At 42.0% G+C, this 288,358-nt stretch overlaps 7 protein-coding genes and 1 long non-coding RNA gene across 13 annotated transcripts; 4 read left to right on the top strand and 4 right to left on the bottom strand.

Annotated features, from left to right (window-relative positions):
- The first annotated feature begins 70,130 nt into the window (after positions 1 to 70,130).
- Positions 70,131 to 191,056, top strand: LOC115206455 (galactosylgalactosylxylosylprotein 3-beta-glucuronosyltransferase 1). Of its 4 annotated transcripts, none has more exons than XM_029773487.1 (8): positions 70,131 to 70,669; positions 133,656 to 133,894; positions 179,543 to 179,702; positions 180,553 to 180,695; positions 182,233 to 182,744; positions 185,632 to 185,928; positions 187,469 to 187,575; positions 187,867 to 191,056. In XM_029773487.1, the coding sequence occupies exons 4-7, from the start codon at positions 180,584 to 180,586 to the stop codon at positions 187,553 to 187,555; spliced, it is 1,008 nt and encodes a 335-aa protein (XP_029629347.1). In that variant the 5' UTR covers positions 70,131 to 70,669; positions 133,656 to 133,894; positions 179,543 to 179,702; positions 180,553 to 180,583; the 3' UTR covers positions 187,556 to 187,575; positions 187,867 to 191,056. The 4 variants fall into 4 exon arrangements, with proteins under 4 accessions (XP_029629347.1, XP_029629344.1, XP_029629346.1 ...); XM_029773484.1 differs by having other exon boundaries at positions 179,543 to 179,706; XM_029773486.1 differs by having other exon boundaries at positions 179,528 to 179,706.
- LOC115206457 (beta-galactosidase-1-like protein 2) lies at positions 190,963 to 194,824 on the bottom strand. Its single transcript, XM_029773490.1, has 5 exons — positions 193,922 to 194,824; positions 193,570 to 193,648; positions 193,311 to 193,398; positions 192,795 to 192,888; positions 190,963 to 192,071 (listed from the first exon to the last, which is right to left on the bottom strand). The coding sequence occupies exons 1-5, from the start codon at positions 193,946 to 193,948 to the stop codon at positions 191,970 to 191,972; spliced, it is 390 nt and encodes a 129-aa protein (XP_029629350.1). The 5' UTR covers positions 193,949 to 194,824; the 3' UTR covers positions 190,963 to 191,969.
- Positions 194,825 to 196,929: 2,105 nt separating this feature from the next.
- LOC115206456 (beta-galactosidase-1-like protein 2) lies at positions 196,930 to 210,413 on the bottom strand. Its single transcript, XM_029773489.1, has 7 exons — positions 209,468 to 210,413; positions 209,286 to 209,381; positions 208,601 to 208,709; positions 208,256 to 208,348; positions 207,971 to 208,052; positions 206,883 to 206,961; positions 196,930 to 197,374 (listed from the first exon to the last, which is right to left on the bottom strand). The coding sequence occupies exons 1-6, from the start codon at positions 209,530 to 209,532 to the stop codon at positions 206,921 to 206,923; spliced, it is 486 nt and encodes a 161-aa protein (XP_029629349.1). The 5' UTR covers positions 209,533 to 210,413; the 3' UTR covers positions 196,930 to 197,374; positions 206,883 to 206,920.
- A 277-nt stretch (positions 210,414 to 210,690) lies between these two features.
- glb1l2 (galactosidase beta 1 like 2) lies at positions 210,691 to 234,202 on the top strand. 2 transcript variants are annotated; one of them, XM_029773482.1, is made up of 19 exons: positions 210,691 to 211,067; positions 220,308 to 220,490; positions 220,586 to 220,654; positions 220,743 to 220,838; positions 226,378 to 226,486; positions 226,586 to 226,678; positions 228,717 to 228,798; positions 228,955 to 229,019; positions 229,117 to 229,201; positions 229,504 to 229,644; positions 229,730 to 229,810; positions 229,923 to 230,029; positions 230,162 to 230,308; positions 230,413 to 230,484; positions 230,878 to 230,956; positions 231,193 to 231,280; positions 233,068 to 233,182; positions 233,411 to 233,527; positions 233,741 to 234,202. In XM_029773482.1, exons 2-19 carry the CDS (start codon positions 220,327 to 220,329, stop codon positions 233,849 to 233,851), a joined length of 1,821 nt encoding a protein of 606 aa, XP_029629342.1. In that variant the 5' UTR covers positions 210,691 to 211,067; positions 220,308 to 220,326; the 3' UTR covers positions 233,852 to 234,202. The 2 variants fall into 2 exon arrangements, with proteins under 2 accessions (XP_029629342.1, XP_029629343.1); XM_029773483.1 differs by having other exon boundaries at positions 220,287 to 220,490.
- A 4,134-nt stretch (positions 234,203 to 238,336) lies between these two features.
- Positions 238,337 to 244,374, top strand: LOC115206453 (acetolactate synthase-like protein). The gene is made up of 14 exons (XM_029773481.1): positions 238,337 to 238,789; positions 239,262 to 239,463; positions 239,614 to 239,741; positions 239,955 to 240,205; positions 240,298 to 240,397; positions 240,561 to 240,658; positions 240,747 to 240,883; positions 240,970 to 241,104; positions 241,223 to 241,337; positions 241,520 to 241,689; positions 241,873 to 241,943; positions 242,072 to 242,143; positions 242,239 to 242,344; positions 242,497 to 244,374. The coding sequence occupies exons 1-14, from the start codon at positions 238,688 to 238,690 to the stop codon at positions 242,673 to 242,675; spliced, it is 1,866 nt and encodes a 621-aa protein (XP_029629341.1). The 5' UTR covers positions 238,337 to 238,687; the 3' UTR covers positions 242,676 to 244,374.
- A 2,171-nt stretch (positions 244,375 to 246,545) lies between these two features.
- Positions 246,546 to 247,654, bottom strand: LOC115206452 (uncharacterized). The gene is made up of 2 exons (XR_003880798.1): positions 247,138 to 247,654; positions 246,546 to 247,040 (listed from the first exon to the last, which is right to left on the bottom strand). It is a non-coding gene; the product is annotated as an uncharacterized LOC115206452 (long non-coding RNA).
- Positions 247,655 to 261,548: 13,894 nt separating this feature from the next.
- Positions 261,549 to 273,202, top strand: LOC115206451 (protein FAM118B). 2 transcript variants are annotated; one of them, XM_029773479.1, is made up of 8 exons: positions 261,549 to 261,931; positions 263,277 to 263,381; positions 263,633 to 263,885; positions 267,531 to 267,758; positions 271,407 to 271,535; positions 271,718 to 272,015; positions 272,311 to 272,373; positions 272,479 to 273,202. In XM_029773479.1, exons 1-8 carry the CDS (start codon positions 261,810 to 261,812, stop codon positions 272,490 to 272,492), a joined length of 1,212 nt encoding a protein of 403 aa, XP_029629339.1. In that variant the 5' UTR covers positions 261,549 to 261,809; the 3' UTR covers positions 272,493 to 273,202. The 2 variants fall into 2 exon arrangements, with proteins under 2 accessions (XP_029629339.1, XP_029629338.1); XM_029773478.1 differs by having other exon boundaries at positions 263,582 to 263,885.
- A 139-nt stretch (positions 273,203 to 273,341) lies between these two features.
- srpra (SRP receptor subunit alpha) lies at positions 273,342 to 287,151 on the bottom strand. The gene is made up of 14 exons (XM_029773477.1): positions 286,782 to 287,151; positions 285,395 to 285,478; positions 285,093 to 285,256; positions 284,713 to 284,873; positions 284,205 to 284,367; positions 283,950 to 284,106; positions 282,130 to 282,260; positions 281,885 to 282,003; positions 280,790 to 280,876; positions 280,439 to 280,611; positions 279,968 to 280,181; positions 279,590 to 279,753; positions 274,856 to 274,954; positions 273,342 to 274,447 (listed from the first exon to the last, which is right to left on the bottom strand). Exons 1-14 carry the CDS (start codon positions 286,902 to 286,904, stop codon positions 274,319 to 274,321), a joined length of 1,968 nt encoding a protein of 655 aa, XP_029629337.1. The 5' UTR covers positions 286,905 to 287,151; the 3' UTR covers positions 273,342 to 274,318.
- Positions 287,152 to 288,358: the final 1,207 nt, after the last annotated feature.

Below are 288,358 nucleotides of genomic sequence, written 5' to 3'. Positions count from 1 at the left end.
ATATGCCCATCCCAATTACACTCTACCTCTCAGGCATCTGAGCTCTCATTACTTTCTCTTTGCCTCAGAATGTGTTTCTTCATCAGGGAAAGCGAGACATGCATGGTGCCTGGATGAAACCCTGGAATTTAATTTTGGAAGTTGTTATTCTCTACTCTTATTTCTCTCAGGGTGGTGTGTATGTTTTTCCAACTCAAAACCAAGGCTTTAGGGCTTTAGTTTTCTACTTCCCATCACATTCATTACAATTGTGTTGTTTTGTTCTTATGTTGCCGTAATGAGTGCAGCTAGCCACTGAAAATATTTAGACAGGTAATCTCCATGCAGTGTGACTGTCAGTTGGCAGAGTGTTAGCATAACTCTGAACTGTTTTTCCCACGTTCCTGTTTTGAAATAATTAATGAAATCCAGGATTTTTATGTTAAACCACTTGGGGTACCATATGTACTGGAGTGAGAGCAGTGTTAGATCCTCCGTTCTCAGACAGTTTCTTTCTCTCGGTGACTACACACAGCTCACACAGTCTTGCTCCACAGATGTCACACAAAGCACCTCAACAAGGTTGCAGGGACATTACTTTCTGGAATAGACCCATAGTGAGCAAAGCTAGACGTTGTGTAGTGGCTTGATAGAGATAGATGGTAGTTCACTGTGTGAGCCTGCCTGCCGTCCTGTACCTTTGCTTCACCTCTGGATTACCGACCTCTGCCTGACCTGACCCTGAGCCCGCCGCCATCCTATACCTTGGCCTCTGCTCTGGATTATTGACCCATGCCTGCCTTGACCTGTCGTTTGCCTGCCCCTGTGGTTACAATAATCATTGCTACTTCACACAGTCTGCACTTGGGTCTTACCTTGATTCCTGACAATAACAGCCATTTTGAGTCTGTTGAAAAGCTTTTTAGAGACTGAATGTTTAGTAGTTGTTTCCAAAGCTCATGTAAAGCAAATGCTGTAACCCCAGTTGCAGCATGCAGAGAGATGGCCTGTTGTCTCTGATTTGACTAAAACCATACACTTCATGGAATACAGAACCATCTCACACAGCAGAGTGAATACACATTAGGATTCTCATCCATAGCATCGAGCTAAGGGGCAAAGGAAAACTTAATTTGTTTTCTGAGAACTGTGGTGAGTAGTTATCAATCCCTCTACAGATGTAGGATCTTAATGTGATCACTCTGTTGCAGGAGAACTGCAAATGTAAACCTGTAATGTATTTGAGGTTTAAAAAGGCTTCTGAAGTTTGTAATTTCCACTATGAAATTTCAGACTTGATTTTCCCTTACCAAAAATGTATCAACCCCTACAAAAATGTCCATTAATTATAATCCACATAATTCACCTTTCCTGTTGCAAGATTATTTTCCTGCTGTAGCAAACTGGCTCAAATTAAGATTCTACATCTGTACATTCCTATTGGGTGGTGAGCACAGAGCATTCAATACATGGGCTTAACTCTGCATTAATGCAAAGCTAACTATGATTACCTCACGGTAATTCCCATTAATGCACACAAATTGGTGAAAGGACAGCATCACCAGTTTAATTATGCATCGTGTGTAGACAGGAGAGTCCTTCAATATTGATGATAGGCTTAATGGACTGGAACAGGTAAATGGAAAACTCATCTCCTTTCTACCGGACAGGGAACCAAAATTCTGTGGAACTTAACTTTTACACATGTACCACTATTAGAGTTGACATGGGCAGTCTATGAATAAAACACACTAACACTATTTATATTGACTGTATCCTCAAACTGTTGGTGTAGGTAAGAGGCAATAGTGCCAAAGGCAGAACTGTTTAAAATCTACTTTGACAACTGCTGCACAAGTTGTTGTTACAATATATCCACCAATAGTACATGTTACAATTTGTATTCATATTGAACAATATTCTTGGTTAATAATGGCCATTTCAACAACAACAAAAAATATCAGTTAGACCATGTGAATAAGCCCAGATGCTACCTGTCTGGTGAGAAGTCCAACCTAAGCCCTGATGCTAAATGAGTTAGAACACGTGAATAAGCCCAGATGCTACCTGTCTGGTGAGAAGTCCAACCTATTCTGAAAGCATTTAAACTAGTTTTAGGGCCCTTTGATTTGTGTATGTGGTACCCTGGTGTGGTAGCCAAAAATTCTAAAAAGAAAATATAACTTTCTTTCATAACAACTAAATATTTGTGTTTGAGTGTATTTTACATTACACAAATGTCACCTTGGATGCTTTTCTACAGGACAACAAGTAGCCTACAAAATGACCACAAATATTAGTAGAGGCAAAAGGTAGAGGCAAAAAGTTTCATGACAAAATACCATTAAAACAAAATGCTGGTAAATATATAGATTGTTACATTTGTGTGATTGCAACGTGTCTGTCGTGCTGTAACACCTGAGCTTTAGATTATACAGATATCAGAGAATGTGTCAAAGTGGTAATTGGCTAGCTTCTCTGGGGTTTCCATGTTCAGTTCTTTTATCTCACGATTAATTCAAGGGAGTGATTAAACATTACACAGGAACAAGACATCAGAGTTATTAACCTTATCAAAGCTTGTCAGATTACGTTAGTGAACAAAAACACATCTAATTTATACCTTATGAATTAAACACAAGGATTTGAATGCTTTAAGACGATGAATGTACCTGTATCAGGAAGCAACATTTTAAATGTAGTCTTAAAATGTAAAAATTGACTTTACTGGAACAAAAACTAGAGACACATTTACACACCTTAATGAGATGACCTTGCTCTTAGAATGTTTAGAGAGTCACAATCACCAACATACTGTAGCTAGCTGCTGCTAATTTAAAATTCCTGCCATATAGCACCACTGTAAGCTCTATAAATCTTCAGCCTATATTATTAACCCATAAAAGTCTAAGCCCTGTCTAACCCAGGGGCTTGACATGGGGAGTCTATGAATAAAACACACTAACACTATTTATATTGAATGTATCCTCAAACTCTTGGTGTAGGTAAGATGCAATACTGCCAAAGGCAGAACTGAATAAAATCTACTTTGACAACTGCTGCACACACTGTTGTTACAATATATCCACCAATAGTATATTTTACAATTGGTATTCATATTGAACAATATTCTAGTTTCTAGAAAACATACATAAAAGAGTTAGAGCTTGTGAATAAGCCCAGACGCTTCCTGTCAGGTGACGGATGCCTCACCGAGACCTAACAGTATGATACATTAGCATTGTGTTGCTCCTTAAGTGTTCATTAAACACTGCCTTGAGGCATACGTTAGTACTCATCATTGAGATGACAATAATATTCCTTGATTAAGAAAGGTGATGCAAATTAGTGTGATTCATTAGCAACCTGGGGATATGTCTTTCAGCTCTCATGATAAATTGCAACAGTACAGTAGGAGAGTACACATACACAGAGGATCACTGTGGGGTTGACTTTTCGTTGGAAGCTTGTTGACCTTAATGACAACAAATATCAACCTTGTCAAACTTAGCAAAACTTGTCAGATTATGTCAGTGAACACAAACACATCTAATTAATACCTTATGAATTAAACACAAGGATTTTAATGCTTTGAAACGAGAAATGTACCTGTATCAGGAAGGAACATTTTAAAGATTTTCTTACAATCTGAAATGTAATAATGTACTTTACTGGAAACAAAAACTAGAGATACATTTACACACCTTAATGAGATTACCTTTCTCTTAGGTTGAGAGCCACATCACCAACATACAGTACTGTAGCTAACAGCTGCTAATTTAAAATTCCTACCATATAGCGCCACTGTAAGCTCTATAGATCTACAGCCTATATTATTAATAGATAGCTGAACAATCAATGAAACACCAGTGGGTCCCATTATGGCAACTGTATCTATTGTGCCAGCTGAGGACACTGACAGAGACTAATCTCAAATATCTTATTGATTGGAACAAGGTGCCATGGATTTGATCTATGAAGCATTTCAAGCCGCAGTGCCAGAACGTCCATTGTAAAGGGGGAGTCTGCAATGGCTATGTAAGGTTGAATAACATCATTCAGGGGCGGACTGCCCATCTGGCATTGTGGGCAAATTCCAGATGGGCTAATCCATTTTCAGCCTAGTGGGCCTGTATAACTTGATCTTTATTTTGTAGTGCAAAACGATAAATATCTGGCTAATAAAGGGGGCCTCAAGGAAAAGAAAAGGAAAAAAACTGCTTTGTTAGTTCAGCACTTTTTTCTACTGTTTTAATCACCAGGTAGGGATCAAGTCATTAATCACTAATAGTTATTTTTTATTAGTATTTCTTTTGTATGTCCCACGGGGCGGCAGGTAGCCTAGCGGTTAAGAGTGTTAGGCCAGTAACCGAAAGGCCGACTAGGTGAAAAAAAACGGTCAATGTGCCCTTGAGCAAGGCACTTAACCCTAATTGCTTCTGTAAGTCACTCTGGATAAGAGCGTCTGCTAAATGACTAAAACGTAAATGTAGGTAACCACATGCTTAGATTACTTTCTAATTAATACTTGACCGTACAGTACTCATGATATATCAAACCAATATCTTCCTATGTACACTACCGTTCAAAAATTTGGGGTCACTTAGAAATGTCCTTGTTTTTGAAAGAAAAGCACACCACAGGAGTGATGGTTTCTGATAATGGGCCTCTGTACGCCTATGTAGATATTCCATAAAAAATCAGCTACATAGTCATTTACAACATTAACAATGTCTACACTGTATTTCTGATCCATTTGATGTTTTTAAAATGGACAAAACATTTGCTTTTCTTTCAAAAACAAGGACATTTCTAAGTGACCCCAAACTTTTGAACAGTAGTGTACATCTATATTTAAACACGGTTAGTACAGAAGCTACATTCACAATAAAATCTAAGGTCATAAAGTAGAGAATTTGGGAGTAAATCTTCCATGCAAATCACCGGAAGTGACACAATAATTCAGGAGATTAATGGTTTTAGTAAATGAAGGAGCCATTACTGAAATAACGGATGCCATTTGGCATGGGAAGGACAAACATCTTTAGGTTGAAAGATAATGCTGAGAGGTACTGCCAGCTTTTACTGACATGGTCCTGATGAAGAGCATGCCAAAAGCTATATATGTTTCACTGCAGGTGCTCTGCGGTTGAGGCACTTAAATTGACAGCTAATCTTTTACACAGTGCTATCTAATAAAAAGACAGTCATAACTGTGGTCATCATTAGTTTCATTGTCAATGATGATAAATTAGCTGAGGCAATTAATTCCGAATTTCAAATGTGTGATAGCCTAGGAAGTAATAACTTAACTTTTCTCCCATTCATGGACCACCTTATCAGCTCTGAAATACTCCACAGCTGACCACACTCTTACATTTAACACATCAATCACTTATTTTAAGTATGTGTTTCTGGTGCACAGTGGAGGGATGTGAATTTACTCCGAGTTAACAATCTGCTTTCCAGGCAGCCACGGGTTGGTAAATGCATGTGTAATACAGATATTTGAAATGTAATTCACATTTTGAAAGATAATGGTTTAGTATAGCCACATTTATGAGTGATTTACAACACTTTTAGGACAATACCAATTAATGTAAAGACTTACCAACACTCTGTCCTAAAGTGTTGCATGATGACAGTCCCTGAATTAGGTCCCAGAGTAAATCCATGGGTGTCATATATAGGACTACAACTAATTAACTATGTAGTCAATCTAAATTAAGTTAAATCATAAGAATACATAGTTGTTGTTTTTTTAGACAGCCATTCCAGTCAGAATCCCAGATGGCAAGTCTGTCTCATCTGGCTCATGTTATATCATGATTATGACAATGGATTCCATTATTAACAAGACTCCAAACTTCTGCTGAAGGCAAGATCATGTGTCAATTTGTAAAATGACAAACAATAGAACTACAGTTCATATAATATGATAGAAACACACAAAATAAACAGATGTGTAGATCCCCAGATGACCTATATTAATGTAGATTTCTGCATAGCAGCAGAGCTAATCTATATAATGACGAGATGATCTTGTCTCCGCCCTAAAAACAGGAGTAGTTGTCACAATGGTGTAAAGGAAGGTGGGAGGAGGCAAGATCAGGTGGGAACCTTCAGAGGGCAGATATGTGTGTGAACAACAGACACAACTCCGATATAAAATATATATTTAAAAAATAAAATATTGCCAAAATGCCACATGCGTCCACTTATATCAGTACATTTGTACAACCTAAACATTTCGAAACATCTATTTGATCAAATATGCTTCACTTAGCAAATTACCAATCACTATTTTTGTTGACCAAAGCCGACACTTTCTCATAGACTTCCATACAAAAAAATCCCCACTTGGTCTGCTTATCGCTGTACTCTCGCGTTGACAGATTTTGACGGGAGTGGAGCCTCTCACTTCACCTCTTCCTCTCTGATACCAGTACCATTATAAACATATAATAATTCCTTCATCCATGCTGTGACATAGGAACTGTAACTGTAAGCTTTTGTGTATCCTTTATAATATGATACTGTGTAACATACATTTTCTCAAAATCATTGCTATCATTACCATAAATAAGTAGATATTAAGTACATTACATGACCAAAAGTATGTAGACACCTGCTCGTCCAACATCTCAATCCAAAATCATGGGCATGAATATGGAGTTGGTCCCCCCTTTGTTGCTATAACAGCCTCCACTCCTCTGGGAAGGCTTTCCAGTAGATGTTGGAACATCGCTGCAGGGACTGCCACAAGAGCATTAGTGAGGTCGGGCACTGATGTTCGGCGTTTAGGCCTGCCTCACAGTCGGCATTCCAATTCATCCCAAATGTGTTCGATGGAGCCGAGGTCAGGGCTTTGTGCAGGCCAGTAAAGTTCTTCCTCACCGATCTCGCCAAACCATTTTTTATATATATATTTTATTTTGGTATTTATTCCTCCCCAATTTCGATCTTGTCTCATCGCTGCAACTTCCCAATGGGCTAAGGAGAGGCGAAGGTCAAATCATGGGTCTTCCGAAATATTACCCGCCAAACCGCGCTTCTTAAACTGAGCTAACATAGGCTAATGTGATTAGCATGAAGTTGTAAGCAACAATGACATTTCCCATTGTCCGATTTCAAAAAGGCTTTACAGCGAAAGCAAAACATTAGATTATGTCAGGAGAGTACCCTGCCAAAAATAATCACACAGCCCTTTTCAAAGCAAGCATATATGTCACAAAAACCAAAACCACAGCTAAATGCAGCACTAACCTTTGATGATCTTCATCAGATGACACTCCTAGGACATTATGTTATACAATACATGCATGTTTTGTTCAATCAATTTCATATTTATATCGAAAACCAGCTTTTTACATTAACATGTGATGTTCAGAACTAGCATACCCACCAAAAACTTCCGGTGAATTTACTAAATTACTCATAATAAACGTTCACAAAAAACATAACAATTATTTTAACAATTATAGATACAGAACTCCTTTATGCAATCGCGGTGTCAGATTTTAAAATAGCTTTTCGGCGAAAGTACATTTTGCAATATTCTGAGTAGATAGCTCGGCCATCACAGGCTAGCTAATTTGACACACACCAAGTTTGGTGCACTAAACTCAGAATTACTATAAGAAAAATTGGATTACCTTTGCTGTTCTTCGTCAGAATGCACTCCCAGGACTTCTACTTCAACAACAAATGTTGTTTTGGTTCCAAATAATCCATAGTTATATTCAAATAGCTCCGTTTTGTTCGTGTGTTGAGGTCACTATCCGAAGGGTGACGCGCGAGCGCATTTCGTGACAATTTTTTTTTTAATATTCCATTACCGTACTTCGAAGCATGTCAAACGCTGTTTAAAATCGATTTTTATGCTGTTTTTCTCGTAAAATAGCGATAATATTCCAACCGGGCGACCTTGTATTCATTCAAAGGCTAAAAGAAAAAAATTGAGTAGTCTCGTGGACGCGCATCTCCAGTGTCACTGTTCCCAGCCTGACCACTAACAAATACTCCTGCTGTTCTGCAGACACCCCATTACACTTTCTGGTGCCTTCTGAGAGCCAATGGAAGCCTTAGAAAATGTCACGTTACAGCACAGATGCTGTATTTTCGATAGAGATGCTACAGAAGGACAATAAATTGTCAGACAGGGCACTTCCTGTATGGAATCTTCTCAGGCTTTGGCCTGCCATATGAGTTCTGTTATGCTCACAGACACCATTCAAACAGTTTTAGAAACTTTAGAATGTTTTCTATCCAAATCTACTAATACATATGCATATTCTAGTTTCTGGGCAGGAGTAGTAACCAGATTAAATCGGGTACGTTTTTTATCCGGCCGTGAAAATACTTCCCCCTATCCCAAACAGGTTAATAAACCAATTAGAGACATTTTGGCAGTCTTGATACAACATTTTGAACAGAAATGCAATGGTTCATTGGATCAGTCTGAAACTTTGCACATACACTGCTGCCATCTACTGGCCAAAATCTAAATTGTGACTAACCGTGAATAGTACATTATGGCCTTTCTCTTGCATTACAAAGCTGATGAATTTAAAAAAAAAAAATCTTTGTATTATCTTTTACCAGATCTAATGTGTTATATTCTTCTATATTATTTACAAATTTCCACAAACTTCAAAGTGTTTTCTTTCAAATGGTATGAAGAATATGCATATCCTTGCTTCAGGTCCTGAGCTGGAGCAAGGGTATGTCAATTTCGGTGAAAATTGAAAAAAAGGGTCTGATCCTTAAGAGTTTTTAAAACCCGCCCGCTAAACCCAGAAGCCAGCTGCAGCAATGTGTCAGAGGAAACATTGTTCAACTGAAGACCGAGGTCATCCTGCAGGCACCCGGCCCGCCACAAGGAGTCGCTAGAGCGCGATGAGCCAAGTAAAGTCCCCCCCTGCCAGACCCTACCCTAACCCGGACAACGCAGGTCCAATTGTGCGCCACCCTATGGGAGTCCCGGTCACGGCCAGTTGTGACACAGCCTGGGATCGAACCTGGCGATGCAGTGCCTTAGATGGCTGCGCCACTCGGGTGGCCCAACAAACTATTTCTGTATGGACCTCACTTTGTGCACGGGGGCATTGTCATGCTGAAACAGGAAAGGGCCTTCCCCAAACTGTTACCACACAGGTGGAAGCACAGAATCATCTAGAATGTAATTTTATTCTGTAGCGTTAAGATTTCACTGGAACTAGCGGGCCTAGCCCGAACCATGAACAAAATCCCCAGACCATTATTCCTTCTCCACCAAACTTTACAGTTGGCACCATGCATTTGGGGAGGTAGCATTCTCCTGGCATCTGCCAAACCCAGATTCTTCCGTCGGACTGCCAGATGGTGAAGTGTGATTATCACTCCAGAGAACGCATTTCCACTGCTCCAGAGTACAATGGCGGCAAGCTTTACACCACTCCAGCCGACACTTAGCATTGAGCATGGTGATCTTAGGCTTGTGTGCAGCTACATGTCCATTGAATTCCATTGCATGAAGCTCCCGAAGAAGTTCCCTGTTGCTTCCAGAGGCAGTTTGGAACACGATAGTGAATGTTGCAACCAAGGGCAGACGCGTTACGTGCTTCAGCACTTGCCGTTCCCGTTCTGTGAGCTTGTGTGGCCTACCACATCGCAGCTGAGCCGTTGTTGCTCCTAGATGTTTCCACTTTACAATAACAGCACTTACAGTTGACCAAGGCAGTTCTAGCAGGACAGACATTTTACGAACTGACTTGTTGGAAAGGTGGCATCCTATGTCAGTGCCTCGATAAAAGTTACTGAGCTCTTTGTCTATGGAGATTGCATGGCTGTGTGCTTGATTTTATACACCTGTCAGCAACGAGTGTGGCTGAAATAACCGAATCCACCAATTTGAATATACAGTGGCTTGCGAAAGTATTCACCCCCCCATTTTTTCCCGATTTTGTTGCCTTACAACCTGGAATTAAAATAGATTTTTGCAGGGTTTGTATCATTTGATTTACACAACATGCCTACCACTTTGAAGATGCAAAATATTTTTTCTTGTGAAACAAACAACAAATAAGACAAACTAACTATATAACTCTTCACCCCCCAAAGTCAATACTTTGTAGAGCCACCTTTTGCAGCAATTGCAGCTGCAAGTCTCTTGGGGTATGTCTCTATAAGCTTGGCACATCTAGACACTGGGATTTTTGCCCATTATTCAAAGCTAAACTGCTCCAGCTCCTTCAAGTTGGATGGGTTCCCCTGGTGTACAGCAGTCTTTAAGTCATACCACAGATTCTCAATTGGATTGAGGTCTGGGCTTTGACTAGGCCATTCCAAGACATTTAATTGTTTCCCCTTAAAACACTTAAGTGTTGCTTTATCAGTATGCTTAGGGTCATTGCCCTGCTGGAAGGTGAACATCCATCCCAGTCTCAAATCTCTTGAAGACTGAACAGGTTTCCCTCAAGAATTTCCCTGTATTTAGCGCCATCCATCATTCCTTCAATTCTGACCAGTTTCCCAGTCCCTGTCGATGAAAAACATCCCCACAGCATGATGCGGCCACCACCATGCTTCACTGTGGGGATGATGTTCTCGGGGTGATGAGAGGTGCTTGGTTTGCGCCAGACATACTGTTTTCCTTGATGGCCTAAAAGCTCAATTGTAGTACCTTCTTCCATATGTTTGGGGAGTCTCCCATATGCCTTTTGGGGAACACCAAACGTGTTTGTTTATTTTTATCTTTAAGCAATGGCTTTTTTTCTGGCCACTCTTCCATAAAGCCCAGCTCTGTGGAGTGTACGGCTTAAAGTGGCCCTATGGACAGATACTCCAATCTCCGCTGTGGAGCTTTGCCGCTCTTTCAGGGTTATCTTTGGTCTCTTTGTTGCCTCTCTGATTAATGCTGTCCTTGCCTGGTCTGTGAGTTTTGGTAGGTGGCCCTCTGTTGGCAGGTTTGTTGCGGTGCCATATTCTTTCCATTTTTTAATAATGGATTTAATGTTCAATGTTTTGGATATTTTTTTATAATCCAACCCTGATCTGTACTTCTCCACAACTTTGTCCCTGACCTGTTTGGAGAGCTCCTTGGTCTTCATGGTGCCACTTGCTTGGTGCCACTTTCTTAGTGGTGTTGCAGGCTGGGGCCTTTCAGAACAGGTGTATACTGAGATCATGTGACAGATCATGTGACACTGAGATTGCACACAAGTGGACTTTATTTAGCTAATGTGACTTTATGTGACTTCTGAAGGTAATTGGTTGCACCATATCTTATTTAGGGGCTTCACAGCAAAGGGGGTGAATACATATGTACGCACCACTTTTCTAATTTTTTGCAAGACATTTTTACCATTAACATGTTCAGATAAATACATCACACCATGAAGTATTGCTCTGGGCTGTTAGGGGGCTATTGAGAAGCACTAGACCAATTTAGTCCTGCTTTATGAAAGCTAAATGCTTCAAACCAGTCCAATTATTGCCATTAATAATGCTTTTTACACCTCAAATACAAACTTATACATACAAACAACAACTTATAGACACACACAAACAATGTCTACATCTCCTCTGCCAGGACCCGCATCCCTAGTGCCTGCATTATTGTTTGCCACTTTTTCTCAGTCGCCAATGCTATTTCAATATTCCAATAATAAATCATTACATTTTTCCATTGTGTAAATAATGGTGGAAAGATTGACTTCCAAGTTTTTAGTGTATGTTTTTTCAAGATGAGAAGAAAACCATCCAGCCCATTTGGTATCTCAATACACCCCCACATGCAATGTCTTGAAATATGCAGACAGACGGATTAAAAGTAAGTTTATATTGTAATACTTCTGACAGCCAACTTTCTAGTTCCGCCCATAACTTCCGGACTTCATAGCATTCCCAGAAAGCATGGATTATTGAGTCATTATTAGTTTTACACTTAAGACATGACTCTACCGTTGTGCCGTAGAACTTGTGAATTGTGTCTCTTGTATAATAAATTCTGTACATTAGTTTATACTGGATTAAGCATACATTTTCGTTAACTGCTACAACTTTCCTTCCATTATTGCCATTTATGATACACACTTAATTCAACGTCTCAATGATGTCTTCTCTATTGTACGTACAGCTAAGAGATGTATTCTCCAATCACAATAATAATGGTGTTTACTATTGGAAGACTGAGCTAATGTATGTTTGATATGTCAATTTTTGTCTGATGAAACTACCGAAGGTATAACAAGCTTGTATTTGAAGTTGAAGGGGAGTGAAGTGTACATGGGAACCTTCACTGGTGTTAAGAAATAGGACATTGGGCAGACCTGAACAGAATTTAAATTCCATTGTGAAGATGTACTATCTCCCATACAATGTTCTATAGAATGGGAAACTTTCATTTTAGCAATGTTCTTTAGTAGATAATAAATTTAAAAAATGTAGCATGAAACAAGGAGTTGGGTGGAGCGACGTGAAAGCATGTGAAGACGGTACACGAGGGTCACATATGAAAACTTAGTTGAGGTACTACATCCATGTGTGTTCTGTTTTATGGAGTCCACCTTGATAGAGAGAGAGCCTCTTAGAAATATGAGGGGAGGTTGTAACTCTGCTCAGACCATTGTTGTGTCTTAATAAATGAAAGGGATCTTGATGAAGCAGAAAAACTCTTCAGACAGTGCAGCATGATTCTGAATATTTCATCATGGTCTGTCTGTGCAATGACATGCTATCCTAATGACAAACTAGGTTTTCTCATAAAAAAGGAAACATGGAGTTTCCGGGATCTCCGCCCTTTCAGAAGACCCAGGGAATAATTAAAGAACATTATTATAGAACCACAGTGTACTCTTCGACTCCATGAGGAGCTCTATCTAGGGCCAATGTAGGTTGCATTGAGAATGAGCATAAATGCTTATAAAAAATAAAGTCTCTCCCTAAATTGAATATTGTGTTTGCTGTAGAGAAAATTACCATAGTGCACTGCTTTGTACCTCAGTCACTACAGAGATCTTGCCAAAATATAACCTCTAACATTCAAATGGTGTAAAATGTGGTTCATTGGGCCACAATAAGTTGAAAACGTGCAAAAGTGCAGTATGATCCAAACATACAGTATTATGCCAAATTATTTAAAAAATATACTGGGCAAAATAGCCACCATCTGTTAAGATTCCAAGTCGTTGGCATATTCAATGTATGGCGTGAGGGAAGGAAGGCTCTTCTTTGTGCCCTGCCACTGCCACTTAGGCCAGTTGTACATGACTTCATCTGCCTCCTGGGACCCACCATTCCCTTCCTCTTGGCTGTGAGTCCTTCACCTTTCCAAACCTCTCCCAGCCCCTCTATGTGTCCTTCTGTTCCTCTTTCCCCACCAGAGGCCTCTGCTTCAGTAATGAGATGCATGCCTCAGCCGCGCCCCAAAGCGCTCGCCTTCATCTCCAACCCCAGAGTCAGGGTTCTGCTCTCCTCCACCAATCATGTGAGGCCAGCGCGGTGCCGTGTCTGAATGTCATGACCTTACTCCCACACACCGTGGTAATGAAGCGGAAAAGTCCAGTAGTCTGGTGACCATGAACAACATTTCCATTTTGTGTTGCAGAGATTAGGATCATTGATGACGCCTGCAAGAAAGAAAAAAACAAAGTCACCCCTCACCCAACTTAGCATATAAATGAAAATGATATTGAATCTCCCCACAACTACAGACTTCAATTGAAGTCTGACAGCCCCTGCCACCCAGCATGGCCAGAAAGAAACAATGGTCTGTTGTGACAGAAGATGAGAAATTATCAATATTTAGACTCAGAATTTCATGCTTGAGAAATATTTGGCTTAATGATCTCCAAAAAGCAACAAACAAACATAATCTGTCCCCTGTAAGCAGGGGTAGGAGTGGCTTAAAGGAAAACTCCACCCCAAAAATAAGATTTGGTATTTGTTTCATTTGTCTATTGTTGATATACATAGTCTCAAAATGTGTGCATGTCAGCGATCAAGATTTCAAGATACAGTATATAACTTTCAAAATACATTTTGGGAGTATATTATCAATGGACTAATGAAACAAATACCAAAAGACAGTTTTTGGGTGGAAGTTTCCTTTAACATTCCCTGTATTCACCTCTATTTGCTACACTGGCATTGCTGATCCCAATTTGGCCTGAGAAGGCCAGAGAATAGAAAATGAGGTGATCAGTTGCACAGTTACAGAAAGAGAGGATGTCACTTACAATGCGTGGAGAAACTCATCAAAACCTTTCAGTAATGACTCAACAAATGATTATTCTTGTGTTCCAGTGGAATTGCTATAACCTGATCCCTCACCCTGTGTCAGCCCTATGAAAGCATTTAAAGTTACTTCATCCACCACCTGTGGGCACAGATCAGTGGGAAATGTGTCGGTGCTTGAAATAAAGTGTTGTAGAGGTCAGCATGGGCCAACTCTTAGACGTGCAGATATTTCACCTGCTCCGGTGTTTATTGCAGAGGGACTGTAGCTAGCTGTGCAGAGTACAGGGCCATGCAGCTCACCCCTACCACCGGAGGCTATGCCTCAAAAACACTGTCTCCATGGTAACAACACCCAGTTCCACGACAGGCATGAAGGGCATATTAAGAGATTGTGGTTTTGTGTAAAGAAAGAACTCTCACCCTGAGAGAGTGTGTGTGTGTCTGTGTGTGTGCGTGTCTGTGTCTGTGTGTGTGTGTGTTCGTGCATGTCTGTGTGTGTCTGAGTGTGTGCGTGTGTGTGTGTGTCTGTGTGTGCGTGCCTGCGTGCGTGTCTGTGTGTGTGTGTCTGTGTCTGTGTGTGCGTGCGTGTCTGCGTGTGTGTGTGTGTGTGTCTATGTGTGTGTCTGTGTGCGTGTGTCTGCGTGTGTGTGCGTGTGCGTGCATGTCTGTGTGTGTGCATGGCTGTGTGTGTGCGTGTGTGTGTGTGTTTGTCTGTGTGTGTGTGTGTGTGTGTGTCTGTGTGTGCGTGTGCGCATTACTACCTGAGGTGTGTGTATGATAAAGGACTAGTCATGACAAAGGCATTCTTGCCGTACCAAGGCATGAATAGTGATTGACAGTAAAATGTAACCAATCTCTGTAAACCTTTCTTCACACCACTAAAGTGCCATTAACCTAATGATCCCTTCCCTTGAAAGAACTGTGTTTAATGTGTTTCCTTTTTAGAGCAAATGAGTCCAGAATCAGATTATCAACGCATCTTGACAAGGGCTAGATAATTATTCATTTTGATTATGGTGCGGACTCAAATGTTTCATTTGCATTTCAGAGCGCCTCTCATCAGACTTAGCTGATTGCATTTTCATAGAGGCTTCATCTGCCTAACAGAGAGGCCTGGTGCGGTCATTCATATTGTGGTCATAATCTGGTTGGAAATATTCAAAGCGCTTCCCTTATTTCCTGCCTGCCAAAGGAAAGTGTCAACAACCTGTCTCTGTTGATGGATTTAGGTACAATGAGACATATTGAATGTATCCCATAATTCAAGAAAATCATGAGTCATGTATCTCTTTCTTGTAACTTTGAGGAAGGAAAAGAGACATTTTTCCATTCTTAGTTGAGTTTTAGATCTGAGACTTCTCTTTGTAATACTCTCACACGTGGATTCTAAGCATATGATACAAATCTGAAAACGATGGGATTTTAGTTGTTTTGGATAGGATGAGCACATTGGAGGCTGCTGAGGAGATGGCGGCTCATAATAATTGTTGGAATGGAGTGAATTTTACATTTCAGTCATTTAGCAGACGCTCATTTCATACTTTTTTTTTTTTTTTCAGTACTGGTCCCCCATGGGAATCAAACCCACAACCCTGGCATTGCAAACACCATGCTCTACCAACTGAGCCACATGGGAATGGAATGGTATCAAACACCTGAAAACCATGTTTTTGATACCATTCCATTTACTTCATGTCACGACTCCTATCGAGGGTGACTCCTCTCCCTGTTCTGGTGGCGCTCGGCGGTCGTCGTCACCGGCCTACTAGCTGCCACCGATTCCTTTTTCCCTTTCTGTTTGTTTTGTCTAATTAGTTTCACCTGTTTTCATTTAGGCTTGTTAGTTGGGCTATTTAAGCCAGTAGGCCCGCCTGTTCTTTGTGCGGGCTTAATGATACTTCCACTGTATTCTGTGTGGTGGATAGTATATTTTGGCCGTTGGAATTTTGGTGCGCCCGGCATTTTGGGCGAATTACTTTTGTGCGTAATAAAGCGCTACATTGAACTTTCTGTCTCCTGCGCCTGACTCCGCAACCACTACGCCCAGACCGTTACACTTCATTTCAGCAATTATTATGAGCCAGTCTACCCTCAGCAGCCTCCACAGGAGGAGCATGTTCAAACAGGTGCGAGAACGATCCACTGAAAATGTGAAATAGAGCTATCTTTGTTTTTGGTTTGCTGTGTAGGTTTTAGTGTGAGAAATTAGCTTAGGTATGTGAACCATGTATGAGACCACATGGCTGTTTATTTTGACATTAGTCATGTCATTCCATAGAGATGTCTCTCTTATCAGTAGAGCTGCTAAATTATGAACCATACCACAAACGTCCTCTCTGGAGGTAACTGTGGGATAACACACTCCATTCTCTCTCTGTCATTCTCTCTCTCTCTCTCTTGCATGCATCCACGGCCTTGCGCACGTCCACACACACACACGCACACACGCGCACATGCGCACACGCACGCACGCACGCACACACACACACACACACACACACACACACACACACACACACACACACACTATAACCAGCAGCTGAGCTTGTGAATTTCACATTCTGACAAGACTACCCTCCTCAGAGGGTCAATTCAGGGCATAAAAAAAAAAAAATCATTGACTATTCCTGCCCTGGTTAAAACATACATCAAACACAATATGTTAAAAGGGGGTCTTCTGTAGACAGACACCCACTGTCATTGTCAAAGTTGACTAAAAGGAGGTTGATCTGGAGCTGTAATTACTTCACACTGCTCAGAGACCTCTGGATGCTGGAGACATGCTTCTTACTCCTTAGGCCTTTCTGTCAATTAAGGTTTGCAAACAAAGTACTGATTGTTTTAGCTAAATGAGGGGAGAAAAAATGACAAATATACAGTTATCTTGATTTCCTGGGGAACTATTATCATCTATTCACCTAATAGCTGAGATGTATCACTGAGACACTAGGCAGATAATCCTCTGTATCGTTCATATTGTCCCCGTGGCTTATTGTGTCAACCTGATGAACAGCCACAGCTGGGCTATGACAGCCTGTATCAATATCACAAGCTCTAAATAATCAATCATACTTTACACTACTGAGATGGGGTTGGTTCATGGAGCTTTGCTGCAATAACACAACAGTGATGAATCAAATCAAAATCAAATCAAATTGTATTTGTCACATGCTTTGTAAACAACAGGTGTAGAATAACAGTGAAATGCTTACTTATGGGCCATTCCCAACAATGCAGAGAGAAAAATATAGAAAAAATAATAACACAAGGAATATATACGCAATGAGTAAAGATAACTTGGCTATATACAGGGAGTACCAGTACCGAGTCGATGTGTATGTTGGGTTGCACATTTTGGGGAATATTTAGAGGTGGAAACTTTCTGTGAGAAAGTATGGGAATTAACGGGAATATGTGGGAATTAACGGAGACATATGCACATTTATATTAATACCATTTAAATGTAGATGTTTTTTGCATTTGAATATATTTACCATATTATATGGAGACAGAAACATAAACATTTTACCTCATAAGTAGACATAATTGCAAATGATTAAATCCTTCTAATAGAAATAAAAAAACAATTTAGTTATGAATTTAACTTTAATTAAATGAGTTGACTCTTCACATGGGATGATTTTACTGAACTACAAAATAAAGGGACTATTGAATGATCCCAAATGATCCATCACATCTCCCAAAAATGTTTTCAACATACATCTGTAAAATGATAGTCTAGAAACGAAACCTTTGGTTGTCTCCTCTCAGGCTTCCATGTCTTCTCCCTGGACCTCCTCAATGTCCACCTCTTAAAGATCAGACTCTGAGGCCTCATCTTCACTGTCACTGTCACTTTCCAACCTTGTTGAGGATGGCTCATTGTCAGGATCAAAAAGCCTCAAATATTCCCAGATGGCAACCAATTTTTCAACCCTTGTATCGGTCCGCCTGTTACGTGCTTTGGTGTTTGTGTTCCCAAACAAGGACCAGTTGTGCTCTGAGGTGGCTGATGTTGGTGGGATTTGGAGGATGATGGAGGCAACAGGGGAAGGAGCCTCAGATCCTCAAAGTCCCTTCCACCAGGTGGTTGATGAGATATGTTGGCACGACTGCCATATTGCATCTCCATCCCAAAGCCCTTGCTTGGAAGTGTACTTCGCCAGACTGCCAAGAACCTTCCCTCATCCAGGTAAAGGTGGCGAGACACGGTAGTGATGACACCATAGGCCTTGTTGATCTCTGCACCAGAGGATGCTCTTGCCAGCATACTATGGTGTCCAACATGTACGCTGCAGCGTGTATGGGCTTCAGGCAGAAGTCGTCACGCTTTTTTATGTATTTCAGAACTGCAGTTTCCTCTGCTTGGAGCAACAGTGAAGTGGGCAGGGCAGTACGGATTTCTTCTCTTACATCTGCAAGCAGAGTCTGAACATCAGACAAGATGGCATTGTCTCCCTCAATCTACTGCTATAGGTTTCAGGAGTTTCAGGCTGCTTACCACTCTCTCCCAAAATACATCATCCAGGAGGGTCCTCTTGATGGGGCTGTCCATATCGGCAGACTGTGATATGGCCATTTCTTGGAGAGACTCATTCTCATACAGGAGACTGTCAAACATGATGACAACACCACCCCAATGTGGCGCTCTTATTCTTCTCACTTTGCTTGGTGAGGTAGATTGCTGCTATAACTTGATGACCTTTCACATATCTAACCATTTCCTTGGCTCTCTTGTAGTGTGTCCATTGTTTTCAGTGCCATGATGTCCTTGAGGAGCAGATTCAATGCATGACAGCACAGCCAATGGGTGTGATGTGAGGGTAGGACTCCACTTTAGACCAAGCAGCCTTCATGTTTGCAGCATTTCTACCACCAGTGCAAATACCTTCTGTGGTCCAAGGTTATTGACTGCCATCAGCTCATCTGCAATGTAGAGACTAGTGTGTCTGTTGTCCCTTGTATCTGTGGTCTTGTAGAATACTGGTTGAGGGGTGGAGATGATGTAATTAATTTTCCTTGCCCAGGAATATTCGACCACCCATCAGAGATGATTGCAATACAGTCTGCTTTCTCGATGATTTGCTTGACCTTCACTTGAACTCTGTTGAACTCTGCATCCAGTAAATGAGTAGATAAAGCATGTCTGGTTGGAGGGGTGTATGCTGGGCGTGGAACATTCATAAATCTCGTCCAATACACATTGCCTGTGAGCATCAGAGGTGAACCAGTTGCATACACAGCTCGAGCAAGACATTCATCAGCATTTCTCTGACTATGTTCCTCCATTGAGTCAAAAAAAACTTTGGATTCCAGGAGGACCATGAGCTGTTGCTATCGATAAGGTGTCTGATTCAAAATTGTGACCTCGAATAGTATAGTAGAGGGACTTTTGTCAGAGGTTGCTTGTTGTGAGCGCTGAGGGAACTTTATGCACTTGGCCAGATGATTCTGCATCTTTGTTGCATTCTTCACATATGATTTGGCACAGTATTTGCAAATGTACACACCTTTTCCTTCTACATTATCTGCAGTGAAATATCTCTACACATCAGAGTGCCCGTGGCATTTTCATGTAAAGATTAGATGTATTTTTTTTTAACTACAAAATAAAATTCCATGTACAGATAAATAATTTGGCAGTTAGATTAAACAACTCCTTTGTAAGATAAATGTTTTAAAATGAAACATGTATGGAAACAGGTGAATTAACACTCCTCAGTTAGCAGGCTCAAGCAAGCTAAAACCCACATGGTAGCAAAAACTAACTAGCAGAAATTGTAAACAAGTTATAAATGATGTAAACACACTTTGCTGTAGGCTACTATTTACTAGTTAACAAAAAATCATGTATGTCATATAAATATATTCACCCCACCCAGTATTGTAATCAAAACTTACCAGAAATCATGTCGTCCTTGGCTCAGAAAGTACAGTATTGTGAGCTCAATAGCGTCACATTAGTGTGCAAGATCTTGAGAATCAGCTGTACATGTGATGGAAGAGTGCACTACATATGCGATGGAAGAATGCACTGTGCATGCAGAGGGTTGCAATTCCATTGAATTGGGGATAGTTTAACCAAAATATGCCACAAGACCTAGAATTTCCTTATATGTATACCACAACATTTTGGGGGGATGAATTTGAGCAAAACTCCCAACATTCCAGGGCTTAACATCCCATGGAAAATGTCCAAGCCTATGCAGACCTAGACATAATTGATGTACTGTAGATATGCACATATAGCAGTGGAAGCTCATAATTGTTTTTATTGTAAAACATTGATGCAGTTATCCTTTTTAGATAAAACTATACTAAATATAATTACGTCACCAAATAACAGATTAAAACAAACTATTTTGCAAAGAAGGTCTACAGTAGCCTCAACAACACTCTGTTGTGTAGCACCATGGTGTAGCCGGAGGACAGCTAGCTTCCGTCCTCCTCTGGGTACATTGACTTCAATACAAAACCTAGGAGGCTCATGGTTCTCTCCCCCTTCCATAGACTTACACATTAATTATGACAACTTCCGGAGGATGTCCTCCAGCCTATCAGAGCTCATGCAGCATTAACTGACATGTTCTCCACCCAATCAAAGGATCAGATAATTAATCTACTACTGAAAGCAAAAGCTACAGCTAGCTAGCACTGCGGCGTATAAACTGTGGTGAGTAGTTGACTCAAAGAGAGAGAAAGACAATAGTTTAACCATTTTGAACAAATTAATTTCTTCCAAAATGAAGGAAAATCAAGCGAGAAATAAAGAGAAAGATGAAACACCCTGCTCAAACAGAGGGATGCTATGCTAGCTAGCTGGCTTTGACTTTCCAACACAACACTGAAACTTTTCCAAGTCAAGGTACGTTTTTGGTGTTACTCATTTATTACCAATTTATTGTAACTGCTTACTGACATTTACTAACACGCTAGTTCTATTAGCTATGCAGACTATGGCGTTACTTTAGCTAATATGGTGACAACGATGTAAGTTGTTTGTAGAGGTTTGGCTTGGAAAGGTTTTTTCGCCTGGTCACATACAGCTGATTTGTAGAGCATTGAAGTCCACAAGAGAAGGGAAGAGAAGGAATACAACGTGGCTGTAATGAGAGTGAACTCTGTTTACGCATGTTCAGGGGTGTATTCATTACGCCGATTCTGTTGAAAAACCTTTCTTAAATGGAAACAAATGGAACAAAATGGGCATAAACATACCTGAATTTGTCCAATAGAAACTCTTGTTTGCAACTGTTGGACTAATGACTACACCCTATATCATCTAGATGTAGGCAAGAGTGTGCAAGGAAGAATTGAATGTCACTGTCTGTCACCTTAAATTTGTCTCTCGACCTGTGCACCTATGTTGTAAACTTTCCTTCATAGGTTAGGTTGTAGCAACCTCATGATGGGTATTGGGAAAATTTGAGTATCATGTAGTAGCCTAAACCTATCGCTGTTACATTGAACTGGGTAAATGGAATATGAATGAGAGTCATCCAATATGCTGTAATAGAAATAAGGCCATGCTCATGAAAAACAAATCATCCTCCCTCATCTTAAATGGCACTGACCGCTACCTATATATCAGTGGTGGTAAAGTGACTATGCAACAGGACAGATAATGAACAGTAGCAGCAGCATATGTGATAAGTCCAAAGAGTTGGTGAAAAAAAGTTAAACTATTTAGTAGTCTTATGGCTTTGGGATAGAAGCTGTTCAAGGTCCTGTTGGTTCCAGACTTGTGGCATCGGTACTGTTTGCCATGCGGTAGCAGAGAGAACAGAGTGACTTGGGTGGCTGGAGTCTTTGACAATTTTTAGGGCCTTCCCCTGACACCGCCTGGTATAGATGTCCTGTATGGCAGGGAGCTCAACCTCAGTGATGTACTAGGCCATACACACTACCCTCTATTGTGCCTTGCGGTCGGATGCTAAGCAGTTGCCATACCAAGCGGGGATGCCGCCAGTCAAGATGCTCTCAATGGTGCAGCTGTAAAACTTTTGGAGGATCTGAGGGTCCATGCCAAATCTTTTCAGCCTCCTGAGGAGGAAGAGGCACTGTTGTGCCTTCTTCACGACTGTGTTGGTGAGTGTTGACCATGTTCATTCCTTAGTGATGTGGGCACAGGGGAATTTGAAGTTTTCGACCGCTCCACTACATCCCGATGATGTGGATGGGGGTGTGTTCGCGCCTTTGTTTCCGGAACTCCGCGATCAGCTCCTTTGTCTTGCTGACGTTGAGGGAGAGGTTGTTGCCTCTGACCTCCTCCCTATAAGCAGACTCATTGTCGTCGGTGATCAGGCCTACCACCATTGTGTCATCAACAAACTTAATAATGATGGTGTTGGAGTCGTGCACGGCCACGCAGTCGTGGCTAAACAGGGAGTACAGGAGGAGATTAAGCATGCACCCCTGACGAGCCTCCTTGTTGAGGGTCAGCGTGGCGGAAGTGTTAGTGCCAACCCTCACCAACTGGGGGTGGCCCGTCAGGAAGTCCAGGATCCAGTTGCAGAGGGAGGTGTTCAGTCCCAGGTTCCTGAGCTTAGTGATGAGCTTGGAGGGCACTGTGGTGTTGAATGCTGAGCTGTAGTCAATTAACAGCATTCTCACATAGGTATTTCTATTTTCCAGGTGGGAGAGGGCTGTGTGGAGTGCAATAGAGATTGTGTCATCTGTGTATATGTTGAGGTGGTATGCAAATTGGTGTGGGTCCAGGGTGTCTGGGATGATGGTTTTGATATGAGCCATGACCAGCCTTTCAAAGCATTTCATGGCTACAGATGTGAGTGCTACAGGTCTATAGTTATTTAGACAGGTTACATTGGACTTATTGGCACAGGGACTATGCTGGTCTGCTTGAAACATGTAGGTATTACAAACTGGGTCAGGGAGAGGTTGAAAATGTCAGTGAAGACACCCACCAGCTGGTCAGCGCATGCTCTGAGTACGCGTCCTGGAAATCCATCTGGCCCCATGGCCTTGTGAACGTTGACCTCTCTTGGGTAGGGGGCAGTATTTTCACATCCGGATGAAAAGCATGCCCAAAGTAAACTGCCTGTTACTCAGGCCCAGAAGCTAGGATATGCATATCATTGGTAGATTTGGATAGAAAACACTCTAAAGTTTCTAAAACTATTAGTTCTGTATAACAGAACTGATATGGCAGGCGAAACCCCGAGGGCTGTCACTTTTATTATAAGGCTAAGTCCTCCCAGATTGCAGTTCCTAAGGCTTCCACTAGATGTCAACAGTCTTTAGAAAGAGTTTCAGGCTGGGTTTTGGAAAAATGAGCTAGAAATTGTAGTTTTTCTAGGTGGCTCCCATTTTGGCTGTAGTGTTTACAAGCGCGTAAATGTGAGCTCGTTCTTTGGTATTTTCCTCTGGTTAAGACAGTAACGACTCTCCGTCTTAAATTTTATCGTTTATTTACGTATTAGGGTACCTAAGGTTTGATTATAAATGTTGTTTGACTTGTTTGGAAAAGTTTATTAGTAACGTTTGGGATTCATTTTGTATGCATTTTGATGGAGGGAAACTGGGTGGATTATTGACTGAAGCGCACCAGCTAAACTGAGTTTTTATGGATATAAAGAAGGACATTATCGAACAAAATAACCATTTGTGATGTAACTGGGACATTTTGGAGTGCCAACAGAAGGGATCATCAAAGGTAAGGCATTTATTATATTGCTATTTCAACCTGCCTGGTTGAAATGTTTTTCATGGTTTTGTATGCAGGGCGCTGTCACATGGTGTGCTTTCGCCGTAAAGCCTTTTTGAAATCTGACACAGCGGCTGGATTAACAAGAAGTTAAGCTTTATTTTGATGTATTACACACTTAAAGTGAACTATTTATAATTCTGTAGTTTGAGTTTCGCGCTCTGCAATTTCACCGGATGTTGGCCAGGTGGGACACTACCGTCTCACCTGCCCATAAGAAGTTAAAGGTCCTACTCACATCAGCTACGGAGAGCAACATCGCACAATTGTTGAGAATTGCTGGTGTTCTCATGCGTGTTTCAGTGTTGATTGCCTTGAAGCGAGCAAAGAATGCAATTAAAAATTCTTAGGGATAGCCCCCTTTTTTTCAATTTTCGCCTAAATGACATACCCAAATTTAAATGCCTGTTGCTCAGGCCCTGAAGCAAGGATATGCATATTCTTGGTACCATTTGAAAGGAAACACTTTTGTGGAAATGTGAATTGAAAATAGGAGGATAAAACACAATAGATCTGGTAGATGAAAATACAAAGAAAAAAACAACAGTTTCTTTTCTTCCACCATCTTTGAAATGCAAGAGAAAGGTCCCAGTTGTAGCCATTACTCTGGTTGTAATTCCGATAGTGTACATAAGATGGCAGCAGTGTATGTGCAAAGTTTCAGACGGATAACTTGAACTATGAGTGAACACCAAGACTTTTAGTGTGATGTCCACAGGTACTTTTGGGCAAATTGTGAAGGAGACATTCGCATTCATTTAAATTTTTCTGCAAGAATATCATCAAATCTCTATACTTGGACTTTGATTTAGCTTTCCAAGTAATAGTAGCCATATTATAAGTTCAACATTTGCAAAACAACCAGTTTTCATAACTTCATAACTCTGAATATTCTTAAACTTTTGTCCAAATTGAAAAGGCATGCTGTTGTACAAGGCTAGTAGCTACATTTTACGACATATAGATGGTTTACTCCCATAAAGCCCAGCTCATTGGCTATCTAGCTAGCTTTGTTTGACCCCGATTGGTGCTTATTTGACAAAGATACAGTCATTCAAGTGATGACCCCCCGCATCATCAGTATGCCATGAAGGCGTCGCTCTCTGACCAAATTTGGTGTCCTATAGGATATTCTAGACCCCTAATGATATAGTGAAGTCTTGTTATATTCTAGGATCTCTGAAGGATGACTTGTTGAAACAACGTTTAGGGTGAGATTTTCACAGGTCCCTTTCTTTGCAAATTGAATGAGTGGAAATACAAAATTGATCGTGCATGCTATATGGACCTTTTTAGGATTTGAAAAATGATTTTATTTAACAAAATTACCTTCATGTTATCTCTAGGACCCTTTGGATTATAAGTCATAGCAAGATTTCAGAATGTATGTCACGCTCCTCTTCGTCTGAAGATATGGAGAAATCGCTGACGGAAAAAGTGGACCAATACGCAGCGGGTTGCGTGCTCATCATATTTTATTTAAATGTGAACACCACGAAAAAACAAGAAACAATGACCGACAGGAACAGTTTTGCAGGCTATATACAACGCAATGCAAAAACAACAACCCACAAACCCCAGGTGAAAAACACACTCCTAATATATGACTCCCAATCAGGAACAACAATAACCAGCTGTTCCTGATCGGGAGCCACACAGACTAACAAAGAAACAGACATACTAGAAAAGCCATACAACACAAACCCTTCTGCCACGTCCTGACCAAAATACTAATACAATACTCCCTCTGCTGGTCAGGACGTGACAATGTAAGTACACATTTCACCTTCAGAGGTGAATTTATCAAACCTATTGCGGTGAAAAAAGTGTTTTGTTGTTAGGAGCTTTCCTCAACAATAGCATGCCATTTTTTCGCAGTAATAGCTACTGTAAATTGGACAGTGCAGTTATATTAACAATACTTTAAGCTTTCAGCCAATATAAGACACTTATATGTACCGACATTTGTTGTTTCTCTAAAATCTGCAATCTTAACATAAGGTGCTGCATGATTAACAACTGTTCCGTTGACGGGACGCCGATCCTTAATTAATGTTGTCTGGTAGGCTCGTGTCACTGGGCAGCTCGCAGCTGGGTTTCCCTTTGTAATCTGTGATAGTTTGCAAGCCCTGCCACATCCGACGAGCATCAGAGCAGGTGTTGTAGGATTCGACCTTGGTCCTGTATTGATGCTTTGCTTGTTTGATGGCTTGCCGGATGTCGTAGCGGTATTTCTTACAAGTGTCCGGATTAGTGTCCTGCTCCTTGAAAGCGACAGATACTGTTCAGCCATCTCAACAGTGGATGTGTGTGTGAGAGAAGACTTGATGTGGACAACCAAGTCTGGAACTGTCCAGAGACGATCTAGCACAGAATCATGATCATGGTCACAAGAGGAAATGGAATTCATAGGAGGGTGGGGGTAGCACTTTGTTTCCCCCTATGTTTACTTTTGTGAACACTATGTGACCCCCAGACCAGTCCTCTGGTGAATAGCCAGTGATGTGAATATGGACAGAATGGACCAGAGCTGAACACCACGTCCTGTCCTCCATCCATTACACATGAAAGGCGAGAGCCCCATGGGTCTACCAACCAATGTGCTCATGTTCTATTCCCTTTAGGACACCTCACATTGTGCATCTGCAATAGACCCCAATGATGCTCTATTTCTGAAATACCCTACATCATGTGCAGCCTGGGAATGAAATTAATGTAAAATACTAGAGCAGAATAAGCTCAAGCAAACCTTTGGTGGCCGAGACAAGATAAGCAAGGGAATGGTATTAGCTATGCTAGAGTGGTGGATTTAGCTAGATCCAAGATGTATATTACTGTATCTGTTCAGTCTTGGTTTTGCAAATTATGACTGAAGTAAAATATTTTATTGTAAATTCAAATAGTCTGGTTAAACAACAACAACATTTTCCCTTTCGGGAGACATTCTGTGTACCACTCTAGGAAGATCTCAAGACCCCTACAAAGTTACCAACAGATCAATAAGAACTAGAGTAAACACTAAGACAGAGCAGGCTGTGAGAGCTAGAGAACTCCAGAGGGATTATGTGGGACAAGGCATAGGGCCAGGCAGGGAGGCTATAGTGCTAGGGTAGAGGATAGGTCAAACACTATGGGCTGGTTTACAAGAAAGTGGCTGTCATGGTGGACGTCTTAACTGACCTAAATCTGTGTATTTTGTCATTATCAATCACACACCATTGCCTCACAGCTTCAAGTCACGCTCACCCACCAAAGATAGCTTGCTAAAATAATTGACAACATCTGTCCATCAGAGGCAGTGATCTATGTTGCCCTTCAGATGGCCCCACCTCCTAATAGTCTCCAGGGTTTATGAGATTTAGACTGTGCTGTCATCAAATATCTCTGATGTTATAGTATATAGAGTATTAGCTGTGCAGGGGCTGTGTATAGTAAGCTTTTGTTTGCAGCAGTGGCATACAGTACGTAACTTGAAACATATTATTTATAGGATGTGGCATCTAATGTGGCATCTGTCTGTCACGGCTTTGCTGAGAAAGATGATGGATAATGTGGCAGAATTGTATTAATTAAGTTCACTCAAGCAGAGTGGAGTGCAGACTGGTGGGTGGGTGACGTCTGGGTATTAGCATGCAGTGGGGCAGTGCTGCAAACCAGACACTTGCCTGGAGTCCAGGATGACACAGCCATTTTGGACAGATACTGACCGACTCTCTCCCGGACTGAAGCATAAAAAGAGTCTGGCAAGTCAAAACTGACTTTGAGTGCTCTGACATTCATACTGGAGAGCCTACATTTGTATTTTCGGAAAAGATGTACTGTAGTTGAAACATAATTTACCAGCTGCTATGTGTTTGGTTTAATATATCATATTTCCCTTCACGAGTAATGAGTGAGTAAAATAAATATCCTTCTTTTCTGTAAACATTTCCTGTTTTTGAAAATAAAAGAAACTAGAAAAATATATTTCAATGCAAGTTGAGTCAAATGTAATTTGATTCATGTCCTTTCAAAATTAAAGTAGCATTTCAGCCCACAACTTTTATCACTTGATGAGGGTCTCTTTTAAAGTGAGTTATTACAGATGGTAAATGGAAACTGCCTGCTCTCTATAACAACTTTGAATGACTCCATTGTTGAAAGGACACCCTCAGTCACTCCAATTCATTGTGCTTTCCCTTGAACAGGTCAGGGTTACAATACAGACTGTTCATGATTGATCAAAGCATTTCATGTAAAGACAAGAGGTTTCCTCTAGTCGTGTACACTGTATCAGTGCATGCTTTTTTAAATGGCTTTGGACTATCCTTTACCAGTATGTACTGTAGCTATTAAGAAAATAACACACCTAGTGATGTTCATAGTGTGTGTGGATCAGAGTCTATATTATCTATGAAAACTAGTCTCCAATCCAGCTGAAAATGAAAAGCTCTTGACAATACATAACGACATGTTTTGGAAGAAGAGAGGAAAGGGCAGGGTGAAACAGGATAGTGTGTGAAGCCTCAGTGTTGTCACTGGCCCAGCGTTGATTTTACATACCCCTCCTGCTGTGTCTCAGAGCTAAGAGCTCTTCTCTTTTTCTCCTTCTCCTTTCTCTCTTCTTCACCTTTCCTTTGAGATGTTGCCCTTCAGCCTGCCTGCCTGTCAGATCCATCTGGCTCAGCCACACCACACCCGGCTCCTGGAGTATTACACTCCTGCACTACACAGGCCCTGTCAGACACTGATGCTATCCCATCACCACCAAATACCACCCTTTTAGCACAATAACAAAATTATATAGAAAGTAGTTTATTCTGCTGTCAGCGACTGAGCTTCAATAGTATGAATGGCGCTTAAAACCAACAGTGTACAGTAAGTGAAAAAAAAATTAAGACATAAATAGCCCAGCATCACCATTATTGCCTGAGTGCCCAATTGTCTTTCCTATTTTAAAGTTTAGTTTTTGCATTTTCTGGTATCAAGAGGCATTATCTTGGCTGGGGAATACCCTGCTATTAAGTAAATATCTTAATTCTTTATCTTTCAGGGAAAAAACATATAACAGACACAGAAAAATTATCCAGAATTAAAGGGATGTCGTCAGTAACACACATATAGCACAATGATCCAGAATTAAAGCGCTGTCGTCAATAATACACACCCAGCACCATGATCCAGAATTAAAGGGATGTCATCAATGACACACACGCAGCCCAATGATCCAGAATTAAAGCGATGTAGTCAATAACACACAGGCAGCACAATGGTCCAGAATTAAAGGGATGTCGTCAGTCTTGGGGTTAATGACTAACAAAATCAATTTCCATGATAGAGCAATAAATGTCATATCCTGCCACACACACATATCTTCTCTATAACTCATCTCAGGCTCTGGGATTGGCCTGTCTCTGTACATGGCTCTACATGACTTTCACTGCTGTCATGTATGTATCAGAGGAAGCTCGTGGGAGGAGCTAGAGGAGGACGGGCTTATTGTAATGGCTGGAATGGACATAATGGAAAGGTATCGAACTCATCAAACATATGGAAACAACATTTATTCCATTCCAGCAATTCCATTCAGCCTGTCCTCCTATAGCTCCTCCCACCAGCCTCCACTGGTAAACCTCATTATAGCACACTCATTTATGCCATATATCATGGACGTGAGTCTCCTTTGTGACTCTGTGTAGCTGTTAAATATCAATGTACAGAATGTAGATGTTTTTCACACTGATGCACTTCCATTCCAAGTTCAACAATCTCCCCAATAACTGTTCCTGTGAATCAATGACAGCTGGAAATAAATGTCAACATGTCTGCTGAATTGCTGGTTTGAACATATTTCTGCCAAGTTGTGCAGATATGAAAGTTTATAAGGGGATGTTTGTCCCCTCATGTTTGGTATTACTTAGGCTTGCTTGTTTAAAAGCTGTACATAAACCTATATTTAGTATAGGTTTGTTAGCATAAGGGTGGTCCCGTGTGGTTCAGTTGGTAGAGCATGGCACTTGCAACGGTATTTTTTTGGGTTCGATTCCCACGGGGGACCAGCACGAGAAAATGTATGAACTCACTACTGTAAGTCGATCCGGGTAAGAGCGTCTACTAAAATGTATAGACCTAGTTTTAATGAAGGGCGGTGACCTTGGGCTGTGATCTCATCCAGAAACAATCATGGGTAACATAAGTCTGGGGACTGGGAAGGGATATGTGTAGGTTGATCTGACCACACAAACATAGGGAGGGTGGTGCCAAGGAAATGGCCTCAGAAAAAAACTGAAATCTAATCTGTCCCCCTAATGCACTTCAAGCCACAGTATTAAAAGCATTAGATGCAATTCAAACTCCATTACCCCACAACTTGTCCTTCCTCCACCTTCTTCACATGAGGAGATAATAAGCATTCAAAAAGCAATGAAATGCTATGAATGCTATAAATGTTATAAATCAGGCGAATGGGCTTGTTTTTCAGTCTATGGTTACTAATATGTATTATTTCTTTCCTTCTGAAATAAAAAGGCTCTCGCCAGCGATTTCTTTTTTTTTTTACTTCAAAATGTCCATAAGTTTAAATCAAAAAAGTACTGCCATGTTCAGGCAAGGGAAGCATTGTGTGAAATATAAACCTGGGCTGTACTGTATGTTTGGTTTACACAAAGAGAATGTCACATCCAGTGTAACACCCACTTGAAAACATTGCAGACCTCTTTGCTCGCCGTACCCCCCAAGATGTTGAGCCATATGTGCACTATCACCAGAGCATGGATAAAACGTCAGGATTTTACAGCATTAAATGTGTTTTATCTCAGCTTTGCTGTGTTTTCTCTTGCAGTGGGAGATTACCTCTCACATAAGAAACCAACCATCTGTCTGCCGGCCTATAGAATGGGGGATGTTTCTCTGTGTCTTTATGGAAAACACAAATACAGTCTGCTCTGTGGGTGACTCACAAAAATGCTTAGAAGGACATACTGTATTGATAGATATTCTAGGAATTCACATCACCAGGACTAGCTGGCTTTGTGCTTCTCGTTGACTATTGAAAGAACATTTTTACCTCATATATCAGTGATTCAACCAATTATATGTTGTGTTGGTAACATACTATTTATATAAGTGGAGGCTGCTGAGGGGAGGACGGCTCATAATAATGGCCGGAATGGAGTAAATGGAATGGTATCAAACACATGGTTTTCATCTGTTTGATACCATTCCATTCATTCCATTCCAGCCATTCCACTCCATTCCAGCCATTATTATGAGCCGTCATCCCCTAGCAGCCTCCACTGATGCATATGCTCTTCCATTGTATCACTCGCCACTGCTGTACCATAGGTTAGTATTTTGCAGGGATGTAAGTATTGCCTTTAGAAGCCAAATAATTTCAGCAAACCTCAGTCCTCTGCTCATATAAGGACCAAGCTAGCACATTTGGTTATTTGGAAGTTGTGGGAATGTACGTTTTTGGTTTCCCATTGGTTCTGGGAACGAAGCCATATGTTTTCTGACAGGTAAAGCAGAACACTTTTTAAACATTCTGAGAACAGAAGTGAACATTCGGCCTGTTCTGGGAACATTCATTTTAGGTTGCATGGAGGTTCAGAGAAAATTTTACTCTGTTTGCTTAAAAGTGGGATAAACAAACTACAGTCAATAACACAATAGAAAAAAACACAATAGAAAAATCTATATACTGTGTGTCCAAATGTAGTAAGATTAGGAAGGTAAGGCAATAAATAGGCCATAGTGGCGAAATAATTACAATTTAGCATTAACACTGGAGTGATAGATGTGCAGATGATGATGTGCAAGTAGAGATACTGGGGTGCAAAAAGAGTAAAAATAAAGAACAATTTGGGGAAAGAGGTAGTTGGCTGGGCCATTTACAGATGGGCTGTGTACAGGTGCTGTCACGTTCGTCGTAAAGATGGGACCAAGGCGCAGCGGGAATGTGTATGCTCATCTTATTTATTTAATGAGAAGAAAACGAAACAAAACACTTAATCAAAACAACAACGACAGAAAAAACAGTCCTGTGAGACATACAGCTACACATGGAACAACTACCCACAAAAACCCATGAAAAAACACCCCTATTAAATAGGACCTTCAATTAGAGGCAACGAGGAACAGCTGCCTCTAATTGAAGGTCAACCCCATAAACTAAGCATAGAAATAGAATAACTAGACACAGACATAAAAATAGAGTAACATAGAACATAACCCCTAAAAAACGAAACACATAAAACAAACACCCCCCTGCCATATCCTGACCAAACTACAATAACAAATAACCTCTTTACTGGTCAGGACGTGACAGTACCCCCCCCCCCCCCCCCAAAGGTGCAGACCCCGGATGCACCTCAAACCAAAAAACACAAAAATAAAAACAAAAATAAACCCCAAAACCAAAATAATCCCAAACTAAAGGGAAGGAAGGGAGAGTGGCCACCGTCACCGACGGTTCTTCTGCTACACCCCCCCTCCCCAATCCTCCTACTATGGAGGTGGCTCAGGCTCTGGCCTTAGTCCCCAACCTAACCTGTCCACCCCCGCTGAAGGCTCAGGGCTAAGGCGCGTCGCTGGAGACCTCGGGCTGATGCGCGTCGCTGGAGACCTCGGGCTGATGCGCGTCGCTGGGAGCTCCGGACTGGAGGGCGACTCTGGGAGCTCCGGACTGTAGGGCGACTCTGGCTGCGCCGGCTCCGGACTGTGGGCCGTCTCTGCAGGCTCAGGACTGTGGGCCGTCTCTGCAGGCTCAGGACTGTGGACCGTCTCTGCAGGCTCCGGACTGTGGGCCGTCTCTGCAGGCTCCGGACTGTGGGCCGTCTCTGCAGGCTCCGGACTGTGGGCCGTCTCTGCAGGCTCCGGACTGTGGGCCGTCTCTGCAGGCTCCGGACTGTGGGCCGTCTCTGCAGGCTCCGGACTGTGGGCCATCTCTGTCGTTTCCGGACTGTGGGCCGTCTTTGCAGGCTCCGGACTGTAGGACGTCGCAGGAAGCACTGGACGGGGAACTGTCGCCGGAAGCTCTGGATGGGGAACTGTCTCCGGAAGCTCTGGACTGGACAGGCACACTACAGGCCTAGTGCGTGGGGCTGGCTTTGGAGGCGCCAGACTGGTAACACGCACCTCAAGGCCAGTGTGAGGAGCAGGAGCAGGATGAACTGGACTGGGCTGACGCACTGAAGGCCTAGTGCGTGGGGCTGGTACTGGAGGTACCAGACTGGAGACACAAACCTCAGGGCTAGTGCGAGGAGCAGGAACTGGATACACCGGGCCATGAGTAGGCACTGGAGGTCTGGAGCGCACCTCCTGCACAACCCGTCCTGGCTGGGTGGTAACAGTAGCCCTGCACGGGCGAAGTGCTGGCACAGGGCGAACTGGGCTGTGCAGAGGCCTGATGGCTGCCGTGCGTAGAGCAGGCATAGGGTAGCCTGGGCCTAGGAGACGTACTGGTGGCCAGATGTACTGCGCAGGCATACTCCTACCTGGCTGTATGCCCACTCTAGCACAGCACTTGGAGGGGCTGGAGTTGCTCGCACCAGACTGTGCGTGCGCATGGGCGAGATCGTGCGCACTTCCGCATAGACCGGCGCTCTCATGATCCGCTGCTCCCCATAATATGCATGGAGAGTTGGCTTAGGTCTATTACCTGACCTAGCCACTCTTCCCGTGTGCCCCCCCCAAAAAAAATATATATTGGGGCTGCTTCTCACACTTGCCAATCTGCGCGTATAATGCCTCGTAATGACGCCGCTCCGCCTTGGCTGCCTCCAGCTCCTCCTTAGGTTGCCGGAACTCCCCAGCCTGGTGCCAAGGTCCTGCCCCGTCCAAAATTTCCTCCCATGTCCATGACTCCAAATCCATCTGCTGCTCCTTCCTCCGCTGCTTGGTCCATTGGTGGTGGGTAGTTCTGTCACGTTTGTCGTAAAGATGGGACCAAGGCGCAGCGGGAATGTGTATGCTCATCTTATTTATTTAATGAGAAGAAAACGAAACAAAACACTTAATCAAAACAACAACGATGGAAAAAACAGTCCTGTGAGACATACAGCTACACATGGAACAACTACCCACAAAAACCCATGAAAAAACACACCTATTAAATAGGACCTTCAATTAGAGGCAACGAGAAACAGCTGCCTCCAATTGAAGGTCAACCCCATAAACTAAGCATAGAAATAGAATAACTAGACACAGACATAGAAATAGAGTAACATAGAACATACCCCCAAAAAAACGAAACACAGAAAACAAACACCCCCCTGCCACGTCCTGACCAAACTACAATAACAAATAACCTCTTTACTGGTCAGGACGTGACAGGTGCAATGATCGGTAAGCTGCTCTGAAAGTTGATGCTTAAAGTTATTGAGGGAGATATAAGTCTCCAGCTTCAGTGATTTTTGCAATTCGTTCCAGTCATTGGCAGCAGAGAATTGGAAGGAAAGGCGGCCAAAAGAGCAGTTGGCTTTGGGGATGACCAGTGAAATATACTTGCTGGAGCGTGTGCTATGGGTGGGTGTTGCTATGGTGACCAGTGAGCTGAGATAAGGTGGGGCTTTACCTAGCATAGACTTATAGATGACCTGGAGCCAGTGGGTTTGGCAACGAATATGAAGCGAGGGCCAGCCAACGAGAGCATACAAGTTGCAGTGGTGGGTAGTATATGGGGCTTTGGTGACAAATCGGATGGCACTGTGATAGACTGCATCTAATTTGCTGAGTAGAGTGTTGGAGGCTATTTTGGAAATTACATCGCCAAAGTCAAGGATCGGTAGGATAGTCAGTTTTACGAGGTTTGTTTAGCAGCATGAGTGAATGAGGCTTTGTTGCGAAATAGGAAGATGATTCTAGATTTCATTTTGGATTGGAGATGCTTAATATGAGTCTGGAAGGAGAGTTTACAGTCTAACCAGACACCTAGGTATTTGTAGTTGTCCACATATTCTAAGTCAGAACCGTCCAGAGTAGTGACGCTAGTCGGGCAGGTGTGGGTGCGGGCAACAATCGGTTGAAAAGCATGCATTTAGTTTTACAAGCATTTAAGAGCAGTTGGAGGCCACGGAAAGAGTGTTGCATGGCATTGAAGCTCGTCTGGAGGTTTGTTAATAACACAGTGTCCAAAGACACGGTAGCTATCCAATCTTTAGGGATCTCAGACGATATGAAAGAGAGGATGAACAGACTAGTAATAGGGGTTGCGACAATGGCGGCGGATAATTTTAGGAGGAGAGGGTCCAGATTGCCTAGCCCAGCGGATTTCTAGGGGTCCAGATTTTGCAGCTCTTTCAGAACATCAGCTATCTGGATTTGGGTGAAGGAGAAGCGAGGGGGGCTTGGGAAAGTTGCTGTGTGGGGTGCCGAGCTGTTGGCCAGGGTAGGGGTAGCCAGGTGGAAAGCAAGGCCAGCCGTAGAAAAATGCTTATTGAAATTCTCGATTATCGTGGATTTATCGGTGGTGACAGTGTTTCCTAGCCTCAGTGCAGTGGGCAGCTGGGAGGAGGTGCTCTTATTCTCCATGGACTTTACAGTGTCCCAAAACCTTTTGGAATTTGTGCTACAGGATGCAAATTTCTGTTTCAAAAAGCTAGCCTTTGCTTTCCTAACTGACTCTGTATATTGGTTCCTAACGTCCCTGAAAAGTTGCATATTGTGGGGGCTATTCGATGCTAATGCAGTATGCCACAGGATGTTTTTGTGCAGCTTGAAGTGATGGTGGGGGAAATAGCAGCCAGGAAAAGGTTGCTGTGTGTTGGGGAGACTCAATAACTGCGGGGTCACTGCAGAGACCAAAAAGAGAGGATGGGCGAGAGTGGCCGAGTCTGTATCTACCGTCAGGGGTAAGGCAAGGGACAGTGATGCCGCCGTAAAAAATAGTGGTCTGACATCAAGTCGGCTGCTAAGAAGAAGGGAGCTGAGAGACCATTCATCTGGACCAGCTGGAGGAGAAGGTGTTGTCCATGATAGGAGAGATGGTGGTAGAGGGACTGCACGACTGGTAAGTTAGATATCTAGCTAACGCTTAACAACATTACGACATTAACATTAGCTAAGTTAGCCAAGTTCTTCTTTGCAAATTGACGAGCTAATGCTAGCTATTTAACACTTCTAGAATATTGTAATATATTTTTAATTACTAACTAGCTAGATAATGAATGTTTAATTTGTTATCTTGCTGTATTCAAATGTCCAGTAGCCAAATGTGTCTGTGGCAGTGGCGCAAGAAAATGTTTATGATTACAAAATTATCCATTCGTCACAAGACAAGGGTTTATCTGTCCTAAAGTTAACTATATTTCAAGAAGAATTCCTAAAACATTATTTTCAAGGATCCCAGTTCTTCTTAACTTTTTTCTTAGGAAGAAATATAGGAAAAGTTAAGAACATTTCCAATACATTTATGGAGGAATAGCAACTTTGCTTAACTTTCTTCTTAAGTCTATAGTTAAGGAAAAAATGGCAGTTTAAGAATACATATATTCTTAAGTAGGCTTTATAAATCTGTGTCCAAGTATGTCCAATTAGTGGGCGTGGCCAACACACCTGAACACACTTAAAGCTGCAATATGCAACTTTTTTGGCGACCTGACCAAATTCATATAGAAATGTGTGTTATAGATTTGTCATTCTCATCGAAAGAAAGTCTAAATAGCAGTAAACATGTTCTATGTGAGCTATTTCTATGCTACCTGTTCTTTAGATTCATTTAAAAAAAAAATTGTGTTCCAACTCCTTTAGTTTTTTATTTACCCTTTTCTCCCCAATTTCATGGTATCCAATTGGTAGTTACATTCTTGTTCCATCGCTGCAACTCCCGAATGGACTCAGGAGAGGCGAAGGTCAAGAGCCATGTGTCCTCCGAAACACAACCCAGCCAAGCCGCACTGCTTCTTGACACAATGCCCGCTTAACCCAGAAGCCAGCCTGTTCCAACGTGTCAGAGGAAACACTGTGCACCTGGCGACCGTGTCAGCGTACATTGCGCCCAGCTCGCCACAGGAGTCGCTAGTGCGTGATGGGAAAAGAACGGCAAAACCCTCCCCTAACCATGATGACGCTGGGCCAATTGTGCGCCACCCCCATGGGCCTCCCGGTCGCGGCCGGCTGCGACAGAGCCTGGACTCAAACCAGGATCTCTAGTGGCACAGCTACTTAGACCACTGCGCCACTCGGGAGGCCCGCTCCAACTCCTTTTTACCTTGAATTCAGTGGAGTTTGCTTAGGGGAGGACGGCTCATAATAATGTCTGGGATGGAGTAAGTGGAATGGCATCAAACACGTGGAAACCATGTATTTGATGTATTGATACCGTTCAACAATTCCGCTCCAGCCATTACCACAAGCTTGTTCTCCCCAATTAAGGTGCCATCAACCTCCTGTGCTCAAATTAGTCCTTTTGGAAGTTTTCCTTGGTAAGCCATTCTTGTGATTTTTGGCATTGTTGTTGAGCACCCCTCCTTTCCTTTGTTTGCTGAAGCGCAAAGGCCCACCTGAACTCTTTCACTTTTGTGTCTTTTACTTTTGGTTTTGTACACCAGCTTCAAACAGCTGGAAATACAATATTTTTGATTATGGAAAATATATTTCACAGTGGTTGAGATGGTACAATGATTCTCTACACTACACCTGCTTGTTTTGCCACATAAACTGAAATTAGGCGACCTATTGGAAATGTAACAACCACGAAATGGCAGAGCGATTTCTGCATAGTGCATCTTTAACAAGATCGATGCTAGAGATTTGTTGATGGTGAGAACGGAATGTATATGTGTTTAAATAACATTCTTAGAATATTCTCTGAATGCTAAAGATTTTTTTGTGGTTTTTATGGAAAGTTTTCTTAACATGACTTTAAATAGAACTACGAGGAAACCTGTAGGAAACGTTATGCTGAAGTACTGAAATTCCCACAGAAGAACATTGCTTCTTAATGTTCTTGGACACATTTGAGAACATTCCCAATGTCAAACCAGTTGGGGAACGTTCCTAGAACATTACCTAAATTAAATGTAACCATGTTTGAACTTTTAGGAAACATTCTGTTAAAGTAATGAAATCCAAGAAATTAACGTATTTTTGTCAAGTTCCTTAATTGTGATGAGAATGTTCCAAAGCCAAGCTACTATCCTGCACACTTCACAGAACATTGTGGGAAGGTAACTATAGGGTAAAATAACCATAGGACACCACACTCTCTCCAAGCTCTAAGAAACAAACAGTATGGTTCACAGAATATTATGTGATAGCTGGGTTCATTGGAGCACAGAAATCACAGCTAAGTGTCAAAGCCAGCTTTTCATCCAATGACAGGTAATGCAACTGTAAGTATAATAATCACCTTACATTACATTCTATGCAGTGCTGCAGCTTCGGATTATTAGGCAGACATGCAGAGATTTTCAACATGCTTGCGAAACCTTGGCTCATGTTTTGCACAGTATTTAGCCTGAGTGATTGAGATTCATATGTTCTGCGTGTTGACTTCAATTCTCTCACAGATTCAGTGCAAGACTGGATGATCTCACAATAAACTGTAATCGTTCGATTTTTGCTCTTTAGAACATTGTCATCATTGAATGTGCTGGTATCATTGACCTGTCTCAGAAGGAAAATCCTAAGGACTCAACAGAGTATTTTTAGACACATGGACCTAACAGTTACCTTCCTCATCCTGACACACAAGAGGACACACCACCCTATGCTGTACGTGAACAGATGACCAACACACTTCATCTCCTCAATGTTAAAATTTCATTCTGCGTTGTCTGCAATCTGCAACTTTTTTCTCAAAGTGGCAAAGTCGATGCCAGTAAGGTAATGTTGATTAAATATTTATTAATTCTGTTAGATACACTGTCTGGCTAGCCTCCAAATAAAGCAATGCTTGTTAATATAAAAAGGCCCTTGAAATGTCCTCCAATGCAATACACTCAGAGACATGACATGTCATTCATTTAGTGTGCTTGTCAGTTTCCTTGGCATGCATTTTATAACTCATGTACTTGCCCCTTTAGAAACATTATTATTTCTGTTCTATCACAGAGGTATTGTCATAAATCTCATAAATCTCCTTGGCACAGGACAAGCTTGAATGGAAGTGTAAGAAGTGGTGAATGCCAGAATGTCAATGTGACTCCTTGCATTGTTTTGTTTCTTCCATGTTGCTGCTTTAAAATTGTGCAAGTATAACATATTATGGACATAAATTGACACATGCAGACAAATACTTTCATACTTGTTTTTCCCCCCTCCTGTACTTGTTGATCTTGTCACGGCCGACGTTGTCAACATTAATTGGCGTTTATTAATTCCCTTTCCACATTCACTTTGTAGATGAACTTTAAAGTAATGTGTCAGTGCTAGTCCTTTGTCCCACATTTTGAGCAATACATTGTATGTTGGTAGTTTTAAGGATTATACAAATCCTTATAATGTAGGGATTAAACAAATCCAGTTTGAAGCACATTGTTTAATGTCATATTGCAGTGTATTGGGTGGAGCACAGCATATGAATGCTTTTGAAGATTGTCTCAATGATTTTATAAATTGCATCAAGGCCATTCCATATGAGCCATGGAAAGAAATAGAGCCAGTATTATAATGTACACAACCCACCACTGTGATATGCATTGGTGAAATAATATAATATAAATGGTATTCATAAGACTAGGTGACAGTCCAGCCCTTTAAGCTCCAAAAAAGTGCCATCTTTGGTTTATCAGAAAGGATTGGCTGGGAAAAGTCCTATTGTTCATTTGCTTTTATGGTAAATCCAAATCTAAAATGAGAGCAGAAAGAATGAGGACGCATGCACGGCCAGTGTAACATTTAAGGCGATGACAGATATACACTACCGTTCAAAAGTTTGGAGTCACTTAGAAATGTCCTTGTTTTTGAAATAAAATCATATTTTTTGTCCATTAAAATAACATCAAATTGATCAGAAATACAGTGTAGACATTGTTAATGCTGTAAATGACTATTGTAGCTGGAAACGGCAGATTTTTTTATGGAATATCTACATAGGCCCATTATCAGCAACCATCACTCCTGTGTTCCAATGGCACGTTGTGTTAGCTAATCCAAGTTGATCATTTTAAAAGGCTAATTGATCATTAGAAAACCCTTTTGCAACTATGTAGCACAGATTAAAACTGTTTTCCTGATTAAAGAAGCAATAAAACTGGCCTTCTTTAGACTAGTTGAGTATCTGGAGCATCAGCATTTGTGGGTTCGATTACAGGATCAAAATGTCCAGAAACAAAGCACTTTCTTCTAAAACTTGTCAGTCTATTCCAGTTCTGAGAAATCAAGGCTGTTCCATGTGAGAAATTGCCAATTGTGTACTACTCCCTTCACAGAACAGCGCAAACTAGCTTTAACCAGAATAGAAAGAGGAGTGGGAGGCCCCGGTGCACAACTGAGCAAGAGGACAAGTACATTAGAGTGTCTAGTTTGAGAAACAGACGCCTCACAAGTCCTCAACTGGCAGCTTCATTAAATAGTTCCCGCAAAACACCAGTCTCAACGTCAACATTGAAGAGGCAACTCCAGGATGCTGGCCTTCTAGGCAGAGTTGCAAAGAGAAAGCCATATCTTAGACTGGCCAATAAAAAGAAAAGATTAAGATGGGCAAAAGAACACAGACACTGGACAGAGGAACTCTGCCTAGAAGGCCAGCATTCCGGAGTCGCCTCTTCACTGTTGACGTTGAGAAGGTTAATGTTTTCTAATGATCAATTAGCCTTTTAAAATGATAAACTTGGATTAGCTAACACAACGTGCCAACGTGCCAGTGATGGTTGCTGATAATGGGCCTCTGTACGCCAACAGTATGTAGATATTCCATTAAAAACCAGTCGCTTCCAGCTACAATGGTCATTTACAACATTAACAATGTCTACACTGTATTTCTGATCAATTTTATGTTATTTTAATGGACAAAAAATGTGCTTTTCTTTCAAAAGCAAGGACATTTCTAATTGACCCCAAACTTTTGAACGGTAGTGTACGTTATAGAGTGTTTTATTAGATTTACTGTATATGTGTCTGCGTATGGTCTGACCAATCAGAATCCACACTTCAAAATTGTTTTGATCACGCGGACTGGGACATGTTCCGGGTAGCCTCAGAGAATAATATTGATGTATACGCTGATTCGGTGAGTGCGTTTCTATGGAAGTGTATGGAGATGTACCTACTGTGACTATTAAAACCTACTCTAACCTGAAACCGTGGATAGATGGCGGCATTCGCGCAAAACTGAAAGTGCGAACCACCGCATTCAACCATGGAAAGGTGACTGGGAATATGGCCAAATACAAACAGTGTGGTTATTCCCTCCGCAAGGCAATCACACAAGTGAAATGTCAGTATAGAGTCAAAGTGGAGTCACAATTCAATGGCTCAGACACGAGATGCATGTGTCAGGGTCTACAGCCAATCACGGACTACAAAAGGAAAACCAGTCATGTCACGGACACCGTCGTCTTGCGTCAAGACAAACTAAACACCTTCTTTGCCCGCTTTGAGGATAATACAGTGCCACCTATGCGGCACACTACCAAAGACTGTGGGCTCTCCTTCTCTGTGCCCAGACGGCATCCCAAGCAGCATCCTCAGAACATCCGCAGACCAGCTGGCTGGCGTGTTTACGAACATATTAAATCTTTCCCTATCCCAGTCTGCTGTCCCCACATGATTCAAGATGGCCACCATTGTTCCTGTATCCAAGAAGGCAAGGGTAACTGAACTAAATGACTGTAGACCTGTAGCATTCACTTCTGTCATCATGAAGTGATTTGAGAGACTAGTCAAGGATCATATCACCTCCATCTTACCTGTCACCCTAGACCGACTTCAATTTGCTTACCACCCCAATAGGTCCACAGACGATGCAATCGCCATCACACTGCCCTATCCCATCTGGACAAGAGGAATACCTATGCAGGGGCGAAAATCTGATATCAACTTTGGAGGGGACAATTACATGAAATTTTCTCAAGAGCAATTCCTGAGGGGGACACCAAAAGTAGTGCTGTAACACATAGCCTACATTGTAATATGGTAAATGTATATTGAGGAACCAAAGAAATAAGTTGTTTGCCCAACTCCTAACTACCGGTACCAAAAACTACACAACTAATCACAACAGCAATACCATTGCCTTTAACAAATCTTAGTTCAGTCACCAGTTTAAGTTGAGAGTGGGGGTATCCATGGCATTTTCCAATTATGTTCCTATTTTACAAGTCAAAAAAATTGAGAACCTTTCATAATGTTGCCAAACAAAGACTCAACAAACTTACCTGAGACTCCCTGTCTCTGCCAGTCTGTCCCTGCATATCTGTCCCCAACTCTGCTGTCTGTGTGCCATCTGTTGCCTGCTCTGCCTAATGACATCATTGTGAAACTTTGCCATTAGAATTTCATTTCTTTCTTATGAACATTTTATCAACTAGTCTTTGAGATATTAGGCTACTAGGGTTCTTACTATGCGTTTTGGTGTATTGAAAAATACTCTGATGTCCGTCTTTTATTTTTCTGCAATTTTTCTACCTGGCTGGCTGGCTGGCTACACACACACACAGTGTGTAGGTTATTTACAGTAGGAGATGGGCTTCTATCATCTTCTATCATTCTATTTGGGCTTCGATCTAAAAGGTAGCTAGCAAATGTGAAACGGATTAAAATGACAAGAGTTGACAGCTGTATGAGTTCACCATTTACACAACATATGCTGCAACCTTTTGTAATTTTAATAGTTTGTTTCATATTGGCTGGCTTCCAACAATAGCTGAATTTGCAAAGCTAGCGAGCACCAATTCAGTTTCAGTGGTGTTTGCTATAATCTTTGCTACCCGGGTTAAATAAAGGTGAAATAAAATAAATAAATAAAAGTTCCCTTGCGACAATTTAGCTTTTGCAACGAGACCATTAAATATATTTAAGACAATGGTAGAAGAGAGTGTAGTTCTGTTCAGTTTGGACTTCAGTTTATCGCTAACCTTATCACAGGGACTTTGAAGCACTAACTTACATCATCTGCATGCTGATCTTGGAATAAATTGACGATAGCAAAGATTCCATCTTTGACGACGCCACATAAATGGAATTGGTACTTGCTAGCTTAATAGTTAATATTTGCGCGCTAGCTCTGCATATTCAGCTAGTGTGTGTGCGCGATTGACTGGATTAACCTCACGTCAGTTACGTGCATTGAGTGCCTTTCAGACAGTAGACACGACCCCTCTGTTACCTTGCCAACTAAGGAACTGGCAGTGGATCAAACCATTGAGGCAAACGGTGGGGGGGTCGCAATCTTTTGAAACTTAAAAACACACTATTAAGTGTCTATAATCAGCACAATTGCTTTCATTGCGTATTATTAATATTATTTAAATTACATAGTTATGTTTCAGTGATATATTGGGGGGGACAAATCATATTTTTCCCAGGATGTCCCCCCCGGGATTTCCGCCCCTGTACCTATGTAAGAACGCTGTTCATTGACTATAGCTCAGCATGCAACACTATAGTACTCTCCAAGCTCATCATTAAGCTTGAGGCCCTTGGTCTCAACCCTGCCATGTGCAATTTAGTCCTGGATTTCCTGACGGGCCGCCCCCAGGTGGTGAATGTAGGAAACAACACCTCCACTTCGCTGATCACTGAGGCCCCACAAGGTTGCATGCTCAGTCCCCTCCTGTACTCCCTGTTCACCCATGACTGTGTGGCCATGCACGCCTCCAACTCAATCATCAAGTTTGCAGATGACACAACAGTAGTGGGCTTGATTACCAACAACGACGAGACAGCCTACAGGGAGGAGGTGAGGGCACTTGGAGTGTGGTGTCAGGAAAACAACCTCTCACTCAACGTCAACAAATCAAAGTAGATGATCGTGGACTTCAGGAAACAGCAGAGAGAGCACCCCCTATCCACATCGACGGGACAGCAGTGGAGAAGGTGGAACGTTTTTGTTCCTCGGCGTACATGTCCCAGACAAACTGAAATGGACCACCCACACAGACAGTGTGGGCCTCTTCAACCTCAGGAGGCTGAAGAAATTTGGCTTGTCACCTAAAACCTTCACAAACTTTTACAGATGCACAATTGAGAGCATCCTGTCGGACTTTATCACTGCCTAGTACGGCAACTGCTCCACCCACAACCGCAAGGTTCTCCAGAGGGTGGTGCGGTCTGCACAACGCATCACCGGGTGCAAACTACCTGCTCTCCAGGACACCTACAGCACCCGATTTCACAGGAAGGCCAAAAAGATCATTAAGGACAACAACCACCCGAGCCACTGCCTGTTCACCCCGTTACCATCCAGAAGGCGAGGTCAGTACAGGTGCATCAAAACTGGGACGGAGTTTCTATCTCAAGGCCATCAGACTGTTAAACAGTCATCTGTTGCTTACATACAGACTTCAAATCATTGGCCACTTTAATAAATGGATCACTAGTCACTTTCATAATGCCACTCTAATAATGTTTACATATCTTTCATCACTCATCTCATATGTATATACTGTTTTTTGTACCATCTATAGCATCTTGCCTATTCTGCTCTGTCGTTGCTCATCCATATATTTATATGTATATATTCTTATTCCATTCATTTACTTAGGTTTGTGTGTTGTGTAATTGTTCGATTACATGTTAGATATTGCTGCCCTGTCGGAACTAGAAGCACAAGCATTTCGCTACACTCGCATTAACATCTGCTAACCATGTGTATGTGACCAATAAACCTTTATTTGATTTGATTTGAACAATCACTCTCTTAAAATCTGGTAATACGTCTGCGTCTGTTTCTCCAAGTGTAACAGTGTTGGTACTAGTTTTTTATTCGTTTTTTAATTTAACCTTTATTTAACTTGGCAAGTCAGTTAAGAGCATATTCTTATTGACAATGGCAGCCTACCAAAAGGCAAAAGGCCTCCTGCGGGGACGGGGCCTGGGATTAAAAAAATAAATACAATATAAATATAGGACCAAACACACATCAATACAAGAGATACACAACACTACATAAAGAGAGACCTAAGACAACAACCTAGCCAGTCAGCAAAACATGACAACACAGCATGGTAGCAACACAACATGGTAGCAGCACAAAAACATGGTACAAACATTATTGGGTAAAGTCAACAGCACAAAGGTCAAGAAGGTAGACTACAACACATCATTGTTAGTTGACTGCATGCTGTAAGTATCTGGACTTGCCGACTCTTCTGATATGTTCTCTGAATTTACTGAGCAACTTTATAGATCCAGCTTATAAAGTAGAACTAAATGAAAATAGGTTGTGGTGCGTAACTGATGCAGTCTCTTTGGAAGTTCTGCCTACTTTTCTGTGGTGCTAGGTCCTAGATATATTGGTCCTACTGTATAGGTAAAGCCCATTTCCTCAATCAGTCTTGAGTGATGAATCCCTTTTTTTCATTTCTATCCTCAAACCACTGATGGAAAGGATAGGGTGAGATCCTTTAGCAATTTAGATGCTGACATAGGTGTTTCCAGCGTGTATTAGCTCTGGAAATGGCCATTCTCCATGGATACAGGATGGGGCAGAGGCAGCTGAGCAGAAAATGAGATGGGTTTTTTTTCCCAGCAGATGAAGGCCCCTTCACTCATCGCTTTACCCATTACCCAGCCAGAGCAAGGAAGTCAGGGACAGGGCGAAGTGGGCCAGGGTGATCTGCGTCATTCATTTTGAAGAGTGTTTTCTGCCAATGTCAATGGTCAACAGGTATAATGTATAACCCGTTGTATACATAGCTGGGTAAATATATACAGTACACTCTTAGAAAAAAGGGTTCCAAAAGGGTTCTTCGACTGTCCTCATAGGAGAAACCTTTATGGTTCCAGGTAGAACCCATTGTGGAAAGGGTTCTACCTGGATCCCAAAGGGTTCTACCTACTGTAGTATCAAAAAGGATTCTACAAAGGGTTCTCCTATGGGACAGCCAAAGAACCCTTTTAGGTTCTAGATAGCACCTTTTTTTTCTAAGAGTGTACATAAATGTTATCATTGGCCATGTATCCATGGTTTTGGAATAAAAAATATATATTTTTAAATCAGAAATACGCAATGTGTATCTAACTATAAAAAATTACTTGATTGTAACCCGAATCTTTATCATCGAACGCACTGGCCCTTCGGAGAAGGGGATAATGAATTAAGTCAAATAATTAGGGTTACACACACAAACCTCTTACTGTATGTAAGACTAAATAAGATGATAGCTGATTTTGAAGAGCATTGTATTCTCTCCAACAACAATCATGCTGGCTTGTAGGCTCCCATGATCCACAATCTTGGTCCTGAGAGGACACTCCCAGATCAGGGCCTGTATCTACCGTACAAAGCATCCCATAGTAGGGATGCTGATCTACGATCTATCAATGTAATCTTATTCGATGGCAAAACTGGACTAGATCAGCACTCCTACTGTGAGATGCTTTGTGGATACGGGCCCTGATCTTAGGGGGAACTACATCTTTCAGAACAGACAGGTCTTAGAGGACTTTGTCCTGTGCCCACTCCCCTCTCTGATTTGGTGTTTTCTTTCAACAAATAATTTGACCATAGCAACATCAAACCAAAACACAAATAAGAAATGATCTGGTAAAAAACACACTGATGAATAAGGAAGGAACAGGATGTGCTTAGGTGTACAGTTACATCACTTTGTCTTCTATTGACTGCACCCCAGCCAGACAGATGTTGTGGTAATTGGGCTTATTTTGAAAACTCAATCTATCCCTGTCCTCTCTCTGCCATCATTAGAGCTATACAGTTTTTGGGAGGGATGAAGAGGAGAGAGGAAGCAGCTCCTTTTGAATAATAATAGAGAGATAACAGTGTCTCATTCTGGATTCTCTTTGAGCCATGCTCCAACTGATCTCACTGGCTCTTTGTCTTGCTCATCGTGACTCGGGTGCACACTGTGCTCTGGAGGCTCCAGCGGATCTCACTTTGATTTGCTGTTGTAAAATGTTAAAGAGGCTCCTTGAGCGATGAAAAAGTCACGTGTTTTTTTGGACTGATAAGAACCTCGATTTTAGTCGGGAATGCTTTTCATTGGGATTTCATTATTTGGCGCCTCAGCCTTTGTTTGGTCATCGGTGTTCACGCCAAGGCTTTTATCGTCAGAGGAGGTAACTTCCAGTGTAGCATTACACAGCATCAGCAAGACAATGCTGACTTAGCTCAATTAGCACTATCTGGATGTACTTTTGAGATTTCTGAATCTCATTTGCACAGCTGGATAGATTTTGTGGGGTGCAGAAACACAATGTCTTGAACTTGACTTTTGAAATGTGAATATTTGGAGCCGTTTGAGGAAGAGGGAGAGTCGAAATTGCATCATCACATGCTTCTCTGCCTGCCTTTTCAGATGGATGTATTGAAGTGCTGAATGAAAGAGCTAACTCCTCTGATGCATGAGGTCACCGTGTTTCAAAAAAACTGATAAACAACCTATTGAAAAAGGCCCCCAGAATGCAATTTCAGCAGGAAATTACAGAAGTAATGAGGAGGAGATAGGTTTGTGTTAAAAATGGAAATCAAGAGTCCTATAGTGCTCCATACTCACAATCTGCTCTCGTTTGGTGTCTTTGAAAAATGCACTCATTATGGCACCCGGTCCTATGGTGCAATTAAAAGACTGTTTTACATTTTAATTAGCTAAATAATCTGCCCCAGATACAATCGGCAAGGCCTGGAGAGAAAAGGCGAGATACTTTGCAGACAGCATGTCTCCGAGGGCGGTCCACGAACATAGAGTCCCAACAGAGGCGGCCCACAATCTCGCTCTTCTGGATATGGAGTGGGAAGCGCACTGATTGGCTCCCTGATGTATAACACTGTCTACCGAAAACAACCACAAACTCACAAAAAATACCATCCAAAAACCAGGGTGGCTACAAGGACCTTTTTCCATGATGGTGTTTCCTGCATGACTACATAATATCTTCACCTGAAGGTGGAGACATCATTGTGAGGGTGTAAATCTGATTGTGCTCCTGGAACATCAATTGAGACAGAGTTTCAAATCACATTAGAGAAAGAGGAAGAGGGACTGCTTGTGATATTAGAATCCCACTGGGCAAAAACTGGTTGAATAACATTGTTTCCACGTTATTTCAAAAGCAAAAAATATGGAAAACTGATTGGATTTGCAAAAAGTCATCAACATAAGTGCATTTAGTATTTTTTTTCACACAACTTTTAACCTAAATCCCTTGACATAGTGACCTTTTTTGTTGATTTCACATTGAATTGACGTTAGTTGAAAATTCAACCAAATGTAAATCAAAACTAGACGTTGAACTGAAGTCTGTGCCCAGTGGGATGTGACTGCAGGTCAGTCTAGCTGACATTGACTATCTAGATGGCAGCAGAGAGAGCTCATTACACTAATGAAGGAGTGCAGGGGTGGAAAGGGGGAGAGAGGTCAGGTCTGACTGAGCTATTTTCAGATTGGGGGAAAGTAAGATATGAGGCCTAGGTTAGCCATATCTGCACATCTGAAAAATGTGTGCCTCTTGTTAGTCAAACTCTAACGAGCCATCAGAACCCAGTCTGTTCTTCATGCATATAGTAAGCAATGGAAATGTGGCATGTTGTAGGGTTTCCAGAGTGGGTGAAAACACACTTTGGTGATGAAATCTAACTTCCTTATGTTGTAAATTACATTTTACAAAGACAAATACAATTTTCATGCTCTGTATCGTTCAGTGGGGTCTTTCTCAAAAAACATTTTAACAGTATATCCAAAAAGTCAGATTTCGTAACCTAATACATGTGGTATTAAGCACCCAGCTTTCTCGTCACAACTTTTGGGGATTTTACATGTTGTGGTGGTCGTCTTCAAAGTTGTTCCCGTAGGTCGCAAAAAGCTAAATTAGCATGACATGAGCTGAATAAAATGTAAAAGGCTTTGAAAATAAAAAGCTTGCAGTACTCTGTGCTCCGTTGACATTTCACAAAGATACGCTTGTTTTTGTGAGAAATAAATGTGAAAAGCTATCACATTTCAGGTAAGACCCAGATGTAGACAGTGTCGAAGTAACAAAAGTTTATTACTAGTACAGGGGCAGGCAAAACCTTCTAGGTCAAGGGCAGGCAGAGGTTAGTAATCCAGATAGGGTGCAAAAGGTCCAGAACTGCAGGCAGTGTCAGGTTTAGAGCAGGTAGGGGTCGATAATCCAGTGTGATGTGGCAAGGTACAGAACGTCAGGCAGGATCAGGGCAGGCAGAATGGTCAAAAACGGGAAAAACTAGAATAGACAGGAGCAAGGGGAAAACACTGGTGGGTTTCACAAAACATAATGAACTGGCAACAGACAAACAGGTATACATTTTAACCTTTATTTAACTAGGCAAGTCAGTTAAGAACAAAATCTTATTTACGATGATGGCCTAGGAACAGTGGGTTAACTGCCTTGTTCAGGGGCAGAACGACAGATTTTTACCTTGTCAGCTCAGGGATTCAATCTAGCAACCTTTTGGTTAATGGCCCAATGCTCTAACCACTAGGCTACATGCCACCCCAAAATACACTGGGGATAATAGGGAAGATTGGAGAAACCTGGAGGGGGCTGGAGACAAGCACAAAGACAGGTGAAACAGATCAGGGTGTGACAAAAGTATATACTAAAATGTGAAAAAACTACATGTCAAAATCGATATCTATCTCAACTCTATATTGTTTTCTATCCTGCAGATTCGAGAAGAAACATAACGAGTTCACCGGGAAAGTAATCTAGTCAAGTAGCCTTCATTCTCGCACATCATCCAGCCTAGCTGACGTGATGCTGTGCAATTTTCCTTATTTTTGAACACTTTTTTTCTCTGCCCTCAATTGATTTAGTCACCCTAATTTTGGCCATCCTACATGGTAAAAAGTGAAATAACTTTTGAACGGATTATGATAGAGACATGAGGTTTGGACCATTGGTTTTCTTAGAGGGTTATCTACACAACCTATTTTACCCATTGGTCAACATATGCGTTTTTGATTGGACCTCCTACTTATTAGTTATTGAAAAGTAGACCTATTCTAGGTAGCTATTGCATGGTAGGCCTATTGAAAACAAATATTTGTAGATGTTCAAACAAGTGGAAATTTGGAAACACATTGCTGTTGCATGGGAACTCACTGCAGTTGGTTTTAGATCTGTACCTAATGCAGATAGGAAGCTATAGAAAATCGTAATTATTAAAATATACTGCTCAAAAAAATAAAGGAACACTTAAACAACATAATGTAACTCCAAGTCAATCACACTTCTGTGAAATCAAACTGTCCACTTAGGAAGCAACACTGATTGACAATATATTTCACATGCTGTTGTGCAAATGGAATAGACAACAGGTGGAAATTATAGGCAATTAGCAAGACACCCCCCAATAAAGGAGTCGTTCTGCAGGTGGTAACCACAGACCACTTCTCAGTTCCTATGCTTCCTGGCTGATGTTTTGGTCACTTTTGAATGCTGCCGGTGCTTTCACTCTAGTGGTAGCATGAGACGGAGTCTACAACCCACACAAGTGGCTCAGGTAGTGCAGCTCATCCAGGATGGCACATCAATGCGAGCTGTGGCAAGAAGGTTTGCTGTGTCTGTCAGCGTAGTGTCCAGAGCATGGAGGCGCTACCAGGAGACAGGCCAGTACATCAGGAGACGTGGAGGAGGCCGTAGGAGGGCAACAACCCAGCAGCAGGACCGCTACCTCCGCCTTTGTGCAAGGAGGAGCACTGCCAGAGCCCTGCAAAATGACCTCCAGCAGGCCACAAATGTGCATGTGTCTGCTCAAACGGTCAGAAACAGACTCCATGAGGGTGGTGTGAGGGCCCGACATCCACAGGTGGGGGTTGTGCTTACAGCCCAACACCGTGCAGGACGTTTGGCATTTGCCAGAGAACACCAAGATTGGCAAATTCGCCACTGGCGCCCTGTGCAGGCGAAAACCTAAGAAGATTCCAAACAGGAAGTGCCATCTCTGACCATTTCTTGGCCTTCTTTAGCCTCTTTATTGAAAACAGAGAATCTCTGCTGTAACGTGACACTTTCTAAGGCTCCCATAGGCTCTCAGAAGGCGCCAGAACGTTGAATTATGACTCTGCAGTCCCAGGCTGAAAAACAGTAGCGCATTTGGATAGTGGTCGATCTGAGAACAATGAGACGGGTGCGCGTGCACGTGAAGAGTCCATTTTACATTTTCAGTCTTTGAACGAAAACGACGTCTCCCGGTCGGAATATTATCGCTATTTTACGAGAAAAATCGCATAAAAATTCATTTTAAACAGCGTTTGACATGCTTCGAAGTACGGTAATGGAATATTTTGAAATTTTTTGTCACGATACGCGCCGGCGCGTCAGCCTTCGTTACCCTTCGGATAGTGTCTTGAACGCACAAAAAAACGCCCCTATTTAGATATAACTATGGATTATTTGGGACCAAACCAACATTTGTTGTTGAAGTAGAAGTCCTGGGAGTGCATTCTGACAAAGAACAGCAAAGGTAATCCAATTTTTCTTATAGTAAATCTGAGTTTGGTGAGTACCAAACATGGTGGGTGTTAAAATAGCTAGCCTGTGATGGCCGGGCTATCTACTCAGAATATTGCAAAATGTGCTTTCAACGAAAAGCTATTTTAAAATCGGACACCGCGATTGCATAAAGGAGTTCTGTATCTATAATTCTTAAAATAATTGTTATGTTTTTTGTGAATGTTTATCGTGAGTAATTTAGTAAATTCACCGGAAGTGTTCGGTGGGAATGCTAGTTCTGAACGTCACATGCTAATGTAAAGAGCTGGTTTTTGATAAAAATATGAACTTCATTGAACAAAACATGCATATATTGTATAACATAATGTCCTAGGAGTGTCATCTGATGAAGATCATCAAAGGTTAGTGCTGCATTTACCTGTGGTTTTGGTTTTTGTGACATTATATGCTAGCTTGAAAAATGGGTGTCTGGTTGTTTCTGGCTGGAAACTCTCCTGACATAATCTAATGTTTAGTTTTCGTTGTAAAGCCTTTTTGAAATCGGACAGTGTGGTTAGATAAAGGAGAGTCTTGTCTTTAAAATGGTGTAAAATAGTCATATGTTTGAAAAATGGAAGTTTTCGGATTTTTTAGGAATTTGTAATTCGCGCCACGCCCTATCATTGGATATTGGAGCGGTGTTCCGCTAGCGGAACATCTAGATGTAAGAAGTTAAATAAAGGTTAAATAAAATAAAAATGGTTTCCTAACTAAGCAACACAAAGGTTCCTGACTATGACAAACTCAAATGGCCTTCTTTTTGAATGGCTAAGGTAGACTGTGGGAATATGTCTGCACTGTATACTGAGTTCTGAGACACAATCACACACACACACACACACACACACACACACACACACACACACACACACACACACACACACACACACACACACACACACATTTGATGCCTTGAACAATGATAAAGGCTGAGGCCCTGTGGGGTTTAACTGCCAGCACTGGCAAAGGGCTGGGAAATTGCTCACTCAGGGGAAAAATGCCGGTGAGTTTCCTGCTGTCAAGGCGTCCGCTGCTGAGAGAGTTGAGGGAGAGGCAACGCGGAGGCGGGGGCAGTAAAAACACCCCCTGGGCTGAGAGGGAGGGGACGGCTAATGGTAACGGCAGAAGATTTGTGATGGGACACTGCCATCTGAGGGACACCACCACTGGGTGTAGAGACCGTATAGACAGAGAAACCACGGGAACAGGCATAACTACAGGAGACAAGACTGGTCATTATTTTCAAGAATGGACTGTCTCTGATCCAGAGGACATTCAATGATAATCTCCCTCTATTACCTTGATCAGGCAGAGCTATATTGTAGTGGACACAGGTGTCATGATTCTCCTGGCTGAGGATACAAGGCCTCAGATCAGCTTGGCAAATGGCTGACGATAACCAGACACCTCTCACCCAGAGATGAGGAGGGGGGGGGGGCAGTTTTATGATACCTCATGTCAATTGTAAATGTTAAGCAGCAGAGAACCCTCTCTTGCTCTTTAGTATCAAGATTTGAATGTTCTTTGTTACAGAGACATTTTGCACCCCAAAAACTCTAACGTCCAAAGAGTAAACTTTGGAACAATATTTCTAACATCCGAATGTGGGAAATGGTCGGTGGGGACCAAAATAATAATAATGTCATATTGCTTTTCACTTTGTGTTGTTATTAAAAACTGTATGAACCAAATACTGTAACTTAGGAAAGAAACCCCTCTAGCTCTCAAGTTTCCATCCAGTATGTTGTCTATGTGATATGACAATGGATGAAACTATTTTTGTTAAGATAGGAATGTGATTTTAGGAGTCATACGAGAAAACTTCTAATAATATCCTTTGCACATTAAGTAGCCATGCCCCGAATGAGGTCAGGGAGCTTGTCAACATGATGGAACCACCCTTTTCGACCAGAGTGCTTAAAAGGACTGACTAAGAATTAACATATCATACCAGAAGACCGTGGTCCAAATGTTGAAATGGTTGGAAACTCTGAAACTCTCAACCTAAACACTAGATGAGAAGATAACCTCACATACCAGACCAAAAATCATGGAGCATTAGCTACATGTGGGAAATGGTTGAAACGTTGAACCAAGAAGATAACCTCCCCTACCAGACCAGGATACCGCCAGTCTGCAGCTGCGCGTGTAAAGTGCTTCAAAGTCTGACTAAAGACACGATATGGGAAGGAGAAAATCCCATCTTAGACATTCATTGGTGCGTCTAAGTAGCTGCTCTGATTAAACAGCCCAATGAAGCCTGGACAACTAAGAAGAAGGACATTGTGACCTCTGGTGGACAACCAGAGCCTTACACCAATCGACCCCTTCCCATAGAAGGATTGATTGATTTCAACAGAGATAGACGATGAACAAAGACATCCATACGTAAATAAATTCATTACTTCTTATTCCAAAACTGCCGGTGGTTCGTGTGCAAAGTAAATGGTTACTGTGAGAGTAGTTTCCAAATGTACGATAAGTGTCTCTTTCCCTTTGTCTCTCTTTCATGTTCCCCCTTCCCATCTATGATGTAACAAACCGTAATATCTTGTCAGTCCACTAGGGACTTTTGTCTCAAGTAAGTGTGTATGTGTATTCTATGTTATTATTTACAGTGGCAAGAAAAAGTATGTGAACCCTTTGGAAATACCTTGATTTCTGCATAAATTGATCATACAATTTCATCTGATCTTCATCTAGGTCACCACACAGTCTGCTTAAATGTCAATTGGCGGACAGGTAGCCTAACATTCTCCTGATAAATGTCTTGATAAACTTGGGAATTAATTTTTACATCAATGATAGCAAGCTGTCCAGGCCCTGAGGCAGCAAATCAGCCCCAAACCATGATGCTCCCTCCACTATACTTTACAGTAGGGATGAGGTTTTGAAGTTGGTGTGCTGTGCCTTTTTTTCTCCACACATAGTGTTGTGTGTTCCTTCCAAACAACTCAACTGTAGTTTCATCTGTCCACAGAATATCTTCCCAGTAGCGCTGTGGAATATCCAGGTGTACGTTTGCAAACTTTGGACAGCAGTGGCTTCTTCCGTGGTGTCCTCCCAAGAACACTATTCTTGTTTAGTGTTTTACGTATCGTAGACTCGTCAACAGAGATGTTAGAATGTTCCATAGATTTCTGTAAGTCTTTAGCTGACACTCTAGGTATCTTCTTAACCTCATTGAGCATTCTGCACTGTGCTCTTGCAGTCATCTTTGCAGGACGGCCACTCCTGGGGAGAGTAGCAACAGTGCTGAACTTTCTCCATTTATAGACAATTTGTCTTACTGTAGACTGATGAACATCAAGGCTTTTAGAGATACTTTTGTAACCCTTTCCAGCATTATGCAAGTCAACAATTCTTAATCTTAGGTCTTCTGAGATCTCTTTTGTTCGAGGCATGGTTCACATCAGGCAATGCTTCTTGTGAACAGCAAACTCAAATTTTGTGATTGCTTTTTTATAGGGCAAGGCAGCTCTAACCAACATCTCCAATCTCGTCTCATTGATTGGACTCCAGTTTAGCTTACTCCTGACTCCAATTAGCTTTTGGAGAAATCATTAGCCTAGGGGTTCACACACTTTTTCCAACCTACACTGTGAATGTTTAAATTATGTTTTCAACATAGACAACAAAAATACAATCATTTGTGTGTCATTAGTTTAAGCACACAATGTTTGTCTATTGTTGTGACTTAGATGAAGATTAGATCAAATTTGATGACCAATTTATGCAGAAATCCAGGTAATTCCAAAGGGTTCACATACTTTTTCTTGCCACTGTAGTTAGTTAGTAAATAAAGAATTAAACCAATTTGTGTAGTACTAAATAATCAGCAAAGGTTGGGGTTCTTGCAGATCCAGGAAGCTTACGACTGTTCAGAATGAGAACTGATATGAGGTAATGATTAAAAGGTGATTGTTATCGATATACTGTTATAACTTATATATTCTAGAGTTTAATTCAGGAGTTGGTAACTTGTTAAACAAGTTCTTCTGTGGTGCCCCAAATTCCTAATGAGTTATTTGTTACCTGATTAATTTAATCAGGTAACAATTAAACATAGTTAGTGGATTGAATAAATAAGTCATCACGTTAATGAAGTCACATCACAACACAGGGAATATCGTCTCAATATTGCATGGAACACCTCCCTCTGCAACTGGATCCTGGACTTCCTGACAGACTGCCCCCAGGTGGTAAGGGTAGGTAACAACACATCCTCCACACTGATCCTCAACACAGGGGCCCCTCAGGGGTGCGTGCTCAGTCCCCTCCTGTACTCCCTGTTCACATAAAGTACACCATCCCAACCATGAAGCATGGGGGTGGCAGCATCATGTTGTGGGGGTGCTTTGCTGTATTTAGAATTCAACTGTATTTAGAATTCAATAAATAGTTTCTAGCAATATTTGTTTTATTTCTTTGCCTGTTTGCCTGTCAGCCAGTGCAACAGATGTTAGAAAATTGAGACAAGATATTTTGTGTGTGGTAAATCTGAGTAGGTTGATGTGTATGATATTGGATGTGATTTATTTAGAGTATACGATGTCTGTGTAAGAGTAAGACTATAATGTGTGCTGTCCAAATAAATAATAACTCCTCCAATTTGCATGGTTGAGTGTCTATGTGTGTAACATGAAGTGAGTATAGCCTTAATATTCATGATGGTAATTGTAATCCATATCGTATCGCCGTCATAGTTGCATCATAATTACCTTTAACATCATAGAAAAACAAATCCATATCAATTGAGATTTCATGAAAGAAACCTTGCATTACTCTAGAGAAGGCTTCACTACAGTACAAATGTATTCCGTAAAATATGTTATTATTCCCCAATGCCCCTATTCTGATATCTTCCCCTTGCTTTTTGTAAAAATATACAAACTTGTAGACAAATACATGAATAAAGATAGACTAACAAGAAAAATATTAAATTATACAACAGTTCTCGACAATAGAGAGAGAAGAGAAGACAAAAGAGAAAAAGAGAGAAGAGAGTGAGGTCAGGTGTGTGTATGTATAAGTCCGTATATGTAAGCGAGCATGTAATTGAGTATGTGTGTGTTCATATCCACTTCATAGTGTTCAGATATTTTTACAGTTCCCATACTTTAATTTTTTCGTAACCTGAAGTCCCTGTAGAATTTAGTACAGCCATGGGTGTTATGGAGCTGTCTCGGAATAGCTGTCCATCTATAAAGAGTTTGTCCATAATGAGAATGGCACGCTTACCCTTCTCCCTCTGTTGCCTTTGTACCGGATACAGTCTCTTACGACGTTCGTTTATCTCCCTTGGAAATTGGTAATTGAGACCGAATCTGGTCCCTTTTAGCTCCCTTCCCCTGCTTTTGATCAGCTCCTTTTGTTGGTAGTGTTCAAATTTTGCGATGATCGGTCAGAGACCCTTGGTCTTGTCGCTCCGAGGTCCAAGTCTGTGTACTCGGTGGAAAGCCACCTTGTTTACAGTCTCTATAGGACGTTTCAAGGCAGAATTTTATGAATTCTCTGATCGCGCCCTGTAAGTTATTGGATTTGTCCTCATGAATCCCAGAAAAAAACTATTTTCACTCGTGCTACGACTTTCTATGTCTAGTAGCGACTCCTTCAACACCCTGTTTTCCCTGAGTTGACAATCCATGTTGGAATCATGGATTTTAACCTTAGCTGTGAATGCCTTGTTCTCTGCTTGGAGCGTGAGATTTTCACTCTGGCTAAACTCCAAACTCCCCCTCAGCCCTGCAATCTCCTCACACAACTTTTCCAGTGTTGCATGGATTCCAGCCAGAGCACTAGCCTCTACTTCAACGGTAAGTAAATTGTCAGTGTCTGTAGATGAATCTGTTTTTCTATTTTTTGTCGGATTAAAGTTCTGTTGTGAGGTAGTCGGATCTTTCCAAGATGGAGTATGTTGTTCCTCCATAGCGTAAAGCTGTCGGTACTCATCGATTTCCCTCAGGATCTCCTTAGTATCCAGGTTGGCTCTTTACTGCAACCCGTTGTTTCACGAAATATAACAATGAGTCTTTCCCACGACGACGACAGGTGTCTGTAGTACAGCTTTGGCCTGGTTTGCTAACTACCTCTCTCAAAGAGTGCAGTGTATAAAGTCAGAACATCTGTTGTTTCAGCCACTGCCTGTGAGTACCCAAAGACTCGATCCTAGACCCCACGCTCTTCTCAATTTACATCAACAACATAGCTCAGGAAGTAGGAAGCTCTCTCATCCATTTATAAGTAGATGATACAGTCTTATACTCAGCTGGCCCCTCCCCGGATTTTGTGTTAAACGCTCTATAACAAAGCTTTCTTAGTGTCCTACAAGCTTTCTCTCCCCTTAACCTTGTTCAGAACACCACTAAAACAAAGGTCATGTGGTTTGGTAAGAAGAATGTCCCTTTGCCCACAGGTGTGATTACTACCTCTAATGGTTTAGAGTTGAGGTAGTCACCTCATACAAGTACTTGGGAGTATTATCTCAGCACATATCAAAGCTGCAGGCTAAAGTTAAATCTAGACTTAGTTTCCTCTATCGTAATCGTTCCTCTTTCACCCCAGCTGCCAAATTAACCCTGATTCAAATGACCATCCTACCCATGCTAGATTACGGAGACATACTTTATAGATTGGCAGGTAAGGGTGATCTCGAGGGGCTAGATGTTCTTTACCATTCAGCCATCAGGTTTGCCACCAATGCTCCTTATAGGACACATCACTGCACTCTGTAATTCTCTGTAAACTGGTCATCTCTGTATACCCGTCGCAAGACCCACTGGTTGATGCTTATTTATAAAACCCTTTTAGGCCTCAATCCCCCCTATCTGAGCTATCTACTGCAGCCCCAATCCTCCATATACAACAGCCGTTCTGCCAGTCACATTCTGTTAAAGGTCCCCAAAGCACACCCATCCCTGGGTTGCTCCTATTTTCAGTTTGCTGCAGCTACCGACTGTAACGAGCTGCAATAAACACTCAAACTGGAAAGTTTTATCTCAATCTCTTCATTTAAAGACTCAATCATGGACACTCTTATTGACATTTGTGGCTGCTTTGCGGGATGTATTGTTGTCTCTACTTTCTTGCCCTTTGTGCTGTTGTTTATGCCCAATAATGTTTGTATGATGTTTTGTGCTGCTACCATGTTGTGCTGTTGCCATTGTTGTGTTGCTACCATGTTGTTGTCATGTTGTGCTGATACCATGCTATGTTGTCAAGGGTTGCTTCCATATGTTGTTGTCTTAGGTCTCTCTTTATGTTGTGTTGTGTTATCTCTCTTGTTGTGATGTGTGTTTTGTCCTATGTTTTATTAGATTTTTTATATCCCAGCCCCCGTCCCCGCAGGAGGCCTTTTGCCTTTTGGTAGGCCGTCATTGTAAATAAGAATTTGTTCTTAATTGACTTGCCTAGTTAAATAAAGGTTAAATACATTTAAAAAAATAAAAATGCATCCTGGAATAAATAACATTTATCCAAATTTTGCTGCATTCTCTTATCGCTGATATCTTAGCTGATATTGTTACAAAATGCCACTTCACTCAGACCAAGTACATCTGCTTCTGTTGAAGACATTAACTTTCCAGTGAAAAAGTTGTTTTGTTCAACACCTACAGTATGGTACTGTAAAGCTAAGAGATTCTCAGATGTAACAGAAAAAGTCCCATGATATTTTGCCATGATGAAGAAACTAAATGGCACTTCAAACCACCCCCTGAGGCGTTGCTACAACCTGACAATCTGAGCTTTTTTTTCTCTCTTTCTGTCAACACAACCGAGAATAATCAACTGTAGATATTTTGGCAGTTAATGCCCTGAAATGAAGAAAAAATAAATAAATGATGAATGTATTCAAATGGAAGGGAAATAGTCACAGTGATGAGAATGGTTGTCAAATACCTCACTTGGATATGTATAACAGCCTTTCTTTTCAAAGTAGACAGTACTGTTCGTAAATTGAATCTCTGATCGTTTGAGAGGACTGAGGAGACAATCAGGGATTCTACGTCACCTATTTTCTGCATGTTTGAAACCCAATTTGATCACAGTGGAGAGTCACAAACATCAGACATAGTATACATCAAGCTCTAGCTTTGCAGACAAACTAGTCCTATGGGGAAGCTAAAAGATAGCCCTTGAGATGTATATACAGTATCTAATGATGATACTCATTATATGGTTCTAAATTAGGGGTAGAGGGATGATTAGGCTATCTTGGGAATGCACTGGATCTCATAATACCTTGACAATCAGATGTAATCACACTAATGTGCAGTCCTTGAATCAACTGTCCTAACCATCTCACAATAATACATATAACTGTTTTTCCCATTACATTTGAGAGATATATTATTTAATTTAGATTAATCAGAATTATTGTATTTATGGTACAGTAGTTAAAATATATTTAAGTTCTATCTTAAATTATCTTTAGTTTGGTACTTCATTTTTAAAGAGCAATAAGAGGGAGATTGTTTCTGTAATAACTGTCAATCTTTGATCAAACTCTATACATTCATCAGATTGGTAGTGTGTACATCATTATCCTCCATGACACTTCCAATAGCAGCTTCTTTTCCATTTCCACACTGCTACATAAAATCAGCCTTAATTTCCCATGGGAAATAAGACTCTCCTTCACTGTAGTCAAACCACCCTAACCATTTCCTAATGGTCAAGCTACCACAAGTACAATGTGCCCCAAACGGATGACTATGAGCTGTATAATACTGTATGACATAACTGTACTCAAGGTGAAGGCTATAGTAACTGTAATTTCCAGACTTCCCATAACATTGTTATCAAATGAGGTGAACTTTCTTTCTCCCCTCCACACTCTTGTCTAATTTAGCCTGCAGAAGGCCACTCATTTATTTTATCGAAATGGGCTATTATATCTTCCCCCTTATCAGTCACCTGTGGTACCTGTGGAGGTCACCTGGAAATACATTCACTTTTTCTAATGATAGTGCCCAAGGCCAGGCAGCTAGGAACACGGGAAGGCCAACACTTGATCAATGTATATATCATAGAGGAGTGTAATTGTCTTTAGGACAGCTGTTTTTTAGTCAAGACTAACGTAATATGTAATTGTTGTACTGTATGTGTGTTTATAGTTTTGTTTAATGGTGTGTTAGTGTATGTAAGTGTATGTAAGTTAGTGTATGTAAGTTGTTTTGTCTGAAACGTTGTTCCTCCTGCCGCTATTGGACCAGGTCTCTCTTGGAAAAGAGATGCTATCTCAATGAGAAAAACCTGTATAAATAAAGGTTAAATCAAAAATAAAAATCATTGATGGATATTACTGGGCCAGTCACCTGCCGATAATCGTCACATAATAATAATAATTAGAATAGATGCATTTTATATAGCACTTTTCATTACAAACAGAATCTCAAAGTCATTTAAAAACTATTTAACAAAACAAATGTAGGGATGTGGCAGTTCTTGGGTGATGGTCTTCCACTTCAGCTTTAGTTGATAGGCAGATCAGAAGGATAGTATCTTGAGCGGAGGGAGCATTTATGGTGCTGCCAGGCAGGCAGGTAGAAAACATCTGACAGACAGGCCAGGAGCTCTTCCTCGGGACATCGTAGTCTTCGACTTTCACAGCTCCTCCTTCGTAGGTAGGCTGGCTCGTCCACAACACAGAATTGTAGCACCCATATAGACTCATTCATTCCAATACATGTGAGGGTTACAGACATGTTCTCTAGACCAGACCAACAGTTATCGGTTGGACTTCCTCTGGAATACTGTGAATAGTGCTGTATGTGAAGTCACACTACCACCACAGCTCTATGTAGCCCAGCTCCTTTTAGCCCGCTCTTAAGCGCTGTGTCCTTTATAGAGCTAATCCCTATAGCTTTTAAACTATGCAATGACTGGTGTATAACATACTGGACACAACCCTCCACATTCTCTCTGCATTTGACAAACGCTGATACCATTTTATTAAAATGTCCCTTTGATTTTCTAATCGCAATAATATACATTATGCTCATCAGCCTGGTCTCAGACTAGATATAACATAGTAACGTAAATGTTTGGTATGGATAAATATGACAGGTTACGTAAGTCAAAAAATGAAAACTGGTTGTTTGGTCGGGTTGGAAGGATAGGTATATAACTGGAATGTCTAGCAACCCAAAGGTTACGTGTTCGAATGTCATCACGGACAACTTTACATTTCAACTAATTAGCAACATTGCTACTACTTACAACTTTTTAGCTACTTTACAATTACTTAGCATGATAGCTAACCCTTCCTCTAACCCTAACTTTAACCGCTAACTCTTAGCTAACATTAGCCACAGAAAATTGAAATTCATAACACATCATACATTTTGCAAATTCATAACATATTGTATGAATTGCAATTCATAACAAATCATACAAAATTGCAATTAATACATACCATATAAAACATATCATACTAAATGGAGTGTCCTGGATTTATCTTTACTATGTTATGTCTTCCCCTTAGTCCAGGCTGTGCTCATACACTACCTGTCACGTTCGCTGTCTTCAAACTCCCTGTCATATATCAGCGAAGGCGCAGCGTGCCGGTAATTCCACGTACTTTATTGGAGAAAACCGAACCAAAACAATAAACAGGTAAACAGAAAGAAACGTGACGCAACTGTGGCGCACACAAAACACTAACAGAAATAATAATTACCCACAAACACAGGTGGGGAAAAGGCTGCCTAAGTATGATTCCCAATCAGAGACAACAATAGACAGGTGCCTCTGATTATGAACCATACTCGGCCAAACAAAGAAATACACAACATAGAATGCTCACCCCACATCACACCCTGACCTAACCAAAATAGAGGAAATAAAACGTCTCTCTCAAGTCAGGGCGTGACACTACCATAACATTTGAAGACTAACTATTTTGTTAAATAGTGGAAGATTTCTGGATTGTCTGAACTCTGACACATTTGACACAACAGCTCAAATCAAATGTTATTGGTCGCATACACATATTTAGCAGATGTTATTGCGGGTGTAGCGAAATGCTTGTGTTCCTAGCTCCAGCAGTGCAGTAATATGTAACAATTCACAACAACACACACTGATCTAAAAGTAAAATAAATATTAGGATGAGCAATGTCAGAGTCTGAAGTATAAATAAATATTGTCCGAATTATAAATGTATAGACATTATAGACATTATGGATAGTATGTGAATAGAATATTTAGTATATCTGTAAAATACGTAGATTACAATAGTACACATACAGCAATAGTTGAATAGGATGGCATTGACTAGAATACAGTATTTACTGTACATAGGAAATTAGCAAAACAGCATGTAAACATTATTCAAGTGACTAGTGTTCCATTGTTAAAGTGACCGGTGATTCCATGTCTATATGCATAGGGCAGCAGCCTCTAAGGTGCAGGGTTGAGTAACCAAGTACTGGCCATCTAGTGACAGTGACTAAGTTCAGGGCAGGGTATTGGGTGGAGGCTGGCTAGTGATGGCTATTTAACAGTCTGATGGCCTTGAGATAGAGGCTGTTTTTCAGTCTCTCGGGCCCAGCTTTGATGCACCTGTACTGACCTCGCCTTCTGAATGATAGCGAGGTGAACAGGCCGTGGCTCGAGTGGTTGATGCCCTTGATGATATTTTTGGCCTTCCTGTGGCATCGGGTACTGTAGGTGTCCTGGAGGGAAGGCAGTGTGCCTCAGGTGATGCGTTGGGCAGAATGGTGCATCTGTAAAAGTTTGAGGGTCTTAGGGGCCAAGTCAAATTTCTTCTGGTGAAGGCTGTTGCGCATCTGTTGGACATCTTGAACCAAGTGGGGACAGCAGACTGGGATACAGAGAGATTGAATATATCCGTAAACACTCCAGCCAGCTGGTCTGCGAAATGATCTGAAGATGTGGCTAGGGATGCCGTCTGGGCCGTCAGCCTTGCGAGGGTTAATACGCTTAAATGTCTTAATCAGAACGAGAGCCCACAGTCCTTGGGAGTGGCCCGCTTCGTTTGTACTGTGTTATCCACAAAGTGGGTTGAAGAAGGTGTTTAGCTTGTCCGGGAGCAAGATGTCGGTGCTGCGACGTGGCAGGTTAACGCTTTGTAATCCGTGATTGTCTGTAGACCCTGCCATATACATCTCGTATCTGAGTCGTTGAATTGTGACTCCACTTTGTCTCTGTACTGCCGTTTTGCCTGTTTGATTGCCTTACGGCGGGCATAACTGCACTGTTTGTATTTGACCATATTCCCAGTCACCTTGCCATGGTTAAATGAGGTGGTTTGCGCTTTTAGTTCCAGGAGAGTTCTTTATTCATGTCTGCGTGATGTACAACCCAGCTGGCTGAATGGATGGGGACAGTATATCTGGAGAAAAACATGATTCCGTGAAACAGAGTATGTTACAATCCCTGATGTCTCTCTCGAAGAAGATCCTCACCCTGAGCTCGTCTACTTTATTGTCCAGGGACTGAACTATAGCGAGTAATATACTCAGAAGCGGTGGATGGTGTGCACGCCTCCTGGTCGGACTACAAGTCCCCTCCGAATACCTCTTCTCTGCGGGCGCCGTCTTGAAGCAGCATCTGGGATAAGTTCAATTGCCTTGGGGGGTACAAACAAAGGATCCAATTTGGGAAAGTTGTATTTCAGGTTGGAATGCTGGTGAGTTACCGCCACTCTGATATCCAAAAGTTATTTCCAGCTGTATGTAATAACACAAAAAAGTTTCTGAGCTAATTATTATTATTATTATTATTTACCTTTATTTAACTAGGCAAGTCAGTTAAGAACAAATTCTTATTTACAACGACGGCCTACCCCGGCCAAACTCGGATGACGCTGGGCTAATTGTGCGTCACCCTATGGGACTCCCAATCACGGCCGGATGTGATGCAGCATGGATTCAAACCACGTACTGCAGTGGCACCTCTTGCACTGAGATGCAGTGTCTTAGACTACTGCGCCACTCAGGAAATAAAAAATATACTGCAAAGTTACTTAGGACCTAGAAGAAGAGATGCCATGTCTGTCGGCACCATGTTACTAGTGGCTCTTTGTGTAGTGAACTTAAATTACTATGGCTATTGTTGTTTGTCACAATGAAGGAAATTATAGTTCCACATTTCATTAAAGAGTGAAAAAAACGGTGGTTCAATCGGCGGTTGGAACCGGTTCAGGGAACAGAACCTATAACTGGAAAATAACAACATTTTCAAGGAACAGAAATGGAACCAGGAACGAAAGTGATCCATAACAGAACTATTATTTTAAAAGCATGCGAATGAGTAAATAACGTTATTTTACATTCCAGGCATTTTTTTGTCCCACAAAAACATGTGACAAAGCGCTTACTCTGTCACTCAGAAACTTATTCCAATGTCTGCCTGCAAGCTGAAAATCTTTGCCAGTGTGTGCGTGTTTAGGCTACCTGCACCTCCCCCTCCGAAGCATAGGCTACTGTACTGATGTCACAAGCTTGACTCAGAAGATCCGGAGAGAGATTTTTTATTAGCTAGGGATGAAGGGATTCACTTTTTCAATGCTAGTTAATGATACTATAGGCTTAGCTATCTCATTTCATGTTGGAGTTATTAACTACAAAAAGGTAAGACATGTTTTTAATTCTCTTGCCTCTGCACACACACGCTTGTTAGCTAGCTATCTCAAAGGACATTCAAAGTTTCTCCATAGAAGTCGCTCCTCCTAGGTATAATTCTGTAGACCTAATTCAGAAAATGCATGTCATAACAAGATGCCCAGCACTTCAAGCCTCCTCCTCAACCCTCTCTGGCTCTCTCCCCACCCACAACGTTTCAGTCACATCTTGCAGCATAGGCTAGTCTGTCCATCACGCATGTAAACAACTAGCTTGCCTGGTCTATCCGCACTGATTGGTGAAGTAATTTAATGAGCTAAATTATAAAAAACTTTTGATTTCACAGGTTAAAAAAGGAACTGAAAGGAACGATATAAACCGGTAAAAATTGGGTTTGAACTGGTTCAGAACCTTGTTTTGCTGATCAGAACAGTGGAACGGAACCCAACATTTTTTCTTTGGGGGGGGGGGGGGGGTTCTGTTCCGAACTAAACTATAGTAAAATAATTCCAACCCCTGGTTTCAATAGATCACCTTTGTAGCTTATTGTAAAGATACATTTATGTATAGAGGTGTTTGGTAGAGTTTTTATAAGACTAGGATAGATGAAGAATAAAACTGATTAAAATACTACAAAGCATGCCTTCTACAGTAGGTCACTATTTGAGTGCTTATTTTTCAGAGGAAAAAACGTCAGAGCATTAAAAATCAATGGGTCAAAGATGCCGGGGTCTCGGGACTACATTCAGAAAGTATGCGACACCATATCAGAGCCTTCTCCATCTGTTGGTCCTGCCCTCCTCATGTGAAAACCACCCGTATTGCCTGTGGTGCTCCAATGTCTTCATGTCCCTCTCACATTAGTCCAAAAAAAAACACAACAGATGGCTTGTGGGAACTCACACTCCTCCAAAAAGTGGAAAAGTACCCCCCACAGCAATAATGGGCGCTGAAAGATTTAAGAGCCCCGATGATAAGTCCAGTGCAAAATCCAGCTAGTTACACTCTGCAGAGATGCCTCCAGGGCAAGATTCATTACAATAAATGCCAACCTGCGGATCAGACTCAGATGGAAGTACTGATATATTTACCTCACACATGACCTTCATATGTACCAAAGCTCAGAGGCACCATGTGTGTAGACATGCCCTGTGAATAAACAACAAGTAGGATCACTGATCCATTGAATGTTTAAGACAGAATAATCTGGTGCGGAGAAATATGTGTGATTGTCTCGCCCTGACCTGAGAGAGCCTTTTTTATGTCTCTATTTAGGTTTGGTCAGGGTGTGATTTGGGTGGGCATTCTATGTCCTTTTTTCTATGCTTTGTATTTCTTTGTTTTGGTCTGGTATGACTCTCAATCAGGGACAGCTGTACATTGTTGTTGCTGATTGGGAGTCATACTTAGGCAGCCTGTTTTCCTTTGGGGTTTGTGGGTAGTTCATTTCTGTTTAGTACCTGACAGAACTGTTTGGCTGTCGGTTTCTTGTTTTTTGTTTAACCTCTCTAGGGTATGTGGGACGAAATCGTCCCACCTACTCAACAGCCAGTGGAATCCCGTGGCGCGATATTCAAATACCGTAGAAATGCTATTACTCCAATTTCTCAAACATATGACTATTTTAAAGACAAGACTCTCGTTAATCTAACCACACTGTCCGATTTCAAAAAGGCTTTACAACGAAAACAAAACATTAGATTATGTCAGCAGAGTACCCAGCCAGAAATAATCAGACACCCATTTTTCAAGCTAGCATATAATGTCACATAAACCCAAACCACAGCTAAATGCAGCACTAACCTTTGATGATCTTCATCAGATGACACTCCTAGGACATTATGTTATACAATACATGCATGTTTTGTTCAATCAAGTTCATATTTATATCAAAAAACAGCTTTTTACATTAGCATGTGACGTTCAGAACTAGCATTCCCCCCGCAAACTTCCGGTGAATTTACTAAATTACTCACGATAAACATTCACAAAAAACATAACAATGGATTGAGTACAGAGATACAGAACTCCTTTATGCAATCGCTATGTCCGATTTTAAAATAGCTTTTCGGCAAAAGCACATTTTGCAATATTCTGAGTAGATAGCTCGCCATCACCGGCTAGCAATTTTGACACCCACCAAGTTTGGCACTCACCAAACTCAGATTTACTATAAGAAAAATTGGATTACCTTTGCTGTTCTTAGTCAGAATGCACTCCCAGGACTTCTACTTCAATAACAAATGTTGGTTTGGTTCAAAATAATCCATAGTTATGTTCAAATATCCTCTGTTTTGTTCGTGCATTCAAGACACTATCCGAAGAGTAACGAAGGGTGACGCGCCGGCGCGTATCGTGACAAAAAAATTCTAAATATTCCATTACCGTACTTCGAAGCATGTCAAACGCTGTGTAAAATCAATTTTTATGCGATTTTTCTCGTAAAAAAGCGATAATATTCCGACCGGGAAACCCTGTTTTCGTTCAAAGACTAAAAATCTAAAATGGACTCTTCATGTGCACGCTCACGCTCACGTCTCATTGTTCTCAGATCGACCACTTACCAAATGCGCTACTGTTTTTCAGCCATGGCCTGCAAAGTCATCATTCAACGTTCTGCCGCCTTCTGAGAGCCTATGGGACCCGTAGGAAGTGTCACGTTACAGCAGAGATCCTCAGTTTTCAATAAAGAGAGTGTAGAAGGCCAAGAAATGGTCACAGAGGGCACTTCCTGTTTGGAATCTTCTCAGGTTATTGCCTGCCATATGAGTTCTGTTATACTCACAGACACCATTCAAACAGTTTTAGAAACTTTAGGGTGTTTTCTATCCAAATCAAACAATATATGCATATTCTAGTTTCTGGGCAGTAGTAATAACCAGATTAAATCAGGTACGTTTTTTATCCGGCCGTGCAAATACTGCCCCCTACCCTAGAGAGGTTAAAGTGTTCTTTGTTTAATAAATTCGTGATGAGCACTAACCACGTTGCGCCTTGGTCTACTCTCTTCAACGACGGCCGTTACATTGATAGTTAAAAAAACAGAGTATATAGCCATCTCAATTTGAGTCTGATTGGAAACTGCTTCAGATTTTCACATAATACATCACTCTAAATGTCTGGGTTTATGTATGTGGCTCCATTATTTCAGTTGGGATAAGAGAGGACAAAAGCTGCTCCAAAGGATCCTCTATTACCTCTCAAACAACAACTGCTTTAAAATGTTGACTGAAAATGAGTCTCTCACATAAAACAGCCCCTTTATGTTTCATATAATATTTTCCCATTCCTATGGCATCAGTAGATCCCCAAAATATGCATCTGTCAGTAAATGGTTCTCTCCCACCATGTGAAACATAGAGTGACTCAAGTCCAAAGCTCTGGTGAGATCAAGCCCGAAATACTGCATAACACTTCTTGGTGAAATGTATCACACAATCGTTAGTTTATCTGAGCGCTTTCTCTCCTGCTCCTCGGAGCTTGCAATCTCTCCAATATCATTGCATTAATGGCGCTTTTGTGAGGTTATGTTTGCTTCATCCAGGTTGAAATCCCTATTATTCTCTCAACCTTGACCATTTTCTAAGTCAGGCAATGAATTCAAAATCAATCTAGTGTATTTAATCCATACACTAACAATAAACATTTAATAATCAAAACATATAATCCCTAAAAAGAATAGATCTTCAGTGACCACCCTTTCAGTAATATTGTGATTGTTGGCTTACCTAAAATAATGTCAGTGACACCTTGGCCCAGACTTTGTTCGAGGATGAGTTACTGTAATCTTAATCTGTAATCACATTCTCTATGATATGCTTAATCCCAGAGCGTCCATTTTCCCGTGCACTGTGTCAGCTCTCAAGGATCTGTAGATCTGTGTGAACTGAAGGGTACTTAAAGGAGGGATTTAGGGGATACCTGGGGCCATTGTTACCTCTTGCCGCTGTAGGCTGCATCTCTATGGTCCTGCCCCTCCAAGTGCTGGCATGTTAGTCTGAGACCCAAACTAACCATGGGCAGGGGCCTCCCTGTGTTGCTCTGGCCTGATAGGAGTATCCTCCCCTGGGCTGGGTGACCTAGTTGAGCTCCTCAGAGAGCCAGGTTGCTCACACTGCTCTGAGGAGGGAGGCCGAGCCGAGGTGGTGGTGCTGGGTTTTAATCTTCACACCAGACGCTGTCTCATCTCTGAAGCAGACACAAGCTTCCCTTCTTTCTGGGTCTCTCTGTAAACAAACTGCTTGACATGTTCATGGAAAAATTATGTTATGAATGATGACGACAAGGATAATCCTTGACAATTATTGCTATTACCTTAGCTCTTTAAATCTGATTTTAGTGCGTACATACTGACAGCTTGTCATAACGTTTGAGATGAGAGTCTTAGAATACACTGTGCATCCACAATATTTTTCCATCCAATGGTGCCCATGTGCATAGTCGGGTGCTGGCGCTCATATGTTTGTGTGTGTGCGCACATGTTTGATTGTGCAGTCAGTCGTGTGTACGTATGCTTTATTTGCGACACAATTACAGTTCTTCCAGAAATAATACATTGATTTATGCCAAAATGTTGGGTTTGTCCAACATATGCTCTGTTATGCAATAATTCTGAGCATTTCCCTCAAAAAATCCACAGATTTATTGGGGATGGGGAATTCTGAAAGTGAAGTCACACATGTAGCAGGGTGAAAATGGGGTTGGGGGCTGTGTGATAAAACAGCCTTCAGTAGTGGTAGGGGGATTTACATACAGTATGGTTAACTGGCTGGATCATTCACAGAGAAATAGTGTGCATAACAAGGATCCTCTCATGTAAAAGGTAAAAATAAATGAGAGGAAAAGGAGAAAGCTTCCAGAAAGGAGTGAGGTGGGAATAGATGATGAATAAGCTCAGCTCACCATGTTTCCTTTCTTTCTCTGCCTGCCTCTCACTATCCCCCCTCCCTGTTCCCTCTCTCTCTCTCTACTGTAGCCCACCATGCTCTGAGCCTTAATGGTACATGCCATTAGCGAGACCATCTCTACAAGGGGAGGGGGGTCTCTGCCTCGGCTAAGAGGCTACTTTAGTCCCACATAAACACATTCACAGATGTCTCTACACACGAAGAGCCATCTCCCCCGTTACGACAGCACAGCACAGTCTGCCTCAAAGACAACCGCTGAGTCGCGGCAACAGAGACAGAGATAGGCAGAGAGAGAGGAAGAAAGAGGGAGGGACAGACAGAGAGGGGAGAAGGACGACCACGGAGCAAAACACATCACCGTCTCTCTGTGACATCCCCCCTTGCTTGCGTGTATCTGTGTGTGAGCCTGAGCTGAGGAGAGGACAGAAAATGAAGCCGGGGAAATTCTCCCCCTCTCTCTTTTATTTTCCCTCTTTTCTCCATCCATCATCCAAGGATTGAATACCGGTGTCATCTGCCACAGAGGGATCAAATAAAGGGATGCTTTGAATGCTGTCTCTGTATATGACAAGTCACACAGAGAAGCAGAAAGAGGCAAAACAAGCAGGGACAAAACCAGGATTTTGATAACGAACGGGAGTCCTTCCGCAGCATGTGTTAGGAATAGCAGTCCATCACTGAAGCCCACGGTAAATAATATTTATGTCTCTCTCTCTCCATGCTTGATTACACCCTTCAGTAGAAATGCAAAGAGGTGCTTGCAGCAGGAGCACAAACAGAGACATAATAATGAAGATTAAAAATGTTTCATGCTGATAAAGATCCTAACATGAAGGAAGATTGCCATCTTTGTCCTGAGTCCCTCCCTGTATGCATGTAGCTGTAGCAGCATTGTGGAAGTGTTGGAGATTTAAGCCATCCATATTGTATGCAGTAGACTACAGAGCCATGCAGGTAGTCTGAAGGAGCAGGGAACCTGATGGTGGCCTGACTGAGTCACTGACTGACATGAGGTATCACTAATAATCCCCATCATCATGTTTCTTCCTGCTCAAATAGCAGGAGACAGCAAGAGCACATGGAGAGCTTTCATCGGCTACCGTCAATCAAACTGACAATTTGACTAAAAAGCTTTGTTTGTTGCTGAGGGTCTTGTTATGGTGTGTCTTTGAATTGGTGGTCAAGCATGTCCGATATGATGTATTATTTTTTTGTTACATATGTACGTAAAATAATGTATTTCCCATTGAGGACTGTGTGCAGTATCACAATACAGTATGCAATTACACAGTGAGTGTACAATCACATTAAGAGGAAGAATGCACTGCTTGTTTTCTGTACCTTTGACTGTCAGGCAACACAGTTTCCCTGGCGACTCAGGGGAACCCTTCACCACCTCTAACAAGAAATAACACGTGTGTCCAAAGAAACAAAAAGGGCATTGGCTTAGAAAAAACAACTTAAGGCAAATGTATAGGTTATTTCTGGAGAGAGGGTTGTATTTTCTCATTTTCGACAGGTACTCTACCCTTGCAACTCCTTGGGCTTTGATGCAGTTTCTGTGTTTGCTTCCTTGTCAGACACAGGTGACGGTGTACTAACACTGTACTACCAGTCGCTTATATACTAACACAGTAGATTATGTACACAGTGGATGTGTAGGGGAGACCAGGGCACAATGGAACACTTTTAGTCTTTTTCTTATTTTTGAAAATGTTATTTGATGTACTGTAGATTCATAGTATTTTTATCCAAACAACGCACATATCTTAGCTACCATAACACACAGCAACAACGGTTCTATTAACCCCCTCCCCCCTGTATTTCTCATGGGGCTAATTGTAACGGACTGTAACGGCTAATTGTAGCATAGTCTTCATTGGTAAAAATGAGGGGTAATTGAAAACTCTCTGATTTAAAACTGATATTTGGATAAAAATACACTATACAGTATGGACAAAAAATATTTTCATTTTATCTGTTAGGCATGTACAGTACCAGTCAAAAGTTTGGACACACCTTCTCATTCAAGAGTTTTTCTTTATTTTTACAATTTTATACATTGTAGAATAATAGTGAAGACATCAAAACTATGAAATAACACATATGGAATCATGTAGTAAACAAAAAAATTGTAAAACAAATCAAAATATATTTTATATTTGAGATTCTTCCAAGTAGCTACCCTTTGCCTTGATGACAGCTTTGCACACTCTTGGCATTCTCTCAACCAGCTTCATGAGGTAGTCACCTGGAATGCATTTTAATTAACAGGTGTGCCTTGTTAATTTGTGGAATTTCTTTCCTTAATGCATTTGAGCCAATCAGTTTTGTTGTGACAAGGTAGGGGTGGTATTCAGAAGATAGTCAATCCAGAAAATGTAAAGAACTTTTAAAGTTTCATCAAGTGCTGTCCCAAAAACCATCAAGCACTATGATGAAGCTCTCATGTGGACCCAGAGTTACCTCCACTGCAGAGGATAAGCTCATTAGAGTTACCAGCCTCAGAAATTGTTGCCCAAATAAATTCTTCATAGTGTTCAAGTAACAGACACATCTCAACATCAACTGTTCAGAGGAGTCTGCATGAATCAGGCCTTCATGGTCGAATTGCTGTAAAGAAACCACTGCTAAAGGACACCAATAATAAGAAGAGACTTGCTTGGGCCAAGAAACACAAGCAATGGGCATTAGACTGGTGTAAATCTGTCCTTTTTGAGAATTTTGTTTTTTCAACCGTGTCTTTGTGACACGCGGAGTAGGTGAACAGATGATTTTTGCCTATGTGGTTCCCACCATGAAGCATGGAGGAGGAGGTGTGATGGTGCTTTTGTTTGTGATTTATTTAGAATTCAAGGCACACTTAACCAGCATGGCTACCATAGCATTCTGCAGCGATACGCCATCCCATCTGGTTTGCGCTTATTGGGACTATCATTGGTTTTTCAACAGGACAATGACCCAACACACCTCCAGGCTGTGTAAGCACTATTTGACCAAGAAGGAGAGTGATGGAGTGCTGCATCAGATGACCTGTCCTCCACAATCACTCGACCTCAACCCAATTGAGGTGGTTTGGGTTGGACCGCAGAGCGAAGGCAAAGCAGCCAACAAGTGCTCAGCATGTGTGGGAAGTCCTTCAAGACTGTTGGAAAGGCATTCCAGGTGAAACTGGTTGAGAGAATGCCAAGAGTGTGCAAAGCTGTCATCAAGGCAAAGGGTGGCTACTTTGAAGAATCTCAAATCTAAAATACATTTTGATTTGATGAACACTTTTTTGGTTACTAAACGATTCCATGTGTGTCATTTCATAGTTTTGATGTCTTCACTATTATTCTGCAATGTAGAAAATAGTAAAAATAGCAAAACCCCTTGAATGAGAAGGTGTGTCCAAACTTGTGACTGGTACTGTATGTATATTGACCTAAAACAGAGTAGTCAAATTAATATATTTTACATAAGATACTTTTAGCATTGAAAAGCATGAATATAACTTTTTTTTTAATTCTAAGGTATTATCTTAGTTGTACTGGTAAAATGTATGTAAAGAAGTGACATTTTATATTATTATGTGATGTGCCTAAATACCATATAAAATATAATAGAATTTTAGGTAATGGGTTCATTTTAACAAATGTACAGCCATTACAAGTCTGAGTCTAATCTGAGTCTTTTGAGAAAATACAATAATTATTGTCAACGACTATGCCAATCAAAAGACCATTTCTTACTGATAAAAAATTATATATGATTAGATGCATAGGGAATGTTCCACAGGTCAATAATTTAAAAAAAAAGAAAATGTAGAATTCGGCCAGAATTAAACATTTTTGTCAATAAAACTAAAAATGATTGACTCAAAGCTTCCTAGGCAAGTAGATACACTAATCAAGCATTAGCACATTGTGGTTTCTAATTTGAGTTATTTAGTTACTTTGTGTCCCATGTTACTTTGTGCGCCGGTCTCCCCTACAACACATCAAGCACCTCCCCGATCTGTAAAGAGAAAACCATTGTCTAATGTTCTTTCCTACATTCCAGACATAATCAGGACAACGGGCAGCATGTTTAGCCTGTTATGCTAATAAGATGATGTTGCCTAAGTTAATGAGATGGACTCTAACCCCTCCCCATTTTCTTTTACATTGGCAGCACTAGGATGGTCGGGATCATCTGGACAGGAGGCAAGCAGTTATAATCTTGCTGCGTGCAATAGCTAAATTAATAAATCATTAAATTAGAGTGAAAATTGTGCCACAAGGTAGTATTCTAAAGGTAATAACAAGGCTCCCAGTGCCCAGTCTCATAGAAAATACAGCTCGATGTGGCTGCAATTTACCAGTCTGGGACACTGGCCCAAGTCCATATGCATGTGTCAAGCTGGATCAGCCAAGTTTCCTTGGAAGCTCTGACTCGTCCTGTCCAAATATGTTGACACCCATCATGAATTCATGCACTCTGGACAAACATGTTTTTGTAGCTGTCATGTTGGCATAAACAAGCCACTGTTGGATAATGTAATAATTTTAAGGATTATGGTAAAATTTTATTTTTTTACTGGAATGTCAGTGTTCTTACTCTATACTTGAACATATTATTTACATTTAATCCAAACTACACTGAAACTGTACATGACACATTATTTGGTGTCAGGACTAGGCATATCCATGTTGTTTCCTGGCATATCTGTGTTGTTTCCTGGTATACCCATGTTGTTTCTTGTCATATCCATGTTGTTTCCTGGTATATCCATGTTGTTTCCTGGCATATCCATGTTGTTTCCTTTCATATCCATGTTGTTTCCTGGTATATCCATGTTGTTTCCTGGCATATCCATGTTGTTTCCTGTCAAATCCATGTTGTTTCCTGGTATATCCATGTTGTTGCCTGGTATATTCATGTTGTTTCCTGGTATATTCATGTTGTTTCCTGTCATATCATGTTGTTTCCAGGTATATGCGTGTTGTTTCCTGGTATATCTATGCTGTTTCCTGGCATATCATGTTGTTTTCTGGCATACCGTGTTGTTTCCTGGCGTATCATGTTGTTTCCTGGCATATCGTGTTGTTTCCTGGTATATCCATGTTCTTTCCTGGCATATCATGTTGTTTTCTGGCATATTCATGTTGTTTTCTGGCATATCCATGTTGTTTCGTGGCATACCCATGTTGTTTCCAGTCATATCCATGTTGTTTCCTGGCATATCATGTTGTTTCCTGACACATTCATGTTGTTTCCTGGCATATCCATGTTGTTTCCTGGCATATCCATGTTGTTTCCTGGCATATCCATGTTGTTTCCTTGCATACAGTTGAAGTCGGAAGTTTACATACACCTTTACCAAATACATTTAAACTCAATATTTCACAATTCCTGACATTTAATCCTAGTAATAATTCCCTGTCTTAGGTCAGTTAGGATCACCACTTTATTTTAAGAATGTGAAATGTCAGAATAATAGTGGAGAGTGATTTATTTCAGCTTTTACTTCTTTCATCACATTCCCAGTGGGTCAGAAGTTTACATACACTCAATTAATATTTGGTACCATTGCCTTTAAATTGTTCAACTTGGGTCAAACGTTTCAGGTAGCCTTCCACAAGTTTCCCACAATAAGTTGGGTGAAATTTGGCCCATTCCTCCTGACAGAGCTGGTGTAACTGAATCAGGTTTGTAGGCCTTCTTGCTCACACACGCTTTTTCAGTTCTGCCCACAAATGTTCTATAGGATTTAGGTCAGGGCTTTGAGATGACCACTCCAATACCTTGACTTTGTTGTCCTTAAGCCATGTTGCCACAACTTTGGAAGAATGCTTGGGGTCATTGTCCATTTGGAAGACCCATTTGTGACCAAGCTTTAACTTCCTGACTGATATCTTGAGATTTTGCTTCAATATATCCACATACTTTTCCTGCCTCATGATACCATATATTTTGTGAAGTGCACGAGTCCCTCCTGCAGCAAAGCACCCCCACAACATGATGCTGCCACCCCCGTGCTTCACGGTTGGGATGGTGTTCTTCAGCTTGCAAGCCTCCCCCTTTTTCCTCCAAACATAACAATGGTCATTATGGCCAAACAGTTCTATTTTTATTTCATCAGATCAGAGGACATTTCTCCAAAAAGTACGATCTTTGTCCCCATGTGCAGTTGCAAAGCGTAGTCTGTTTTTTTATGCCGGTTTTGGAGCAGTGGCTTCTTCCTTGCTGAGCAGCCTTTCAGGTTATGTTGATATAAGACTCGTTTGACTGTGGATGTAGATACTTTTGTACCTGTTTCCGCCAGCATCTTCATAATATCCTTTGCTGTTGTTCTGGGATTGATTTTCACTTTCGCACCAAAGTACGTTCAGCTCTAGGAGACAGAACGCGTTTCCTTCCTGTGCGGTATGACGGCTGTGTGGTCCCATAGTGTTTATACTTGTGTACTATTGTTTGTACCGATGAACGTGGTACCTTCAGGCGATGAACCAGACTTGTGGAGGTCTACAATAATTTTTCTGAGGTCTTGGCTGATTTCTTTTGATTTGCCCATGATGTCAAGCAAAGAGGCACTGAGTTTGAAGGTAGGCCTTGAAATACATCCACAGGTACACCTCCAATTGACTCAAATGAAGCTTCTAAAGCCATGACATCATTTTCTGGAATTTTCCAAGCTGTTGAAAGGCACAGTCAACTTAGTGTATGTAAACTTCTGACCCACTGGAATTGTGATACAGTGAATTTTAAGTGAAATAATCTATCTGTAAACAATTGTTGGAAGAATGGCTTGTGTCATGCATAAAGTAGATGTCCTAACCGACTTGCCAAAACTATAGTTTCTTAACAAGAAATTTGTGGAGTGGTTGAAAAACAAGTTTTATTGACTCCAACCTAAGTGTATGTAAACTTCCGACTTCAACTGTGTATATGTTGTTTCATGGGGTATTCATGTTGTTTCCTGGCATGAGGCAGCCCAACACCTAGCTGTTCTCTCACCTGGGTAACAGTGTGCTTATACCATTCTCTCTCTCTCTGACTCTCACTCTGTCTGTTTGCTTGTCTGTGTGAGCCTGGACATATTTAGCCCCTGCTCCAGTCCAACTGTCAGCAAATAGCATCTAGATCTAATTTATTGAACAGAGGCTGTCATTGGATTATGTGTCATACAGTACCCCTTAGGACCAACAGTACATAGTGTAGAATGCTGATGGTAAGAAGTACACATAAAACAGTCAGCCCTAACTCATGGGTTAACATTTATATCACCGCCAGGCCAGAGTTAGAGGAGAAAAGACTTCGCCACTGTAGCCAAAACTTTGCAAGACAGTTTTAAAAGAGATTGTCCGAGTTCTAGAGCTAAGGAAAAGTAAGACCAGCATGTGGCTGCTTGTAAAGACCATCTACTTTCATTCTGACTGCACTGATATGAGTCTTCAACCTTGTTCCACTGGGTGCAATTCACAGCTCTTTTGATGTCAGCTCAAAACATGTTGTTTTGCTGTTTGAACGCAGTAGTGGTTTCTGCAGATTCAGGGAGCTTTACCAGCTTAAGGCAACGTGTGGAAAGGGTACAGGAGCAAGGAAAGCATAATGTTGCACTCTTCACACACACCTGGCCCATTTCTGAGAGAGAAACTCTCCCCTCAGTCTGAATACATCCTCTCCGAGACTGGGCAACAGTAAAACCAGGGCAGACCTTTCCATTCAGATTACAGCGCTAGTGTCACGTCCTGTCCCTAGTAAGATGTCATTTTCTATATTAGAGTAGGGCAGGGCGTGACAGGGGGTGTTTTTGGTTAATCTATGTTTTCTATTTCTATGTTTATGTTCTAGTTTGTCTATTTCTATGTTGGGATTGTTTGGGGTTGATCTCTAATTGGAGGCAGCTGATCCTCATTGCCTCTGATTAGAGATCATATTTAAGTAGGGTTTTTTGTGATTTGTGGGTTATTATCTTTTGTGAGTGTGTTTGTTCCTCCTGCTTCACGGTTTGTTGTCTTCCTATTTTCAAGTTATTGTCATGGTTGTCGTAAGGATTGGACCAAGGTGCAGTGGGAACGTGTATACACATCTTCTTTATTAAATTAAAAGAAGGAAAAAACTAAAGAAACACATATACAACAAACAACGAACGACACTAAACAGTCTTGTTAGGTGCACAGACACAAAACAGGAGACAACTACCCACAAATCCCAATACAAAAACACCCCTATACATAGGACCTTCATTCAGAGTCAACGAGGAACAGCTGCCTCCAATTGAAGGTCAATCAAAACCTTAAACATAGAACTAAAAGGACTAGACTAGAACATAGAAATATACTAACATAGAACATAAACCAAAAAACCCCGGAACACAACAAACAAACACCCCTCTTACCTAAGTACATAGCCCAACAAACCCCGAACCACATAAAACAAACACCCCCTGCCACATCCTGACCAAACTACAATAACAAATAACCCCTTTACTGGTCAGGACGTGACAGTACCCCCCCCCCCCCCCCCCGCAAAGGTGCAGACCCCGGATGCACCTCAAACAACAAAACAAAAACTTAATCCAAAAACCCCAAAAACAAACAAAAAATAAATCCCCAACTAAAGGGAGGGAAAGGAGGGTGGCTACCGTCACCGATGGCTCCCTTGCTAATCCTCCAACTATGGAGGTGGCTCAGGCCCCGGCCTTAGTCCCCAACCTAACCTGTCCTCCCCCACTGAAGACTCAGGGCTAAGGCGCGTCGCTGAAGACCTCGGACTGAAGCGCGTCGCTGAAGACCTCTGGCTGAGGCGCGTCGCTGAAGACCTCGGATCGAAGCGTGTCGCTGGACACCTCGGGCCGAGGCGCGTCGCTGGACGCCTCGGGCCGAGGCGCGTCGCTGGACGCCTCGGGCCGAGGGGCGTCGCTGGACGCCTCGGGCCGAGGGGCGTCGCTGGACGCCTCGGGCCGAGGGGCGTCGCTGGACGCCTCGGGCCGAGGGGCGTCGCTGGACGCCTCGGGCTGAGGCGCGTCGTTCGACACCTCGGGCTGATGAGCGTCTCTGGAGGCTCAGGGCTGATGAGCGTCTCTGGAGGCTGAGGGCTGATGAGCGTCTCTGGAGGCTCAGGGCTGATGAGCGTCTCTGGAGGCTGAGGGCTGATGAGCGTCTCTGGAGGCTCAGGGCTGATGAGCGTCTCTGGCTGCGCCGGTTCCGGACTGTAAGGCGACTCTGGCTGCGCCGGTTCCGGACTGTAGGGCGACTCTGGCTGCTCCGGTTCCGGACTGTAGGGCGACTCTGGCTGTGCCGGTTCCGGACTGTGGGCCGTCTCTCTCGGTTCCGGACTGTGGGCCGTCTGTCTTGGTTCCGGACTGTGGGCCGTCTGTCTCGGTTCCGGACTGTGGGCCGTCTCTCTCGGTTCCGGACTGTGGGCCGTCTCTCTCGGTTCCGGACTGTGGGCCGTCTCTCTACGGGGAACTGTCGCCGGAAGCTCTGGACGGGGCACTGTTGCCGGACACTCTGCACTGTCGCCGGACACTCTGGACGAGGCACTGTTGCCGGACACTCTGGACGAGGCACCGTTGCCGGAAGCTCTCGACGGGGACTGCGCACTGAAGGCCTGATGTGTGGGACTGGCTTAGGAAGCGCCAGACTAGGAACACGAACCACAGGGCTAGTGCGAGGAGCAGAAACAGGAAGAACTGGACTGGGCTGACGCACTGGAGACTTGGTGCGTGGGGCTGGTACTGTAGGTACCAGACTTAAGACACGCACTCCAGGGCTAGTGCGAGGAGCAGGAACAGAACGTACTGGACTGGGCTGACGCACTGGAGATCTGCTGCGTGGGGCTGGTACCGGAGGTACCACACTAGCAACACGCACCTCAGGGCTAGTGCGAGGGGCAGGAACAAGACGTACTGGACTGGACTGACGCACTGGAGGACTGCTGCGTGGGGCTGATACGGGAGGTACCACACTAGCAACACGCACCACAGGGCTAGTGCGAGGGGCAGGAACAGGACATACTGGACTGGGCTGACGCAGTGGAGGCCTGCTGCGTGGGGCTGATACTGGAGGTACCACACTAGCAACCTGCACCACAGGGCTAGTGCGAGGGGCAAAAACAGGACATACTGGACTGGGCTGACACACTGGAGGCCTGCTGCGTGGTGCTGGTACTGTCTTCACTAGACGGCTAGCACGCACCTCAGGACAAGTATAGAGAGCTAACTTAGGTGACAACAATTCGAGGACACGCTCCAAAGGGCGAATGTCGTGCCTCATGCATCAACACAGCAGCTCTCTCATAGCTCTCTCCTCCAATTTCCCCATTAATTCCTTCACTGTCTCTGCTTCGCTCCCTTCGCTCACCTCCAACTTCACTCCGACTGGCTCTGGTTCCACCCTCGGCTCCGCCGACCTTCCCGGAGCTCCTTCCCAAATTTTCTTGAGGCTGCCTCCAGGTCTCCTCTGACTTCCTTCGTTTGTCCTCCCATGTCCATCCTTCACCCCGGTGCTCCAATCCCTGTGTTCCTATATAGCGTTCCCGGACCTCTCCAGTCTTCCTCCATGGTCCTTCTCCTGCTAATATCTGCTCCCAAGTCCAAAACTCCTTGTAGTCCACCTGCTGCTCCCTCCTCCGCTGCTTGGTCCATTGGTGGTGGGTAGTTCTGTCACGGTTGTCGTAAGGATTGGACCAAGGTGCAGCGGGAACGTGTATACACATCTTCTTTATTAAATTAAAAGAAGGAAAAAACATAAGAAACACATATAGAACAAACAACGAACGACACTAAACAGTCTTGTTAGGTGCACAGACACAAAACAGGAGACAACTACCCACAAATACCAATACAAAAACACCCCTATACATAGGACCTTCAACCAGAGGCAACAAGGAACAGCTGCCTCCAATTGCCTCCAATTCAATCAAAACCCTAAACATAGAACTAAAAGGACTAGACTAGAATATAGAAATATACTAACATAGAACATAAACCAAAAAAAAACGGAACACATCAAACAAACACCCCTCTTACCTAAGTACATAGCCCAACAAACCCCGAACCACATAAAACAAACACCCCCTGCCACGTCCTGACCAAACTACAATAACAAATAACCCCTTTACTGGTCAGGACGTGACAGTTATTTATGTATTGCATTAAGTTTCACATTTAAATAAATATGTGGAACTACGAAAACGCTGCATTTTGGTCCGCTCCTTCAAACAGCCGTGACAGCTAGAGGAATTTTGCTGTACAGAAGCCGAGTGTAAATTGATTCACAGGGGCTGTCCCTTTACCCTGCAAATCTTCATGCAATTAATATTAACCACAGCGATTGTTCCCAGAGTGACGTCAGCATGGCCAGACCCCTTTGTGCTACATTATTCATTTACTCAGAGCTGCCTCCACCAGTTACACGCCGACATCAGGGAGGGATGGAGCGAGGGACGGAGAGAGGAAGGGAAGGAGGGATTATTTTGCTCCACTCTCCACTTCTTATCTGGCCACCAGTCTCCACTGGCCTTTTAATAAACAGCTGAAAAGCAAACTGAGAATAAAATGTACTCTGCAAAACAAGCTGTCAGGCCTAGAGCTGTAGGAGGATGTTGTGGCTCCATTGGGCATTGTGCTTGCTGCTTGTGTTTGTCTGCTGGCTGCCCACCAAGAGAAGAGAATCTGTACTCTGCTCTATCGTACCCTTCTCCCTCCTCCTCCTCCTCCCCTCTCTCTCTCTCCCTTTCCGCTTCTCTCCCTTCTCCCCCTTCCTATCTCCCTTCTCTCCCTCCCCTCTCCCTCCCCTCTCTCCCTATCTCCCTATCTCTCCCCCCTCCAGAAAGCCCTTTACCTCCATAGACAGCAGCTGTGCCCCTGCTGTTACTGCTGCTGTTATTGCTGTTGTTATTGCTGCTGTTACTGCTTTTGTTACTGCTGCTATTACTGCTGTTGTTATTGCTGCTGTTACTGCTGTTGTTATTGCTGTTGTTATTGCTGCTGCTATTGCTGTTGTTATTGCTGCTGCTATTGCTGTTGTTATTGCTACTGCTATTGCTGTTGTTATTGCTGCTGCTATTGCTGCTGTTATTGCTGTTGTTATTGCTGTTGTTATTGCTGCTGGGGGGCAGACCAGAGCATTTTCAGCTTGAGTTCCAAATCTTACCCCTCCATGTAGGGCCTGTGTACTGTATGGCATGATCACTCACGCTTCTGTCTCAGGTGTGATTCGCCCCCCCCCCACTAACGCTGGCCAAGCTCGCTGGATATTGTTTACCACTGCAGGCAATGAGTCTGATCCATTCATACATGTCTCACCTTTTTCTTAATGGATTTTGGCAGCCAGGTATTTTATGCATAATGTCATTATGCTGATTTTGTGTTTGCACTTGGATCTCCCCTTGGGGCTGTGTTAGCAGAGGAGAGGACGGATAGGGGGTATTAGAGACAGCTGGCAATGTAGTATCAGTCATGTTCACATCTATCAGGCATGTCTGCCTGTCTGTTGGAGATTACAGCAGCTCCACATGAGAGGCACATGCAGACACACACAATCACTGACACACGTGTCACACACACACACACACACACACACAGAACATTGAGTCAGAGGCATATCACCATCACAAACACATGAGTAATAGCTGAGTAGCTATGGGCAGAGTAATAAGTGCAGCCCCTGACCCCTGACTCTAGCACCTGCCCAACTGCACCCTTGTATGTTGCTGTCACACTGTCTTCTGCCTACATGGGAGAGGATGGCGCGGTAGCATGGCTGTGTTTTCTCCTCTATCCACAGCAGTCTACTGCCTAAGTGTTACTCCAACACTGACATAACAGAAGTGTTTATGTTGCACCCATCTTTCCTTCTTACAGAATGACCTCAACCTGTAATTTGGGTGGTAGTCTCACAGCTTGTGTCGCAGGCTGTAGAGTGCTCCTCCCAACGGGGAGCTTAGAGAAGAATATAGGCTGCAACATGCAGGACTAGACTGCTGACAGGCTGACAGTATGGTACAGTAGGTTAGTGTAGAGGCTAGCTGCGAGGATCCCTTAATGTATCGACAAAGACAGCCTGTTCTGTTCTATGGTCTTGATGACGTTGTCTAACCTGGGCAGCTTACATTGTCTCTGTCCCATACCATTGTACAGAAAACTTTGCATTCTGCACTGAATTCTAATACGCTTTGCAGGCAGATATTGTGTAAAGAAGGAGCACTATGAGCGCCAAGAAGGCTTGTAGATCATTAACACACATCATGTTATTTTAAAACATACTTGCTGTGATAACTCAGATTAAACCGTAATAATGGCAACAGCAGACCACAATAAGCCCTGGAATACACACACATCCCTCAATAACACTGGGGACAAAAGCCAAGGGCCATGCCATAAATCCATCAGATTAAACAAAGAATTAGGCTCCATTTTCTGACTAAATGGAGGGAGAAAAAGCCAATGACCTTTCAAGACAATAAAGAGGGAAAACAAATCACACTCTACAATGTCCTTGTGCAGAAACCTCCACCCATATAAAGAGACCCTGGCGAGCCAGAGCCAGAGCCACACAGAAATGCCCCAGTGACAGGATACATACAGACAGTGGTGAACCATGGCTATTGGACCTCTAGGCCTTCAATGGGGGGGGGCTTTGAACACATTGTACCAAACTCAAATATCAAGAAAGAAAGAAAACGGAAACATAGCATCACTTAATGCGCCCAGCTGAATCAAACAGACCTGAGGCTGAGCCACGCTTTGGGCTGCCACTCTCACAGAGGCAGCACCCGCACGGATAATGCTACCAGCAACAACAACAACAACCGCACTCCTTACACAACACCATCACTATCAGCAAAAGCAACAACAGTGACACAAAGGATGTGAATGTGACAGGCTCCTTAATGCTGAAAGGACAGCGATCGTAGTATGAGAGCTCACTTTTTGGAAAACACATAGGGCCGACAGAAAGACAGCAGTCACACACAGCATGCTGTTAATGATAAGCAGTCCATTCACTCAGATATAATAAACCAGTAGGTCCCAGTCATAAGGATACAAAAACATAACCATTAGGCTAAGCATTTCCTAATAGAAATGTACAACTATTACTTCCCGTTGCAAACATCTTTATCACATTCAGCAATCAGCATACAAAGTAACCGGTGACCTAAAGTTTAAATGCAACAAGGTTTCACACACAAATTATTTTCAAAGAGATAGCTAATAATAGCAAGTGAGCTGCAATAGAAAACACAGTTCCACTCAACAGATGATGACAATTTGAAACCTAACTTGTTGAAAATGATTCTTGAAATGGGAGAAGCTAACAAATTAGAAACAACATCCTCGCTAACTAGACCGCGGGAAAACTACTGCTCGCATTAATTTTTGTTAAAACGGTCCCACCCATTACAAGTCAAAATGTGATTGGTTGATTCCACTGTCACTCCAAAATTCTGCCTTAATAGATGAGTTAGCCGACAACGCCATGAAAACGATGCTCGTGCATCGATGGGGAAGAAGTCAGTGTGCTGTTATGATTCTGGATGGTCAAATAGCTCGCAACAATGACAAGAAGCTGTAATGTGGGAAATCCTTGGTGGCTCGTTTCAGCTTGTTCTATCTTGTTATTGATGCCATGTCTTGTTTTGCAGTGTTTTGACTGTTGTCACATCTATGCTAATATGGCTAAAATTCACTAACCAACAACTGTAATGATGTATTTGAGAGACAACATTGTGCAAATGTATTTATGTTTTTCAGTAAAGATTTGGAGAGGAAATATATGTTGTCAACAATCATTTCATTCTAAGGCAACCCCTGCCTGTTTTCTCCACGATTGCGCACAAATCGGTTTTGTTGCTAAACAACCCACCCCTCTATACAGTTGAATGGCAGATGCCTTCTATCTACAGTGCCTTCAGAAGGTATTTGACTATTTTCACGTTTCGTTGCTACAGTCTGAATTTAAAATAGCCAAAATAGCAAATTATCCCTTTAAATCAGAATAATATAATAATAATATAATAGAAATATCATTAGAATATCATTTAAATATAATTTAAAAGGAAAGGAAATGTATATTTTAAAACTACAGCAATTATTTTGTTAATCCTTAGGCTTTCTCTGAAGGTGTGGAAGGCCCTCATTAGAAGGTCCTCAGAGTTGGTTCCACACTGCGTACAGATACCATTGCACTATCACTTTCACCTGTGTTGCTCAATCCACAGTTTACAGGGTATCTCCCCGTAAAAAGCTGACTAGGCAACAGCAGTAATGCAAAGGGTTAGTACATTACGACATCCATTGACTGAATTTTTTTTAGATCTGAGACCAATCAGATTTACTAATCCCCCACAAACACATTACTAAGACCCATGACCATTTTCGCCACGGGCTCTGAATGCTAACTCATTTTCTGCTTCAGCGGCTCAATCATCCCTGTTACACAGTATGAAACAGGGTTGGCACAGGATGCCATCTGACTTTCGCATTACTTGAGGTTAATGTAGACAGCATATTTTGCTGTGTTGACTAGCAGTGATACACATACTGTATTTACAGCAGAAATATATAGTCAACTTGAATTATTGATAAGATAGTGTTTTCTCTCAGTGCAGCCCTGGCATTGCTGGACTCACAAAGCCAGTATTCGCCATGGCATCCACAAAACCAAACCCATGCACTGATACAGTTGAAGTCAGAAGTTTACATATACTTAGGTTGGAGTCATTAAAACTCGTTTTTCAACCACTCCACACATTTCTTGTTAAGAAACTATAGTTTTGGCAAGTCGGTTAGGACATCTACTTTGTGCATGACACAAGTAATTTTTCCAAAAATTGTACAGAGACAGATTATTTCACTAATAATTTACTGTATCACAATTCCAGTGGGTCCGATGTTTACATACACTAAGTTGACTGTGCCTTTAAACAGCTTGTAAAATTTCAGAAAATTATGTCATGGCTTTAGAAGCTTCTGATAGGATAATTGACATAATGTGAGTCAATTGGAGGTGTACCTGTAGATGTATTTCAAGGCCTACCTTCAAACTCAGTGCTTCTTTGCTTGACATCATGGGAAAATCAAAAGAAATCAGCCAAGACCTCAGAAAAACATTTGTTGACCTCCACAAGTCTGGTTCATCCTTGGGAGCAATTTCCAAATGCCTGAAGGTACCACATTCATCTGTACAAACAATAGTACGCAAGTATAAACACCATGGGACCACGCAGCCGTCATACCGCTCAGGAAGGAGACGCGTTCTGTCTCCTAGAGATGAACGTACTTTGGTGCGAAAAGTGCAAATCGATCCCAGAACAACAGCAAAGGACCTTGTGTAGATGCTTGAGGAAACAGGTACAAAAGTATCTATATCCACAGTAAAACAAGTCCTATGTCAACATAGCCTGAAAGGCTGCTCAGCAAGGAAGAAGCCACTGCTCCAAAACTGGCATAAAAAAACAGACTATGGTTTGCAACTGCACATGGGGACAGAGATTGTACTTTTTGGAGAAATGTCCTCTGGTCTGATGAAACAAAAATAGAACTGTTTGGCCATAATGACCATCGTTATGTTTGGAGGAAAAAGGGGGAGGCTTGCAAGCTGAAGAACACCATCCCAACCGTGAAGCATGTGGGTGGCAGCATCATGTTGTGGGGGTGCTTTGCTGCAGGAGGGACTCGTGTAGTTCACAAAATAAATGGCATCAGCTCTGTCAGGAGGAATGGGCCAAAATTCACCCAACTTATTGTGGGAAGCTTGTGGAAGTACACCCAAAACATTTGACCCAAGTTAAACAATTTAAAGGCAATTCTACCAAATACCAATTGAGTGTATGTAAACTTCTGACCCACTGGCAATGTGATGAAATAAATAAAAGCAGAAATAAATCATTCAACTATTATTCTGACATTTCACATTCCTAAAATAAAGTGGTGATCCTAACTGACCTAAGAAAGGGAATTTTTACTAGGATTAAAAGACAGCAATTGTGAAAAACTGAGTTTAAATGTATTTGGCTAAGGTGTATGGGTAACAGTGTAGGTTCCGTCCCTCTCTTCGCCCCAACCTGGGACCCTTGCACACATCAACAACTGACACCCACCGAAGCATCGTTACCCATTGCGCCACAATAGCCGTGGCCCTTGCAATGCAAGGGGAAACCCTACTTCAAGTCTCAGAGCGAGTGACGTCACTGATTGAAACGCTATTAGTGCGCACCACCGCTAACTAACTAGCCATTTCACATCAGTTACACTCACCCTCCCTTTGACCTCCTCCTTTTCCACAGCAACCAATGATCCGGGTCAACAGCATCAATGTAACAGTGTAGGCTCCGTCCCTCTCTTCACCCCCACCCAGGCTCAAACCAGGACCCTTGCACACATCAACAACTGACACCCACCGAAGCATCGTTACCCATCGCGCCACAAGAGCCACGGCCCTTGCAACGCAAGGGGAAACCCTACTTCAAGTCTCAGTGCGAGTGACATCACTGATTGAAATGCTATTAGTGCGCACCACCGCTAACTAACTAGCCATTTCACATCGGTTACATATGCAAACTTCAGACTTCAACTGTGCATTGCATAACGTCAATACATGCACTCCCTCGCCTCATAGCAGGAGCTCTGTTTAATCAATCCTAAACTTCCACCTCTCGCTACGCCTGGTTATTGATTCAATTATAGTTTGACGTTTAGTCGCTGAGAAGAGAAAATAATGCTTCTGCATAAACTCTCCAATTGGTCACACAAAATGTGATTTGGTGTGGAAGAGCAGAGAGGCTTGTGCATCAGCATCAGACCCGGTTCAACCCTGTCAAACAGTGTCAGGAGCAGAGAGAGTGAGAAATGACAGGTCGGAGAACAGCTCTGTTGATGTTGTTGTTCAGATGCATTTCAAGTAGGCCCCAATTACTTTCAGCGCTGTGCTGTGGCGGGTCGGTTGGCTCACAATGGCTTGTCTCACACCAGCACAGAAGCTGAGGACTAAGGCCCCTTCTCCTCACGCAGACCGGTGCGACTAACGCACCACTAAATCTTTAAACCCAACCGGCCTTGTCACTGCAGCTTTGACAAGACTCTATTTAGCCAGACAGGCATTGCTAAAGCACCCGCTTGACCTCTCCCAAGCCCAGATCAAAGAGAATCTGTGCATACTGTGTGCGTGATCAAGTCTGTCTGGCTGCTGAGGAAACTCCAAAATATTTGTAACATTGATTAAATGTCAAAAGTTTCACGTTTTATTGTCACATGCCAAGTACAGTAAAATGCCTTTCTTGCAAGTGCTTTCCCAACGATGCAGTAATCAATATCACTAGTAAAGATATTATGATATGAAATAAAGTAGAACAAAAGCACACAAGATATAGAAATAAGAAGAACATGGGAACGTAAGTAAGTTATATACAGGGTCAGTTCCAGGGTCAGTGCCAATACCATACAATGTGCAGGGTTACTGGAGTGGTAGGGTTAGATAAAGTAAAAAAGCATAGAGTCAGACCTGTTGGCGTCCGCTGTGCCTTCAGTGTCTCCTGCTCCAGCCTATAATTAACAGCTCTATAGGAGAATTGTGCAGCAAACCTGAACCCACTGGTCCCAGAATCAAATCACTAAGCTCTTCCACTTTTAGGATGTGAGAGAGAATTACCATTTGTTAAAAAAGTCTAATGTTCACAGTTAAATATGTTCAGAATGAATTATATGTCACACAAATTCCCTGTAATGTGGTATTGTACCATGCCATAATTCTCTGGTGGACTCCCAACAGTTCCAAATCATGTGCTCATGTATGAAACAAAAATGACAAAAGCATGAAAAATAGCATGAATAAACTCATTAGCTTGAAGTTTCCACTTGGGGGATTATTACTTTGATTACATTGCAACAAGCAATGTAACAGGCAATGTAAATCAAGCACAACTCAAGCATTTCACATATGTATGTTATTTGATCCAGGCCTGAAAAGCACCCCTTCTCCCCCTCCCTCTTATATCTAATCATGAGCTCACATTTCCAGTATATTTTTCTGCAGTCTAAATGGATACAATGCTACACAGTTTGTCCTGTAGTTGTTTAGGCTCTATTTCTCGATGCCCTCACCCTGCAGATGTGATGTCAGCTCATTATTTTAAGGCCAGTCTGAATATATTGGAATAATTGGGCTAGAAGGTTAGCAGTGACTTGTGCATTAATTGGAGGGGCCCTGGATAGATGTCTGCAGTCCACACTCATCAATTGGGCATCAGGTCCTCCTCTGCCTAGCTAAATCCATTAGGCTTATCTGGAGAAATGGCCTTGAGGACAATTTCACACTGTCCACTGGAAGAGGAAAGGAGGATACCTAGTCAGTTGTCCAACTGAATGCATTCAACTGAAATGTGTCTTCCGCATTTAACCCAACCCCTCTGAATCAGTTAGGTGCGGGGGGCTGCCTTAATCGACATCCATGTCTTTGGCACCCGGGGAACAATGGGTTAACTGCCTTGCTCAGGGGCAGAACACCAGATTTTTATCTTGTCAGCTCTGGGATTTGATCCAGCAACCTTTCGGTTACTGGCCCAACGCTCTAACCACTAGGGGGTTTCATTATGCTAAGCTAGTAGCTACATCTGCTGTCGCATTGGCAACACGGGTACTCTGTTCTTCTTTATGCTTTTTGGGGGTTATTTTCAGAAGAAAATACAGGTTGGTTCAGTTGTCTCATTTGAAAGTATTGTCGAGCATAATGTGAACAGTTTAGCGATGCTCAAACTTGTTCCTCCCTGCTTAACGTATCCCACAATGTAATTAGGGAACCATTGCGCTTCATCCCAAAGGTGCATAAGGAAGAGAGGCATAATTGAAAAAGATTATAGTCATTTTGTACCCAGTAGATGAGGCAGAAAATAACTTCCACTGCTCGGTGTGGTACTTTCTCATTCAGAATGACAGAAACAAAACTGGGTTTCAGAAATGCTCATTCCAAATTACAACCCACAAGCCTTTTGTCCAATATGCTAAAATAACCAAGTGCCATTTACATCCATTACCAACTGAGAGAATATAGGCAGAGTTGCAAAGAAAAAGCCATATCTCAGACTGGCCAATAAAAATAGAAGATTAAGAAGGGCAAAAGAACACAGACACTGGACAGAGGAACTCTGCCTAGAAGGCCAGCATTCCAGAGTCACCTCTTCACTGTTGACGTTGAGACTGGTGTTTTGCGGGTACTATTTAATGAAGCTGCTCGTTGAGGACTTGTGAGGCGTCTGTTTCTCAAACCAGACACTCTAATGTACTTGTCCTCTTGCTCAGTTGTGCACCGGGGCCTCCCACTCCTCTTTCTATTCTGGTTAGAGCCAGTTTGCGCTGTTCTGTGAAGGGAGTAGTACACAGCGTTGTATGATCAATTTCTCACATGGAATAGCCTTCATTTCTCATAACAAGAATAGACTGATGAGTTTCAGAAGAAAGTATTTTGTTTCTGGCCATTTTGAGCCTGTAATCGAACCCACAAATGTTGATGCTCCAGATACTCAACTAGTCTAAAGAAGGCCAGTTTTATTGCTTCTTTAATCAGAACTACAGTTTTCAGCTGTGCTAACATAATTGCAAAAGAGTTTTCTAATGATCAATTAGCCTTTTAAAATGATAAACTTAGATTAGCTAACACACATGCCATTGGAACACAGGAGGGATGGTTGCTGATAATGGGCCTCTGTACAACTGTGTAGACATTCCATAAAAAATCTGCCGTTTCCAGCTACAATAGTCATTTACAACATTAACAATGTCTACACTGTATTTCTGATCAATTTGATGTTATTTTAATGGACCAAAAAATTTGCTTTTCTTTCAAAAACAAGGACATTTCTAAGTGACCCGAAACTTTTGAACAGTAGTGCATCCAATAACAGCATAGAAACACATAACTATAAAAGTTGAGTCACTCACATCATGTTAGTGTTTGATTCAAATCAAGTAATGTCAAATGTGACGGTGCTGTATGCATGGCTGCACTGGCAAGTGGTTTTTAGACCTTGTTTCTCAAACAGCCTATCCTGCTGACAACTGATGTAAGTATTTGTGAGAATATATTGAACACAAGCAGAGTTCAGTCATGAGTAAAATATTCTGACTGTGGTAATTATGAAGGAATAGAAGGCACTAACTATCATTCTGAGGACAGGGTTCACAGTGGAGAATAATTTACAAGGAGGCAATGTATTAACAAAATGAATTATTGACATTAGCTGAAGGAATAAATAACAAATCTATATTACTGTGTGAGTGAGTGAGCAATGCAAATGTCAAAGTTGGCAGCACTTTTCTTGATTAAATAAATCTGTAGGTGTGTGTTTTAATCTGTTGTGAGTGTCCTTGAAATGAAATTGACTCCCACTCACTCACAGTCAATGTAAATAATGTCACAAATTAAACTGTCATATTTCAGTCCCCAATCTGAGTTTGATTTGTTTCCTGTGTTTATGAGAAAGACACATTAGATTGGTTATATCGGATCTATCTGTTAGGTATTTACAATCTAGTATTTATATATTTTATTTTATATATATAAAAAAAATACATACATAGAAAAAAACAATAAACAACTTAACATTTCCACACATACTTTTCCCCAAACATGAATGAAATCACACTTGCTCAGACCCACTTGTTTCCACCATATTCACACCCAATGTTGTTTCTTATACTTGTAACTCCCCCATATGATTTCAAATTGTGTTATGTTTTCTCTGTCTGTAGCCAGATTTTTTTCAATAGTTAAGTAATAAAACATTAGATTTTTCTGTTCTTTTAACGTTGGAGTATCATTTGACTTCCAGTATTTAAGTAATAGCTTCTATAAGTGACAAAGAATATTGTCCAGTCCATTGGGTATCTCACCACAACCCCATGTCATGTCTTTGAATATGGAGACAGATTAAAAGTACATTTACGTTGTAAAATCAATGATGCGAGAAATTGCGGTAGAAACGCCTTTAAGCACAAATATTGATATAATAACCATCATAAGTAATGATATGTTGTGTGGTCCTCCCACTACAACTCGGGAAAGCATACAGTTTATTAGGCTACAGATTAAATAAATGATGAGGAACTTCACAGGGTGGTGAAAGTGCAAGGTGATGAGCTTGATGCTCCTTTCCAATAAATATAGAGGTTCATATTCTGGTGATATGATGATTGATGCTTGGCTGCTTGATGAATACAAATAATATCGCTCTTATCCAATCCATAATAATGTAATAATGTAGGTAGCCTACCAGCACTTTATGTGCGAGCTGTTGGTTAAAGCGCATGTGCCAGGACCAGAGTGGACACATTTGCTATATAAAGCAACAGTGTTTGTGACAAAACCATCAGTATAGTTGAAAATGCAATGGAAACCCATTTAACTTATATTTTTCATTCAGTACATGGGAATTTAAGGGCAAAAGTTATTTTTATGTGCACTATGTCATCACGCACAGATTTTGCAGATGTTCTAATATTCGCCTGAAAATCTGTCACAAATTAGATGGAAACCTAGCTATTATTAGTTTTACACTTATTACATGCCATTGTGCTGTAGAACTTTATAATTTTGTAACTTGTATAATCAATTCTGTACATTAGTTTATACTGGATTAAGTATACATTTTCATTAACTGTAATTTCGATCATTATGTTCCAACACTCCTTCCATTTTGTGCCAATATCAGTTATTTTAAAGTCTTGGTTCCATTAGTTTATATTTTGTCAGTTGAATAAGCTTTCTGCAAGGTTTCCCTAGCATATGAGTATGTTTTTCTGACTCAAATAGGATTCCCTCAACATTGCTCTTATGTCCAAAAGCTTTCAGTTGAATATGGTGTGATATAAAACTTGCAAGTTGCATATATTTGAAAATGTGAACATTGGTCAGTCCCCCCCCAAAAAAAAATTATAAACAGTGATTGTATTTTATTTTTTTTATTTTTTTGCACAATATTACTTTACAAAGTGGCAGTATTTCAAGAATAAAGTTGCAATATTTTGAGAACAGAGTCGATTTTGTGAATAAAGTGGAAATATTTTGAGAATAAACTGGCAATATTTCGAGAATAAAGACAATTAAATAAAATTAGGTCGCAGTCATATTTCAAGATTAATAAGTGAGCACACCCAATAAAACAAATGATATTGGGATCCTGGAGACCGGGGGCTATGCGTGTGTATGTGTCCCATGTCAAGCTGCTCTCCAAATTCACTACAACACCGCTATTTTGCAGCCCACTAGATTGAGTACCCTAACCTGTAGGCTAATCGTATGTTACATAACAGTGGGCAAGTGGAAGTGAATGATAGGCCTATCCAACGACAGTGGGAGGAATTAACAATGAAGCAGGGGTTTTACAAGTGTCTTGAAATAATACTTTTCTTAATATAGGCCTATTCGACAAATGATGATAGGCTATATTATATAGGCTATAAAGAAATAATCACTGTATATCAATGATCTGACATGACTTGGTTGGTAGCCTAGCATAATATCAACTTTCACTATCCATCTATTGGTGATGTCTTCAAGGATGGGAAGAATGAAAGATGCATACTGTAGGTTATCCCAAAACAGGGGCATAGTCTCCGTTATAGGCTTACTTGTCTCAGCTATACCGCTAACTTAGGCTACCACTTGTTCACTTTATAGAGGCTAGTGGCTAGACCTGTTGGATGTTAGGTTATAATAATGGAACGTAAAATTACTGTCTCAGACGGGGCTAGCTTGCTAGCTACTTCCAGACGCAAATGAGAGAACACCTTACTATGACCATTTTACTAGCCCTAGCAGAGCTGGCTAGGCAGTTTTCATGTTATTCAGAGCCTTGGTGACTGTAACTGTGCTGCTGGCAACAATTGAATTACGCTTTTTTGCCGACGTTTACTGACACCTGCCAACATAACGTATAAGGTAACTTATTTGAAAAGTTATTACTTTATTACATTGCTCATTTAAACATTTTGTTGACATTTGTCATAATTAGTTAAAGCAATGAATTTGTATCTGCTCTCGTTGGACTTCGGCTGCATATTTCCTGCCATAATCTTCAAATCTGATAATGATGTAAAGCCACGCCCATTTCTGAAGAATTGCATTATGGGCCGAAAAGCACGGAAATAGTGTCCACTGTCTGTATACTTCGTATTTTGGCGTATTTAGTACAACATCTGGGAACTTTTGGCATACTAACTATATCCATACTATGATCAATAAGCATACTACATACTACATTTACATCACAAATAGTACAGTTAGTATGAGTATTCGAACATAGCTCTTGTCTCTTCGCAGTTTGTCAAAGCACCATGGCCGTTAAAATGGTATTGCTTTGGGGATACCGTGTTTGTGTGTGTGTGTGTGTGTGTGTGTGTGTGTGTGTGTGTGTGTGTGTGTGTGTGTGTGTGTGTGTGTGTGTGTGTGTGTGTGTGTGTGTGAGAGACACCTTTTTGAACAAGTGTATTAGACCCTCCTCCAACACACACACCTGTATACACACACAACCCACCTGTATGTAACCACACAGACTTGGATGAAAGACCTCATCCAAGTCCGTGTGGTTCCTCCTTCTGAAAATAATCTGTGGCACAACTTCTTCTAGGTCCTAATAGGCCTACTTATAATAATATGGTTAATATGTGCTAAAAGAGAAATAACTTCCTTGTTACTAAAGCCAATTCTAAAGTATAGTTTCACCAGGTCATCTAAATGCAGGCATTTTAAAGGGGGCTCGAACAGCAACAGGGAGTCAGTGAGACATGATGTTAACCAAATCCCCTACTTTAACCTACTAGCCTATAGTCGTTAGAAGGATAGTTGCCATAAGGGAGAAATAGTACTGTTAGTAAATAGTTGCCATGGTGTTGGCCTTGGCTATGCAGCAGAACTGTGTAGCGAATTCGGAGGGCAGACTGACAGGGACTCAAACCCAGTTCTCTTCGCATTCAGTGACCGTATCAATAATGTTTTTAGTTTTGCTCATAACGCACCATTGCGTTTAGAAGAGTGTATGCCTACAGTCTGAAATTGCCAGGGGGAAACTTAGTGTGTGTGTCCCTGTGCATGCGTGTACGTGTGCGAGTTATTAGCTCAGTAGATTGTTAAATGTGACTGCGCAGTGACTCCTGATTGAACGAGTGTATTAGATTGATGGCCATTTGTTTGTTTGGCCCCTATGTTTTAGCGCCCACCCACACACACACCTGCATACACACACAGCCAACCCGTCTCTACCTAGTATGTAACCACGGTTCCTCCTCCTGAAATGAATCTGTGGCACAACCTTTTCCTACTTATAATAGTTCTAAAGTATATTTTCACCAGTCATTTCAACGGTGGAGCGCAGAGAAACATGGAACCAATGAGACATGCGCTTAACCAAAACCCCTACATTAATCTATTCTCCAAATTGTTACTTTATTCTTGAAATTAGATTTTGTGTTTATTTTTGAAACATTGCAACTTTATTTTCGAAATATTGTAATTGAAATAAGTGTATTTCCTATTACCAAGTAATTCAAGGTTTCTATGTCTTTAGTTTACCATATGGACCAATTTATCTATGAATTCTGAAAAGCTATCCAATGATTGTTCCATAGGGGGTTGTTTTTATGGAGTGATATTGGTTCTTGTGGAATCTGTTTAATTTTCTTCCATGTTGCTTTAGAGTTCTTAACTATTATTGGATTTCAGTAGATCATAAGATATTCATTTTTTTGTTCTATTGCCATTATTTTTGTTTTTTCCACATTCATTTTATATCCTGAGATTTTACAGTATTCCGAAAATATTTTTATCATGGGGGGTATTGAGTTTGCAAAATTAGTTAGGTATATCAGGAGATCATCTGCAAATAAGTTGAGGGGGGGGGGGGGGGTCTCGTACACCTTTCTAAAGCAATTTAATCAGATAATATATTATTTGTTTATATTTTTGCTTTAGGATATTTATATAATATTTTTATGAAATGTATTATTTCAGCTGGAAAGTTGAATGTTTTTGGAATGTGGAATAGAAAAGGCCCCTCAAGATTGCCCAAAGCCTTTTCGGCATCAACAGCCATTACTGATAAACCTATATCTTGTTTTTTAGTGAATTGTATTATACTAACATATGTTCTTGTATTTGTTTGTTCATTTTTAATAAACCCTGTTTGATTAATGTGTATCAAGTCTGGTAATACTTTTGCCATTCTGCTGCTTATGTTTTATTATTTTAATGTCAGAATTTATAAACTTTATGGGTCAGTAATCTGTAGGGGTGCTCCAGATTTTCCTGGTTTTAATATAATTTAAATAACTGTTTGATACATGGAACTCGGAAACACTGAAATGAATGATATGTGTGTTGTCATTTGAGTAAATAGGGGTGCTACTTTATCCCAGAATATCAAATAAATTCTATGCGAAAGCTGTCCATTTTCTCCACGTGTCTAATATTTATTTTGGGGTGATTTCCATTTACGTGATTCTTTTTAATCTGCTGATAGTTGCTTCGGGGTTATTGAGTCTATCAGGCTGTAGAGTTAGTCCGAGTGACACAGTGGTCTAAGGCACTGCATCTCAGTGCACGAGGCGTCACTGCAGTCCCTGGTTCAAATCCAGGCTGCATCACATCTGGCCGTGATTGGGAGTCCCATAGGGCAGTACACAATTGGCCCAGCGTCGTCTGGGTTTGGCTGGTGTAGGCCATCATTGTAAATAAGAATTTGTTCTTAACTGACTTTAAATATAAAAAAATGTCATTCTGATGTATATAGATGAAAAAATATTATTTTTTAAATTGTTATTAATAGCGTTGTTGTTTCTAATTAAATAATTTGCATCCTTATCTTTTAAAAGTATAACTGGTTTGGTGTGAATTCGTTTTGTGGGGGCTGCGAGGTGTTTACCAGGTTTATTTGCCATTAAATAAATAGTGTGCTTTATTTGAGTTTAACCTGTAATTTTTGTCTCTCTTCAAATGTAAAAGATCATATTCCTATACAATCTTGTAATTATGACAATCAAACCAAACACTCAAAAGTCTGTCAGATAGAGCAGGTGATTTTTTAAGAGTGGACCGATTATTTCCATACAACTATCTGAACCTTCCGACAATGATCCAGTAAATTTGCAGAGGCAGAAAATGCACGATGCCTAAGGGGCGAGTATCTCTCATGGCATCCCCAATTTTGCTCTTGCCTTGCACACCCATACATGCACATGATAGAACTAACTGCATCTCCCAAATACACATTCATCCACATTCATGGGCAGTAGTGGTTAGGCTTACTGTGACCTTGCTTGATGTCCAACACAAACCCACACACTCTAACCACTCACCTGACCTCTGAACAACCCAGTTGTACTGTAGTTACCCTCCTCTCCTCTGGGCTCCAGCTCACATGAGAAACACATACCATTTACACTCAGGCAAGACTCTACACTTAGGCATTGATTGGTGTGACACAATATCAACACCTCAGTAATACCTCATCACGTTTGATTTGTCCACGAGAGCTTTAGTATGACTTTGCAGCTAGCTGACTGCAGATAGATGACTGTGGGTTGCCAGAGAGAGGGAAACTGGTCCTGCTAAGGCTATTACACTAGTAATGAATAGTGGGAAAGAACACATTAAGAGCCATCAGTAATGCAAATTATGTTTACAAGAGCCGTGAAAAGCTGGCTTTAATTTCTCTCCAGAGAGGTGATTTCTAAACCGTTCGTCATAAAGGTGACCATATTACTCAGCCATGACTACAGTGGGGGGAAAAGTATTTTATCCCCTGCTGATGTTGTACGTTTGCCCACTGACAAAGAAATGATCAGTCTATAATTGTAATGGTAGGTTTACTTGAACAGTGAGAGACAGAATAACAACAAAAATATTATAAATTGATTTGCATTTTAATGAGGGAAATAAGTATTTGACCCCTCTCAATCAGAAAGATTTCTGGCTCCCAGGTGTCTTTTATATAGGTAACGAGCTGTGATTAGGAGCACACTCTTAAAGGGAGTGCTCCTAACCGCAGCTTGTTACCTTTAAAAGAGACACCTGTCCACAGAAGCAATCAATCAATCAGATTCCAAACTCTCCACCATGGCCAAGACCAAAGAGCTCTCCAAGGATGTCAGGGACAAGATTGTAGACCTACACAAGGCTGGAATGGGCTACAAGACCATCGCCAAGCAGCTTGGTGAGAAGGTGACAACATTTGGTGCGATTATTCGCAAATGGAAGTAACACAAAAGAACTGTCAATATACCTCGGCCTGGGGCTCCATGCAAGATCTCACCTCGTGGAGTTGCAATGATCATAAGAACGGTGAGGAATCAGCCCAGAACTACACGGGAGGATCTTGTCAATGATCTCAAGGCAGCTGGGACCATAGTCACCAAGAAAACAATTGGTAACACACTACGCAGTGAAGGACTGAAATCCTGCAGCGCCCGCAAGGCCCCCCTGCTCAAGAATACATAGACATGCCTGTCAGAAGTTTGCCAATGAACATCTGAATGACTCAGAGGACAACTAGTGAAAGTGTTGTGGTCAGATGAGACCAAAATTGAGCTCTTTGGCATCAACTCAACTCGCCGTGTTTGGAGGAGGAGGAATGCTGCCTATGACCCCAAGAACACCATCTCCACCGTCAAACATGGAGGTGGAAACATTATGCTTTGGCGGTGTTTTTCTGCTAAGGGGACAGGACAACTTCACCGCATCAAAGGGACGATGGACGGGGCCATGTACCGCCAAATCTTGGGTGAGAACCTCCTTCCCTCAGCCAGGGCATTGGAAATGGGTCGTGGATGGGTATTCCAGCATGACAATGACCCAAAACACATGGCCAAGGCAACAAAGGAGTGGCTCAAGAAGAAGCACATTAAGGTCCTGGAGTGGCCTAGCCAGTCTCCAGACCTTAATCCCATAGAAAATCTGTGGAGGGAGCTGAAGGTTCGAGTTGCCAAATGTCAGCCTCAAAACCTTAATGACTTGGAGAAGATCTGCAAAGAGGAGTGGGACAAAATCCCTCAGATTGTGCAAACCTGGTGGCCAACTACAAGAAACGTCTGACCTCTGTGATTGCCAACAAGGGTTTTGCCACCAAGTACTAAGTCATGTTTTGCAGAGGGGTCAAATACTTATTTCCCTCATTAAAATGCAAATCATTTTATAACATTTTTGACATGCGTTTTTCTGTATTTTTTTGTTGTTATTCTGTCGCTCACTGTTCAAATAAACCTACCATTAAAATTATAGACTGATCATTTCTTTGTAAGTGGGCAAACGTACAAAATCAGCAGGGGATCAAATACTTTTTTCCCCCACTGTATGTGTGTGTTCCCTCCATCCCAGTACAAACACAACATCACTTACCATTATTGAAACAGGATCATTCGAATGGAAGCCAAGTCACAGTTAGCAATGTTGGCTGAGGCTAACCGTAGGGTAAGTTGGATGAAAGGGATGGTTTGTGGCATTATGCTGCATTTGGTAGGAGTGCTGTGTCAGATGACCTTGTGTAATTGATTACATGCTTCCAATTAATGAGATAAACAGAGAGCCAATCAATACTGTAGGCAAGAAAACATGCCAGAGGGGAAGCAGTGGTGTGCATTGGGGGTATCGACATATCATATTCCAAGGCCGATAAACAAGCTGTGCTTTTTTGGCTAAATGCAGTGTCCTGCTCTATCACATTGTTGCTACACCCACCACTACAGTCCGGGTCAATAGTGACTCAACACAAGCTATGGGAACTGACATATTGACTGTTTATTAGTTGACTAACCACAGTTAATAGAACACTGCTGATTTGACAGCGACAGTGTGAATACTTTGCGGCAAAAGGCTCACTGTGTAGATGCTGCAGAAGGAGGAGTGCCTTGCCTCTGCTGATGGGTTCAGAAAAGAGTGATAGAGATCATTTCTGCACCTTCCACTGTTGTGCGTTGACTGACAAACTAAATTAGAGCCACTGTGGTTGTCCCCTGGCCCAGTGGTTATTGAGAGTCATACTGATGCGCCAGCGCTCTGCTTTACCAATTAGAGCTTCCATGCTTCAGTGGGATAACTTTAAGAGGATACGCAGGCCTGGACGCCATGCGTGAGGCCAAGCCTGTCTAAGCTTTTGACTCACTCTAGTGTTATCGTATGCAGAGAGAACAAGAGCTGAACCGGGGAGGCTGAGGTATCTGCCACTTTCTCATCCTTACTTACCCGAAAGCAGCAGATATGACAAAGTAAATTCACTGGTGATGGTTGAGAACTGAACAGCAGCCTTCTTCTCCTAATATAAATGTTTTAAAAGCTCAGTGATAAAAAAATCCAGCTCCTCAGATTCAAGCAATGTCCTTTAATTTTCCCTAAAAAAAAAAAAATTCTAAAAAAGGCCAAAGCTAACATTTTTGTGTGACTTCTTTGGAATTTTCCAAAAATTGGGGCCATTGTAATCAGTGATGAGTCTTTTTGGACACTTTAGATAAGACAGATGGAAGCAAATAGCACCGGGACTGGGAGACATTTGGAAAGACATTCAAAGAGGCAGAAGTAGGGGGGGGGGGGCTCGGATGGTTGAGAGGCAGCTCTCGGGAACTGTTGGGGGATCTTGGATTGTTGGTGGCCTGTCAGTCGGGAGCTTGGGCCGGTGGCCGATAGGTTGCTGGTACGCTCCCCGATTTGAATTGGCGGGAGATCTGTTCGACGTGGTCTTGGGCGCGGTGCTTGACCCTGGTTGTTCCTGTGGGTCGCTCTGGATGCGAGAGTCTGCTAGATGACTGAATGTAATGTAAATGTTGAGCGGCTTCACTGCAGGTAAATGGAATGTTTTAATTGATTGCTTTATGATTGTGTCATTCAGGCCTTTTATGTGCAGCTAAGGACACAGAGGGTGAGTCATCAGTCGAGAGAGAGAGAGAGAGAGAGAGAGGAAAGAAATTGGGGAAATACTGTAGTTAGGCTGTAAATGACATGCTAGCTCCTGGATGAATAAGGGGGTTGCAGATATTCTTCTCCAAAGGCCAACAATATATTTGATTTGTCTCCAATCACTTCAAATGTATGTCTTCCAACGTTAGATCATCAAATTGAGGTTGTTGTCATTTATCCACATAATGAGCACTTCACAGGAAGAGGCCTGTTTTTGTTTCCAGCCTACTTCCTGCATCATCCTGTGAGGCTGACATTTACACTGACTATATCAGCCTGTGTGTTTCGACTGTCACAACAATTGGCAATTACAATATGTGTGTGTGTGTGTGTGTGTGTGTGTGTGTGTGTGTGTGTGTGTGTGTGTGTGTGTGTGTGTGTGTGTGTGTGTGTGTGTGTGTGTGTGTGTGTGTGTGTGTGAAGCATTCACATGTTCTTAGTACCCATCATTATGGCAAGGTTCAAAAACAAAGCTGGTGATAGAAAGGTATTGGGTTCAAATGGAAAAGGAAAACAAAATGGTTGCCTGTGGCCCATGCACCAACCACACTGATGTGTTCCAAAGGCTGGCTAATGAATTCATACAGATGTGGAGGAGACAAGCTTTTCACTCCTCACACAAAAGGGAGAGAAAGGGGAAGAAATCAATACAGTTCCAGCCATGCCAGTATGGCAAATGAAAAACATACTGGCTACGATAACAGGAATGAATTTCTGAATGTGCATGTTTTATTCCCAAGGTTTGAATATACTGCAGAGGGTTATTGATGAGCTAAGGGGAGGGTAAGTGCATTTTCTGCACATTAGGGCTGCCATGCCAGGGTGTTTATTCAACAGTGGAGGGGTGAGAAAAACTGCCCTTGCTTGGGTTTACATTTGGTTGTGATATAGCACCACGGGGTTGTTGACTTAATACAGAACGGATGTCATCTTTGTTTAAAGCATGTACTTTTTGTACACACTAAGTACCGAATCTGTCAGTTATACTTAGAGTATATAATGCTTTCTTGGACACAGCATGCTTTATCAAACCTTCAATGGCTCGCTAGTGGATGTCTTACATTAATTGTTTTCCATGTTGATTCAAAACACAAGAATTCAAAGAAAACACTTCCACTATTTAATTCACGGTCTCCTGCAATTACACTTGTCTGCATGCCTGGTGGTACCTCAGGTTGTATGAGGCTGGCCACTGCTGCAGCTGCTGTTGCATGCCTAGCAGCTATCTGGGGCCTTAGGTGGAGACAGTATAGAGAGAGAATGTAGACTGCTGTTTAAATTGTGACACTCGCTCTGAATGGCAAACAGACTGCACTGAACAAAGAGAAAAGGAACAACATTACAATATTTACTCCAGTGAGGGAGAGGGAGATGGAGATTTTGTTAGTAGAACAAACCATGATACATTTCGCATCGTTCTTCATCTGTAAGGCATCTTGGGTGCATCTGGCTGGCTGGCTGGCTGGCTGGGAGGAGCGATGGTACGTGGGCAGTATGTGTGTATGGGGGCATGCTAATGCTACTTCACATGGGAGTGAGTCAGTTGTGAGTGGCATTGCCTGTGAATGCAGACTGTGCAGATCATGCATGACTAAGTCTGGGCAGAGGGAGGAACGGAATGGTCGGTGGTGTTGGGGCTGAGCAGAGTCTTGGCCGTGGCATTGCATTGCCATCTGGTCGTAGATCTCTTCATCCTGTGTCCAAGGTGACAGTCTCTGGGTGGTTGTGTTGTTGTGGGAGAGTAGCAGCACAGGAAAATAGGGTTGGGAAACAACATGTTAGCGGCTGATTTTAAACATTGTTTTCCCCAGTATGACTATACAGTACATGACTACAGATATATGTATCTATCTACATATGTCAGGAGACGAGACAGTGTGAAATTGAGGATCCATCACAGTATACACTATCACAAGGTTGTTTGCATTGTTTCAGCATGGGATGGGAAACATGCATCTTAATATGCAAATCCATAGAAGAGAGTTGGTTTAGCAGTCAGATGTCATTTGTTCTGCATCTCCTAGACGCCACAATGCTTTACATGGTAGCTAGAGGTTGTGTCAGTTGGAGAGCCGGTGATTCAGAAACAGTAATAGCTAAGGGGGATGCAAACCAGGGTTTGGCTCAATTCTAATTAAAGGCAGTCAATTCAGGAAGTGATTTGAATAAAACAAATCTGAAATGTTAAAAGTTGACTTCCTGAATTGACTGCCTTCAATTCGAATTGAGCCCAACCCTGATGTATTATAGGTGAATGCACCAATTTGTAAGTCGCTCTGGATAAGAGCGTCTGCTAAATGACTTAAATGTAAATGTAAATGTAAACTGTATTATTTCTACCAATCTGATCTTACAGGATACCATACATTTGTCATTGTAAAAATATGATTTGTATTGTTAATCTTATAAATGCACAAAATGCTCAAGATACAACAGAACACTGTGAGGCTAAAGCCCTTTCCAGATGGGATACATTTTACTGGAGGAGCTCAGGTTGTTTAATTATGTGCACGAGCACAAATCACCACATCTGTAATTTTAGACCCGTCCGAATCTGCCATGTCAGTAACATTTACTTGGCAGGAAGGTTGTTATCCTAGCCCAAAAAGCGGCTTTCTTTTTAACAACGCAGTTAAGCCAAAACCACGGCCCCTAATTCAGAGCGGTGTTCGCTCCCATTGGCTAGCTAGCGGTTGTCTCACTCACAGGCAATCAGTGCAGAGACAGTGACCTTCCAAGGTAAGGATGGAAAGTCTAATTTAACAATTAGCTGCCTACCGTAATGCAGGCCTATTATTATCATGTTTGGTAACATTTGCCCATGTATTTACTTTCAGAGTTTCAATGAGTTGAAAAAATGTCTCATAGAACTCTGCTGAATTCCCTCAATTGACGGTAAGCTAAGTTAACCAAGGCTACTTAATGTTACTAGCTCGGTATTTGAAGTTGTTATATTATCATTAGTAATCTATTATCAGGTAAAAGCATATGCTTATTATTCATAATTTCTCAAATATTTATTAGTTAATCATTCAGTTGAATACTCTATGATACAGCCATTGAATCTGTCTTTGAGCGTTAAGGGACGTTAATGGCTAGCTCGGTCCACGACATTATGTTATTATATTTTTCAATCTGGAAATACAAGGGCAAATGTTATTAGTCAGTGACTGAAATTCCGTGCTACGTGATATTCACTTCCGGATTTGGAGACTTGGAGAGCGCTCAAAGCATTGTAGAACACCCCTCTGAATAACGGGGCATGGTTTTGGCTTAACTGCTTTGGGAAAAAGGTAAGACACGCCCAAAAACCTACTGTTTTTTCACCAAACACCCAGGTCCTCTGATAATACGCCAAACTCCCAGGTCCTTTGTCCCACCCCCCACACATGCGGAGACCGCACCTAGCTTAACTGGCGCCTCCAGAGATGCAACCTCTCTCATCATCACTCAATGCCTAGGTTTACCTCCACTGTACCCGCACCCTACCATATCCTTGTCTGTACATTATGCCCTGAATCTATCCTACCATGCCCAGAAATGTGTTCCTTTTATTCTCTGTTCCCAACGCAATAGACGACCAGTTCTTATAGCCTTTAGCCGTACCCTCATCCTACTCCTCCTCTGTTACTCTGGTGATGTAGAGGTTAACCCAGGCTCTGTGTGTCCCCAGGCCCCCCTCATTTGTTGACTTCTGTAACCGTAAAAGCCTTGGGTTCATGTATGTTAACATCAGAAGTCTCCTCCATAAGTTTGCTTTATTCACTGCTTCAACACACTCCGCCAAGCCTGATGTCCTAGCCGTGTCTGAATCCTGGCTTAGGAAGGCCACCAAAAATTCCATTCCCAATTACAACATTTTCCATCAAGAGGGGGCAGAGTTGCAAAAGGGGGCAGAGTTGTATCTACTGTAGATATAGCCTGCAGAGTTTGGTCATACTATTCAGGTCTCTGCCCAAACAGTTTGAACAATTTGAATCCATCTTTCCAGAAATAAGTCCCTCACTGTTGCCGATTGTTATTATAGACCCCCCTCAGCTCCCAGCTCTGCCCTGGACACCATATGTGAATTGATTGCCCCCCATCTATCGTCAGAGTTCGTACTGTTAGGTGACCTAAACTGGGATATGCTTAACACCCCGGCCATCCTACAATCTAAGCTAGATGCCCTCAATATCACACAAATTATCAAGGAACCTACCAGGTACAACCCCAAATCCGTAAACTCGAGCACCCTCATAGATATCATCCTGACCAACTTGCCCTCTAAATACACCTCTGCTGTTTTCAACCAGGATCTCAGCGATCACTGCCTCATTGCCTACATCCGTTATGGGTCCGCGGTCAAACGACCACCCCTCATCACTGTCAAATCTCCCTAAAACACTTCTGCAAGCAGGCCTTTCTAATCAACCTGGCCCGGGTATCCTGCAAGGATATTGACCTCATCCCGTCAGTAGAGGATGCCTGGTTGTTCTTTAAAAGTGCTTTCCTCACCATCTTAAATAAGCATGCCCCTTTCAAAAAATGTAGAACTAAGAACAGATATAGCCCTTGGTTCACTCCAGACTTGACTGCCCTTGACCAGCACAAAAACATCCTGTGCCGTACTACACTAGCATCGAATAGTCCCCACGATATGCAATTTTTCAGGGAAGTCAGGAACCAATATACACAGTCAGTTAGGAAAGCAAAGGCTAGCTTTTTGAAGCATAAATTTGCATCCTGCAGCACTAATTCCAAAAAGTTCTGGGACACTGTAAAGTCCATGGAGAATAAGAGCACCTACTCCCAGCTGCCCACTGCACTGAGGCTAGGACACACTGTCATCACCGATAAATCCATGATTATCGAGAATTTCAATTAGCATTTCTCAATGGCTGACCCCCCACCCCCACCCCCCCGCTTCTCCTTCACCCAAATCCAGACAGCTGATGTTTTGATAGAGCTGCAAAATCCTGCACGCCCCTGCAGCCCGACTAGCATCACTACTCTGGACGGTTCTGACTTAGAATATGTGGACAACTACAAATACCTACGTGTCTGGCTAGACTGTAAACTCTCCTTCCAGACTCATAATAAGCATCTCCAATCCTAAATTAAATCTAGAATCGGCTTTCTATTTCGCAGCAAAGCCAACAAATTGCCAAGAAACTGAAGATCTCGTACAATTATGTGTACTTCTCCCTTCACAGAACAGCTCAAACTGGTTCTAACCAGAATAGAAAGAGGAGTGGGAGACCCCGGTGCACAATTGAGCAAGAGGACAAGTACATTAGAGTGTCTAGTTTGAGAAACAGACACCTCACAAGTCCTCAACTGGTAGCTTCTTTAAATAGTACCTGCAAAACACCATTCTCAATGTCAACAGTGAAGAGACGACTCCGGCATGCTGGCCTTCTAGGCAGAGTTCCTCTGTCCAGTGTCTGTGTTCTTTTTCCCCTTTTATTTTTATTGGCCAGTCTGAGATATGGCTTTTACTTTGCAACTCTGCCTAGAAGGCCAGCATCCCAGAGTCGCCTATTCACTGTTGACATTGAGACTGGTGTATTGCTATCTGCAGCGTTAGTTACATTTTTGTAATTCTTCAGCCATTCCTGGACCTGTGACCAAAAACGAGCTACATATGGACAGTACCAAAATAAATTATCTAATGTCTCTGCCTCCTCGCAGTTTGGTAAAACTAATCCCGTCCGAATTGCGCACTGGAAAAATGGACATGCTGGGGTAATAATTACATAACCGACATTCCATAGTACTACTAGTCCTGTGCAAATAGGGCTTTAGTCTCTCCGGGTTAACAGCGTCTGAACGTCACAGAACGTCAGTTTGAGATATAGGAACTACGTCACTGCCTACGTCACTACCTTTTGAATAAAATACCAAATATAGCTAGCAATATGGAGATCACAGTGGCTATTTTTAATAGGTGCATTTCGCAAGTGGCTAGTTTGCATCAACTACCTTCACTAAAACTACTGCAAAGGTTTTGCCTGCAAACTTTAGTTAAGAATCACAACGTATTGGCATGCCTGCCTTGTGATTTGTTGGGAGAGTTGTCTGTCTGAAGAGGACCCACCCCAGATCTTTTTTTTTACCTTATTGAAGTTTCCAACAGAATCCATCGTTGAAACCAAACCCCAGTCTCTTGGCTGGAGTCGGGTTTTCAAGACTATGTGAGGCTTAGTGCCAGAAGCACATGTCAGCTGTACCAATCTGCTTCCTTCAGTCTGGACTGGAAGAAGATAGGCCTATTGTGGGTATTGCTTATAGCCCAGGATAAAACGCTTCTGTAGATCAGTCCAATCTCCAACACTGCAGTCTGATTTAAGAGTTACATTCCGGATACTCTACTGCCTTGAGGGATGTCTGAAACTTTAATACTGTAGAGAATAAAATTACAAAAGAAGAAGGGGCTTCATATTTTTTCAAGCTGAATTTCATGCACAATTCTTTTGAAATTCATACCTTTCACAGAGTGGTTCCACTTTCATAGCTAAAAACCTAACCACTTCATGTGTGTATGAGCGTGTCACTCTCTCTTTGTAGTGCTGGTTGAAATTGCTATATCCATCTCCTTGCTGTGAGGTAGTATTCGTAGACATGTTGTCTCTATGCACATCCATCCTCCCTTTGCGATTGGTCACAGGTGTAAGAAAGGCATTGCTAGGTGGTAAAGGATTAAAGGGGGAATAGAAGTCAGGATCACCTTTTCTCCCATACAAAGGGTCATGTCACCTTTACACATTTACCCCTAACAGTCAACCTTTCATGGACTGCCTGTGCCCTGTCTCTCCTGTGGTCCATAAAACACGAGTTGGATCTCAGAGCATGGGACTGAGCAGAGTGATAGCATCCCCATCCCAACACACGCTGTCTGGCCTCTGATGATTTTATCCCTCTTATGTTGTGGCAAGCAAACATTATCTGCACTTACGGTATAAGCAGATTTGGGCCCTAGCATGATGGACATGAGTGTGTACTATAATGTCAGAAATACAACCACCCACCCACCCAGGGACTTTGGGTGGCTTTACTGCGTTCGGCCTCTTTGTTCGCGTGCCCTTTTAAAATGTGGTGTAATGAGAAATGTTAGAGATACTGCATCCTGCCAGAGTGAATGGGCTAAGGCTAAGCAGTTTAAAGCCATTTAAATATAGAGGAAATAGTTGGCTACCTTTAAAGTGGGGCTTGCGCTAAGCTTCACATAAATCTGATAAGTGTTCTGCGCTGAAATAGTAGAACCCAGCCCCAGCATTTGGCAATTACCATGCAATAAGCTTGGCATGAGAAGTACTCTCATTTGAAATATTCTCAATGCGAGAAAGGAGACAATGTTACATTAGCTGTTTTTGTAATACACTTAACATTAAGTTGCTCTTGTACCTGTGTAACTGAGTGGCACAAGGATGGTGTTATTAGCAAAGGTTCTGAAACGGATATTCAAATTTGCAAGAAATAATACATTATAAATAATTAGAGAGATAAACACTTGCAGTCAGTAAATATAGCCAACATTCATAACGGCAGTTTATTTGGTACATTCATCCTGAAAAGGATACCCATGTTTAATTGCATCATTGATCTTATTAGGGAGGGGTTGTTTTCTATTCAGAACAGATTACTCTTTAGAGTCTGTATACAGACTCATCAGAGTGTTTCTTAGACTTTACAAAGCCAACCAGCTTTCATCGTTCATCAAGTGTGGCTTAAAGGGACGATGAGTCACACTGATGTCACTGATGAGTCATTGCTTTAATTTGCCCATCCCAAGCTGATTGTTTCTGTCACTCAGACTTTACAGGTTACTGTGCTGTCAAAATGTGTGTAGCCTCCTAATTTGAGGACCATGTATTTCATTGATCCCAACAAGCGTGTTGTACATTAGTTGTTAATTATAAACCACAAGAAATATACAGTGACATGGCCATGTGCAACATAAACAACAAAACCATCAACATTGTAATTTACCTAGCCAACTAAAGCTAAGACCAGACTGCTACTAGTCGGCTACCACTGTTACTAACCGGCTACCACCCGGTACACAACCCTGCACCTTAGAGGCTGCTGCCCTATGTACATAGAGTCATGTAACACTGGTCACTTTAATAATGTTTAAATACTGTTTCACCCACTTTGAATGTATATGCATTATTCTAGTCATGGCTCATCCTACAGTATATAACTGCTGCTGTACACACTTGTTCTATTCATACTGTCAATACACGCCATTATACAGTGTATATACACTGAGTGTACAAAACATTAGGAACACCTTCCTAATATTGAGTTGACCCCCCTTTTGCCCTCAGAACAGCCTCAATTCATGGGAAAAAAAATAAGAACACATGCTCTTTCCATGACATGGACTGACCAGGTGAATACAGGAATCTATGATCTTTTATTGATGTCACTTGTTGAATCCACTTCAATCAGTGTAGATGAAGGGGAGGAGACAGGTTAAAGAAGGGATTTTAAGTCTTCAGACATGGGGGAGGGGGAGGGGGGGTGTCAATGTAAATAGTCCAGGTGTCCATTTGAATAATTGTTCAGCAGTCTTATGGCTTGGGGGTAGAAGCTGTTAAGGAGCATTTTTTGGTCCTAGACTTGGCGCTCCGGTACCGCTTACCGTGCGGTAGCAGAGAGAACAGTCTATGACTTTGGTGACTGGAGTCTTTGACAATTTTTTGGGCCTTCCTTTTTTTGAGCCTTTACTTTTTTGGGTTATGTTCGTATTGTTTTGTATTGCTAGGTATTATTACTGTGCTGTTGGAGCTAGAAACACAAGCATTTCGCTGCACCTGCGATAACATCTGCAAATCTGATACGCAACCAATAAACTTTTATTGGATTTGACAGACCTGTCAGCAGATCCAGGATAAGGCATGAATAAACCCTGACAATGCAAAAGAGAAACAAAGATTAAAGCTATTTTTCTCCTCAGATTAACATACAAACATATAGAGGGTTCATAGAGGTGTGTGTGTGTGTGTGTTTAAATAGCATAAACTACTTAAATTACCACCAGGGGGTCAGTCCTCATGGTGTCTCCTGAGACTAGCTTTGTGAACCTAAACACAAAGCTAACTTAAGCAACCTCTCAAGGATGAGAAAAGCAGCACATGATGTGTGTCCTATAAAACATGAGATCTGCCTGTCAAGCAAGCTTAGCACTGCAGCTCCTCATCCGCTGGGTACCAGCCTACATCTTCACCCAGCCTTGCCCGGCCATACGCAGCCGTTACCATGATCCTGACCTACAACTCTGCTCTCTTTCTGCATTAAAGGATCAGGCCCATTTTTTCAATTTATGTCTAAAATGACATACCCAAACCTAACTGCCTGTAGCTCAGGACCTGAAGCAAGGATATGCGTATTCTTGATACCATTTGAAAGGAAACACTTTGAAGTTTGTGGAAATGTGAAATGAATGTAGGAGAATGTAACACATTAGATCTGGTAAAAGATAATACAAAGAAAAAAACATGCATTTTTTGTAATTTGTTTTGTACCTTCGTCTTTGTAACGCAAGTGAAAGGCCCTATTGTATTATTCCAGTCCAGGCGTAGTTTATATGTTGGCCACTAGATGGCAGCAGTGTATGTGTAATGTTTCAGACTGATCCAATGAACCATTGCATTTCTGTTCAAGCCTGCCCAATGTGCCAAATTTGTTTATTAATAACTTTTCAAGTTCATAACTGTGCACTCTCCTCAAACAATAGCATGGTATTCTTTCACTGAAATAGCTACTGTAAATCGGACAGTGCAGTTAGATTAACAAGAATGTAAGCTTTCTGCCAATATCAGATATGTCTATGTCCTGGAAAATGTTCTTGTTACTTACAACCTCATGCTAATTGCATTAGCCTACATTAGCTCAACCATCCTGTGGGGGACCCACCAATCCTGTAGAGGTTTTAAAGCCCAAGGTGAATCCACAGATACAATCTGTCAGCTATAATGCTTCAGCTTGATAAAGAGAATCATACACAGGACGGCATGATGTAATTAATATGACCTTGTGTTTGGGGTGGACTGACCAGCGTTCAGCTGTCAGGATGAGTAGAGAGGAGAGAGAGGATACATGTACTTTCTATCACACCTAATTGAACTGCTAGAAAGGCCTGAAGAAATAGGAGACAGGAGGGTTTCTGGTACTTATGGTCAGCTGTGATGAGGATGGAGAAGCGGACTAATGCACCTTGTGTCTAGGCTCCTCTATGAGATTGACCTTTCTCTGCAGGCCTGTGAAGGTTGGTTCCATGTCAAGGCTGACAGACAGGCCCTATTCCACTGTATCATTTGGAAGATGGATGGAGATGCTATTTCTATCTCGATTGAGGGGGGAAAGGAAAGAGATTGATCGGTTTAAGGTGTAGCTAAAGTGAGGGTGCATTGACTACCTGGGAGTTCGGCTTTAATGATGTAAAAAAAAACAAAGGCCCTCCATTTTTATCCTTTATTTCACAAGTTTGCGGGTGTGTCAGGAAGAACAACAAGCTGGAGTAAATTAATGATGCGTTTAATTTTTTCAATGGGATTTCCATGCTTTGTGTAGATTGTTAAGGATGAATCCAAATCACATTTACAGCTTGTGCAGTAATTCCCTGAAGGTGAGACACAGGCACAATTTGAGCTGAGACTGCTGTGTCTAGCTCCATCACTCAGAGAGGGAGCAAAGCAGAGTTTACACATTTGCCTCCCATGAGGACACGGTATTCTGCTGCTGCTGCATTAGGCTTGCTCAAATGGCTCTGCAGTATAGACAGTGTTCTCCATCTTTTAACATGCTTGTGTCTACCACCATCCAGGGAGGGCTTACATGAGAAAGCAGGTGGTCAGTTCTCATCGTGTCTCCTGAGACTCCAAGACAAAGTCTGCTGTCCCTAATGTCATTGTGGGGTTCAGTACTGTACACCTATCAGCCCTGATGGATCACAGACTGAAGAGGGAGGCCCCTGTTACATTCATCAAAGCCAGACAAACTGTTCAGGCCTGGTGGCCTCAGTGAAAAATGAGGACCAAGACCAGCTGGAGGATAGCGAACGGGGTAATCCCAGTGTGGCTGAAACGGGCAAACCTTAACACTTGATCACCAAACACTCCCTCCCAGTCCCAAATTTGCTCACAGTTCATAAAATGTCCAATATTACCTCTAAATGTTTGTCTAGGGAAATTAAATGAATGACAAATTGCTCTGTGCTTTTAGCAGAGTTCAATAAGGCCCAAATTGCCACTTAAATGCCTCGTTGTGAGAGCGAGGCAGATGCGGCTGATGTAAGCTGTGGAGATGCGTGTCAACGCAAATCACGTTACACATTGCAAACCGCAAGGAGGAAGGGACTAGAGAGATGATTTCATTCTAAGCGCCATATAAAGTGGAGGTTTCAATAGATGTAATACATGATTGCTAGAATGTGAATAGATGGTCCCAGAGGGGATGAAAAGACACAGACCAGAAGCATCTACTTCATTTATGTTGGTAAGAAATGACATATAATCTGAGCCTGCTTTTAGAACCAATGTTTAACCTTCATGCGTTGGTAAAGAATGCAAAATGTATCAACTCAAAAAGGTATACAGGTAATTACTTGTGGATATACTTCTCCAGAAAAATCTGGAACCACCGAGGACCTTTTTCTAAGACTTTGTACAAACCTAGCAGAAAGAATATGAAAATCATTAAGTCTAGTAAATAGGATTGAGTCTGTAATGTACGCCTCTTGGCGGAGGGAACGCAACACCCTGCTACAATGCAACTCCCCGTGCAGTGAAAAAGGTATGTGATCATAGGTGCGAGGAAGGACAACAGAGGCAGAGAGAAATACCATTTACAGGGAATGTATTATTCCTTAAACACAGTAAGGTGGGGAAAAGGGGCTGGACGGAATGAAAGCAAAGAAAGTAAGAGAGTCCCCTTTCCTACCTTACCTAACCTTTAGTACCAACTAGCACGCTAACCAAAATATAGGGGTGGTCCGCCCAGGTCTTACCTAGTGTGCATAGACAGATTCAATATTACGGGTTATGTATGCCCGCAGGCCTCTTGCCTAAAAAACTCCCAAGGTGCGTTCCCCTTCCTCCCTGGGAACAAATGAAAGAATAATTCACCAATACTTAGTGAGCAATTTCTATAAACAAAAAACACTAAGTCATATGGCATACACATTCCTCTGCAGGAGCAGCTACAAAATACTTTCAACAACTTACACAGACCAACACAGGACATACAAAGAAGCTAACTCCTTACAAAGGAACACTGCTGGAGAAGGAGTCGGTAATTGATGAGCCAGCTGTTTCCCCTGATGAGAGGGCGGGTCAGAGATCCAATCAGTGATGGGCCGACCAATCAGCTGCTTGGAATCCAGGAAGCCATCCTGAAATACACACACATACATACAAACCCACAACAACACAGAAACTGGTAACTAGCTTTAGGAAGGAGCCAGGGAATAAGAAACAACGAACCCGTTATCATGCATGGCCACCCTCTCTCCCTTCAGCCATATACAAAGGCCCAGGGCCTGGAGACAGAGGTGTTGCACGAGTACACAGCGTAACCAGGACAGCCGGAATGCACCACATCCCTGGAGCACTTTCCACCACATTACCAGTGAACAGTGTGAATGGACGCTAGGCTCTTTGTCTCGCTAGCTAAAAGAGAGAGGCTCTTTCCCACTCAAAGCTCAGCCTGCCTGCCCATGTCTGTCTTGAAGCTCCCTTAAACAATTTGCAGCTTCAGTTGAAGTTGGAAGTTTACATACACCAAATATATTTAAACTCATTTTTTCACAATTCCTGAAATATAATACTAGTAAGAATTCCCTGTCTTAGGTCAGTTAGGATCACCACTTTATTTAAAGAATGTGAAATGTCAAAATAATAATAGAGAGAAGGATTTATTTCATCTTTTATTTCTTTCATCACATTCCCAGTGGGTCAGAAGTTTACATACACTCAATTAGTATTTGGTAGCATTGCCTTTAAATTGTTTAACTTGGGTCAAACATTTTGGGTAGCCTTCCACAAGCTTCCCACAATATGTTGGGTGAATTTTGGCCCATTCCTCCTGACAGAGCTGGTGTAACTGAGTCAGGTTTGTAGGCCTCCTTGTTCGCACACGCTTTTTCAATTCTGCCCACAAATGTTCTATAGGGTTGAGGTCAGGGCTTTGTGATAGCCACTCCAATACCTTGACTTTGTTGTCCTTAAGCCATTTTACCACAACTTTGGAAGTATCCTTGGGTTCCTTGGGGTCATTGTCCATTTGCGACCAAGCTTTAACTTACTGAAGATGTTGATTCAATATATCCACATCATTTTCATGCCTCATGATGCCATCTATTTTTTGAAGTGCACCAATCCCTCCTGCAGCAAAGCACCCCCACAACATGATGCTGCCACCCCCGTGCTTCACGGTTGGAATGGTGTTCTTCGGCTTGCAAGCCTCCCTCTTTTTCCTCCAAACATAACGATGGTCATTATGGCCAAACAGTTCTATTTTTGTTTCATCAGATCAGAGGACATTTCTCCAAAAAGTACGATCTTTGTCCACATGTGCAGTTGCAAACTGTAGTCTGGCTTTTTTACGGTGGTTTTGGAGCAGTGGCTTCTTCCTTGCTGAGCGGCCTTTCAGGTTATGTTGATATAAGACTTGTTTTATTGTGGATATAGATACTTTTGTACCTGTTTCCTCCAGCATCTTCACAAGGTCCTGTGCTGTTGTTCTGGGATTGATTTGCATTTTTCGCAACAAAGTACATTCATCTCTAGGAGACAGAACATGTCTCCTTCCTGAGCAGTATGACGGCTGCATGGTCCCATGGTGTTTATACTTGCGTACTATTGTTTGTACCGATGAACGTGGTACCTTCAGGCGTTTGGAAACTGCTCCCAAGGATGAACCAGACTTTTTCTGAGGTCTTGGCTGATTTCTTTTGATGAGTGTGAAGATAGGCCTTGAAATACATCCACAGGTACACCTCCAGTTCACTGAAATTATGTAAATTAGCCTATCAGAAGCTTCTAAAGCCATGACATCATTTTCGGGAATTTTACAAGCTGTTTAAAGGCACAGTCAATTTAGTGTATGTAAACTTCTGACCCACTGGAATTGTGATACAGTGAATTATAAGTGAAATAATCTGTCTGTAAACAATTGTTGGAAAAAAGACTTGTGTCATGCACAAAGTAGATGTCTTAACCGACTTGCCAAAACTATAGTTTGTTAACAAGAAATGTGTGGAGTGGTTGAAGAACGAGTTTTAATGTAGCCAACCTAAGTGTATGTAAACTTCCGACTTCAACTGTACATCTGTTGCCCTGTTAAAATAGCCCTTTTTCCCATCTCTTTGGGTATTCACACACACACACACACACACACACACACACACACACACACACACACACACACACACACACACACACACACACACACACACACACACACACACACACACACACACACACACACACACACACACACACACACACACACACACACACACACCATGTTAGCTAAATTATTAATTTCTGACTTTCATTTGGCAGCTTAAACCGCCCGTGCTGAAATGAAACGGAATCTGTAAAAATGTTTAAATTCCCAGACTAATACTTATCGCACAAGTGAGTTTCTCTGTTTGGTTTAGCTCTGCGTTTGTTTTATGGAGTCCGATTTGCAAATCTTGTTTGGTTGGATGTTTGCATATGTTATTGATTTTTTTTCCTGAGTCCTCGGGGTAGTGAGGAGAAAATAAATAATCACAGTCGATTTATTGCCTGCAATGCAAGTTCAGCTTTGTTTTGAGAGAAAGCTTACACACACCTTTTAATTACATTTTGTGGCACCCACTCACAGCAAAGCCATCCGATTATGGATATTATTGGATTTGACTTCAGATCAGTGTAATGCTTAAATTCCTTTGACTTTGGCTTTTAGTTTGATGACATGTTGGACTTTGACATATCATTACAAATAATTAATGTATCACAGTATTGTTTATGAAAAGCATATTTTTCCTGAGTGCATTACTGTATGCCAAAGAAACCTTCCCCTAATATTTGTTTTATTTTATGAAACCTTACTAACAGAAAACGTCCTCTCCCTGCCTCTCGGCAAACAAATGGCAGAAGTGAATAATAAACTCATTGTAGATCAAGCAGACAAACACATTCAAACTCAATGTAACGGCTGTCTTCTTCGTCAGGCGAAACAGAGAAGTCATTGTCCGAGAAAGTGGACCAATACGCAGCGGAGTTAGTGTTCATCTTTGTATTTTTAATTACGTAAGAACACTATACAAAACAAACAAGAAAACCGACAGCCAAACAGTCCTGTCAGGTGCAAAACACTAAACAGAAATAATCCCCCACAAAACCCAAAGAAAACACATGCTCCTTATGTGTGACTCCCAATCAACAACAACGAACTTCAGCTGTGCCTGATTGGGAGCCACACATGACCCAAAACAAAGAAATACAAAACCTAGAAAAACATAGAACGCCAACCCAATGTAACACCCTGGCCTAACCAAAATAAAGAACCAAAAAAAAACTCTCTATGGCCAGGGCGTTACACTCAAGCAGACAAACACATTCTACATTGGTTTTACAAGGTATTGTTCATCCTGATTAGACAGGTTTTTTACATGGACGATACATTGGAGTTAATATACGACAACTACTCGAAATAATAGAACATCATGGAACATCTTAGAATCCAGGCCTGGTATTTATAGCAGATTTTGAAAAGGCATTTGATAAAGTAAGACTGGATTTTATTTATAAATGCCTGGATTTTTTCAATTTGGTGATTCTCTTATAAAATTGGTATAAGTAATGTATAGCAACCCCAGGTGTAAAAGAGTAAATAAAGGCTACTTCTCAGAGTTTTCAATTGTCAAGAGGAGTTAAACAAGGGTGTCTGCTGGCACCATATCTATTCGTTATGGCCATTGAAATGCTAGCTATTAAAATCAGATCAAAGGCTTGAAAACAAAGGTGTCTATGTATGCCATTGACTCAAGTTGTATATAAAGTCCACAAGCTAGATCCTTGCAATGTCTCATTGAAGATCTAAATAACTTTTCTGGACCTGTGTACAATATTACGTATTGGATCTTTAAAAAATACAACTTTTACAATACCCTGCAGTTTACTTATAAAATGGGCTGACAGTGAAGTAGACATACTGGTATTCATATCACAACAGATATAAATGAGCTCTCCACAATAAATGTCAATAGAAAACTTGTAAAAATAGACAAGATCCTGCAACCATAATTATGGAAATATTACCCTGATTTCAAAGTATCTCTCTTCCTTAGTCATATCTCAGTTTACTCACTTACTTATGGCGCTGCCTACTCCTGATGATTCATTTTTCAAATCATATGAGCTTTATCTGGGATGCTAAACCAGACCAGATAAGGCGTGCCTATCTATATAATGAATATGAATTGGGTGGGTTGAGATTATTAAATATAAAAGCCCTAAACCTTTCTCTAAAAGAGTCACTTATTCAAAAGTTTTACTCTCAAGTAGATTACTAAGAAAAGCTCATTCATTGTTTAAAAATTTACTTTTTTCCTTTGTGCAGATTGCCATGTCTCATTTTCGATTAATTGAAAATAATACTTTTTTCAGAGTATCTCTCTTTTTAATCAAGCAATGCAGAGCTGGCTACAATTTCAATTTCATCCCCCTGAAAAGATAGAACAAATATTACAACAGATATTATGGCTGAACTCAAATTTGCTAGTTAATAAAATACCTGTGTTGATGGGAAAGATTTTTGAAAAGAGTACTTTGTTTTTAAATTATATTGTAAATTGCAATGCTAAAGTTATGTCTTTCATTTAGTTAACAGAATTGCACGGGAAGGTCTGCTTAGTCCAAGATTACAAACAATTGACTACAGCATTACCCCAAATATTGGAGGAGGCAGTTGGCAGTGGGAGGAGTTAGGGAACTGGTCTGTCTGCCCAATATAAAGGATCAAAACTGGCAGAGTAATAAAAATAGCATAAATAGGAATGTATACCAGTTTCATTTGAGGACCAGGATGTTGACAGCTGTGCCATACAGATTGTAACATAGTTGGGAAGAGATTTTTTGATGTACCATTTCTATGGTACAGGGTGTATGAGTTGATATATAAAACGATGCAAGATTCAAGACTTTGTGCTTTTTCAGCTGAAATTATTATATATAATTCTTGCCACTGAGAAAATGTGGAATATTTGGTGCATACATTTATCGAAGCTTTGCAAATTTTGTTGTGAGGACACAGAATCAATAGACCATTCATTTTGGTATTGCCCACAGGTAGACGATTTCTGGTCTCAAGTTCAGGAATGGATGAAAATGCATAACATTGAACTAAAATTGACCCTAGAAATCGTACTTTTAGGAGATCTGGAGAGACCAGGTCAGTCAATTACTAATATTCTTAGTAAATGTATTAATCTTCAACTTGCAATCTGTGGATTCTGTTCGATTAGATAGATTGAAATTGTGTGTTAAACATCACAGTATAGTTAAAAGATATATAGTATGATGCGTACAAATCTGAAGAGGGTGGCCAGCAGAGATAGGTAGGATGGGCTGAGGGAAGCTGAGGGTTGAGATGTGGAATTGGAGACAAGTGAGAGTGGAGTTGCTGGGCGGGGGATAGAATGACGGTCAAAGATAAAAGTAAAACAAATAAAACATAACAAAAAATACGTTTGAATGACACTGAGGGGCAATGTGGTTACAGCTAATGCCGGTTTGCCTGAGGCTTATGCAGTGCAGGTGTTTGTACACATGCATATACACATACTCTCATTCAAATGCACAAATGTGCACATACATTGGTTCTTCCTGTAAAAGTTGTGTCATACTGCGGCACACCTTGCAGGCTGCCACAGAATTCTATGGCAACTTATTTAATTGTCAGGCATTGTTGCCATTAATGCTAGTTAGTGCTAGTTTGACCACCAGAGGGCATCTTTGTGAAGCATTTTACAGTCTTCAATAAAAAAATGCTGTACTAGAGAATTTAAAACCTTTTTTTCTAAGAACATAGTATATGGGATTGATTTTAAGAAATGTTGCTTAATTAATTTGATTAATATTATGATGCTTCTATTCCAAGAAAAACAAAAAACAAAACCCACAGAGTTTCCGCTGTATGGCGCTGTACAACGTGTGCTAAGATTATAACATTTCCACACCCTAATTGTAGTCTAACCAATACCCAGAGATTCAGTGAGAAAAAAAAATCTCATTGACTTATCAAGAACAGTCCCCATGCTTGTCTCAGAGCAGCGCGAAATGGTGCTGAAATAGTTGATCACATGCGGGTAGGTTATTGCTTCAAATCCTATTGCTTCTAACTTCAATATGCTTTAAATGCCACAATGTCACAAATAGTTGAACACACACAATTCTTAAAACTCTAATGCTTTAATATTTAATCATTTAATAAAATTCATATTCAATATATAAATAGGCCCATATGCACCTTGATATTGGGGGTGAGGCATGCAGCCGTGCCTAATGGGGAAAGGGGGTGCGCCAATCGGCCCTGTACACCCTCTCTCCATTATGAAACAATATTTTTATAATAATAATACAAATATTGACAATATTGATTTCAATAATTCATTGTTTATTTAGTGGCACCACAAATGTGAATTAATATTTACAAAACAATTTACCAAACAAAACACATTACAAATTGTAACATGTTTAATAATTTAACCTTTATTTAACTAGGCAAGTCAGTAAGGATCAGCCCCTTTTTTTAAATTTTCACCTAAAATAGCATACCCAAATCTAACTGCCTTTAGCTCAGGCATTGAAGCAAGGATATGCATATTATTGATACCATTTGAAAGGAAACGAATGTAGGAGAATATAACACATTAGATCTGGTAAAAGAAAATACAAAGAAAAAAACAACATTTTAATAGGTACCAACATCTTTGAAATGCAAGAGAAAAGACACACATTCAGCTAGGTAGCTGGAGGTAATTTAGATGGTGTCCACAAGAGGGCAACAGAGTATGTGCAAAGTTTGACTGAAAACTTCAAGAATGAGCAAGCTTCATGACATTTAGTATGAAGTCACCCAGGTGTCCTTCATGGCTTGTCGGCTGGCTGGGTATTCACACCTCTAGATGGCCGGGCGGGGGTTTGTTGTGGAGCCAGAGAGAGCAGCAGTCAGACTAAGTGGGGGATGGAGGACTTGAATGTGGTCTCTTTGTATTGTTTATTTTTTAATTAACATTTATTTAACTAGGCAAGTCAGTACAAAAAGTGTTTTGTTGTTGTGCACTCTCCTCAAACAATAGCATGGTATTTTTCGATGTAATAGCTACTGTAAATTGGACAATGCAGTTAGATTAACAAGAATTTATGCTTTCTGCCCATATAAGACATTTATATGTACAGAGTTTTGTTGTTGTTGTTTAAAACAACGTTTTAATCGCATTATGCATATTGAGCAACAACTGTCCCATTGATGGGACACTGATCCATAAGAATTTTTAAGAACAAATCCCAGGCAAAACCCAGATGACATCGGGTCAATTGTGCGTCGCCCTATGGGACTCCCAATCACGGCCGGATGTGATACAGCTTGGATTCAAACCAGGGTCTGTAGTGATGCCTCATGCAATGAGATGCAGTGCCTTAGACCGCTGCGCCACTCAGGAGCTATGACCAATATGACCAATAAATGTATTTTTTTTCAGAACATTAACCATGTGTTTTGTAGGGTTCTGTATTTTCGAAGATTAGTCTGACAAACAAAGAAATGTGCGTCCTGCAGGCCCAGGCATAGATCAAAGCTGGTGAGAGTATTTGTATCATTATTATATTAACGAAAGCATAAAGATGTTGAAGAAGGCACATTTGCCTTGGGATCCATTCCAGTTGGTATTCTGTGGGACCATGCATTTTTTTTGGTGTGGTCCGTTGTCCAGCCCTTTGTCCACTGATCTGCACGGATGGTTGTCGGCATGGTTGTATGCTCTGCAAAAACACATTCATGTTTTTAGTACACAATTATCGATTTTATGACACAGTATGCCTACACATTGATAGGCTATATACATATTTTTTTAAGAAAATGCACTGAAACCAAAATACCTTGGTGATCCTCTCAGCTCCGGCTCATTTTTAAGTCCTCTGGTGGTTACAGTCCAAACGCTGGAACGGGTAGTACTAAAATAAATAAAAGACCTTCAACACCTACAGTAGGCCTATAGTATATCTACAAAAAAAAAATCTCTACATGTAGGTCTCCTGATTGAAACCCGATTGAACTTGTTTGGCATCAACTGAAAACATTCATCCGTAACGATACAATTCTCCCCCTACCCTTCTTCTTGGCAAGAGTTTATCGTCCTGCTAATAGCCCATACTGGTGGATGGATGGCTTATTTTATATTCCAATGTATTGAACGAATGTATTAATTACAGTAATTTACCATTCTCATTCTCAGACTGGAAATATTGTTTGCAGAGTTCACAATCTCATTTTCAAGTCCTCGTTTAAAAAATAACAATATTTTGGAGATTATTTTGTTTTCAAATAACCGAAAGTTATTGGCTGTACTAAAGAATTTAATTTGATTAATATTGTGGTGTTTCTATTCCAAGAAAAATGAAAAACGAAACCCTCAGAGTTTTTGTTAGGAAAATATGGCGCTGCACAACGTGACCTTTATTTAACTAGGCAAGTCAGTTAACCTATCTGGGCTAGGGGGCAGTATTTTCACGGCCGGATGAAAAACGTACCCAATTTAAACAGGTCACTACTCTGTTTAACTACTCTCTAGAATATCCATATTATTAGTAGATTTGGATAGAAAACGCTCTGAAGTTTCTAAAACTGTTTGAATGGTGTCTGTGAGTATAACATAACTCATATGGCAGGCAAAAACCTGACAAAAATCCAAGCAGGAAGTGAAAAGTCTGAGAATTGTAGTTCTTCTTTTGATTCTCTATCGAAGCTACAGTGTCTGTGGGGTGACGTTGCACTTCCTAAGGCTTCCATTGGCTGTCTAAAGACTTCAGAAAGTGGTTTGAGCATTCTCCTGTCACTGGGCAGATAATAGGAGCTCAGTTACTGAGTGGTCTGCCTGGCAACAAAGGGACTGGATATGCACGGTCACGCGAGCGCGCCGTTCCTTCTTTTTCTTCTTGAATGAATATGCTATTGTCCGGTTGGAATATTATCGCAATTTTACGTTAAAAATACCATAAAGACTGATTTTAAACAGCGTTTGACATGCTTCTAAGTACGGTAATGGAACATTTTGACTTTTCGTCTCTCGTTCCGCGCTCGCGCGTTATGCCTTTGGATAAGTGATCTGTACGCAGAAACAAAACACAGGTATTTGCCCATAAATATGGATTATTTCGAACAACAACAACATTTCTTGTGGAAGTAGCAGTCCTGGGAGTGCATTGTGATGAAGATCAGCAAAGGTAAGAGAATATTTCTAATACTAATTATGAGTTTAGGTTGCCCCGAACTTGGCGGGTGTCTGTACAGCTTGCTGTGATGGCTGAGCTATGTACTCAGAATATTGAAAAATGTGCTTTCTCCGTAAAGCTATTTTAAAATCTGACACAGCGGTTGCATCCAGGGGTAGTCTATCTATAATTCTTAAAATAATTGTTATATATTTTGTCAATGTTTATGATGAGTATTTTTGTAAATTGATGTGCACATTCACAGGAAGTTTTGGTGGGAATACATTTTCTGAACATCACGCGCCAATGTAAAATGCTGTTTTTGGATATAAATATGAACTTTATCGAACAAAACATACATGTATTGTGTAACATAATGTCCTAGGAGTGTCATCTGATGAAGATCGTCAAAGGTTAGTGCTTCATTTAGCTGTGTTTTGGGTTTTATTGACACATGTCCTTGCTTGGAAAATGGCTGTGTGATTATTTTTGTCTATATACTCTCCTAACATAATCTAATGTTTTGCTTTCGCTGTAAAGCCTTTTTGAAATCGGACAATGTGGTTAGATTAACGAGAAGTTTATCTTTAAAATGGTGTAAAATAGTTGTATGTTTGAGAAAGTTGAATTATGACATTTTGTTGTTTTTGAATTTTCCGCCCTGATATTTCACTGGCTATGTCCCGCAGGTACCTTGCCCATAGAAGTTAAGAACAAATTCTTATTTACAATGACTGTCTACACCGGCCAAACCTGGACGATGCTAGGCCAGTTGTGCGCTGCCCTATGGGACTCCCAATCATGGCCGGTTGTGATACAATCAACTTAACTAAGAAATACATTTGAAGATACAATTCTCCCCCTACCCTCCTTCTTGGCAAGAGTCTATTGTCCTGCTAATAGCCCATAATGGCGCTGTACAACGTGACCAGTCAGGAGTAAGCTACAGTACTACAGTAAAAGCAAAATAATCCTAACATTTCCACACCCTAATTGTAGTCTAACCAATAACCAAATGGAAATTCAGTGAAAATAAAAATAATATTGATTTATCAAGACCAGTCCCCATTCTTGTCTCAGAGCAGCGCTGTCTTGACATCTGAATACTGTCTTTCCCCCCTGCCACTTTTCTCTTCCATTAATTTTGAAAGAGTATTTTCCAGTAAGCATAATCAGTGCTCTAACCCCCTTGCGCTGGTCTGGAGCAATGACATAGTGACACAGGGTACCGTGCTAAACCACAAATTACCTCTAAGTCCTGCAGCATAATCTCAAAACTTTTAGTTGAGCAACCACTGTACATGGACACACACACATGTAAATAGGGCAATACATGCACTCAAACATATTCAGTTGGCCTTGCTGTTATGATTTTTGTTGTCCTTTGTTTTTTCATTGTTGTTTTCTGGTTTCCTTTGTCTTTCCCTTTTGTTCATTTTGCTGATTGTTGGTGCATGGGGGTGGGGGGGGGCCTTGGGGTGGTCAATGGAATAATTCTTTGTATTTTTATTTATTATTTTTCTGGGGGGGACATCTTGGAGTGCTGGTGGCCTGGCGGTTGGGAGCTTGGGCCGATGGCTGATGGATCGCTGGTTCGGCTCCCCGTTCTTTATCTTGTGGGAGATCTGTCGACGTGCCCTTGAGCAGGGCTTTGATGCTGGTTGCTTCTGTGTGTCGCTCTAGATGTGAGTCTGTTAGATGACTACTGTGATGTAGTTGTTGAGCAGCTTCACTACAAGTATATTGTATGTTTTAAATATTCATAAAACATTTTTTTAACACATTCTACACGAAGCAGACAAACACATTGTAAATCAAGCAGACAAATACATTCTACATCAAGCAGACAACACATTGTAAATCAAGCAGACAAACACGTTGTAAATCAAGCAGACAAACACATTTTAAATCAGGCAGACAAACATATTTGAAAACAGCAGAGAGATACAGTACAGCACATGATCTCTGGCAGGCATGAGTGTGCCTTGCAGGGAGGTGTTGCGGTGCCACATTAGGAGGTGTGCACTGCTTACCTGCAGAAAAATACCTCAGCTGAGGTGAAGGAAACCCTGCACACAATATTGACTGTTCTGAGCACAGGGAGGCTGATGGGGCACACAATGGTGAGGAGTGTGTGTGTGTACGTGTGTGTGTGTGCTGCAATCCCTAGGTGAGCTGATAAACAAGAGTGCTGGAGGCAGCCGTGTCCTCCTGTCAATGTGCGCCAGTGGCGGGAAGGGCATCCATTCTATAACAGCGTGTGGAGAGTGCTAGCCCACATATCTACTGACATCCCATCACTCATTCCAGGAAGTCCCTCTTTTTTGCATTGAGCGAATGCAACACATGGTTGAGTGTCATCAGGGAGCTCCAGTGAACATGCTGTCTCCCTGTGACAGGTCAGCCTTCAAATAGGGGCCACTCCCAATACGTACAAACAGTGTGAATGACCTGCACTCTCTATATCCTATTAAATACACAAGCAGGTGAACATGTACAGTACATTTCACATATTTATTCCTGTGATATTTTGTGCAGTTTAGCTAGGTCAGTCAGATAATCATCTTGTGGTCCCACATTAATGTTCAGTAGGCTAGGCATTGGGCGGCAGGTAGCCTAGCAGTTAGAGCATTTGGCCAGTAACGTAAAGGTCGCTAGTTTGAATCCTCAAGCCGAGAAGATGAAAAAAATCTATTGACGTACCATTAAGCAAGGCACTTAACGCTAATTGGCCGTGACCTGTCTCAGAGGGCATTGGGGGGAAAAAAATAAACATTTCCATGAAACAGGACAAATATAAGCACCCACCAAATGATTGTAACATTATACTCTTTGCAACATCTGTACTCCATTGCTTCATTAAATAAATCTGAACTTTCTCAGCAGTGGCATTTTTCCTCCATTCAGCAATTAGCCACCATTCTCCCTCAGTGTGTCAGTAATGTGATCTGCTACGTGGGCACGTCTCTCCTTCATTAGGGTCTCTCTCTCTCAAATTGATGGCAATTAGACTGTGGTTCTGCTCAAAGGCAGAAAAGCTCAACCTGCTAGTCTTGTCAGGGGGAGGCTTCTCATGAACAGCTAAACTAAAACATCAATGCTGTGCTGTAACGAGGAAAGAGAGAGGCAACAAGAAACAGACACAGACACAGACTAATTTCCCCAGGATCTCCAGGGAGCTGGCACAGGAATAATCATTTGGAGCCCAAAAGAGAGCATCTCTACTGGGCCTGAACACTTTGAGCCTGGGTGTCCATGGCACGAGTGCTCAGTCCCAGGCCCTGACAATAACACCCATGTTAATGCTATAAGAAGGGCCTGGAAGGGTGGCCAGGAGACGAGGCAGGAGCCTGATTAGGATAAATGGACTTCTGCTGAGAGGCTCCAAGAGATGAACAGAAGAGACAGACATGGGAGAAATAGAGCCTTAGGAACACAGGGAGGACAAGGTTCTAAAGGAATCAGCGTGATATAAACGATCAGATATCATCCACAAGTTCAGTCCATAGACTGTCTGTCGATTCAGCTATCGGGTGAATATTTATCCCCCCACCCGACAGTGAATTTTAGAATTTCCTCAGTCGATTATTTTGTTATTTGTCGTTCCTGTGTGTCAGCTGTATCAAATCAAGATTAAGTGTGTGGGCAACTCCCGCCGTGACTTTAGTTCCTAGGCCCACCACAGTGATGCCAAGTCAGTACTGTTCCGGGCCGGCAGACTAGTAGTCTGTGGGGGGATGACAGGGACAAAGTAGTGGTCAGATCCCCAGGAGAACGTGAAGTACTGTGTCTACCAGAACAGCACTGACTGGACTATTCACAGAAGGCTCTCAGTCAGCACTGCTGATGACAGACAGACAGACAAACAGGGGTGAATGTCTTGTCATTCATCTCCGACCTGATTGGACTTGTCAGGGAAGAGCTGAGCAGTGAGAAAAGTGCATTATGTCCACTCACACAGCACACTCAAGTTTCCCCATCCCAACTTCAAAAGAGGACGCTGTGTAAATCAAATGGATGTTGTTTTTAACATGAGTCTGAGAGAAGAGTATTACTATATCCTAAAATACCCTGATGTTAGTAGCTTTCAAGTTACTCATCCTTACATAAAGCATCTCTGTTATATTTAAAGCTGGTGTAGGAGTCTTTTTAGTAATATTTTTTAAGCAGCACAGCTTGTCAACTACTGCTGAGAGGTAACCGCTAACCATGTCTTTATCCCAACGCTGGCAGGATGTTCACGGTATGCTAGACCACTGATCCAACAAGGACGCTCAGTGTTCTTTTTAATGTGTCTCATCACAGGGAGATTACTTAAGCCTCTGTTTTACGGCAAGTGCAGCTTCTCTTATTTCCCCAAGCCCATCTTATTAACCAGAGTCAGGGTGTGAACCGTGTGATTGCACTCTGTGGAAGAAGGTATATTACCTTTTAAGGCATCCAGTGGGGTACCTCCGGGGAGACAGCATATAATTTCAACTCACGTTGAATTCAATTGCTGGAGCATGTAAAAGGGATTTTCTCATTGTTGTGGTTGACTGTGTCTGGAGCCGCAGACGTGCCCAGATTGCCGTTAGTTCACAGCTGTGGAAGGAAACATGTAATATGATACGTGATTAAAGATCACATTGTTGTGGGATGTGTTCACTGGCGTAATGTAATGTAGACTGTACAGTACATACAAACCACATTATGCACGTGAGAGAAATCATCAGGAAATAATTTGCAAGCCTGTACCTCATTAATCCACAGAAATACTTTCCCCAATGTGATTCTATAAATATTATTAAACATTAAAAAGGAGCTCTAAGAAGAAAATCAAACATCCAATTGAATAAGGGCTGTAATGATTCTAATGGGAGAAGAACAGAGTTAAAACAGCTCTCCCTGGACATATTCATATTGTCAGGGAGTGACGTGGAGGTGTTGATCATTGTGGGTGGGATTGGCTGACATGAAGTTTTGAATAATATAGCTAAAAGTGTACTTTAAGACAACCCAAGTCATAATCCATATCAGACAGAGACATAACTGGTCTTCAGTTGCTTCAAACTGAGTGTGATTTTGGCCAATGGCCATGCATTTTGCATGACAGTAAATTATGTTCTGTCGACCACAAACTCTCTCAACACATAGTAAAACATTGTTCAGGAGAGGCCTGCTATCTCAAATGAAAATTGAATGCTGTGCTGTGAAGGACTAATTAGGGATGATAAAGTGATACATGTTTCAAGTTCAACTCTCAATTTCACAATGCCATTTCCCCTTGTTCCCAAAGGTCTATTATTGAAGCCAATAATGGTACGCTCATAAACATTCCCGACTGTCAGGGGACTGGGCTTCCCGAAGCACAGATCATGTCATCACCTCCTGAGTCCCTTTGAAAGTGGCTGGTGATGATGCTGCTGAAGGCTCTTGCTATTCTGGCTGCATTGCGCCTTGGGACAAACATGCAGAGGGAAAACAGCCAAGTAACCAGAATAGCTGTAACCTACTCACCAAGGGTGAAAATGAACCCTTCTCCCATTTTGCCAGGATTAATTGAACCCCCTGCAGCTACAGAATGAACCTGGGAGTTTGAGTGACAGCTGTAGCAGATGAATGGGATAGACTGAAAGGTCGGGCTCTGGCTCTGCAGTGCACTGCTTGTCTACTACTGTAAAGGCAATGACAATACCTTCCTCCCTGGAGTCAGGCATTCTGAGGAACCGCTTTGCTTTACTTCACTTTGGGTTTGAGAGGGCTATTACTTTAATGGCACTGAAAATATTGACGACGGTCTTTGGTTTTATAGAGAAATCAAATCTGCCACGCCGAAGGTTGAAAGGCTGAATGGTCATTGTGTCGCATACTTGAGACTGTTGCAATCTATGTGTTTAGCAGCTATTTTGCTGGGCGTTACTGTCAATGTATTAATTTTATATAATGTTCAAGAGTAGTGCACCTTCTTCCTAAAGCGAGCACTGCTTCCAGTACATCCAGGGGCCAGTATTTATTTACACCCTAGGGAGGATCTGCAGTAGGGTCCTGTCTAATTTACACACCACCTTTAAGCTGTGTTATTCCTGTACCGATCTATTATTCTGCCTTGGGGTTGGATTTCTATGCGCAGATCAGCAAATCTTTTTACAGAAGAGGAGACGAGGAAGGGAAGTGGTGGGTGTGTGTGCGTGCGTACGCGTGTGTGGGGAGAAGGGATTGCTGTAATGCCACAACCTTCTCCTGTCCTCTGTCTTTGGCACAACCTGAGCCCACTCTGAGGAGGACTGGGTGAGAGAGGAGAGCAGGGAAGGGCGGGTGGTTAGAGCCATGGCCTGACTACTTGCCAACCTCCTGAAGGGACCGGGTTTGGTGACGCTAATACCAAGCTCTCCCTGCCTGCCTTCCTGCCTGCCTCTCTCCCTCCCTGCCTCTCTCCCTCCCTGCCTGCCTCTCTCCCTCCCTGCCTGCCTCGCTGCTTGCCTGCCTCTCTCCCTGCTATCGCTGTGCCCACAGCCGGGGAGGTTTAATAGCAGCCTCTCTCTAATCCAGGACTTTTAGAAGATTCTGGCATGGTGAGCAGCAGATAAATTGATTTATTTTCACATATTAATGGTCTTAGGTCTGGACCTAACAACACTGACAAGTGCTGATAATGTGGAGGAAATATCATCAGACATACCAAGTTGCTTCCACTGTCCTTTGAGTATGAGTATGGGCATCAACATGAATGTGCATGAGAGGCATGCATTGGACTTTTAGTATTCACCTCATCGTTCCTCCAATTCATAATTCTCCATGATATGATTTTGTATTCTATACAGGTGCTGTATTGTGCGGTATACGAGTAACACAGCCCAAGGCATGGTATGGAAACTAGACATCGGTAGTATATTGTTTTTCTTTTACATAGTGGCCATAAATGATGAATGTGCTCTTCCTCTGAATGGGTCTGCCCTCAATCAGATCCTCACTGTTCCAATTATCCAGAGTGCATAAAGTGAGATTATCTCTGCCTGTAATCAATCACTGGACATCTCAAAACCAAATGGCATTTCATGAGGTGCCAGGGAAAGAGACTCCTCAGAGATTAGAGGCATTGTCCTTTTGGATTGTCACACATGAAAACAATGCTGTTACCCTCTGCCTTTCCTATCTGCCATAAGCTAACATGGGGGGTCCGGGGATGGTGAAGACAACCAGTTAGAGGGTAAATGGTTGTTGTGGTTAAACCTCTGGCTGAGAAGCATTCTCAATGACAGCGTAAAGATGACGGGGAGAGTTAACATGTCACCATGGCAACCACGACTGGCCTGGTCGGGGAGCTCACTACAGATTTCTTATTTTCTTCAGTAAATCATTAACAAGGCAAGGAACAAACAGGAGGCTGTTTGTCACAGCCTTAATGAAGAAAGGAAACACAGCGTGATCACTCTTTAAACTGTCATGTAGAGCAGAAAAATATAAAAAAAGATATGGTGTACAAACAATCTTGCTTCATACACTTAACATTCCTAAAATGCCATCAGGATTATGACATTAGGTTATAAACCATAGGCATTTCAAGTGAGGCGCTAATGTGATTTAAGTCCTATAATTTACATGTAATAATTAAAAGCATCTTTAAATGAGATAATTAGAACCTGCTTCCATCCAACTAAATGGTTAATTATGATTTAATTAAATTGGATGGGTCTGTGTGTAGCTTAGGCTCTGAGCAGAGGCAACCCTCAACTTGGATGATTGTCCAGTGTGCTGGAGCCTCTCTCCTAACCTCCACAGAGAGCTGTCAGATAGAAACGGTGGAAGACAAGCTGCCCGGTGCCTACCCTCAGCCATCCTAGGGATCGATCAAGCCACTACCTCCCGCCCTACCACAGAAACCCAACCCCAGAGCACCTCCAATTACCACTGATGGTTGAAATCATTCCATCAGAAGAGCTGTCAGATCCACACCACACTGACTTTCCCTTTCGGGCAGGGGAGAGGAGAAAGAGATGAGGTGGCTAATATTCTAATGAAACCTTTTCATTTTGCCAATGCAAGAACTTTTCAAAGACTGATGCTGAACTTGGCCCTTTGTGCATTATTAATATCGACCACTTATGAGAGAATAAAGAAGCATTTACTCAGCATGGGCACGCCTGAATTAATAATAGAGGTGCTCAAAGGCGCGATGAATTATCTTTCATTACAAACTCACCAAAATTCACTTGAATGACAGATGTCTTCAGCATGGGCCACCCCTATCATTATCTCAGGCATCACTTTACCCCTGCATCAGAGATTCAATAGACGTCAGCCTTTGTTATTCCTCACCGTCTCATTTTTTTACTCGCTGAATAAACTCCTACAATATGCAATCTGGTCCATAGGCTCTCTCCTATGAAAGCCGATGATGTTAAGTGTGTCCGTATGCCTTACAAGGCTTTTGTGACTGTTCCATACAGAGCGAGGTTCGATCCGCATGAGCAGCTTTGAGAAGGGCAGGATTATCTGTGTGCACTTTCTGAAGACAGGGGCTGAGGAAATCCTCCACAAACCTCCCGAGACCATGCCCATCAAAGGTTAAAAGTGGTTACCATGGTGATTGTGAGAGGAAGTGACTATTTGAGACAGACCTGTGTGCAGGATCACACAGTCTTCTGTCCTAGAGTTCTGTGCGGTTGATGTTCATTTTGCCCAGGGCCAGAAAGCTTTGTCCTCTAGACCGCTCCCTGCAGCCATATCAGGTAGAGTCTGAATTCAAATGGAGTGGACCCCATGGGCTAATACCAGCTACACTTCCAGACAATGTTTGAAGTCATGGATTTTCTCCAGAATTACAAAAACAAGCTCACAGATCCATGTGAATCACAATGGTCTTGCAGAACAGACCTATTTCGAATGTTCTTGTATCATATAGGGCTACGTCTATTGAGTCTCATTCATTTTCTGTCATCTGAGTTGGCCACTGATCCAATCAAATCAAATTGTATTTGTCACATGCGCCAAATACAACAGTGAAATGCTTACTTACAAGCCCTTAACCAACAATGCAGCTCGAAGAATAAAAAGTGTTTAGTAAAAACTAGATAAGTAAAACATTCAAAATAACAGTAACAGATAATTAAAGAGCATCATTAAAATAACAATAGCGAGGCTATATATAGGGGGTACCGGTACACTCAATGTGCGAGGGCACAGGTTAGTCGAGGTAATTGAGGTAATATGTACATGTAGGTAGAATTAAAGTGACTATGCATAGATAATAAACAGAGAGTAGCAGCAGTGTAAAAGAGGGGAGGGGGGGTGGCAATACAAATAGTCTGGTTAGCCATTTGATAAGCTGTTCAGGAGCCTTATGGCTTGGGGGTAGAAGCTATTAAGAAGCCTCTTGGACCTAGACTTGGCACTCCGGTACTGCTTGCCGTGCGGTAGCAGAGAGAACAGTCTATGACTAGGTTGGCTGGAGTCTTTGACAATTTTTAGGGCCTTCCTCTGACACCACATGGTATAGAGGTCCTGGATGGCAAGAAGCTTGGCCCCAGTGATGTACTGGGCCGTACGCACTACCCTCTGTAGTGCCTTACGGTCAGAGGCCGAGCAATTGCTATACCAGGCAGTGATGTAATCAGTCAGGATTCTGGGATAATGGTGTTTATGTGAGCCATAACCAGCCTTTCAAAGCACTTCATGGCTGCAGACGTGCGTGTTACGGGTCAGTAGTCATTTAGGCAGGTTACCTTGGTGTTCTTGGGCAAAGGGACTATGAAACATGTTGGTATTACAGACTCAGTCAGGGACAGGTTGAAAATGTCAGTGAAGATATTTGTCAGTTGGTTGTTGCATGCTCGGAGTACACGTCCTGGTAATCCGTCTGGCCCTGAGGCCTTGTGAATGTTGACCTGTTTAAAGGTCTTACTCACATCGGCTACGGAGAGCGTGATCCCACAGTCGGCCGGAACAGTTGATGCTCTCATGCATGTTTCAGTGTTACTGGCCTCAAAGCGAGCATAGAAGTAATTTAGCTCATCTGGTAGGCTTGTGTCACCGGGCAGCCTGTGGCTGTGCTTCCCTTTGTAGTCTGAAAAGTTCAGGGGTCACCATGGGTGTCAGTCTTCCTCACCCCCTTCCCGAGCAGGCTCTGTTAGCCTATTTACAGTGGTGTCAGAGACACTGGAGGGACAGAAAAAGTGGTCAGCTGAGATGAACAGGACCATAGTGGAAGTACCACCAACAGGTTGTCACTGTTCACCAAGTTTTGAAAGCTTAGGAAAGCCACAAAGATGACCATCTTGAATTGATACATCGTCTCTGTTAATTCACTGAGTGCTGTGTTAGCAACGTTGTATTTATGAGTATCAGAATTTGAATGAGAAATAGTATACGTCAATGAGTAGTAACAGTGTATGTTGTTCTCCTGCCATTGGAGGACCTTGAGTCAAGCTACGTGGTTTGGAATTAGCTAGCTGGATAAAAACAAATCATATTTTGGTCATGGTTGAGATGATTTGGGTTAATATAAGTAATCTCCCTCTTATTGGATTCAGATCAGGGTGATAACAACAGCATGTCATTACACAACATCTGTTGTTTTTCTTGTCAATAAGCTTTAATTGTGTTGGTTTCAGCCACCCTTATTTTTCATATGTGGCATCATTCAGCCTTCCTCTGTGGCAGTGACTGCCTTCGGACAAACACAGCAGATATAATATTGTGGATGGCGTAAAATACAGACCAGCTCTCATTAATAATGAAAAGGGATGGGTAGCATCCTTTGCGTGTGAAGAAATTGCAGAGAATCGGCCAGAAGTGCAGCTGGCGTGTTTGTCATGTTTTTTAGAAATGGACATCTTCAAATGTCACTCCCCAGAGGCGACACTCAGAGGAAAGTGCTATTTATAGATAAGTCTGAATAACTTGTCAGATTTATGTTTGGACAGCTTGGCTTTTTCTGTGGGTTTGTCCTGTACACTTGATTCTAGTGTCATGTCCTTGGAGAAACAAACAAATAAATGATTTATCCAAGAATATATCATGGAAGTTGGTTGACAATCAGCACTTCCACTTGAAATTAGAACAAAATGTCAAAGCCAATATCCACTTGTGTCCTGAATAACTATATATGTGCGCTGTTCTCTTGCCACACCCACATGACAAACTATGTAAATATTCCTAATTTCCTGCCTGTGAACTAAAATGTATCTCTACATCATCAGGGCTACGTTCCCGACCCCTGCCCACTGAAGCGCCATCATCCCACCCCAGTCCTTCAATGAAACCCATTGTTTTACAATGAGAAGGGCCATTCTAATACTCCCTGCTCTCCCTTCTTGTTTCTGTAGGAGCCTACCCTCACGACTTGACCGTGCACATGGTCTGGATGCCACCAGCCGCCCTGCTATGCTCCACAGCCAAAGTTCCACTCCGATTCGTCACCAGCCACAGCGCACATCACCACCACCGCTCTCCAAGTTTGTCCAATTAAGGGATGTGTGAGGACTAAGAGGCCAGGGTTACAAACCACATTAGAAAAAACTGACGAGATCCTTGCTGGCTGCAGATGGGCAGAACACTGTTTATTGTGAGTATCTTTATTGCTCTTTGTTGACATAAATCTTAATTTCTCACCAGTGGTAAAGCTGCCATTCTGGCCAAACGCATTGGTCATTTTCCAAAGGAGCAAAAGTACTGTACATAGGGAATGCACTGTCTCTAGGCAAAACAGACCACAACTACTTAATTCAATACTGAGTTTCATTGAAAAAATGCAATGGAATGAGTTGGATATCAGGAGGCAGCCATTACGGGGCCAGAGGCCTGCTAATAGGTGTGTAGTTTCTTATCCCTCCGTAAACTACCGTATGTGTATCCACACACCGAGCAGAAACTGTCAGGCTCATGCTGCCCTGTGTTGTGTTGCCCTCTGTTTTGTTTCATAGCAGATGAACAAATGCACTACTGAATTATTTATCAGCATTTTCAGCTAAATTTAAAAGTTATGACAATCACGTCTATATCGGGGACGTGATAAGTGGGATGAAGTAGGTTCAAACAGGGCTACCTTCGCCCCTCCTCCTCTCTGTGCACTATTCCATTTTCACAGGGAGATGTGGGGATGGAGGGATTAGGAAAACGACAGAGGGGCGAAATTATCTGACAGATCCACTTATTTCAACCATCTGTGAGCCCCCGGCTCTGATATTATTAGAGCCAGATACCTCCGAGGTGAAGAGGTAGACGTTGTCTTGAGAGGGGAGTTGAGAAGGAGGTCTGGAAGGAAGATGTCGGTGAATGTGATGGAAAATCAGGAGAAATAAACTTCAGAGTTGGAAGGAGGTGGAGAGGAGTGAGTAAGCTGGCGGATGGAAAACGCCTGTGGGTGCTGCCTGTTGTCTCCTGGGTAGGGAGGGAAATATTGTGCTTCTCGACTTAAAAGCCTTGGGCCAGATGAATGCATTCCTCATTCTCCCCCCTGCCTTGCCCGATACAAATAAACAATGCTGAAATAAGTCTGGTCAGCACGCTGTCTACAAAACGTACATAAAATGATTTTACTACAGAACCCAAGGAGACAACTACTACTCCTGTTAGGTGAGATCTTAATTGTTAGAAACAAAAGGTACGTTGGAATATTGGATGTATTGTTCCCAGTGGTGCCTAGTGTTTTTTTGATTGTTGGATTGTCTCCTTTGGTATTACACACAAAAAACCTATTGTATGTGACTTCCTGTTGTGTTGTTTGGCAGTGGTTCAATAACTGGATTGGATAATTGTGATTTAGAAATACATTTGTAATGAAAATGCACAGACATTGTGTTATAATATCTTTACAACTGTATGTACATTGGTTCCTTCTTTTCTACTGTGGGCAAATAACATATTGTCTGTGTTGTCAATAATGTGCCATAAATTATATTCTCATTACCCAAATAGGTGGGAGTTCAATTATTTCAGACCAGTGCTTCCCAAACTTTTATAGTCCCGTACCCCTTCAAACATTCAACCTCCAGCTGCATACCCCCTCTAGCACCAGGGTGTCACAAGCGTCATTGTAGGTAGACCAAAATGCAGCGGGTATATTTATCATCTTCTTTTAATGAAGGAAAACCAAAACACTTACACAAAAATAAACGACGAAACAGTCCCGTAAGGTGCATAGACTAAACAGGAATCAACCACCCACAAACACAAGAGAAAACTAACCCAACTAAATATGGCCTCCAATTAGAGGCACTGACAACCAGCTGCCTCTAATTTAAGGTCCAACCAAAACCAACATAGACATAGAAAAACTAGATAGAAACATAGAAATATAAAAACTAGAACATAACCCAAAAACCCCCAAAACACACAAACCAAACAACCCCTTTTACTGGTCAGGACGTGACACAGGGCCAGCGCACTCTCAAATGTTGTTTTTTGGCATCTTAGTAAGCCTGCCACACACACACTATATGATACATGTATTAAACATAAGAATGAGTGTGAGTTTTGTCACAACATTTACATTACATTTACATTTACGTCCTTTAGCAGACGCTCTTCTCCAGACCGACTTACAAATTGGTGCATTCACCTTATGATATCCAGTGGAACAACCACTTTACAATAGTACATCTATATTTTTTTTTCTTTTTTGGGGGGGTAGGGGGGGTGAGTTAGAAGGATTACTTTATCCTATCCCAGGTATTCCTTAAAGAGGTGGGGTTTCAGGTGTCTCAGGAAGGTGGTGATTGACTCCGCTGTCCTGGTGTCGTGAGGGAGCTTGTTCCACCATTGGGGTGCCAGAGCAGCGAACAGTTTTGACTGGGCTGAGTGGGAACTGTGCTTCCGCAGAGGTAGGGGGGCCAGCAGGCCAGAGGTGGATGAACGCAGTGCCCTTGTTTGGGTGTAGGGACTGATCAGAGCCTGAAGGTACGGAGGTGCCGTTCCCCTCACATCTCCGTAGGCAAGCACCATGGTCTTGTAGCAGATGCGAGCTTCAACAGTGGAGTGTGCGGAGGAGCGGGGTGACGTGAGAGAACTTGGGAAGGATGAACACCAGACGGGCTGCGGCGTTCTGGATGAGTTGTAGGGGTTTAATGGCACAGGCAGGGAGCCCAGCCAACAGCAAGTTGCAGTAATCCAGACGGGAGATGACAAGTGCCTGGATTAGGACCTGCACCACTTCCTGTGTAAGGCAGGGTCGTACTCTGCAAATGTTGTAGAGCATGAACCTACAGGATCTGGTCACCGCCTTGATGTTAGCGGAGAACGACAGGGTGTTGTCCAGGGTCACGCCAAGGCTCTTAGCACTCTGGGAGGAGGACACAATGGAGTTGTCAACCGTGATGGCGAGATCATGGAACGGGCAGTCCTTCCCCGGGAGGAAGAGCAGCTCCATCTTGCCGAGGTTCAGCTTGAGGTGGTAATCCATCATCCACACTGATATGTCTGCCAGACATGCAGAAATGTGATTTGCCACCTGGTTATCAGAAGGGGGAAAGGAAAAGATGCATTGTGTGTCATCTGTGTAGCAATGATAGGAGAGACCATGTGAGGATATGACAGAGCCAAGTGACTTGGTGTATAGCGAGAATAGGAGAGGGCCTAGAACTGAGCCCTGGGGGACACCAGTGGTGAGAGCACGTGGTGCGGAGACTCGACACGCCACCTGGTAGGAGCGACCTGTCAGGTAGGACGCAATCCAAGAGTGAGCCACACCGGAGATGCCCAACTCGGAGAGGGTGGAGAGGAGGATCTGATGGTTCACAGTATCAAAGGCAGCAGATAGGTCTAGAAGGATGAGAGCAGAGGAGAGAGAGTTAGCTTTAGCAGTGTGGAGAGCCTCCGTGACACAGAGAAGAGCAGTCTCAGTTGAATGACCAGTCTTGAAACCTGACTGATTTGGATCAAGAAGGTCTTTCTGAGAGAGATAACAAGAGAGCTGGCCAAGGACGGCACGCTCAAGAGTTTTGGAGAGAAAAGAAAGAAGGGATACTGGTCTGTAGTTGTTGACATCGGAGGGATCGATTTTGAGAAGGGATGCAACTCTCGCTCTCTTGAAGACAGAAGGGACGTAGCCAGCGGTCAAGGATGAGTTGATGAGCGAGGTGAGGTAAGGGAGAAGGTCTCCGGAAATGGTATGGAGAAGAGAGGAGGGGATAGGGTCAAGCGGGCAGGTTGTTGGGCGGCCGGCCGTCACAAGTCGCAAGATTTCGTCTGGAGAGAGAGGGGAGAAAGAGGTCAAAGCATAGGGTAGGACAATGTGAGTAGGACCAGCGGTGTCGTTTGACTTAACAAACGAGGATCGGATGTCGTCAACCTTCTTTTCAAAATGGTTGACGAAGTCATCCGCAGAGAGGGAGGGGGGGGAGGGGGAGGAGGATTCAGGAGGGAGGAGAAGGTGGCAAAGAGCTTCCTAGGGTTCGAGGCAGATGCTTGGAATTTAGAGTGGTAGAAAGTGGCTTTAGCAGCAGAAACAGAGGAAGAAAATGTAGAGAGGAGGGAGTGAAAAGATGCCAGGTCCGCAGGGAGGCTAGTTTTCCTCCATTTCCGCTCGGCTGCCCGGAGCTCTGTTCTGTGAGCTCGCAATGAGTCATCAAGCCACGGAGCAGGAGGGGAGGACCGAGCCGGCCGGGAGAATAGGGGGCATAGAGAGTCAAAGGATGCAGAAAGGGAGGAGAGGAGGGTTGAGGAGGCAGAATCAGGAGATTGGTTGGAGAAGGATTGAGCAGAGGGAAGAGATGATAGGATGGAAGAGGAGAGAGTAGCGGGAGAGAGAGAGCGAAGGTTGCGACGGCATAATACCATCTGAGTAGGGGCAGAGTGAGTAGTGTTGGAGGAGAGCGAGAGGGAAAAGGATACAAGGTAGTGGTCGGAGACTTGGAGGGGAGTTGCAGTGAGATTAGTAGAAGAACAGCATCTAGTAAAGATGAGGTCAAGCGTATTGCCTGCCTTGTGAGTAGGGGGGGTGAGAGGGTGAGGTCAAAAGAGGAGAGGAGTGGAAAGAAGGAGGCAGAGAGGAATGAGTCAAAGGTAGATGTAGGGAGGTTAAAGTCACCCAGAACTGTGAGCGGTGAGCCATCCTCAGGAAAGGAACTTATCAAGGCGTCAAGCTCATTGATGAACTCTCCAAGGGAACCTGGAGGGCGATAAATGATAAGGATGTTAAGCTTGAATGGGCTAGTGACTCTGACAGCAATGGAATTCAAAGGAGGAGATAGACAGATGGGTCAGGGGAGAAAGAGAGAATGTCCACTTGGGAGATGAGGATTCCAGTGCCAGCACCCCGCTGACCAGATGCTCTCGGGGTATGCGAGAACATGTGGTCAGACGAGGAGAGAGCAGTAGGAGTAGCAGTGTTTACTGTGGTAATCCATGTTTCCGTCAGCGCCAAGAAGTCGAGGGACTGGAGGGTAGGATAGGCTGAGATGAACTCTGCCTTTTTGGTCGCAGACCGGCAGTTCCAGAGGCTGCCGGAGACCTGGAACTCCACGTGGGTCATGCACGCTGGGACCACCAGGATAGAGTGGCAACAGCCACGCGGTGTGAAGCGTTTCTATGGCCTGTGCAGAGAGCAGAGAACAGGGATAGACAGACACATAGTTGACAGGCTACAGAAGAGGCTACGCTAATGCAAAGGAGATTGGAATGAACATTAACTAAACAACTGGGGAAGCGAGAGAGCAGGGCCTCCCTCACTAACCTTTCACTGAAACACTCAAACATAGCTCTTCCAACTTCCACTTTAGAAATTATAATTGATGTAAACTACAACCCGGCTCGTGGGAAGTGACAAAGAGTTCTTATAGGACCAGGGCACAAATAATAACATAATAATCAATAATTTTGCTTACATATAAAAGCTTATTTGTTCATAAAAAATTGTGAATAACTCACCACAGGTTAATGAGAAGGGTGTGCTTGAAAGGATGCAAATAGCTCTGCAATGTTGGGTTGAATTGGAGTGTCTCAGTCTTAAATCATTTTCCACACACACAGTCTGTGCCTGTATTTAGTTTTCATGCTATTGAGGGCCGAGATTCCATTCTCACATAGGTATGTGGTTGCAAAGGGTATAAGTGTCTTAACAGCTCGATTTGCCAAGGCAGGATACTCTGAGCGCAGCCCTATCTAGAAATCTGGCAGTGACTTCTGATTAAATAACATTTTCACAGAGCCGCTTGTTGCAATTTTGATGAGGCTCTCTTGTTCAGATGTGGGTAAGTGGACTGGAGGCAGGGCATGAAAAGGATAATGAATCCAGTCAAATCAAATAAAATGTTATTTGTCACATACACATGGTTAGCAGATGTTAATGCGAGTGTAATGAAATGCTTGTGCTTCTAGTTCCGACAGTGCAGTATATCTAACAAGTAATCTAACAAATTCACAACTATCTTAAACACACACAAGTGTAAAGGGATGGAATAAGAATATGAACATAAATATATGGATGAGCGATGGCCGTGCGGCATAGGCAAGATGCAGTAGATGGTATGAAATACAGTATATACAAATGCAATGAGTAATGTAGGAAATTTAAACATTATTAAAGTGGCATTATTTAAAGTGACTAGTGATACCTTAATTAAATCCATGTATTAAATGTATTAAAGTGGCCAGAGATTTGAGGCTGTATGTTGGCAGCAGCCACTCTATGTTAGTGATGGCTGTTTAACAGTTTAACCTGTCTAGGACCGGCGGGACGAATTCGTCCCACCTACGTAACAGCCAGTTGAATCCTGTGGCGCGATTTTCAAATACCTTAGAAATGCTATTACTTCAATTTCTCAAACATATGACTATTTTACAACTATTTAAAGACAAGACTCTCGTTAATCTAACCACACTGTCCGATTTCAAAAAGGCTTTACAACGAAAGCAAAACATTAAATTATGTCAGCAGAGTACCCAGCCAGAAATAATCAGACACCCATTTTTCAAGCTAGCATATAATGTCACAAAAACCCAGAAGACAGCTAAATGCAGCACTAACCTTTGATGATCTTCATCAGATGACACACCTAGGACATTATGTTATACAATACATGCATGTTTTGTTCAATCAAGTTCATATTTATATCAAAAACCAGCTTTTTACATTAGCATGTGACGTTCAGAACTAGCATACCCCCCGCAAACTTCCGGGGAATTTACTAACAATTTACTAAATTACTCACGATAAACGTTCACAAAAAGCATAACAATTGTTTTAAGAATTATAGATACATTACTCCTCTATGCACTCGATATGTCTGATTTTAAAATAGCTTTTCGGATGAAGCACATTTTGCAATATTCTGAGTAGATAGCCCGGCGTCACAGGGCTAGCTATTTAGACACCCACCAAGTTTAGCCTTCACGAAAATCACATTTACTATTAGAAAAGTTTGATTACCTTTCCTGTTCTTCGCCAGAATGCACTCCCAGGACTTCTACTTCAATAACAAATGTAGGTTTGGTCCAAAATAATCCATAGTTATGTTCCAACAGCGACATTTGGTTCGTGCGTTCTAGACACTATCCCAATGGTAAATAACGGTCACGCGCACGGCACATTTCGTGACAAAAAATTTCTAAATATTTAATTACCGTACTTCGAAGCATGTCAACCGCTGTTTAAAATCAATTTTTATGCCATTATTCTCGTAAAAAAGCGATAATATTCTGACCGGGAATCTGCAATTAGGTAAACAGCCGAAAGAATATACTGCACGGGGTCGAATCGGGCACGTGCCTAATTCTATTGTCCTCTGATAGACCACTTGGCAAAGGCGATTATGTGTTTCAGCCTGAGGCTGCCTCGTCATCGTTCAGGTTTTTCCCGGGCTCTGAGAGCCTATTGGAGCCGTAGGAAGTGTCACGTTACAGCTAAGATCCTGACTCTTCAATAAACAGAAGCAAGAACAACAACACCTTGTCAGACAGGCCACTTCCTGCATGAAATCTTCTCAGGTTTTTGCCTGCCATAGGAGTTCTGTTATACTCACAGACACCATTCAAACAGTTTTAGAAACTTTAGGGTGTTTTCTATCCAAAGCCAATAATTATTTGCATATTCTAGTTACTGGGCAGGAGTAGTAACCAGATTAAATCGGGTATGTTTTTTATCCGGATGTGAAAATACTGCCCCCTATCCCAAAGAAGTTAATGGCCTTGAGATGGAAGCTGTTTTTCAGTCTCTCGGTCCCAGCTTTGATGCACCTGTACTGACCTCTCCTTCTAGATGATAGCGGGGTGAACAGGCACTGGCTCGGGTGGTTGTTGTCCTCTTTTTGGCCTTCCTGTGACATCTGGTACTGTAGGTGTCCTGGAGGGCAGTAAGTTTGCCCCCGGTGATGCGTTGTGCAGACCGGACTACCCTCTGGAGAGCCTTGAGGTTGAGGGCGATGCAGTTGCCGTACCAGGCGGTGATACAGCCCGACAGCATGCTTTCAATTGTGCATCTGTAAAAGTTTGTGAGGGTTTTAGGTGACAAGTTGCACCTTCTTCACCACGCTGTCCTTGTGGGTGGACCATTTCAGTTTGTCCGTGATGTGTACGCCGAGGAACTTAAAATGTTCCACCTTCTCCATTACTGTCCCGTCGATGTGGATAGGGGGGTGCTCCCTCTCCACGATCATCTCCTTTGTTTTGTTGACGTTGAGTGAGAGGTTGTTTTCCTGACACCACACTCCGAGTGCCCTCACCTCCTCCCTGTAGGCTGTCTCGTCGTTGTTGGTAATCAAGCCCACTACTGTTGTGTCGTCTGCAAACTTGATGATTGAGTTGGAGGTGTGCATGGCCACGCAGTCATGGGTGAACAAGGAGTACAGGAGGAGGCTGAGCACGCACCATTGTGGGGCCCCAGTGTTGAGGATCAGTGAAGTGGAGATGTTGTTTCCTACCTTCACCACCTGGGAGCGGCCCATCAGAAAGTCCAGGACCCAATTGCACAGGGCGGGGTTGAGACCCAGGGCTTCAAGCTTAATGATGAGCTTGGAGGGTACTATGGTGTTGAATGCTGAGCTGTAGTCAATGAACAGCATTCTTACATAGGTATTCCGCTTATCCAGATGGGATAGGGCAGTGTACAGTGTGATGGCAATTGCATTGTCTGTGGACCTGTTGGGGCGGTATGTAAACTGAAGTGGGTCTAGGGTGGCAGGTAAGGTTGAGGTGATATGATCCTTGATTAGTCTCTCAAAGCACTTCACGATGACAGAAGTGAGTGCTATGGGGCAATAATCATTTAGTTCAGTTATCTTTGCCTTCATTGGTACAGTAGCAATGGTGGCCATCTTGAAGTATGTGGGGACAGCAGACTGGGATAGAGAGCGATTGAATATGTCCGTCAACACACCAACCAGCTGGTCTGAGGATGCGGCTAGGGATGCTGTCTGGGCCAGGGTTAACACATTGCGAGGGTTAAAACATTTAAATGTCTTACTCACGCCGGCCACAGAGAAGGAGAGGGGGGCCTTGGTAGCGGGCCGTGTCGGTGGCACTGTATTATCCTCAAAGCAGGCAAAGAAGGTGTTTAGCTTGTCTGGAAGCAAGATGTTAGTGTCCGTAACATGGCTGGTTTTCTTCTTGTAGTCCGTAATTGTCTGTAGACCCTGCCACATACGTCTGGGCCATTGAATTGTGACTCCATTTTGTCCCTATACCGACATTTTGCTTGTTTGATTGCCATGCGGAGGGAATAACTACACTGTTTATATATTCGGCCATATTCCCCAACCTCTTTCCATGATGGAATACGATGGTTTGCGCTTTCAGTTTTGCGCAAAATCCGCCGTCCATCCACGGTTTCTGGTTGGGGTAGGTTTTAATAGTCACAGTGGGTACAACATCTCCAATGCACTTCCTAATAAACTCACTCACCGAGTCAGCGTATAAATCAATGTTATTGTCTGAGGCTTCCCGGAACATTTTCCAATCCACATGATCAAAACAATCTTGAAGCATGGATTCCAATTGGTCAGACCAGCATTGAATGCTTCTAGTCATGGGTACATCCTGTTTGCGTTTCTGCCTATAGGATGGTATGAGCAAGATGGAGTCGTGTTCGGATTTGCCAAAGGGAGAGCGGGGGAGGGCCTTGTATGCATTGCGGAAGTTAGAGTAGCAGTGGTCCAGTGTTTCACTCAAGTGGGTACTACAGTCAATGTGCTAGTAGAATTTAGGTAGCCTTGTTCTCAAATTAGCTTTGTTAAAATCCCCAGCTGCAATAAATGCAGTCTCAGGGTATATGGTTTCCAGTTTACATAGAGTCCAGTGAACTTCTTTCAGGGCCATCGAGGTATCTGCTTGGGGGGGATATACACATCTGTGACTATAATCGAAGATAAATCTCTTGGGAGAAAATGCGGTCAGCATTTGATTGTAAGGAATTCTAGGTCTTTTGGGTCGGCCTCTGGGATTAGATCCAATGAAAAAAGGATCTGCTTCGGGAAAGTCGTATTCCATGTCGTAATGTTGGTAAATTGAAGTTGCTCTTTTATCCAGTAGTTCTTCCCGGCTGTACAGTATGTAATAACACGTAAGATTTGCTGGCCTAACAATGTAAGAAATAATATACTGCTCAAAAAAATAAAGGGAACACTTAAACAACACATCCTAGATCTGAATGAAAGAAATAATCTTATTAAATACTTTTTTCTTTACATAGTTGAATGTGCTGACAACAAAATCACACAAAAATAATCAATGGAAATCGAATGTATCAACCCATGGAGGTCTGGATTTGGAGTCACACTCAAAATTAAAGTGGAAAACCAAACTACAGGCTGATCCAACTTTGATGTAATGTCCTTAAAACAAGTCAAAATGAGGCTCAGTAGTGTGTGTGGCCTCCACGTGCCTGTATGACCTCCCTACAACGCCTGGGCATGCTCCTGATGAGGTGGCGGTTGGTCTCCTGAGGGATCTTCTCCCAGACCTGGACTAAAGCATTCTCCAACTCCTGGACAGTCTGTGGTGCAATGTGGCGTTGGTGGATGGAGCGAGACATGATGTCCCAGATGTGCTCAATTGGATTCAGGTCTGGGGAACGGGCGGGCCAGTCCATAGCATCAATGCCTTCCTCTTGCAGGAACTGCTGACACACTCCAGCCACATGAGGTCTAGCATTGTCTTGCATTAGGAGGAACCCAGGGCCAACCGCACCAGCATATGGTCTCACAAGGGGTCTGAGGATCTCATCTCGGTACCTAATGGCAGTCAGGCTACCTCTGGCGAGCACATGGAGGGCTGTGCGGCCCCCCCAAAAATGCCACCCCACACCATGACTGACCCACCGCCAAACCGGTCATGCTGGAGGATGTTGCAGGCAGCAGAACGTTCTCCACGGCGTCTCCAGACTCTGTCACGTCTGTCACATGTGCTCAGTGTGAACCTGCTTTCATCTGTGAAGAGCACAGGGCGCCAGTGGCGAATTTGCCAATCTTGGTGTTCTCTGGCAAATGCCAAACGTCCTGCACGGTGTTGGGCTGTAAGCACAACCCACACCTGTGGACGTCGGGCCCTCATACCACCCTCATGGAGTCTGTTTCTGACCGTTTGAGCAGACACATGCACATTTGTGGCCTGCTGGAGGTTATTTTGCAGGGCTCTGGCAGTGCTTCTCCTGCTCCTCCTTGCACAAAGGCGGAGGTAGCGGTCCTGCTGCTGGTTTGTTGCCCTCCTACGGCCTCCTCCACGTCTCCTGATGTACTGGCCTGTCTCCTGGTAGCGCCTCCATGCTCTGGACACTACGCTGACAGACACAGCAAACCTTCTTGCCACAGCTCGCATTGATGTGCCATCCTGGATGAGCTGCACTACCTGAGCCACTTGTGTGGGTTGTAGACTCCGTTTCATGTTACCACTAGAGTGAAAGCACCGCCAGCATTCAAAAGTGACCAAAACATCAGCCAGGAAGCATAGGAACTGAGAAGTGGTCTGTGGTCCCCACCTGCAGAACCACTCCTTTATTGGGGGTGTCTTGCTAATTGCCTATAATTTCCACCTGTTGTCTATTCCATTTGCACAACAGCATGTGAAATTTATTGTCAATCGGTGTTGCTTCCTAAGAGGACAGTTTGATTTCACAGAAGTGTGATTGACTTGTGTTGTTTAAGTGTTCCCTTTATTTTTTGAGCAGTGTACATAAAAAAACAAATTACTGCAGTTTTCTAAAGACTTGAAGCGAGGCGACCATCTCTGTCGGCGCCATCTTGTTTGTTCGTCCGTTTCAGGAAAGTACCTGCGTAATTGCGCACCCAGCTCACTCAAGTGCTTCCCTATATTACATTTGACATTGTTCGTAAGCTTGAGTTCATTTGCACACAAAAAAATCATACAATGATGGAAAGACCTGTATGTTGTCTTTGTTAATGCAGACAGAGAAGAGCTCCAAGTTCTTAATCATAGCCTCAATTCTGTCCCGCTCATTGAATATAGTTGAGGAGAGTCCTTGTCCTTCTAGATTCAGATCATTCTGGTGAGAAAAAACATCACCCAGATAGGCAAGTCGTGTGAGAAACTCGTCATCATGCAAGCGGTAAGATAAGAAAACTTTAACTTCTATGGGCTACGTGCCACCTGCAGGACACAGCCAGTGAAATATCATGCCGAAAAATTCAAAAACAACAAAATATCATAATTCAACTTTCTCAAACATACAACTATTTTACACTGTTTTAAAGATACACTTCTCCTTGATGTAACCACATTGTCCGATTTCAAAAAGGCTTTACAGCGAAAGCAAAACATTAGATTATGTTAGGAGAGTACATAGACAAAAATAATCACACAGCCATTTTCCAAGCAAGCACGTGTCAATAAAACCCAAAGCACAGCTATATGAAGCACTAAACTTTGAAGATCTTCATCAGATGACACTCCTAGGACACTATGTTACACAATACATGTATGTTTTGTTCGATAAAGTTCATATTTATATCCAAAAACAGCATTTTACATTGGCACGTGATGATCAGAAAATGTATTCCCACCAGAACTTCCTGTGAATATGCACATCAATTTACAAAAATACTCATCATAAACGTTGACAAAATATATAACAATTATTTAAAGAATTATAGATAGACTACTCCTGGATGCAACCACAGTGTCAGATTTTAAAATAGCTTTACGGAGAAAGCACGTTTTTCAATATTCTGAGTACATAGCACAGCCATCACAGCGAGCTGTACAGACACCCGCCAAGTTCGGGGCAACCTAAACTCAGAATTAGTATTAGAAATATTCTCTTACCTTTGCTGATCTTCATCAGAATGCACTCCCAGGACTGCTACTTCCACAAGAAATGTTGTTGTTGTTTGAAAAAAATCCATATTTATGTACAAATACCTCCGTTTTGTTAGTGCGTACAGATCACTTACCCAAAGGCATAATGCGCGAGTGCGGAACCAGAGACGAAAAGTCAAAATGTTCCATTACCGTACTTAGAAGCATGTCAAACGCAGTTGAAAATCAATCTTTATGGTATTTTTAACGTAAAATTGCGATAATATTCCAACCGGACAATAGCATATTCATTCAAGAAGAAAAAGAAGGAACGGTGCGCTCGTGTGACTGCGCATATCCAGTCCCTTTGTTGCCAGGCAGTCCACTCAGTGCGCTGGTTATCAAGGGGCAAAGTATTGACAGCTTTTTTTATTGAGAGACGAGCTTAACCTGTTGGGGTGTAGGGGGCAGTATTTTCACGGCCGGATGAAAACATACCCAATTTAAACAGGTTACTACTCTGGCCCAGAAACTAGAATATGCATATTATTAGTAGATTTGGATAGAAAACACTCTGAAGATTCTAAAACTGTTTGAATGGTGTCTGTGAGTATAACAGAACTCATATAGCAGGCAAAAACCTGAGAAAAATCCAAGCAGGAAGTGGAAATTATCTGCCCAGTAACAGGAGAATGCTCAAACCACTTTCTGAAGGCTGTTGACAGCCAATGGAAGCCTTAAGAAGTGCAACGTCACCCCATAGACACTGTAGTTTCGATAGAGAATCAAAAGAAGAACTACAATTCTCAGACTTTCCACTTCCTGCTTGGATTTTTAATAATAAAAAAAGCTGTCAATACTTTGCCCCTTGATAACCAGCGCACTTCTGTATGTTGTAAAAGCGTTACATAGACGCTGCCCATATCATTGCATAATGCAGAAAATACACAAGAGTTCAGGGGCCTTGCTTTATTAACAAAATTAACCACTTTCACTGTAGTGTCCAAAACCTCTTTCAAGCTGTCAGGCATTCTCTTGGCAGCAAGAGCCTCTCGGTGGATGATGCAGTGTACCCAAATGGCATCGGGAGCAACTGCTCCCACTCCATTGTCTCCCTGTCATGACTTTTGCGCCATCAGTACAGATACCAACACATCTTGACTACCAAAGTCCATTTGATGTCACAAAGCTGCCCAGTACTTTAAAAATATCTTCTCCTTTTGTCCTGGTTTCCAGTGGTTTGCAGAAGAGGACGTCTTCCTTAATTGACCCCCCATAAACGTAACGGACATATACCAGGAGCTGTCCCAGGCCCGTCACGTCTGTTGACTCATCCAGTTGTAACACATAGAATTCACTGGCTTGTATGTGAAGCAGTAATTGTTTCAAAACATCTCCTGCCATGTCACTGATGTCAAGGTCACTGTGTTGTTTGATGAAGGTATTGTCTGTATAGTATTTTTTGGCCTTTCCCCCAGCATTGTCCCAGCCATACCCACGGCAGCAGGAAGAATGAAGTCCTCCACAATAGTATGGGGCTTGCCTGTCCTAGCCAGTCGGTAGCTCACCATATAAGACGCTTCTAGCCCCTTCTTAGTAAAGGTATCTGTTGCTTTTATACGTGTCTTACTACTCAAAAGTTGTCTTAACTCTCGCTCAAAAAACTCCTGTGGCTGATTTTTCAAATTGGCATGTTTTGTTTCTAAATGTCTGCGCAAGAATGAAGGTTTCATCGAGTTGTGAGATTGTACTTTTACACATATAACACACTGTGGCTGAGGAAAGGCACTACTCCCAATATAAGTGAACTCCCAATCAATGTAGTTCTCATCATATTTGCGCCTCTTCGATGGTCCAACGTCCGTGTCTGTTGGTCGGTGCTTTCCCGGGTAAGGGGGCAGTAGCTCTTCGGCTGCATCAGATGTCAGTGCCCATGCTAGCTGGGATAGCAACAAATGTAGAGTTACTGATGCTAGCATTGGATGTGCTCGTGGAAGCAGAACAACTTGTGTCGTCGACAGGTGCAGGTGTAGTACTGCTGGTAATAACAGTACTACCAGTAGAGCTGGTATGTGTCTCTATGGACGCAGGCCTTACTTTTTTTAACCATTCATCCATTTTCAAGCAAACGGAATGAGCATCAGCTACGTTTGGCTACATTCGGACTGTTAGTGGAATTTCCGTGAGAGAGTAACGGTTAATATGATTGAATGTTAATTATTTGACTAGGCTACCTGTATTTGACATTGTGTTGTTATTTTGCTGAAGACTAGATGGTTTCATTTTTGGGGGGCAGTGAAAGGAGGCTACTCAGGAAAATCTAAATGGACTGTTTTGGCGTACTCCCGAAGGCATTGCGTACCCCAGTTTGGGAATAGCCGTTTCAGAACAACCAATCTGGTAGTCTCTCGTCAGATTTACAGACCGTGATTGACTGCTGTGAGGGCTAGCTTAGCTCTGCCAATCTGTGGGCCCAGTGAAATGAGACGTTGAAAGAATCCTTCCTGCTACAGACAGATTCAAATGAAGAGAGAGAGAGAGAGAGCTGTCACACACACACACTGAGTCCTAGAGCACGGGGAGACCGGGTTGAGCTGAATCAAACTGAGAGGATGTCCTTTCCAGCTTTGCAGAGGACCACAGAGACACATCCGCCCCCACTGTTTTAGAGCAGATACAGAGAGTAGGAGAGAGAGGGCTGCAGCTTCCTGGCAGCCCAGCCTGTGACCCTTCAGCAACCCTACCCTAATTAATTAACAGCAGAAATACAACATCTGCCCTGCAGACCTGCAGACCCCCGAACCCTGCTATCTCTGCTCCTGTCCCGCTCTGACCAAAGCATGTAGGGGTTAAATAAATAATAATGTTTTAAAGAAGGAAAACAAACGAATTGAGTATTGTGATATAACTCAAAGTGTATTACCTCCACAATGACAAGAATACAGCTGGCTAGCATAGTAATTCCTCACCACTCATACTATATGTTGGTAGCTGGTTGTTGGGATAAGATGCTGGGTTGCTGCAATGTGCTGGAGATGGATTTTGGAGGGCTACTCATTTCTAATGCTGCTTCTAAGGTCTAAAATATTACATAACATCCCCTTATCACAAATACTGTACATATTAATTAAGATGTTTCCTGAAGTTAGTCCACATCCACCCCAGAATAATTGCTATCAGATGCAACTGCATTTCCCATTCTGCTGGAGTGTACAGAGTTTCTCCCTTGGCCTGGATGAGAAACACCCCAGAGACAGAGGTTTTTGTGTACAGAGTTTCTCCCTTGGCCTGGATGAGAAACACCCCAGAGACAGACACCCCAGAGACAGAGGTTTTTGTGTACAGAGTTTCTCCCTTGGCCTGGATGAGAAACACCCCAGCGACAGAGGTTTTTGTGTACAGAGTTTCTCCCTTGGCCTGGATGAGAAACACCCCAGAGACAGAGGTTTTTGTGTACAGAGTTTCTCCCTTGGCCTGGATGAGAAACACCCCAGAGACAGAGGTTTTTGTGTACAGAGTTTCTCCCTTGGCCTGGATGAGAAACACCCCAGAGACAGAGGTTTTTGTGTACAGAGTTTCTCCCTTGGCCTGGATGAGAAACACCCCAGAGACAGAGGTTTTTGTGTACAGAGTTTCTCCCTTGGCCTGGATGAGAAACACCCCAGCGACAGAGGTTTTTGTGTACAGAGTTTCTCCCTTGGCCTGGATGAGAAACACCCCAGACACAGACACCCCAGAGACAGAGGTGTTTGAAGAATAAGAAATTGGAACATAAATTATAGAATGAGAACTCTGCCCCCAAAAGCATTCATTGTATTTCTCCCTGACAGGGAAAATACACATCCATGAAATGTTCCACAACTGCATCTAAATGTATGCGGTGAGCTGCAGTCTTGAATTCTTACCTGAGATTCATTCATAATGGTGGGAATAAATTCCTAGGCTTGTATGTTCGCCGTCTCAGAATATGAAAGGGAAACCAAAGCTTGTCACACCTTTTGTTATTTTCCAATGCTCTTGTACAGCATTGAAAAACAGCTTGGCATGCTGAAATTAGTGCTGTCTTCACAGCATAACTGTATAGCTAAAATGTCCTGATTTTAATTTGAAGGTCATGACTACCTGACTCCTACTGTAGTTAATAAAAGCAGTTAAAGCAGTTAAAGCAATTAACGCTTAGGGCACATCATTTACGTAATTACTTTAAAGCTAGTCACTACTGTACATCAATTTTGTTATGATATATACCTATTGATTCTTATGATAAGAAAATCCCTTACAGTATAAATGCCTCATGAGTTTAGTTCAAATGTCATACCCCATCAGAAACCAAAATATAAGCTTGTTTTACTCCAATGTTTGTAAACAATGTAAATGTTTACAAACACTTTATAGGCTCAAGACATGGATAAAACTATCATTTGTATCTCATGGATGGTCAGTCCTTGCATCCATAGCTCCGTCTATGAATTTGAGAGTGGTTACATTTCTCCAGGCTGATCCCTCAGCATTTTACCAAAACAGAGGCGGAGTGGACGAGTTGCTATTGTTTCAATTACGGACTGGCTTTAATAGCAGGAATACATGCAATAACACATATCAATGATATGAGAAGTAATGTACTTTAATCATCATTTTAATTAAGAGGGTTTTGCAACCTACGCTATAGTCAATACATTATGGTTATTTTCTCGTGTCAATTCAAGTTCAGGAGATGGAGACTAAAGCTCCATATACAAATAACTGAAGTAGACATTTTTAAGTGGCTGCTGCCCTTAAAACACTTTAGATTGCTATTTCTTATGGCAAGAGTGCCACATGGTCTGTCACACATTGCAAATTGGTTTGAAAGAGAAATGGAACGCATGGATTGGTAGTCACTTTCTTTGGCATTTCTGTCAAAAGTTATGTGCTGTTTGTTTATAATGACCCATCCACTCTCTGACTGCACTTAACATCCAGCAAACTCTGTTTCCAGTAGTTTGAAGGCTAAATTGTGCACTCATACCATTTTGTAATATACAGTAAATACCCCTACAATACATAGGCATTGATTTATCATCAATGGCCAAACAACAATTATTACAGTATTATTTGGAACCTGGATAATTCTTTAGTGTGCTGCCGCTCAGGACTTGGGAGTAATCTTATTCATGTGGGGATTGCAGTTACAGTTACAGTGCCTTCAGAAAGTATTCATACCCCTTGACTTATTCCACATTTTGTAGTGTTACAGCCTGAATCCATTTCCTCACCCATCTACACACAACACCCCATAAGGACAAAGCTAAAACATGTTTTTAGAAATGTTAGCAAATTTACTGAAAATGAAATACAGAAATATCTCATTTATGTAAGCATTCACACCCCTAAGTCGATACATGCTAGAATCACCTTTGGCAGTGATTATAGCTGTGAGTATTTCTGGGTAAGTCTCTAAGAGCTTTGCACACCTGGAACACACTTAATATGTTGTGAAAAGTGTTGAAGAAATGTAATGTCATGTAATATTTGAAATTGTATATACAGTAACTGCCTTAATGTTGCTGGACCCCAGGAAGAGTAGCTGATGCATTGGCAGGAACTAATGGGGATCCTGTCACATCCTGACCAGTAAAAGTATTCATTTGGCATTGTAGTATGGTCAGGGCGTGGCAGGGGGTGTTGTTTCTGTGTGTTTTGTTTGTTTCCAGGGGATATGTTCTAGTTTTCTTTTTCTATGTTCATTTTCTATGTGTGGCCGAGTATGGTTTCCAATCAGAAGCAGGTGTCTTTCGTTGTCTCTGATTGGAAGCCATACATAGGCAGCCTGTTTTTTCCTTTGGGTTTGTGGGTGGTTGTTTTCTGCATAGTCTGTGTACCTTGCAGAACTGTTGTTTGTCGGTTTATTGTTTTCGTTTAAGTGTTCACTTTATTAAGCAATAAAAGAAGATGAGCACTATACCCGCTGCGTTTTCGTCCCCCTTCATCGACACCTGTGACAGAACCACCCACCAAAGAAGGACCAAGCAGCGGAATAAGGAGCAGCAGGAGAAATATCTCGAGTCATGGACGTGGGAGGAGATCCTCGAAGTGAAGGGTCAATGGAGCCAGACTGGGGAGTTCCAGCGCCCGAAGGAGGAGCTGGAGGAAGCGAAGAGGGAACGACAGAGGCACGAGGCATTGTATCCTCCATTTCAGGAGGTGAATAGGCAGCCCCCACCAAAAAATAGGAGGGGGAACACGGGGAGTTGGGCAGAGTCAGGGTGGAGTCCTGAGCCAACTCCCCGTGCTTACCGTGGGGAGCAGGTGACGAGGAGAGCACCATGCTATGCGGAAATGCGCACGGTGTCGCCCATACGCACGCACAGTCCGGTGCGGTCAGTACAGTCTCCGCAGCATTGCCGGGCGAGAGTTGGCCGGCAGCCAGGGGGAAGTGCGCCGGCGCAGCGCATCTGGCCACCAGTGCGTCTCCTCGGTCCAGCTTAACCTGCGCCTGCTCTACGCACGGCAGCCCTTACTCTCCAGCACAGCCCAGTTCGCCCTGTGCCAGCACTCTGCCCGTGCCGGGCTACAGTGACCACTCAGCCAGGACGGGGTGTGCCAGCCCTGAGTTCCAGACCGCCGGTGCGCCTCCACGGCCCAGTGTGCCCCGTGCCTGCTCTGCGCACCAGGTCTCCTGTAAGTCTCCCCAGTCCGGGGAGACCGGTCCCAGCTCCACACAGGAGGCTTCCAGCGGCGCTCCTCAGCCGGAGCCTCCAGTGACGCTCCTCAGCCAGGAGCCTCCAGTGACGCTCCCCAGCCCGGAGCCTCCAGCGTCGCTCCTCAGCCCGGAGCCTCCAGCGATGCTCCTCAGCCAGGAGCCTCCAGTGACGCTCCTCAGCCCGGAGCCTCCAGCGACGCTCCTCAGCATGGAGCCTCCAGCGACGCCTCTCAGCCCGGGGCCCTCAGCGACGCCTCTCAGCCCGGGGCCCTCAGCGACGCCTCTCAGCCCGGGGCCCTCAGCGACGCCTCTCAGCCCAGGGCCTCCAGCGACGCCTCTCAGCCCGGGGCCTCCAGCGACGCCACTCAGCCCGGGGCCTCCAGCGATGCCGCGCAGCCCAGAGTCTGCTGAACGGGAGCTATGGCCAGAGCCAGAGCCACCTCCATAGTGGGAGGATTGGGAAGGGGGGGTGTAGCACAGGAACCGTCGTTGACGGTGGCCACCCTCCCTTCCCTCCCTTTAGGTTTAGGGTTGTTTTGTGGGGGGGGTTTGTTGTTTTTTTAGGTGCAGTCGGGGTCTGCACCTTTGGGGGGGGGGGGGGTACTGTCACGTCCTGACCAGTAAAAGGGTTCATTTGGCATTGTAGTATGGTCAGGGCGTGGCAGGGGGTGTTGTTTCTGTGTGTTTTGGGGTTTGTTTGTTTCCAGGGGATATGTTCTAGTTTTCTTTTTCTATGTTCATTTTCTATGTGTGGACGAGTATGGTTTCCAATCAGAGGCAGGTGTCTTTCGTTGTCTCTGATTGGAAGCCATACTTAGGCAGCCTGTTTTTTCCTTTGGGTTTGTGGGTGGTTGTTTTCTGCATAGTCTGTGTACCTTGCAGAACTGTTGTTTGTCGGTTTATTGTTTTCGTTTAAGTGTTCATCCTTAAGAAATACAAATGCAAATTGTACAATATTATTCTTTAAACAATTATTCAAGCTATGTCAAGTTGGTTGTTGATCATTGCTAGACAACCATTTTTTACTGAATACAAATATAAATGCAACATGTAAAGTGTTCAATTTTCATGAGCCGAAAAAGATCCCAGAAATGTCTCACAAATTTGTTTGCATCTCTGTTAGTGAGGATTTCTCCTTTGCAAAGATAATCCATCCACCTGACAGATGTAGCATATCAAGAAGCTGATTAAACAGCAGGATTATTACACAGGTGCACCTTGTGCTGGGGGGAATAAAAGGCCACTCTAAAATGTGCAGTTTTGTCACACAACACAATGCCACAGATGTCTTAAGTTTTGAGGGAGTATGCAATTGGCATGCTGACTGCAGAAATGTCCACCAGAGCTGTTGCCAGAGAACTGAATGTTAAATTCTCTACCATGAGCCGCCTTCAACATCGTTTTAGAAAATGTGTCAGTACGTCCAACCAACTTCACAACCGCAGACCACGTGTATGGCATCGTGTGGGCGAGCAGTTTGCTGATGTCAACATTGTGAACAGAGTGCCCCATGGTGGCGGTGGGCTTATGGTATTGGCAGGCATAAGTTACTGACAGCGAACACAATTGTATTTTATCGATGGCAATTTGAATGCACAGAGATAACATGATGAGATCCTGAGTCACATTGTCGTGCCATTCACCCGCCGCCATCACCTCAGGTTAAAGCATGATGATGTACGGCCACGTGTCGCAAGGACCTGTACAAAATTTCTGGAAGCTGAAAATGTCCCAGTTCTTCCATAGCCTGCACACTCACCAGACATGTCACCCAATGAACATGTTTGGGATGTTCTGGATAGACGTGTACGACAGCTTGTTCCAGTTCCTGCCAATATCAAGCAACTTCGCACAGCCATTGAAGAGGAGTTGGACAACATTCCACAGGCCACTTTTCAACAATCTGATCAACTCTATGCGAAGGAGATGTGTCGAGCTGCATGAGGCAAATGGTAGCCACACCAGATACTGACTGGTTTTCTGATTCATGCCCCCTACCTTTTTTTAAGGTATCTGTGACCAACAGATGCATATCTGTATTCCCAGTCATGTGAAATCCATAGATTTCAGAAAACTGTAACCAGACCACTCTGGAACTTTCATTGTCGTTATTTAGCCTTGTGTTTTAGGTTATTTTCTGCTGAAAGGTGAATTTGTCTCCCAGTGTCTGTTGGATAGCAGACTGAACCAGGTTTTCCTCTTGGATTTTGCCTGTGCTCAGCTCTATTCCCGTTTTTTATCCTAAAAAACTCCATGGTCCTTGCCAAGGACAAGCATACCCATAACACGATGCAGCCACCACCATGCTTGAACATATGTAGAGTGGTACTCAGTGATGACTTGAATTGCCCCAAACATAATGCTTTGTATTCAGGACATTATAGTCATTTCTTTGCCACATATTTTGCAGTTTTACTTTTAGTGCCTTATTGCAAACAGGATGCATGTTTTGGAATATTTTTATTTTGTACAGGCTTCCTTTTTTTACTCTATCAATTAGGTTAGTATTGTGGAGTAACTACAATGTTGTTGATCCATCTTCAGTTTTCTCCTATCACAGCCATTAAACTCTGTAACTGTTTTAAAGTCACAATTTGCCTTATGGTGAAATCCCTGAGTGGTTTCCTTTCTCTCCGGCAACTGAGTTAGGAAGGAACCAAATAAGGAGTGAACCTGTTCAGTCTAATTCATGTAAGGCGGTGCTGCGTGGATTTACCCCAGCACTAGTTGGCTGGCAGTATGCTAAAGTACCTGCACACTGTAATCCCTGGATGATAAAATAACTGGTCCTCTGCTTAGGCGTTGTGCTGTGAGGCGCTGCCTGTGACATCCCATGGACCTGCTGCATGAAGCGACTTAATCTCACTGCAGCAGATCACAGCCTCACAGCCAACCATCACACCCCAGGGCCAGTCAGAATTTGGAGGTAGTGGAGACAGTCAGCCAGATCTGAAACACAAAACTCCCAGATTCTCTGCATCTCCATAAAGGCCGACCGGAGGAGATGGATTACCAACTCTTCGGCAGCAGTGCAGTGCGCCCCGCGGCAATACTTCAGTAACAATCCCCGCTAAGGCAATCTCATGTCAGCTACTCTATTTTCTGGTTCAACATATGGCCACTGTGTTACGGTTTATGGGGTTCGAAAACAAGGGATTGGCTATCAGGCCCCAAGTGATTACTAGACTTCTATAACGCAGCGGGGTTGAAAACCAATTACCACATGGCATGCGTTGCTTCTTTTCTAATTCAAATGTACTGTAACAATGTACTGTGACTGTAATGTACTGTAACTGTTGTAATAAAAAACTAACTGCGACATTAGTAATGAGTCAGAGTTAGGATGAAGAACTGCGACATGATTAATGAGTCAGAGTTAGGATGAAGAATATGGAATGTAAAGTCAGACTAAGGTACACTACATACACATAGGCATATGCACGCTAGCAATTTGAGCCGTGGAGATTTCCCTCATAACTCAGGGATCTGTGTATTGTTGAGCCTGGAGAAACCTTGAATCTCCTCTAGCCCTGAGATGTGTAAAAGCAATCTGTTCTCTTCAGTTTGAGCCCTGTGAATTGGAGAATGAATTACAATATATGCTTGAGCAGCAGTAGACCTTTTCATTCCCAGAGTAAAGGTCTTTACCACAATATGGCAGCCTGCGAGAGAATAGGAGCCATTCCTCTGCCTAATGTGTGCATTCTACTATTGCATTCCCCACCAGACAAGGACGCGCTGGGCAACAGAACATATCCACAGCTGTAATCTTTAAACAGTGCATACTGTCAGTGTCCAAATAATGCCCTTAAACATACAGGATTATTATATTATTGTAATTGTATGAACGATTTGGGCTGACTTGTCTGCAATGAGTTGAGTTCAATCAATACCACAGCACAAATCATTACTTTAGTCTAATAGGTTAGGGCCATGGGGTTAAATATATACTCAGAGTAGATACATTCATTCATCAAGCTAAAAGAGGCAACTGTATTCCGATGGGTCACGCTAGCTTGCCAGTATCATTTGTGGCAATCCAGGAACAGATAATGACCAGGATTTACAGGACATTTACAGTGGAAAATGTTCAGTGAATATAACTCTTATTATACTCACCACCCACCCACTCAGACAGATATGTGCATAGACATAACATATAGATGGCATGTGATGAGGAAAACAAGTGACTGGATAATAATCACAATGATCACACATTGCCTCTGTGGCATTGGCAATATTTCAGTGGAACATCGGATTCATATCTCAAGCACAGCATACATCAAGTCAGAATCCAAATCGTCGGATTTGTGTCACTTAATGTTGAGGATCTTATCCCGATCTTATCCCGGTATTGGGATTCATTGTCATGTGACCATGGCGGGGAATTCAAAACTGCAAGAGTAATCATTTCAAAAAATCAAATAATCAACTATTTTCCTCCATTTGAAAGATATATCTCCTAAATCTAACCACGCTGTCCGATTTTCAGAGGCATTACGGAGAATGCATAAAGTTAGGTTATGTGAGGAGAGTACATTGACAATAGCTGCGTGTAATGTTTAGCCAATTCAAAGAAGGGCATCAACAGACAGAAAACTAGCTAGAATTATGCACTTACCTTTGACAATCTGCATCAGATGACACTCATAGGACATTATGTTATACAATACATGCATTTTTAGTTCCATCAAGTTCATATTTATATCCAAAAACAGCATTTACAGTCGCGGTGAAATTCAGAATTTTTTTCGGCTCGAATGCACCCAGTGAATCCAGCATTACAAATCACGGAATTACTATTCGAAAACATTGGTAAATTATAATATTGTCATTCAAAGAATAATATATTATCATCTCGTAATTGCTACCGAATGGCCAGATCTCAAAATAACTTTACTGGGAAATCACATTTTGCATAAACTGGGTACTATGCTAACAACAATAAGCTATATGCTAAGCTAAGCTAAGCTATACCGTTAGCATTAGCATCATCTAATATCGATAATAACATTCTAAATATCCCCTTACCTTTGATTATCTCCATCAGAAGGCGCTGCCAGAGATCCCAGGTCCAGAACAAATGTGGTTTCTTTTGACAAAGTTCATAATTTATGTCCAAATAGTTAGCGTTCAGTAGGCTCCCACAAAATGAGGTGGGCAGTGTAAAGTCACGTCAAAAAGCTAAAGAAAACCTAGTAAATAATCTATTTACGTTTGTTTAAACATGTCAAACGTTGTTCATCATTAATCTTTTGGTCCATTTTTAACGTGAAACATCAGTAAACATCAGTAATATTTTCACACAACCTATCAAGTGTCTAGAATAAACGATAATGACAAAGGCACTCTTCTCAGATTCATGCGCAGGCGCAAAAAATGAAGTGATGACGTGTCAACTTGTAAGCTTTCTAATTCGGTCTGTATTCATGACAGATGCTTCCAACAACTTTCTAAAGATCGTTGACATCTAGTGGAAGCAGTAGGAGTTGCGAACTGAATCCTTTCTCACTGTGGTATCTTTAAAACAATGACACTAAATAGTACAGTCACAAAATTCTCATTTTTTTTAATCTATTTTTCACAGGTTTTTGCCTGCAATATGAGTTTTGTTATACTTACAGACACCATTCAAACTGTTTTAGAAAATTCAGAGTGTTTTCTATCCGAATGTGTTAATAATATGCATATCCTAGCTTCTGAGTTGGTGTAGGAGGCAGTTAAAAATGGGCACATATTTCTTTCAAAATTCTCAATACTGCCCCCGTGGCCCGTAGAGGTTATAACCTCTTGCATCTAGACGTTCCGCTAGCGGGACGCCTCGCCAAATATCCAATGGAAGAACGTGGCGCGAAATACAAATACCTCAAAAATGCAATAATTTAAATTTTTCAACCATACGACTATTTTACACCATTTGAAAGATAAGACTCTCGTTAATCTAACCACATTGTCCGATTTCAAAAAGGCTTTACAGCGAAAGCAAAACATTAGATTATGTTAGGAGAGTACACAGCCAAAAATAATCACACAGCCATTTTCAAAGCAAGCATATATGTCACAAAAACCAAAACCACAGCTAAATACAGCACTAACCTTTGATGATCTTCATCAGACGACACTCCTAGGACATTATGTTATACAATACATGCATGTTTTGTTCAATCAAGTTCATATTTATATCAAAAACCAGCTTTTTACATTAGCATGTGATGTTCAGAACTAGCATACCCACCGAAAACTTCCGGTGAATTTACTAAATTACTCATCATAAACGTTGACAAAATACATAACAATTATTTTAAGAATTATAGATACAGAACTCCTTTATGCAATCGCTATGTCAGATTTTATAATAGCTTTTCGGCGAAAGCACATTTTGCAATATTCTGAGTACATAGCTCAGCCATCACAGGCTAGCTATTCAGACACCCGCCAACTTCGGGGCTCACTAAACTCAGAATTACTATTAGAAAAATTGGATTACCTTTGTTGTTCTTCGTCAGAATGCACTCCCAGGACTTATACTTCAACAACAAATGTTGTTTTGGTTCCAAATAATCCATAGTTATATCCAAATACCTCCGTTTTGTTCGTGCGTTCAGGTCACTATCCAAAATGTAATGCGCGAGCACATTTTGTGACCAAAAATTTCAAAATGTTCCATTACCGTACTTAGAAGCATGTCAAACGCTGTTTAAAATACATTTTTATGCTATTTTTCTCATAAAATAGCGATAATATTCCAACCGGACAATGTTGTATTCATTCAAAGGGGGAAAGAAAAAAATGGCGAGGTCTCGTGAACGCGCATCTCCAGTCTCTCTGTCACCAGGCAGTCCACTGACAAACTGTGCTCCTGTTATCTACCCAGAGACAGGAGATGTCACGTCCTGGCCAGTATAAGGGTTAATTGTTATTGTAGTTTGGTCAGGACGTGGCAGAGGGTATTTGTTTTATGTGGTTCAGGGTGGTGTTTTTCTAGAAGGGCATTTGATTTAAGTATTCCGGGGTTTGTTGGGCACTGTCTGATATTCATGTATTCTATGTTTAGTCTAGTGAGTCTGTTTCTATGTTTGGTTAATTGGGGTTGGGACTCTCAATTGAAGGCAGGTGTTGTCTATTTGCCTTTGATTGAGAGTCCCATATATTAGGGTGTGTTTGTCATTTGTGGGAGATTGTTTCTTGTTTAGCATGTGTGAGCCTAACAGGACTGTCTAGTGAATCGTGAGTACGTTGTTTATTATTTTGTGTTCATTTTTTGAGTTAATAAACTTCAAGATGAGCATTCACAATTCTGCTGCATATTGGTCCTCCTTTTCCGACGATGATTTCGCCATATCGTCTGATGACGACGAAATCCCTGACAGGAGACGCGTCAATCCGGTCTCTGAAGGCTTTAGAGAGCCAATGGAAGCCTTAGAAAGTGTCATGTAACAGCTCAGATACTGTAATTTCGATAGAGATGCAACAGAAGGACTACAAATTGTCAGACAGGCCACTTCCTGCTTGGAATCTGCTCAGGTTTTTGCCTGCCATATGAGCTCTGTTATACTCACAGACACCATTCAAACAGTTTTAGAAACTTTAGAGTGTTTTCTATCCAAATCTACTAATTATATGCATATTCTAGTATCTGGGCAGGAGTAGTAACCAGATTAAATCAGGTAAGTTTTTTATCCGGCCGTGAAAATACTGTCCCCTATCCCAGACAGGTTTATTAAGTAGTCCTATTTGTTTAGTTAATCCAGAGGCCTAACTGAAAATTACTTGACTTAAATTTAAATTAACTTCTTAACGGGGGGCCTCTGACATTTCAAAGCTCATCTCTCCATACTCCACTGTTTTTGCCCTCTCAAATTTCCGACTGGCTGTCATATTTTTGTCAGCCCTTTTACCTCTGCTGTCCTTGTACATCAGGGGTGTGATCTAATACACAGAGTCACATTCCAAAGCGCTGGGGGGAACAGAAAAATGACACATGCAGAACAGTGTTGACAGGATTTCGGCATCTGCTGATGCTACAGAACAGTATACTGTCATTGACTCGGCTGGAAGATGACTTTGCAGAGAGCTCACCGTTGACTTTGATCGCATGCCCTCCTCTGGCAATTCCAACAAACTCAGAGGCTATTTTCAAGTCAGGATAATCTAGTCTTGCCAGCCATCATCAAAACTCTAGATAGCTATCTAATTTGAATGTCTGTAAGTGAGACTAGGATAATCCGATGCATACAGTACAAGGACTAGAGGTAAACCATGGGATTGTTGAATAGTTTGACTAACTGGTAGTCTATAGATAACAAAGAAGCATGCACCAATGTAACCATGGCAACATTCCCCTTCACGACCAGGTGGCCCTGAAACATCTGAGAGGATTTCTTAATAAAACCCTTTGTTTCCATGGACCCTCTGTCTCCAACCCCTATCTCCCCAGAAAGACCCTTGGAAGCTAGAGCATAGCGATAGGATCACACAATCAAGACAGCGGGACAATTGTTCCTTCCTTCACACTGTCTATTACAGAAGATTTATCTGGCTTGTGGGAGCAGGGAGGATGCAGTCTGTCTGACCGGCAGGCTAAACCATGGTGCACCCAGGGGACCCAGAAGCACTAATGAGGACCCCAGGGGATGCAGAATTACCAGTGGAAATGGATTCAATTAAAACTTCCAGACATAAATTCCAGGGGATGGAGGTTGTACATTTCACTTTAATTAAGTTAGGGAAGGTTATGGATGCGACCACGGCAACTGTAATCAGGTGCCATCAGTGATGCATTCAATCACACAATCCTGTATCTGCAGACATGGTACTTTTCCCTCCGTTAAGGCCTCCTGATTGGGCAATTAAAAGGCTCTTTTTCCCCCTCCCCTGCATGGTTTGTTTATTATTAATGCTTACGTCCAGTGTGACACTTATTTGGCATTTCACCAAGAGGTTTTAAATGTCATTGCTTCTCAAAATGTTAAAATGCCAGTCTGTGCAGAGTACACTTTGAAGTTTCTGAGCAAATGCTTCAACTCTACATTCTCTAACCGGTTTATAGATAGCTGACAATGTCACTAAAATGATGTTCACGCTTCAATGGGCCAGAAGGCAGTGTGTGGTTATGATTCTGGATGGCCAGATAGCTAGAAACAATGAAAAGAAGCTGCCATTTCAGCTAGTTTTATCTTGTTCTTGATAACATGTCTTGTTTTGAGGTATTGCTAATATATCTATGCTAATATGGCAAAAAAATGGCTTGCTAGCTAACCAACAACTGTAACAATGTATTTGAGAGACAAGCGCTCATTGTGTAAATGTATTTCTGTTGTCAATTAAAATCGAAGATGAAATATAGTTTACAAACCCTGTCAGTTTTGCCCCATAGTTGGGCACGCAACGATTTTGTTGCTAAACAACCAACCTGTCTATTAATTGCTGAAACTGTGTCAGTTACGCTGGATGAATTGGCTACAGTAGGTTTACCTAAAAGAAACCATTCAAAACTTTAAATATATATAAAAAGAAACATCTCTCTTTATCCTGCAGTGCTATAAGGAGAGACTAGGCATTTCTTTATACAAAAATGTTTTATATAAAAGGTCACTCAGTATGGTCAAGTGACATTTATGACATTTTGCAAAAGAGACCTTTGTCTCAATGGGACTCCCTGCTTAAATAAATAAATAAATAAGATGGTTTATGTTGTGTGCAATGACATGTCATGTTTCTTTACTGAACAAAATACATGGTGGCCTTGCTTTGACTGTAAGTAGCTTGATAGGCCATGCCCATGCCCCCATCATTCTGCTTTGAGTATTCTGTGTTGAATGAGGTAAATTTATTTATACTAGCTTTGCATTTAGACTAAAATCAGCAGCTAGACGTGTAAATACAAAACACAACTCTAAATCCAGAGTAGCCAATCCAGTGAGTGTATGAAGGTTAACATGTATTCCTGTAGGCTGCATTACCAAATGGAATCACTCTCATAAAGTAAGAAAAAGTGTGCAGGGACCAACTAAGCTAGCTCTCTCTCTAATTAGCAAAGGCATTAAATAAAATTCTACCACAAAATAGTTTACTTCAGGGGCTGCCTTTGAGTGACAGGTTAAAAGCTAATGACAGCATGTCACACCAACAGTCTCACAAATTATGCAACTAAGAAAACAACAGGGATGTACAGAAATGGTGCCCATGTAGACTGGTAAATTATGTGTATGGTGACACACTAATGCAAGTCTATATTGAAATCAATGTCCAGTTAAAGCTTATCCCCCTTATAATGGTCGCCATCGATATAGTTGATATTCAGATTCTGAGCAACATTCATAATGTTGTCCAGGCATTTACAATAGCTGCTTAGTGCTATTTGATGTTCATGTAAGACTACCCTGCACTTAATGTATTACAGTCATTAAATAAACACCATCAATGTGTGTTACTATTTAACAAAGGTTGCTATTAACACAGCCGCAGCTATCAGTTTTAGTCTGTTCTGGTATTATTCTCTCTCCTTATCATTCCTCTACCAATTATTTTCCAAGCCCAACAAAAATCATGTGCTGGCTGCCTCAGCCTTGGATGAAATCCCCCTGGTTTAATTAGTGATGATCAGATTCATAATTATAAATTTTTCCACTACACACAGGCATATACAGTAATTGGGGACTTTGGCTCTTGAGAACGCTTTATGTGAACAATCCATTGTCTCATCAGGGGAACTTAGAGTAGAGCTAACACTAGCTACCACCAGGCCATGTTGTGGTGTCTGAGAGGAGAGGACGGTGGGGAATGTTGGCCTAAACTCCCACTGAGTATACTAACGTTAATGAACTCATGAATCTATCTAGGATGCTCTTGGTGCTAACCTTTGGTCCATGTTTATGAGTGGGCCTGGTCTATGGATAGATTAATCATAAATCTCGGATCCACACTGAACACTGAGACCTTACTATATTTACTTCAAAATGGTCAATGATTATGGCAATGAACTGAACAAGTGTACAATCTACTGTTTTTTACCAAAAGGTCAGATTCTGATACCCATTACATTTTAAAATGTTCTGTAATAGCATTCAGTACAATGCTGGTAGCTCATGAAACGTTTATATGAGATTCATCTCACATTTTGTAGATGTCATGGAACAAATTATTGCTAAACAAGCTATTCAGCGTGTCCAGCGCCTGTGGTGTAGAATAGCCATGGATCAGCAACATACAGCTCGACACGGTGAAATAAGAGCTTGAAAATACAATACTGTTATTTTAGGACTGAGAATCAGCATTTTAAAAATGAGCTGGTATACAATGTAACTGATGGTGTATTACTGTACCAGACAACTCAAATAAGTGCACAATGAAAAAATAAAGGAAGGATGAAGTGAATACAGAGTTATGTGAGTAAAGCCTATGGATATTTTTGTGAAAAGATTCTGCTTGGTTGTACGTCACTGTTCATGCTGCATTATGGTGCTCTGTGAGGACAACGATGGCAAGCAGTATCCCCCATCGAATGTACATGTTCTTTCTGTCCTAAGATTTCCTACAAGAGACAGAAGACTTAACCTTTTACTTGTTTTCCTAATCATATTAGGAACGGCCACATATGGACCACTTAAACAATAAGGCTCGAGAGAGGGTGTGGTATTTTGGCCATATACAGTTTAAGACGGAGGTTTACATACACTTTGGTTTGAGTCATTAAAACTCGTTTTTCAACCACTCCACAAATTTCTTGTTTTTTTTATTTTATTTTTTTATTTCACCTTTATTTAACCAGGTAGGCAAGTTGAGAACAAGTTCTCATTTACAATTGCGACCTGACCTGTTAACAAACTATAGTTTTGGCAAGTCGGTTAGGACATCTACTTTGTGCATGACACAAGTCATTTTTCCAACAATTGTTTACAGACAGATTGTTTCACTTATAATTCACTGTATCACAATTCCAGTGGGTCAGAAGTGTACATACACTAAATTGACTGTGCCTTTAAAACAGCTTGGAAAATTCCAGAAAATGATATCATAGCTTTAGAAGCTTCTGATAGGCTAATTGACATAATTTGAGTCAATTGGAGGTGTACCTGTGGATGTATTTCAAGGCCTACCTTCAAACTCAGTGCCTCTTTGCTTGACATCATGGGAAAATGAAAAGAAATCAGCCAAGACCTCAGAAAAGAAATTGTAGACCTCCACATATTTGGTTCATTCTTGGGAGCAATTTCCAAACGCCTGAAGGTACCACGTTCATCTGTACAAACAATAGTACGCAAGTATAAACACCATGGGACGACGCAGCCGTCATACCACTCAAGAAGGAGACGCATTCTGACTCCTAGAGATTAACGTACTTTGGTGCAAAAAGTGCAAATAAATCCCAGAACAACACCAAACGACCTTGTGAAGATTCTGGAGGAAACAGGTACAAAAGTATCTATGTCCACAGTAAAACGAGTCCTAAATCGACATAACCTGAAAGGCCGCTCAGCAAGGAAGAAGCCAATACTCCAAAACCGCCATAAAAAAAGCCAGACTACGGTTTGCAACTGCACATGGGGACAAAGATCGTACTTTTGGTTTCATCAGTCTCCAGGTCTGATGAAACAAAAATAGAACTGTTTGGCCATAATGACCATCGTTATGTTTGGAGGAAAAAGGGGGATGCTTGCAAGCCGAAGAACACCATCCCAACAGTGAAGCACGGGTGTGGCAGCATCATGTTGTGGGGGTGCTTTGCTGCAGGAGGGACTGGTGCACTTCACAAAATAGATGACATCATGAAGCAGGAATATTATGTGGATATATTGAAGCAACATCTCAAGACATCAGTCAGGAAGTTATAGCTCGCTCGCAAATGGGTCTTCCAAATGGACAATGACCCCAAGCAAATCAATCACAAAGCCCTGACCTCATTCCTATAGAAAATGTGTGTAAGAGCAAGGAGGCCTACAAACCTGACTCAGTTACACCAGCTCTGTCAGGAGGAATGGGCCAAAATTCACCCAACTTATTGTGGGAAGCTTGTGGAAGGCTACCCGGAACGTTTGACCCAAGTTTGACCCATTGCCTTTAAACAATTTAAAGGCAATGCTACCAAATGCTAATTGAGTGCATGTAAACTTCTGATCCCCTGGGAATGTGATGAAAGAAAAAAAAGCTGAAATAAATCATTCTCTCTACTATTTATTTCACATTCTTAAAATAAAGTGGTGATCCTAACTAACCTAAAACAATTTTTACTAGGATTAAATGTCAGGAATTGTGAAAAACTGAGTTTAAATGTATTTGGCAAAAGTGTATGTAAACTTCAGAAGGTAAATAGAATTTGGTGTGCTTTTGTTCCTTATATTTACTGTAGCTCATTATGTTACAGTATTTATTTGTATGGAGTGCCTAGATGAAGTTATAACACAAACCCTCATGCTAGTACTGTATGTACACCCACATGAGCACATTAATGGACACACACACACAGAAAACGATGCTCGTCCTTGAATTATGGAACCTATTATTTACAGAAATGTAATCTATTTTTCATACAGTATATGGCCCATCTTGGTTTTCTATAGCTGTATTAATTGTGTCTTCTTCTCTGAATCCAATACAAGCACAATAGAGAACACAATAAAAAGTAGAGATTGTAGAAACCACTCCGCCAGGCTGTCCATTCTTGGTAATTTCTAAAGCAATTAAGGCCGTGTGAATCAATACCTCACAAATCCAGAATTAACATTTAATGACACCTGCAGGCGAAGTACTTTTTTGGTCTGTGACAGGAACATCGATAATGACCTATTGCTGCCCCTCTATTAGAAAGTCCCCAAGACGTCATTGAAAACTGTTCCAAAGCCTGGCCATTTGGTAGGAGACCAATAAATTAATAAGTAGGAGTGAATGATTGGACAGACAAGGACATAATAATACCTCCTCTGTGGCTCTCCAACTGACTAGAGACTACATCAAAATGATGCCCTGGTGAAGTGGCTAGGAAAATATGGTATTATTATTGGTATCCCAGAAATATGAGCAGATGGGAGCCAACGGGATCTCAAAAGTCTGAGGCAGGCTCGATTACGAACATGGAATGTTGCCCCTTTAGTAACCCTCCAATCGGCAACAGGAGTCTATAGTAGCCCTCCAATAGGCAACAGGAGTCTACAGTAACTCTCCAATAGGCAACAGATAGACAGTCTGCCATAATGGTTTGATCTACCCTGTCCTTGCAGATACGTAAGAATTAGTCATTGAGGGAGGGGGGGAAGGGTGCTGTTCCATTTTGGATATAAATCAAATCAAAGTTTACTGGTCACGTAATGTTTGTTATTAGCTCCTAACAATGCAGTAAAATGTCAAACAGGTACACAATAATCAATAAAAACAACAAAAAAACTGAAAGATCAACAAGAAATGTCGAAACATATCTAATTATCAACCCAAATAGCACTGTAATCCAACGTGCGTACACCGGATGAATCTACACAAGATATATTAGGAATGATATGTACGCAGTAGATATATAAGAGTAAGCTATGTCAAGAATCCAGTATATAAATAAATATGTAGTGTGTATAAACAGTGTAACTAAAATGCAATGAACAGTAATAGAAATATTAGAATGAGCAATGTTGAGAGCACACTACATAAAAACACAGTACAGAACCCCATAGCAAAACGGATAGAATTGCATGAAATTTGCTTCCGGGCCTGAATCCAAAATATAAATAATATACATGTTGAGAATGATTTGTATAGACAGTTTGTGAATAGAAAAGGTGTGTATAGCAGTAGTTACATAGGATGAGCCATGACTAGAATACAGTATATACTGTACATTCAAAGTGGGTAAAACAGCATGTAAAAAATGTAAGTGACCAGTGTTACATGACTATGTACATAGGGCAGCGGTCTCAAAGGTGTAGGGTAGAGTACCGGGTGGTAGTCAGCTAGTGACAGTGTCTGAGGTTCAGGGCAGGGTACTGGGCGGAGCCCGGCTAGTGATGACTTTAACAGTCTGATGCCAGTGGCATGTATTCATGGATGCTAAGGGAAGCCGGGCTTCCCCCCAAAAAATTGCAATATCAAAAAATATATATTTGTCTCTCTGTGTTTCATAATTTTACTTCAATTCTTAAGAGGCTGAAAGTATCTCACAGGAAAAAGCATCCGAGCGAGGGAAACAGCGCCCCTCTGTCTCTCTACGTGTAGCCCATCTATCTGATGCGGTCTGGTCCAAACGAGTATGACATTGTTGCCGGCAGTGGCATTGAAGGAAAGGGAAGCCAGAGAGCATCTGGCCTCCCTTGACAAAAAAGTATGCAAAATTAGCCAATCAGTGTTGAGCTAAACTGAGCAAGCTCAACTGTGAATGGTCCTGGCGCACCAAAAAAAAGTGTCAAAGGAAGCCAGTTTTGATTTGGCGTCACTCCTATCAAATCCCATTGAAAGCATTCGTCATTGACAGAGAAACTTGAATTGTTGCATCTGGTTGTTGTTGTTGTCCTCTGGTGGCTAGCTAGCCAGCTAGCCAAAATTGTCCCTTTCCTAAATTAGCCATGGATGGAGATAGGCTTTTGGACTTGTGGTTTTACATAAATCTCTGTGCTGATCCAACCATTAATTCATACATTGTTGTGCCCCTGGCCTGAAAGGATGGAAGTTCAATATGTGGCTAGATGTAGGCCCAGAAGGCTAATGTTTACTAGCTAACGTCGCCCATGAATGGAAGTTAGGCTAGTGAGCAAGCATTTTAGCCAGGTATCCTAGGACAACAAAAAAATTTAAGCGTGTACTGTATGACAGAGTGATAGACCGTTTTGTCAATATGAAAGAGAGGAGGATGGCATTGCTGTTTCTCTACAAGTATGTTAAGATGTTTTTCTTCTTGCACGAACGTGCACACACACACACAGAAATCAGAACCATCCATGGACAGCCACAACATATTTAGCTTATGTTGATCGGACTAAATAGTTTTTGGTATCTTTCAGTTATCACTGTATACGACTAAGCAGAGAAAATTTGATGATGTTGAAATGTGCTGGAATGGTGGAGGCAGCTGCTGTTGTCTTTACAACTTGTGGTAACTCTCCGTGGTTCTAAATCAGTAGTTGTTTATTTGTCCGAATGTCACGGCCGTCTAAGGAAGAAGTGGACCAAAACGCGGCGGAGTTCGGGTTCGTCATATTTAATTAAACGAACACTATGCAATTTACAAAACAACAAAAACTGACAGCCAACACAGTCCTGTCAGGTACAAGCACAATGACATGAACAATTACCCACAAACCCACAAGGCAAAGTAGGCAACTTATGTGTGACTCCCAATCAGCCACAACCCTCTACAGCTGTGCCTGATTGGAAGTCACACGGCCAAAATTAATGAAACAATAAAAACCACACAGACTCTTCTGCCACGTCCTGACCCAACTACACCCTCTACTGGTCAGGACGTGACACCGAAACATAATGTCGGAAACATAACCTTGCTTGACCATGCTGTAGGTCATGTAACTGTCTGTTACTGTACATGCAATATGCTTTGTGGACTTCACTGGACAGAGGTTGATATTTGATTAAACAAAAGGTGTGGTTGAATTTATTCTGCCACTGTGTCTTCTCATTGTCTCAGCCTTTAAGCTTATCTATCACGGTCAAAAGGCATATGAATTAACAGGTTATAGAGCAAACAATGCAATTATCACAACACATAGGTTCAGGGCAGGGTACTGACCAGAGGCCAGCTAGTGGTGACTGTTAAATGATAACAGTCTTGTGGTATATTGTGACATCCATGTCTCCTGTCTATATGAGAGTGTAAAAGGGGTGAGAGAAGAGAACGATATATAAGACTACTATTTAGTCTACCTGGTATTAAACTGGGACTACCATTTAGTCTACCTGGTATTGAGCTGGGACTACCATTTAGTCTACCTGGTATTGAGCTGGGACTACCATTTAGTCTACCTGGTATTGAGCTGGGACTACCATTTAGTCTTCCTGGTATTGAGCTCAGAAATTGGCATTGAGAGACTTGCCGAGATTAGACTCCAGAGTCTTCACGTTTCTCATATCAACAGATGGGAATGTGGGAATGTTTTGACATGATTTTTCAAAGGATTTCTTGATGATTAAGACCATAGCTTCCTCATATTCAATTAAGATGTATAACATAAGACTGTAAAGAGAAGATGAAGGCTGTCAGGATGCATCTGTTTTCTAGTTCTCTTTGAGAAAGAAAAAATGGAGTGAAATGTTGACAACTTGTTGTGTTGTACAATGTCCAGGTTGTGTTCATCTTATTCTGTCTGATCCATCACAATGTGTTGAGCTGTGGAAAGGGAAGGTGTTCTTGCAGCTCTCCCATTGAGAAACATATACCCTACATCACTGTTTTTTTGTGAGCATGGAATCAGTGACAAAAGCAGCAAGCATGGATCTTTTTTATCTTCAATACAGTGAAGTATTATCCATGGGTTCCACTTCTAGTCAGTCCATTCAAAATAGTGTTCATGATTGTCACCCTTCCATCTGATTGGTCTGAATTCTCAGGAGCCATTCTTCAATTTGAGGAGAGATTGTTTAGAAATCTTGTTCACTTCGAGCATATACACCCCCTACCATACACACCCCTACCAAGCATATACACCCCCTACCATATACACCCCCTAACAAGCATATACACACCCCTACCAAGCATATACACACCCCCTACCAAGCAAATACACCCCCTACCAAGCATATACACCCCCGACCAAGCATATACACCCCAAACCAACCATATACACCCCCTACCAACCATATACACCACCTACCAAGCATATACACCCCCTACCATATACACAACCTACCATATACACTCCCCACAAAGCATATACACCCCCTACCATAAACACCCCCTACATTGCATTAACAGTCTACCAAGCATATACACCCCATACCATATACACCCCCTACAAAGCATAGACACCCCCTACCATAAATATAGAACCACTACCAAGCATATAGACCCCCTACCAAGCATATAGACACCCTACCAAGCATATAGACCCCCTACCAAGCACATACACCCCCTACCAAGCATATACACCCCCTGCCAAGCATATATACCCCCTACCTAGCATATATACCCCCTACCTACCATATACACCCCTACCAAGCAAACACACCAATTTCCAAGCATAAACACCCCCTACCAAGCTTATACACACCCTACCAAGCATACACACCCCTACCAAGCATATACAACACCTACCATATACACTCCCTAACAAGCATATACACCACCTACCATATACACCCCCTACCAAGCATATATACCCCGTACCTACCATATACACCCCTACCAAGCAAAAACACCAAATTCCAAGCATAAACACCCCCTACCAAGCTTATACACACCCTACCAAGCATTCACACCCCTACCAAGCATATACAACACCTACCATATACACTCCCTAACAAGCATATACACCACCTACCATATACACCCCCTACCAAGCATATATACCCCCTACCTACCATATACACCCCTACCAAGCAAAAACACCAAATTCTAAGCATAAACACCCCTACCAAGCTTATACACACCCTACCAAGCATACACACCCCTACCAAGCATATACAACACCTACCATATACACTCCCTAACAAGCATATACACCACCTAGCATATACACCTCCTACCAAGCATATACAACCCCTACAAAACACACCGTACCAAGCATATTCACTCCCTACCAAGCATACACAACCCCTACAATACACACACCTACCAAGCATATTCACTCCCTACCAAGCATATACAACCCCTACAATACACACACCCTAACAAGCATATACACACCCCTACCAAGCATATACACACCCCCTACCAAGCACATACACCCCCTACCAAGCATATACACCCCCGACCAAGCATATACACCCCAAAACAACCATATACACCCCCTACCAACCATATACACCACCTACCAAGCATATACACCCCCTACCATATACACAACCTACCATATACACTCCCCACAAAGCATATACACCCCCTACCATAAACACCCCCTACATTGCATTAACAGTCTACCAAGCATATACACCCCATACCATATACACCCCCTACAAAGCATAGACACACCCTACCATAAATATAGAACCACTAATAAGCATATAGACCCCCTACCAAGCATATATACACCCTACCAAGCATATAGACACCCTACCAAGCATATACACCCCCTACCAAGCATATATACCCCCTACCTACCATATACACCCCTACCAAGCAAACACACCAAATTCCAAGCATAAACACCCCCTACCAAGCTTATACACACCCTACCAAGCATACACAACACCTACCATATACACTCCCTAACAAGCATATACACCACCTAGCATATACACCTCCTACCAAGCATATACAACCCCTACAATACACACACCGTACCAAGCATATTCACTCCCTACCAAGCATACACAACCCCTACAATACACACACCTACCAAGCATATTCACTCCCTACCAAGCATATACACCCCCTACAATACACACACCCTACCAAGCATATACAACCCCTACCAAGCATATACACCCCCTACCAAGCATATACACCCCCTACCATATACACCCCCACCAAGCATATACTCCTCCTACCAAGAATATACACACCCTACAATACACACACCGTACCAAGCATATACACTCCCTACCAAGCATATACAACCCCTACAATACACACACCTACCAAGCATATTCACTCCCTACCAAGCATATACAACCCCTACAATACACACACCCTACCAAGCATATACAACCCCTACCAAGCATATACACCCCCTACCAAGCATATACACCCCCTACCATATACACCCCCCACCAAGCATATACTCCTCCTACCAAGAATATACACTCCCTACCAAGCTTATTAACACACACTACCATATACACTCACTACCAAGCATATTCACCCTTTACCATATACACACCCTACAAAACATATACACCCCATACCATATACACACCCTACCAAGCATATACACCCCCAACCAAGCATATAAACCCCCTAACAAGCATATACACCCCCTACCACGCATATACACCCCCTAACAAGCAAATACACTCCATATACACCCCCTACCAAGCACATACACCTCCAACCAAGCATATACACCCCCTACCAAGCATATTCACCCCTTACCATATACACACCTTACAAAACATATACACACCCTACCAAGTACATACACCCCCTACCAACCATATACACAGCCTGCCAAGAAAACACACCCCATACCACATACACTCCCTACCAAGCACATACACTCCCTACCAAGCACATACACCCCCTTCAAAGGATATACACCCCCTACCAAGCACATACACCCCCAACCAAGCATATAAACACCCTACCAAGCATATACATCCCCTACCAAGCATATACACCCACTATCAAGCACATACACACCCTACCAAGCATATACACTCCATATACACCCACTACCAAGCATATACACCCCCTACCAAGCACATACACTTCCTAACAAACACATACACTCCCTACCAAGCACAAACACCCCCATCAAAGCATATACACCCCCTACCAAGCATATACACCCCCAACCAAGCATATAAACCCCCTAGCAAGCATATACACCCCTACCACGCATATACACCCCCTAACAAGCAAATACACTCCATATACACCCCCTACCAAGCACATACACCTCCAACCAAGCATATACACCCCCTACCAAGCATATTCACCCCTTACCATATACACACCTTACAAAACATATACACACGCTACCATATACATTCCCTTCCAAGAATATACAACCCCTACCATACACACCCCCAACCAAGCATATACACACCCTCCCAATTATATACAACCCCTACCAAGTATATACAACACCCACCATGCATATACACCCCCTACCAAGCATATACACGCCGACCAAGCATATACACCCCCAACAAAGCATACACACCCCCTACCAAGCATATACACCCAATAGGGGCATATACACGCCCACCAAGCTGATACACCCCTAACATATACACCCCCTACCAAGAATATACACCCTACCAAGCACATACACCCCCTACCAACCATATACACCCCCTACCAAGCATATACACCCCCTACAAAAGATATACACCCCCTACCAAGCATATACACACCCTACCAAGCATATACATCCCCTACCAAGCATATACACCCCCTACAATAAACATACCCTACTATGCATTAACACCCTACCAAGCATATACACCACATTCCATATACACCCCCTACCAAGAATATACACCCCCTACCAAGAATATACACCCCCTACCATTCATATACAACAAATTCCAAACATAAACACCCCCTACCAAGCACAAACACCCCCTACCAAGCGTCTAAACTCCATACCAAGCACATACAACCCCTACCATATACACTCCCTACCAAGCTTATACACACCCTACCATATACACTCCCTACCAAGCATATACAACCACTACAATACACACACCCTACCAAGCATATACATCCCCTACCAAGCTTATACACACCCTACCATATACACCCCCTTCCAAGCATATACACCCCCTACGATATACACCTTCTACCAAGCATATACACACCCTACCATATACACTCCCTATCAAGCATATACACTCCCTATCAAGCATTTACACTCTCTACCATATACACCCCCCACCAAGCACACACACCCCCCACCAAGCATATGCAGCCCCTACCAAGCACATACACGCCCCACCAAGCACATACACGCCCCACCAAGCTTATACATCCCCTACCAAGCATATACACCCTCTACCAAGCATATACACCCCTAGCAAGCATATACACTCCCTACCAAGCATATACACTCCCTACCAAGCATATACACCCCCTACCAAACATATACACCCCTGCCATATACACTCCCTACCAAGCACATACACCCGCTACCAACCACATACACTCCCTACCAAGCACATACAATCCCTACCAAGCACATACACCCCCTTCAAAGGATATACACCCCCTACCAAGCACATACACCCCCAACCAAGCATATAAACACCCTACCAAGCATATACATCCCCTACCAAGCATATACACCCACTACCAAGCACATACACACCCTACCAAGCATATACACCCCCTACCAAGCACATACACTTCCTAACAAACACATACACTCCCTACCAAGCACATACACCCCCATCAAAGCATATACACCCCCTACCAAGCACATACACACCCTACCAAGAATATACACTCCATATACACCCCCTACCAAGCATATACACCCGCTACCAAGCACATACACTTCCTAACAAACACATACACCTCCTACCAAGCATATACACCCCGTACCAAGCATATACACCCGCTACCAAGCACATACACTTCCTAACAAACACATACACCCACTACCAAGCATATACACCCCGTACCAAGCATATTCACCCCTTACCATATACACACCCTACAAAACATATACACCCCATACCATATACACCCCCTACCAAGCATATACACCCCCAACCAAGCATATAAACCCCCTAGCAAGCATATACACCCCCTACCACGCATATACACCCCCTAACAAGCAAATACACTCCATATACACCCCCTACCAAGCACATACACCCACTACCAAGCATATACACCCCCTACCAAGCATATTCACCCTTACCATATACACACCTTACAAAACATATACACACCCTACCATATACATTCCCTTCCAAGAATATACAACCCCTACCATACACACCCCCAACCAAGCATATACACACCCTCCCAATTATATACAACCCCTACCAAGTATATACAACACCCACCATGCATATACACCCCCTACCAAGCATATACACGCCGACCAAGCATATACACCCCCAACAAAGCATACACACCCCCTACCAAGCATATACACCCAATAGGGGCATATACACGCCCACCAAGCTGATACACCCCCTAACATATACACCCCCTACCAAGAATATACACACCCTACCAAGCACATACACCCCCTACCAACCATATACACCCCCTACCAAGCATATACACCCCCTACAAAAGATATACACCCCCTACCAAGCATATACACACCCTACCAAGCATATACATCCCCTACCAAGCATATACACCCCCTACAATAAACATACCCTACTATGCATTAACACCCCACCAAGCATATACACCACATTCCATATACACCCCCTACCAAGAATATACACCCCTTACCAAGCATATACAACAAATTCCAAACATAAACACCCCCTACCAAGCACAAACACCCCCTACAAGGATCTAAACTCCTTACCAAGCACATACAACCCCTACCATATACACTCCCAACCAAGCTTATACACACCCTACCATATACACTCCCTACCAAGCATATACAACCACTACAATACACACACCCGACCAAGCATATACATCCCCTACCAAGCTTATACACACCCTACCATATACACCCCCTTCCAAGCATATACACCCCATACGATATACACCTTCTACCAAGCATATACACACCCTACCATATACACTCCCTATCAAGCATATACACTCCCTATCAAGCATTTACACTCTCTACCATATACACCCCCCACCAAGCACACACCCCCCCCACCAAGCATATGCAGCCCCTACCAAGCACATACACGCCCCACCAAGCACATACACGCCCCACCAAGCTTATACACCCCCTACCAAGCATATACACCCTCTACCAAGCATATACACCCCTAGCAAGCATATACACTCCATACCAAGCATATACACTCCCTACCAAGCATATACACCCCCTACCAAATATATACACCCCCTGCCATATACACTCCCTACCAAGCATATACACCCGCTACGAACCACATACACCCCCTACCAAGCACATACACCCCGTACCTACCATATACACCCCCTACGAAGCATATACACCCGCTACCAAGGATATACACACCCTACCAAGCACATACACCCCCTATTAATTATGTACACCCCGTACCATGCACATGCACCCCCTACCAAGCACACACACCCCCTACCTACCATATACACCCCCTACCAAGCATATGCACCCTCTACAAAGGATAAACACCCCCTAGCAAGCATATACAGACCCTACCATATACACTCCCTACCAAGCATATACACCCCTACCATAAACACACCCTACTATGCATTAACACCATACCAAGCATATACACCCCATTCCATATACACCCTCTACGAAGCATATACACCCCCTACCAAGCATATACACCCCATACCAAGCATATACACCCCCTACCAAGCATATACACTCCCTACCAAGCATATACACCCCTACCATAAACACACCCTACTATGCATTAACACCATACCAAGCATATACACCCCATTCCTTATACACCCTCTACGAAGCATATACACCCCCTACCAAGCATATACACCCTCTAACAAGCATATACACACGCTACCAAGCATATACACCCCCTACCAAGCCTATACACCCCCTACCATATACACTCCCTACCAAGCATACACAATCCCTACAATACACACACGCTACCAAGCAGTTACATCCCCTACCAAGCATATACACACCCTGCCAAGCATATACACCCTATACCATATACACCCCCTACTAAGCATATACACCCCCTTCCAAGCATATTCACCCCTTACCATATACACACCCTACCAAGCATATACACACCCTACCATATACATTCCCTTCCAAGAATATACAACCCCTAGCATACAGCCCCCTACCAAGCATATACACCCCCTCCCAATTATATTCACCTACCAAGTATATACACAACACCCACCATGCATATACACCCCCTACCAAGCATATACACCCCCTAGGGGCATATACACACCCACCAAGCATATACACCCCCTACCAAGCATATACACCCCCTACCAAGCATATACAACTCCTACAATACACACCCCATACAATATACACTCTCTGCGAAGAAAATACACACCCTACCATATATACACCCTACCATATACACACCCTACCACATACACTCCCTATCAAGCATCTACCATATACACACCCTACCAAGCATATATACCCCCTACGATATACACCTTCTACCAAGCATATACATCCCCTACCAAGCATATACACCCTCTACCAAGCATATACACCCCTATCAAGCATATACACTCCCTACCAAGCATATACACTCCCTATCATATACACTCTCTACCAAGCATATACACCCCCTACCAAATACACCCCCTACCATATACACACCCTACCATATACACTCCATACTAAGCATATACACTCCCTACCATATAAACACCCCCTACCAAGCATATACACACCCGACCATATACTCTCCCTATCAACGATATACACACCCTCCCATATACACTCCCTATCAAGCATATACCCTCCCTACCAAATACCAGGTCAGAGGCAATTTGCATTCATACTATGCTTCAACAAGACTGGGCCCCTGCTGTTCTCTATTAAAAAAAAAAAAAATTTAAAAAAAAAACTTTGCAGTTCATTTGATCTTCCATCACAAACGTCTAAAAATATACACCCAGTCGCATCTGCAGCCGACCAATATTTGAGCTGCAGCCTACACAGACAACCTGGCTCAGTTTAGCGTTCCATGGCATTCATTCATTCATTCATTCCCATGATTTTGGATGAGATAGGATGCTAATTGTTTCATAACATCACCATTCTCCATCCACAGCACCAGACTCTTAGCAAGTGACAAGGCTGTATGCGTTTCTCCCAATCTCTACAACGTAGGGAGAAATGGAAACAACCTGTCACTGCCGCATATACCTCCTGTAAACAGGATCCACTGGACACAGACATCTCTTCAATGTTTAGTTTTGATTTACATTTGATTGATTTGTTAAGTAACCTGAATTCAACATGAAATCAATACAAAATGTCACCATGTCATTGGATTTAGGTTAAAATGCCCTTTTGTTGATGACTTTTTACAAATCCAATACGTTTTCCATGTTGACTCAATGTCATCACATCGATTTTTGGGGTTGAAATGACATGGAAACAACGTTCATTGAACCAATTTTTGCCAAGTGGAGAATGACGTTAGCCCTGATTGGAGTTCTGTACTGTAGTCCTCTAGTGCGCCTGCTCTTGAACAGTAGTTCTGTGATGGTTGAGACAGGGATATTACATTGTGGATGCACATGCAGCTGAGGTAGATTGATTGGCAACCTTGTCAGATACTTCAGTACAGTTATTGACGCCTAGAGTTGGTCTAAATGGCATCCTAATGTGACTGATGTCATGTCTTCCTATAACGTGACTGACGGATGACATCATGCGGTGACTAAGCCCTGGCCAGTTGTCTTCCATCCAGGTCTCCGGGTGGCGTTTCCTGGGTGTGTAAGGAGGAGGCATGGCTGGCTGAGATGTCGTGGACGATCACACCACTCTGCTCGACGTGCTGCTGCTGTGCGGGCCTGGCTCCTCCAGCTGCACCACTGCATCACTGATGGTGCCATGATCCAGTTCTAACTGTGGGTGAGGAATTATAGTAATTTACCATAATCATCAACATGTTTAGCACAATACATTACAGACATTGTTGTAATATGGCCATAGGTCTGTTTATGACAGGCTTTAATGAGTGCAAAATACCATATTAGTCTCACCGCACAGATTCCTTCCACAGCACAAACACATTGATCCATCAGTTTAATCAAACACTGATATTCCAAAGCAATGAAATGTGCATATGCAAAAATTATTCAATTATTTGTTCCAGATAGTGCCTGTCTGTATACCACAGGAGTTAGGTGGCACCTTAATTGGGGAGGATGGGCTCGCGGTAATTGCTGCAGCGGCGGAATTAGTGGAACGGTAACAAATACATGGTTTCCATGTGTTTGATGCCATTCCATTTACTCCATTCCAACCATTATTATGAGCCGTCCTCCCTTTAGCAGCCTCCACTGCTGTATACAGTTTTAGATACTCAGGCAGCACAATGGCAATTTCCACTGAGGAATTCCCTCTGTCTACTCTCCACTGAGGCAGGAGAAAACTGCTTAAAACTTTTCTTGACCCATTTCTTTATCAGTGGAAGGCTTTTATGGGGCTTATGTCTCATCAGATGCATTCACACTTTCGAATTAAGTCTTTTGCCTAACAGGATGTGTATAAATGGAGTATTTTTACGCTGGGAAGATAAACAGAATTGACGTGGTGTTATGTTGCTGTGCTAAAAGGGACAGTCTTTTAAAAGGGACAGTCTCATGGTAAAATAAGTTAGTGGTTCTCTCAGCCAAGCCACCACATCTTGTAGTGTGGCTCATTTAGCTAGCGGTCCTTGTTGACATGTTTGTCGCTCCTCCTCTCTCCTGGCAGGTAATGACGAGACATAAAACCAATCCTGGAGATGCCGAAGAGAAGAGACATTCTTGCCATCGTGTTGATAGTGTTACCGTGGACTCTGCTCATCACCGTTTGGCACCAAAGTGCAATCGCTCCTCTGCTCACCATCCGCAAGGGTACATGCTCAATCCTCCACTTTCTCATATGTCCTCTGTTGCACGGTGTAGGACTATTCAATAGCCAATTTATACAATCCAATTCAATCACATGCCCAGTCACAGAACATCATGGTACAGTACATATAGTACAACACATGCCTTCCACAGGGTCCGTTACAGATCCCTATGTGGTGGTGTGCATCATCCGATTGTAATATAGGTCAATTGTCAGTTAAGGCTATCCAAAATGAACTTCTTGGTAGGTGTCCTTTGATTCGCACAGTCCCATCCAAGCTTGTGCTTGGAGTAAAGCTAATTTACACGCAGCATATGGTCTTCAGCAGTCATTCAGCTAATATATTTAGCAGTTAAACTGTAGAAGACTTTTCAAATCAAAAGGAGACTAGATTAATTTCTAATGCACTTTAATCAGCATCTGAAATAGTAATAATCATAATAATCACGGCTCCCTAATAGCTTCCAGGCAGGCTTTATAGAATCTCCTGAGTTGGTGTTTATGTGGCTCCCACATACTGTTCACAAGCTTGAGACGTTATCACACACTCACATTATGAACCCCCCTCTCCATAAATGTGACCCAAGTGACCTTAATAAACTAACAGTGTGATATGTCAAGTACAGTACTCTGTCTAATGAACATAACCATATTAATAGGCCCAATGCATCCGTTTGTTTTCAATTAAAATGGTCAAAAATAAACAAAATAGCTTCTTAGCAAACAGCAATTTCTCAATCAAGAATTTTGCTAGGACTGTCTAGGAGTGGTCTGAGTGAGGGGCCTAATTATTCCAACCTCAGTGTGGAAATATACATAAAACAAAGGAAATTACAGTTTTGACTTCACTTGGCCTTTAAGATGACCGTAAATCAATAGCGTTCTTTGCCTCCTTCCATTTGCCATCAAGGTGAAATGTAGGATGTAAAATAGGCAGGTCTCCACAAATCAACTGGAGCCTTTCCTTTGTTTGTCTTAAGAGTAGCAGGGGTTTGCCAGAATGCTTTCTGTCAGCCACCGCAGAACATCTGTCCCTCAGGAGATTGTGTGAATCTGCTGTGTGATGTAGAAATATCATGTTTCTGTCTGAGGTGAGAACCTCCTCTCTAACTGAGCACCGATAAAGACTGCTATGAACTATGGAACAATGTGGAGAAATGAACTACCTTAATGTACCAATAATGATATTAGATCCATCATAGAGGGCTATGGGGGCCACATAATCATAGCTCCACTACTGGAATAGACCCTGTCCCTGCCATGGCTGTTCCAGCTGAATGAGTAGGGGCAGCCAGGGGAGCCGCTGCCCTAACCAAACTGTAGCCATGTTGTCCGCTCACTTCACGCTGCCTGCTTTCACTCTTTGCTGCCTGTCACCACCTAGTAAAAGAGATCTTTATCATACCAAAGAGGCTTGCAGTACATCGGCACTGACTCTTAGGTACTTGCCTCTTGGATTGTGCCACTTGAGATTATACAGCGGGAAACCCCTCCCCTGGGGCATGCTAATGCCTTATATGTCTTCCTGTTTCCCTGCAGATGACGGAGCCGACGGAGGGCGGAGGGAGGCGGGCCAGGCCAGCGACTCTAAGGAGTACTGCTCCTCTGATAAGGACATAGTTGAGGTGGTGAGGACGGAGTACGTGTACACACGGCCGCCACCATGGTCCGACGTGCTGCCCACCATCCACATCATCACCCCGACCTACAGCCGCCCGGTCCAGAAGGCAGAGCTGACGCGGCTCGCCAACACCTTCCTCCACGTGGCCAACCTGCACTGGATCCTGGTGGAGGACTCTCAGAGAAGGACCCCGCTGGTCACACGCATGCTCAGGGAAACGGGCCTCAACTACACTCACCTGAACGTGGAGACTCCCAGGAACTATAAGCTGCGTGGGGACACGCGGGACCCCAGGATACCCCGGGGCACCATGCAGAGGAACCTGGCGCTGCGCTGGCTCAGAGAGACCTTCAATTCCAACAGCAGCCAGACGGGCATTGTCTACTTCGCTGATGACGACAACACCTATAGCCTGGAGCTGTTTGAGGAGGTCAGTCCAGGCCTGGGGCTCAGTGGCATCTCATTGCCACGTCTGGTCCACTATATTCCCTTTAGTAACACTGAACACAATGGTAGTGGGGAGTTTACAGCAAATCATTTAAGAATGAATTACATTTATTTTAATTTGGAACAATTTTTGCACATTGAATGATGGCTACTCCTACTCCTGGTAGTAATAGATTGTGGTTATTGCCTGAAGTATTTTGATTCCCATTACCAACAACAGTGGTCCAAGGATAAGTTTGAACTTGGTAATTAGTGCCTCAGGTCATCCATTTTGACTCAAGACACATTGGCTTGGCTTGAATGGATGCTGTTGGGCCCTGGGGCATTAGCCTCAGGTCTTGTTAGTGTGAATGGGGCAGGTTGTAAATGATGCGCTCTGTATTGATGGGCCTGTCATTGCCTGATTTCCAGGGAAAGGTAGAGTGCTCTCCCTCTTCCTAGTAGCCCTCCATCACTTACACCCAGCACCAGCACTCTTTATAGGGGAGAGTAACGACCTATAGGGCTGAGCTTAAGCTAGCTGCCTTTGGGCTGACTGATAGAGAGAGTCAGTGAGAAACCACTCAGACCCAACTGACAGAGCAATAAATATCGGACCATTCTCATAGAACTGCTAACAGGTGTAAGTCATGGAGGGGATGGCTTTGGAGACAAGGCAGAAAACAGCTACATGTGAAGGGGTTTAAAGTAGACATCCATCCAAGAGATTGCATGTTGTTATGATCTGGACATGAATTAACCTGACTGGAAAGATGCCAGCTTGTTCAGCTTGGCCTGACATTTGAAATATGAAACATTTTACAAATTAAATCATTCATAATGTCATGAACTCTTTCCCAGACTTGGCAGTAATTCAATATGGAAACACGGGTTACAAATACAACAGCTGAATAAAATACGTACAGCAAGGAACTGTAATGGCCAACCTAACCTTCTGGTATTGCACCATTACATAACATTAAGCAGATGCTCTCACCTAGAGCAAACCAGACCATGGGGAAACATTCCATGTTGAGAGACATGGTCAGAGACTCTGCTGTAAATTGTGAAAATTAAAATAGCTCATGAAATATGCATCTGCCATAGTTAAACTAAATCACTGTAAAGGGGTGCATTAATTATTAAGCTTTCATAAAAAAATGCTTATGTTGCCTTTCCAAAGCCATAAGGAATACTTACCGGCAGCGCCTGCCTTTTATCATATCTAGCCTTCTCCTTCAGCATCCACATTCAACATTGTGAACCAGATCACTTAGAATAGAATATATCACCTAAATTGAATACTTTTTTTAGATCATAAAATAAGTATTTGATATAAAAGGTAAATATGATATTGCTTCTGGTTTATGCATCATTGGGTGTACTGATGAAAATGGGGCACCGTTTAGGAGTTGAACTGAGCCATCAATTCCATGTATTAAAGACAGATAATCAACCTATAGCAGTATAATCACCCGCAAGCAGTATCAGCCTATTTCTGATGACAACTCACTTTGGAGCTTATGTGAACCAGTACAGATCCTCATCTCGTCACCCTCTCCTGTGCTCCAGATTGATTAATACACCTCGATGTCTACCGTCTCTAAAGTTTGGGATTAGTTTCCTTTGTTGTGCTCAGACTTCAAGAACATAGGCAAGCTGTCTCTGTGGGCCTCCCCATCACTCGCATCGCCCCAGTAAAGGAAACATAGTTTACACACACATAGACAGAGAGAGACAAAGAAAGAGAGATAGACAAGAGGAAACTTAGCAGAAACACTTAAAATCTACAAAAATGGGGTAGCACTTTGTGGCATTTCCATCAGCTCAGCTCTAAACTGAGGAGAGACGGGGTGCCGTTTCAGCACTGATTCCCATTACTGGCAGCCATGGAAACATTCATTTTCACATTGTAGCATGGAGGGAGAGGGTCAATGCCCCTGATGATGCCTGAGACAGTTTCATTCAAGAACCAAACCCTTGAGGAAAGAAACAGCTATTTCACTCGTAGGAAAGATGCATGATCTAAACTTGTGATAAAGGTCAGTTTTCTAATTATCAGAAATCACACATGACCCTTGAGAGAAGGTGATGTCATCCCTAACACACAATTATGTGAAATATTATCTGGGTGTCCTGTTCTCGGTGGCCCAAATGTGTTTCCAAACTTCACACAGACACGTCTCCTCTCTGATCCGCTGGGCTGATGGGTTATCATCAGATAAGGCTAGAATACTGGGACAAACACAGGGAGAGACCTCTTTCCACAGTGTTTTCCCACCCACCCACCACACACCTCCTCTCTCCACTACACACCTCATTTAAAAAGCACTTCTACAACAGAACACCAGCACCACTATTATTTCTACTGCATTGAGTGTGGATACATTACTCTACAGTTCACCCCTCATTAGAAAACTTCCTTTCATGACTCTCTCGCTGCCAGTGGTGCAGAAACACAGTCGACAAAGAGCGGGCTGCCGGGAGATCGTTTGATGCTGGAAGATTAAAGGACAAACCTGAGCCTGAGGAACGGAAGAGGCTCGGCACCTTTCAAGCATCTCCTCAACCAACCTGCTCTTCTACTCCCATCCACTCTGTATAATGGCCCTGGTCCTCAAACCCACTTAGCTCTGTCCATGTTTACTCTTCTTAGGCTGGGTCCATCACGGTGGCCCTACAAGGCTCCTGTGATACATGCAACATACACACTGTATATTTCAGCTTCTCTGACTCTATTTATATCATTATTTGCAATGAAAACTACAATGAATGTATTTTGCTTTGTTGGCACATCTGGTATAGACACTGATACACTGATCCTGTTAATTAAAAATACAAACAGCGCAAATATGCTTAACTCTCTCTGTCCTCTCTTCTTCTCCATCCAGATGAGGTCAACAAGGAAGGTATCTGTATGGCCCGTGGCCTTCGTTGGTGGTCTGCGCTACGAGTCGCCCAAGGTCAACGCAGCGGGCAAGGTGTACGGCTGGAAGACTGTATTCGACCCTCACCGGCCCTTTGCCATCGACATGGCAGGCTTTGCCATCAACCTGCGGCTCATCCTCTTCAAGCCCCAGGCCTACTTCAAGCTGCGGGGAGTGAAGGGAGGCTACCAGGAGAGCAGCCTGCTCCGAGAGCTGGTCACACTCAACGACCTAGAGCCCAAAGCAGCTAATTGCACTAAGGTAATGCACCGCAGATAGAGCAAAATAGATGCTTTCTTTTTACATGTTATACTCTAATTTTACACCAGAATATCCTCATTTTATCTATTGGTATTTTATATAATGTCAGGCAAATTAGAAATCCATACTCTGATGATCCTCTGGTGGATCCAACCTTAGTGCAGAGGCCGTGGCAAGTTCACTCTTTCCAAAACAACTTTATATATATAACCAGGTGCTAAAAACATCAGCGGATCCATTAGGTTACTGGCAGGCTCCCCACACATAGTGGGTGTGATTGTAAAAGGCTTCAGGGCACAGTGTGGTGTTTCATACCCACTTCATCTCCGGCCTGGCTGTTCCCTGTCTGGCCCTGGCCCTAGACCCAGCCGCTAAGCCTCTCCCTGGGCAGAGAGGAGTCGGACAGGGACCTTAGCTCACCACCACTCACACTCACAGGATGGGATATTCAGCCTGATTATATTCAGGACTCCTGGAGGGGAGTAGATGAAAAGGGGGGGGTGGAGCGGGGGGCGTCCAAGCATGCATTCAGCCCAGATATGCACAGGGAGAGGGATGGGGGATGAGCCGTGCTCCGGCACCTCTCCTCCTTATAATCTACCTCTTCAGACGCCAGTGTGACTATTAACCTCATCTACACCTGGGTAAAGTGGGAGTTGGCTTCTGGTGGAGGCAGCTCAAACCCACCTCATGCATAATTCATTACTGAAGTGAAGGAGATGAAAGGTAGGGCTACTCAGAGACTGAGGGGAAGAAAATTAGCTCTATACGTCGATTCTTTTCCACCATCAATCTCCTGGATGTGTGTCCATTCTCCAGGGCCAATTCATCCCACTCCAAAGGCTTGATTGGGGCTATAGTTACCGGCACATGACACACCCAAAAGAACTGAGCTGCATCACATACAAAGAGCCAAAAAGAAGATACATTTTTTTTAAATCACTACGGGGGCACTCTCTATTCACTATCATATAATGTTGAGCTGACACGCCGGAGTACATTCTTACAGATAGGTTTCGTATTGTACCATCTGTACTGCTCTTGTTGCTATATATGGGAGTAGAAGAACATTACCGGATTAGTTTCCTTTGTTGTGCTCAGACTTCAAGAACATAGGCAAGCTGTCTCTGTGGGCCTCCCCATCATTCGCATCGCCCCAGTAAAGGAAACATAGTTAACACACACACATAGACAGAGAGAGACAAAGAAAGAGAGATAGACAAGAGGAAACTTAGCAGAAACACTTAAAATCTACAAAAATGGGGTAGCACTTTGTGGCATTTCCATCAGCTCAGCTCTAAACTGAGGAGAGACGGGGTGCCGTGCGAAGAGGAGAGGAGAGAGGAGGAGTGAATGGGATCAGGAGAGAGGAGGAGTGAATGGGATCAGGAGAGAGGAGGAGTGAATGGGATCAGGAGAGAGGAGGAGTGAATGGGATCAGGAGAGAGGAGGAGTGAATGGGATCAGGAGAGAGGAGGAGTGAATGGGATCAGGAGAGTGCTGCCTGATGCTGATTCTTTTCTCTGATATTTCTCTACAGATTCTCGTTTGGCACACTAGGACGGAAAAACCTGTCCTTGTAAATGAGGGGAAAAAAGGATTTACAGACCCCAATGTGGAGATTTGACGTTGTCTCCACGGGCAATGGTAAAGTGAGAAATTATTGAAATGAGGTCACATCTCAGACTTATTTTACTCATTTATAAAAAAAAATATTTTTAGGACCTCTGGCGAACAGGAAAATGGTAAGCGTCCCAATGATAAGCACATTTCGGGATATTGTTTGACTTATCCATTGCTTTTACAGACACCCACATTTTTGAGCTAAGAAGGTCACCAATAACTGTAAGCGTTATTACATCCAATTGATCTGTACTGCAAATTGACTTAATTATGAATGTGTGTAATTTCTCAGTGAGTCCCTACTCTCTGTTCCAGGTGGTTGTCTAATATGGACCCTGAGAAGAAAAAGAGGCCATCTCCCAGTGCAATCAGTGTTCATGTCTTAATCATCTCAGAAAAGACTGCCTCGGGGGCAAAATCCTAATCCCCTTGACTGAAACTAAACACTTTTAATATTGGGATTAAAACAGTACAAATGTATCATATTAAAGCACAGATTAGTTCAAGATGGCAATATTTATCAGGTTAAATGTTGCTAGCAGCACCAACATCAAGCAGACGGTGAGAGCTGAGTCATTAAGGATCAACGGGAGATCGATGCTCTCGGAACCTGCATGGTACCATACTGCGTCTGTAGTGTCCTAACACGAGACAGCACAACACAAACATTGCAGGGAGAGAGGGAGTTAGGCAGCCAATGAGATGGAACATTACTGGCCTGAACAGGCTAATGAGATATCCATTGTCTTTCCCTCTATAGACGTGGATCTACAGGGCAGGGGATGAGATCCTGATATCTTAGTAGGGTCTATAAGAGACTGGAGGATCTGATTGAACACTGAGCCCCTGGACACCTTTAATAGACATGTACTGAAATGTCCTCCACGTCTTCAGACCGAACAATAATGGAGAATCCGAACAAGTCATCTCTCAGAAGATCAATTCTACTTTCAGCAAACACTGAAAGTTCAAAAAGGGAAGGAATGTCCTTTTTGTATAACTAAAACGGTCTGCTTTTATTTAATTTGTTTGTTTTTGGTGTTTACATACATTTTCTTGCTAGTTCAATACTATTGGCTTGACTCTTGCCTCCATTTTGAAAGCTAAAGATGTGGCACCATCCATTTTCAGTGTCATTCTCAGACATGTAATTCAGTGTGTACTGAAGCTATTCACTTGAAATAACTGACATCAAGATGGGCTCCTAATGCTTGGGAGGCACACAATATTACAGGTCAACATCCCAAAACTTAATTTAACACTTAAAAGCACCAGTGACTGTGTTCCTAAGTGGTAACACGTGTACATACTAATTTAACACAGGAACAATTAGAGGACTCATAGTAAGGTCCTCTTAGATAAAATGTAACTACTGTATTTATATAAATGTAAAAATTAAAACTAAGAATTTACTTAGGCATTGCCAATAACACCTCACTGTATGACAACTGGCATAGCACATGTTCTCTCCTGTTTTTCCATCACATGACATGGACAGTATAACGGCACATCACCAAGTTGGGTTAAACCTAACGTTGTAACCATGTTACAGTATTCACATTACCCAATGATGAGCACTTTGGCAGATGGCCATATAGTATGCTGGTTTATATAACCACAGTAGCTAACTAGTAGAGTAGGATAAAATAAAGCAATTGACTTTATCCAAGCTAAAGGCACTGACAGTACAAGTCGAGATATACAGTAAAATCTGCGCAAGTATCCAGGTTCACTGTGCGTATTGCCTACGTAAGTTAGATATTTGCGCTACATCTATAAGCCCAGTGCAGTGTAGAAATGTTGCTGAATACTTAACCTCAGTTTCATCAGAGGTAGACAGAATCCTGCTAAAATGTTTCCAAGAAACAACCGTCCTTCATTAATGGGTCTATGAACTTTAGGCGAGTAAGAAGGCAAATCAAATATAAAAAAACATGAAAACTAGAAGAAGATCCTCTGCTTTGGACAACTACTAGCAAGATACCCAATGCTAGAACCCCAGTCTGCAACACCATTCTATCCATGAATTCTCAATCCTAGTTTCTTGCCCTTACAAAACTGTACCATATACGGGTTGAAGTTAGTTTTGTGACAATTCTTGGCAATAGCAGGCAAAACTTAATGACAAGCACAATTTAATTGGTATCATGCTCAGCTACACCTTTAGCTACAGTATTAAGGTTTCATGTCCGTTTCAATTTCTTCATGGATCCTTCAGTTATACCTCAAATGTAGGGGAAGACACTAATGGCAAACTATGAAAAAGGAAGATCAATGACCAGGATAGTTACGGCCTATTAACTTATCCAAAGTAGTATGAGATCAGATACGATTTTCCCATCAGGTACTGTTCCCCCATCGGATATGGCTCCCCCAAAAATATGCTCCCCCATCAGGTCAAGTGGACATACCAACATGTCATTTCTGATCATTTCTATTCAATAGTATTGTTTCATTGAGGAAGTCAAACTGAATGTTTTGAGATCAAACAATGTGTGTGGCTGTTAACGTTCATGTTGACCTCATCTTTAGGCTTTGGATTGCACAGCAGTACCATTAAGATCATTAGGAAAGAATCAATGTCTTCTGGTCTGTTTCCATTCTCCAAAATGTCAAGTGAAGTCTGTCTATTTATGCGAAAATCTAAATTAATATATTTATTTATGTATTTATCTGAAGTATGAATGTCCTCTTGTCAAATTGAATTATAATTGAACATTTCTTTGTCCATGTTTGCCCCCACCCCCTTTTCTCATCGCTGCCTCTTAGCCACTGAGGTTCAGAAACCACACACAGACAAGCTCTGAGGTTACATTTAAGTTTGTGGGCAACACCAAACAACTGAGACACAACATTTTATTACTTACCATTATTTCTGTATTGCTCTGACTTCAATTGCCATCAATAGCCTTCATTTTCAATTACCGTTCTTAGAATTGATTGTGTTCCATAATGTGATTTTAGGAAAAATGTTTGGGCCTGTCTAGAGACCCCTGCAGAGATGAACCCAGAAAACACTAGGACATGAGTTATACATAATGAAAGTGCAATTTCAACTCTTGGATATTTACTGGAGCTTGCGCCTACACTGTTGTAATCACATACATAATCATAAGTTAGCTGTAGTACTCTGATGGTACAAAACTCAAACTTCTCCTTCCATCCCTGGCTTTCTCACACTCTCACAGTTCGATCAACGAGCGATACTGTTCCGACCATCAGAAACGGCTTTAATGTAATGGAACAGCCTTATCCAGTGTTTAGCTTCGTAGTGGTACATACATAATGTAACAAAGGTGATGGCTCATACTAGGCCCTAAATGCTTTCTTAGGGCAAATCACTATTTCCTCCCCTTCCTTTACCTACTTTGATCCACAGTCATCTTCCATCCTTGTGTGAATCACTTCTTCTGCATGTAACTCTAAAGGTTGTTCATTTCTCCTCAAGACTCCATCTCAGAGATACCATATGGCATTTATCAAGAAAAATAAACAACTGAAAAGTGCAGTACTTGACAAATGTCTTTGTATTTGAGAGTATCCACTGCACTGATGGTTCAGTTTAATTCACCATCACACATCATTGGTTAATCTCAAAAGAACAATCTGTGTATTTGTTTTAATTGTCCATTCAAAGAAATACAGTGTCAAGTAGATGTGTCCTTGAATCCGGACAAAAACCTATACATTAAAATACCTGAAATCTCCAAATTAGTATCTCTGACACAATTCTCACAATACACATATGGAATGGTAATGCACAAACAACAAGTAAAAAACAGATATTGCAGTACAGATATTGCAGTGGCCCATCATATATAATGAAGGCTCAGTTACATTTACAAGCTCTAGTAGAATGCTTTATTAGTCTGGATCATTCAGAGGGTGGGGTTTCCCGACAGGAAATAAATGCCATGTGCAGTGATGTGCATCGATTCTGAGTAGCTATCTAGCTTGGTCCCTGATGGCAGGCAGAGTGTGAAAATGTGAGAGGATGGAACTCCTAACCATACCTCCATTCCACTAGGCCATCCTCACTATACGTCAACAGTCATTCCAAGGTCAGGCTTGCTGGCGAATTGGATTTTACCATCAGCTTCTTGCTCCTCAAACACAATGACCTGAGATCAACAAAAGGATTTGAAACACAGCAGAGGTCAATACAGCCGAGGCGTGGAACCAACACGTTCAGAGGGAAGAGAAGTCGCCTGAGGACTATTCCCGCAAAGCACTACCAAGTTCAATATCATCAAACCCACGGGGTGGCCCAGCCGCTGTAGCTGTATATCAAAACTATTGACTAACTACTAACACTCAGAGGCATCTGAGTGAAATCCTGTGTGGGGTGTTTTTCCAGAGAACTAGTTAGACAGAAAGGCAGTAACAGTTACGGCATCAGTATCTGATTGTTTCCTCAGTTAAGCCAAGGTCCAGGGAGGTAGAGGGTTTGCTGGAGACCGATGGACCAGTGGCGTCAAAGATCCTGCCCAGTTGATAAAGACCACTCCTTTACTCCAGCCCTATGAATGGAATTCACTGTAATCAGTGGCTAAAATAGAACTTGGTTCTATTTGTAACGCTTGATGAACTGCAAGTCCCGCCTCTCCCATCTCCTCATTGGATTTTAGGAGCATATACCCACGTGCCATCTCCTCATTGGTTTTTAGGAGCATGATTGAAAGATTAACTGAGGTCCACATTCTAATCCAGCTGGTTCTGGTAATGCACCTTAAAGATGTTTGTCAACCACCATATAAAGTCCACAGAAGAAGAAGAAGACTGAAGGAGGAGAGATTACTAGCAACGAATTCGGTTTACCCTTGTATCTGTGGAATAATTGTCGGAGTAGAGGACCCTGTGCATTTCAGGTAAAATAACATCCTAATGTTTATATACCAGGATAAATTAGCTAGCAACAGCAAAATAGCCAGCTAAATTGTCAATGTTTAATGCTTTTCAACCTGTCCCCAAATTAATATAGTTGGTTCAGAGTTCGTTTTGATATTTCAACCTGCGTGTGGGTGGACAAAATTAGTGCGTGCGTGAGCGGTCTGGTCAGCATGTCAGAGTTTAGAGTTTCTCTAGAACCTTCTTTAATCACTATGTTGGTCTGACGTGTGATATGCCTACTACACTAGCTATCGATAAACCAGATAGGCCTACTATACTACACATCAATAAAAAGTATGGACAGGTGGGGCTCTCTTTCATAAGCACAGACCATGTTGGGCTGCTTTACTCACAGGCAGTCTGATGAAGGTGTCTCTGGGATGGCCGCCCACATACAGCATGCCCTGGAAGAACCCTGGGAAGTTCCACTGGCTTGCTGCACTCAGTCTGAAACATGGGAGGAGATCACCCTATTATAACACAGGAAATCACTGACTAATATGATCCCTCATCATATTTATTAATGTAACGAGATCATTTGTGAGAGTGTACAATGGCATGACTTCAGTCGTGGATATATAAATGGTTTTATTCCACTTCTGATCTTTGGATGTAGTGTTGTTCTTAGTGGGCAAGCATTTTCAAGACAGCGCTAATTTCCCAGCTGATTATAATGGGTTTTTAACATGGTAGTGGGAAACCACATGAAAAATCTGTTATTTCTGCAATCTGGCATTGTAATTCTACGCTCAGCGAGAACCAAGAAGATAATCAACAGAATCCGAGCTAGGCAGGAGCAATGACAGACTCAGAACAGAACAAATAAACATGGGGACGGAAATTGAAAGATGTTCATGATCAGTACAAACCTATTTACAAAGCCAGGCTTCATATCCAGACTATGAATGATAAAGCCTCGTAGCGGGGTATTGTTCCACTCAATGTCTCCGACAAGACCTTAAAAATAAGCCAAGGCTGAAATAAGGTGGTCTTTGATTTTCTACATTCAGTGGTTAATTAGCTGCTTTTGAGCACCTATTCTGAAAGGATTTACCAATAGATGTGTCTAGTTATACAACAACAAGGCTATCACTGACCCAGATACAGTAGGTAAAACTATCGAATTACCTTTACGCTGTTGATCTAGGAGTCTACCACAGTTCACTCTCCCAGAGTTCTCCACAAGTAAACTCAATGTCCTCTCCCCCTTCAATGGAAAGTGCATAAAAGATGTGGAAACAATTGGACGTACTATCTACAGTCCACAATGCAAAGTAGACTAACTAGAGACAATAGAGGAAACGTGGCTTTCAGTTGAACTGAAGATAATAATTGATCAAGTCCAATCTGCTGCTGTGCGATAGGGTAAGCAGCATGGACTTGTTTTCCAATAACAGGCAGGTGCAAAGTTAGTGATTGCGATTCCTCTTTGTTAGAACAACATTTGTCTGAAAACTTTCTGTTGGCTTAATCCTGGCACCTTAGTAACAAACGCATTTATCAGCATCACCAGAAGCTTTCCCCTCTATCATGTGGTGTTGAATATAAACTAGCCAGTTTAGAAAGCAACTCAGCAGCACACCTATAGACTGAATAGAACAAAATAATGTGTTATTGTCACATACACCAGTGAAAGGGGTTGTTTTACAGAGACAGCCATAGTAGCACGGTGCCCCTTGAGCAAATTAGGGATAATTGCCTTGCTCAAGGGCACATCAGATTTTTCACCTTGTCAGCTCAGGTATTCGAAACCAGTGACCTTTCGGTTACTGGCCCAACACTATAACCACTAGACTACCTGTCGCCCGAAACACACTATCACTACACCTTCCCATCAGGCAGTGCAAACTCCAGCGTCTTATAGTCAGAACTCCAACAAAGAGTTAGTCCACAAACACCTAGAAGACAAGACAAGTTTATTAGTAGAAATAATTTACTGACAGCGTGTGCATCATAGGGTACTTGACATTTTCTAATATCATGACATAATTACATGATGTAATAATTTAATGTAGCTGTGTGTCTGTACTCACCAGGGCTCTGTCTCGAACATTGTTCCTGGAGTTCAGAAGGCCTCCGCTGCTGATGGTGGTCTCATATCAAGTGTAGTCATAGGACTGACCATTGTTATTGTTGACAGGAAGGTTCTCCATGTTGACTGGTTTCTGACTTCAAGGGCTACAGCAGACAAAACAACAACAACATTCCAAGGAACTGTCCGTAGATCTCCGATCTACGTGATGAGGCATCTATCTGGGGAAGGGTATAAAACAATTTCTAGTGTTGAAGGTTTCTAAGAGCACAGTGGTGTCCATCATTGGGAAATAGAAAAATATGGAACTACCCAGAGCTGGCCGTCTGACCAAACTGAGCAACCGAGCAAGAAGGACCTTGGTCAGGGAGGTGACCAAGAACCCAATGAACACTCTGACAGAACTACAGAGTTCCATGGCAGAGATGGAAGAACCTGCCAGAAGGACAACAGTCTCAACAGCACTTCAAGAATCTGGGCTTTATGGGAGAGTGGCCAGACGGAAGCCACTCTTGAGAAAAAGGCACATGACAGCAAGCCTGGAGTTTGCAAATAAGCACGTGAAATACTCTGAGCATAAGGCAAAAGATTATATTGTCTGATCAGATAAAAAAAATTACTATTTGGCCTGAATGTAAAGAGCTATGTTTGGAGAAAACCAGGTACAGCTCATCACCCGTCTAACACCATCCCTACCGTGAAGCACCGTGGTGGCAGCATCATTCTATGGGGATGCTTTTCAGTGGCAGGGACTGGGAGACTCGTAAGGGCAGAGGGAACAATGAATGGAGCCAAATACAGGCACATCCGTGATGAGAACCTGTTTCAGAGTGTAAACAACCTTAAACTGGGGCGAAGATTTACATTCAACAGGACAATGACCCCAAGCATACAGCTAAAGCAACACTGAAATGGCTTCAGAACAAGAATGGGAAAGTCCTTGAGTGGCCCAGCCAAAGCCCAGAATTGAATCCCATTGAAAATCTGTGGAAAGACTTGAAGATTGCTGTTCACACCACTCCCGATTGCACTTAACAGAGCTTGAGAAACTCTGCAAGGAAGAATGGGAGAAAATCCCCAAATCCAGATGTGCACAAAGCTGATACTGACATACCAAAGATGACTCAAAGCTGTAATCGCCACCAAAACTGCTTCTACAAAGTACTGACTCAGGTTTTTTTCCCCCACCTTTATTTAACCAGGTAGGCCAGTTGAGAACAAGTTCTCATTTACAACTGCGACCTGGCCAAGATAAAGCAAAGCAGTGCGACAAAAACAACAACACAGAGTTACACATGGGAATGTGTAACTCATCTGAATACTTATGCAAATTTGATATTTCTAAATTACATTTTCAATAAATTTGCAAAAAAAAAAAAAAAAAAAAAAGATTTCTCACTCATCTACACACAATAACTCATTACGGGTTCTTGTGTGTAGATGGGTGAGAAAAATAATATACTTAAATCAATTTTGAATTCAGGCTGTAACACAACAAAATGTGTAATAAGTCAAGGGGTATGAACATTTTCTGAAGGGACTGTTTAATATAAAGGTCAAGCTCTATTTTTAGACAGCTATTTACCATAAATCTGAAATACATTTTTTCTACAAGTGTCTGGATCTAGATGTTGTGAAAATAATTGTTGTCTCAGAAGGGAGAAAATTACAGCAGCGGCTAGTGAATAATTAATGGTCTAAGCAAGTACCAGACGTGCTGCTGCATCTGCCCACAAAATAAAAAATGAAGAGAGCATGTAAGGAGGTCTAGGGATACAGTATACATCCAATTCTAGTGATACAGTATACAACTAATTCTAGGGATACAGTATACAACCAATTCTAGCGGCTCACCTCAGTAAACTGCAGGCTCTCCCATAGATGCAGGCTCTCCCAAGATGCTGCTGAATGATGACAGGCTCATACACTCTCCTGGCCTGGAGAGAGGGAACCTCAGGAAGCTTCTCACCTGAGCAGGGGCGTCGCCAGGGATTTTGGGTCCCTTGAAAAGATATCACGTTGGGCCCCACCACAACAGGCCACACCAACCCTGCGCAATTGCTGTAACAACACACCTCCAGAACCCAATTGACCCACTCAAAGCTTTAAATAACTACCTTTGCAGGCTTGCAACTCTTTTGTAGTCCAATATTTACTGTTTGATATTTACTGACAGTGAGCTGTGAAAATATAACACTGTGCAGACATGCATGCAACATTCTGCATACAGTGGAATTCACTATTTGATGCAAGACTGATACCCTCTATAAGAAATGTGCTAAAGGCCTTTTACAGTCTAATTGTAATGGTAAAATTCTTGAAATGAAAATTCTCTTAACATTAATGAATAACTTAAAATAAATATAACTTAAATATATATTAAACTCCTCAATTAAAATAAATTAACATTATCATCTATAGAATGATATAACAAACAAAATAAAATCAGCAGCAGATTTTTGAACTAAGTATACATACCAACTACAAAATAAGCAGCTGGAAAAGTGGAAATGGAAAACAAAATGGAAATGAAAAGGCCTGAAGGTGGCGCTAGAGGAAAGGTCAAGTGGTCACCAAATCAATAGGTTTCCTCCACTCGGGGTCTTGATTGTGCACAACAATTTTTATGGCAATCCAGCCATTACTTTGAGATATATCTTGTTCTCAGTCTTGTTCTCAGCCTGTGGGCATCAAGTGTATAGTGATCTAATATCCATAGCCATGCCATTTAACAGTTATCACTGGCCCTTGCCCAGCCTTACTCACCAAGAGCCCAGTGACAATCCTTCTAGCTAGCAAAGTCACTGATCAAGTCTTTGAAGTCCAGCTTTCTAGCTAACTGACTTTCAATGGACAGCATGGTGTCACGGCTCCTCCTCTGCAGTGCAGGGGCGGTTCCTCCTGCAGGCAGAGGAGGGTCATTAGTGACAATGGCAAGACTGCAAAGCCTGTCCTGGGACATAGTGGACCTAAAATAGTTTCTGTTTAAGCTTACTAAAAGCTCTCTCACCACCAGCAGTCACAGGCGGTGTGCAAAATATAAGTAAAGCAATGCACACTTCTACAAAAATGCTTTGCAGCTGCATCTTACAAATTGCATGCAGGAGACCAAGAGGGGACAAGTTAGGGGGGAAAGTTGCAGCATACAGTGTTCAGGTGTCTTACTTCATTTTGAAACTCAGGTGTAAGGTCTCTGGAATACTTCATGATCAGTGGTTGGCACACAGAAGGGACATTATCCTCACTAATCTGACCAACTTTCAGAACAGAAAATTCTTCAACAATTTTTGCAGTGGTGTGGAACCTCGTGTCCAAGTCACTTATGTTGTCCATAGCAGTAAAAAACACTGTTCCGAAACACCGTTGCTGCACTGTCCTGAGCTGTCTCCTCTTGAGAGGTCTCATCATGGAATCTCTTCCTTTTCCTCTGGCGGCTGTGTTCCTTGCTAAATTGAGGTGGAACATCAATTTGCGTAGCAATCAGTGTTGCCTCAGACAGGAGAGACTCCCATCCATCTCTAAGAGCCTGCATCTCTTTCTTTAAGGCTCTGATATTGGCTGCCTCTGTGTCAAGTGTAGTCGAATATGCTTTTGGTGCCTGTATACTTCGTACAGTATTTAGAAACATAAAAACTAATGCTTTTTCGCTATTTTGTTTTATTTGGGTAAAAAGCTTCCCCTCTTCTCAATTAAGGCTTTTTTTCCCTGCCCAATACAATCGCGAAGTAGTCAACTGTCGATAAAGGTTTTGGCTCCTGAGACCAGTGGCGGTTCTAGACCATTTCAACTGGGGGGGCCAAGCTGGGGCCAGTTGTACTGTTAAAGGGGCCAGTCACATTAGACATTATTGTTGTCATATTGTTTTCTTCACTGCATTGCAGGCATTAGCAGGAAAAAGACCATGTTCCGCGTTGCCACTGTCTAATAACGGATGTAAAAAAAGAACGATAGTAAAAAAAAATGATGTAAAAATGATTTCATACTCCACATTTAGGGGGGGCACAAGGGGGTCCAAAATTATTGTCACAGGGGCACTGCCCCCCCCCCCTTCCAGATACGCTAGTGCCTGAGACTACTCGGAAATAAATCTTAATCACCAAAGCTTTATTAAAATATAAAGTTTGAGAGTAGTAAAACACTGAGCTGATATTCCCTTTTTATCTATGCATTGTAGGCAGGCCCACATTATTTTAGCCATGCAGGTCCCGTTTTGGACATGCGTAAAACCCCCTCCATGTAGGCTACTTTTCATGCCCATCAGGAAACGAGAGATGAGAACCTCAGGTAAATACCGGTGAAACTCGTATTTAGAAGTTATCTGTAACATGTAACAATTGTTTGTTTTCCGTTTCATACAGTATGTTCAAAACCCAAGCCCTCCCTTGGGACTACTATAACTGCTGGTTCAACAGCAATGAGTGTCTTTTTATCCTGCCGATTTTATGATATCAATTCATTTTACATGTATTTATTTATTGTTGTTAAAATAAAAAAGATTAGTTGTAATAAAATTTTACGAAAAACAAACAATCTTATTAGAATTATTCACCTTCCTGGTTTTATGGTTACAACGTCCGTAGTGCGCATACAATGCAACTTCTGGAGATGTGTGAACGCGATGTGATCTGTAAAATGGTTTTGATTATGTTCATAAATAATAAGCCTATTTGGAGGCAGTTTAACGGTGAGTGGACATTCCCCCTTTCTCTTTATATTGAATCTTTGTCCAGCTCCTGTGAAAAGTTTGGATGTGCGTAAAACTCTCCATAGTCTGCGTTGTTTTAATATTATATGCCCACAGGGAGACATTGTGTTGCCTGTAAGTGTATCTATTGATAACAACGTGTTGTTTTGTTTTGTTTAGAATTTGATTCGAATTATTCGTTCTCTTTTTAGGCCTAATCAATAATTAAATGAATCTTGCTTATTGACAATGTTTGGCATGTCCATGCTCAGACAAAATGCAATGTACAGTGGGCCTAGCCTCTATATCAGTTTGAATGCTACTGAAGCCATGCAATTACTTAGAACAATGTGGACTGCAAATGGGTTCCAGTTAACGTATTTAGCAAAGATAGGTCAACATTTTGATATTTCGTTTCTGTAAGCCATTTAACAAACTATAACGGACTAACATTGGAATTGATTCCAAGGTAATACATAAAATACCGTAGATATGCAACTTGAAGCAACCACATATTTCGCCATGGAGCACATTCTGATTGGCCAGTAATGGGCCAAAGCCTCAACACACACACAACTTATTTAGTCATCAAAACTCAGCCCATTCGCGCCAACGCCAGCAACTGCGCCAATAATAGTAATAGTGAAAATAGCAAAAATACCACTGAACCTATAGCGCTACCGCCTGCCCTTAGATTTACCATGGCGTTAGGTTTGTTAAAATAGAGACCCTAACTGTTAGCTATATATTGAAAATGAACTGTTTATTCAGACTGAGCGGTTGCTAGGTAACAATATAAATGATCAGTTACAAGACAATTACATCTATTTATTTTTGTCACAACATAATCATTTCATATGATCATTTTGACCTCTGCATAAAAGTGGTATGTGACAAATGACAACTCCAGATCAATACAGAAGTGGAAAACATCTGACTCAGGAAATAACCCATGCTTTTAAGATCATTTCTGGGAAAGTATCTGAGCTTGACAGCAGCTGGTACTACATCACACAATCATACCCATCCTCCCTTTTCCAACTGTTTTAGGTGATTGTTGCTGCTTTCTAAGAGATGTCCTCCAGCACTCTTTAAGGTGTTGAAGCACTGAGAAACCTGCAGCCACTCGGGGTTACTGGTGGAAAGTGCTCCCCTCCCAATATGTTCAAAAGTGGATAATGGGTGGCAGAAATCACCTAGCCCTGAAATGGCATTCTGTGTTTACAAGTAGAGTATTTTTATGGAGCAAATTGTAGTTTCACACTCTTGCTGTTGTTTGATATTGTGTGAGCTGCCTGACAAAGTTATCTTCAGCTGCAGTTATATAAACTTGAAACATTCATGTTATTGGATTCTACAGTGGATTGGTATTTTGGGAAAAGTGAATTAAGATTTAGCTCAATTTAAAGAATGTTGTGCAATTTGGACTGCCTGCCACATGCATAATCAAATCTTATTACCTTGGCTTTTAACCACTGCTCTGTCAAATATTAAAGAAGTCTCAAGGTATTGCTCACCTGAGGTAGAGTACCTTATGATAAGCTGTAGACCAAACTATCTACCAAGAGAGTTCTCATCTATATTATTCGTAGCAGTCTATTTACCACCACAGACCGATGCTGGCACTAAGACCACACTCAACGAGCTGTATAAGGCAAAACGCAAACAAGAAAATGCTCATCCAGAAGTGGCGCTCCTAGTGGCCGGGGACTTAAATGCAGGCAAACTTAAATAAGTTTTACCAAATTTTTACCAGCATGTAACATATGCAACCAGAGAAAAAAAAAATACTCAAGACCGCCTTTAGTCCACACACAGAGATGCATACAAGCTCACCCCCGCCCTCCATTTGGCAAATCTGACCATAATTCTAGCCTCCTGATTCCTGTTTACAAGCAAAAACTAAAAGCAGGAAGTACCAGTGACTCGCTCAATATGGAAGTGGTCAGATGACGTGGATGTTACGCTACAGGACTGTTTTGCTAGCACAGACTGGAATATGTTCCGGGATTCATCCAATGGCATTGAGGACTATACCACCTCAGTTATCGGCTTCATCAATAAATGCATCGACGACGTCGTCCCCACAGTGACCGTACGTACATATCCCAACCAGAAGCCATGGAATACAGGCATCGAGCTATAGGCTAGAGCTGAAAGTGGGACACTAATCCAGACGCTTATAACAAATCCCGCCATGCCCTCAGACGAACCATCAAACAAGCAAAGCGTCAATACAGGATTAAGATTGAATCCTACTACACGGGCTCTGACGCTCGTCGGATGTGGCAGGGCTTGAAAACTATTACGGACTACAAAGGGAAACCCAGACGTGAGCTGCCCAGTGACGCGAGCCTACCATATGAGGTAAATGCCTTTTATGCTCGCTTCAAGGCAAGCAACACTGAAGCATGCACGAGAGCACCAGCTGTTCTTGATGACTGTATGATAATGCTCTCGATAGCCGATGTGAGCTAGACCTTTAAACAGGTCAACATTCACAAAGCCGCGGGGCTAGATGGATTACCAGGACGTGTACTCAAAGCATGCGCTGACCAATTGGCAAGTGTCTTCACTGACATTTTCAACCTCTCCCTGACCGAGTCTAATACCTACATGTTTCAAGCAGACCACCCTAGTCCCTGTGCCCAAGGAAGCGAAGGTAACCTGCCTAAATGATTACAACCCCATAGCACTCATGTCGGTAGCCATTAAGTGCTTTGAAGGCTGGTCATGGATCACATCAACAGCATCCTCCCAGATGTCCTAGACCCACTCCAATTCAAATACCGCCCCAATAGATCCACAGATGACGCAATCTCAATCGCACGCCACACTGCCCTTTCCCACCTGGACAAAAGGAACACCTATTTGAGAATGCTGTTCATTGACTACAGCTCAGCATTCAACACCATAGTGACCACGAAGCTCATCACTAAGCTAAGGACCTTGGGATTAAACACCTCCCTCTGCAGCTGGATCCTAGACTTCCTGACAGGCTTCCCCCAGGTGGTAAGGGTAGGCAACAACACGTCTGCCACGCTGATCCTCAATACTGGGGCCCCTCAGGGGTGTGTACTTAGTCCCCTCCTGTACTCCCTGTTCATCCACGACTGTGTGGCCAAACATGACTTCAATACTATCATTAAGTTTGCAAAGACAACAGTGGTAGGCCTGATCACCGACAACGATGAGACAACCTATAGGGAGGAGGTCAGAGACCTGGCAGTGTGGTGCCAGGACAACAACCTCTCCCTTAATGTGAGCAAGACAAAGGAGCTGATTGTGGACTACAGGAAAAGGCGGGCCGAACAGGCCCACAATAACATCAACGGGGCTGTAGTGGAGCAGGTCGAGAGTTAAGTTTCTTGGTGTCCACATCATCAAATTATCATGGTCCAAAACACACAAAGACACTCGTGAAGAGGGCACGACAACACCTATTCCCCAGTCACCCAAGTCATAGACTGTTTTCTCTGCTACCACACGGCAAGCGGTACCGGAGCACCACGGTCCCGTGTGGCTCAGTTGGTAGAGCATGGTGTTTGCAATGCCAGGGTTGTGGGTTCGATTCCCACGGGGGACCAGTACGGGGGAAAAAATAAGAAAAAAAATGCATGAAATGTATGCATTCATTACTGTAAGTCGCTCTGGATAAAAGCGTCTGCTAAATGACTAAAATGTAAATGTAAGTCTAGGACCAAAAGGCTCAACAATTAATCAAATGGCCACCGGACTATTACATTGACCCTGCCCCCCTCCAATTGTTTTGTACACTGCTGCTCCTCGCTGTTTATTATCTATGCCTAATCACTTCACCTGTACCCCCGCACACTGACTCGGTATCGGTACCCCCTGTATATAGCCTCGTTATTGTTATATTATTTTTATAATTTTTTCACTTTAGTTTATTTGTTAAATATTTTCTTAACTCTTCTTGAACTGCACTGTTGGTTAAGGGCTTGTAAGTAAGCATTTCACGGTAAGGTCTACGCTTGTTGTATTCGGCGCATGTGACAAATAAAGTTTGATTTGTTCCGACATCATCTATTGTCCTTTTTGAAGAACAAGACTATTTAATATTGTTATTAAACCAAGTGTTAGATATTCAATTGAAAGTATTTTCCTTCTATTCATGGACAATTATTATGGACAATGTTTTTGTCTGTGACCACAGGTTACGCATTACTCACAAAACTCATATGAGATGAGAGCCAAACAATAGCAGATATCAAGTGGGTTCTAAATACAGAATTAGGTGTACTTGTACATTCAGGTCCCTGATGCTATAGAAACAGGAGATAGGCTCCTGCCCCTATGAGCCATGCCGGCTCGCAAAAGCCATGGCTCGTGCAAGGCTACTTACACAGGGTATGCATGACTCATGAGCTGAGAGCCAAACAGCAGATATCAAGTAGGATCTAAATACAGTATTAGGAAATGTATATGTGGTGCTGAATAGAACATAGGCACTCTCCTACGCTTTAGTGCTTGCTCTCATCCAGGCCAATGCTCATTGTTCTACATACTGCACAACGTAAGGATCAAACGTGTTAAGATATTAGTTTACCGGGAGCCTAGGCTGGATACGTGTAAAATTGTTCTGACTGTATGTTTGATGGGTGGGAGATGTTCCTAAACCGTTAATCTGATTCCCCCTCCTATCCTTACTGTACTATAGTCCTCGGGTCCACCATACCCAGCATCAATCTCACACGTACTCATCTCTGATTGGGCAAGACAGACTCAATGTTCCCCATAGGGCCTTACTAAGTGACTTTGGAGAGCGATACAAAGAAGAGCCCCTCACGGCGACACTCACTGTGGTAGCGGCTCAATACATTCCTCAGAAGAGTGTACTTGGTGGTGTAATCCCCTGCCTCAGATAATGGAGCATCGTAATCTGAAAAGATAATGCCACTATCAGAACAGCAAGAGGCACGAGGAGCGAGAGGCGGGGATACCTCCTCCCGTGTCCGATGAGTTTCTCTCTGCTCCTATCAAACATCTCAAGCCAGCAGGAGACATATTTTGTGGTTATCTTGACAGATGCGGCTGCAGGAGTTTGGATGGAGGCAAGAGGCAGTCGAGGAAATAAAATGTAAATAGAGACTACTGTTAAACTTGAAGGTCAAAGAGCAGGTGCCAATGTGCCACTGTTACGAATGTTTGACATCAACGTCATTCTCCTCTGAGGATCAAGGTCATTACAGTGTCAACAGTCGCAAAAAGGATATAAAACCCATCATGCCGTCTTTCATTTACATTTCCCATGCATTTTATTAGCTGATGAATTAATTATGCAGTGAGTGTTAAAATGCAGCCTGAGGTCAAGCACTGTGGAGGAGTGACAGCACCATCTACTGGCCTTTACTAACAGTACAGTGACAGTATATTACCCTGCTTGTATAACTGGCTGGTGTAAAGTCCTTTTATCAGAGTTATGTTTCAATAAAGCGAAATAACAATGTCAACTATGAGAACACATTGACTATAAAACAAGTGGACAGCAAGTAATATAAAGATGCAAATAGAATATACCATAGCTTGTTACATTTTTACATTTTAGTCATTTTAGCAGACGCTCTTATCCAGAGCAACTTACAGTAGTGATTGCATACATTTCATAAATTTTTTATTTTTTTACCATTGGCTTAGGCATGGGTGTGGCAATTGCAAAGGCCCTGTTCATGAAGCCAAACTTTGTTCCTTCGTGGAACATGTAGAGATTGATTGATGCAACCTGTTTCAGGATTTCGGTCACAATAGCAACCATGTCTGCCAAACAGAGGGTAACAAATGAGAACTCACTACTGGTGGGTATGGAGACAGAGTAAGAGCTGTATCATATCCATTGCTATAAACTCTACCTCTATATACAAGAGCTGTGGCAGGTAGCCCAATGTAAACCAAAAAGTATGATAACATTTGACAAGCAACCAACCTCGTTCCAAGCATTCTATTGCCCATAAATTCAGTTCAATTGCAATATGGATTAAAACCCCGCCACACCTTATTACATTTAACTATAACTCATTGTAGGGACAACCAGATCCCCATTCCAAATCACCTCCTTCACCATACTGATTAGCTACACATATTGCACATATTGTTCCCAAACTGTGGGGTGTGTTTTTTTAAGGAACTCAGTCCGGCTTTAAACTTATTCTTGAAAGTCATAATACTCAAATGCACAAGGTGCATCATCAGTTTATGTTGTCCTGTTAGTCATTGCATACCTTAGAGAGCTATTTATAACTTCTCAGAAATGTCCAGATCAACTAGCCCAAGTAAGCTAATGTTTTTTGTTGTTGCTTTTTTTTGCCAATAGATATTGTAATTTTTTTGTCACTCAAATATCACTTGAATAGACATACATTACTAAATGTGTCGAATTGCAATAAAATTTGCGTTAAAAATTGATAAATGTGCTTTAAATGACAAAATGTGTAGAATTTCAGGAAATAAGCTCAAAACCTGCAACGTTTTCTCCGCCAACAAGAGGGATGTGAACAGTTTGTGTCATGAACAGTGCTAGTGCCCATAGAAATAGGTGTGGTGCGTGCACGCGCGGGGGGGGGGGGTGATGATTTCCAATGCTGAAGGGCCCCCCCCACCCCCGAGTGAAAAAGTTTGAGAACCCCTGTCATAGAACATAACGACGTGTTTAATTAGACATTCAAATTGAGCTGACTTTACTGATTTAAATCAAGGGCGGCAGGATAATGAATAACAAGCATGGAGTGACAGAGCATGACTTGATTAGCATCCTGTGTGTGCGAGATAGACGTGGATGCTGATGGCAATGAAAGGAGGACAAAACCAGGCCTGAGGATCAGAGTTATCAGTGGCTGTTGTTCAACATAAGGTCGGTCTGGAGAATCTACATGACATTAATACACATCTACAACTGTGTGCCAAGCTGTGTGACGACTGACAAGTATTTACTGCAGTGATGCATTGTCTAATGAGAGGATCTTGAAAATTGAGCTTTTTTTAAGGTTTCACCATCATGTAATTTGTAATGTATGGCCAAAATATCTCAAAGCTAGCAGTGGCTACAGTGTTATGTGATTGGTGTGTGTGTGTGTATTAAATGGTTAGTCAGTGGCCCTTTCACATACTGTACTGTTCCCTTCTGACAGGGGCTGAGTCGCTCTTATCTAACAAGCTGCACACATATACAATGCATGTAGGTTAACAATAGGGGCTTTGCAGTTTCCATTTATTTTTAAGGTTCTAGACCAGGGGTGTCCAACCCTGTTCCTGGAGAGCTACCTTCCTGTATGTTTTCGCTCCAACCCCAGTTGTAACTAACCTGGTTTAGATTATCAACCAGCTAATTATTAGAATCATGTGTGCTAGATTAGGGTTGGAGTGAAAACTATAGGACGGTAGCTCACCGGGAACAGGGTTGGAGAGCCCTGTTCTAGACACTAAAGGCCAGTACAAAAGCATAACACAGTATAAAACAGTATACAGACAGCTTGGTTCAGCTGAAATTGACTACGTGCATCAAAATTGATTTTTAGGGGGAATAAAGACCAACTCTGGTTTATGATGCTTGGCTTGGAAACAAGCACACATGGAAAGCATATTCATCTCTGACAGAAACATACCACAAAGGAGAACTGACCATATGCTAAGCACCATGTGACCAATCTATTGAGTGTGACTCATGTGGTGTGGCAAAGAGATCCTACTGCTTGAGAAAATATGACTTACCCTCAGCAGCAAAAACATGGTGAAGGTCACCCCAGAGGTCAAACCACCCAGACCAATACTCCATCACCATCTTGGACTTCTGGGGCAAGAAGAATGGGAAGGGGAATGTTCAACAGAGAAGTACAAATAAACAAAATATATGTTACTCCTTGTAGACACAGTATTTACTCCTTGAACATCAGGGCCCAGTGCTTTTTTTTTGAATTATCTGATTGGATTTCGACAATCGGATAGGATTAAATGCATAGCTATTTCTATGCATAGCTATTTCTATGCATGTAATCCTTTCCGATTGCTGATCAGATAACTTATGAAAAACTGTGCCCAGACTATAGGCATCCCAAGACTGTGGTTCAAAGCAATTTATTACACAGATTAAGACTAAATAGCTAATATTCTCTGTTTTATCTACAGGTGTCAGATGAAACTGAATAACTGATCAATTACAAAGCTGGAGCTGGATATATCTAATGATAAATATCAGTAGACAATCATCTGAACACAAGTCAATACATTCACTCACTTGAATTGCATCCAGATACTTGAATCCCTCTGGGCTCAATTCGACGTCTATTCCACGTTGGTTGAACGTCATTTCATTGAAATGACCAACGTGGAATAGAGGTCGAATTGACGTCTGTGCCCAGTGGGATACTGTCATGCTGTATTTTATTTGTGCATGTTATGCAATTACTGTATGTACTCTACGTTGAGTCAACCAGTGTGTGCCCAGTGGGATGCTACAGTGACTTCCATGCTCAGGAAACTGCTTTGCATTTTAACAGTTCATATTTTTGCTTTGTTTTCTCCCGAGCTTAATCTGTATCTAGGTAAACAGCACATTCCCTCATCTCATTGATCTCCTTTGTGTTTAGGCTTCAAGTGGAAAGGGAATTAATCAAGGAGCAGTTCTAATGAAGCCTAACAGCAGCGGCCTGACACACACACACATCTGTCCTTGGCACAGACAGAGCCCTTGTGCTATGGGAGAATACCAACTACAGTTCAGGCAGAGACTGCAGTGTCAGATGGGCCAGAGGCTCTACTATAGTGCAGCTGTCTGTCTGTTTGTCCAGTCAGTACAATACCTCCATTCACTCCTCCGTGCTTCAGCCCATCCTGGTTATCTGAGGTCAGGAGGAGCTCCTCGATCCCTCTGGACAACAGTGCCTAGAATAAGGATCTAATTTCAATCATGCTCATATTTCCAAGTAGATATCCTACTATTGCAAATGCAAATAGTTGTAGTGAAATCAAGATAAAGTGCACAGAGTGTGCTTGCGTGTATGTGTACGTGTGTGTATGTGTACGTGTGTGTGTGTGTGTGTGTGTGTGTTTGTGTGTAATAAAGCAGATGCACTGCACTGTCTTACCTCTTTTATGTATGGCATGTATTCAACATCTTTTGCATAAGAGCCATACTCGTTCTCCACTTGAACTGCTATAATTGGGCCCCCCTTGGAGTACTTAGAGTTTTAAATAATAAATCAAATAAGAGCAGAGCTTTCAAACGACTCCTGAATAAGTCAAGCATATATTTTCAAAGCCTTTGGGATTGATAAAACACCAAGCTTCACATTTTAAGAATATTTTTGTATTTTGATAGCCATAATCAACAACCATATGCGGTCACATTGTGGTCACTCACAAATTAACAGGAAAAATGGAAACCCTAGAGCAATTAATGGACGAGTAGTGAGAAAGTGAGAAAGGATGACCTGATATGGTGCAACTCTTGGAATGAGTTGATCAAAGAAGGAGTCAACTGCTTCTGTGAAATCTGGGTAGGTTGTTCTCAACTTCATGTCTGGATCACACAGCAACCAACTAGGAAGAAAGCAATACTTCACTCTAATGTTATCAACAATGTATGCAGTTACATTTAAATACAGGTTGCACTGATGGCATTCATGCATAATGACTGCATTGATTGTTAATGTGCTCCATAACCGTGTGAGTTTAATGGATTTCCAAATATCTATAATCTGGTTAACCTAGTGGTACATACTGGGATATTTCTGGACCAATTACCCTTCCTCAATCAATTTTAGATGATGATCAGAGTCAGTCAAATGACTCTCATTGAAGGAGGAAGCTTAGGAAATAACTGTTTTCATTCTCTCTCTGTGTGAGAAATATTGGTTTTCCCCTTAGATCTATAATTCTATTTATCCACATTACTAAGGAATGTGGGACTGTAACTCTTTTACAGAGACCTGACTGTAAACACCAATGTAGCTGATTGAATAAATGACTAGTTAATGAGGGATATAACACCACAGTGGAAAAGAGCATCACAAAAATTGATGAGGAAAAATGGATGAGATGTCGTATAGGGGGACCTATCCAACATGGAGTTGAAACCAACTTGGGCTAAAATGTTAAAATCTGGGAACATCTAACCTGGGCATCCCTCCTAAGTCCCACTCAGCACAGATGTAGGGTCCTGCCCGCAGAATAAACCAGAGCCCCAACTCTGCTGCTAGGCTGGTGTACGCCCTGAGAGACACAGAGAAAAGCAGAGAGACAAAGCTCAACAGCTTTATCAAACATTTATCACAAAATCATATAAATGTCTTCCTTACTTTAAAACCCCTCTCTTTTGCTCATGAAGGTTCCATGGCACATATCTGAAAGATAAAGCAGTCATTCTCAGTATCTCTCCATAGTAGAGCGGCAGTGAGTGTCGGTATAAGAGAACATGAGGTGTTCTGTGTGTCCCTATGTGGTGAGAGTGTTGACCCCACAGGCCCTCATCTTCAGCAGCCGGTCCTCCCAGTAGGCTCTGGGGACGCGGAAGTAGTGGATAGAACCCCCCAGGATGTGAAAGGGCTCTCCCTCCAGAGTGAACTGAAAGGAGTTGGCCCTCAGACCCTCTTTCTGGCTCATTCTCACCTCTGGGTGTTGGCTGGAAGAGAAAGACAAACTGCTGGTCAACCCAGAAAGTTTGACTAGATAGGAGTCATAGGAACTAGACCATGGCAATCTAAGGTGAGTAGGTAAGTACTTATAATTCTTGTGACAAGCATACAATACACACCCAACAGATTTAGATAAATCAACAAAGCTTTTAGCATACGCTACTTACATGCTACTCCTCGTCTTACAAGAATGCAAATCTATATTTGAATATGAGTGAGACGTACATAGTCAATTGTTCACACAGTTGCACTGTGGAACGAGTGCTGAACTGAGCCATAACAAATGGCAACATTCAAGCTATGTGTTTGTCTACACAAAGGTTAATGTCCATAGTAGGTGAGTCAGGTGAAAGTTCATGATGGGGTAAATTAAAGATATGGAATGGCTTTGTATTAACTCGACTATCAAAATAATTGATTGCATATCATTTCTCACATTTGCAGTCCTACCTCTTCTGTGTAATAATATTTAACAATCTGATAATATTTTGTCATTATGAATGGTCTTTAATAGCATTACCTATAATAGATGAACATGAGGAAAAACAAACAAATAGGACATAACTTTGTACGTACTCTCGAGACCTGCCCATAAAGTCTTACCACAGACAGAACAATGAGACAGCTATTTCACCGGATGTATAAATGTGAAGCATCCGCTTGGCGGTTCCACCCACTTGAGAGAAAGCCCATTAGCCGGCAGTGGGAGAAGATGGAACGAGATGGCTTTTTTTCTGCACATTTTCTCATCGGTTAAACATTTTTCTGTTTAAAACTATAATATTTTAAGAACAGAGTAGACTAACTTTGGTAGACTCTACCCTTTGCCAAAGTTTTTTTTTTAAATTGCGTTGTTGCATACGCGCACTTCGCAGAGTAGGTGTTCCCTAACGGAAATATGCAAATATAGGTTATAACGCACCAATAGGGTCTCGCTAGCTCGTGCTTGGCTCTGCCCACCTCCCTACTTGTTTTGCCCACTCTGACTCCCTTGTTTCCATTTGAAATGACAGGTTGTGGTTTATCTTGATTTAGTTCCAACAATCTTCGGCCTTACCGTGTGAATTAAAAGAAAATATACCCGAGAATGGCATACCGCTGTCGTGTGAGAGACAGCCTGACCAGACCATGGATGCATTAAAAATGGTTTACGAATAACGTTACAGCGTTGCAACAGCTGGTTTGACAGCCCACGCCTTCAAAGACCACACCGGAAGAACAGGAATAACACCATACAGGCGATTCACTCAAGGGGAAAATACAGGTGAGAGTTATAGACCATAATGAATAAAAATATCAATTTTCACCCGAATTACACACAACTCCAAACCTAATGCAAGTGGAAAGTCTGACTGTTAGTTCTGACAAAATCCACAGTGGTTCTTATTAGGCTATCATAATTCGATTTTCAGCAGGCAGTAGCCTTTAGTTTACATTGTCCGTGTTAGGCGTAAAATATTGCTCGCTTTCAAAAGGCACTATGAAACGGATAGTTGCAATATATTGTATCGCGTTTTGTCCTTATTTCAAAATCAGTAAAAAGACAGGTCAGGCGAACTTGCAATACAGGAATCTTACCATTTGGTGCTATAGCCTACTGTTTACACTAGATTGTAAAGGGGAAAAACTCAAACGTTTTATCCATGTAACCAGGGTTGCCAGGTCAAGCTAACATTTCTAGCCCAATGATCATTCAAACCCCGACCAAAAGGCCTGAAACTATCCCGATTGTATTGTTAAGCAAGAGAGGAGTTGCATATTTAAACAATAACCTTTTCCCATAACGATATCGAGCCAATTAAGGAATATCATAGTAACGACGTTAGAAGCATAATTCGTTTTTCCTAAAATGTTTTTACTTATTGCAAGCTGTGAGGTAAAGGAATTTGAATGTGTCAAGAGAAAATATAATTTGCCTTTATTAAACTCGCCAGACTATTTTCCATCAATGGATGTCGATTTGGTTTAACTGCTATGATTAAGCAATAAGGCACAAGGGGGTAAGGTGGCCGATATACCACGGCTAAGGGCTGTTCTTATGTATCACGCAATGCGGAGTGCCTGCATACAGCCGTTAACCCTTGCATATTGGCCATCTACCACAAACCCCTGGGGTGCCTTATTGCTATAATATTGTAATGAAACAGCAGGCAGGGAGCAGGTCTCGAACCCTCGACCTTCAAGCCCGAAGTCCGGCGCGCTATCGACTGTGCCGCAAAAGCTTGCTCGCACGGCAGAGTCGATTTCCGCGCTTATAAACCCAGGGTCGTTACACTACTCCCTCCTTTCAAAGAGCGCGTCCTCGCGCTAGCTTGCGACTCAACGCCTTACAGGAACGCGCACACCGGCCAAGCACACGCACTGTCGTGGATGCAAGGTCCGATCACTTCCGACACCAATGTAATGAACAGCAGGCAGGGAGCAGGTCTCGAACCCTCGACCTTCAAGCCCGAAGTCCGGCGCGCTATCGACTGTGCCGCAAAAGCATGCTCGAGCGGCAGAGTCGATTTCCGCGCTTATAAACCCAGGGTCGTTACACTACTCCCTCCTTTCAAAGAGCGCGTCCTCGCGCTAGCTTGCGACTCAACGCCTTACAGGAACGCGCTCACCGGCCAAGCACACGCACTGTCGTGGATGCAAGGTCCGATCACTTCCGACACCAATGTAATGAACAGGCAAGCAGACAATATACATGTGTAACCGATGTGAAATGGCTAATTAGTTAGCGGTGGTGCGCTCTAATAGCGTTTCAATCAGTGATGTCACTCGCTCTGAGACTTGAAGTAGGGTTTCCCCTTGCGTCCCAAGGGCCGTGGCTTTTGTGGCGCGATGGTAACGATGCTTCGTGGGGTGTCAGTTGTTGATGTGTGCAAGGGTCCCTGGTTCGAGCCCGGGTTGGGGCGAAGCGAGGGACGGAACCTACACTGTTACATTGATGCTGTTGCTGCGGAAAGGAGTGTGCAGAGATGTCATCAAGACTCTAAAATATATTTTGATTTAACACCTTTTTGGTTACTAGATGATTCAATATGTGTTATTTCATAGTTGATGTCTTCACTATTATTCTAAAATGTAGAAAATAGTAAAAATAAAACCTTTGAATGAGTAAGTGTGTCAACTTGTGACTGGTACTGTATATCTGGCACATTTGATTGTGTATTCCACATCACTATGAACATTTTAAGATATTATTGGGCATATTACAATTAGGCCTGTATTTCATACATGCAGGTATAGTCATGCGAAATCGATTAAATAATACCCCATTGAGTTGTTTGGCGGACATATTGTGAAAAGGCTTCTGTGGGGTTAATGCATGAATCCTGTGATGGCCCTGTATCTGCAAGTATTTTTTAAATCCTGTTCTAGCTGTGTGTGTGCGCAATTTGGGAATTCTATCACCGAAGTTACAATCCAAAAACATAGCCACTACGTGTAATTATATGGCTATGCTTACACCATTTTTAATGTCAACGGCACAATATGGGCTATTTTTTAACGATAGTGTTAGGTGGTGCTTTCAAAGTTGGTTATATATTATAATTTGAATGGTAATATCATGGCCTTTAAGAACCACTTGTCAAACAAAGTTTAAAATGTATCAGGGTTTCCGTTTTAAAGCAATTTATACAGGTAATTCTGATTTGTACCTGAGAGGTCAAAGGCAAACTTTCTGTTGGCCTGAACATTCCAAAAATGTGTCTGATTGATAACTGAATCTAAACTTTCCAATGATACAGTGCATTTGGAAAGTATTCAGACCACTTTACCTTTTTCTACATTTTGTTACGTTACAGCTAGTAATGCACCGATATTACATTTTTGTCCGATTCCGATATTTTCCTTGACAAAAAAAAAGATACCGATATTTAACATTTTAGTGGCCTTTTAAGCATTCTAGTACAGTTAAATAGTTAACACATAGATATGCGGTTCTTGCACTGCATCTCAGTGCAAGAGGTGTCACTACAGTCCCTGGTTTGAATCCAGGCTCTATCACATCTGGCCGTGATTGGGAGTCCCATAGGGCGGAGCACAATTGGCCCAGCGTCATCCGGGGTAGGCCGTCATTGTAAATAAGAATTTGTTCTTAACCGACTTGCCTAGTTAAATAAAGGTTACACAAACAGACCCAAAAATGTTTTTGTTGGCATTTACGTATGTCCCCATTACCAGTAAAACATAATCAAAACCTATTTCTTTCAGTAACTTGCTGTGCTGTTTCATTGTTCATTTCTTCAGTTGTTTCATTCCCAACCAGGATTTCTATGGAACGCTGTTTGGGTCTTTGCCTGTCAAAAAAGATACGCAAAAATTAATGCAGGCGTTAAATGATTGTGACGTGCAGTCAAATAGTGTTATGTATATATATCCTCATTAATCTACAAACATTACCCAAAGCAAAAACAGGTCTGTCTACTGTCTCTAGCTTTAATGATAATTATCACAATTTTAATAAAATAATGTTTAAAAAGGGTACAATCTGTTTCAGACTCAAGCCTGCCTGAACAAACCGAAGGCTTTAATGTTTCTTATTTGTCAGAAGTAGAAGAACTCACAAATAACATTAACTCCACTTTTTTTCAAAGCTATAAACCCTTACAAGTCATGAGCAAGAAATAACAGTGCAAGTCAATATGCATTATAACTGTTAGCACATCACAGTTGAAGTTGGGGTAGTTGTCTTACAAGTTACAAGCAAGAAAGACAAGTCTGTCTATGGTCTCTGGCTTTAAAGCTGCCCTATGGCAGGTCACTATGTTGCCACCTGTGCTAAAAACACGCACTGAGGGGGAGCTGGTCGCAGGAATGCACAGGTAGTGCTTTGCCAGGTGGCTGACTTTGGGAAAGTTTTTTGGGTGGATCTTCCACCAGTCCAGTTGATTTGGTTTCACTGTGAGCATCAGGAGACTGAAGGTAGCAGCTAAGTTCCATTTGTACCAGCTGGATTTCAGTAATAAGACCTGTGGTGGTGGAGCATGGCCTTTTGGAAAAAACTGCCCAGTGACTTTCTCTTTTTAGCTGGTAGATGTGGTGAAGCAGCAGCGATGTCTCCCTGTGCTGGGCTTGGGTTTTCATGTCCCTCATTGACCATCTCTGAGACAGGTCTTGCTTTTATGTGGCCCACCTTCTCGTCTTTGATGTAATGTGTTTTAAACCGAGGGTCGACCAACGAGGCTATGTCCAGGAGGTCATCTGTGGCTAGGTCATCATTTCTCATTCGGGTGAGCTCTGTTTCACCATCATCAGGTTTCATGACCTCTGTATTGAACAGGTGTAGTACTGGCTTCAGGTAAGACACACTGACATAAGACTCACCAGACAGAGCATCTGTGAATTCTATAAGTTGGGTCAATGCCTGGTTGATGGACTCAAGAACATCTGTATAGGTGGGAGATAAGTGCCAGGTCTTCTTGTCACTGAACAAGACCTGTGAAATGGCTTTCTCCTGCTCCAGTACTCATTGCACCATCTTTTGATGTGATCCCCAGCTGGTAGGCGACTCTGTCACCAACTTGTGCTGGGGTTGGTTGTGTTCTTTTTGAACAACTGCCAGGTCTCTTCTTTCGACACGAATAGGAAAAGGCATCTACCACTTTCTTACACACTCCAATTGCTCGATCCACCCGTTTGTCTCTACCCATTCTCTAAGAGAAATCGAGATTTTAAGTGTTAAAATCACAATCCCTTTATTTATGTACAAATGTAATATTTAACATAATTCGTTGCTGAAAAAAATGCACATTTAGTTTAATCTAAGTTTCATCAAACACAATTGACAAGGTTACTTACCAATGGCCAAGTGCAGACGATGTCCAAAACATTGCTGTCGGGTCCATTTGTTGATTTGAGCGGCATTCACCACGTTCGCATCCGTTGCAGACCTGTCTGTCTTGACTGAGTCCCCAGGAGGCGAGAGCATCAATGAGCCCATCTGCTATAGCATCACTCGTGTGGTCGTTGGGAAAGTATGATGTTTTGAAGGCATTTATTTAGAAGATTCCACTCTGTCAATGTAGTGGATAGTGATGCTAATATAAGGCTCTGACATGTGACTACACCACAGATCGGTAGTAGAGCTGTTCCTCAACGTTTCCCCTACACTCGGCGTAGAGTTTAGGCAGTGCGGTGTGAGAGAAATGTTTGCGGCCAGGGACAACGTACCTTGGTCAATTACATTTATAAGACTCTTGAAACCTTCCTTTTCGACTGTGCTAATTGGTAGCATGTCCTTAGCAATGCACTACTTAATAGCATTTGTAATGTCTCTTAGATGTTTGCTCATAGGGCATAAACGCTGTCAGTGTTGACTGCTTCGGGCGAACATCCCTAGATTAGCTGGTGCTTGAGGGGCGTTTATCAATGCTGTGGCGCAAACTCAAAACTTTCTGCATGTTCCAAAGAGTGATTTTGCGTCAGATGGTAAAAAGGTTTGTCGTATTACCAGACCGAACATTGCTCTGTCGGACTTCAAAAATCCAAAACACTTCCAAATAACTGAAACGGTTGAATCCTTTTTATCAATAATTTCTTAGTTGAAAGCTACTCCTTCTCCATGGCTATCACTGCCACTTTTCGCCTACATCATAGATTTGTTGTGGTTTAATAGTGGCTACTTCATCACTCGAGGTGCAAAGTGGTTTTTAGTGGGCGTATACCCTACAGTTCATAAATTTGGGGTCACTTAGAAATGTCCCTGTTTTTGAAAGAAAAACACCTTTTTTGTCCATTTAAAATAACATCAAATTGATCAGAAATACAGTGTAGACATTGTTAATGTTGTAAATGACTCTTGCAGCTGGAAACGGCAGATTTTTTTTTTAATGGATTATCTACATAGGCCCATTACAGGCAACCATCACTCCTGTGTTTCAATGGCACGTTTTGTTAGCTAATCCAAGTTTATAATTTTAAAAGGCCAATTGATCATTAGAAAACCCTTTTGCAATTATGTTAGCACAGCTGAAAACTGTAGTCCTGATTTAAAGAAGCAATAAAACTGGCCTTCTTTAGACTAGTTGAGTATCTGGAGCATCAGCATTTGTGGGTTCGATAACAGGCTCAAAATGGCCAGAAACAAAGAACTTCCTTCTAAAACTCATTAGTCTATTCTTGTTCTGAAAATGAAGGCTATTCGATGTGAGAAATTGCCAAGAAACTGAAGATGTCGTACAACACTGTGTACAACTCCATTCACAGAACACAAACTGGCTCTAACCAGAATAGAAAGAGTGGGAGACCCCAGTGCACAACTGAGCAAGAGAAAAAGTACATTAGTGTCTAGTTTGAGAAAGACGCCTCAAGTCCTCAACTGGCAGCTTCATTAAATAGTACCTGCAAAACACCAGTCTCAATGTCAACAGTGAAGAGGCAACTCTGGGATGCTGGCCTTCTAGGCAGAAATGTTTTGGTACCCTTCCTCATATCTATGCCTCGACACAATCCTGTCTCGGAGCTACACAGACAATTCCTTCAACCTCATAGCTTGGTTTTTGCTCTGACAGGCACTGCCAACTGTGGGACCATATATAGACAGGTGTGTCCCTTTCCAAATCATGTGCAATCAATTGAATTTACCACAGGTGGAGTCCAAGTTGTAGAAACATCTCAAGGATGATCAATGGAAACAGGATTCACCTGAGCTCAATTTCGAAAGTCTGATAGCAAAGGGTCTGAATACTTATGTAAATAAGGTTCTCTTTTTTTAAATTGAGGAGAAAAAATATATATTAATAGGACTAGAGCTAAGCACAGGCAAATTCCTAGAGGAAAAGTTATGTAAATAAGATATTTCTTTATTTAATTTTCAATACATTTGCAAACATTTCTAAAAACTTTCACTTTATCATTATGGGGTATTGTGTGTAGATTGATAAGGAAGAAATATAATTTAATCAATTTTAGAATAAGGCTGTAACGTAACAAAATGTGGAAAGAGTCAAGAGGTCAAGAATACTTTCCGAATGCATTGTATATGATTAAAGGCTATATATAAGCAATAACTTGTTTTATACTGACATTGGGATTTTATCCTATGAAAAACAATGTGAAAAATGAATGGAGTGAAGAGTTGAAAGAAAGAGTGACAACAGAGACAGCAGTGCAGCAATGGCAGCTATCACACATTTTCCACTCTAGGGACATAGACCTTCAAGAAAATCACTAAAATCACATCGTCATCCCAAGTGAGCCTGAAGGCCCAAATTTGGAGGTCTGGTCCATGAACTACACTGAACCAAAATATAAATTCAACATACAACAATTTCAAAGATTTTACTGAGTTACAGTTCATATAAGGAAATCAGTCAATTTAAATAAATTCATTAGCCCCTAATCTATTGATTTCACATGGCTAGGAATACAGATGTGCATCTGTTGGTCCCAGATACGTAAAAAAAAAAGTACGGGTGTGGTCTGGATCAGAGAAACAAGGAAAGTATCTGGTGTGACCACCATTTGCCTCATGCAGCACGACACATCTCCTTCGCATAGAGTTGATCGGGCTGTTGATTGTGGCATGTGGAATGTTGTCCCACTACTCTAAAACGGCTAAGCGAAGTTGCTGGAAATTGGTGGGAATTGGAACACTGTCGTACACGTAGATCCAGAGCATCCCAAACATGCTCAATAGGTGACATGTCGGGTGAGTATGCAGGCCGTGGAAGAACAGGGACATTTTGAACTTTCAAGAATCGTGTACAGATCCTTGCAACATTTGTATTTTTTATTTCACCTTTATTTAACCAGGCAGGATAGTTGAGAACAAGTTCTCATTTACAACTGAGACCTGGCCAAGATAAAGCAAAGCAGTTCGACACATACAACAACACAGAGTTACACATGGAATAAACAAACATACAGTAAATAATACAGTAGAAAAAGTCTATATACAGTGTGTGTAAATCAGGTAGGATAAGGGAGGTGAGGCAATAAATAGGCCATGGTGGCGAAGTAATTACAATGTAGCAATTAAACACTGGAATGGTAGATGTGCAGAAGATGAATATGCAAGTAGAGATACTGGGGTGCAAAGGAGCAAGATAAATAAATACAGTATGGTGATGGGCTATGTGCAGTGATCTGTGAGCTGCTCTGACAGCTGGTGCTTAAAGCTAGTGAGGGAGATATGAGGCTTCAGTGATTTTTGAAGTTTGTTCCAGTCATTGGCAGCAGAGAACTGGAAGGAAAGGCGGTCAAAGTAGGAATTGGCTTTGGGGGTGACCAGTGAGATATACCTGCTGGAGCGCGTGCTACGGGTGGGTGCTGCTATGGTGACCAGTGAGCTGAGATAAGGCAGGGCTTTACCTAGCAGGGTCTTGTAGATGACCTGGAGCCAGTGGGTTTGGCGACGAGTATGAAGCGAGGGCCAGCCAACGAGAGCGTACAGGTCGCAGTGGTGGGTAGTATATGGGGCTTTGGTGACAAAACGGATGGCACTGTGATAGACTGCATCCAATTTGTTGAGTAGAGTGTTGGAAGCTATTTTGTAAATGACATCACCGAAGTCGAGGATCGGTAGGATGGTCAGTTTTACGAGGGTATGTTTGGCAGGCGAAGAAGCCTAATGTGGAAGTCCTGTGCTGGCGTGGTTACACGTGGTCTGCCGTTGTGAGGCTGGTTGGCCGCACTGCCAAATTCCCTAAAGCGATGTTGGAGACGGCTCATGGTAGAGAAATTAACATGACATTTTCTGGCAACAGCTCTGGTGCACATTCATGCAGTCAGCATGTTAATTTCACGATCCCTCAACTTGAAACATCTGTGGCGGTCTTATTTGACAAACTGCTCATTTTATAATGTCATTTTATTGTTCCCAGCACAAGGTGCACCTATGTAATGATCATGCTGTTTATGAGCTTCTTGATATGCCACACCTGTCAGGAGGATAGATTATCTTGGCAAAGGAGAATCTCACTAACAGGGATGTAAACAAATGTGTGCACAACATTTTAGAGAAATTTGCTTTTTGTGCATATGGAACATTTCTGGGATCTTTTTATTTCAGCTCAAAAAATAGGGGACCAACACTTTACGTGTTGCGTTTTACATTTTTGTTCAGTATACTATAGCTTCAACACAAAAGAACAGCAGTGTTCTAAAACAACTATGGTTTCCCTTGTTCAAAGCATTCTAGGCCTTTCTTCATTGTTCTCCATTCGTTGAAGCCATCCACGTGAGCTCTGCTTCAGTAGATGGTATAAGCCATACTGAAAATTATTTCAGCTTTAGACTTTGTGAAAATCAACGTAGAAGGTAAGATTTCTAAATTTGACATTAGCTGAGATTGGTCAATATGCATAAGGATATTTATTATGTGTTGAATTGACTGTCTTAGAATAACATAGCTATCGATTCTGGTCATAATATATGCTATCATCATACAGTATATTACAAGTTGTATGCATTTATTAGTCCCTACACAGTCGCTCTAATTCTTGTCTTAAGTGTGATTATTCATAACATTCATAAGAGATCCAGACAGTGGTTTTTCTTTTTCTTCCAGCCTGCAGCCAGAGGTGAGAATGAGCCAGAAAGAGGGTCTGAGGGCCAACTCCTTTCAGTTCACTCTGGAGGGAGAGCCCTTTCGCATCCTGGGGGGCTCTATCCACTATTTCCGCGTCCCCAGAGCCTACTGGGAGGACCGGCTGCTGAAGATGAGGGCCTGTGGGGTCAACACTCTCACCACGTAGGGACACACAGAACAGCTCATGTTCTCTTATACCGACACTCACTGCTGCTCTACTATGGAGAGATACTGAGAATGACTGCTTTATCTTTCAGATATGTGCCATGGAACCTGCATGAGCCAGAGAGAGGGATTTTCAACTTCCAGGACCAGTTGGATTTAAAGTAAGGAAGACATTTATATGATTTTGTGATTAATATGTTTGATAGAGCTATTGAGCTTTGTCTCTCTGTTTTTCTCTGTGTCTAACAGGGCGTACATCAGCCTAGCAGCAGAGTTGGGGCTCTGGGTGATTCTGCGGCCAGGACCCTACATCTGTGCTGAGTGGGACTTAGGAGGGCTCCCCAGGTTGTTTCCATTACTTTAAGCCTTTAACTTTGTAGCAGGGGTCAAATCAAGTCAAACTTTATTTGTCACATGCGCCGAATACAGACCTTACAGTGAAATGCTTGTGAAATGCTTACTTACAAGCCCTTAACCACCAGTGCAGTTCAAGAAGAGTTAAGAAAATATTTACCAAAAAAACTAAAGTAAAAAAAATAATAAAAAGTAACACAATAAAATTACAATAACGAGGCTATAATACAGGGGGTACCGGTACCGAGTCAATGTACGGGGGTACAGGTTAGTTGAGGTCATTTGTACATGTAGGTATGGGTGAAGTGACTATGCATAGATAATAAACAGTGAGTGTACAAAACAAATGGAGGGGGAGGTGTCAATGTAAGTCGTCCGGTGCCCATTTGATTAATTGTTTGGCAGTCTTATGGCTTGGGGGTAGAAGCTTATAAGGAGCCTTTTGGTCCTAGACTTGGCGCTCCAGTACCGCTTGCCGTGCGGTAGCAGAGAAAACAGTCTATGACTTGGGTGACTGGACTTTTTTAGGCTTTCCTTTGGCACTGCCTGTTATATAGGTCCTGGATGGCAGGAAGCTTGGCCTCAGTGATGTACTGGCCGTACGCTCTACCCTCTGTAGCGACTTAGGGTCAGATGCCGAGCAGTTGCCATACCAGGCGGTGATGCAACCGGTCAGGATGCTCTCGATGGTGCAGCTGTTAAACTTTTTGAGGATCTAGGGACCCATGCCAAGTCTTTTCAGACTCCTGAAGGGGAAAAGGAGTTGTCGTGCCCTCTTCACGACTGTCTTGGTGCGTTTGGACCATGACAGTTCGTTGGTGATGTCGACACCAAGGAACTTGAAACTCTCGACCCACTCCACTACAGCCCTGTCGATGTTAATGGGGGGCCTGTTTGGCCTGCCCTTTCCTGTAGTCCACGATCAGCTCCTTTGTCTTGCTCACACTGAGGGAGAGGTTGTTGTCCTGGCACCACACTGCCAGTTCTCTGACCACCTCCCTATAAGCTCTCATCGTTGTCGGTGATCAGGCCTACCACTGTTGTGTCATCAGCAAACTTAATGGTGGTGTTGGAGTCGTGTTTGGCCACACAGTCGTGGGTGAACAGGGAGTACAGGAGGGGACTAAGTACACAACCCTGAGGGCCCCCAGTGTTGAGCATGGCAGCATGGCAGACGTGTTGTTGCCTACCTGGGGGGCGGCCCGTCAGGAAGTCCAGGATCCAGTTGCAGAGGGAGGTTTTTAGTCCCAGGGTCCTTAGCTTAGTGATGAGCTTCGTGGGCACTAGGGTGTTGAACGCTGAGCTGTAGTCAATGAACAGCATTCTCACATAGGTGTTCCTTTTGTCCAGGTGGGAAATGGCAGTGTGGAGTGCGATTGAGATTGCGTCATCTGTGGATCTGTTGGGGCGGTTTGTGAATTGGAGTGGGTCTAGGACAGGTATTCCCAAACTGGGGTACACGCACAATTCAGTCAGGGGTACGCCAAATAAAAGTGTGATTCGTATTTTAAAAAAATATACACCAACGTTCAAAAGTTTGGGGTATACCTGTAAATAACATCAAATTGATCAAAAATGCAGTGTAGACATTGTTAATGTTGTAAATGACTATTGTCGCTGGAAGGCTATCATCCCGGAGTCGCCTCTTCACTGTTGACGTTGAGACTGGTGTTTTGCGGGTACTATTTAATGAAGCTGCCAGTTGAGGACTTGTGAGGCATCTGTTTCTCAAACTAGACACTCTAATGTACTTGTCCTCTTGCTCAGTTGTGCACCGGGGCCTCCTGCTCCTCTTTCTATTCTGGTTAGAGCCAGTTTGCTCTGTTCTGTGAAGGGAATAATACACAGCATTGTACGAGATCTTCAGTTTCTTGGCAATTTCTCACATGACATAGTCTATTCTTGTTCTGAGAAATTAAGGCTGACAAGTTTTAGAAGAAAGGTCTTTGTTTCTGGCCATTTTGAGCCTGTAATCGAACCCACAAATGCCGACGCTCCGGATACTCAACTAGTCTATAGAAGGCCAGTTTTATTGCTTCTTTTAAACAGCATAAACAGTTTTCAGCTGTGCTAACATAATTGCAAAGGGTTTTCTAATGATCAATCTGCCTTTTTAAAATTATAAACTTGGATTAGCTAACACAACGTGCCATTGTAACGCAGGGGTGAAGGTTGCTGATAATGGGCCTCTGTACATCTATGTAGATATTCCATTAAAAAAAATCGGTAGTTTCCAGCCACAATACTCATTTACAACATTAACAATGTCTACACTGTATGTATGATCAATTTGATGTTGTTTTAATGGACGAAAAATGTGCTTTTCTTTCAAAAAGAAGGACATTTCTAAGTGACCCCAAACTTTTGAACGTGTGTGTGTGCATTTTGGGTGAGGTTTTTTTTCTCGCCTGAGTAGCCTTGTTTCACTGCCAAAAATAAAATTAAACCATCTCGTGTTCAGCGAAATAACAACACAATGTCAAATACAGGTAGCCTAGTCAAATAATTAACATCCAATCATATTAACTGTTACTCTCTCGCGGGAAACCTTCACTCTTGCACAGACATTTAGAAACGAAACATGACAATTTTGACATGACAATTATTTTATTATTATAAAACATTATTTTACCCCCAATTTCTTGGTATCCAATTGGTCATTACAGTCTTGTCTCATCGCTGCAACTCCCGTATGGATTCGGGAGAGGCGAAGGTTGAGAGCCATGCATCCTCCAAAACACAACCCAACCAAGCCACACTGCTTCTTGACACAATGCCCACTTAATCCGGAAGCCAGCCACACCAATGTGTCGGAGGAAACACCTCCGGACCGTGTCAGCGTGCACTGTGCCCGGCCTGCCACAGGAGTCGCTAGTGCGAGATGGCCAAGGACATCCCTGCCGGCCAAACCCTCCCCTAACCCGGACGACGCTGGGCCAATTGTGCGCCGCCCCATGAGTCTCCCGGTCACGTCCGGCTGCGATAGAGCCTGGACTCGAACCCAGAATCTCTAGTGGCACAGCTTGCACTGCGACGCAGTACCTTAGACCACTGAACCACTCGGGAGGCCCAGCTACAGGGGTTTTTGGAGCGAGAATAAAGACTACTTTTGAGTAGTAAGACATGTATAAAGGCAACAGATACCATTTAATAAGAAGGGGCTAGAAGCGTCTTATATGGTGAGCTACCAAGTGGCTAGGACAGGCGAGCCCCATACTATTGTGGAGGACTTAATTCTTCCTGCTGCCGCAGATATGGCTGGGACAATGCTGGGGGAAAAGGCCCAAAAAACTATACAGACAATGCCTTCATCAAACAACACTGTTTCACGACGCATCAGTGACATGGCAGGAGATGTTTTGAAACAATTACTGCTTCACATACAAGACAGTGAATTATATGCGTTACAGCTTGATGAGTCAACAGATGTGACGAGCCTGGCACAGCTCCTGGTATATGTCCGTTACGTTTATAGGGGGGCAATTAAGGAAGACATCCTCTTCTGCATACCACTGGAAACCAGGACAACATGAGAGGATATTTTTAAAGTACGGGACAGCTTTGTGACATCAAATGGACTTTGGTGGTCAAGATGAGTTGGTATCTGTACTGATGGCGCAAAAGCCATGACAGGGAGACATAGTGGAGTGGTAACGCGCGTGCAAGCAGTTGCTCCCGATGCCACTTGGGTACACTGCATCATCCACCGAGAGGCTCTTGCTGCCAAGGGAATGCCTGACAACTTGAAAGACGTTTTGGACACTACAGTGAAAATGATTGACTTTGTCTGACCACTTGCATGATGATGAGTTTCTCACATGACTGGCATAGCTGGGTGATGTTTTTTCTCACCTGAATGATCTGAATCTAGGATTACATGGACTCTCTGCAACTATATTCAATGTGTGGGATAAAATTGAGTCTATGAATAAGAAGTTGGAGGTCTTTTCTGTCTGCATTAACAAGGACAACACACAGGTCTTTCCATCATTGTATGATTTTTTTTTGTTGTGTGCAAATGAACTCAAGCTTATGGACAATGTCCAATGTGATACAGCGAAGCACTTGAGTGAGCTGGGTGCACAATTACACAGGTACTTTCCCGAAACGGATGACACAAACAACTGGATCTGTTATCCCTTTCATGCCCAGCCTCCAGTCCACTTACCGATATCTGAACAAGAGAGCCTCATCAACAAGCAGTTATGTGAAAATGTTATTTAATCAGAAGCCACTGCCAGATTTCTGGATAGGGCTGCTCTGAGCTTCTTGCCTTGGGAAATCGCGCTGTTAAGACACTGATGCCCTCTGCAACCATGTACCTATAATGAGAGTGGATTCTTGGCCCTTACTAGCATGAAAACTAAATACAGACACAGACTGTGTTTGGAAAATGATTTAAGACAGAGACTCTCTCCAATACAACCCCAACATTGCAGAGTTATGTGCATCCTTTCAAGCACACCCTTCTCATTAACCTGTGGTGAGTTATTCACAATTTTTGATGAACAAATAAGGTTTTATATGTAAGATGGCTAAGTAATGAGCAAAATTATTTATTATTATTATTTGTGGCCTGGTCCTATAAGAGCTCTTTGTCACTTCCCACGAGCCGGGTTGTGAAAAAAACTCACACTCATTCTAACGTTTAATAAATATATTCTATAGTGTGGCAGGCCTACAATGATATCAAAATAACATTTGAGAGTGTGCTGACCCTGGTGCTAGAGGGGGTACGCAGCTGGAGATTGAATGTTTAAAGGGGTACGGGACTATAAAAGTTTGTGCTACGGGGCGGAAAATCTCTAAGCAGGTTACCTTCGCTTCCTTGGGCACAGGGACTATGGTGGTCTGCTTGAAACATGTAGGTATTACAGACTTGGTCAGGGGGAGGTTTAAAATGTCAGTGAAGACACTTGCCAGTTGGTCCACGCATGCTTTGAGTACACGTCCTGGTAATCCATCTAGCTCCATGGCTTGGTGAATGTTGACCTGTTTAAAGGTCTTGCTCACATCGGCTACCGAGAGTGTTATCACGCAGTCATCCGGAACAGCTGATGCTCATGTGCATGCTTCAGTGTTGCTTGCCTCGAAGCAAGCATATAAGGCATTTAGCTCATCTGGTAGGCTCGCGTCATTGGGCAGCTCGTGTCTGGATTCCCCTTCGTAGTCCGTAATAGTTCTGAAGCCCTGCTACATCCGATGAGTGTCAGAGCCGGTGTAGTAGGATTCAATCTTAATGGTTCGTCTGAAGGCATAGCGGGATTTCTTATAAGCGTCCAGATTAGTGTCCCGCTCCTTGAAAGTGGCAGCTCAAGACTTTTAGCCCGATGTGGATGTTGCCTGTAATTCATGGCTTCTGGTTGGGATATGTACATACATACGGTCACTGTGGGGATGACGTCATTGATGCACTTATTGATGAAGCCGATGACTGAGGGGGTATACTCCTCAAAGCCATTGGATGAATCCCGGAACGCAAACCAACATGTTGAATGAGACATCCTTATAATGGTTATTTTCCTTTAAGCTGGCTGTTACGTGACAAAAACATGAAGTTGAGGACAACCTACCCTGGCTTCACAGAAGCAGTGAACTCTTTCTTCGACAAACTCATCCCAATAATTAAGCCTCTACAAGTACGTAAATTAGTTGCCTTATTATCCAAGTTATTAAGTCCTGATATCTGTTAGCTGTTTGCAGGGGTGTTAATACATGTTGTCCTCTTTGTTTTATAGTTTGAAGAGGGAGGCCCCATCATTGCAGTTCAAGTGGAGAATGAGTATGGCTCATATGCAAAGGATGAACAATACATGCCTTTTATAAAGGAGGTACTGTGATACTGTACTGTTTCTCACCATCTGCATTAGAGGTCGACCGATTAATCGTAATGGCCGATTAATTAGGGCTGATTTAATTAGGGCTGATTTCAAGTTTTCATAACAATCGGTAATCAGTATTTTTGGACACCGATTGTGGACGATTTATTTATTTATTTTTACACCTTTATTTAACTAGGCAAGTCAGTTAAGAACACATTCTTATTTTCAATGACGGCCTAGGAACAGTGGGTTAACTGCCTTGTTCAGGGGCAGAACGACAGATTTTTACCTTGTCAGCTCGGGGATTAGTTTTTGCAACCTTCCGGTTACTAGTCCAACGCTCTAACCACCTGCCTTACATTGCACTCCACGAGGAGCCTGCGTGGCAGGCTGACTACCTGTTATGCGAGGGCAGCAAGAAGCCAAGGTAAGTTGCTAGCTAGCATTAAACTTATCTTATAAAAAACAATCAATCTTAACATAATCACTAGTCAACTACACATGGTTGATGATATTACTAGTTTATCTAACGTGTGTCCTGTGTTGCATATAATCGATGCGGTGCCTGTTAATTTCTCATCGAATCACAGCCTACTTCGCCAAACGGGTGATGATTTAACAAGCGCATTTGCGAAAAAAGCCCTGTCGTTGCACCAATGTGTACCTAACCATAAACATCAATGCCTTTCTTTAAAATCAATACACACGTATATATTTTTAAACCTGCATATTTAGTTAATATTGCCTGCTAACATGAATTTCTTATAACTAGGGAAATTGTGTCACTTCTCTTGCGTTCCGTGCAAGCAGTCAGGGTATATGCAGCAGTTTGGGCCGCCTGGCTCGTTGTGAACTGTGTGAAGTCCATTTATTCCTAACAAAGACCGTAATTAATTTGCCAGAATTGTACATAATTATGACATAACATTGTACAACCTTCAATGTAACAGCAATATTTAGACTTAGGGAGGCCATCCGTTAGATAAAATACGTAACGGTTCCGTATTTCACTGAAAGAATAAACGTTTTGTTTTCAAAATGATAGTTTCTGGATACAACCATATTAATGACCAAAGGCTCGTATTTCTGTGTGTTATAATAAAGTCTATGATTTGATAGAGCAGTCTGACTGAGCGATGGTAGGCAGCAGCAGGCTCGTAAGCATTCATTCAAACCGCACTTTCGTGTGTTTGCCAGCAGCTCTTCGCTGTGCTTCAAGCATTGAGCTGTTTATGACTTCAAGCCTATCAACTCCTGAGATTAGGCTGGTGTAACCGATGTGAAATGGCTAGCTAGTTAGCGCGCACCCCGCTAATAGCGTTTCAAACGTCACTCGCTGAGACTTGGAGTAGTTGTTCCCTTTGCTCTGCAAGGGCCGCGGCTTTTGTGGAGCGATGGGTAATGATGCTTCGAGGGTGGCTGTTGTCGATGTGTTCCTGGTTCGAGCCCAGGTAGGGGCGAGGAGAGGGACGGAAGCTATACTGTTACATTGGTAATACTAAAGTGCCTATAAGAACATCCAATAGTCAAAGGTATATGAAATACAAATGGTATAGAGAGAAATAGTCCTATAATTCCTATAATAACTACAACCTAAAACTTCTTACCTGGGAATATTGAAGACTCGTGTTAAAAGGAACCACCAGCTTTCATATGTTCTCATGTTCTGAGCAAGGAACTTAAACGTCAGCTTTTTTACATGGCACATATTGCATTTTTACTTTCTTCTCCAACACTTTGTTGTTGCATTATTTAAACCAAATTGAACAAATTGAAATGTATTTTATTGATGTATTATATTAAGTTAAAATAAGTGTTCATTCAGTATTGTTGTAATTGTCATTATTATAAATAAAAAAATTGCCCGATATTTTTTTTAATTTTTTTATTATCGGTTTCGGCTTTTTTTGGTCCTCCAATAATTGGTATCGGTATCGGCGTTGAAAAATCATAATCGTCGACCTCTAATCTGCATCATACTGTATGCCCAGTATAGACTTTTGCAGTGACCTATAAATGTATAGTGAAACTGTATTCTCATTGGCAGGCTCTACTATCCAGAGGGACCAATGAACTCCTGCTGACATCAGACAACCGGGAGGGGCTAAAATGTGGAGGAGTGGATGGAGGTAATGGTTTTCTATTGCTAGATCTTGATATTTGGTAATGTACATTGTAGCACACCTTTGTGCCATTTCATTTGCTTTCAATAGAGTAATGATGCTGCTAGAAAATATCCTTATTTATTCTACATTGTTCTTCACTTGAACCCCTCCTCTCTTAAGTTCTCAAGACGGTAAACCTTCAAAGACTGGCGTACGGAACAATACAATATTTAGCATACATGCAGGTATAGTGCCAATGATTCTCTATTTTCTTCTATTTTGTCTTGCATCTGAGAAATCATAGTGGTCCAAAGATGAAGTGTGACTTTGCCCTTACTTTAGCCCCAGAAACCTCTGCTTGTAATGGAGTACTGGTCTGGGTGGTTCGATGTCTGGAGTGAATCTCACCATGTGTTTCCAGCAGAGGGTAAGTTTCATTACAAACTAGGTTAAGATCATGTCATATAACCCCTAGTTATAGCAACTCTTAACGTTCATCCATCTTTTACACTTTGTCATTTAGCAAACACTCTTACCCAGAGCAACTTACACTAGTGAGTGCATACATCATATTTTGTTTGTATTGGTCCCCCTTGGGAATTGAACCCACAACCCTGGCGTTGTAAGTGCCATGCTCTACCAACTGAGCCACATAGGACCATCCATCAATCTAAGGACTGTATGATTGCCCACCATCTAGCATTGATTCTGTCTCTCCTTTTCTGGTAGACATGTTGGCTGTGGTGTCACAGATACTGGAGGCAAGTGTATCCATCAACCTCTATATGTTCCATGGTGGAACCAGCTTTGGCTTCATGAATGGAGCTGTGGCGAACCTTGGCACCTACAAACCTCAGGTCAGCAGCTATGGTAGGTTTTATGTATCCTATCAAATGTAATATTACTTGCAAAGAAAAAAGATGTCATCTGAATCTTTTTTATTTTATTTTTTTAGATTATGATGCACCGTTATCCGAGGCTGGAGATTACACCACCAAGTATCAGCTCTTGAGGAATTTATTCAGCCAGTTTCACAGTAAGCTTTCTCTTTCAAACATTCACATAAAATACTATTGATGTTTTGGAAAACAGGCACCATATGCAATTTGAGAAAATGTCTAACTGGCACATGTATGTGTGTGTCTCAGGTGAGAAGCTTCCTGAGGTTCCCTCTCTACAGGCCAGGAGAGTGTATGAGCCTGTCATCATTCAGCAGCATCTGTCACTGTGGGAGAGCCTGCAGTTTACTGAGAAGGTGAGCTAAGAGTCAAGTTGCATGCAGTCAGCTGAGACCTGGCAATACTCTATCTCTTCAAGGGTTGATGTTGATTCCATAATGTTCTTAATTTAATTGAATGCACTACATTGACATTGTTTCATCATCAAGCCCTTGAAGTCAGAGGAGCCTGTCAACATGGAGAACCTTCCTGTCAACAGTAATAATGGTCAGTCCTATGGCTACACTCTATATGAGACCACCATCAGCAGCGGAGGCCTTCTGAACTCCAGGAACAATGTTAAAGACAGAGCCCTGGTGAGTACAGACACACAGCTACATGGCATGAATGTACTATACTGTATGGTGCACACTGTATGACAATACATCATTTGTACTAATAAAGTTGGCTTGTCTTCTAGGTGTTTGTGGACAGACACTTTGTTGGTGTCCTGGACTATAAATCGGTGGAGTTTGCACTGCCTGATGGGAAGGTACGGTGATACTGTGTGTTTAGATTCAGGCTTTATGTGTGCTGCTGAGCTGCTTTGTAAACTGGCTAGTTTATATTCAACACCATGATAGAGGTGAAAGCTTCTGGTGATGCTGTTCAATGAGTTTGTTACTAAGGTGCCAGGATTAAGCAAACAAAGCTTTCAGACAAATGTTGTTCTAACAAAGAGGAATCGCAATCACTAACTTTGCACCTGCCTATTATTGGAAAACAAGTCCATGCTGTCCTATAGCACAGCGGAAGATTGGATCAATTACTCTCTGCAGTCCAACTGAAAGCCACATGTTCTTCAATTGTCTTTGGGTACTATGCATTGTTGACTGTAGTGCATCAATTAGGGGTTTCCACATGTTTTATGTATTTTCCATTGAAGGGAGAGCGAACATTGAGTTTACTTGTGGAGAACTGTGGAAGAGTGAATTATGGGAAAGCCCTAGATGATCAGCGTAAAGGTATGCTATTCTTAGTTACTACCACTTTAACAATCAGAATTCCATGGCAGAAAGCATACATTAAAGTCACTGTAGACCTTCAGGTTTAATCCTTCATTGCTGTGACAACTGTACATAGTCGTTAAAGTGGATAGACCTGAATGCTCAACAAATAGTGACCATGAGGTCTTGGAATAATTGCATTGTTACTCGCCCATGCAGCTCTTAATCTTTAGTTGCATATCACCCTGTTCTAGGTCTGGTGGGAGATATTGTATTGAACCACGTGCCTCTGAAGGACTTTACAATCTACTGTTTGGATATGAAGCCAAACTTCCTAAAGAGGTTTGTCCTGATCATTTAATTTATACAAGAATAAGGTCCATTCTGGCTCTTACAGTTTATAATTTAAGTGATAATGCCTGAGAAGCCGGTGTCTGTAGGATATATTGGCACGGGTGTTGTTAGGCCCTAGACAAAGTCGAAGGCCGGCAGCACACCTATAGCCTGAATTGAAACGCACCAGCTTCGAGGGCATTATCACTTTTATACAACGGGTTACCAACATATTCAAATAATGATTGACATATTTTCATGAACTTTATTTTGATTAATTTATTCATACTATTTCATCCTTCAACGAGATATCGTCCTGACACAAATCTAGGGTTGCTACCCAAGCCGGCTGGTTGTTCGTTCTATCGATTTGGTTGCCAGAGACGCGACCCAATCGTAAAGTCCTTTTTGTTCTGTATCTATGGACATGACCCAGTTGTTCTTTCTAAATGTTCTATTGCCATACTGGCTGGCAACGTTCTTATCCCTTGCTTTCTAGCTAGCCAACTATGGCTAATTTACAGTCATGTCAAACAGTGCAGCCAGAATAACAGCAAAGTAGCTGCATTTGCATTTGTTTAAGCTGTTTTCTTGTGGCTTTTATTTGGATACATTCATAAGAATGCGCTAATGATGCTCGATTTCACCTGGCATAGAAAATGTGCTCTCTTGTCAGGACACTGTTGTTCAGAGAGTTAGCCAACAACACAGCTAACACAATCACTTCAAACTGAAGCTGGAAAGAAAACAAACTAGCTGTGTTTAGTTTTACCTGTTTTTTTTATTGACATTTCTTTGTATATGTCCATAAAAATTATGCTGATTCATGATTTCGACTGGCTGAGAAAAGCTGCCTGCCTGTCTGTCTCATTTCGACTTCCGATCCCTACAAGTTAATTACTATGAGACAGCTGGAGATCGAATTTCAATATTGAAACAATGTTGCAAATGTCAGAGATACAGACTGCAAGTTTTATACAAATCTCCCCTATTGAAAACCAATTGCTTGTCTAAAAGAAATGGGAGATAATGTCTAGATGCTTTTTACAGTGGAGATTAAGATTATTAATTGTCTGGCTCGGCTGAGACAGTGGATTGCGTAGTGAGATGGAACAGAGTAAATATACATTTCACCATCATAGCTTTCATGGTGGTAACTTGTGGAAAAGACACTGACTGGAATGCGGTTTTAACCAATCAGCGTCAAGGATTAGACCCACCCGTTGTATAACTGTTGTCATTGTAAGTTTAACTGGGATATCAGGTTGTCTTATAGGCCCAGTGCAGTCATAAATGGGATTATTCTGTGTTTTATATATATTTCCACACTATGAGGTTGGAATAATACTGCGAAATTGTAAACATTTGCATAATGCCCTTTTAGTGTAAAAGCTGTTTGAAAAGACCACCTGAAATTTCTGCCTGTTTTGGTGGGAAGGAGTTTTGGCCTTCCATGGTGACATCGCCATGCGGTAAATTAGTTAATAGACTAATAAGAAAGAGTTCAAAACCTCTCTGCCAATAACAGCTAATTTTCAGTTTTCCCCTCCCAACTCAGACCACTCTCAAACAGTCCAATTCTTGCTTGAGAAATTGCCCTTTGCTAAGAAGCTATTTTTGTTTATTTTTTAATTGAAAACAATCACAGCAAGGTCCTTAATTGTTACCCATAAATGACTTCATATTGAGATAAAAATGGCTGCATTTGACCATTTTAAAGTTTAGATGATTCGTATTGTAATGCTAGTCAGTGATTTCCTGTGTTTATAATAGGGTGATCTCCTCCCATGTTTCAGATTGAGTGCAGCAAGCCAGTGGAACTCAGTCCCCCAGAAGCCTTCCTTCCCAGGGTTCTTCCAGGGCATACTGTATGTGGACGGCCATCCCAGAGACACCTTCATCAGACTGCCTGTGTGTAAAGCAGCCCAACAGGCTCTGTGGTTATGATAGGGATCACCACTTGTCCATACTGTGTCCCTGCTGGTTTATTCGTATAGTATGGTAGACCTATCTCTGGTTTATTGGTGTATAGTGTAGTAGGCCCATCCCTCATCAGACACACATACTGATGAAAGAAGTTCCCAGAGAAACTCTAAACGCTGGTTGTCAAGTCACTGATTACAGTATTTCCATCCACAGGGCTGGAGTAAAGGAGTGGTCTTTATCAACGGGCAGAATCTTGGACGCCACTGGTCCATTGGTCCCCAGAAAACTCTCTACCTCCCTGGACCTTGGCTTAAAAGTGGAAATAATCAGGTAGAACTGAAAAAATCTCCTTTAATTTCTAATATATATAGGGTTCTAGTCTTCTGAGGTGTTTTCAGAAGTTCTCATGTTTACACTACCATGTATTCTTATAAAGTGTGTATCAGACTTTATTTGTACAGTTTATCCTCAAATCAAGACACGTACTGATACATAAACAGGCTAGAATGGTTTGTTTAATGGATCCTTTTTTCATTATTTTAGATCATTGTGTTTGAGGAACAGAAAGCTGATGACAAATTAGTATTTGTTGAAAATCCTGATCATGGAAAAACAATTGATGTATACAAATATCCATTTTGTGTTCTGCTTTGAAATGATCAATATTTTAAATAAAATGACACAGCAATTTCTTATAACATAGTAATAACATGGTAATACAAAAGCTATGATTACCTTAACACACTGTATGTAATGTTTTTGTGTTATGGGATGGGTCTACCACTGAATGTGACGATAGACATGTATTTTTATGTAGCCTAGAGCACAGTCATAAGGCAAGTTACATACGCTACCGTTCATAAGTTTGAGGTCACTTAGAAATGTCCTTGTTTTTAAAAGAAAAGCAAAAAAAAATGTGTCCATTATAATAACATCAAATTGATCAGAAATACAGTGTAGACATTGTTAATGTTGTAAATGACTCTTGTAGCTAGAAACGGCTGACTTAATCAATTATTATTTTGTATCTACAGAGGCCCATTACAAGCAACCATCACTCCTGTGTTCCAATGGCACGTTGTGTTAGCTAATCCAAGTTTAGAATTTTAAAAGGCCAATTGATCATTAGAAAACCCTTTTGCAATTATGTTAGCATAGCTGAAAACTGTAGTCCTGAATAAAGAAGCAATAAAACTGGCCTTCTTTAGACTAGTTGAGTGTCTGGAGCATCAGCATTTGTGGGTTCGATAACAGGCTCAAAATGGCCAGAAACAAATAACTTTCTTTTAAAACTAGTCAGTCTATTCTTGTTCTGAGAAATGAAGGCTGTTCGATGTGAGAAATTGCCAAGAAACTGAAGATGACGTACAACGCTGTGTACTACTCCCTTCACAGAACAGCGCAAACTAGCTCTAACCAGAATAGAAGGAGTGGGAGGCCCCAGTGCACAACTGAGCAAGAGGACAAGTACATTAGAGTGTCTAGTTTGAGAAACAGACACCTCACAAGTCCTCAACTGGCAGCTTCATTAAATATTTCCCGCAAAACACCAGTCTCAACGTCAACATTGAAGAGGCGACTCCAGGATGCTGGCCTTATAGACAGAGTTGCAAAGAAAAAGCCATATCTCAGACTGGTCAATAAAAATAAAAGATTAAGATGGGCAAAAAAACAGACACTGGACAGAGGAACTCTGCCTCGAAGGCCAGCATCCCGGAGTTGCCTCTTCACTGTTGACATTGAGACTGTTCTGCCTGCGGCTACGGAACCCTGACCTGTTCACCGGACGTGCTTGTTGCACCCTCGACAATTACTATGATTATTATTATTTGACCATGCTGGTCATTTACGAACATTTTAACATCTTGACTATGTTCTGTTATAATATCCACCCGGCACAGCCAGAAGAGGACTGGCCACCCCTCATAGCCTGGTTCCTCTCTAGGTTTCTTCCTAGGTTTTTGGCCTTTCTCAGGAGTTTTTCCTAGGGAGTTTTTCCCAGCCACCGTGCTTCTTTCACATGCATTGCTTGCTGTTTGGGGTTTTAGGCTGGGTTTCTGTACAGCACTTTGAGATTTCAGCTGATGTACGAAGGGCTATATAAATAAATTTGATTTGATTTGATTTTTGGTGTTTTGCAGGTACTATTTAATGAAGCTGCCAGTTGAGGACTTGTGAGGCATCTGTTGTTTCCAGATACAAGAGTCATTTACAACATTAACAATGTCTACACTGTATTTCTGATCAATTTGATGTTATTTTAATGGACAAAAAATGTGCTTTTCTTTCAAAAACAAGTACATTTCTAAGTGACACCAAACTTATGAAGGGTAGTGTACATACATTAAAAGACAAGACATTGAGTGGTGGAATGCAGACTTACAACAAAGAAAGGTGAGATGGAAAAGATAAAGGACAACAAAGTTCAAAGGTAAAATGCAGATGTGTAAAACATTCAAGTTTCAGTGCCTTACTCTAGTTGTCTGGATAGGCAGTGTTATTGTCCATCTAAAATGAAATATAGATGAAAGAACAAACCACTTGATTTCACATTTACAGTATTTGTCTTGAGTACTGTTAGGCATACTTTTGCTGTTAGGTTGACTAAAAAGGTATTTCATTTTATTTAGATGCGTTGCAAACTATATTGTGTTCATCTGATGCTCATCTTCAATGGTAAAGCTCAGGTTATTAGTGCGTAAACATTAGCCTACAATATTTTCAGAACTGGTCATTTTATTTTATCATAAGTTCTTTGTTCTTCTCTGTAATAACTTTATAATAATCTGGCACGCCCCTTCATGCATTTTATTTTGTTGGAAAAATTGCTTGTATATCATTGATTTACATCTTTCTTATTACAGATTATCCATTATATTGACCTCTGTTTATCATCTATCCTGATTTGCCTAGTCACTTTTACCCCTACCTACATGTACACAGTGGCGACCCGTCATTCAGGGCAGGTTTGCCTGTTTTGCATGTTATTTTGGCATTAGTACATGTCACATATCAGTTTGCAAACAATGTAACAAAAAATGTTTATAATTGAGTTAATAAAGCCACATACAAACATGGTTTCCTTTTGGTTTTCTTGAGGAAGGCAGCTCCAAAATTCAGGTGTTTCAGCCTAGCTCAGTGCTTTCTGTGGTGGCGGGGCAAGCCAGCAGAAAATATGGAGCGTTGCACTGTGATTGGCTCAGTGTTCTGTCACTCATGGGGACACTACGTCACCGCCAAGTCTAAAGGTAGACCTCGAAAGGCTTAAGGTCATTGGCCACATAAAATGTCAAATCACGTAATATGTACAGTAGCTTTGATTGGACTGATGTCAACATCCTACTTTGAAATCTTAGCTAGCAGTCATCATGAATCAACTCGACAATCTACTGGCAAATCCTTTTCAACCCTTGTCATATGAAGATAAATAATTAAGAGAAATCAGAAGAAATGTATCTGTGCTCATCGGCCATTGGGCATTAACATTTCACAAGTTGGAAATCGCAAATTCAACAATGAGTGGTTTGTTAGGAAGGTGAGTCAAAATGTCTTGTAAACTGCTGCATAAATGATGTAATATGCCAGGGAGATATGTATACTGTAGCTAAGAAAGTAATACTAAGTGTATGTTGTGTAGTAAGCTGTTAGTAGCCCATGTGCCGCACCCTGATAATTTGGTCCCTTTTCCAATCTTAATTTCACCTACTGTTCTGATTTGGTGGTGCACATGCAGCCTATAGCCTGTTTTAGAGAAATGTAATCATTGAATATTGTAAGAGCCTTCATTGTCTGCTTATATGCCCCCATTATTTATCCTACGGTTCTGACTTGGTGTACAGGGAGAATACTAAGAACAGCCCATGTTCTGAATTCTGTCGCTGTACATTTCAAAAGTGCTGAACGAATAGTTATATTGACAATGTCCGTCCTAGCTCGCTCATTTAATGTCTTAATTAAAATTACAGATTGCCTCTTAATCCGCTTGTCGTTCCCTTATGCCATAGTTTGTACATTTCAATTGTCAGTAGAAACCACATTTGTTCAAACAAGTCAGCCATATCAGTTATGTTTTTTTTAAAGGCAGTAAATTAGGCTGAATTAACTGTAGGCTCAAACTGTAGGCCCAAAAGTTTGTGGTCACCGTTATAGTGGAATTAATGTATTTAGTGTTGTGTAGTAGCTTTGCTGGCATGCATAATTTTTTTTTAAATTCCCCACCAATATTTACATGCTAAAATTGCCACTGCGTGTACATATTACCTAAATTACCTCGTGTCCCCTGCACATTGACTCAGTACTGGTACTCCTTGTATATAGTCTTGTTATTTTGTATTGCTATTTCCTTTTTAATTTTTGTGCAAATGTTTCTTACTTTTTAACTCTGTGTTGTAGTCGGTATGGCTATAGCGTAAGAATTCATGAAAAACATTTTTGTGGGTCTTTAATTTAAGGTTTAAAATCACATTTTAAGAAGATAAATTGTAGAAATGGGTGAGGTTTATGACTTTGTGGCTGTGGTAACTAGTGATGACCAGGTACAACTCTGATATAAAATTGCCGGGATGTCAAGTGTCCTACCCGATTCGGCAAAGGTAAGAATATCTGGATTAACTATCTAATTTTAGCTAAATGTAGCAATGAATAAATTGGCAAAATTTATTTAAAAGGACAATTCTGTGAACTGTCTTGTGCATGTTTTAAACTGACACAAAATCTGTTATTAAATGTGTCAGCTGTGGAGGAGCTTGCAGGGATTTGTAGTTTTGCATGATGTTTACTTTGATGCGAATTGTCTTTATCGAATGAGAGTAAATGGAGACAAATATATTGATAAAAGACACCTTGTCTGGGAGAGATTTACATGGTTATCAAAGCGTCACGCCAGGGTAAGCCTACATGAAACACAGCACTTATTTTAAGTGTTTCTAAAATCCTCTATGGGGAAAATTTATGGTGGAAAAACGAATGGAACCATTTTGCTGTTTGACCCCTAGGTTTTATGGTTATTATGGTACCTGTTGGGCTTTATGAACCCCCATACAAAAACTGACTTGGTGAGCGAAAAAAACGGAAGAAAAAAAAACACCTGCTGGAGAAGGCTGATTTTGGGCCCAATTACCTCGCCTCTTCCGCTCTGTTTTTATTCACGATCCCAGAAGTTGCGGAACACTGCGTCGTTGACCGTGAATATCCATTTTGCGACATTTGCGTCAACAGTGAGCAATAGCAATCATCGGTCATTTGAAGTTGAAATACGGTGGTTAGTTTCATTGCACTAACGGGTGGAGTATGGTTTTCCACGCGTTTCTTGTACAGTAGGCTAGTAAATAGTGCATTTGAAATGCCTGTCTATAAATTGTAAGGTTACTAGGATGTGCATTGGATGAACAGCACCCTAAACCGGAGAGCTATTCGATCAGGATAAAATATTGGATACTGCTTTATTTTAGGACTTGCTTCCGTATTTTGACACATTGCCGTCGGTTGGAAATGGAGATTGCCACCGCACTGGGGTGTTTTGTTGGTTTTGCCTTCGGAGGACTGGTATTTGTAGCGTATAAACTTGGTTTACTGTATCAGTTGTTTCATAAGGTAAGTCCCTTCGGTGTAAACAATGTTACATTCTAACTTGGCTTCAGCCTGCTCACTTGCTGTCTCAACTCTGAAACTCACCTGCAACTTGGCATTCTTAGAAGCACAACAGCTTGCTCTTACTGTACCTTGTCTGTATTTCTTTTTCTCACTTAGCCTTACTAGGTGAAGGGTAACCCTGCTGCATATGATAGAACTTTTAACTGCCTTGTGGCTAACAAAGGCCATGACGACAGTGCAGGTTCTTCAGAAGTCATACATTGGGCCACATAAGGTGCATTAGGCCTACAAGGACAATATGCAGTTCATTGATAATTACAAGATACTGTAGTGATAAATAAATAACCAATAGGCCTTTCTCATTTATGACAGCACTTTTCAGTTAATTAAATCAAATATTCACAGTCCATGACCCTGATTTTGAAGTCTGCCTGTTCAATTATTTGCCTGAGTCCTCTACTTCTTCCCCCAGACTGAGACCCAGAGCCCTCGCCATGGTGGGGAGAGTGTGGCAGAGGTTCTGCGTGCCCATGGGGTTAAGTTTGTCTTCACCCTGGTGGGGGGGCACATCTCACCCATCTTGGTGGCCTGCGAGAAGCTGGGCATCCGCATCGTGGACACCAGGCACGAGGCTACTGCCGTCTTTGCAGCTGATGCAGTAGCCAGGCTCTCTGGTAAATAAGTAACATGCGTTACACTGACAACTGTAATGTAAGGAATTTATCTGAACTGTCCGGGACTGGTTTAACTTGCTTAGTGCACTATAGTCTACTCATTTGTTCATACAGTAACATTGACACTGTCAATGATTCTCCCTCCAACAGGCACTGTAGGTGTAGCTGCAGTGACTGCTGGCCCAGGCCTGACTAACACAGTCACAGCAGTGAAGAACGCTCAGATGGCCGAGTCTCCACTGCTTCTCTTGGGGGGAGCTGCTGCAACACTACTTCAGGTGAGTCTGAGGTCTTTTACTGGTGTAGCTGCATGGGGGGTACCCTAGTCCTAACGTTAACACTAAGGCTAAGGTCACGCTGCACCAGCAAGTTCTACACAACAAATTACCAAAATCCTGCACTGTTGCGTTGTGACTGGGTGAGCACGCTCTCGTATGATTCCCCCTATCCATTGTGGAGGTTTGACCTCTTGGTGAACTTTTGTTGTGCAGGGTAGAGGAGCGCTGCAGGACATTGACCAGATGTCCCTGTTCAAGCCGCTGTGTAAGTTCTGCGCCTCAGTGAGGAGTGTGAAGGACATCGCCATCACTGTGAGGAAGGCCCTGGCCATCGCCCAGTCTGGAACTCCAGGCCCTGTGTTCATAGAGTTCCCCATCGACACACTCTACCCCTTCCACCTGGTGTCCAAAGAGTTCGGAGTGAAAAACCCTCCCAAGGGAATAATGGGGAAAGTTGTCACTTGGTGAGTAATCAGCAGAATTGTGCTTGACCATGCTTTCACACATCCCTAGTAATTTGTGAAAGTAACAGGTGCTGTATATTTTCTTCCATAAGGTATCTCCACAATCACCTAAAGAACTTGTTTGCTGGGGCCTGGGAAACCAGAGACGTGTCCCCTCTCCCTGTACACATCCCTCAGGCCACAGACAATCAGGCAAGTCTAACTAGCCCTCAGTCGTTCTCTAACAACTGTGAGAAAGGCTTGATTTGATAGAAGCCGACAGTTCATACTGTAACCAGTTACAGTTTTCCAATAGACACGAAGGCATGTTTTTTATGTATCCCTTGTGGCTCAACCTCTATTGATCTGTCATCAGGTACAAAAGTGTATAGAGCTGGTGAGCAGAGCCAAGAAGCCTGTTATCCTACTGGGGAGCCAGGCAACACTACCTCCAACACCTGCAGATGACATCAGGTATTTCAACAACCACATTTCTATTACAGAAGACACCAGCAGACTTCTGGTCCATTCAATTCCAATTCATATAGTTGTCCTGTAACAGGGCGGCTCTGGAGTCTCTAGGTATCCCCTGCTTCCTGGGTGGAATGTCCCGTGGCATGCTGGGTAGGAACAGTCCCTTGCACATCAGACAGAACAGGAGGGATGCCCTGAAGGAAGCAGACCTTGTGCTGCTAGCAGGTGAGATAAACTGCCACCTGTACGTTTTGTCTTCATACAGTTTTTGTGTCTTTGAGGCGGTCTCACAATGGTGGTATGTGTTCCAGGAACTGTATGTGACTTCCGATTAAGCTACGGCAGAGTGCTGAACAGGCGCAGCAGGATCATTGCTGTCAACAGAGACAAGACTCAACTTCTGAAGAACTCTGACATGTTTTGGAAGCCCACTGTGGCCATTCAGGGTTGGTACTGATGACTGAATTGTCCAATCAGAAGTCTTATTTGCTTTCACAAAATGCTGCCACTACTTCTTTGGGCTATTTGGTTTTGTGGAGACTCACATTTCTGTCTGTCTTTTAGGAGATGCAGGCTCCTTCCTACTCCGCCTCTCCAAAGGCCTCAAGGGCCACACATGTCCAGAGGATTGGCCACAGAGTCTCAAAGCAGGAGATGTCACCAAAGAGAAGGCTAATCGGTACACTTGTGGAATTCATTCAGCAAGTTGGGCAGAAAGCCAATTTTTTATTTTTTTTGTATACCTAACCAATGACTTCCATGCAAATGACTACAGTCAGTACATCAAGTGCACCAACCACAGCCAGTACAGATGACTGTTCCCTGTGAAAGTGTGTTTTGTTCTGTGTTTTTTCCGTGCAGGGGGAAGGCTGATGAGAAGACGGACCGCCACCTGAACCCCCTGAGTGTCCTGCACCGTGTGGATGAGCTGATGGCTGACGACAGCATCATAGTTGCGGATGGGGGCGACTTTGTGGGCAGTGCTGCTTACATCATGAGACCAAGGGGCCCACTCCGCTGGCTGGATCCAGGTCAGGATCCTCAGTGGACAGTGTTATGAGTTTATTTTTACAAAATGGGTTATAATGTGGTCACTTGAGTAAGAGAGGTATTAACATGTACAATAAAAAAAGTAGGACTTGTTTATTGAATGTGAAACCTGGATATTCTGGATATCTTAATGGATGATTACCTAATGTTTGTCATTCTAACAGGAGCATTTGGAACCCTTGGTGTTGGAGGAGGGTTTGCTCTGGGAGCCAAGCTGTGTCGACCTGAGTCGGAGGTACAGTAGAATAGCAAGCATCCTTTATCCATCACTGTTTTATAGGGGTTGAGGTTTGACGTTTTTTCATGTTGTGAAACACCATGTGTGGTTTTGGTTGAGTTTAGCTGACTAAATTTCTCATTAAGGTGTGGATCATTTATGGCGATGGATCCCTGGGATACAGTGTTGCAGAATTTGACACCTTTACCAGACACAAGGTACAGTAATAACCAACTCACTATTCAGACCAATTTATCAACTAACTAATCATGCATTCAGACCAATTAATCTTCTTTGTCCCTCTCTCTCCCAGACGCCAGTAATTGCTTTGGTGGGGAACGATGCCTGTTGGAGCCAGATTGCCAGGGAGCAGGTTCCCATCCTGGGCAGCAACGTGGCCTGTGGCCTGGCCTTCACAGGTCTTTATGTTGCCTACTGTACCCTCATTGCCGCCATATTGGGGATCTCTAGTGCCCATACTCACACATGCAATGTCTCTGTTGGCCTATATCATCTCTTTGGATGTAATGTCACACATCCAATTCGCTGTCTCTGTTCTCTCCTTTCCTAGATTACCACATAGTTGCAGACGGTTATGGAGGCAAAGGCACCCTCATTGGTCGCGAAGACGAGGACAAGCTGGATGGCATCATAAAAGAGGCACAGAAGGAGACCAGACAGGGAAGAGCCACACTTCTCAATGTTCTCATAGGGAAGACCAACTTCAGAGAGGGTTCCATCTCTGTGTAGAGTAGCTCAGAGACTGCAACTCCTGGGGTCTCTGTCTGGACCTGTGGGTCCTAAAACCTTCCCACCTTGCCTAGAAACCCAAATATGTTCACATGCTGTGGAACAGTACAACTGCTGTAGTTCTCTGGTGAAGGGGAAATAATTCAGGAAGTCAATCTTCTCAACCTTTATCAGCCTTTCAAACAGCTGTGAAGATAAGTTTTGATCATGGACTTTTTGGTTCTTTTTGCTGGAGAGAACCAAACTTGACATGTATGCTTTGGAAGATTAACTACGCCTGGCTTTGCTGCTGTTATGTAGTAGGCCAGTATCCTTGCTGTATACACTTAACTAATACCTGTGTATTGACTTCAGATTGATCTACTGAACTCTACCTTGAAGCCGGCCATTTATTTTGAAAAACCAAATAAAGTGAATTTTGGAATGGCATGTCCTTCATAGGGATATTTAGGGAAATTAATCATACACTAACCTACAAGTCTCAGCAGGATCTGTAGGGTTAACAACAAGATAATACAATTGTAATCATTTAATTTAAATGGTATACAATCATCAATTATAAGGCTTTGATTATTGAACGTGCTGTAAGACTCCACTAATACACAGTCCCGTGAGGCTCAGTCGGTAGAGCATGGTGTTTGCAACGCCAGGGTTGTGGGTTCGATTCCCACGGGGGACCAGTACGGAGAATAAATTTATGCATTCACTACTGTAAGTTGCTCTGGATAAGAGTGTCTGCTAAATGACAAATGTAATACATCAATCAACAGAATGGATACACAAATACAAGACGCCCTATGAAAAAGGAAGGAATTTAAACTGGAAGATGTTACCATATTTTACCATTTGGGTATTGATCATTATAATCTTAAATAAATTATCAAATTTGACTTATTACACTGCTCATACTATTTCAGGTTGTCCTACTTTAAGGAATTCTGCATTATCCTGATTGTGCAAATTGAAGTCCACCTTAAATTTGAGTGTTTTTTGAATATTGGAATAAATCTCTTTTGCTTTGAATGTACTATTCATAATGTTTGGGTTGTTGTAAGGAGAGGAATTGGAAGACACGTGCCCTGAATCTGGGTCTGAGAATCTGTTGCACTAGCATTTGGTATTTGATTATATAATATTTGATCTTCTACATAAGCACAGTGATACTAGTATGCCTCCTTTGTTTTTCAATGTTGACACAATGCATTTAGTCATCAGTTCTGGAATCCGAACGTTGTGGGATTATAGGGACAGTTATTTTTGCGTTGCAATAGAGAATAATGTAAATGTAGTGTTTTTTTCCCCCTCTATTGAGTGGTGCCTTTGTGACACCAACTACATTGGTTGTCTAAGTCTGAGATACTGACCATTGTTATGACCAGTGTATTACTACACTATCCACTCCACTGCCCTCCTTATCCTCTATCATTTACCTTTAACTTTTATCAACTCAGATGTCAAGATTGTGTTGGCTGTAGGCAGAGCTACTGTACATACAGATCTCTATATGTCTCTGGCTATATAGTCACAAACATGCTAGTCTTGCGTTACCATACTACAAAGTTGTTAAATGATTGTTCTACTGTATTAATGTTCAATGACTGTTTTGGATAATAGGATATGGTTTGCTTTTAGATTCAATGTTCAAAGTCTACAAGTGTTAATCAGTGTTACATATTAATAATACAATTTGGATCATTTACTTTGGTCTTATTGGTTGAAATAAGTTGAGTAATTATATGTCTGCTTGATATATGAATGATTTATTTGGCCAACAGTAGTCTTCTCTTAACTCCTTCCTTTTCTTTTCCAGCTTTATGTTCTCCTCTGCACCTGTAGACCTCTTTATTATTCTCTACTTTTCCAGGGAGAGTTGCTTCCTATCAACCATTCTATGGTGAGCAGTGCCCCTGCTGATTCTCTGGAGCACATGTAGAGCTAACATCAGGGCTTGCAAAGGCTTTTCATGTGTTCTCGGTTGGTCCTACTTTCCTATTTCCTCAAGCGGTACTAATGGAATTAACTGATTTCATGCAGATTTCTTTAGTATTTTTGTCCTAATGTTTTTACAGCAGTAACCTGTCTTAGTAACCTTTGGCCTACTTCTTGTGGGTGCAATTCTCATAATTACCAGCAGATGGTACACTCACCATTTTTGGTGTGTAGGCCACACATAAGCTATTATTGGTATCCTCAAAGTAGGCTAACTAACCAGTGGTGTAAAGTACTTAAGTAAAAATACTTGAAAGTACTACTTAAGTAGCTTTTTTGGGTGTCTGTACTTTACAATTTATATTTTACTTCACTACATTCCTAAAGAAAACTATGTACCTTTCACTCCATACATTTTCCCTGACACCCAAAAGTACTTGTTACATTTTGAATGCTTAACATGACAGGAAAATTGTCCAATTCAAGCACTTATCAAGAGACCATCCCTGATCATCCCTACTGCCTCTGATCTGATCTCACTTTTACTTGAGTCATTTTCTATTAAGGTATCTTTACTTTTACTCAAGTATGACAATTGGGAACTTTTTCTACCACTGTAACTAACACCAATCACCCTTTACATAAACTTTCTTGTTTAACAAGGATGTTCATCTGTTTAATTAATCTGTGTCCATACTGCCGTGACAATATCTAGCTACTCTCTTAACTTCTTAGTGATCCCTTCCCGCTCGAATCCCGTTAACGGGATTGATTTGACAACATCCAGTGAAATTGCAGTGCGCCAAATTCAAAAACAGAAATACTATAAAAATATAAAATAAATAAAAATTCATAAAACATACAAGTGTTATACATCAAAATGAAGCTTAACTTCTTGTTAATCCAGCCGCTGTGTCAGATTTCAAAAAGGCTTTACGGCTAAAGCAGACCATGCGATTATCGAGGACAGCACCCCGCATACAAACACATGAAAATCACCGAGGTAAAGATAGTTTTGTTGGATATTTGACGGATATTCACGCTTTCAAACCACTTGAGCCACAGACTCAAAATAAGTGTCATGATGTTGGAAAAATTGTGCACAACATTGCACAGGTCTTATTTTCACGATTTGGACATTAATTCGCTTTCCAAAGCTAATAAACGTGGAAATGTGAGCAGCATTTTGTATTCCAAGTTGAATTAGTTAGGGAGCGTAAACAAAGTACAAACTTTTTTTACATTCAAATTTCAATAGCTCCTTGGTCATGTGACCTACTGACTTCAAACAAGGTTCAGAATGTCCACTGACTACCCTTCTATATTGCACACCCTTTAGTTTGACCATTTTCATCTCACATGTTTTTACATGAATTTTTCAAGATGTAAAATTTCAATAGCTCCTTGGTCATGTGACCTAATGTCCGCTGACAACCCTTCTATATTGCACACTCTTGTTTGTGTACTGTAAAATCACGCGGTGTAACGTACATTTTTCATAGTTTGAATTTTGCAATAGCTCCTTGGTCTTTTCAATTACACACCTAAGAAGCATGCAGTGGATATACACCCATATTGCATTAATATTAGTTTGACATTTAGGGGGTTCAGTCCAGTGTTGTGTTTACCCTTTTCTTTAATATTTATCTATAATAATTGGTAGTTCTAATTACTTATTTTCCCAGTTTTTTATTTTTCCACAGTATTTAACAGTGGTACGAAATAGGAGAGAGACAGATAATATCTCCTTTTGTCGTTAATATCAACCACAAAGGAAAAGGGCAAAGTACGAGAGTCATGCTATTAATTGTCCAAAGCAGGGATGAAGAGTGAGCTAGTGAGGTAGGCTGCAGTGGGTTTGCTGGTCAATACATATACTGAACATGTAACCACAGTAATGGTGGCCAGTAAATCAATGAATAAAAATGTAATATTGACAAATTAAACAGAAATTGTAGACCTTTAATCTTTTCCAACATGTCAACAGACACTTAACTTCAATTAAGTATGAAACATTTCACAGTGTTAACTTTCTCTTTATCCCTGGTTGATGTACATTTCAGAGCCTCTTCAGTGTGGATGGAGTATAGCATACATTTTCAACAACAAAGACTGCACTTCCAGTTCTTTACTCTGTTGAACTCTATTGTCTTCATTCCTAGTTACAGCACATGGAACCAACGTTGGCATGCAAAACATTCAATCTAAAACAAAACAAAGCTTAACACATTATAAATAATATCAAATATCAATGCAGTATGACGAATGACGAATTAGCTATCCATTGTGTTATATCATAAATTGTCTTACACGCAGTCACTGTTGTCAAAAGATTATAAACATGTTAAATAAAGTTACTAACCCAGTCAGTCTTTGGGCCACATCCAGGTTCTTTATCAGTGGCACAAATGAAGCAGTTGTTGGCTTTGTTGAACTCTGAAATCATAGGCATGATCTAAACATATGGCTGTCTGACACAATTACATGAAAATTAAGAATTTACATTTACTTTGAATTAAACGTCATTACATACCAGACATTTTTAGTATATCCTCAGCCATTTCTTTTCGCAGTTGCTCCATGTGTTTTAGAAGGTTCCATATCGATTTGGGAGGGATGTTGGGGAAGTTCTGTGCAACTTCCTTGGCCATCTACACCAAAAAATAAAATATAGTTTTTGACCTAACATAACAGCTAACCATTCATTATTGAAAATATAACTATCAAACCTGCATTACAAAGACCCCACAGCTGAAGGTGTCCTGCTGCATGGTGTGAGTTATTTCCCTTCCTTTCCACTTTATGTCCACCCAGTCGTCTTTTCCATGGCAGGATCTTCTCATTTTGAAGTATTCTCTTTTTTATGCAAACATAATGGAATTATAATTAGTTATAGGCTATTGAATACACAAGCCAAATGTGTATGCTGTTTTCCTTATAACTATAATCTTGTAGTAATTTATTAGTAGAGGTAATTTCCTTTATGCCCCATTCTACACACAGCCTAAATTATAGGCACTGAACCATTTACAGGACAATAATAAAAGTAGCATATAGAATCCAACCCTATCACAGAGTGAATAAATGTAGAGCGTTTGTAGACTTTAAGAAAAAAATATTAAGTGACAGTTTCATCAGTATGTGCTTAAAGAAAGTCATATCACAAAGATCACAGATGACAGTCAGTTGTTGAACATAATACTTCTATTTGCAATAGCAATTTATGATATATGCAGTTGAGGAATATTCCATGTACCAACACTACATGTAGGACAGACATTCCCACATACAGTATTTTTATTAATTTTTTATTTCACCTTTATTTAACAAGGTAAGCCAGTTGAGAACAAGTTCTCATTTACAACTGCGACCCGGCCAAGATAAAGCAAAGCAGTGTGACACAAACAACACAGAGTTACACATGGAATAAACAAACATACAGTCAATAACACAATACAAAAGTCTATATACAGTGTGTGCAAATGAAGTAAGAATAGGGAGGTAAGGCAATAAATAGGCCGTAGTGGCGAAATAATTACAATTTCGCAAATAAACACGAGTGAGTTGTGCAGAAGATGAACGTGCAAGTAGAGATACTGTGGTGCAAAAATATAAATAAAATAAATAACAATATAGGGATGAGGTAGTTGGATGGGCTATTTACAGATGGGCTACGTACAGGTGCAATGATCTGTAAGCTGCTCTGATAGCTGATGCTTAAAGATAGTGAGGGAGATATGAGTCTCCAGCTTCAGTGATTTTTGCAAGTCGTTCCAGTCACTGGCAGCAGAGAACTGTAAGGAAAGGCAGCCAAAGGAGGAATTGGCTTTGGGGGTGACCAGTGAAATATATCTGCTGGAGCGCGTGCTACGGGTGGGTGCTGAAATGGTGACCAGTGAGCTGAGATAAGGCGGGGCTTTACCAAGCAAGGACGTATAGATGACCTGGAGCCAGTGGGTTTGGCGGCAAATATGAAGCGAGGGCCAGCCAACGAGAGCATACAGGTCGCAGTGGTGGGTAGTATATGTGGCTTTGGTGACAAAACGGATGGCACTGTGATAGACTGCATACAATTTGCTGAGTAGAGTGTTGGAGGCTATTTTGTAAATGACATCGCCGAAGTCAAGGATCGGTAGGATAGTCAGTTTTACGAGGGTATGTTTGGCAGCATGAGTGAAAGATGCTTTGTTTTGCGAAATAGGAAGCTGATTCTAGATTTAATTTTGGATTGGAGATGCTTAACATGAGTCTGGAAGGAGAGTTTACAGTCTAACCAGACACCTAGGTATTTGTAGTTGTACACATATTCTAAGTCAGAACCGTCCAGAGTAGTGATGCTAGGCGGGTGGGCAGATGCGGGCAGTGATTGGTTGAAGAGCATACAATTAGTTTTACTTGCATTTAAGAGCAGTTGGAGGCCACGGAAGGAGAGTTGTATGGGATTGAAGCTCGTCTGGAGGTTAGTTAACACAGTGTCCAAAGAAGGGCCAGAAGTATACAGAATGGTGTCGTCTGCGTAGAGGTGGATCAGAGAATCACCAGCTGCAAGAGCGACGTCATTGATGTATACAGAGAAAAGAGTCGGCCCGAGAATTGAACCCTGTGGCACCCCCATAGAGACTGGCAGAGGTCTGGACAACAGGCCCTCCCATTTGACAAACTGAACTCGATCTGAGAAGTAATTGGTGAACCAGGCAAGGCAGTCATTTGAGAAACCAAGGCTGTTGAGTCTGCCGATAAAAATATGGTGATTGACAGAGTCGAAAGCCTTGGACAGGTCGATGGATACGGCTGCACAGTATTGTCTTTTGTCGATGGCGATTATGATATCGTTTAGGACCTTGAGCGTGGCTGAGGTGCACCCATGACCAGCTCGGAAACCAGATTGCATAGCGGAGAAGGTACGGTGGGATTCGAAATGGTCAGTGATCTGTTTGTTAACTTGGCTTTCGAAGACCTTAGAAAGGCAGGGTAGGATAGATTTTGGTCTGTAACAGTTTGGGTCTAGAGTGTCTCCCCCTTTGAAGAGGGGGATGACTGTGGCAGCTTTCCAATCTTTGGGGATCTCAGACGACACGAAAGAGAGGTTGATCAGGCTAGTAATATGGGTTGCAACAATTGCGGCGGATAATTTTAGAAAGAGAGGGTCCAGATTGTCTAGCCCAGCTGATTTGTAGGGGTCCAGACTTTGCAGCTCTTTCAGAACATCAGCTATTTGGATTTGGGTGAAGGAGAAATGGGGGAGGCTTGGACAAGTTGCTGTGGGGGGTTCAGAGCTGTTGACCGAGGTAGGGGTAGCCAGGTGGAAAGCAAGGCCAGCCATAGAAAAATGCTTATTGAAATTCTCGATAATCGTAGATTTATTGGTGGTGACAGAGTTTCCTAGCCTCAGAGCAGTGGGCAGCTGGGAGGAGGTGCTCTTATTCTCCATGGACTTTACAGTGTCCCAGAACATTTGAGTTTGTGCTGCAGGATGCAAATTTCTGCTTGAAAAAGCTAGCCTTTGCTTTCCTAACTGCCTGTGTATATTGGTTCTTAACTTCCCTGAAAAGTTGCATATCGCGGGGGCTATTCGATGCTAATGCAGAACACCACAGGATGTTTTTGTGCTGGTCAAGGGCAGGTAGATCTGGAGTGAACCAAGGGCTACATCTGTTCCAGGTTCTACATTTTTTGAATGGGGCATGCTTATTTAAGATGGTGAGGAAAGCACTTTTAAAGAATAACCAGGCATCCTCTACTGACGGAATGAGGTCAATATCTTTCCAGGATACCCAGTCCAGGTCGATTAGAAAGGCCTACTCGCTGAAGTGTTTTTGGGAGCGTTTGACTGTGATGAGGGGTGGTCGTTTGACCGCGGATCCATTACAGATGCAGGCAATGAGGCAGTGATCGCTGAGATCCTGGTTGAAGACAGCAAAGGTGTATTTAGAGGACACGTTGGTCAGGATGATATCTATGAGGGTGCCCGAGTTTACGGATTTGGGGTTGTACCTGGTAGGTTCCTTGATAATTTGTGTGAGATTGAGGGCATCTAGTTTAGATTGTAGGATGGCCGGGGTGTTAAGCATATCCCAGTTTAGGTCACCTAGCAGTACAAACTCTGAAGATAAATGGGGGGCAATTAATTCACATATGGTGTCCAGGGCACAGCTGGGGGCTGAGGGGGGTCTGTAACAAGCGGCAACAGCGAGAGACTTATTTCTGGAAAGGTGTATTTTTAAAAGTAGAAGCTCGAACTGTTTGGGCACAGACCTGGATAGCATGACAGAACTCTGCAGGCTGTCTCTGCAGCAGATTGCAACTCCACCCCCTTTGGCAGTTCTGTCTTGGCGGAAAATGTATATACATAGAGGCATTTTTCAGCTATGATTTTACCACTCAGAATCCAGAATGGATATGACATTGGGGCCAGCACAGTATGTAATACACCCTTACAACAATCTACTTTTGGATCATTTTGACTTCTTATCTGGTAAACTGCTACTATGTGTCAAAAAAAGAGCTCCAATTAGGGGTTAGTGTACTCCAGTACAAAAGGGATGGTTTAGATTAAAAACTATTGCCCTTTGTCCCCGTTCATAGAGGCATGAGAGACTAGTCAGTGGTAGAATTGAGTTGGCACTTTATTGGCCCAAACACCCATAGACCCACAAGTTGGAGGTTACTCATGGACAGTAATATTTTTTCTTTTGCATTGATGCATTGTCTCTTCTAACTGTCCAAGAATAGGATCCAAAGTGTTAGGAAACATTTGTTCCCATAAATACAAAGGATGTCTCTCCTCATACCTCTGGCACTTTAGTCAGACTGCCAGACTGTGCACCACAGAGCCAATCAGGAGAGAATACATACAGGTCAACGGTGCCAATTGAAAGTCAAGGGGTGTGTCTGTGCCTTTTGGATTACTCTCTCTTTACAGAGAACCCCTGTGGTTCAAGTCTGCTCTGCATGTCTGAAAGTGACAGAGCCAGCAGCCAAGAGAGTATTTCACAGTATGTCATAGAAAAGTATTACACTTATGAATGTAGGTAAAATGCTAATATGTATTAGATCCAATACAATAGAATAACTAAGACCTGAATTTGAATGTAGCGTGTTCCGATTCCTCCTTCTCTTTCTGTCCAGCAGGGTCAACCAAAAACACTTGGCCTGATGGTTCATGCAGATATTGGGGAAGCAATATAGAAATGTATTGATCCCTTAAATGATTTTATTATTAAATGACCCATATCACAACCTTCATACCTCTTCACAAAAATGTACCTAAATCAATTTTGGAAAAAGTATTTTACTCACAAAAGACATATGAATTTATTTCCTCAGTTAGAAATAGTAGGCCATGCATCAAATAACTACTTTCATAAGAAAAACAAACCCTCAAATGCAATATTGCATTTTGTAAGTTGTCTACAGGTGGCTTGTTGTGAATGCACTCAAATATCAAGCCATTATCAGGTTATGTAAACTGTGTTCTAATACAAAACGTAGAAGGATTTGTCTTAATGTACAATATATGAAAGTGATGCTATGAAAACAATTCTTTCACGTTATCAAGCTCACTGTGACTGACAAATCACTGCCTATTACTGTGATTAAAAAGAGCATATGAAACATTGTTTTTCATGAGGCTTAACTGTGCGCCTTCCTTTAAGCACCTCTGTTCAAACACCTCTCCTGTCCTTGATCCATACCACATACAGCCATTTGCGTATCATTTCAGTGTCCATGTGAAAGATAGTTATTGCGAGGATGGAACATTTGTTGACTTACATTTTTTCTATTAACACCCATGTAAAATGAAGGCCTGCAAAGCTTACAGATGTAATTCTAATAGCATGAGATGAAAGTAGACAAACATCAGAGTGTGCGATATGAAGGTATAGTCAGTGGACATTCTGAACCTTGTTTGAGGTCAGTAGGCCACATGACCAAGGAGCTATTGAAATTCAACATTTTGAAAAATTCATGTAAAACCATGTGAGTTGAAAATGGACAAACTAAAGGGTGTGCAATGTGTAGGGCCACTGAGTGGACATTCTGAACCTTGTTTGAAGTCACCAGGTCACATGACCAAGGAGCTATTGAAATTTTACATTTTGAAAAAATTCATGTAAAACCATGTGAGATAAAAATGGACAAACTAAAGGGTGTGCAATGTGTAGGCCCACTGAGTGGACATACTGAACCTTGTTTGAAGTCACTAGGTCACATGACCAAGGAGCTATTGAAATTCTACATTTTGAAAAATTAATGTAAAACCATGTGAGATAAAAATGGACAAACTAAAGAGTATGCAATGTGTAGGCCCACTGAGTGTACATTCTGAAACTTGTTTGAAGTCACTAGGTCACATGACCAAGCAGCTATCGAAATTTTACATTTTGAAAAATGTATGTAAAATCATGTGAGATGAAAATTGACAAACTAAAGGGTGTGCAATGTGTGTCTATGCCATCGGGTTAGCTACAACCAGTTTTGAAAGTGTTAGGAGTAATGGTTAAAGAGCTATTGAAATGTGAAAAATTGATTTGTCACTATGTTGACGGTCCCTAACTGCTGTTGGTGGACGTAAGGAAAACTACAGGCGAATATCCGTCGAATATCCAACCTGAAACTGTCTTTACCTCGGTATGAAAATCAGATTTTAACCAGGCAGGTGCACGACAAAAGTAAGAAATAGCGATATAATTAATGCCTTACCTTTGAAGATCTTCTTCTGTTGGCACTCCAAAATGTCCCAGAAACATCACAAATGGTCCTTTTGTTCGATAATGTCCTTCTTTATGTCCCAAAAATGTCAATTTATTTGGCGCGTTTGATTCAGAAATACACTGGTTCCAACTCGCCCAACATGCCTACAAAGTATCTAATAAGTTACCTGTAAACTTGGTCCAAACATTTCAAACAACGTTCCTAATCCAACTTTAGGTATCCTAAAAGGTAAATAATCGATAAAATTTAAGACGAAATATACTGTGTTCAATTTCGGATAAATACAACATGAAGCGCTTTCCAGTTCACACGCACCAAACAGAGGAGTCCACTTGGATTGACACTTACAATGAACAGCCCTACTTCCTCATTTCTCAAAAGAAAAACATCAACCAATTTCTAGAGACTGTTGACATCTAGTGGAAGCCATAGGAACTGCAACCAGGTTCCTATTAAATAGAGCTTCCCATAGAAACCCAAAGGAAAACAAAGTGACCTCAATTTTTTTCCCCCTGGATTGTTTGTCCTCGGGGTTTCGCCTGCCAAATCAGTTCTGTTATACTCACATACATTATTTTAACAGTTTTAGGAACTTTAGAGTGTTTTTGATCCAAATCTACCAATTATATGCATATCCTAGCTTCTGGGCCTGAGTAACAGGCAGTTTACTTTGGGCACGCTTTTTATCCGGACGTGAAAATACTGCCCCCTATCCCTATTAAACCCCTTTTTTATGACAAAAGGAATATGTGTGTGATTCTGCATCTACGGGCACTTCTATGTCCTCTGGGTTAGTTTTTTAGATATTCTTTATATGTTAATTTCACAGAAGTATTTTAGATACTTTTCAGATGCATTTTATTACTCAATTTCACTGTTTTGCCCTTGTCCCTGGCCCAGACTTGAGCTTTTACTATGTTTTCTTATGAGAAAACAATAATTACACATTACACAATGTTATCTACTGGAGAAAGAGTCAATTAAATAACATCCATTTCAATATTTATCGTGAGTATGCCCTTTTGACCCCCCCCCCCCCCCCCCCCAAAAAGAATATACCTGTCCTTTGGTAGTGGTGTCATTTCCACCACCAAGGGCAAATTCCTCATTAATAAAGTTTTTTCAAGAGAATGTTAATTTAGTTACCATGGAAACTTATTGTGACACTGACACTATATGCTGGCTGTAATACTAGCCAAAGCATGCTAAGAATTCTGTCTTTTTCCTCCAAAAACTGTAGAAGTGTCATTTCCATCACAAATGTAACTGTGGTGGAAAGGAAAAAATGTATTGTTATTAGTTTTTATGTTTTTTTTTTTACTTAAGGCTTACTTAATCATGTTTTAAAGAAAATGCTCCAAGGTGAAAACTTAAGTAGTATTTTTCTTTGTTTATAGAAGATGCCACATAAAACAGCACAGAGGTCACAGACATAGAAACAAAACAAAAAAATGATCCTATACTATACCAAGAACATCTGCAAAAAGACATGAAGAGATACTGGAAGAAAAACGAGAATGGAAATCTATCTCTGAGCTTACAAAGCCAGAACAAAGAAGAGAATGTAATGGAAATGCAGCAAACAGAATAGAAGATAGACTTGAAAGAGAACAGTTGCAATGGAGACCTACCTGTCAGGCAACACACCACCTCAGTCACCAGATGACTTCCAGCCAGAACATGAGGCCAACATACCTGCCCCTGATGCATGCCCTGATACCCCTTCCTCATTGTCTGCAACAGGAATGAGAAGTCGAATACTAGAAGAAAAAAGGTTGGAAGAGTTCGCTCAAAAACATACAGAGATCTTTGCATGACAAATGTCAAACTTGATAAAGCTTTACGGAAAGCTGAGGAATACAAAAAAAGATATGATCAACTTATGAAGAAAATGGAGAGACAAGATTCGACAAAGACAAAACAGAAAATGAAGGGAAATCCAAAGAACTTGAGAAGGATTTGATTTTCAAAATGCCATCATAGTAGAGTTAAAGCAAAAGTATTAAAAAATGTGCAATGCTAAGGACAAACATGTGGCTTCAAAAATGCTCAGAGGCAACAGCCTGAGAAAGTATGGTGTAACAATTGCTTAACACTATGGGCTACTGTATGTTTAAGCTTAAACTGTATTGGACCAGTTAGGTTCGCTACTGGAGCAGTAGGGAGAAATGAAAACTGTACAATTAAATAATTTTGGAAAATAATGCCGGCTTGTATTTTGTAAATAAAAATACTTACAAAAAAATATTTTATTTTGAGTAAATATTGATATGTGAAAGGAGCTCAATATTAATGAAATACATCAGTAGTACAATAGACTTACATATTGGCCATATATCCTGCCTATAGTTTACTAGGGTGCACCCAACTCTCTTAATCTGAGGGTCTCAGATTTCAAAGTTCAAAACATGAATCCACAGAAAACACAAACCAATTCACAAATACTGACAGAAACTACTATGAGATGGAATCAAATGTGAGTGACTGTGCCTATCAATAAACACTGTATGGTGTTTAAGTGTAGCATGTGTTTATAACAATCCCACTGCAATGTATGATGTAATGATGTCTTGCAAGAAAAATCCTACCCCACCATAGTATGGCAGTGCAAATTCAGTGTTCTCCAAGGAAAATAAATCTTCGCATGCAAATCTTATTGATGTCCTGGGTTCGGGCGGCTCCCCATCCTTGCTGGAACTGAATCCATACAAAAACAAATGACCAAATCCTGGCGTCAATCTTTCCCCCAATCCCTTCACAGCACGTTGGTATTTGTAAGTGAGTGTTTATATCCAGTTCTCTCTTTTTTATTTCAGTTTTATACAACTTCTCAACAATTTGACCCTAAGTTGTTCAAAGGAATGGCGGTAGCTCTTCACGTTAATTTCTAGCTCTAATGTTTTGCATGTTGGCGCCAACTGGTGTATAACGTGAGGTTAGGAGAGGGACTAAGAGAATATTGAGTTTTTATTGGCTCAAAATAAACTGCTCGTCATGCAGCTTCTGACAGCTGATTTGTAATAACTGTCCATTTAAACATATCAATGGCAATATAGTATAATATGATTGGTTCCTGGAATCTCACTAGTAACGATAAGTATTCAAAATTAGCTGACCTGCGTTACAATGTCCTGGTCAAAGCCGCAAAAAGAGAATTTGGATTTTCAGCAAAAGCAATGAGGGCAAATGAAAACAGGCCAACAAGTCTTCAATACTCCAGGAAAAAGCATTGTAACAGAATTAGCACAGCCACAGAAGAGAAAATCACTAGATTCTATGAACGTGATGACAATAGTAGAAGAACAGCGGAAAAGGACACACTAACGAGCAAGAACAAAAATAAGCAGAAGCGCTTCCTAAATGGCACAATTCAGAACCTTCATCAGAAGTTTAAGAGGGAATATTCACAGATTAAAATGTCATACTATGAAATCTGCAAGAGATGTCCCTTTTGGGTTGTCAAGCCAACAGTCCAAGATAGAGACACATGCCTCTGCAAAACCCACGACAACCTGCAGTTCATGGCAGACAAACTACAGTATCACAAAGTGATCAGCTGCAGCAACATTGAAAACCTTATTGAGTCTTTGTGCGGATCTGAAGAAGGACCTTGTGAAGACCTGAAGAAAGAGTGTATGTACAGAGAGTGTTCCCTTTGCCAAGCAAAAGAGTTTTAACATCTGACTTTGATGCTGGTGAGCAGACATGGTGGTTTGAGTGGAAAAACAAAGCTGAAGAGCGATAGAAGAAAAACAAAGAGGGAAACATGGAGAAGTTCACAGTACATTTGACAGTAAAAGGAAATGTGTGTGACACACTGCAGATTCTACTGGAGGACTCCTCCAAATGATTGAAAGAGAAGTTGCGGAAACAATTGTACAATATTCAACACCAATACTCCAAACTGAGAGAATTAAAAGAGAATCTGCGGAAAGAGGAGATCATCATGCATATTGACTTTACAGAGAATTACCTGTTAGAATTACCAGTTAAATCCAGGCAGTTCACTTGGTGATTCTCACAAGCAGGTGACCCTCCACACCTGTGTTGGATATACCACAAATGAGACAGTTTCACTTTGATCACTGAGCTCTTCTATGCGGATGACCCCTCTGCAATCTAGGCCCATCTGCTTGAGCTCTGCCCATCGGCTACTTTTTGAATCTTACTTTGTCTTATATTAATTAGATGTTTGACAATGTATTATGAAGCCAAGATCAATGATATTATGAAGTGAAGATCAATGAAAGAATGATGGAAAAAAACTTTGGAGTACTTTAAATGAAATTATGGGCAGAAAAACGAATTCAACTCCATCTTTAATCGAATCAGATGGCTTACTCATCACAAAACCATTTGATGTTGACAATTATTTTTATGATTACTTCATTGGCAAAGTGGGCAAACTTAGGCAGGAAATGCCAACAACAAACAGTGAGCGATCATATTCATGCATAGAAAAACAATTAATGAAAGAAAAGCATTGCACGTTTAAATTTTGTAAAGTTAGGGTGGGAGAGGTGGAAAAATTATTGTTATCGATCAATAATAACAAACCTGGCATTGACAACTTAGATGGAAAGCTACTGAGGATGGTAGCTGACTCTATAGCCACTCTGTCATATCTTTAATCTGAGCATAGAGGAAAGTATTTGTCTTCAGGCCTGGAGGGAAGCCAAAGTAATTCCGCTACCCAAGAGAGGTAAAGCGGCCTTTACTGGTTCTAACAGCAGACCTATCAGCTTGTTGCCAGCTCTTAGCAAACTGTTGACCAAATACAATGCTATTTCTCCGTAAACAAATGAAAAACAGACTTTTAGCATGCTTATAGAGAAGGGCACTCAACATGTACTGCACTAACACAAATGACTGATGATTGGTTGACAGAAATTGATAATAAGAAGATTGTGGGAGCTGTACTGTTAGATTTCAGTGCAGACTTTGATGTTATTGACCATAACCTGTGGTTGAAAAAACATAAACTCCCGTTCAAAGGTTTGGGTCACTTAGAAATGTCCTTGTTTTTGAAAGAAAAGCAATTTTTCTGTCCATTAAAATAACATCAAATTGATCAGAAATACAGTGTAGACATTTTTAAGGTTGTAAATGACTATTGCAGCTGGAAACGGCTGATTTTTAATGAAATATCTACATAGGCGTACAGAGGCCCATTATCAGCAACCATCACTCCTGTAATCCAATAGCACGTTGTGTTAGCTAAATCCAAGTTTATCATTTTAAAAGGCTAATTGATCATGAGAAAACCCTTTTGCAATTATGTTAGCAAAGCTGAAAACTGTAGTCCTGATTAAAGAAACAATAAAACTGGCCTTCTTCAGACTAGTTGAGTATCTGGAGCATCAGCATTTGTGTGTTCGACTACAGGCTCAAAATGGCCAGAAACAAATAACTTTCTTCTGAAACTCGTCAGTCTATTCTTGTTCTGAGAAATGAAGGCTATTCCATGCGAGAAATTGCCAAGAAACTATAGATCTTGTACAATGCTGTGCACTACTCCCTTCACAGAACAGCGCAAACTGGCTCTAACCAGAATAGAAAGAGGAGTGGGAGGCCGGGTGCACAACTGAGCAAAAGGACAAGTACATTAGAGTGTCTAGTTTGAGAAACAGAAGCCTCATAGTCCTCAACTGGCAGCTTCATTAAATAGTACCCACAAAACACGAGTCTCAACGTCAACAGTCAAGCGGTGACTCCAGGATGCTGGCCTTCTAGGCAGTTTTGCAAGTCCTGCAGCCTCTCCCTTATTTGACCTAGACAGTTTGTGTGTATGTATTGATATGTAGGCTAAGTGTGCCTTTAAAAATATTTTATGTAGTTCTGTCCTTGAGCTGTTCTTGTCTATTAATGTTCTGTATTATGTGATGTTTCATGTTTTGTGTGGACCCCAGGAAGAGTAGCTGCTGCATTTGCAACAGCTAATGGTGATCCAATTTTTTTTTCTCACATAGATGTCATTACCACCACACCTTGCCATTTCCACCACATCCATATTTTTGAGGTAAATTAGTATATTATGTAAAATTGATTGATTGATTTGTTTTAGACAGGGAAATCATATGATTGTTATCCGAATTTTACAAAAAGGTTAGGTGGAAATATCTTATTTTTCATGATGAATAAATGTTTTCAGCTGTCACAAAGGCAAGTTTAAACATTTAGGCGTCGTGTTGAATTATACATTTTAGGAAAAACAAAAAAAATCACTTAAAATAATATTATAGAATGTACAAATGTATAAGAAATGTGTTATAAATGAATTGTATGATATTTTATTTTCAACTAAAATGGACCCTGGGTACCCTATTTTTATGCATTACGTGAATGGTATGCCTAATCATCATCACAAAGAGCCATCATCAATGTTGTTTTTGTGCAACTGCTTCAATAATCCTCTTGTTTACCAGGATCTCAAGCATGTACTTTCAAGTGTCATTTTATGTCTGTCTCAGTCATAAATATTAGTCCCACATAAATGTATCAACGATTTATGTAATATATGGAAGGGAATAGAGCTGCAGACGCACTGTTGTAAGGGCTAAAAGGCTATTGAAGTCAAAACAAAATTATTCCCATGCATTTTCACAGGACAAGAGGGTTGATGATTTTAACTCATCCCTGAAACCCAGCTGATGGTCGGTCTGTTGGTGTTTATCATGCTGGTTACGGCCCCAGCCAGGTGTGCTCTCTCAGGATGACTGATAGGATAGGCAGGCACCAGATAACAGATATGGGAAACTGTAGGCTACATGCTGTTAGCCTCTGCCACAGGTTTTCACCAACAACATGAGAGAAGCCTGGAGCTGAGGCTACCACGCTGTTTGATAACACACGTCTCCAGAATGGGAACATTTGAAGCCACTCTTGTCATCCTGATACACAGCAATACTGAGCCTCCTTTATTTACGTCATACATTTTCTGTGGCCTTTCTCAGGCTGTGGCTATGAGCCTTTGAGAGAGCTGAAACCTCTTCCATTAGAGAAAAATGCATTTGCTCTCTTATGGACTCTGTCCCAATGAATTACTCCAAGAATACTACTGTGCAACATAGGTCAGTCTCCTAGTTTCAGAATGGTGTAAGTACAAAATCTCAGCAACATGCATGCCTCTGTTTCCAGGGTGGTGGTAGTAAACTTAGGTTTGCTTAATATAACAGATGCACACAATTGCAGGTCCGGGAACAGTTTATGGTGGGCAGCAAAACTTCATAACAGTATTGTGAGTAAATAGCATGGTCTCCCTCTCTAATTGACTACCAGTGACACGGAGTAGCATTATATCTAACATTTTACAAGCTCTCAGCAATCAATGCAACACCATATGGTCATAGGCGGGGACTGCTGCAACTCTGAGATAAGTAGTTTGTCATTTTTTGGAATTAGGCAACTGGTCTAGCTCTAAAATAGATAGTCCTTGTCCAAGCACATTCAACAGTGTCTTATGTAACTGCATTAGATATGAAGACACCCCCCCTTGCATCGTCACCCATTTGCCATCTAAGCCATATTGAACCATCAGGTTATCTTCTTCCAGTCAGCCTTTTTTGGAACTTTGTATCCAGAGAATTTCACTCAGGGATGGGCAACTGACAAAATTGTCTTTGGAAGATTTGTCTCTTGTTATGTCAATTACTGACAGTCACTCAATTAGCTCGTCAGTTAACATTTTTTAGATCGGTAAATTAGTCTAGCCAGCTATCTAAACTTGTAGTAATCGTGGTTTAATTACCAACCTGGGCCCCATTGATTTTGTTAGACATTCTCACTCAAATATACACCATAGCAAAATGTGTAGAATTGCAGGAAATTATCCGTAAATGTTCAAAATTTTCTCTCCACCCAATGGCAAAATGAGTAGATTTGCAAGAATGTAGCTATAAAATCGATAAATATTATCTCTACCCCATGGCTAAATGGGTAGAATTGCAGCAAACTTGGTTTAAAACTGCAACATTTTCCCCACACCCGGTGGCGAAATGAGTAGAATTGCAGGAAATTAACTATAAAACAACAACATTTCAATTTTGTCCCCCAAAAGACTAGAGCCGGCTCCTGAACGTGTGGGTATGGATGGGGATACGCAAACCGGCGAGCCACTCATGATGAGTTCAGATTTTGTGTGACCCCCACCCTCATCAAAGTTGCCCATACCTGATCTAGCTAATATCACATGGGCTGATCGTAAATGGGGAGGTGGGGGTAAAACATTGTTTACCCCTTTCCAGAACGCAGAGAGCCAGTGGGATTTACAGTAGCGCGTTGAGCACATCCATTGCCTTGTCCAACTCCGTCACAACACACAGTCAGACCTCCAGCTGCATATGAGTCGACAGGTTGTGTACACAGAGGAAGTCGACTGAGAAAATTTGATAGCTAAATAGATTTGCTAAGAATAACTTCTAGTAGACAAAGGCACTCAGACTTCGCCATGTCAAGTACAACAATCTCAAATACCGGCTTTTAAAGCAGGATATGTCCGTAGTAGACTGTACTGGATTTTTAACTCGCAGTTGCAAGCCAGCTGACGTTAACGGGTCGTCTGCTAGCAAATTGAATATTTCCACTGACCAAAAAAGCAACTTGGAGTTATCCGGGTAAGTGTAAATACTTGTGTGAATTTAACTATCCAATGTGTCATATTTCGCCGTTTTAGTCCAACTTTAACGTCATTCTAGCTAGTCTGTACAGTACATTGAGCTTTTGCCAACTGGTTAGCTAACGTCAGCCAATTCTTCCTGACTGCGTTCTTCCCGTCCTTAGTAAGTAGCTAACCAATTTAACTAGCTAAGGTCAGCTAGCCAATAACGTTATAGCCAAAGTATACAGTGTACTGTGTACAGTTAGCTAAAGTTAACCTGACTTTAGTTTATTGTTGTTGTCATGCGGAAATGTGGGATTCAAATTTCGCCATCATGAATGAACACGTCAACAAAAAATGTTTTTCCTTGGAGTGAAGTTTTTATGTCTCCAGGAGGAAGGTATCGTTCTTATTGAGCCCCAAGACTACTATTATTGCAATAAAGATACAATAAATTGTCTTCAAGCCAGACTTTGGTAGTAATACAATATGAAGATAATTTAGCTAATAGATTACGCCGAGATGTTTCACTTTCAAATTGTATTTTTTTATTTAACTAGGCAAGTCAGTTAAGAACAAATGTATTATTTACAACGAAGGTTTCACTCGGATGACGCTGGGTCGCCACTCTATGGGACTCCCAATCACGGCCGGTTGTGATACAGCCTGGAATCGAACCAGGGTCTGTAGTGACGACTCTAGCACTGAGATGCAGTGCCTCAGACCGCTGCGCCACTCATTAGCCCAAAATGCAACCACACCAGACAAAAAACTGATTTCAAAGTTTAACAAACCATAGAACTCTGCACAACTTGAGGACTACTTTTAACAATTTTTACAAATACACATTTACAGGAAGAACTGTGCAGATACAAAGTCTGGTAACACAGAATTTAACCGAGGGAGATTTTACCGTTTTGTTACCAAATTTAGCATCTGCACAGTTTTTCCAGTAAGTGTTTTTTTTATTACTGTGTTAGTTGTTCAAATGAGTCATTATACATAGAGTTGTATGGTTTGTTAAACTTTGTAATCAATATTTTTTGTTTGGCATACATTTTAAAGTGAAAAATCTAATTCTGTTACCGTGGAATTGCCCTTAGTTCGGCATCTCAGTACTTGGTGATTAAATCTTCTCTGGTGTGTAAGGCTAGTTAGTGGATGTTCCACTATGTAAGGCTAGTTAGTGTAAGGTGAATCTGATGCCCTGCCTTTGGTAGTAATGGGGACAGTGGCACACTTCCCTGTAAAGGTGCTGTTCTATGTATGATACAATAAACTGAGATCATGACTCTGGTTACTCCAGAAGTTATTGCTCTGATGGTATTGTATGTATATTAATTATCATGGTTGTCTTACAGGAGCCGAATGGCCTCTGTTGTGGCCTCTGTTGTGACTGTGAAAACTGAGAAGCGACCTGCTCCTGCTGACCCTCAGGATGTTGACTCCAACACCAAAAAACCCAGGTAACAAAAATTGATATGAGTAGCCTACATTTAGTACTCAGTTCCTGTTTATGTGCCAAAAATCGGTATGTCACTGGTCAGGACCTTTTTCTCTTAGTTCCTGTTCCTAAACCCATTCTTTATCTTTTCAGCCTAGGTTTAAGTTCAAACAGCAGCCAAGTAAACTTGCCATGATTTGTTTAACCTTCATGTTGTCTAAGGATTTGGGAACCATCAATGGAACCATCACTCAATCTCTGCCTGCCCCAAAGGAAACTGCTGCCCAGCCTGAAGACCAAGCGGGCCTCCGAGCTGGTCCTAGTTATTGGTACAGGGGTGAGTTCAGCTGTGGCCCCTCAGGTCCCTGCGTTGCGCTCCTGGAAGGGTTTGATCCAGGCCTTGTTGGACGCGGCCAACGACTTTGACCTCCTAGAGGAAGAGGAGAGTCGGCGTTTTCAGAAGAGCCTGAAGGACGACAAGAACCTAGTCCACGTGGCTCATGACCTCATCCAGAAGCTCTCTCCGGTAAGGCTTCCCTTCCCCCACTCCTTTGCACACACAGACAGCCAGATGTGGACAGGACACTGCCAATATACTGTCTCCAGCTGGTTGTGACACATCAGTGTCGTTCATTGTAAACTTTCCTGTATTGGGATTTGTAATCCTAGTGGGAATGACAGTGGCAAGGAGTCAGCATTATTATATCTAAATTCTAAAACATTTGATTCAGGTTTTTCAACCTGTGTTCTTTGTAAAAGGTGATGCCCTTGCCCTAACCAAAGTACAGGATTGATAGATTACAGCAACAACACTTCATCATTCATTGCGTTGTTTTCAAAGCCACTGACAAGTTGGCTCAACCAGTTCTGACACTTTAAGGCCTGTTATTTGATTCGCTAGATGAAGAAATCCCCCCAGTGAATAACCTCTCATTGATTTCTCAATAAGTCAACGAACCAGTGGACCGTGACTAAATGATGGAGAAATTCAAGGGGAAAACATTTTAGGGATTTCCGTACCAGCCCATATCCCCGTCATACCAGGTTGGCTCAAACCATAACTGATTGATGAGGTCTTAATACCATCTGCCTTCAGTGTTAGTCATGTCTCATCGCACCTTTCACATTGCTTAAACATGCTTTGTTTCAGCAGCCTGCCTGTTGCCACAAAGGGAACAAACAGCCCATTGTGGGTTTATCCATAGTTTTTATTCCGGTTCACAATCATGCAGGCCCGTTGCTGTTGGCTATGGATTTGGGGGGCTTTAACGTTTTAATGGGAGTGCTGCTGCCTAGTAAAAAAATATGTTTTGTAATCATGGAGTAATGTCAATCCGGGAACACTGGCCCCTGCCAAGGTTTCCATTCAGCCTCAGAATAACAGAGCGCCCCACCAGACTAAATAGCTCACAAGAGGAGACAAGATTATCAGGTGATTACACAGCCATGGACCCTGTGGCAAATATTTTTCTGTTCTTACCTAGCAAGCAGTGGCTTTACACAGGCCTGTCTGTACATGTTCAGCATCTTATCAGGATGGAGTATGCAACTTTAGCTGAACATAATTCACTTTATCACAATTCCAGTGGGTCAGAAGTTTATATACACTAAGTTGACTGTGCAGTTTGGAAAATTACAGAAAATTATTTAATTGCTTTAGAAGCTTCTGATAGGCTAATTGACATAATTTGAGTCAATTGGAGATGTACCTGTGGATGTATTTCAAGGCCTACCTTCAAACTTAGTGCCTCTTTGCTTGACATCATGGGAAAATCCAAATGAATCAGCCAAGATCTCAGAATTTTTTGTAGACCTCCACAAGTCTGGTTAATCCTTGGGAGCAATTTCCAAACGCCTGAGGGTACCACGTTCATCTGTACAAACCATAGTACGCAAGTATAAAAACCATGGGACCACTCATACCGCTCAGGAAGGAGACATGTTCTGTCTCCTAGAGATGAATGTACTTTGGTGCGAAAAGTGCAAATCAATCTCAGAACAGCAGCAAAGGACCTTGTGAAGATGCTGGAGGAAACAGGTACAAAAGTATCTATATCCACAGTAAATCGAGTCCTATATCGACATAACCTGAAAGACCGCTCAGCAAGGAAGAAGCCACTGCTCCAAAACCGCCATAAAAAAGCCAAACTATGGTTTGCAACTGCACATGGGGACAAAGATCGTACTTTTTGGAGAAATGTCCTTTGGTCTGATGAAACAAAAATAGAAATGTTTGGCCATAATGACCATCGTTATATTAGGAGGAAAAAGGGGGACGCTTGCAAGCCGAAAAACACCATCCCAACCGTGAAGCATGTGGGTGGCAGCATCATGTTGTGGGGATGCTTCGCTGCAGAAGGGACTGGTGCACTTCACAAAATAGATGGCATCATGAGGAATGAAAATTCAGTGGATATATTGAAGCAACAGGCCATCACAAAGCCCTGACCTCAATCCCATAGAAAATGTGTGGGCAGAACTGAAAAAGTGTGTGCGAGCAAGGAGGCCTACAAACCTGACTCAGTTACACCAGCTCTGTTAGGAGGAATGGGCCAAAATTCACTCAACTTATTGTGGGAAGCTTGAGGAAGGCTACCAAAAACATTTGACCCAAGTTAAACAATTTATTAAAGGCAATGCTACCAAATACTAATTGAGTGCATGTAAACTTCTGACCCACTGGGAATGTGATGAAAGAAATAAAAGCTGAAATAAATAATTCTCTCTACTATTATTCTGACATTTCACATTCATAAAATAAAGTAGTGATCCTAACTGACCTAAAACAAGGAATTTTTGGATTAAATGTCAGGAATTGTGAAACTCAATTTAAATGTATTTGGCAAAGGTTGTATGTAAACTTCTGACTTCAACTGTAGATCTATGGCGCTTGCTATATAAAGTACCCTGAGTCTCAAATTTTGTAGAATTGAATATGCTGAAAACTTAAAGACAAAGAAACACTTTGAAAAGAGGACTCTCTTAGCCCTAGGACTCTTGTAGAGTGTAGAAGGAGAGATTTGTCATTGCTTCGCCTTTTTTAGTCTTTGGTCACATTGTTGCCCAATGGGCACAGATGTCAATTCAACATCTATTCCACATTGGTTCAACGTAATTTCATTGAAACAACATTGATTCAACCAGTGGGTGCTTGTTCACAGAACAGCTGAAGAGAACCAAGGCTTCTGCGAGGAGGAGTGTCCCGCGTCTCAAGAAGGGATCAAATACCGAGTGGGACACAGCAGTTTAACCCAATGGGATTGGTGCTGCAACGAGGGCAATCCAAACAATGTAAATAACTGGATTAGGACTGTGTTTTGGCACATAATGTCGGTTAATGAGCCTAATCTGAAGGTTAGACTCTGAATGTTTGTGACCTAAATCCTTTCATGCTGTCGTTGAATGACCTAGGCAAAATACTCTAGGCAATTATATTACAACTTTCCCTGTTTAGGACTAGATTGGTTGAAAACAACTCAACTTTATGGTCGAATCCTAGGCTATATCAATCTCAAAATCAGGATCGGAGAATGTTACTACTTTACCGTATTTGGTCGTTACATAAATCCTGAAACAAAAGGAGAATACGTTCAGTGCGGAAGTCAACAGCAGGGTGGGTAGATAGCTAGATGCTTGCCCTTGGTGATGATGACTTCCTTCCTGTGGAAAGGGATCCTGTTGTTAGTTAATTAGCCCACTAGATCTCTAATCTCTAGACAGTCGGCCAGGCAGCTGGCTGTGCTAAGCTCACCTCGACAGTGCTATTCATAGCGGGCCAGCACTTCTCCTATGTTTTCCTACAGCCATTGCCAGGTAGTGTGAGCATTTTACGTAGCTCTCGGTAATGAGATTTATCCATTACAGACAGCCGTAACCTCATGGCTACTCAAACATCCTGCCCACCAACTCTTTGCTCCATAGCCATAATGTTTACCGTGTATAGCAACTGTTTACATGCCACTGCTACTGATGGAAAAACATTTACCTTTCATTTACATGACTAACACAACCAGTCATAAACGCTTTATTGTACCTTTTAAAAAACTGAAAATACATTTATAAAATGTCACCCTCCTAGTAGTTAAGTACCAGCAGTATAATCTGGTCCCAGAAATGCAATACACACACCCACTAACCCCTATTTCATTGTGTTCCTGCCCTATCATTGCAGAGAACAGGCAACGTGCGGTCCACCTTCTTCAAGGACTGCCTGTACGAGGTGTTTGACGATCTGGAGTGTAAGATGGAGAATGCGGGGAAGCACCTTCTCCGCTCCGTACTGCAACTGATGGAGAGTGGAGCGCTGGTCCTCACCACCAACTTTGACAACCTGCTGGAAATTTATGCAGCCCACCAGGGATCGAAGCTAGAGTCTCTGGACCTCACGGATGAGAAGAAGGTAACAACAGATCCCTTTTCCCCTTTGGAAAGATATCTGAAGTCATGTTCTTGTGTGTTCTTTAGGACCAAATTGTGTGCATAACTGACTTTCATTGAAATAGCACATCATGGATTGATGCCAATTGGGAATTTGCGTGAACATTTTTGTTCCATTATGTCATGTGTGCAGATCTAGTCTCTGTTTCTAAAGCTACACTAGCACACCACTTCGCTATGATGCAATTAGGAGTGTTAACGTTTAAAAGAAATCGGGATTGTTATCATTTAGAGAAAATCCCTAACTGAAAAAGTTTAATTTTTGGACAAAATTAAAATCAGTGGAGCTATTACAAAACTACAACTAACAGGTCTCGATACTCATAAGGGGAAAAATGTAACATTTAACAAATACCTAACACAACATTGCTGTACCGTTAATAGGAGATATGCATCTTTCAAATTATTTGCCACAGATATAAAGCGCTCCGCACATCATCGTCATTAACAGTTGGTAAAATGGCAGAGTGAGACAGGGAAGCGACAGCAGTGAAGTCTTGTATTGCAATACTTTGACAAGTTAAGTAAAAATGTGGTGAAATGCAAACTTTGCGAGTTGGAATTGAGCTACAGTGGCAGTACAGGTGCAATGCTTAACCATCTGAAAGGGAGGCACCATGAGACACTAACTGTTGCTGGCCTGGATGGACAAATTTTCAATGATTGCTCTGCAAGTACAAAGTGCGAGCTCTCAAACACCCCATAAGTGGCATTAACAACAGATTGTTGGATGTCTATGAACACGCTGTCATGCATCACTGCGACGAACCATCATATTGATGAGAAGTGGGACATGAAGTCCCATGTACTGACTACTGAGAACATGGAGGTGAAGCACACAGCAGAGAACTGAAAAACGTTAACTACCATTGTTTGAGTGGGTTGGGAACAGCAGTAAGGTAAGCCCCGTCCAGTAGCCAATGGAACTGCATTGTCCCCTAGCGAGCATATGCTCAAACATACAGCTGCAGTCGGAAGTTTACATACACCCTTAACCAAATACATTTAAACTCAGTTTTTCACAATTCCTGACATTTAATCCAAGTAAACATTCCCTGTTTTAGGTCAGTTAGGATCACCACTTTATTTTAAGAATGTGAAATGTCAGAATAATAGTAGAGAATGATTTCAGCTTTTATTTCTTTCATCACATTCCCAGTGGGTAAGAAGTTAACATACACTCAATTAGTATTTGGTAGCATTGCCAATAAATTGTTTAACTTGGGTCAAATGTTTTTGGTAGCCATCCTCAAGCTTCCCACAATAAGTTGGGTGAATTTGGCCCATTCTTCCTAACAGAGTCAGGTTTGTAGGCCTCCTTGCTCACGCACACTTTTTGAGTTCTGCCCACAAATGTTCTATAGGATTGAGGTCAGAGCTTTGTGATGGCCACTCCAATACCTTGACTTTGTTGTCCTTGAGCCATTTTGCCACAACTTTGGAAGTATGCTTGGGGTCATTGTCCATTTGGAAGACCCATTTGCGACCAAGCTTTAACTTCCTGACTGATGTCTTGAGATGTTGCTTCAATATATCCAGGAAAATTGTGCGCCTCATAATGCCATCTATTTTGTGAAGTGCACCAGTCCCTCCTGCAGCAAAGCCCCTCCACAACATGATGCTGCCACCCCCGTTCTTCATGGTTGCGATGGTGGTCTTCGGCTTGCAAGCCTCCCCCTTTTTCCTCCTAATATAACGATGGTCATTATGGCCAAACAGTACTAATTTTGTTTCATCAGACCAGAGGACATTTCTCCAAACAGTACGATCTTTGTCCCCATGTGCAGTTGCAAAGCGTAGTCTGACTTTTTTATGGCGGTTTTGGAGCAGTGGCTTCTTCTTTGCTGAGCGGTCTTTCAGGTTATGTCGATATAGGAGTCGTTTTACTGTGGATATAGATACTTTTGTTCCGGTTTCCTCCAGCATCTTCACAAGGTCTTTTGCGGTTGTTCTGGGATTGATTTTCACTTTTCGCACCTAAGTACATTCATCTCTAGGAGACAGAACGCGTCTCCTTCCTGAGCGGTATGAGTGGTCCCATGGTGTTTATACTTGCGTACTATTGTTTGTACAGATGAACATGGTACCTTCAGGCGTTTGGAAATTGCTCCCAAGGATGAACCAGACTTGTGGAGGTCTACATTTTTTTTCTGAGGTCTTGGCTGATTTCTTTTAATTTTCCCATGATGTCAAGCAAAGAGGCACTGAGTGTGAAGGTAGGCCTTGAAATGCATCCACAGGTACGTCTCCAATTGACTCATATGTCAATTAGCCTATCAGAAGCTTCTAAAGCCATGACATCATTTTCTGGAATTTTCCAAGCTTTTTAAAAAGGCACAGTCAACTTAGTGTATGTAAACTTCTGACCCACTGGAATTGCGATAGTGAAATAATCCAACAATTGTTGGAAAAATTACACAATGCACAAGGTAGATGTCCTAACCGACTTGCCAAAACTATAGTTTGTTAACAAGAAATTTGTGGAGGGGTTGAAAAATTAGTTTTAAATCACTCCAACCTAAGTTTATCTACATCACCTAATTTAATGATTTTTTCCCCGTAACGTTTACATAATAAAACAATTGCCATTTAAATGTTTTACATTTGTCATATCCATAGAATTGGACATGTGGTGTGGACACTGGAACATAGGTTTTGGTCCCCTTTGACCACAGCATCAGGGCTGTTTTTTTTTCTTTTTTCCCCTCACCTTTATTTAACCAGGTAGGCTAGTTGAGAACAAGTTCTCATTTACAACTGCGACCTGGCCAAGATAAAGCAAAGCAGTGCGACACAAACAACACAGTTACACATGGAATAAACAAACAGTCAATAATACAATAGAAAAAGTCTATATACAGTGTTTGCAAATGAGGTAGGATAAGGGAGGTAAGGCAATAAATAAGCCATAGTGGCAAAATAATGACAATATAGCAATTAAAACACTGGAGTGATAGTGTGCAAGTAGATTGACTCAAATGATTAAGGACCCCTGTTAGGGGAAGTTGTCTATGAAAGACATGTCATGACAGTTTAACTATACTACGATGTTTATGCTCACAACACAGGGAATGCTCTTACACATAAAACATGTTTAAGGCGTATTAAAGGCAGATTCAAGGGAAGGTATTTGATTCAAAGCTCAACATATGTCTTCTAATATTGTTGCCCTTCTAATATGGTGTCCTTACACCAGAGAAAATGGTCAACGCATTGACCTGTGAAAGTACAGTATGTTGTCTCTGACAGAAGTAGGATGTAGTTAGTATATATTGAGGTCAAATTTTCAAATGTCCTCCAACCGTTGTCAACATTTATGATTAATCAATGTCAGAAATTGGAACTAACATGACAAATATATTTTTCCTTTAAGCAGAACTTATAAACACTTCCTACTCTCACCTTAGCAGGATTGTTATTTATGTATAAGCATCAAAATAATTGACATGAGTCTATGTATTTTCATCAGAAGCCTGTGATAATGCCCTTCAGGTGTGGTATTTATGCCATGTCTCCATCAGGACTAATATCCCGTCTGACAGTTGTGTTACTCTCTACCCAGTGAGAACAGGAATTGGTGCGATGGACTGTGAAATGTGTGTATGTGCAGGTCCTGGAGTGGGCTCAGGGGAAGAGAAGTCTGAGCGTTTTGCACATTCACGGCGTTTACACGAATCCCAGTGGCATTGTACTGCACCCTGCTGGCTACCAGAATGTACTGAGGAACACCGAGGTCATGGTGAGCATTGAGACAGGCAGCCTTTAAATGATACCCTGGAAATGTTAGCTCTTAGCAGTTGCTGATGTTTAAAATGTTTTTTTTTTTTTCAACCAATTTAAGACCCATCGCATTGTGTTAAATTGAAGTAAATTAAATTCTGTCAGTGTCTTAATGAAAACTGAATTCTCTTGGTTCAACAGAGGGAGATCCAGAAACTGTACGAGACCAAGTCGTTTGTGTTCCTGGGCTGCGGGCGCACGGTGGACGACACCACCTTCCAGGCTCTGTTCTTGGAGGCGGTCAAACACAAGTCGGACCTGGAGCACTTCATGCTGGTGCGGCGCGAGGACGTTGGAGAGTTCAAGAAGCTGCGGGATAACATGCTGGACAAGGGCATCAAGGTCATCTCCTACGGCAATGAGTATTCTGACCTGCCCGAGTACTTTGAGCGGCTGGCCAACGAGATCTGCAACCGCGACATGGTCACTAACGGCTGGGGTAAGGAAGCCACTCTGGTTCAATTTATAGGCAGGGGAGAGCCTTTTCACACAACTTACCAGTTTCAGTGAAATTACTCAAACTCTCTTCACTGCATGTTTAGTAATCATACAGTATCCACTTCCTAGGTGATATGTTACGCTAAGTGTAAATCATAAAACGATTATCTATTTTGGGCTTGGATCTCATTTTAGTGAGCCGAGTTGCACATTTTCCTGTGTTTAAACATGAATAGCTCCTTTGTTTGCCCTCACTATTTATTGTTAATCTGTTGATTTCATTGTGATTTTCATAGGATCTCCCTCCCAAGAACAGGAAACCCAGAATGGCTTTCATTCACAGAAGTGCCTCCTTCAAGGTTAGGATTGTGTACAGGCTTACCTGTAATGCATGGCAGTCCGTGGTAATATACAGCTGTTGGTTCTCCTTGTCTTTTACCGGTTCTCCTTCTCTTTCTGCCCAGACTATTCTTCTTGACAGGCACAAAACAGGTGGGAGTATCAGTCCTTTTCATCCACCGTTCCTTCATAGAGTTCAGTCTACTACTCAGGTTTGGTTTCATTGGATCTACTACAACTCCTCCAGGCAAATATGGGCCAGAAGAGACCATGTTACTGCTCTCTAGTCACCCGCTTATTGTTTTTATTTTCTTCTGTACCGGTTGTCATGACAAAGGGAAAGATCCAGCCAAGTAAACTGAAAGCAGCTGTCCACCCTATGTAAATGTAGGCATAACGGATATAGATGTGAAGTAGGGATGACATAAGGACAGGTCCCTGAACTGGTTTCTCGCACATCATCATTTGGAAATGAATCCTGTCCTGAATGGATGGCTGGAGAGTCAGTCCAGTGGACCTAGATGTGATAGAGTTTCTGAAGAGAAGCAGGCGTGGAGAAAATGTAGCCAAAATATGGCGCAAGGGCTGTTCTGATGCAGCGCCAAGTGCCTGGATACAGCCCTTTGCCGTGGTATATTGGCCATATACCACAAACCCCTGAGATGCCTTATTGCTGTTAGAAGCTACTTACCAACATAATTAAACCAGTAAAATTAAGTATACGGTCTGATATGCCAATCAGCATTCAATCCACCCAGTTTCTTTTTATGCCTTTTGTATTTTTAATGCTGCATGTTTTGTGAAATGTGTAGGTATTTAAAAAATAAAAATAAACACTTTGGTATCATACACCCGACTCCTCCTTTTCCATTTTGCCAAGAGATGGCAGTTTGCCATTGTGATCCAGACCACACTATTAGCATTTGTTCCAAGGTTGGAATTGTAAAACGTATAAAAGGAAGTAAGCTACATACATAAGCTACATACGTAAGTTGTTCCATGCCATCATAGCAGCTTTATTTAGAAATGTTTACATTCTCAAATGACAAATCTATATAACTCTTGATTCGCATTGCACTACTGCAAATTAAAAGGGACTGGAAAAATGTAAGACTTGTATTTGTTTTCAAAATAACAAAAGGGAAGAAATTGAAAGAAAAGCTAAAGTCGAGGCCTCCTAGTGCTCCAGTTGTCCAGAGACTAAGGTGTAGACCCTTGAAGCCTCTGGAGGACAACCCCAAAAAATGTCATACCTAAAGTTATTTTTTTCAACTCCACCACAAACTGAAGGATCATTCAAGTCTCCAATTGCAGAGGAAGAAGGGGGCATCGGGATGGGGTTATAGCAGTCCATCCAGAGAGCGAGAAACAGAAGGTAGTTACTGGGTTTGTTGATGGCTTGTTGATGAAGTTTCAAATCACAGCAGACAGACGGTCACCCGTGTAGTGGTGATGCTTCAGGGAAACTGGAGAGGGATAGGATAGGCACTATGGTCACTAAGCTTTCCTGGGGAACGGGGCGGCTGCTGAAACGTGTCGCATCCAGCAAGCCATCATAACTGACATTTTCTCGTTGACGTGAAGGGGGAAACACACCAAATGCCAGGAAGTGAATTTGATAATCTGAGTAACCTGTGAGGACAAATAAATATTCTCTATTTGATCGGATAAAAGTTAGGAAATGTGTCTCTTGAACTTCACTGCATCACTTTAAAGCAAAATTGAGGTACTTTTGAATTTGGCCCAACAGTTTACAGATAATGCAAGAGACTCTTGCTTAAAAGTCAACACCCACCCCTTTCCCAGATGGAGTTGGGAGGAAGCTTGTGAGTTTTGCGTTTGGTGCTATGTGGAGGGTTAGGATGTGAGCCACAGGACAGGGTTAGCATGACCGGACATCTCAAAGCGCTGTGTTTAGTTGGCTTTGTCACGATGGTGGTGAACACAGATGCAGGCAGCAGCCACTCAGGCCTTCATGAGGGCGCCCACAACAGCACGGGCATTGAGGCTCCGCAGGTCATTGTAGGTCTGCCCTGTGCCCACAAACACAATGGGCTGGCCTGTGATGTAGGTCATTGAGATGGCAGCGCCAACCTGAGGGGAGGAGTGACGTCAGCTTTGCAACCAAAAACCATGCAGACTTCTGTTCTGACAATCCGACAAGGATGTCAAACAGCATTTAAAAAGCTTAGACTTCCTAGCAATAAAAAAAACAAAAAAAACATTGTTTACAGGGACTTCTGTTAACCCATAAGAATCTAAGCCGGGGGGGAGCGGGGTTCTACTAAGCTATGTGGAATTATTTTATTATGGTTATACCAAGGATAATTTAGCCAATTGATTTAGAGTTAAGAAACATGTAATAATATCAGATTTTTGGTTTTACTATTTATTAGCCCATACAAACACATTGAATAACAGATTCACTACATGGAAAAAGTCCCCCAAAAATATAAAAATTAAGTTTGTTCTGAAGTGTCTGTATTCAAATGACATACGAACCTTGTCATCAATGGTGTCAAACTTGGTGAGAACGATCCCGTCGATGAGACGAGGCTTATCAGACATGGAGTGATCAGCCAGCGCCTGGTTAAATTTCACCTGCAAGTATAGTATCGCACTCATTATACAGTGTAGAGCAACATAAGACAGCTATGCAAATCAACAAACAGTTACAGTATATATCTTTTTTTAAAGGCGGCAGGTAGCCTAGCAGTCAAGCGGACTGGGCCAGTAACCGAAAGATCGCTGGTTTGAATCCCCAAGCAGACTAGGTGAAAAAGCAAGGCACTTCTCCGGTAAGTTGCACTGGATAAGAGTGTCTGCTAAATGACTTACATTTTACATTTACATTTTAGTCATTTAGCAGACGCTCTTATCCAGAGCGACTTACAGTAGTGAATGCATACATTTCATTTTTTTTTCTGTGCTTAAATGTAAAACGTGCCCTCTGCACAACAAATTAAAATACCATTTACAGAGCATTCGGAAAGTATTCAGACCCCCTGACTTTTTCCACTTTGTTACGTTACACACTTACTCAAATGGATTAAATAGTTTTTCCTCCCTCACTAATGTACACACAATACCCCATATTGACAAAGCGAACAGGTTTAGAAATGTTGGCAAACATTTTTTTATATCACATTGACATAACATCAAGGCGGTGACCCGATCCTGTAGGTTCATGCTCTACAACATTCGCAGAGTACGACCTTGCCTCACACAGGAAGCGGCGCAGGTCCTAATCCAGGCACTTGTCATCTCCCGTCTGGATTACTGCAACTCGCTGTTGGCTGGGCTCCCTGCCTGTGCCATCAAACCCCTACAACTCATCCAGAACGCCGCAGCCCGTCTGGTGTTCAACCTTCCCAAGTTCTCTCACGTCACCCCGCTCCTCCGCTCTCTCCACTGGCTTCCAGTTGAAGCTCGCATCCGCTACAAGACCATGGTGCTTGCCTACGGGGCTGTGAGGGGAACGGCACCTCCGTACCTTCAGGCTCTGATCAGGCCCTACACCCAAACAAGGGCACTGCGTTCATCCACCTCTGGCCTGCTCGCCTCCCTACCTCTGAGGAAGCACAGTTCCCGCTCAGCCCAGTCAAAACTGTTCGCCGCTCTGGCACCCCAATGGTGGAACAATCTCCCTCACGATGCCAGGACAGCGGAGTCAATCACCACCTTCCGAAGACACCTGAAACCCCACCTCTTTAAGGAATACCTGGGATAGGATAAAGTAATCCTTCTAACCCCCCCCCCTTTAAAGGATTTAGATGCACTATTGTAAAGTGTTTGTTCTACTGGATATTATAGGTGAATGCACCAATTTGTAAGTCGCTCTGGATAAGAGCGTCTGCTTAATGACTTAAATGTAATGTTAAATGTGTAATCATCATAACATACAGGAACTCGAGTCCTTCTGCTCACCCGACCTAGAATTCCTCACAATCTATAATTGACGAGAATTCTCGTCAGTTATAGTCACAGCTGTGTACATTCCCCCTCAAGCAGACACCAAGATGGCCCTCAACGAACTTCATTGGACTCGATGTAAACTGGAAACCATATATCCTGAGGCTGCATTTTATTGTAGGTGAGAATTTTAACAAAGCAAATTTGAGAACAGGGCTACTTAAAGTCTATTAGCATATTGATTGCACTACGCGCTGGGGTAATGCACTCGACCACTGCTACTCTACCTTTCGCAATGCATACAAAGCCCTCCCCCGCCCTCCCTTCGGAAAATCCGACCACGACGCCATCTTGCTCCTACCGTCTTATAGGCGAAGCTATAGCATAATCAAAAAAAAACTGAAGAGTATCTAAAACTCATCTGGAATTCTTTGACAGTTGGTCTGTTTTTTTTACCTTCTAGGGATCAGAGTTTGAGGCATATTAAACAGTAGGATGTTATATGACAGTGGTCACCAACCTTTTCTGAGTCAAGATCACTTTCTGAATCAAAATGCATGCCGAGATCTACCACTGATTTTTTTATTAGAATGATTTTAAAAAATGTACAGTGAGGGAAAAAAGTATTTGAGCCCCTGCTGATTTTGTACATTTGCCCACTGACAAAGAAATGATCAGTCTATAATTTTAATGGTAGGTTTATTTGAACAGTGAGAGACAGAATAAACAACAAAAAAATCCAGAAAATCGCATGTCAAAAATGTTATAAATAAGTATTTGACCCCTCTGCAAAACATGACTTAGTAATTGGTGGCAAAACCCTTGTTGGCAATCAGAGGTCTGACGTTTCTTGTAGTTGGCCACCAGGTTTGCACACATCTCAGGAGGGATTTTGTCCCACTCCTCTTTGCAGATCTTCTCCAAGTCATTAAGGTTTCGAGGCTGACGTTTGGCAACTCGAACCTTTAGCTCCCTCCACAGATTTTCTATGGGATTCAGGTCTGGAGACTGGCTAGGCCACTGCAGGACCTTAATGTGCTTCTTCTTGAGCCACTCCTTTGTTGCCTTGGCCATGTGTTTTGGGTCATTGTCATGCTGGAATACCCATCCACGACCCATTTTCAATGCCCTGGCTGAGGGAAGGAGGTACTCACCCAAGATTTGACGGTACATGGCCCGTCCATCGCCCCTTTGATGCGGTGAAGTTGTCCTGTCCCCTTAGCAGAAAAACACCCCCAAAACATAATGTTTCCACCTCCATGTTTGACGGTGGGGATGGTGTTCTTGGGGTCATAGGCAGCATTCCTCCTCCTCCTCCTCCTCCTCACACAGCGAGTTGAGTTGATGCCAAAAAGCTCAATTTTGGTTTCATCTGACCACAACACTTTCACCCAGTTGTCCTCTGAATCATTCAGATGTTCATTGGCAAACTTCAGACGGGCATGTATACGTGCTTTCTTGAGCAGGGGGACCTTGCGGGTGCTGCAGGATTTCAGTCCTTCAAGGCGTAGTGTGTTACCAATTGTTTTCTTGGTGACTATGGTCCCAGCTGCCTTGAGATCATTGACAAGATCCTCCCGTGTAGTTCTGGGCCGATTCCTCACCGTTCTCATGATTTTACATTTTAATCATTTAGCAGACAATCTTATCCAGAGCAACTTACAGTAGTGAATGCATACATTTCATACCGTACTGGTCTCCCGTGGGAATCGAACCCACAACCCTGGCGTTGCAAACACCATGCTCTACCAACTGAGCCACACGGTACCATGATCATTGCAAGTCCACGAGGTGAGATCTTGCATGGAGCCCCAGGCCGAGGGAGATTGACAGTTCTTTTGTGTTTCTTCCATTTGCAAATAATCGCGCCAACTGTTGTCACCTTCTTACCAAGCTGCTTGGCGATGGTCTTGTAGCCCATTCCAGCCTTGTGTAGGTCTATAATCTTGTCCCTGACATCCTTGGAGAGCTCTTTGGTCTTTGCCATGGTGGAGAGTTTGGAATCTGATTGATTGATTGCTTCTGTGGACAGGTGTCTTTTATACAGGTAACCAACTGAGATTAGGAGCACTCCCTTTAAGAGTGTGCTCTTAATCTCAGCTTGTTACCTGTATAAAAAGACACCTGGGAGCCAGAAATCTTTCTGATTGAGAGGGGGTCAAATACTTATTTCCCTCATTAAAATGCAAATCAATTTATAACATTTTTGACATGCGTTTTTCTGGATTTTTTGTTGTTATTCTGTCTCTCACTGTTCAAATAAACCTACCATTAAAATTATAGACTGATAATTTCTTTGTCAGTGGGCAAACATACAAAATCAGCAGGGGATCAAATACTTTTTTCCCCTCACTGTAAGCCTACGCAACATTAACAACCAATTAAAAACAGTACTGTAGTGATGAGGTTTGTGCAGTAAGCTATAGGCCAAAAACATTATCACCGCATACTGGCTTTGCTTGAATTTACCTGCCAATGCATTGTTGTTGTTGTTTGGGCCATTTAAAAAAATATATATTTCAAAATTTGAGGTAGGCTATATGATCACACCGGTAATAGATCCATTGTTGTATTACTTGTGAGACACAGCTGAGTGAGCATACATTTAAATAATTTGCTTTTTATTTTACTGGGCTGATGGTGCCTGCATCTGATGGTCAGTCTCAACAGAGGGAGAGAGCAGCAGACTGAGGGTCCGTCTCTCAACATCCCTCCACTGACACTGACCAAAAAGGGACACCGTCTTCCAGCTGATGGCGAAACTCGAGTCGCACCGCATGATTTCTGCCTCATGCACAAATTCATGTGGTTACTCCTATGAACAGAGAAAGTGAAATATTCCTTAATATGAAGAAAAAATAAAAACGCTAATAACGCAAGCCCATACTTTCCTACTCATTCATTACTGCTGCACCGCTTGTTGTAGCGCTGAGTGGAAATAGGAAGAACGCACATTTTATGGCTTATAAAAGTGTTGAATACAAAGTGTTGACAGTGCTGAGTAAGAACTTAAACATGAACTCACTCAAAAACAGCAGCTCTTTGTTGTATTTGTTGACAGTCTCTCTGGTCATGGTTTAAACGTTTTGAAATCTCACAGTATCAATTTTGCCGTAGCTTTCTTTTATGCCTGCTACGTTACTGCAGACTCGGTTATCTGAGCCATCTGATTGGCCAGCGGTAGCATAGTGCACTTGGCTGCACCTACCACCAACAGCCCGAGATTAATAAAAAAAAATAGGAACACAAGGCTTTATCATTGGGTTTTTTACAGAAATGTTCGGCGATCGACCGGTTGGTGAACACTGATGTATAAGGACTCACCAGCTGGTCCACAGCCTCGTTGCCCACTAGAGCTTCCCCCACGAACAGCACCAGGTCAGGCATGTTGACAGCTATCAGCTTGGCCAGAGCCGTCATCAGGGGGGTGTTGTCCTGCATCCGCCCAGCAGTGTCCACCAGCACCACATCAAAGGCCTGGTTACGGGCTGGACAGAGAGACAACGAAGGATTTCTTCACTTGGTTGAATGGATGTCTGACTTGGTCCATATACTCAGTTAATATGCGAGACAATAAGAAGCATTCGTGAACCCCTCCTACATATCACCATACATTTATTTGAGGACAGACAGAGCTATGGCATACTATGGGGCTAGGATGGCCTAGTCTATGAATGGCAAGCTGGGGAATGTTATGGTTACCATAGGCGATAGCCTCCATGGCGATGCCAGCGGCGTCCTTCCCGTAGCCCTTCTCATAAAGCTGCACTATGGGCCGTCCCCCGTGGTCCTGAGGGGGGTGCAGGGAGTTAAGGCGGCGCTGGTGGGTACGCAGCTGCTCCACGGCCCCCGCACGGAACGTGTCACAGGCTGCTATCAGCACGGTGAAACCGTTCTCGATAAGCCAGAAGGAGATCTGCACACAGACAGAGGATGTAGGGTTTCAGCAAATAAAAAATACATTTCCCTGCTGGTTTTTCCTGTGGTCTGAATGGGGGCTTCCCAGGTATTCAGTGGCCTATGTATCTAGACAGCCTGGAAAGGTCCAACCAGGACCTGGTTTAGTTCAATGGATACAACCCAGGTTTGAAATCCCCAGCAATACCAATGTTTTCAATATGACGGATTAACAGAAGGAAAAATAAATAATACTGACACCATGGTAGATCTCACCTTGGCCAGGTTGGTGGACTTTCCGACCCCGTTGACCCCACAGAAGGTGATGACGAAGGGCCTGCGCTGGCTACGTGCCTCCAGGACGTCTCTCAGGATGTCCACACGCCGCTTGGGCTGCAGGATCTGGACCAGGGAGTCCTGCAGGGCCCCCTTTACAGTTGAGGCCACAGCTATTACGAAAGGGGGGGGGGCTTTATCAGAGCAAGAGGGGTACTCTGAACTGTTGTGCAGCATCTTCATCTCTTTGGGGGAGTGAAGTCTATCTAGTTCATTTAAATCTCTCCACAGGTGAACTCATATTGTGGACTTATTCTACTCAGTGGCTATGTGGAAGACAGTTGTACTCACTGGTGAAGGTGCCCATGACTTTGCCCTCCAGTTTCTTGGCTACAGAGCCACAGAGTTGGGAGGCAATTTCGGCTGCTACATTCTTAGCTGAAAAAAAAAAGAAATAAATATAAAAAAAAAAGAAAATTCTATGAATACAAGTCGAATGTGAAGCTTTTCCCCTCAGGTGATCTAGGACATGTACAAATCTATGTCGAACAGTTAATTACACTCCCTTACATATTTATTTTGACAGTGAAGCTAAAAAACTTTGTCTCTATACTCCAGCATTTGGGATTTGAGATTAAATGTTTCATATAAGGCGACAGTACAGAATGGCACCTTTTATTTGAGGGGATTTTCATACGCATCTGTTTTACTGATTAGAAATGAAAGTACTTTATGTATCTAGTCCCCTCCATTTGAAGTGCATGTGGATGCTACCATGATTACAGATAATCTTTCAATAATGAGTGAGGAAGTTAGATGCACAAAGATCATTCACCCAAGGCATACTAACCTCTCACTATTACCAATAACAAGGGAGGTTAACATGTTTTTTTTTTTGGGGGGGGGGGGTATGATATTTATGCCTCTAACTTCCTCAATCATTATTTAGGATTATCCACATTAATGTAGAAGTGTTCATGAACATATATTCTTATTTACAATAAGCGACTCCAAAGACAATACATTATGTACCACTCACTTCTATTGGGCACAACAATCTGAAAGACAATCAAAACAAACTTCAAATATTTACAACAACTTTGTAGTCACAAGATTGATGTAGTCATTGCATGCAAGGAATATGGGACCAATACTAAACGTTTGACCACCCCACAAGTTAATTTGTCCAAATACTTACAACCTTCAAATGGAGGGGACTAGATACATAGGGCTTTCATTTCTAAACGGTAAAACAGATATGAAAATACCCTCAAATAAAAAGGTGACATTCTGTATGGTCACCTCATATGAAACATTTGATCTCAAATCCAAAATGCTGGAGTACAGAGCAAAATTAAGTTTTAGCTTCACTGTCCAAATAAATATGAAGGGGAGTGTATGTGTTAAGAAACTGATACTGTAGTGGGGGAACAGAGGAGTCCATACCGATGAGGTGGTCCCTCATCTTGTCCAGAACTGGCTCCATGTCCTCCTGGCTCAGACTCTTAGAACCCACCAGGCCCTTGAGCATCCCAAACATCCCTCCAAAAGCACCCTTTTTGGGGCTGAGGAACATTTTAAAAAGGACACTTAGACAGGAGCAACAGGGCACAACATCACATTCATATCATCTTCCATTCCTCAGCCATGCTTCCTATTATCTGACACATTAAATAATCAAAGGGTCTCACATTTTCTTGCTAGTGTCAGCAACTACCACCCTCTCCACCGCATCTTCCTCCTCCTCCTCCTCCTCATCTCCCTCGCTGGACTCGTAATCCACGGCGAGCAAGTCACCCTTCATCGAGCTCAGCTGCATCCCCTGGACAACAAGACAAGACTTTATTAAGATGTGCAATTCCTATAAACTAAGCACTTCTACACCACATGGGCCTTATTTATCAAGGTACCAATAGAGCATCCCTGAAGGCTATAAGCTCTAGTCTGGTTAACCTGTTAAGGTATAGGGGGCAGTATTTTCACGGCTGGATAAAAAAATGTACCCGATTTAATCTGGTTACTAATCCTACCCAGTAACTACAATATGCATATACTTATTATATATGGATAGAAAACACCCTAAAGTTTCAAAAACTGTTTGAATGGTGTCTGTGAGTATAACAGAACTCATTTGGCAGGCAAAACCCTGAGACAGATTCTGACAGGAAGTGGATACCTGATGTGTTGAATTGACTTTAAGCCTATACCATTGAAAAACAAAGGGGGTGAGGAATGTTTTGGCACTTCCTATTGCTTCCACAAGATGTCCCCAGCCTTTACAAAGTGTTTTGAGTCTTCTACAGTGAGATCTGACTGAAGAAGAGCGTTGGAACGGCGATGGCCCATTAGACACCTGGCGTGCGATTTGATGGTGGGTACTCTCATTCCGAAACGTTTTAAAAGAGAACCCAATGGTCCGCCTTGAATTTTATTCATGTTCTGGTTAAAAAAGGCCCTAATGATTTATGCGATACAACGTTTGACATGTTTGAACGAACGAAAATATATTTTTTCCGTTCTTGAAGTGAAGTGAAGTCCGGCTGGCTTAGATCATGTGCTACAACACGGAGGTTTTTGGACATAAATGATGAGCTTTTTTGAACAAAACTACATTCGTTATGGACCTGGGATTCTTTGGAAGTGACATCTGATGAAGAGAATCAAAGGTAATGGATTATTTACATAGTATTTTCGATTTTAGATCTCTCCAACATGGCGGTTAGTCTGTATCGCAATGCGTATTTTTCTGGCGCAGTGCTCAGATTATTGCAAAGTGTGATTTCCCAGTAAGGTTAATTTTAAATCTGGCAAGTCCATTGCGTTCAAGAGATGTAAATCTATAATTCTTTGAATGACAATATAATATTTTACCAATGTTTTCTAATATTAATTAATTATTTTGTTGTCATGACTTGACTGCCGGTATGGGAGAGAAACGATTTCCTGAACATCAACGCCATAGTAAAACGCTGTTTTTAGATATAAATATGAACTTGATAGAACTAAAAATGCATGCATTGTCTAACATAATGTCCTAGTAGTGTCATCTGATGGAGATTGTAAAAGGTTAGTGCATAATTTTAGCTGATTTTATGGTTTTGGTGACGCCCGTCTTTGAATCGACAATACACTACACACAGCTATTGTCAATGTACTCTCCTAACATAACCTAACTTTATGCTTTCCCCGTAAAACCTTTTTTAAATCGGTAAACGTGGTTAGATTAAGAAGATGTTTATCTTTCAAAGGCTGTAAGTTAGTTGTATGTTTGAGAAATTTGAATTTTGACATTTATTTGGTTTCAAATTTGCCGCTCTTGAAATGCACCTGCTGTTGATAGGGTGCGCCACGGGTGGCACGCTTAACGTCCCACATAGCCCCAAGAAGTTAAACCAGACAGACCGCTGCGCTCACCATTATTTCATTGCACTTTCAAATGTGAGCGCAGCATTCAGTCTGGTACAACCAGGCTATATTAGCTCTGCTGTTCTCAAACCCAACAGGCACATACCGGGTCAGCTTGAGCGTCCAAGCCTTGATCCCCAGCAGCATGGGCTCCATTGCCATTGCTCTGGCTGTAGTCCAGTTCCTTGGTGCTGCTGCCACCCAAGGTCCACACCCGCTTCTCTTTCCCCTTGGGTTTCTCCTTCACAGGCTTGGGGGACTTACTGGAAGGCAAGAGACAATGTGACTTTCAGTACTGAAGCAACATTCCAAATTATAACTTTAACCACATTGTGTGTGTGTCCCCACCCACCCCACTCACCTGGGCTTCTCCATAGGTGCCCCCATGCGCTTGCGGATAAACTCCTCTCTCTTTTTCTGAATGATCTCCTCCTGGGTCAAGCCTTGGTTACCGTTCTCTACTGTCTTCTGGGCACTGGTCGGAGCCTTAGCTTTTTCCCCTTTCACAGGCTCAGCAGCAGGAGCTAGGGGGGAAAATATCAGAAACTAACCCCATCCACACAAAACATTATCAATGTCCCCATCACAGGAGGTTGGTGGCACCTTAATTGGGGAGAATGGGCTCGTGGTAATGGCTGGAGCGGAATAGTATCAAATAAATCAAACACGTGATTTCTGTGTGTTTGATGCCATTCCAGTCGCTCCATTTCAGCCATTATTATGAGCCGTCCTCCCCTCAGCAGCCTTCTCTGGTCCCCATGAAATTAAAACATGAAGAAAAAAATGGACCGGTTTCAAACAGAAATAGTGTAACCATGACAAAGTGCTTGTATTCCAACACCTTCATAATAATCATGTCAAACCCTTACCCTCTTTTTTGGCATTCTTATTCTTCTTGCCACCCTGTTCCTTGCCCTTATCCCCTCCCTTCGTCTCAATCATGGACTTCACAGTTTTCTGGGATTTCAGGGAAGCATTGAAGCTTCTCATGGAGGTGGGACCTCGAGCTTTGCTGCTCTCCTCTGCCTCACTAGAGCACAACAGGACAGTAACATTTGAGTCAAAGCACTTAGCTTTTGACTTGAAGTACAGTGAAATTATAATTTGTACAAGTAGCCTACAGGTCCTTGTAGACCTGTGAGTTGGCAACTCAACAGCTGGTTGTGTGTGTGAGACTCAGCAAATTAGTTTGAAAGCAGAATCTTCTCTTTATGCACCAGTATCAGCCCTAAGATGTGACACTGCTTACCGAAGAAGCATTTTGAAGTCATCCTCAAATGCAAAATTGCTGTTCAACAGTGTAAGGGCCCCCTTTTGCTCCAGCTCATTCTTATAGCGATCCCTGAAGTGGAGCTGTACGTCATCTATGAACTTGTCAACATACGTCAGCGTCAGGATTTTTTGAAAACCCACCTATACAAAAAAGAGAAACATGGTCAGTTTGGAGTCCATAGACTGCATGAGAAGAAAACACTTCTGTATGTTAGTATGGTATGTTCCTTCAGGAAATAGTAAATGTTGTAATACACTGCAGTTCTCTGTGAAACTTACCACAAAAACCAGCTCAAACTCATTATCGAGTTTGTACTTAAGACTCAAGGCATCATGAGTGTAGGAATTGTTGCCACTGCGTTCCTGAAACAAAATAAGAGAAGCATTAACATTAGGCTACTCAATACTCTAACACAGATCAGAGGTAATCACTGAAATGAAAACATTTCTCTTGAACACATGTTCTACACTGAAAAAAATAAACAAAATGTAAAGTGTTGGTCCCATGTTTCATGAGCTTAAATAAAAGATCCCAGAAATGTTCCATATGAATAAAAAACGTATTTCTCTAAAATGTTTGGCAAAATGTGTTTACATCCCTGTTAGTGAGCATTTATCCATTCCCAAGATAATTCATCCACCTGGCAGGTTTGGCATGTCAAGAAGCTGATTAAACAGTTTGATCATTACATAGGTGCACCTTGTGCTGGGGACAATAAAAGGCCACTTTAAAAATGTGCAGTTGTGTCACACAAGACAATACCACAGATGTTTCAAATTTTGAGGAAGCATACAATTGGCATGCTAACTACAGGAATGTCCACCAGAGCTGTTGCCAGAGAACTGAATGTTAAATTTCTACCAAAAACCACCTCTGTCATTTTAGAGAATTTGGCAGTACTTCCAACCAGCCTCACAACCGCAGACCACGTGTATGGCGTCGTGTGGGCGACCGGTTTGCTGATGTCAACTTTGTGAACAAAGTGCTCTATGATGGCGGTGGGGTTATGGTATGGACAGGCGTAAAATACGGACAACAAACACAATTGCATTTTATCAATGGTAAATTGAATGCACAGAGATACCATGACGAGATCCTGATGTTTTCTGATCCAGACCACGTACCTTACAAAAAAAAAGTATTTGTATTCCCAGTCACATGAAATCCATAGATTAGGGCCTAATGGATTTATTTCAATTAACTTATTTCCTTATATGAACTCAGTAAAATCTTAGAAATGGTTGCGTTTATATTTTTGTTACGTATAAATACTTGATATCTAGCTAGCTACGTGGTAATAGTCTTGCGTTTTGTAATAATCCCACTAGGCTGTGATATTGTGATGTGGCTGGCAAAATAACCTGTGCGCGTGTAACCCCCAGTTCCCAAATCCCCCATGTCTGTATTACGCAACCATATACTAGCTAGCGCAATCGTAGCATTAGCAAGCTAACAAGTGCGCTAGCTTTACCAATACATACATCCTATTTAGTTTAGACGAAGAAGAATTTACATATGTGTATCTACGAAAACTACGTAGCTAAATTAGCTAACCAGTTTGTTGATGAAGTGGCGACGCTCTGGCGCATGCTGAAAAACAGACCATACACATGGCTAGGCTGCACAGAAACATGACAGCTGTCACTTGATTTAAGTATTTCTCACCTGAAGGATCACGGAGCGGATCAGCGCGTTGACAGGCCCGGTGAAGGATTCAGTAACACCAGTTCCCTGAAAACACCACAACACTATGCCCCCCTTACTAAAGATGGTGAAGAAATCCAGCATCTTGACACCACGTACACGAGATAATATACCAACGTAAAGAAAACAAACACTAACAAAAACGTTAAACGGAAGGAAAAAAAACAACGCTATAAATAACTGAGCCGACGAATCTTTTAAGTGCCTTCCACCTCCAGAAGGAAATCTAATCAGATATACACTATCTGATGAAAAATTTCCTCCCAAGTCTAGCTATCTCCACTAACACTGTTTTAGACACGTCAGTTGCAAGACCAGGAAATGACGTTTTCTTCCGGGGATTTCTGATTCTTCTTCTTTGGAGTTTAACAGCGGCTGGCATCCAATATGCGGCATTACCGCCACAAACTGGACTATAATATAAAATCATTATACCTTGTGATACAAAACGGGGAAAAGGAAAAACAAAATACAAAAAAACACCCTTCCAATTGTGGTGGCAGAATTTGGGGTGAGCTGTTGTAACTTCAAGGGATATGTTCTGTGTTGGACTGTGATGTTATGCCTTTCATAGACTCCTAGTACGTCTGCACCCTAACACAAGGCTGTTGTGTTCCGGAACTGTTGCTTGTATAAAATGTGTAAACAATGTTATTGTTTTATCACTTAACACTATATAAAGGACATGTTACCATTCTCGAGTTCTTCCCTGTGAAATCAGAGGTAGATCTCCTCTACAGCTGCTTGTATTAAAGGTTTTCTATTATACCATTAAGTAGTCTCTGCCTTCATCTTTGGATCTAATTTTCCACAACATTTGGTGTCGTGATCCGGATGAGATCAACCTGAATTTCTGATCCGTTTCGCCCGGCTTGGACCCAGGCATCCCTTTGGCCACAATTAAAAAGGGTAAGATACCTTATTTAAAAATCTCTGTGAGGGACTGTCTGTTTTCCAGCCGAGCATTAATGGTGAAAGATCTCGTCCTCCTCATCCACAAAATTTTGAGGTTCAATTTGGCAGAACTATTTTTCTATAATAATGAATCTCGCCGGTTGACATTGATCAATGGCAGCACAGGTGTGTATCTAATAGGGATTGGTTTTCCTACAATCAGTTGAAAATAATGTTCAGGTCAGTAAATAAATAGGTATTCATTTCTCTACACTTGCAGGTGAATACGGTTGGATCAGTGACAAAATACTGTTGGATAAGTATATAAGTAAGGATGGGTCAGTATATAAATAGGGATTGGGTTCCCTACAATTAAACACAAATATATAATAAAATACAACCATATATATATATATATATATTATATAACTGATTTTCATATGAGAGGAAGTGAATTGAAGGATTGAGCATGTTTAATGAAGTTGGTAAATGTAAATCAAATGTTATGTCACATACACATGGTTAGCAGATGTTAATGCGAGTGTAGCAAAATGCTTGTGCTTCTAGTTCCGACCATGCAGTAATATCTAACTAGTAATCTAACCTAACAATTTCACAACAATTACCTTATATACACACACACA

The sequence above is a fragment of the Salmo trutta genome, chromosome 13, assembly GCF_901001165.1.
Source record: "Salmo trutta chromosome 13, fSalTru1.1, whole genome shotgun sequence".
NCBI lineage: Eukaryota > Metazoa > Chordata > Actinopteri > Salmoniformes > Salmonidae > Salmo > Salmo trutta.
This window is presented reverse-complemented; position numbering and strand designations above follow the sequence as displayed.

Excerpts from the sequence above, each read along its gene's own strand:
- LOC115206451 (XM_029773478.1), top strand. The coding sequence starts at position 261,810 with ATGTCCGTAGTAGACTGTACTGGATTTTTAACTCGCAGTTGCAAGCCA. Across the intron at positions 263,886-267,530 it reads TCATCCAGAAGCTCTCTCCG|AGAACAGGCAACGTGCGGTC; the intron begins GTAAGGCTTCCC and ends CTATCATTGCAG. Across the intron at positions 267,759-271,406 it reads ACCTCACGGATGAGAAGAAG|GTCCTGGAGTGGGCTCAGGG; the intron begins GTAACAACAGAT and ends GTGTATGTGCAG.
- LOC115206456 (XM_029773489.1), bottom strand. The coding sequence starts at position 209,532 with ATGACTGCTTTATCTTTCAGATATGTGCCATGGAACCTTCATGAGCAA. Across the intron at positions 209,382-209,467 it reads CAAAAGAGAGGGGTTTTAAA|GGCGTACACCAGCCTAGCAG; the intron begins GTAAGGAAGACA and ends TGTGTCTCTCAG. Across the intron at positions 206,962-207,970 it reads GCACGGAGGAGTGAATGGAG|AAGTCCAAGATGGTGATGGA; the intron begins GTATTGTACTGA and ends TTCTTGCCCCAG.
- srpra (XM_029773477.1), bottom strand. The coding sequence starts at position 286,904 with ATGCTGGATTTCTTCACCATCTTTAGTAAGGGGGGCATAGTGTTGTGG. Across the intron at positions 284,107-284,204 it reads GCACCTATGGAGAAGCCCAG|TAAGTCCCCCAAGCCTGTGA; the intron begins GTGAGTGGGGTG and ends CTTGCCTTCCAG. Across the intron at positions 280,182-280,438 it reads AGTCCACCAACCTGGCCAAG|ATCTCCTTCTGGCTTATCGA; the intron begins GTGAGATCTACC and ends GTCTGTGTGCAG.
- glb1l2 (XM_029773482.1), top strand. The coding sequence starts at position 220,327 with ATGAGCCAGAAAGAGGGTCTGAGGGCCAACTCCTTTCAGTTCACTCTG. Across the intron at positions 229,645-229,729 it reads ACCTCAGGTCAGCAGCTATG|ATTATGATGCACCGTTATCC; the intron begins GTAGGTTTTATG and ends TTATTTTTTTAG. Across the intron at positions 229,811-229,922 it reads TTTATTCAGCCAGTTTCACA|GTGAGAAGCTTCCTGAGGTT; the intron begins GTAAGCTTTCTC and ends TGTGTGTCTCAG.
- LOC115206453 (XM_029773481.1), top strand. The coding sequence starts at position 238,688 with ATGGAGATTGCCACCGCACTGGGGTGTTTTGTTGGTTTTGCCTTCGGA. Across the intron at positions 241,105-241,222 it reads GCCCACTGTGGCCATTCAGG|GAGATGCAGGCTCCTTCCTA; the intron begins GTTGGTACTGAT and ends TCTGTCTTTTAG. Across the intron at positions 242,144-242,238 it reads ACACCTTTACCAGACACAAG|ACGCCAGTAATTGCTTTGGT; the intron begins GTACAGTAATAA and ends TCTCTCTCCCAG.
- LOC115206455 (XM_029773487.1), top strand. The coding sequence starts at position 180,584 with ATGCCGAAGAGAAGAGACATTCTTGCCATCGTGTTGATAGTGTTACCG. Across the intron at positions 180,696-182,232 it reads TCTGCTCACCATCCGCAAGG|ATGACGGAGCCGACGGAGGG; the intron begins GTACATGCTCAA and ends GTTTCCCTGCAG. Across the intron at positions 185,929-187,468 it reads AAGCAGCTAATTGCACTAAG|ATTCTCGTTTGGCACACTAG; the intron begins GTAATGCACCGC and ends ATTTCTCTACAG.
- LOC115206457 (XM_029773490.1), bottom strand. The coding sequence starts at position 193,948 with ATGCTGATAAATGCGTTTGTTACTAAG. Across the intron at positions 193,399-193,569 it reads CCTAGATCAACAGCGTAAAG|GTCTTGTCGGAGACATTGAG; the intron begins GTAATTCGATAG and ends CTTATTTTTAAG. Across the intron at positions 192,889-193,310 it reads AAGCCTGGCTTTGTAAATAG|ACTGAGTGCAGCAAGCCAGT; the intron begins GTTTGTACTGAT and ends CCCATGTTTCAG.